Genomic DNA, 288,358 nt, shown 5'->3' with positions numbered 1-288,358 from the left:
TATATGTTCAAATGGTCATCACGAGAATGGTCAACACAATTTTTTAAAAATCTGTTTCAACTAGTTCATCAATTACTATCCACGTGGACCACGACTGGGAATAGTAGCCTGTGCAGAGTGCAGTGGAAGTGGTTTGAGGCACCTTGCCCGAGGAATGGCGAGTGAAGCGGTACACTAATTGGGGTCACATGGTTTAACATTTAAAAATACACTCTCCCCCCCCCCCATAGAAACAAAAACTTGTGTCAATATTTTTGTCGACCATTTCCATGCCGACCTTTTGACCCTCTTGACCTTTTTTACTGTCTACCTTTTACATGTCAATCTATTGACCCTATTGACCTAATGCATGTCGGCCATATGGGGTCGACCTATTGACTGTGGACTATATGGAGTCAACCTAATTCTGGTCGACCCAATGACCCACACCTATGTTAACATACTTGATTATACTTGACTAGTTAAAAGCCTGTCAAAATGACGGACACCAGTTCCAGATTATAGAGAGGGGGTGGAGGGCAGTCGCTACTCACACAGGAGCTGCTGGGTTTTTGGAACTCCTGCTGCTGAGAGTCGGGGATCTGTCATGCTAAGCAGGTGTGTGTGTGTGTAGGTGTGTGCCACACGGTGCACCACGGTAAGGAGCAGTGTTAGCCTCATATATATATATATATATATATATATATATATATACATATATATAAAAAATACATATATACATACACTCACCTCATATGTATATATATATATATATATATAGATGTACATATAGATATAGATATCTATATACATCTATCTATATATATCTATCTATATATCTATATAACTATATATATATATAGAAAAAATATTTAAGAAAAAATATTTAAGAAAAGGGCACTCAGTCACTCATACACTTAAGCTTTTTGCACTATTATAGGTTTATTGATGATGTATTCATTATTTGGGGTAATACCCGTGATAGCTTTGTGCAGATGGTAGCGGAATTGAATGGGCTGGACAGCCCGATCCGCTTCACACACAACATTCAGACAGACCAAATAGAATTTTTAGATGTATGTGTATTTAAAAAGGAGGGTTCATTGGGAACCACCCTATATCGAAAGAAGACTGACAGGAACACTTTCTTATACTCCACTAGTCACCACCCCAGGGCACTAAAAAATGGACTACCCATTTCACAGTTTCTTCGCGTAATGCGCAATAATTCAGAAGAATGGTTAAGAGAACAACAACTTGTTGAAATGGCGTCCAGATTTGATGAGAGAGGCTATGGTAAGTCTCTGGTGAAGAAGGCTTTGAAAAGGGCTAGATACATTTTTTCCCATGAGGACAGTAAACCCAAAACACGGAAGAATGAGAGAATGGTCATTACCACACAGTATGATGTGAAAGCCCCGTCATTTGCAAGCTCGGTGAGAAAACATTGGCCAATTATTGCCACAGATACTACATTCAAGAATACAATAAAGAGGCCACTAATATCATTTGCACGTGGCCCGAATCTGAAGCAGCTTTTGATGCAACCTATGAAGAATTTTGATAAATCTAAGACCAATTGGCTAAGGCCCAATAGACTTGGTTGTTTTCGTTGCCTAGGATGTACAACTTGCAATAGTATGCTCACTGGCAAAGCGTTTTCTCATCCTCACACTGGCCAGAAGATTGCTATTAAACATCATGTCACGTGTACCTCAGACTATGTGATCTATATCTTGATGTGTCCTTGCGGACTCTATTATGTTGGGAAGACCATCACCACGTTTAGGGAAAGAATGGCAAATCACAGACTCTCGATTCGACAAGCATTTATCAACAAACAAAGTGATAAGCCGGTGGCTCGGCATTTTTTGACCAATGGTCACCAACTGGCAACACTTAAATGTATGATCATAGATCATGTTCCGAAATTGACGAGGGGTGGTGACCGCGGTAGGAAACTTCTTCAAAGTGAATCCAGATGGATATATAAACTTGGCACCAAGGTGCCTAGGGGTCTGAATGAGAATATCAATATGAAGTGTTTTTTATAAAAACAAATTGTTTATATATTGATTAATTGATATCTGGCATATATTCTCATATTTGTTTGCCTGAGTCTGTCTTGATATATGGTGGTTAGTAATATAGCTCTCCAGGATGTGGGTTTAGTGTTTTAAAAAAAAAAAGTTTTTCTAATATGGCTTTAACAATGTTTTTGTATAGGTAACTGTGTGAACTGAAATATAATTGTTTGTCAAGCATGCGGTGGGTAACTGGTGATGAACAGTGATAGTGTGACCCTCTGTGCATGGACACCGTTCCGTTCATCAAACAATTCAGTGCATTTATGATTGGCATAGTAAGCCCATGATGACCCCAAAGCTGCTGTGAACCATGTCTGCGCTGCATGAGATTTTCCTGCATGATCCTATAAGTATGCTTTAGCACAGTTGATAGTCTGCTGGAGAGCATACAAGCATTCTTATTTTCAACATAGTCTAAGACATCCAGTTGATGACATGTAATGCGGGGCAGTGATGCGCAGGTTAAAACCTAATGCTCACGGCGCCCCGTTGTCATGGAGATAACTGAGCTTTAGTTCCTGTCATGTGTGCACCCAGCGCACATCACCGGAAGTGACGTAGCGTGTATTGAGGCGCACGATCAGGAAGTGATAAGTCAAGTGAACCGCAAATGGGTCATGTGATATGGAAGGTGATGGTTGCATAGCGGCGCATGCGCAGAGTGGTGACACGCACGCTGGGAGATGTGGAACGGACAGCCAACGCACCTGTAAGTATTTGATAATAATTAAATGTATTTAAGTTGGATGGTGAGGCTTTTCATGCACAGATGGCTCTACACTAAACACGGTGACAGTGACATGATGTGATGGTCTTGAACGGTCATTTAGTGACCGAGGTCGACGGACAGCTAAGTCATCTTATCTTGTGTTTTGCTTGTGAGATACACTACTATGGAAATATCAAGTAGGCATCGATGATGCCACATTTTCTGGAACTGTTTTTTTGATTTTTATGCCTGAGCCACCGTGATTTATTGTTCATTCACCGCTATGCCCAAATGTGGGTGATAATAAAAAGCTTAAGTGTATGAGTGACTGAGTGCCCTTTTCTTAAATATTTTTTCTATTTATCTGGATCCTAATGGAGCAGACTTAAAGGAGCACCAGAACTGTTGGAATATTGAAGTGTGCAAGTATTCAACTACATTTTCTACTTATGGGTTAACCTTTGTTTGACCCCCTCTACTTAGCACCTTGAACTTTTTTTGATCATTAATTTGGTGTGTCTATTACCAAAATATCCATGACACATTGCAATACTTGACAGACGTTTATCTTTTGTTCATATCAGTGTATTGATTGTTGTATGTACTTTTGGAAAACTTTGGCCTGTCTATGCTGTGTGTGACATCTGCATGAAGCTTTCTTTGATAAATTTATTTTGAAATCTGTGGAGAAAATAGTGTTTATTACTACAGTATCTCGTGATATCATGTCACAGGGTGCTAGGTTGCTTGATGAACACCTGTTAGATTTAGCTGAAAATGCCCAGGTGAGCCTTACTGATGAAGATGCCGGTAAGGTATTATTTGAGCAAGAGGAATTTAACCAGTTACCAGCTGATAATGCGGTCGATCTGTATTATAAATTATTAAGACTGAGCAAACGTGAGGTGGACCTGGTCTTGCATGGTCAGTTCTTGTCGGATTACTATCGCCAGAAAAAAATCCCACGTGGTTTCCGTATCCACAATATTCCCACAATAGGACGCACCAATCCTAGTTTTTGCAGCAAATGGTGCGGTGTTTTGAATAAGTGTTCCCTCGACCTCATTTTATTAGTGGTTGAGGAGGTGGGAACTGAATTGCAGAAAACAAGGACTGACCTTGAGGACTTTAGGTCACGATCACAACCAAAATTGATTGACGATAAATCTGAGAAATGGCTTGATAAACTCACTGCTCAGATTGACCGTTACAAAAAAGACTTAATTACTTTCAAGAAGAATAAGCTTGAGACAGTACAGAATGATTATAGGAACCACACAGTATATAGATGGTTAACTGGTGAAGGGCCTAGAACTCCGAGGTACAGAAATTTTGAAAGTAGACATAGGGTACCTTACTCTGTGGATTCCTCATATTCTTCATCTGAAGCAGAAAATAACGATACATTGCCCCCCAGTGGTCAGAATTTTTTAGGGGCACAATTGGATCCCAAGGGGATTGGTGGCAATTTAGAAAGAAGGGCCGCACGCGGAGGGGCCAGGGGAAGAAGGGGAAGAAGAAAGAAGTGACAATTGAAAATATTTTCAATTTGTCTAGACACACTTTAACGCCAGCTGAAACCTCTGTTTTATCTCTGGGCCTTTCCTTTGTACCTACCTTTAAACGTGAGGAATTTGACACACAGGTGGATATGTATAAGATGGGGCGCAAGTTACGGTTGCGTGAATTCTTTAAAGATACTCGCGACACAGTCGTTGATAGTAACACATTCACAATGAAAGGATCTAGTGACTTTGATCCCCCATCGGCCAATCCAAGTATTAAAACTTTTTTAAGGATGGTTGATGAAGATCTCAAAGTGTCCCCTAGAAATTCTGGTTGGTATCAAAATATTAACTATGAACAAAGAGAGGCGATTAGATCACTACAAAATAATCAAGAGATTGTAATCCGTATGGCAGATAAAGGGGGAGGAGTTGTATTGTTGGATTACCAATACTATGACGAAGATGTTAGATCTCAATTGAGTGATACTGCCACGTACACGAGAAAGTCGTATAATCCAATGTACGAGATCAAGACACAAGTAGACCAGCTACTTGACCGGGGCCTGTCAGGAGGCTTGTTGGATGAACGTTTGAAAATTTTTTTGACTGTTGATCACCCAGTCTGTCCAATACTATACTGTATACCTAAGATCCACAAGTCCCTTGACAAACCCCCAGGTCGTCCAATTGTGTCAGCTGAGAAATCGGTTTTACAACCTTTAGCTAAATACATTGATTTTCTGTTGCAGCCGGTAGTAGTGAGTAGCAGAAGCTATATACGTGATACCGGAGATTTTTTGAAAAAACTCACCTCTATTGATACATTACCAACAGATTATCTATTTGCCACTATGGATGTATCATCTTTATATACAGTAATACCTCATGATCAGGGTATTTTGGCAGTACGATTGGCATTGTCCAATTTTGATTTTGTGGGACCCCCGATTGATTTTGTATGTGAGTTGATTGAGATTATTTTGACTCAGAACCATTTTCGTTACTCTGATGCCTATTATGTGCAGAATGCTGGGACCGCGATGGGATCTAATTTGGCGCCTGTTTACGCCAATATTTTTATGACGCAATATGAAAACGAGAACATTTATCCTAGGTATGGTCCCAGCATTCTGCACTATTATAGGTTTATTGATGATGTATTCATTATTTGGGGTAATACCCGTGATAGCTTTGTGCAGATGGTAGCGGAATTGAATGGGCTGGACAGCCCGATCCGCTTCACACACAACATTCAGACAGACCAAATAGAATTTTTAGATGTATGTGTATTTAAAAAGGAGGGTTCATTGGGAACCACCCTATATCGAAAGAAGACTGACAGGAACACTTTCTTATACTCCACTAGTCACCACCCCAGGGCACTAAAAAATGGACTACCCATTTCACAGTTTCTTCGCGTAATGCGCAATAATTCAGAAGAATGGTTAAGAGAACAACAACTTGTTGAAATGGCGTCCAGATTTGATGAGAGAGGCTATGGTAAGTCTCTGGTGAAGAAGGCTTTGAAAAGGGCTAGATACATTTTTTCCCATGAGGACAGTAAACCCAAAACACGGAAGAATGAGAGAATGGTCATTACCACACAGTATGATGTGAAAGCCCCGTCATTTGCAAGCTCGGTGAGAAAACATTGGCCAATTATTGCCACAGATACTACATTCAAGAATACAATAAAGAGGCCACTAATATCATTTGCACGTGGCCCGAATCTGAAGCAGCTTTTGATGCAACCTATGAAGAATTTTGATAAATCTAAGACCAATTGGCTAAGGCCCAATAGACTTGGTTGTTTTCGTTGCCTAGGATGTACAACTTGCAATAGTATGCTCACTGGCAAAGCGTTTTCTCATCCTCACACTGGCCAGAAGATTGCTATTAAACATCATGTCACGTGTACCTCAGACTATGTGATCTATATCTTGATGTGTCCTTGCGGACTCTATTATGTTGGGAAGACCATCACCACGTTTAGGGAAAGAATGGCAAATCACAGACTCTCGATTCGACAAGCATTTATCAACAAACAAAGTGATAAGCCGGTGGCTCTGCATTTTTTGACCAATGGTCACCAACTGGCAACACTTAAATGTATGATCATAGATCATGTTCCGAAATTGACGAGGGGTGGTGACCGCGGTAGGAAACTTCTTCAAAGTGAATCCAGATGGATATATAAACTTGGCACCAAGGTGCCTAGGGGTCTGAATGAGAATATCAATATGAAGTGTTTTTTATAAAAACAAATTGTTTATATATTGATTAATTGATATCTGGCATATATTCTCATATTTGTTTGCCTGAGTCTGTCTTGATATATGGTGGTTAGTAATATAGCTCTCCAGGATGTGGGTTTAGTGTTTTTAAAAAAAAAAGTTTTTCTAATATGGCTTTAACAATGTTTTTGTATAGGTAACTGTGTGAACTGAAATATAATTGTTTGTCAAGCATGCGGTGGGTAACTGGTGATGAACAGTGATAGTGTGACCCTCTGTGCATGGACACCGTTCCGTTCATCAAACAATTCAGTGCATTTATGATTGGCATAGTAAGCCCATGATGACCCCAAAGCTGCTGTGAACCATGTCTGCGCTGCATGAGATTTTCCTGCATGATCCTATAAGTATGCTTTAGCACAGTTGATAGTCTGCTGGAGAGCATACAAGCATTCTTATTTTCAACATAGTCTAAGACATCAAGTTGATGACATGTAATGCGGGGCAGTGATGCGCAGGTTAAAACCTGATGCTCACGGCGCCCCGTTGTCATGGAGATAACTGAGCTTTAGTTCCTGTCATGTGTGCACCCAGCGCACGTCACCGGAAGTGACGTAGCGTGTATTGAGGCGCACGATCAGGAAGTGATAAGTCAAGTGAACCGCAAATGGGTCATGTGATATGGAAGGTGATGGTTGCATAGCGGCGCATGCGCAGAGTGGTGACACGCACGCTGGGAGATGTGGAACGGACAGCCAACGCACCTGTAAGTATTTGATAATAATTAAATGTATTTAAGTTGGATGGTGAGGCTTTTCATGCACAGATGGCTCTACACTAAACACGGTGACAGTGACATGATGTGATGGTCTTGAACGGTCATTTAGTGACCGAGGTCGACGGACAGCTAAGTCATCTTATCTTGTGTTTTGCTTGTGAGATACACTACTATGGAAATATCAAGTAGGCATCGATGATGCCACATTTTCTGGAACTGTTTTTTTTATTTTTATGCCTGAGCCACCGTGATTTATTGTTCATTCACCGCTATGCCCAAATGTGGGTGATAATAAAAAGCTTAAGTGTATGAGTGACTGAGTGCCCTTTTCTTAAATATTTTTTCTATTTATCTGGATCCTAATGGAGCAGACTTAAAGGAGCACCAGAACTGTTGGAATATTGAAGTGTGCAAGTATTCAACTACATTTTCTATATATCTCTCTATATATATATATATATATATATATATATATACACAGGGGTGGATTGGGATCAAACACCAGCCCAGGAAATTTATGGCAGCAGCCCTAACGGACCACAGAGTCTGTTGAGGGGGAGGGGCCTGCCAAGAGGGCGGAGTCACTCCTTAGAGATCCTGATTCTGAGATAGACACAGTTGGGGACTCCTTTGCTTTACGTTATGTTAATGTTTACCTGCAACTTTGTGCATATGATGCTACAATGCCCTTTCCTACATCTGTACATCTGAATATAGAAGAACTGATATGCCCACTTTCAGTGTCTACTGACACTGCTGTCATGCCTTTAATCTACTTCTGATTTTATTATTTTATTGAACACACACTACATACAGCACAGTAGAGGGAGGGGGAGCACACACTACATACAGCACAGTACAGGGAGGGAGCACACACTACATACAGCACAGTACAGGGAGGGAGCACACACTACATACAGCCAGGGGTTAAAGTGAGCCGTAACGGGTCGGAACTGCGTTCCGTCAGTTCCACTTGGTGACGCAATGCAGTTCCGCCTCCTCCGGCTCACCTAACCTGCTGCGTGCAGCGCTGCAGGGAGATGCCGGGCGCCCGCTGAGATTGCGTTACCAGCGGGCCGCAGGAGCTCAGTACTGAGCTCCGGCTTCCGGCGCTGTCACTGTGTGCTATGGGAGAGACGTCATGACGTCTCTCCCATAGTGCCGAGCAGCGGGCGGCGAGAGAGGACTGCAGCGGTCTGGAAGCGGGAGCGGGGCTCGGTAAGTATTGTGATTGTTTTCTTTCTAGCGGCGCATCTACAGGGGGTAAACTACTGGGGGCAAACTACTGGGGCATTACTACTGGGAGGGCATCTACAGGGGGCAAACTACTGGGGGCTAACTACTGGGGGGCATTTACTGGGGGCATTACTACTGGGGGGCATCTACTGGGGGACATTATTACTGGGGGCCAACCACAAGGGAGCAAGCTTCTGGGGGCAAACTACAAAGGGGCTAACTACTGGGGGCAAACTACAGGAGGGCATTACTACTGGGGGCAAACTACAAAGGGGCTAACTACTGGGGGCAAACTACAGAAGGGCATTACTACAGGAGGGCATTACTACTGGGGGCATAACTATAGGAGGGCATAACTACAGGGGCATTACTACTGGGGGCGTAACTACAGGGGCACTACTACTTGGGGGCATAACTACAGGCGCTAAACTACTGGGGGCTAAACTACAAGCGGGGCATAACTGCAGGGGCTAAACTACAAGGGGGCAAACTACAGGGGGGCATTATTGCTGGCGGCTAAACTACAAGCAGGCAAACTACTGGGGCTAAACTACTGGCAGTATTACCACTGGGAGGCTAAACTAAAGGGGGGGTAAACTACTGGGATCATAACTGCAGGGGCATTACCACTGGGGGCATAACTACTAGGGCTAAACTACAGGGGGCTAAATGACTGGGGGCTGTAGTACAGGCAACATTACTACTGGGGGCAATACTACACAGGGGCATTACTATTAAGGGCATTACTACTGGGGGCCCTTCTAATGAGGGCATTGTAAAGGGGGCACTTCATAAGGGGCATCACTCCTGGGGACATAAGGGGCACTACTATTGCGGGCATTGCATAAGGGGCACCACTACTATGGAGTCTATATAAGGGGCACTACCACTGTGGGCACTAGCAGTACAGTGGACATTGCATAAGGAGCACTAGTACTGTGGGCATTGTATAAGAAGCGCTACTGCGGTGGGCATTATGTGTATTACGGGGTGCTACTAATGTGGGCATTATTACTATTCTGTGACCACGCCCCTTTCTTTTTGAGACCACGCCCATTTTTTTGGCAGCGTACGGAGCGCGCAACACCTTTGTTACATGGGCACTGTGAGGTGGGGGGTGAGTTCCACCACCTCTGTAGGACCACTTTAAGCACTGCATACAGCACAGTACAGGGAGGGGCAGCACACACTACATACAGCACAGTACAGGGACATACCCTCCAACATTTTACACATAAAAATCGGTACAAATTAGAAAAGGGAGCGTGGCCATACAACACAGTGCAGGGAGGGGGAGCACACACTCAGGGCCGCCACCAGAAATTGTGGGGCCCGGGACTGACAAAATAGGCAGGCCCCCCCTTCCCCCAGTGCCCGATACAGAAATGCCCCCACAGTGCTTGCCAGATATGCCCCCAGTGCCCGATACATAAATGCCCCCACAGTGCCTGCCAGATATGCCCCCAGTGCCAGATACAGAAATGCCCCCACAGTGCCTGCCACATATTCCCCCAGTGCCAGATATGCTCCAGTGCCAGATACATATATTCCCCCAGTGCTAGGTACAGAAATGCCCCCACAGTGCCTGCCAGATATGCCCCCAGACCCCAGTGCCAGATAAATAAATGCCCCCCACAGTGCCTGCCAGATATGCCCCCAGTGCCAGGTACATAAATTCCCCCAGTGCCAGATATGCCCCAAGTGCCAGATACAGAAATGCCCCCACAGTGCCTGCCAGATATGCCCCCAATGCCAGATACACATATGCACCCCAGTGCCAGGTACACATGTCCTCACCCCCCCTCCCCCCCTTCTGAGAATAATCCCTTACCTTTTATATTATATTGCCAGCCCCGGGCCCCCTTCTCACAAACACACAGTCACAGACATTCTTACCTTTCAAAATCCGTCCTCTCTGCTCTCTTTCGTTCTCCCACGCTGTCTGCTGCTGGCCTCCTCCTGTCCCTCCTCTTCACCCAACACGGCATGACGTTGTGACGTCGTGACGTCACGCTGCGTCGCATCCAGATGGAAAAAAACTTTATTAAACAGCAAGCTGCTGCTTGCTGTGATCGGCGGCGGGCGGCGGGCTATGAAGGGGAATAGCCACGGCTGGCTGTTTGTGTAGTTCGGGCCCTCCACTCTGTCAGAGTGGCCGGGTCCGGGACAACTGTACACAGGGCACCCCCTTGATGGCAGCCCTGCACACACTACATACAGCACAGTACAGGGAGGGAGCACACACTACATACAGCACAGTACAGGGAGGGAGCACACACTACATACAGCACAGTACAGGAAGGGAGCACACACTACATACAGCACAGTACAGGGAGGGAGCAAACACTACATACAGCACAGTACAGGGAGGGAGCACACACTACATACAGCACAGTACAGGGAGGGAACACACACTACATACAGCACAGTACGAGGAGGGAGCACACACTGCATACAGCACAGTACAGGAAGGGAGCAAACACTACATACAGCACAGTACAGGGAGGGAACACACACTACATACAGCACAGTACGAGGAGGGAGCACACACTGCATACAGCACAGTACAGGAAGGGAGCAAACACTACATACAGCACAGTACAGTACAGGGAGGGGGAGCACACACTGCATACAGCACAGTACAGTACAGTACAGGGAGGGGGAAGCACACATTACATACAGTACAGTACAGGGAGGAGGAGCACACACTACATACAGCACAGTACAGGGAGGGGGGGGGCACACACTGCATACAGTACAGGGAGGGAGCACACACTACATACAGCACAGTACAGGGAGGGGGAGCACACACTACATACAGCACAGTACAGGGAGGGGGAGCACACACTACATACAGCACAGTACAGGGAGGGAGCACACACTACATACAGCACAGTACAGGGAGGGGGAGCACACACTGCATACAGCACAGTACAGGGAGGGAGCACACACTACATACAGCACAGTACAGTATAGGGGAGGGGGAGCACACACTACATACAGCACAGTACAGTACAGGGGAGGGGGAGCACACACTACATACAGCACAGTACAGTACAGTACAGGGAGGGGGAGCACACACTACATACAGCACAGTACAGGAAGGGAGCACGCACTGCATACAGCACAGTACAGGGAGGGAGCAAACACTACATACAGCACAGTACAGTACAGTACAGGGAGGGGGAGCACACACTGCAAACAGCACAGTACAGGGAGGGAGCACACACTACATACAGCACAGTACAGTACAGTACAGTACAGGGAGGGGGAGCACACACTACATACAGTACAGGAAGGGAGCACACACTGCATACAGCACAGTACAGGGAGGGAGCAAACACTACATACAGCACAGTACAGTACAGGGAGGGGGAGCACACACTGCAAACAGCACAGTACAGGGAGGGAGCACACACTACATACAGCACAGTACAGTACAGGGAGGGGGAGCACACACTACATACAGCACAGTACAGGAAGGGAGCACACACTGCATACAGCACAGTACAGGGAGGGAGCAAACACTACATACAGCACAGCACAGTACAGTACAGGGAGGGGGAGCACACACTGCATACAGCACAGTACAGGGAGGGAGCACACACTACATACAGCACAGTACAGTACATGGGAGGGGGAGCACACACTACATACAGTACAGTACAGGGAGGGGGAGCACACACTACATACAGCACAGTACGGTGAGGGAGAGCACACACTACATACATCACAGTACAGGGAGGGAGCACACACTACATACAGCACAGTACAGGGAGGGAGCAAACACTACATACAGCACAGTACAGTACAGTACAGGGAGGGGGAGCACACACTGCATACAGCACAGTACAGGGAGGGAGCACACACTACATACAGCACAGTACAGTACAGGGAGGAGGAGCACACACTACATACAGCACAGTACAGGGAGGGAGCGCACACTACATACAGCACAGTACGGGGAGGGGGAGCACACACTACATACAGCACAGTACACGGAGGGAGCACACACTACATACAGTACAGGAAGGGAGCACACACTGCATACAGCACAGTACAGGGAGGGAGCAAACACTACATACAGCACAGTACAGTACAGGGAGGGGGAGCACACACTGCATACAGCACAGTACAGGGAGGGAGCACACACTACATACAGCACCGTACAGTACAGTACAGGGGAGGGGGAGCACACGCTACGTACAGCACAGTACAGGGAGGGAGCACACACTACATACAGCACAGTACAGGTAGGGAGCACACACTGCATACAGCACAGTACAGGGATGGAGCACACACTACATACAGCACAGTACAGTACAGGGAGGGGGAGCACACGCTACATACAGCACAGTACAGGGAGGGAGCACACACTACATACAGTGGCGTAAGTTCGTCCCAGGTGCCCGGAGGCAAGATAAATATTGGTGCCCCCCTATTTACTATATTAAGATAAATATATGTATGTAGATGTGTGTATATATATATATATATATATACGAAAAAAGATACAGGCACTCACCACTTCCTTGATGATGAAAACTTTATTGGTGTGTCTCACATAGAGACAGTTAACAGCATGTCTGCAAAACGTGTGGACGGGAGCACACACTGCATACAGCACAGTACAGGGAGCTCATGGGCTGCTGGGTGAGAACCTGCTGTAATCTTGTTAGTCTTGAAAAAGGCTCAGATGGAGCCGAAACGTCGACACCTTTTGCTGACATGCTGTTAACTGTCTCTATGTGAGACACACCAATAAAGTTTTCATCATCAAGGAAGTGGTGAGTGCCTGTATCTTTTTTCGGATATATTTTTGGATTTCTTGTGAATCTCTTATGGAGCACCGCCCAGGTTGCAAATTGGAGCAGTGAGTGTGGACTTTCTGGATAGATATATATATATATATATACACACACACACACACACACACACACACACACACACACACACACACACACACACACATACACACGTGCGCGTGTGTGTGGGGTGTGGTATTGAAAGTAGACAGTAACTAGGTCGACAATGTCTAGGTCGACCACTATTGGTCGACAGTAACTAGGTCGACAGGGTGTCTAGGTCGACAGGGTCTTTAGGTCGACATGTTCTAGGTCGACAGGTCAAAAGGTCGACATGAGTTTTTAATGTTATTTTGGTGTCGTTTTCTTCGTAGAGTGACGGGGAACCCCAATTAGTGCACCGCGTTCGCTCGCCATGCTTCGGGCATGGTGCCTTCGCTCCGCTACCGCTTCGCTCAGCACAGATTACCGTTCCAATCGTAGTCCACGTGGATCGTTAAGTATGAAAAGGTTCAAAAAAAGAAAAAAATTGTGAAAAACTCATGTCGACCTTTTGACCTGTCGACCTAGAACATGTCGACCTAAAGACCCTGTCAACCTAGACACCCTGTCGACCAATAGTGGTCGACCTAGACATTGTCGACTTTCAGTCCGGATCGTGTGTGTGTGTGTGTGTGTGTGTAGTGTTCTGAAAAAAATGTATATGCTGTATTTATACATTTAATTGTCTTTTATTTTAAATCACACATTTATTAGCAGTCATACCCAGGATTAGAACCCATGACCTGTTACACTAACAGCAGACACTTTACTGATGGAGCTATTTGCTCCTGTAGAGGAAGCATGAGAATTCTAACAATATGAAGTTATGTGTAATTGTCAGAGAAGTATCTTCATATAGTTAAAATTCACATATTTCCTATACAGGAGCAAACAGCTTCATCAGTAAGGTGTCTGCTTCCAGTGTAACAGGTCGTGGTTTCTAATACTGGGTGTGACACTTGTAAAATGTGTATATTCAGTATAAAAATATGAGGGTATGATTTGTAAGGTGCAGGGACCAGTGAGGAAGTCGGCCACTGAAAAGACTGTGGCAGTTATCAATTAACTTAATTCAATGGTGTCACAGAATGGGAGGAGAGATGCCCCCCTTCAGAGCAGGAGCCCAGCGGCAGATGACTCCGTTGCCTCCCAGAGTTATGCCTCTGACTACATACAGCACAGTACAGGGAGGGGGAGCACACACTGCATACAGCACAGTACAGGGAGAAAGCACACACCTGCATACAGCACAGTACAGGGAGGGAGCGCACAGTATAGTACAGTACAGTACAGGGAGGAGGAGCACACACTACATACAGCACGGTACAGGGAGGGAGCACACACTACATACAGCACAGTACAGGGAGGGGGAGCACACACTACATACAGCACGGTACAGGGAGGGGGAGCACACACTACATACAGTACGGTACAGGGAGGGGGAGCACACACTACATACAGCACAGTACAGGGAGGGGGAGCACACACTACATACAGCACAGTACAGGGAGGGGGAGCACACATTACATACAGCACAGTACAGGGAGGGAGCACACACTACATACAGCACAGTACAGGGAGGGAGCACACACTACATACAGCACAGTACAGGAAGGGGGAGCACACACTACATACAGCACAGTACAGGGAGGGAGCACACACTACATACAGTACAGTACAGGGAGGGGGAGCACACACTACATACAGCACGGTACAGGGAGGGGGAGCACACACTACATACAGCACAGTCAGGGCTGGTTCTAGCTCTTGTGGTGCCCCGGGCGAAAAATAGGGGCATGGCTTCATAAAGTGGCAAAGTCAGTTATGCCCCCAGTAGAGTTGTGCCCCCGTTTGTGCCCCCAGTAGAGTTGTGCCCCCGTTTGTGGCCCCAGTAGAGTTGTGCCGCTTACAAAAAAAAAAAAATGTAATACCATCCCCGCTCCTGATTCCCGACCGCTGCTGCCCTCCATCTCTGGCCGCCGGCGCCACTCCTCTGATGTATGGGAGAGATGTCATGACGTCTCCCCCATAGCACCGTATAGACACTAGAGGTCAATCATGAACCCTAGTGTCTATGTGCCACTCCCACAATGCCGCGCGGTGTGCGATGACTTCATCACGCACCACACTGCACCGCATCTACCGAGGACTGGGGGGCACCAGTAGCGGATTTTGCTATGGCGGCGTCCTCCGGAATGGATACAATTATGTGATGATTATAAATTGATATAATTTTTCAGCAAGTTATTATGATCGGGTTAACCACAGTGGTTCTCTCTTAGTATGTTTATATGTATCTTATTTTGGGCTTGTTATTTTAATGATTCAATGTTTCACGTTGGTGGATACCGCTTCACGCTTGAAAGTATCTTTTTGTGTTTTGTTTTCAGTCACCTAGCAGCAAGCCTGCTGTGCTGTGTTCACTTGTCCGGCGATGACGGCTGAAGTTATCTTCTAGCGCACCCTGCTCGGAGTTTACGGGGATGGCGGAAGCTGAACACGCCAGACAGGTGAGCACTTTTCTTGTTTAATTTCATGTGTAACAGGTGTTGGTCAATGTATATAAGTATGTTTTGTTTTGTGCTCTTTGTGAACACTTTGTCCCTGACGATGGGGTAAAGCCCCGAAACGCCGTTGGAGGATCTACTAAAGATCCTTGCATATTTACCTTCTTAGTCCAGACTGTTTGAGTGCCGCCGGATCTCTGCAGTATATATATATCACGGTACCCAAATTGCGCTAACAGACCAAATTAAATCCTATTCTTTAAATCTACCTAGTGTCAGCGTCCGGGGTCTTACCGGAACGCTGGGGCCGCGGGGCGGGCTTCACGGGCGGCTGGGCAGCGGCGGTGGAGGGTTGCGGCGCTGGATTCAAGGGTACAGGCAGCGGTAATGTGGTTGAGGGGGTCCGCTCGTGGCGGCGGGACGCCGCTGCAGCAGCTTGCTCTCGCTAAGCCGTTGCCTAGGAGACCAGGGGCAGTGAGCAGCATGTTGTCAGAAAAGGTCTGCATTACTGGGCGCCACCATGTTGGAGACCAAGTTTCTGACATAATTCCTGTTCCTAGTTTTCCAGCCAATCCAGGGAGACTTCTTCCTATAAAAGGGGGCTGGTTTAGGACAGGGATGCCAGTGCTTCAAGTTACAACCCTGTTGTAGGTGCTTTAGCCTGTGCTCCCAGGATTCCTGCTGTATTCTGGTACTTCTAACCCTGCTTTGCCAGTTCTCAGTTGCTGCTGCAGTTTTCCCGTTCCTAGCCTGCTGCTGCCCGTGGAGACGCTCTTGGAAAACCCGGTTCAGTAAGACCCTTTGGGCACGGATGACCCCGGGTCTCTTGCCTCGTCCTCCAAGCCACAGTCCGCAGATTCTTGCTACCAGCCAAGTCCTCGAACCACCATTCACAGTCCTCAGCTCGTTATCTCCAGCTTCATCTTTTCAAGCCACAGTCTACAGTTCTCAGTCTCCAGTCACGACCCAAACTACCGTCCACAGTTCTCAGCTCCTCTACCGCAGTTTCATCTCATAAGTCGCAGTCAACGGTTCTTGTCTTCAGCCTCGTTTTACTCTCACCCACAGTTCCACAGTTCTTTGTCTACGACCACGTTCTCAAGTCACCGTTCATCAACCTCAGTTTTCTACCTTTGCTCTGTACATAATAAATACTTTTCATTGACTCTCAAACTCCGCCTACATCCTTCATTCCTCCGTATCCCATGCAAAGGAACTATATCCAACCCCCTCATTTTGTTCTTCCCCAGCCTGCTACCTCCTTGGGCAAGTCTCAACTGCCGGATCCCCAAACTTTGCTAGACGTGACAGTAAGCACTGGCCCAATGGATTCGACGGGTGATCAGGCCTCAGGAGGAGATTCAACCGCAGATATCTGGACTCGCTTAAGTAAGCAGGAGGCCACACAATCTCAAATTGTGCAGTTCATGCAGAGTATGTCCGAACGTCTCGATTCTCTCTGTGTTGCCATGACGGCTCCTCAAGTTCCTACAGTTGCTTCCACATTAGCACCTCCGGTTCCGCTTCCTCCTGTGCCAGGCCCACTTCCACGGTTGCATTTGCCATCTCCCAGTAAATTCGATGGGAATCCAAAGCAATGCCGTGGGTTTCTTAACCAGTGTGAAATCCAGTTCGAACTACAGTCGGCCAGTTTCCCATCAGCACGAACCAAGGTAGCCTATATAATTTCTTTACTTACTGGGCAAGCGTTGGAATGGGCGTCACCATTGTGGGAGAGGTCGGATCCAATCCTGTCTAACTACTCGGAGTTTGTCGCCGCCTTTCGTAGAATCTTCGACGAACTGGGCAGGACTTCTGCTGCCTCATTGGAGATCCTGCGCCTGCGTCAGGGCACGCGTACGGTCAGTCAGTACGTGATCCTGTTTCGTACTCTCTCCTCTGAACTGAACTGGAATGAGGAGGCTCTCATCGCAGCTTTCTGGAGCGGTCTCTCCGAGAAGATCAAAGATGACCTCGAGACTCAGGACGTACCTGATAAGTTGGATAAGTTAATTTCCCTATGCAATAACTTAGACTTAAGATACAGAGAACGCTGTATGGAGAAATCACGGTCAGATCGTCTCAGGCCTCGAGTCGTTCCTCCACCAACACCATCAACTCCAACTACTGAGGAACCCATGCAGATTATGAGCCACGGCTGTGGCTCATTCCTGTTTTGCATGTCGGTTAGGTATTTTATGTTATACTTCTGTTTATGTTCCCCGTGGGTGTCATGGGGTGCTTGGAGCTCACCCTTAAGGAGGGGATACTGTTATGAACCACAGGTAGTGGTTCATTCCTATTTTATGTTTATAAGTTGTCTTGCAGGCCAGGATTTCCCGTTGCTCTGTTTAAGAATACTCTTGGTTGCTGCCGCTGGTGAGTCTGTGTAATTGCAGCTTGTTCCCATGTGTTCAGCCTCACCTGGCTGCTAATTGCATCTTGTCAGTTTGGAGTCATGCAACAGGGCAGCTGCATGACATTATTAATTAGGCCTCTTTGTTATATGCTGGCTCAGTGCAATTCACAGACGCTGGTGATATTTCTAGGTTTCCAGTCTGCTTGAGTTCTGAGCTTGTACCTGCCAGTTCCTGAGCTCCTGTGTAGCAGTGTCTGTCGATTCCTGTGTCAGTCCCTGTGTCAGTCCCTGTGTCGATTCCTGTGTCTGATCCCGTGTCCTGCCGTGAAGCGTTCCTGTCCAGAAGTCCGGTGGCTTTGCCTATGCCTGGTCGAGTTTCTGGCTTCTTGGTGTCCACCGGTCTGTCGTTTGGGATTCTGCCTATCCTCCAGAAAAGAAAAAAAAACAGTCTTGTTTTGTTTAGCAAAATTTTTTAGTCTTGCCTTGTCTAGTCTTGCCTTGTCTAGTTTTAAATCCTCCTATGTCTACTATGCAAGCCCTGCAGGCATCTCTCTCAGCCCTGAACTCTGCTTTCAGTGCTTTGAGACCAGAGCGACTAGAAGTTTTGCAGCAATCCTTAAAGCAACTGCAAAACCTTCTGACTAAAATCTTGCTCATCTTGCCAGAAGTCGTTGAGAGTACATCTATCTCTAAAGAGACTCTTGTTCACAGTATGGTGACAAGAGAATCCTCTGGTTTAATTGAAGAGAAAAGGTTTAAAAGTTTTCTGCGGCCCAGGCTCTCAGAAGAGGAGCGTCTGCGTCGCAGAAACTTAAACTTATGCCTATATTGTGGGGGTTTAGGCCACTATCTGCAGACCTGTGAGTTGCGCAAGCCAAAGTGTGGTGACGAGTCTTGCCCTCTGGCCAAGTTGAGTCAGGATACAAGACCTACTCCTGTCTCTACTGTGGCAGAGGTACTTGTCACACAACCCACACTAAAAAGCTCTCTGTCCTATAATTGGGGTCCTTGGGCAAGGGAGCCCCATTATAGATTCAGGAATCAAAAGAGAATGTTTCTCTCCTCTCTTGAGGTTCCTGTTGAAGCAGAGTTGCAAGCCCCTGGAGTGGTGCCCGATGCCCAGGTTCCTGGAGTGGTGCCCGTTGCCCAAGTTTCTGGAGTGGTGCCCGTTGCCCAGGTTCCTGGAGTGGTGCCCGTTGCCCAAGTTCCTGGAGTGGTGCCCGTTGCCCAGGTTCCTGGAGTGGTGCCCGTTGCCCAGGTTCCTGGAGTGGTGTCCGTTGCCCAGGGTCCTGTAGTGGTGCCCGTTGCCCAGGGTCCTGTAGTGGTGCCCGTTGCCCAGGGTCCTGGAGTGGTGCCCATTGCCCAGGGTCCTGGAGAGGTGCCCGTTGCCCAGGGTCCTGGAGAGGTGCCCGATGCTCAGGATCTTGGTGCGGTACCCAATGCCCAGTGTGCTGGAGCGGTGCCCGATGCCCAGAGTGCTGGAGCGGTGCCCGATGCCCAGAGTGCTGGAGCGGTGCCCGATGCCCAGAGTGCTGGAATGGTACCCGATGCCCAGAGCGCTGGAGCGGTACCCGATGCTCTAGCTTATAGAGGGACATCAAATATTATAGCTCAGGTTTCCATACCAGAAGGGGTCTCAGAAGCTGTTACCCCAGGTAGGGACTTGAAGAGCGCAACCCCAGAAGGGATCTTTGAAGTAATATCCCCAAGTGGGGTCTCGAGAGACGCAGCCTCTAAGAAGGGTCTAGAGGTCGCTTCCCCAGGAAAGAACTTAAGAGGCGTAGCATTAGTGGAGGTGCTGAAGGTTATAGCTTCAGCAAAAGTCCCGGAAGTCATAGTCCCGGGAGAAGTTTCGATAATTATCGACTCAGAGAGGGAGGCCAATGGCTCAGTCCCAGTGAAGGAAGTCGATGGCTCGGTCCCAGTTAGGGAGGCCGATGGTTCGGTCCCAGTGGGGGAGGCCGACGGCTTGGTCCCAGTAAAAGAATCCGAGGTGCTGACCCCAGCGGGGTTCCCGGAGGCCACTGCCCCAGCGGGGTTCCTGAAGGCCACTGCCCCGGGTGGGGTTCAGAAAGTCACTGCCCCGGGTGGGGTTCAGAAAGTCACTGCCAGTCACTGCCCCGGGTGGGGTTCAGAAAGTCACTGCCCCGTGTGGGGTTCAGAAAGTCACTGCCCCGGGTGGGGTTCAGAAAGTCACTGCCCCGTGTGGGGTTCAGAAAGTCACTGCCCGGGTGGGGTTCAAAGAGTCTCAGCCTCGAGTAAGGTTAATAGTGACCAGGTCCTAGCAAAGCACTCCAGTCAGTCAGATGGGAAGGAAACAGATCCTGACTCTGTTGATATCTCAACATCCATAATCTTTGATGGGGACTTAGCCCAATTTCTGGCGCTTTACAAACACTATTACATTATTATGTTGTCTAGACCATTTCTGGGCATCACTTCAGAAAAACTTGTGCTCTATCTGATTTATTCTTTTAGAGGAGAGCCTTTTGAGTGGGCGACCAGCCTAATGAAAGCTGAAGATCCCATTCTTCAGGATCCCCCAGCATTCAGTGATGCAATTATTAAAAGATATGGTTCCAAAGAAATTGGTTCAGGTTCCTCTAAGTCACCCGTCTTGTCCACCTAATACTGTAAACTCGGCACAAGCGTCTCAGCCCGTTGTTTTGACTGCAGGATGTACTTTTCTGACTTCTTCTTCTAATAGAAGTACTTTGCCTGAAAGTTCAGCTCCCAAGGGTAAGAAACCTATCTCTGATTTGAATGCAGCCTTGCTGGGTGGTACCATCAGTTCAGACAATGTTTGGGGAATTACCTTCGTCAGACCTAAAGAGCTTTGTAAAAAGAAGAAGAAGAAGAAAAAGAAATAATTTTTGACTCTAGCCTTGATTAAAAAAAAAAGAAATAAAGAGATTTTTTTACTTGTTTTGTGTCCAGTGGCCACCGTCAAGGGGAGGGCACTGTTACAAGCTGTTGTTACAGCTTGTTTCTGTTTTCTTGTCTGTTAGACCAGTGTGTCAGGTTTTTTTTTGTATCCCTTGTTTTGGATAGTCTGTATTTTGGGGTCCTTTGACCCCTCCTCAAGAGGGGGGGGGGTACTGTTATGAGCCACGGCTGTGGCTCATTCCTGTTTTGCATGTCGGTTAGGTATTTTATGTTATACTTCTGTTTATGTTCCCCATGGGTGTCATGGGGTGCTTGGAGCTCACCCTTAAGGAGGGGATACTGTTATGAACCACAGGTAGTGGTTCATTCCTATTTTATGTTTATAAGTTGTCTTGCAGGCCAGGATTTCCTGTTGCTCTGTTTAAGAATACTCTTGGTTGCTGCCGCTGGTGAGTCTGTGTAATTGCAGCTTGTTCCCATGTGTTCAGCCTCACCTGGCTGCTAATTGCATCTTGTCAGTTTGGAGTCATGCAACAGGACAGCTGCATGACATTATTAATTAGGCCTCTCTGTTATATGCTGGCTCAGTGCAATTCACAGACGCTGGTGATATTTCTAGGTTTCCAGTCTGCTTGAGTTCTGAGCTTGTACCTGCCAGTTCCTGAGCTCCTGTGTAGCAGTGTCTGTCGATTCCTGTGTCAGTCCCTGTGTCAGCCCCTGTGTCGATTCCTGTGTCTGATCCCGTGTCCTGCCGTGAAGCGTTCCTGTCCAGAAGTCCGGTGGCTTTGCCTATGCCTGGTCGAGTTTCTGGCTTCTTGGTGTCCACCGGTCTGTCGTTTGGGATTCTGCCTATCCTCCAGTTCTGAGAGTCTGTGTCGGCAGCATTGGGGGTTCCTGTCCGTTTGCCAGTATTCGTACCGGTTCCGTGAGTAGCGGCTCTGCCGCGTCCGTCGGCCTAGGCCGCTGTATTCCGTTATTATTTCTGTCACTGGTGTTTTGCAGAGGGTTCTGCTTATGCTGTCACCGCCGGTACACAAAAGTATTGTGTCGGCGTGTGGTCAGCATTTCCTTTGTTGTTCTTTTCCTTTGGCGGCAAGCCGCACATACTTTGGTTTTAGGTTTGTTAGTAGCCCCTGGCCTTGTTGTTTAGTCAGAGGGCCCCTTGTTATCACCCTGTCTCGGTTCACTCTTTGTCTCTCATTAAGACCTGAGGGGGCATCGAAGTTGGGCAGACGTAATCCGCCCTTCAAACGCGGCTGCCATGGGCTCAAGCAACCATAGTCTCGCAAGAGTGTACTGACAGCACGGGCGAGACAACGGAGATAGGGCGCCAGGGGCTATTCCCTTTCCATTCCCCTTTCCCAGCATTACGTCCTGGTGCTCTGGACTCGCTTCATAACATCTCCCTTGTTCTGAGCACCAGGAACCTAACACAGATCAATCGTTCCCGTCTTTCAAACGAGGAACGTCAGAGACGGCGACAAGGGAACTTATGCCTGTACTGTGGTGCATCTGATCATTTTGTTAAATCTTGTAGCCAACGTCCGGGAAACGCCCGCTCCTAGCTTGTGCCGGAGAGGTCAAGCTAGGAGAATTCTCAGAATTACTTACCAAGAAAGAGTCAGTCTTGTTAACCCACCTGGAGCTTCCTTCTTCCTCTCTTCTCATCCCTGCACTACTCGACTCCGGAGCCGCCAAAAGTTTTATTACATCAGCTCTTGTCAAACGATCTGGGATACAAACGGTCCGTTTGGATCGTACCATCTCAATTACTGCTGTGGATGGAAGTCATATTCCTGAGGGAATTATCACTCTTCGTACAATTCCTCTTAAGATGAAGGTTGGAGCTCTTCATTCGGAAAACATCTCTTTCCTAGTAATTCCCAAAGCCTCTCACGAACTGATCCTAGGATTTCCATGGTTAAGTAGACACAATCCCCACATAGATTGGCAAACCATGGATGTTCTTTCCTGGGGACGAAACTGCTTCCAGAACTGTTTGCCCTCTGTAAGACCTCTCTGCTCTTCTAGTCCTTCCAGCCTCCCTGCAGAATACCAGGCCTTCCAAGATGTTTTTAGTAAGCATGGGGCGGACACCTTGCCTCCGCATCGCACTTGGGATTGTCCCATTGATCTGGTACCCGGCAAGACTCCTCCCCGAGGTCGAATTTACCCGCTCTCACTCCCTGAGACTCAGGCCATGTCGGAGTATATCCGGGAGAACTTGGAAAAAGGGTTCATTAGGTCATCCACCTCTCGCGGGGTTTTTCTTTGTCAAAAAGAAGGATGGGGGTCTGCGGCCCTGTATTGACTATAGAGGTCTCAATGACATTACAATTAAGAACAGATATTCATTACCTCTAATTCCAGAACTGTTCGACCGTGTTAAAGGAGCTACTGTATTCACTAAGTTGGACTTACGGGGAGCCTACAACCTTATACATATTCGCCCAGGTGACGAATGGAAGACGGCTTTTAATACCCGCGACGGCCACTACGAATATCTGGTAATGCCTTTCGGCCTATGTAACGCCCCAGCCGTCTTTCAAGAATTCGTTAATGAAATCTTCAGAGATCTCCTCTATGACTGTTTGGTGGTTTACTTGGATGACATCCTCATTTTTTCTAGGGATCTGAAGACCCATCGAGAACAAGTCAAAGAAGTTCTAACTCGTTTACGGAGGAATCAACTATTTTGTAAGCTCGAGAAGTGCACCTTCGAAGTACCCACGATTCCATTCCTCGGTTACATCCTTTCAGGGCAGAAATTGCAGATGGATCCCGCTAAAGTCCAAGCGATTCAGGATTGGTCGCTTCCAGCTTCTCTTAAGGGAGTTCAATGTTTCCTGGGGTTCGCTAACTTCTACCGAAGATTCATTCAGAATTATTCCTCTGTCATAGCCCCCATAACAGCATTAACCAGGAAAGGAGCCGATCCAGCCAAATGGTCTCCAGAGGCTTTAGAAGCCTTTTCATTGTTAAAGAAGGCCTTCATGACCGCTCCTGTTCTTCGACAACCTGATCTCAGTCGACCGTTCCTGGTGGAGGTCGATGCCTCCACGGTAGGAGTGGGAGCAGTTTTATATCAGCTCTTCGAGGACAAGAAAGTCCATCCTTGTGCGTTCTTCTCGCAAAGATTCTCCCCCGCTGAGCAGAATTACGCTATTGGGGAACAAGAATTACTAGCAATTAAGTTAGCCTTTGAGGAGTAGAGGTATTTGTTGGAGGGAGCTCAGCATCCAATCTCGGTAACCACGGATCATAAGAACCTCCTGTATCTACAGTCAGCCCGATGTCTGAATCCACGTCAAGCAAGATGGGCACTCTTCTTTACCCGTTTCAACTTTAAACTTAGTTATCGCCCAGGGTCCCTCAACAAAAAGGCAGATCATTATCTCGTTCCTTGAGTTCTGAAGAACCCTCTGACCGTTCAAAAGAACAATACATCTTAGACTCCACCTCTTTTTTAGCAACCAATACCTCTCCACTTCCTCCTCCAGGAAAGATCTTCGTTGCTCCAAATCTTCGCAAGAGACTGCTTACATGGGCTCACTCCCCCTCCTTCATGGGCCATGCGGGTGGTCATAAAACGCTCAAATTCATTCAGCGCTCCTACTGGTGGCCTCATCTCAGGACTGATGTACAGGAATTCGTGGCTGCCTGTCCAAAGTGTGCTCAGCATAAAAGTCCTAAAGGTTCTCCAGCCGGGTTACTTCATCCGCTACCTGTGCTGCAAAGACCATGGACACATATTTCTATGGACTTTATTACTGATTTGCCTGTGTCTGGCGGACGGAACACCGTATGGGTCATAGTTGATCGATTTTCTAAAATGGCACACTTTGTTCCCCTGGCCAGTCTTCCATCAGCATCCCAGCTGGCAAAATTATTCATAGCAGAGATTTTTCGTCTCCATGGATTACCGCAGGAAATCGTATCTGATAGAGGTCCCCAGTTTGTGGCCAAGTTTTGGAGATCCCTATGTTCTGCTCTTGGCGTGAAATTGAATTTCTCCTCAGGATATCATCCTCAAACGGATGGTCAAACAGAAAGAGTGAACCAGGACCTAGAGACATTTCTGCGTTTATTCATGTCCTCCTCTCAGGATGACTGGCTGGACTTCCTCCCATTTGCAGAATTTGCCCATAACAATCTTTATCACTCTGCCACAAAATCTTCTCCATTTTTCATTAATTATGGTTATCATCCGAAAGTTCCTGACTTCCAACTTCTGCCTACACTCGAGGTTCCTGCCGCAGAGTCAACACTTAGACAATTTACTGAAACCTGGAGACAAATTCACAAGGCCTTGCTCAAGACATCCAAGAAGTATAAGACCTACGCAGATCTAAAGCGTAAAGCGGTACCAAGTCTTAAAGTGGGAGATCGGGTTTGGGTTTCCACACGTAACCTAAGATTGAAGGTTCCTACTAAGAAGTTTGCTCCCAGGTTTATTGGGCCCTACCCAATCGAAAGAGTTTTGAATCCTGTGGCTTACAAGGTGAAGTTACCTCCACATTTAAGAATCCCTAACGCTTTTCATATTTCTCTCTTAAAACCAGTGCCGGTGCTAGGGTGCTCGGCGCCCTCCTGCAAACTATAAATTTTGTGCCCTCCTATAAATACAGATGTGATCGCTCTCATCCTACCCGCAAGCGGCCGCATTGTGCTTGCAACTAGCTGCGGCAAGCTGCATCTGGTTGGCTGGAACATACAAGCCATGCAATCAATGTCCGTGATACATTATGCCACACACCACAATGCCCACTACACATTAAGCCCTACAGTTCGGCTTCTAATTACTTTTAAATTACCTGATCGTTGCCAAGGGTTTCATGATCTTGGTTTCATGCACGGTGCCAGGGCTTTTCATGCTCAGGGTGTCATGCTTGTTGCCAGGGGTTTCATGCGCTGGGTGTTATGCTCATTGCCAGGGGTTTCATGCACTGGGTGTCATGGGGAGTAATGCTGCCCAAACCGCTCCCCGCTGTTTAGTGTGCCGTGTGCACTGCTGCCCGATCCCCCTGTTGCTGCTGTCGCCGCGCCAGGGTAGCAAGTTGGCAGGGCTGCAGCCTGCAGGGTGCCGCCGGCTGCGGCCAGCGCTATGCACTCCCGGCACTTCCTAGACGCTAGAGGTCAAGTATGACCTCTAGCATGTCTCCTCCATGGCGGCGGCCATTTTAGAAGGGACATTTAGCAGATTGACATGCGGACGACTAGTCCGCATGCCAATCTGCTCTGAATTAGTGGCAGTGCCCCCGTAGCCCTGCGCCTCCTAGCCTCCACAGTGGCTGCGGGGGCAGTAGTTACGCCACTGAATAGGACACTTTATCTCCCCCCCCCCCATTAATATGCAACTCTCTAGCACACATTAATATGACACTACCCCCCAAAAAAACCAAATATAATACAACCCACCCACCCCCCAAAAAAAACATTAAAATGACATTACCCCCAGCTTATATTAATATAACACTACCCCCCTTTCCAGCACACAATAACATGACATTGACACTACCCCCCCCCCCCAAAACACATTACTATGACATTACCCCCCAAGCACATATTAATATGTCACTCCTCCCCCCAAAAAACACATGAATATGACACTTTAACACTCTCCCCTTCTTCCCTCGCACCCCCCCCCCCTCCCCCCCTCCCCTCCCCTCCCCTCCCGTCCCCTCCCTTCATTTATCTGCTGCAGAATTTACCTGAGACTTAGCTGGGCCTCTGCTCCTATGTGTGCCTGTGGTGCTGCAGGCTGCTACACTGCACCGCTGCTCCTCTTCTGGCTGGCTCCTCCTGTGCATCATGTGACTTCCTGTTTATCGGTGCCCCGTGAATCCAGCACTGATGGGAAGGGAGGGAGGCTGCTGAAAACTGCTGTGTCTCCTCAGTGACAGAGAGGAGACTCAGGAGAAGGGGGTATGGGGGGCGCGCGGGGGTGCTGGTGCGCGCACTGCTGCCTGTCTTCCAGCTAGGTGCAGCGCGGAGGAACAAGCCGTGGAGGAGAAGGAAGGGGGAGGCACCTGACAGGCTCACACACAGCCACTGGAGGAGAATTTATGTTTGTTCTGCCGGCGCTGCCTGTCACTTTGACAGGCAGAGCCTGCGGCAGCGGACAGCAGCACTGCGGGCCAGCAAGGTAGCAGAGCGGGGACAGCGCCTCTCCCACCCAGCGCCTCCCTGCTTTGCAGCTCTTGCTGAGCGGGTAGCGCCGGGCCTGCTTAAAACCGTTGGTACTCAATCGATTCAGAGCTGCTCTACCTAAATCACCCAAGATCCAGTCAACACAAGGAAACGAATTTGAGATTCATAAGATCCTCGACTCCCGCAAACGATATGGTCGCCTCCAGTACCTAGTTGATTGGAAGGGATATGGACCTGAGGAAAGGTCCTGGGTAAAGGCAGAGGATGTCCATGCCCCAAGACTTCTTCGGACATTTCATGCCAAATTTCCAGCTAACCTTATAGGTGTCCGGAGTCCACCCGCAAAAGGGGGGGTACTGTCAGCGTCCAGGGTCTTACCGGAACGCTGGGGCCGCGGGGCGGGCTTCACGGGCGGCCGGGCAGCGGCGGTGGAGGGCTGCGGAGCTGGGTTCAAGGGTACAGGCAGCGGTAATGGCGTTGAGGGGGTCAGCTCGTGGTGGCGGGACGCCGCTGCAGCAGCTTGCTCTCGCTAAGCCGTTGCCTAGGAGACCAGGGGCAGTGAGCAGCATGTTGTCAGAAAAGGTCTGCATTACTGGGCGCCGCCATGTTGGAGACCAAGTTTCTGACATAATTCCTGTTCCTAGTTTTCCAGCCAATCCAGGGAGACTTCTTCCTATAAAAGGGGGCTGGTTTAGGACAGGGATGCCAGTGCTTCAAGTTACAACCCTGTTGTAGGTGCTTTAGCCTGTGCTCCCAGGATTCCTGCTGTATTCTGGTACTTCTAACCCTGCTTTGCCAGTTCTCAGTTGCTGCTGCAGTTTTCCTGTTCCTAGCCTGCTGCTGCCCGTGGAGACGCTCTTGGAAAACCCGGTTCAGTAAGACCCTTTGGGCACGGATGACCCCGGGTCTCTTGCCTCGTCCTCCAAGCCACAGTCCGCAGATTCTTGCTACCAGCCAAGTCCTCGAACCACCATTCACAGTCCTCAGCTCGTTATCTCCAGCTTCATCTTTTCAAGCCACAGTCTACAGTTCTCAGTCTCCAGTCACGACCCAAACTACCGTCCACAGTTCTCAGCTCCTCTACCGCAGTTTCATCTCATAAGTCGCAGTCCACGGTTCTTGTCTTCAGCCTCGTTTTACTCTCACCCACAGTTCCACAGTTCTTTGTCTACGACCACGTTCTCAAGTCACCGTTCATCAACCTCAGTTTTCTACCTTTGCTCTGTACATAATAAATACTTTTCATTGACTCTCAAACTCCGCCTACATCCTTCATTGCTCCGTATCCCATGCAAAGGAACTATATCCAACCCCCTAATTTTGTTCTTCCCCAGCCTGCTACCTCCTTGGGCAAGTCTCAACTGCCGGATCCCCAAACTTTGCTAGACGTGACACCTAGGATGGTTTAGTCCTTGGAGGAGTCATCAGCTGTCCCTAGACAGGTCCTCTCGCCAGTAAAGAACCAACAGACAAATGGAGAACGATGGTGGTAAGGGGAGTGCTCAAAGTCCACAATTTACAGTTCTCATATAGTCCTTTTATGAGCTTCTTTCAGGACGGAGATCAGAAGAAACTTTATTTTCAATAGTGTGACTGGTAGTTCTGGAATAAACCATCATACCAAGAATCACCCAAATGATAACACTCATTATTTCCAATCTTTTTTAGATAATTTATTAAAATTATTTTTGATTAAAAAAACAAACTCTTACATTACATCAATCTCAACTTTTGTGGGTCAGATGGTACACATAGGACTTGCCGTCCACTCCAGCTGGGAAATAGCTCCTTAGACAGCATGTCCACTCACTAATGTCGAGATTAATCACCCAACGCGTTTCGTCTAAAAATACTTCCTCAGGGGTGTTTTTATAAGTCTAAGAGATAAAATCGTCCCAATAACTGTTGAGAATGTATCCCCGTGGAAGATATAACACTAGTATCAAATATGACGATCAAAGGGATCACTTCAATAAAGCCCATGTGTGCTGTGAGCTGGTATATGTGATCCCAACGCTGTCCCAAACAGTGATACACTGGCCTCTTACGCTATCCATTTGAGGGCTGTGAGATGTGTTAGTGGAATGTTACTGAGGGAAAAAGGTGGTGAGATGTTATATTTGTTTAGTGTAGTTTTTCCCCATACAAGTAAAGGTTAATAAGTATAGTTTGAGTTTTCTCTGCAAATATAACATTTGTTTGCTGCTATCTCCTCCCCCTCTATAACTGTCCACCAATCAGTTAGGGATGGCCATCAATTAGTTGCAGGGTTGTCGCATCATACCCTGCAATAGTATGTAGCCATCACATGTAATCTATTTAATTTTTGAACCATCAATGGTTTGCTAGTGCTCATGCGTAGTGGACAGCTTAAGTTTTATCTGATTGAGGACCACTGATTGGGGCTGCAGCAGTTCTCTCCCCAGATTCTGTGTCTGATGGAAGACTAGGTGAGGTTTTCTCAAATAGCTGTCCAACATTAATTCCAGATATGGTAGGAATGCAATCCTGTGGACAGTGCCATGCCATTGACTTGCTTCTTTTGTTTGGCAGGTATTGTTTTTTGGAATGCCACCAAAAGAGCATTCTGCAGCCAATTCAAAGTGTCTTACTCAAGGGACATCTGTCTTTCTGGATAAATTATATCCCTTTTCCACCAAAAACCGGGGTCCAACCCGGGTAACTGAACACGGTTACAAGCAATGTCACAGTGGTTCGAAACCCTGTTCACACCGCAGGCTGGACCCGGTTTAATGGCAGTTGTTCCCTCTGCTGACGCTTGGAGATGACATCATCTCTAAGCTCGAGTGATTCATAGGCTTTTAGAGTGACCCGGGTCCTTCCCAAATTCGAGCCTGGTAGTTACCAAGGTCAGTTTCCCAGGTCACTTGGCCTGGGTTATTTTTAAAGGACCCTTTTACTCTAACCTGCAATCCTGGTAGACTTGGCAACAACCCAGGTTATTGCGGCAGTGAAAAAGGGGTCTGCTGCGAGTTATTGGGGCAGTAATGATTGGAATGTTATTTTGGGCCAATTTATCAGAGCCTATCCCAGCAATGAGTAAGAGTGATGCGGCTCACCTGTAGAGAGAGAGGCAGACCACTAAAGCCCCTTTCACATCTCCAAAGCCAGATCCCACCTGGGAATTGGAAATGGGTCCTTCCCGGGTGGGATCCGGCATTGGAGCCTCAGCACTGGCTTCCTGACCTGGCAATATGCCGGGCCGGTTGCCATAGTGGCAGGGGGCTGAGCCGGCAGTGGGGGTGGAGGCGGTGCTGGAGGATGAGCTCATCTCCGCGCCGCCTCTCTCTATGTAGTAAACGGGTCTCAGGTTACATCGACCCGGGAACCCTTTTACACTGCCACTGACCCGGTATTCAATCCAGGACAAACCCTTCTTACAACCCGGGTTGAATTACCGAGTCATGCGACCCGGGAATTCTCCAAGGCCCCTTTCACATCGCACAGTGACCCGTGTTGACCCGGCAATATGCCGGGTCGATACCAGGTTATTTTTGCGATGTGTATGGGTCCAAGAGGGAGAGAGAGATGGTAGCCCACCAGGAGAGATATACCACTGCTGTGTATTTGTACTGTGGTTTCACACATTTTATTGACCATTAAGTTCCTACCAGAATAAAGAGTATCTGGCCAGATAACAAGTAGTAAGGTCTTGTAGTATAGCAGGATATATGAAAAAGATAGCTAAAGAAACAGACACATATATATTTAAGGTTCCATATTTTTTGTAACATTATTAGAAATATAATGACAACATAAACCTAAGGGGGCCCATAAACTACAACGATATGTCTGAGGCTGAAGTCGGATGCAATTTCCCTTGAACTCTCCCAGGAGCTTCCCGGGAGTGGTTCCATATGATTCCATACGATTTGGTACTTGTGTGGCTATTTTTGCATGCGATATGTCACGCGGCGACATATCGCATGCGATTTATTGCAATGCATTCACATGTACCATAAGATATACCTGATGGGCTGGATTAGGGTGCATGGGGGGCTGGATCAAATAGGCATATGAATAGCAGCAGCCATTTTAGCCATGTGCACACTGCTGCTCTGTAATAGTGAGGCTGGTTTATACCTTCCGAGCATTTCACATTGCTACTGTGCTACCTGCTTTGTTTGGCTTGTTTCAACAAAATGCTATACCCTATTCTGTGATGGATTCCTACAGGTATCAACTTCTGTTAGCCTATGGCTATATGAAGCTGAAACGTGACAGGGATCTGAATCGGAAGAGGGTGAGGTCTGTTTGGAGCTAGGAGTGGCTAATGAAGAGGGGGACTCTCTCTCACATGTCGCTCCTGACCGAGATTAGGGATAATAACCCTGAAGATTATCGCAACTACCTGCAAATTGATGATGATACCTTCCAGGAGTTGCTGGGCCTTGTGACTCCTTACATCGAGAGGCAGGACACCAAGATGCGGAGGGCCATCATTGCTGATGAGAGGCTGACCGCTACGCTGAGGTACCTGGCTACAGGGCGGTCATTGGAGGACCTGAAGTTCGGGACCCTCATCTCCCCCCAGGCTTTGGGTTGGATCATCCCCGACACCTGCAAGGCCATTGTCAAGGTGCTGCAGGACCGGTATTTAAAGGTAAATAAAATACACACCACACCTGTTTAGTTACTTAAACGGTTTATAGAAAAAAAGTAATTTTTTTTTGTTTTTGTTTTAGACAACTGTGCAAAAACTATACAATGAATTGCCAACATGGCACATATAAATATAAAACATGACATAAAAATTGGATCTAAATGTTATAAAATAGATAAAATGATTAAATAACAGTTTATTTTACTTTTAATTCCCAATAAATATGGTGCGGTACTTTCACTCTTAAGATGGAGGGCTATATGGTGTTTTGTTCACAGATTTGATTGGGAGAATACACACATGCTGTAAAGTGCAGAATGAATGGGCCCCGCCCCATTACTATGCAGCTACAGCATGCGTGTATCCTCTGCCAAAAATCTGCCCCCAAAACACCATCTATCCTATACCGCACCATATTTATTGGGAATTATAAAATGCCTACAAAAATGCAAACTGAGGTATGTTCTCCTCTGCCTCCAGCATAGCAGTGTTTATGGCTGAGGAGCAGGTGGGTGGGGGAGTAGGCTGGGGCTAGGTGGGCGGAATAGACTGTGGTTGGGTGGGCGGAATAAGATGGGGTTGGGTGGGCGGAATAGGATAGGGTTGGGTGGGCGTAATAAGATGGGGTTGGGTGGGAGGAGCAGCAACAGGAAGGCGGTCAAACAGTACAACATTGTCATGTAGTTGCGCTTTTCGTGCCTTGTTTATCATCTTGAAACTGAGATGCTCAATCTGCTCCGCTTGCCCAGGTGGCAGGTTGCGCATCGCAGAGGCCATGAATTCACCAAATTTGGTGTAGTGGTCGGGGGGGCTGGGCAAGTCTTGCCTTGATCTCCTCAAAGATGAGGTCTTCGCCCTCCTGCTGTGTTTTGTTTTTTGGGGTTCGCTTCCGGTAAGCTTGGGGTTGGCGCAGCGGAGTAGCTGGTGCTGCAGGTGTAGTATCAAGGGCTTGGGATTCCTCTGTATCCAGGATGAGATTGAGGTCGGGGGTGGCGGGAATCTCCACACTTCCACTCTAGTAGATAAAAATAAAAAAAAATACACTGTTTAAATACGTTTTAATATTTTATTTCTATTTTTTATAGCTCCCTGCAAGTACATCAGAATGGCAAGCTGTGGCAGAGGAGTTTGCCACTACCTGGCAATTCCCTAACTGTGGAGGAGCTGGTAAAGGAGCTGGTAAACACATCCGCATCAACCCTCCTGCAAACAGTGAATCCCTTTATTATAATTATAAAGGATATTTTGGCATCGTGCTGATGGCAGTGGTGAATGGCAACTATGAATTCATCTTCATTGACGTTGGCAAAAACGGACGTGCATCAGACGGTGGCTCACTGAAGAATACCACCTTCTACGAGAGGCTCACCACAAAGACCCTGAACTTGCCATCTAGGGAGCAAACCAAGCACGGCCTCAATTTTGTTTTCGTGGCTGATTTGCACTCGACGAGAACATTATGAAGCCATACCCCCAAAGGCACCTAACAAGTGAGAAGCGGATCTACAATTATAGTCTATCCAGGGCACGCCGAATTGTAGAGAACACTTTTGGCATCCTGTCTAGCTGCTTCCGGATATTCCTAACGGCTATCAACTTGCAGGTGGAGAAGATAGATTGGGTGGTGACTGCGTGCTGTGTCCTGCATAACTATTTGCGCAGAAAAACCGCCCAGCATAGGACACTGCCCAGAGCAGCGCCAGGAGACCCAGACCCAGAACACCCAGAGGAGACTTCACCGTTTCCCTCTGTGGAACCAGCTCCACTCCATTCTAGAGCGAGTGTATGGGCAAAACAGGTCAGGGACAAGTACCTGGCCTATTTTAATGGGGTGGGTGTACCACATTTAAGTGGACTGTATTGGACTGATTGAACTTGCAAAAACTTTAGTGAACCTTTTAAAAACTTATTCCAAAAACTATACTTACAGACAGGGGCTGGCTGGCAACTTTCAGCCTGGGGGGCAGACTCAAGCAAGAGGCCTGGCTTTTTACAGGGATTCTGGAGTAAGGTGGCCCTGAAACACTTAAATTGCAATGGCCCATGGGGCAGACGGCACCCAGCCCCTCTGCCCAGCCAGCCCCTGCTCACAGATGCTGACAGAGATAGGTCACCCTCTTCAGGCTCTGGTGTGGCAGCCTGAGCGAGGGAGGTGAAACCTGTCCGGATAGGCTCCTGGTCCAGGACAAACTCCTGTAAAGGGTAATACTAGAGCGAGGTCTTGTAAACCTCGGAGGAACTAGCTCCAGACCTTTTTGACTGTTCCATTTTTTTGTGTTCTTTGAGGAATACAGTACGCAGGTTCTGGATCTTTTTCTTAACCAAGGGGTATATTCAATTAGGGTCGGATCCATTCCGACATGCATTTGTCGGAATGGATCCGACAACCCCTATTCAATCTCATCTCAATTCGACTTTTAAAAAGTCGAATTGAGATGAGGGATCCAGAGGAGGAGATGGGAGGGGAGCCACGGGGAGACCAGCAGGGACAGCCGCGGGCAGACGGAGGAGATCAGCGCTAACAGCAGCACCGCAGGAGGATGTCACACAGCCGCACCGACCTCACGGCAGTGTCCACCCGGCTGCAGCAAGCGTGACCTCACTTGCTGGAGCCGGGTGGACGCTGCCATGAATGACGCGGCTGTGACACATCCTGCTGCAACGCTGTGCTGTAGTGCTTCTCTCCCCTGTATGCCCGCGGCTGTCCCCCATCTCCCCACGCCCCCTCTCTCCTCCTCTGGGTCCCACATCTCAGTCCTACATTTTTTTATGTCGGACTGAGATGGTCGAAAAGGGGCCCCGTTTTCGACACAAGCATGTGGATTGGCAGCTATTCCGCCAATCCACGTGCTTTTCGACAAGTCGAATTCCTTGACTTGTCGAATATATTGAATAGGTTGGAACCCCTTCCGACCTAAAAAAAGTCGAAAACTGGCGTCTTTTCGACAGATGGCAGCTTTCGACGTCAATTGAATATACCCCCAAGTCCTTGTTAGCACTGGACACAAAGGGCCTGCAGTAATCCACTAGCTCCTCCAAGGCTGCATTCCGCCGCACTTTATCTGAATACCCCTTTGCTTTAACCTTCCATAGACATTCATGGCCACGGTACATATCTAGTAGGCCGGTGATGAAGTCCAGAGACATATCTATAAGGAAAAAAAAGTTGTGCAAAAACTGTTATATATTTTCTGTTTCAAAATGGTTTTACTTAAGGTATATGGTTAAATGGTTATATAGTTATGGTTATATGGTTAAATTTGGATAATATATGGTTTAAAAAAATAAAGTTGTTTTTTTTAAATAGTTTCCTCATTACCCAAACATCAATGGTGCAGCATTGGGGTACAGTGGCGGTGAAAACACATGGCCATTAGGGGGTTAAAATGACTTTGGGGACATAGAAACACAAGGTACAGCATTGGGGTACAGTGGCGGTGAAAACACATGGCAGTTGGGGGTTTTAAAATTACTTTGGACCCACAGAAATAAATAAAATGTGAACTATAATTAGAATACATTGGTGGACAGTGTGATATACATTGGTGGACAGTGTCATTACATTGGTGGACAGTGTGATATACATTGGTGGACAGTGTGATATACATTGGTGGACAGTGTGATATGCATTGGTGGACAGTGTGATATACATTGGTGGACATTGTGATATACATTGGTGGACAGTGTCATTACATTGGTGGACAGTGTGATATACATTGGTAGACAGTGTGATTACATTGGTGGACAGTGTGATATACATTGGTGGACAGTGTGATATACATTGGTGGACAGTGTCATTACATTGGTGGACAGTGTTATATTCATTGGTGGACAGTGTGATATACATTGGTGGACAGTGTCATTACATTGGTGGACAGTGTGATTACATTGGTGGACAGTGTGATATACATTGGTGGACAGTGTGATACAGGTTGAGTATCCCATATCCAAATATTCCGAAATATGGAATATTCCGAAATACGGACTTTTTTGAGTGAGAGTGAGATAGTGAAACCTTTGTTTTTTGATGGCTCAATGTACATAAACTTTGTTTAATACACAAAGTTATTAAAAATATTGTATTAAATGACCCTCAGGATGTGTGTATAAGGTGTATATGAAACATAAATGAATTGTGTGAATGCAGACACACTTTGTTTAATGCACAAAGTTATAAAAAAATATTGGCTAAAATTACCTTCAGGCTGTGTGTATAAGGTGTATATGAAAGATAAATGCATTCTGTGCTTAGATTTAGGTCTCATCACCATGATATCTCATTATGGTTTGCAATTATTCCAAAATACGGAAAAATCCGATATCCAAAATACCTCTGGTCCCAAGCATTTTGGATAAGGGATACTCAACCTGTATACATTGGTGGACAGTGTGATATACATTGGTGGACAGTGTTATTACATTGGTGGACAGTGTGATATACATTGGTGGACAGTGTGATATACATTGGTGGACAGTGTGATTACATTGGTGGACAGTGTGATATACATTGGTGGACAGTGTGATATACATTGGTGGACAGTGTGATTACATTGGTGGACAGTGTGATATACATTGGTGGACAGTGTGATATACATTGGTGGACAGTGTGATATACATTGGTGGACAGTGTGATTACATTGGTGGACAGTGTGATATACATTGGTGGACAGTGTGATTACATTGGTGGACAGTGTGATATACATTGGTGGACAGTGTGATTACATTGGTGGACAGTGTGATATACATTGGTGGACAGTGTGATTACATTGGTGGACAGTGTGATATACATTGGTGGACAGTGTGATATACATTGGTGGACAGTGTCATTACATTGGTGGACAGTGTGATATACATTGGTGGACAGTGTGGAAATACATAATAGGGGCAATGCGAAATAATTTACATAGATACTACACAATCAAATCGGATATATCTGAAGAGCTCTCCTCCTGCTGCGTCGCTGCTGCTGATGGGAGTGTCCTGAGAATGCCAGTCAAACTTCCTACGATATATTGCATGCAATATATCGCAGGCACAAAAAACACACCTTTTTCCATATGATTCCATGTATTTACGATATATCATGAGTGCAGCACTTGCGACCTAGGGGATCCGACCCGACACTCACGGGAACGCACATCGGATCGGAAGGAAAACACATACGATTTGACACTTTTCATCCGATATATCGGACCGAAAGGTCGAAATCGCATGTAATCGGGCATTATCGTTCCAGGGTGGGGAGCCCTTTACATTAATATTGCACATTTCCCTTTCATTTAGAAGTGTCAAAGAACCTGTTACAAATGTACAGGATGCCTTATCAAATAGTTCTGTAAATTCCATTGCAGGAACTTAGCAAATGATTTGGAAGATAGCAGTAGAATTATGTGGGGCTTAACTGATGTTTTGCATCACAGCTGACACTCAGTGTGCAATGTGCATAGATTTCCAACAGGGGGCCTAATTCAGACCTGATCACTGTGCACCAAATTACACTGTCCTGCGATCAGATAGTCACCGCCCAGGGGGAGTGAAAATTCGCCCCGTGCAAGTGTGCGAGTGCATGTGTACGCTGTGCGAAAATTCACCTAAGTCAGCGGACAGCTGCAAAACCTTTTGCATTACACTCACCATCGAATGTTTTTCCCATTCTGTGATGTCACACACCCGCCCTGAAAAACGCTTGGGAACGCCTGCGTTTTTCCAGGCACTCCCTGAAAACGGCCAGTTACCACCCACAAAATGTCCTCTTCCTGTCAATCAACTTGCGAATGCCCATGTGGTCTAAATTTTCGCACCATCGTGTCGCTGTTTGGCAACGCACGTGCGCATTGCAATGCATACGCATGCGCAGTAGTTCGATAATCACCAGCTGTGCGAAAACGCACAGCAGCGATCAGGTCTGAATCGGGCCCACAGTACATAGGTTGTGGGGACAAGTTGGTAGTATTATAAAAGAGCAGTATGTATTCAAGCCATGCAGTATTTTAGGAAAACTTGTGGAGCTGTCTCTCAAAAGGGGTCTGTCTCTAGGTGTGCACCTTGAAATTCACTAGACCTGAAGTTGTGCTGTGGCTTTCTTAACAAATGGGTGAGTTTTTGTTAGTGTGTTATATAAAACTTGTTGTGTTGTGTTTTGTTTTTGGGGGGTGGCGCATGAGGGACATATTGAAAGTAATGTTGGGGAGTTGGATCCATCAAGTAGTTCTTTATTCCATTCATGTAACATTACAAATGGACTTCGACCTTGCTGAACTCACATCATGGGATAATTTGTTGTGCTAACTAAATTCTTTTGTCAGTATAGCTTTGGAATGTAGAGCTCTTCCACCCTGAGTGCCAGTATGTGCCTATGATGATGATAATGAAACCTCTTGCAGTATTACTGGGATCTATATTTAGTAATCTCCTTACAAATGCAATCTGCGTCTGTCAGTAAAATATACCATTTAGACCTCAGAAATTGTGTTGTTTTTTAAAAAAATTGAAGTAAGTTTATAAAGTCTTTTTAATAAAATATAACAATATTTTATTTTTAAAAAATGAACCTGTGGGGATTTTAGTACGATTATCGACCCGTTACTAGATAGATCTAACCCCCCTCTCATGATTCTGTGACTTCTCTTCTCAGAGCCTCTCGTACCCTCATTGCTTCCCTAAAGCACCATGGGGGTCATTCCGAGTTGTTCGTTCGCTCGGTAAAAATCTTCGCATCGCAGCGATTTTCCGCTTAATGCGCATGCGCAATGTCCGCACTGCGACTGCGCCAAGTAAATTTGCTATGCACTTAGGAATTTTACTCACGGCATTTTCATCGTTCTGGCGATCGTAATGTGATTGACAGGAAATGGGTGTTACTGGGCGGAAACAGGCCGTTTTATGGGCGTGTGGGAAAAAACGCTACCGTTTCCGGAAAAAACGCAGGAGTGGCCGGAGAAACGGGGGAGTGTCTGGGCGAACGCTGGGTGTGTTTGTGACGTCAAACCAGGAACGACAAGCACTGAAATGATCGCAGATGCAGAGTAAGTCTGGAGCTACTCAGAAACTGCTATGAGGTGTGTAATCGCAATATTGCGAATACTTCGTTCGCAATTTTAAGATGCTAAGATTCACTCCCAGTAGGCGGTGGCTTAGCATGAGAAAATCTGCTAAAATCCGCTTGCGAGCGAACAACTCGGAATGACCCCCCATGTTCTCTGTGATTCCAGGTGCCTCAAATACTCTCATGCTCAGGACTCCTGTATACCCATTTCTCAGCCCCACATCAACACTACTCCAGGATAGAGATGATACATGTTTCTTCGGACATCGCTTCCCTGGTTGTCGATGCTGGCATCCTCCGTTTACGTGGAAAGATCACACAGGCATTTAAACTTTCTTGGATCTGTATTGCTCTCCTCACAGAAAGTTCAAATGGTGTTTAGATTATTCCCTTTTGCAGCACCCTTTCGCCCTGGCCGATATTCAATTTCCGATAACCCACTACTTTGATGAGAATGTCTCTTCTGATGTCTCCCCTGGTATTCTCTGGGAAGCCCATAAAGCTACCATTCAGGGGTCTCTCATTGCAAAATCCTTGGCAGTTTGGAAAAAAACAGCGCTGGAGATTCAGGCGGCTATTTACTAAGCCTTAGATGGAGATAAAGTGCACGGAGATAAAGTACCAGCCAACCAGCTCCTAACTGTCAGGAGCTAATTGGCTGGTACTTTATTTCCATCGACTTTATCTCCATTCAAGGCTTATAGGCCCTACACACTCGGCGATGTGCAGCCGAGCTGCCCGACCGCCGATACGGGCGACGGGCGACCCGGCGGCGGGGGGCAGTGAAGTTTCTTCACTCCCCCCGTCACCCGGCTCCGTAGACTTGCTGGCAAATATGGACGATCTCGTACATATTGGCCTGCATGCACAGCCGACATAGCACCAGCGATGAACGAGCGCGGGGCCGCGCATCGTTCATCGCTGGTGCCTTCACACTGCACGATATGAACGTTATCTCGTTCATTAATGAACGAGATCGTTCATATCGTGCAGTGATATCGGCATGTGTGTAGGGCCCATTAGTAAATAGACCCCTCAATCTCTTGAATCTCAAATATCCACTTTACTGACTGAGTCAGCACAAGACACCTCCGAGCACATCTGTGCTTTCCCAGATCGAGACCCTGCAAGGTCACTTAAACACCCTTTTGTCTCATTGTGCCATGCTTATTTTGCAGAAACGTCAGTGTTTCTATGATCCGGCCGACAAAATTGATTCTCTTTTGGCTAATAAACTGTATCACAGGCAAGCGTTTGGCATAATAGACAACTCCGCAACTTAGCTCATGTACTTATGACCCAGCTGTGATGGCAGAGGAATTTTGTACCTTTTATAGCTCTCTTTATAATTTAGCAGATCCCTCCCATCCGTCTTTTGATGGAGTAGACGGAGTCCGTGCGTATTTGTCCACTACTTCCTTACCTATTCTACTGGATGATAATTCAGAAGAACAAAATAGGCGTATTCCGTTTGGAGACATTAGCCTCTGTACACTCAATATGCACCTCTGCCACCCCAGGCCCCAATGGGTTTACAGCTCAATATTATAAACTGTTCACAAAGGAATTGGACCCGCACCTTACTTCCCTCTTTAACAATATTTTGAAAGGTGCTTCTTTCCCAACCGAGACGACCCGGGCTGGTGGAAATCCCAAAGTCTGATAGGGACCCAACTAGATGCTCCAACTATATGCCGATCTTGCTGCTGCTAAGATATATGCCAAAATTCTAGCTATCTGCCTGGCCCCTTCGCTACCCTTCCTGGTTCACCCTGATCAGGTTTGGTTTATGGCAGGACGTCAGGCATCTGATAACACTAGACGGACTATTGACTTGATATATGCCATTCATAAACCAAATCTTCCCTCTCTGGTGTTGTCCCTTGATGCAGAGAAGGCCTTCAACCGCATCTCCTGGCCTTTTCTTTTTGCTGTTCTTGAAAGAATGGGTTTCTCTGGTAATTTCCTCAAAGGCATCCAAGCCCTTTATCGCTCCCCTACTACACAGGTCTCCATTAATGGCATTACGTCTGCTAGCTTTGGGATTGCTACTGGTACCAGACAGGGTTGTCCTCTCTCACCCTTAATATTAGAGCTTGTTATGGAGCCTCTGGCGGCAAAGATCTGTTGTAATACAGCTCTTTGTGAGCTGCGAACGGGTCCTTCAGAACACAAAATTGCATTCCATGCTGTTCTAATCTCCCTCACTGAACCAGCCCAATCTCTCCTGTCTGAGACACGTCTTTATTCTCAACACTCTGGCTATAAAATTAATGTTGATAAAATGGAAGTACTGGACTTTTATGTTCCAGACCTTAGAATCTTTACTCGCATGCACTTGGCACAAAAAGAAAATTAAGTACCTCAGTGTTTTCTTAACTCATCATCATCATCATCATCAATTGTTCCAGACAAACTTTCCTCGCCTTCTGGATGGCATTAAATCTGATTTGCGTGAATGGTCTAATTACTATATTTCTTGGACAGGTCGGATACACCCATTCAAAATGAATCTCCTGTATTTGTTCAAAACCCTCCCGATATATGTTCCTCTTCATGCTTTTAAATTCCTCAAATGCCTAACTTCCCATTTCTTATGGAACCACAAACGCCCTCGGATTAGACTTAAATTACTACAATGTCCCTCTGGTGTCCCTGACTTCAGAAAATATTTTTACGCCACACAACTTTCCCATTGTGTCCAGTGGTGTAAGCCTGGTGGAGCAAGGAAGGTCTGAGTAACTATAGAGGATAGAAGAGCTAGGACTAGCTACATTGTCTTCCTTGCTATGGCTCCCCAGCATCCGTCGCCCTCAGACAGTTATTTCTCACCCCGTAGTATCCCGTTCGTTAGCAGTCTGGACGCGCCAACCTGGCCCCACGCCCGTCTCCCGATTCCGTTGTTTCATAACCCAGTTTTCCCTCCAGGTTTATGTAAATCTTCATTTACCACTTGGCTATTGGGAAAGATATATTATCTGAATGGGTTTAGCGTGATTTCCTGGCGGCCGGGATGCCAGCCATCAGTAAACTGGCAGCGGGGCGAGAGTATATGCTGGCAGCAGGGTGAGATAAAGAGTTCCCTTGCAGGCTCAGTGGCTCCCCCTGCAATTACAGCTCACAGATGTATGTGATGCAACCTGGCCAGGTAACACACCCTTGGCTGCGATTGCATCACATACATTATTGCCAGGCAGGTGGTTAAATAGCGATTTCTTAGGGATGTCTTGGAGTTTGTATGATTTGTATGATGGAAATTCAATTAGTCCTGATAATTTAATGGCGGTGAAAAACGGGTGTCCTCAATCTTTTTCACCCAGGGCTATTTAATTACAGCCCCTTTTTCTTGCCCATTAAATTATCTGTTTTTGGACATTAACACATAGAATCCGGGATAAGTTCTTGGACTGCCATGGCTATTATACGCAGATTTTTTTTCAAGCCTACTCGGGCTCGAAAAAAAAATCCCTGTTAAATTCCCCCGTTTAGGGCAAGTAAGAGATGCCTCTCCAACTGCTTCTGGTAAAGTAAACATTAGAGAAGCTGGTGTAACTTGAAAAATCTGAACCAGTGATTTTCTATTAGGCCAACAAAATCATGTTCCCAGAGTACCATACATCTGGGTAACTCACCATAAAGGTTCTCCAAAATTTCTCAAAGATTTAAAATCCCTACCCAGGGGCAGATTTAGAGAGCAGAAGGACTGTGTGCAGGCCTCCTCCTCTCTGGCAGTGGCGTAGACTCAGGCTTTGTGCCAGAGTCTACTGCGTATGCACAGGTCTCAGGGAAAATGGCGCCCATGCTTTGTTCCTGGGGACATATCTACTGCACAACTCAGCAGTAAAAATGGCTGCCATGCCATTTTACTGGTGATTTATGTCTGTAGCAGCGGCCGCCGAGGGACTATGGAGGGGTAAGCTGTCGAAGTAAAAAAAAATAAAAAAATATTACATAAAGATTACATACAAACTACACACATTATGAGTCGCTATACTTGCAAATACGCGCAGCGAGCACAGCAATATATGGTAACACACGCATTTACACGGACATGCCACAGAGATGGATTCGACACTTATTTCATGCAGTACATAATTGTGGTGGTATCAAGCGCCAGACATCATGATTTAGAATTGTATATGATGGAGTGGTGTCATGTATGTGTATTATTTGAACGAAACAAGATAGACCGGTCATGTTTACTATTGAAGCAACCAGATTGATGTGTTGATTAATTTGATATTTGTTATTAAGTTATAGGACAGTGCAACAAATAGTTATGATTACATGTATGAAAGCTAAAAATCACTCTTATTAGGACAGTGGACAGGAAGCCCCGACCAGCCCCTTTGGACGTCCCCTAGGCTGAACCTGTTCAGCATATACAAAGAGACTAGTGACTCATCATGAAGAGTGAGTCCCCTCCCCCAGAAACTAGATAACACACTGTGCTGACCACACAGGAGGGCAGTTCCTGTTTTTGGTCTCAGTGGACGTTGGAGTCCCAGCATTACTTTACAGAGAGAGAGAGTGATATGGAAAGACAAATTTATATAACTTAAGAATAATGGTATTGTATGCTGGCATGTAACTGTAACTGTATGTAACTGTATGTTTTAACTGCTTACTGTGTGAGTGTAACCATGTAACTATAGGTATACTGTACTTTGTAATATATTGAATCCATATCCTTTTAATAACAAATATATACATCAATGAGCTTTGGAACTCAGATAATGTGTGGGTGTATTGTTTTCTCTTGTGGGATGCAGTGTTTTGCTATGTATAGTGCACATTCATGGCACATGGTAATAAGATGTGCAGGCGTTTACAATATATATTAGAGCGGGCATTTTAAATATTTGTGAGGAAACAATTTGTCATTCACAAAGCATAATTATATGGGTCCAGAGTGTGCGGTGTGCTGACCCATTGTAGATATGCCAATGTCCCTACCCAGTTCAGAGGTTGTCATGTTCTCCTAAAGTAGTTGCTAATGTGGAGGGGGTGTGGATCATTAGATCGACAGTGTCTAGGTAGACAATGTTTAGGTCGACCACTATAGGTCGAAATGGTTGGAAGGTCGACAGGGTTTCTAGGTCGACAGGTCAAAAGGTCGACATGAGGATTTTTTTTTGTTTTCTTCGTAGAGTGACCGGGAACCCCCAATTAGTGGACTACGATTGGAAGCATGGCTCACTTCCAATCGTAGTCCACGTGGATCGTTAAGTATGAAAAAGTTCAAAAAAGAAAAAAACTAATGTCGACCTAGCACATGTCGACCTTTCAACCCTGTCGACCTAGTGACTGTCGACCTATAGTGGTCGACCTAAACATTGTCGACCTTCAGACCGGATCCCATTTGGAGGTAAGGACAAAACTCAGAGGGTAGAATCTCAGAGCAAATTAGATGCTCAATCCAGAGAACGTGCTCCCATTTGAGAACTGTAGTTTGAATATTAGAGACTGATCTGTAACCAGTGTAGTGCGCTGCAGATTTCTGTCTTGTCTGGTATTTATAGACGGGATGAACAACATGTGGAACTGTTCATGCAGAGGTTATCATGTTAGACACTTACTTTACCCATGTATACCTTACTTCATGTATTGCTTATCTCACACATTGTAACTGTCATATTGCTGGTTCCCAGGGGAGTCCGTGGCAGGTGCCGCAGTAAAAGGCTGTCCTTGCTGGCTGGCAGTCCATCTATTTGCTACGGGGTTTGCCAGCAGCTCTCCCATCTTCCCTGGCTGCTGGCATCTACTCTCTCCCTGCCACTGTGCAGGCAGCACTGGTAGCTTTCCCATCAGCAGCAGACGCTCCCATAGGGATGCGCACGCCACCAAGTGTTTGATTTATAGGGACAAGTGTGCCAAAAGTGTGATGTCAAATTTTAACCACTCCCCATTTAAGAAAGTCCCTGGAGAAGCGTGGCTTAGCTGTGAATGTAGGTGGATGTGCTGGGCCTGAGCTCCTGCCCAAGTTCTATCTTTTGCTACCCAACGGCCCTACCAGCTGTTAGTTGGGACCTACCATTCGGCTGCTTAGGCTCCACTGCACTGGGTAGGTAGGTTTGCGGAGCCGGCGGGTGCCTCCTGTACCCATGCGGGTTGCAGCCTATCTGCCTGGTTGGAGCCGGGGACTCGAGTCTGGTGCTGTCCCGGACCGGAAGTGACGTAGCGCGCCCCGAGATCGCGGGCTGAAGCGGACCTCTCCCTGCCTTCCCTAAAGTTCCCTTACCTTCCTCCTGCCCGGCCGCCCTGTGCTGCAGACCACCCGCTGGCCGCGTCACCCGGCGAAAAGCTCCGTGGTGCAGGAGAGTGCGGTGCTGATCACGCGGTGGTGCTCTCAGGACTGGCTGCGGCTGCCACTGCCTCCTTCACCCATCCTCCGCTCTCCGCTGTCCTCCTGTGAGGGGGAACCTGTGGCTGCCGGGACACTCACCGCTTCCACCAACGCATCTTCCCCCGCTGGCTGGGGCACAGGTACCTGCACTGCTGGAGCTCGGAGCTGGAGTCTGGTGGCGCCATCTTGGGAACTGGAAGGGTGTCCAGCCTTGGAGACGCTGTTCTGTGGGGGGGGGGGGGGACGACGACACACTGCCCTGCTCTCACTTCTATCACTGGTGGTAGGGGCTGCTGGGAACCTTCTCCCCTTTGCTTTTAGGGACATTGACTACCCATGCTAGGCACTGTCAGGGGGAGAAGTGTACTTTGAAGTGGTCTGCTGCTGCCCTTATCCCACTACTCTCACCCTGCATCACAGTGGACATTGTGATCTCCATTTTACTGGATAGCAGCACAAGACAAGCTTGAATACACATTCTTTGCCTGACCAAGGGAACCAAAGCTCCCCCTTGTGGGAACTTGCTGAATCTCACCTTCCCTGCTGTCAAACTTGCTTGTATTATAAGAAATCCCTTGCCTAAGTTGGAGTAGTCACTGCCATGTGAACTGGTCCCCACTCTCCCGGGAGTAGATGCTCCCTTAAATCAATATGTAAGGCTATCTCGAGGAGTAATGGCTGACACATACTACCTACAAAGCGACCACGGATTTGTCTCACTAACCCTACATTCTTCTGCTGGACCCGGCCCGACTACGCGGCCATTCCGACAAGCTCGCATTCAGCGACCATGCAATTTGGTATCTATAGCCATGACTGCACCTGACACTCTCCTCTACACGGTTGCTACATAGTGTTCTTTAAATACTTGTCCCCAACTGTGAGAGACGGGAGCGGCGGAGTAGTCTTCGTGTGATTTGTGGCATTCAGTCACCCTGTACTCCTGCTTCCGTTCTTGTCGTATAGGTACTGACGCTTCCATTCTCTCTTTGCTACTCTTCATTGGATTGCCCTCTCCGGATTCAAAAGCTGCCTCTTCATGAGTCGCAGGAAACTTAAGGGAGTGAAAACCTCTATCTATCTGTCTGAAGTTCCTCCCCCGCTCGGACCTAAGGTGATATCTCAATCTCCAGAAAGATACGGACATGTCGGCCCCATCGACACCCACCTCTCCCGCTCACTCTGAGGGGTCTGAGACACAGGGCAAAACCAGGGTGACCCCACCTGCTCTGGGCTCCATTGGACAGCAGGATATTCAGAAAGTCCTTAAACTCTTACAGTCCTTGCCCACCAAGGCAGACTTCACATCCTTGGAAAGTAAACTTTGAGACGTAGTACACTCCGAAGTGTCCAGACTTCGGTCCGAATTGACTCAGCTGGGCTCTCGTATTGAAACGCTGGAGACCAATGGAGAAGAATCCAACACTTTACATCATGCATTGGTAGATACCATTAAACTCCGAACAGAAGAGATTCAGAACCTACATGACCATCTTGACAATATAGACAATAGGGGACGCAGAAACAATCTGCGGGTGAGGGGCATCCCTGAAGATATACCCCAACAAAGCATCCCAGATGTTCTAAACAAGATCTTTGGTGCAGTCTTGGAAACCGATCCAAACGACCTCATTGTCTTTGACAGGGCACACAGGGCGCTGTGTCCTAGAGGCCTGCAGTCTGAACGGCTGCAAGATATTATTTGCCGCCTCCACTACTATAGCCAAAAAGACGAGATAATTAGAAAACTCCGGAACTCCGGAGACTTGGACTTCAACGGCTCACCTATTCAGGTTTTCCAGGATCTTTCTCATCATACCCTACAATCTAGATGTCAATTGAAGCCCTTAATGGATGCCCTTCGTAAGAACAACATCAAATATAGATGGGGATTTCCTTTCAGCATTACAGCTACCAATGAGGGTCGGTCAGCTACGATTCGGACCCCTGAGGATGTCACTCTCTTCTGCTCCACTCTAGCTATTGACCCGGTACAGACCCGAGTGGCAATCCGTGCGCTCGAGGATCCACCCCCCTCATCCCCCACGGATTGACCATCCTTTTCAAACAGGCTCTCCCTCAGCATCGCAAAAAGGGAACTGCTCCTTCCCGTCCTCTTCATCTTCCTCACTGGCTGCAAAGATCTGACTACCCCACTTTCTGATTTGTAACTTTTACTTACTACATGGGATCTATCGGCCCTCAGACAACTATATTGCCATACCGAGACTCTGTAAGAAGAGCTGTTGTTCCTTCAGTGGATTTCCCCCTTGAGATACTATGCAGTCGGAAGGTGCAATGCTTCTCAAGCCCTGTCTCTTTATTTGATAGTTGCCTTTTGTTTGAGGGGCCTGGGCATTGTATTTCTCAACTATGGAGATGACTCCGCATCTCTAACATGGGCCCTCATTCCGAGTTGTTCGCTCGTTCTTTTTCATCGCATCGCAGTGAAAATCCGCTTAGTACGCATGCGCAAAGTTCGCACTGCGACTGCGCCAAGTAACTTTACTATGAAGAAAGTATTTTTACTCACGGCTTTTTCTTCGCTCCGGCGAACGTAATGTGATTGACAGGAAATGGGTGTTACTGGGCGGAAACACGGCGTTTTAGGGGCGTGTGGCTGAAAACGCTACCGTTTCCGGAAAAAACGCAGGAGTGGCTGGAGAAACGGTGGGAGTGCCTGGGCGAACGCTGGGTGTGTTTGTGACGTCAACCAGGAACGACAAGCACTGAACTGATCGCACAGGCAGAGTAAGTCTGGAGCTACTCTGAAACTGCGAAGTAGTTTGTAATAGCAATATTGCGAATACATCGGTCGCAATTTTAAGAAGCTAAGATTCACTCCCAGTAGGCGGCGGCTTAGCGTGAGCAACTCTGCTAAATTCGCCTTGCGACCGACCAACTCGGAATGAGGGCCATGGTCTATACTGCCTTAAGATAGTTTGGGTTACGTATTATTACTATTACATTGATATGTTGTATTTGCAATCTTCTGGTCGCTAAATGTCTTCTTGATTATGTTTGGTTTTTTTTTTGTATGCCAATTATGTGGTTTGTGTCGGAGGGTGGATCCATTCCTCCCTTGTTGCCCCGTTGGCACCGCAATGTTTGGTCCCGGACCGATCAGTGAGAATACTGTTTCCACCGCTCGAAAAACCGGGAGCGGTGTCTTGTTTCTACTATGGTTTCTTGTTCAATTGTTCTATAGTGTTATGTCTTTATGTTCGGACGTTCTTCTTCTCTTTTCCCTTTTTTCCTTCTGGTTCTCTCCTCCCTTCCTGACTTACCTGGACTCGCTTGTGCCCGAACCCTATTTTATGCTGCTGGAATCTCTATGAGGCTAGCTTCGTTATTTCTTTTTGAAACAAGTAAATGGCACTGTTAAAGGTGGTTTCTATTAACGCTCGGGGACTCAACATCCCTGAGAGACGGTCTAGGGCCTTGCGAGAACTAAAAGCCGAGAAAGCGGATGTTGCCTTTGTGCAAGAAACCCACTTTAAAGAGGGGGCGGCCCCTTCTATCAGGAATAGAGACTTCCCTACAGGTTATTTTTCCAATAACACTGAAGGTAAAACCTTAGGTGTAGCAATATTGTTTGCCAAACATGTTTCCTTCACTGATGTTGTTTGCCATCAACTTGTTCCCGGCAGGGCTCTGCTTATAAATTGCAATGTGGCCAATAGGGCTCTCACCTTTCTTGACATCTATGCCCCGAATAAGGTACAACCGGCCTTTTTAGAAAGGGTCCTTACCCTAGCCCAGCCCCATATTAACGGGATTTTGCTCTTTGGTGGGGACTTAAATTGGTCCCTGGAGCTGCGTTTAGACTCTTCTAACCCCTCACCTAGGTAATCGGATAAACTCCATCGCAGGGTCCAGAGAATTCTCCATAACTTCCAACTCATTGATGTCTGGAGGGTACAACACCCCTCTACTCGTGATTTCACTTTCTATTCACACCCTCACAACACTTACACTAGGATTGACTACTTATTTATCGCTCATAGATGTTTGCACTTGGCTGAGGTCTCTGCTGTGGGTAACATATCCTGGGTTGATCATGCTCTCTTTGGGGGTTCGTTTGTCCCCTGCTCGCCCGAATTCTTACACGTGGAGATTTAAAGAGCTGATCCTTCAGGATCCTTATTGCCAGCAGCAAATTAGGGAGGCTATAACTGACTATAAAGATGTTAACGACATTGCCGAGATCACTAAAGTGATAGTCTGGGAGGCACACAAATGCGTAATAAGGGGAAAACTCATACAATTGGGTGCTCACAGAAAAAAACAACACATGGTGGCACGGGTGGCCTTGATACAATAAATTCAGGCCTTAGAACTTCTCCATAAATCCGCCTTGTCAGATGATACCCTTCAACCTTTATTTTTGGCTCGGAAAGAACTGGACTCACTTATGTCTCATAGCCTGAAATTGGAGGCGAGAAAATGCTGTAGTCGTTATTTTCTATGGGGGAATAAACCTGGGAAGCTGCTGGCGCGGGAACTCCAGGCTCAACGGGCAGCATCTTTTATATCTAAAGTTAAATCGCATACTGGAACAACACAGAATACCACGACAGAGATAGCGGCAGCCTTCTGACATTATTATACTCAGTTATGTAATCTAAGAGGTTCTACTGAAACCGGACCTGACCTCTCCCGAAAGGCCTCTATAGCAGAGTTCTTGCGTGAAATTAATTTCCCCACACTTACACCAGAGGAAGTCGAATCACTCGAGACCCCCTACACTCTTTCGGAGCTTGAAGAAGCTATTAAAATTACCCCTAATGGCAGGAGTACGGGTCCTGATGGTTTCTCTTTAGCATATTATAAGACATTTGGAGAGGTTTTGTTGCCACTGATGCTTAGAGCCTTTAATCAGGTCTCGGACAAGTCCCTCTTCTCTCCCAAGTCTATGCTTGCACACATTACGGTGATCCCTAAGGAGGGTAAGGATCCGGCCCAATGTTCCAGTTATAGGCCCATTTCCCTGTTAAATGTAGACTTGAAATTAATGGCGAATCGCCTAAAACTCTTTCTCCCAAAACTGGTACACTCAGACCAAGTGGGTTTTGTCCCGGGCCGTGAGGCCAGAGATAACACCACAAAGGTTCTGGACTTAATTTATTACACCTCGACTTGCAAATCTCCTTCCATTCTCCTCTCAACAGACGCAGAAAAAGCGTTCGATAGAGTTGACTGGGATTTTCTGTTGGGGGTATTGGAACACTTGGGCTTGGGCCAAGTGGGCTTCCAGAGAATTCGGGCCCGGTACTCTGGGCCCGCGGCTCGTGTCTGTATAAATAGGGAGCTGTCAGACCCGTTCCAGATATGGAATGGCACTCGTCAGGGTTGTCCTTTGTCACCGCTTATTTTTGTACTATGCATGGAGACCCTAGCGAGGGCCATTCGTCAGAACATTAACATCACAGGGCTGCAGGTGGGAAAGACAGAATATAAGCTCACCTTGTTTGCTGACGATCTCCTCGCAGTGATATCTAACCCTCTGACCTCTATACCCAATCTCCTTAAAGAATTGACACGTTTTGGAACTCTCTACAATTTCAAAATGAACCTAAATAAGTCCACAGCATTGAATTTAACATTGGATCAGACGAGTCTTCAAGTTCTCCAATCCATATTGCCCTTCGCATGGCACCCACACAATTAAAATATTTAGGGGTGATCCTCCATAGGGATCTTTCCCAGATTTACCAATCGAATTTTCCTCCACTCTTTTCCAAACTCCAATCTGACCTCTCCAAATGGGGTGGGGAAAAAATTTCATGGATAGGTAGAAGTCATCAAAATGAATATCTTATCCAGAATCCTTTACCTGATGCAAACTTTACCCGTCGCTATTCTCCGGTCATGGTTAACCTTATTACAACGAAAGATTAGAGACTACATTTGGGTGGGACGAAAACCCAGATTTAAGCATGAGATCCTCTTTAGACGAAAACACCAGGGAGGTCTCTAACTTCCCCACTTTTTCTCATACTATCAAGCAGTATTCCTTACGAGAGTAATGGAGTGGAGTCGTGAACTCCACAGGAAACAATGGGTACACATTGAACTGGCCTCTCTCCCGTCCCTTAGCTCGGACTCCCCTTGGCTCTCCAAAGTCCCCCGGGTGTTGCACCCACTAGCTGGCCCCATTTTTACGTGTTGGCACCTCTTACGCTCCATTCCTCATATTTCAGCGCCTCCTTCTCCACTCTCACCGCTGTTTGGAAATCCTGAGTTTCCCCCGGGATGCCACTCTTTGTCATTTTGTCAATGGCGAGAAAGAGGCATCCTGAGAGCAGATCAGCTGCTGGACACATCTGGCATAATATCCTTTCCCGAATTGCAAGCTAAATGGAATCTAGAAAATAAAGAAATATGGAGATATCTCCAAATTAAACACTACCTAATGACTTTTTGCTCTCCTGGGAAAGGTAAATGTGCTATGACTTTGTTTGAGCAGCTGTGTCTCTCCCATACATACCCCAGGCACACACTCTCTACGTTTTATAAATGGATAATAGACCACAGATTTTCCTCCCAACCTAAATATGTCAAGATTGGGAATTAAATCTCGCGGGTTTAGTAACCGCTGATGATTGGGAAGATATCTATAATAATACTTTCTCATTAACTACCAATGTATTGGTTTTGGAGACTCACTACAAAGTACTTACAAGGTGGTATAGATGCCCAAATCTTGCGAAAATTTACCCCGGAGTACCCAACACATGTTGGAGATGCGGGATAGCGGTGGGCACCCCCCTACACATATGGTGGGAATGCTCTCTTCTTCAACCATATTGGCACAAAGTGGTGGAGGCAGCTAGCATTATTCTTGGCGAGGATTTACCCTTTTGTCCTAGTTTTTGGCTATTAAATCTTACGCGTACACCCAGATATCAACTCTAGAAATCACTACTTCGCCATATCTTGAGTGCCTCTAAGGCAGTCATCCCAGTACACTGGAAATCTACAGTGATTCCTAATATGAAAGAGTGGACCGCCCGCCTAGATTATATGGCAATGGAGACCTCATATCGTCACTAGAAGTGAGAAACACATCCTTTACTGCTACTTGGAGCCTATGGCTGGAATATAAAGAGACAACCCATTATAAATCTTCTCTTTAAGAGATACCTAATTTTCTATCAATTTCAAGTAGTCCCCTGAAGATACGTCAGGGCTCCCTGAGTTGGGAGGAAAGAATCCCCCCCGCCCTCTAAATCTTTTTTCTTGCAATATATTTTCTTTTCCTCCTCTATCCAGGGAGTAAGTTTACTCCTTATCTCTCTGCCTTCTCTTTTTTGTTCCCTACCTTTCCCTTTTTTTTCTTTTTGATTTGAGAAGTTGTAATTCTTGTTGTTTTTTGAGATACGATACGTTAGTGGAAATGCTGCATTCCCTTTACGGGTCTCTTTAATGTGCATGGCTTTGAGAACTTTTTGACGCTGTATCTCTGATATAACTATTCAATGTTTGTATTTTTGAAAATTTTCAATAAAAAAATTAATTTGCAAAAAAAAAGGAAGTCCCTGGACACTATCCAGTGCCAGAGTATTAAAGTGCCATACCTGTAGTCCAGCATGTGTTCTATGTCAACTCCCAGTGTAATTTTCCTGTATGTTGTTCTGGTCTATCTGATGATTCTCCTCGCTTACTCCCTGTACTGCTCCTAGTGACTTCCTGGTTACAACTTTTACTATTCCTCTGACCTGATTCTGCTCATCCTCTGGTGCCGCATTGCTCATCATGTTCTGACCTGTTCCTCCAGGGTACACTTGCCCAATACATAGGGACCCATGTAGAGGGTCGCATACTGTGTACCAGGCGCAATAAAGACCAAACCCCCTTGTATACGGTGAAACCACAGACATGTTATACTCAATAGGTGAGTATGCCTTGTAAATGACTGCCGCTTTTAAAAAAAAGCCAGAGATCAGCCGGCATCCCGTACCTCCGGCAATCTCGGATGCTATTATATCTCGTCTATTGTCTGTTCTCGGTATTAGCAAATCCTACAAGTATGAGTAACATCCATACCAACCCTGCGAGAGATGTCTACGTAGTGTGCCCAAGATGGCTGCCTCACCTGATAGTCTTGTGGGTAGGATGAACAATGCATGGATCTGATGATTTTGTAAGCAGTGGCAGAACTACCAGCGGTGCATCCAGTGTGCTGCATCGGGCCCCTGAGGACTAATAGGCCCGCGGCTTCAATGGTCAGATTACCAACAAAACTACTTTTTTTCTTACATCTGTCAGTAATGCTTGGCTGGCTTTAGGGATCCGGGGGCAGGGGTAGGGCCAGGGGGCAAGTGCAATCAGTAATCTCCCCTGAGAGTCAATCCCATGAGACTTAGCATAGGGTCAGAGGAGCATGTATTGAGCTCTGATTGATGGGGCCCGTCACATGTTCCTTTGACCCACTCTGTCACTTACTATGTGGTCTGTTTCTCCTGGGACCTGGGGTGGATTATTGCTACCAAATAGCGACTGAGCGCTGGTCCGCTCTCTACCTGAATCCCCCCTGCAGTTACAGCTCGCACAGAGGGTGCCATAAAGTGGTGACCTGTTGCAGCTGCTGAATCCCGCTATCCCTAGCAGGGATGTGTTGTGGCTAGGTTGGATCGGATGAGAGCACCAGTGCTGGTCTGTGTGAGGTGTCTGCAGGACTCCTCCAGCGCAAGCAGCTCCCAATCACACTTTCCTGTCCCTCTCCTGTCTCCCCCCTCCATCTTGCTCCCTTAATCTATCATCATCCCCCCTCCTAAAAATCCCTCCTTTATCCATCCCCCACCTGCATTACCACAGCGCAATGTCATTGAGTGCGGATCCTCAACCCAGGAAGAGAGGAGTTTTCAGCAGGACCAGACAGAGTCAGCAGCATCCAAGCAGCACTCAGGTCAGACTCTGAACTTGTACTGTATTTAAATAACGTATGTGTAAAAATATATGCATGTACAGTGTCTACATGAGAGGCTCCAGTCACCCTTGCCACAAACATCCTCCCATTGTCAATCATCCGTTACCTCCTCCTGCCACCCGCAGCCTGTCCGTCACCCAGTGCTTCCTCCCACCTCCTGCTGCTTCTCCATGTCACCCTCTGCCTTCCCAGTCACGAATTGTCATTCCCTATCACCCCTGTCTCTTCAGTCACCCACACCTTCCCCGTCACCCGCTGCCTCCTCCTGCAATCCTCTGCCTCCCCAATTACCCACTGCTTCTCACTGTCACCATATGTCAACTACTGTCTCCCGCTGTAACCCTCTGCCTCCCTAATCGCCCACTGCCTTTCTATTATCCTCTGCATTCTCAGTAACCCTCTACCTCGCCAGTCACCCTCTGCCTCCCCAATCACCCAATACCTATCCGTCAGTAAATCTGACTCCAGTTATCACCCACTGACTCCCTGTCACCCACTACTTCTCCCTCCCACCCTATGACTCCCGAGTCAGCGTCTGCCTCTTCCTGTCACCCTTTGCCTCCCATTGTTTCTCCCTGCCACCCTCTAACCTGAAGTCACCGTCTGCCTCTTCCTGTCAGTTACTGCTTCTCCCTGTCACCCTCTGCCAATCCCCATAACCCACTGCCTCTTCCGGTGGGGCAGAGGAGGGGGGCCCAAAGCATACTTTTGCACCTGGGCCAACCATTTGCAAATACCTGCATTTTGCTTTACTATTTTGTAGCTTCCTAATTTTGTGTCATCTCTTCCAGGTATTGCCTATTCTGCATAATGTAATATCTGTAGTACACACAAGTTATGTGCCTCACCTGGTACTTTTGTGGGTAGGATAAATGATCTTTGGAATTTCTTAACTAAATTGGCTGCTTCAACCCATTATTATGTTCTGTTCTGTTTTTTACTGCAAATCTAAACCTCTGTATCATGTTTATGATTGCTGTAAAGTGCCTTAAGTACATCTGGAGACAAGTGATATATAAATAAAATTATTATCATCGTCATCTCTGGAGGAAAATTAGGGTTAGAAGCAACTGGTATTGGAGTTATAGAGCTAAGAGAGGTTCTTTGTTACTGCAAGAAAATGAGATTGCTTTCTGAAAGCCACAGAATACCTAGGTAGATGTGGTAAGATTCAGATGATTCATTTCCAAGTTGGATAATTGTCAAAAACTATGAAACTTGAACATAAAGTTGGGTATGCAGACCACTTGCTTTTTAATGATTACCAATAGAGCGTAAGCAAAAAAATAAACCAGTTTGTATTCATCCAATCTGTGGAATGAACAATAGCTCTAACCATAACCTGTATAGGTTAAAACTTTAAGGATTATGGTGAGCTTTTGTGAAATATATAATCTCTGTGGGGAAGACAAGATTAATTAAGATGTGGACAAAGGTGTGTTACATTTCACAAAGTACCAATGTTCAGTACTTTGCGCATGCGCCAGACCTGTACTGTACATGTGCAGTACAGGTTTGCGATGTCCGATGCAGATTGGTAGCAGACTGTCAGTGATTGCCGGTCTGATGCCATTTGGGGGTGGCGACGGCCTCCATTCTTAAAACGTTGCTGCTGCTGGGGTGAGGGAAGAGGCTAGGATATCCGTATGACTGAGATTTCCTGGCCTCTCTGTTGTAGATGTGGTGGCTGGCTTGCGTAGCCCATGGGTCATACAGCCAGCCAATGGTGTCGCAATTGTGTTGATCACTAATGCAAGCAGGAGGTGTGTTGCCTTCTAATGCATTACCATATTAGAGCTACAGCTGCAGCGATAGCTAATCCGCCCACCCCTGAATCAGGACCCCTGATAGTGACTGTCCAGGCTGCTAATATAGTACATAGCATAAAAGAAACATTTTTATACAAACAGTTCTGAAAACAGAAATAATTTTTTTTTTTTTAAAATAGGATTTTAATACCTACCGGTAAATCCTTTTCTCTTAGTCCGTAGAGGATGCTGGGGTCACTTCAAGAACCATGGGGTATAGACGGGATCCGCAGGAGACATGGGCACTTTAAGACTTTCAAATGGTGTGACCTGGCTCCTCCCTCTATGCCCCTCCTCCAGACTCCAGTTTAAGGAACTGTGCCCAGGGAGACGGACATTTCGAGGAAAGGATTAATTGTTAAACCACGGTGAGCATCTTACCAGCTCACACCTCAAGCATGCCACAGAACGTGGCAATCAAAAGAACACAAGCCAACGGCATGAAGAATTTGCAGCAATATGCTGACAAAAAACAAAACACAACCAGTGCGTAACCACAACCAATAACTGTAGATACAGTACGCACTGGGACGGGCGCCCAGCATCCTCTACGGACTAAGAGAAAAGGATTTAGCGGTAGGTATTAAAATCCTATTTTCTCATACGTCCTAGAGGATGCTGGGGTCAGTTCAAGAACCATGGGGTTATACCAAAGCTCTAGAATGGGCGGGAGAGTGCGGACGACTCTGCAGTACCGAATGACCAAACGTGAGGTCAACCACGGCCAAGGTATTAAAGCTGTAAAACTTAGCCCAATTTTTTTCTAAATAGCTGCTCGGCAAAGTTGCAATGCCGAGACTCCCCGGTCAACCGCCCGGACGAGCCCACCTTTCTAGTAGAATGGGCCTTCACCTATTTCGGTAACGGCAATCCTGCCGTGAGATGAGCATGCTGAATCGTAACACAGATCCAGCACGCAACGGTCTGCTTGGAAGCAGGACACCCAATCTTGCTGGGAGCAAACAGGACAAACAGAGGCTGTGTTCCTAAACAGAGCCGTCCTGGCGACATAAATTTTCAAAACTCTGACCACATGCAGAGACTTCGATTCAGCGAAGGCGTCCTTAGCCACAGGCACCACCATAGGTTGGTATATGTGGAAAGAAGAAACCACCTTCGGTAGAAATTGTTGACAAGTTTCCAACTCTGAAAAAATAATTCACTTTGCGCTTATTTTGATAATTAAAGGCTTAAATGAAATGAGTACAACCACATGTCGCAACATATATTTGTTTTTAATATATATTTAGCACTAATTAGTGCCTATTCCCACAACTCTTCGATAAAGCTCCAGTACGAGCGAAACGCGTCAGAGGTATCGGTGACGAGGAACCAACCGTTGAGGATAGATCTGAATACGGGCATCAGCTTATCACCAGATAGCGGCAGTAAACCAACTGGCAATCATGAGAAGGCACGGCGGCAATTTGACTGGGGAGGACGGAGACATCCGGTGCCTCCTAGCCGACTCCTTCGTACTACACGATTAACTCACAGTGGGAGAAGCCGCTTCATCATTTGTACACTTGACTGTGGTGAGCCCGGTAACATCCTCATAAATGGTTGATATTGAGCTTTTACACGTATTGGCGTGGTAATAGAACTGACTCATTTATGATAAAACACGTGTATGAACGGTATTTAACCTTTTGGAGACAATTTGTATCAGGACATTCATTAAGCATCTGTGCTGGATTTTTAAAAAGGAAAGGCTCTGCTATATACGCTTTTTATCTACAAGAAAATATGTGGGTTTTTCCTTGGCAGTGCACTGTCTTTTTTTAGTAATTGATCCACCTCTATTAGTGGTTGTTTTATAAAGAAGTGATTTATTTATTGCAAGTATTTAGGAGAAAACATTTATGTATTAGATTAGGTTGTTGATGTTTATATTTATTTATTTTTATTAGTGTATTAAATTTGTGGGAATAGGCAATAATTACTGCTAAATATATATTAAAAACATATATATGTTGCGACATGTGGTTGTACTCATCTTATTTAAGCCTTTAATTATCAAAATAAGCGCAAAGTGAATTCTTTTTTCATTGTTTGTCTCCTGTAGTAACGGGAGGGGTGTTTTTATGCGTACACAGGCATAATTTCACTGTTTGCAGCTGAATAGTAATTAAGATTTGGTGGAACATTACAGGTTCGTATATAAATAATAACATAACTAGCGCCTAGAGACATATTTCTGGAAAAAGTTTCCAACTCTGCTCTATTTTCATGGAAGATCAAATAAGGTCTCTTGCGAGATCAGACTGCTAACTCAGACACTCGCCTTGTGTATGCCAAGGCCAACCTGACGACCACTTTACAAGTGAGGAGTTTCACTCTGCCTCACGTAAAGGTTCGAACCAATGTGATTGAAGGAACTGCAACACCCCATTAAGATCCCCTGGTGCCACTGGGGCACAAAAGGAGGTTGGATGTGCAACACTCCCTTCACGACAGTCTGAACTTCTGAAAGAGAGTCCAATTGATTCTGAAAGAAAAACGATAAGGCCGATTTTAATTGCTGAAAACTCTACCGTAGGAGTCTTCTTGGATTCACACCAAGAAACTTATTTTCTCCAAAACGGTAGTAATGTTTAGACGTTACCCCTTTTCTAATCCGAATAAGTGTGGAAACTACTTCCGTGGGAATACCCTTACAGACTAAGATCTGGCGTTCAACCACCATGTTGTTAAACATAGCCGCGGTAAGTCCTAATACACACATGGCCCCTGCCGCAACAGGTCCTCGCGCAAAGGAAAAGGCCAGGGATCTCCTATGAGTCATTCCTGAGATCTGGATACCAAGCTCTCCTTGGCCAGTCTGGGACCATGAGGCTCGCCCGAATTTCCTTTTTATGAACCCAGAACCTTTGGAACGAGAGAAAACGTAGGGAATACATATACCAACTGAAAACACCCACGGTGTCACCAGTGCCTTCGCTGTTCCTGTTTGAGGGTCCCTTGACCTGGAACTCTGAAGCTTGTTGTTGAGGCAAGATGCCATCATTCCTACTTGAGGAAATCCCAACAACATGTCTTCGAAGACTAATTGGAAGAGGTCTCCCCTCTCCTTGATGGAGATCGTCTGCTGAGGAAGTCTGCTTCCCAGTCGTCCTCCTGGAACGAACATTACTGACAAAACGCTTGTATGTTTTTCCACCTCGCGGAAAAACCTTGTGGCTTCTGCCATTGCTGTTCTGTTTTTCATTGTAGAAAATCGTTGTAAACGTCCCTTAACTCTAGACCGTTAATGTGGTGATCAGTTTCCTAACTTGACCATCTTCCTTGGAAGTTTTCCTCTTGAGTGACTACCCCCCAGCCTCGGAGGCTTGCATCCGTGGTCACTAGGATCCAGTCCTGGATCCCGACCCTGCGCCCCTCTAGGAGGTGAGAACTGCGCAGCCACCCCAGGAGTGAGATTCTAGTCTTGGAAGACAGGATTATCCTCCGGTGTAAGTGTAGATGGGAACTGGACCCCTTGTCCAACAGGTCCCTCTGGAACACCCTGGCATGGAACCTGCCAAATTGAGTGGGCTCGTAGGCCTCTACCATCTTTTCCAGCAACCGAATGTATTGATGAAATGACACTCTTGCTGGTCTCGGAATTTGTTTGACCAGACTCTGGATCTCCAGAGCCTTTTCCACTGGAAGAAAAAACTCCTTGTAGTTCTGTGTCTAGTATTATTCCCAAAACAGACAACTGCATCGTTGGGACCAACAGTGATTCTGGCAAGTTCAGGAGCTAACCCTGTTGAAGAACTGTCAGGGAGAGTGCAATGTTTTGTACCAACTGGTTCCTTGAACTCGCCGTTATCAGGGGACTGTCCCAGTACGGGATAACTGTGACTCCTTACTAGCGACGGAGATCCATCATTACCACCATCACCCTGGTGAAATCCTTGGAGCCGTGGACAGACCCACGGCAACGTCTGAAATTGGTAATGACACCCCTGAATTGCAAACCTCAGGCAAGCCTAATGCGGAGGTTCTTTATGTCTAATGAGACCATGGAAACATTTTTCCAGATTGGAGATCACTGCCCTGAGAGATTCCATCTTGGATTTGAATTTCTTTAAGTAGAAAATGAGGGATTTCAGATTTAGGATTGGTCTGACCGAGCCGTCTGGTTTCGGGACCACAAAGAGGCTTGAATAAAAACCTTCTCCCTGTTGTGACAGGGGAAAACCAGGTCAATGAACTGATCCTGATACAACCTTAGTATTGTGTCGCATACTACCTCCCCGTCCGGAGGAGAATCTGTAATTTGAAAAATTGGTGAGGGGAAACGTCTGGAAACCCCAGTATGTACCCTTGGGACACTATTCGTAAAACCCATGGGTCCAGGTCCGTTCCAGGACTGACTGAAGAGTTTTTAGACGAGGCCTCACCGGTGTGGACTCCCGCAAGAGAGTCCCAGCGTCATGCGGTGGATGTGGCAGAACAGAGGATGATGTCTGCTCCTGTGATCTTGAAGAGGTTGCGGATCTCCTTCCTTTTCTCCCTCCTCTACCTGCAAAGAAAAGGGAATCTGTATCTATTGGGCCGAAATGACTGCATCCGACAATGATGCGTCATCATCCGTTGTGAGGGAACATAGGGCAAGAAGGTAGACTTACCAGCGGCAGCTGTCGAGATCAAATTAACTAGGCCGTCACCAAACCAGGCTTCACCTTCATAGGGCAGAGACTCCATTTCTTCTCGGAGTCAGCATTAGCATTACATTGGTGAATCCACAACGCCCTGCTAACCGAGACCGCCATGGGATTGGCCTGTGAACCCAATAGTCCTATATCCCTTGCAGTCGCACAAATGTATGCTGCAGTGTTCTTGATATGACCCAACGTAAGGAGGGTATCTATATTGGATGACAAGGCATCCGACCATTTTTGAATACTACTACTCCCCCATGCGCATGTAATGGCAGGTCTATCCAACGTACGCGTGGACACATAACCAGAAAACAACGTATCTTCCTGCATACGAGCCGCTGGATTTGTGACAGGGCCCCGTGCAGAACAGGGAGCGACTCCCACTTTATTCCGTCCGCGGCGGGAAAAGAATAAACAATCGGAATCCACTTGAGGATTTGAAACCATCTGGTCAGGGCTGACCTACACTTTCTCACACAGAGCGCTCAGCACATGAGAAGGAGGAATGTTACCTCAACTTTCATTATAAATTTATATATATATATATATATATATATATAGCAGCTGTGGTCCGGCACTCCGTGTGAGCCGTGATGTTTGCTGTCGCCGGTGCCCTCACTAAGATAACTTAATAATCATTCCATGGTGCGGCACTCATGCTGATCTCAGAAATAAATGGACAATAGTCCTTCTTGCTTGACAAGCCGCCCAAGAAGAGCCCACCTTCCTTGTGGAATGGGCTTTCACTGATTTTGGATGCGGCAATCCAGCCGCAGAATGAGCCTGCTGAATCGTGTTACAGATCCAGCGAGCAATAGTTTGCTTTGAAGCAGGAGCACCCAGCTTGTTGGATGCCTACAAGATAAACAGTGAGTCAGTCTTCCTGACTCCAGCCGTTCTGGTTACCTAAATCTTCAAAGCCCGGACTACGTCAAACAGCTTGGAATCCTCCAAGTCACAAGTAGCCGCAGGCACCACAATAGGTTGGTTCAAATGAAAAGATGACACCACCTTTGGCAGAAATTGCGGACGAGTCCGCAATTCTGCCCTGTCCATATGGAAAACCAGATAGGGGCTTTTACATGACAAAGCCGCCAATTCTGACACACGCCTAGCCGAAGCTAAGGCCAACAGCATGACCACTTTCCACGTGAGATACTTTAGCTCCACAGTCTTAAGTGGCTCAAACCAGTGGGATTTCAGGAAACCCAACACCACGTTAAGATCCCAAGGTGCCACCGGTGGCACAAAAGGGGGCTGAATATGCAGCACTCCCTTAACAAACGTCTGAACCGCAGGCAGTAAAGCCAGTTCTTTTTGAAAGAAAATGGATAGGGCCGAAATCTGGACCTTTATGGACCCTAATTTTAGGCCCATAGTCACTCCTGACTGTAGGAAGTGCAGGAATCGACCCAGCTGGAATTCCTCTGTAGGGGCCTTCCTGGCCTCACACCAAGCAACATATTTTCGCCATATACGGTGATAATGCATTGCTGTCACGTCCTTCCTAGCCTTTATCAGCGTAGGAATAACTTCATCCGGAATGCCTTTTTCCGCTAGGATCCGGCGTTCAACCGCCATGCCGTCAAACGCAGCCGCGGTAAGTCTTGAAACAGACAGGGCCCTTGTTGCAACAGGTCCTGTCTGAGAGGCAGAAGCCATGGGTCCTCTGTGAGCATTTCTTGCAGTTCCGGGTACCAAGTCCTTCTTGGCCAATCCGGAACAATGAGTATTGTTCTCACTCCTCTTTTTCTTACAATTCTCAGCACCTTTGGTATGAGAGGAAGAGGAGGAAACACATAGACCGACTGGAACACCCACGGTGTTACCGGTGTTACTAGTGCGTCCACAGCTATCGCCTGAGGGTCCCTTGACCTGGCGCAATACCTTTTTAGCTTTTTGTTGAGGCGGGACGCCATCATGTCCACCTGTGGCAGTTCCCATCGATTTGCAATCTGCGTGAAGACTTCCTGATGAAGTCCCCACTCTCCTGGGTGGAGGACGTGCCTGCTGAGGAAGTCTGCTTCCCAGTTGTCCACTCCCGGAATGAACACTGCTGACAGTGCGCTTACGTGATTCTCCGCCCAGCGAAGAATTCTGGTGGCTTCTACCATCGCCACCCTGCTCCTTGTGCCGCCTTGGCGGTTTACATGAGCCACTGCGGTCTGACTGGATCAGAACCGGTTGGTCGCGAAGCAGGGTCTCCGCTTGACTTAGGGCGTTGTATATGGCCCTTAGTTCCAGGATATTGATGTGAAGGCAAGTCTCCTGCCTTGACCCCAGCCCTTGGAAATTTCTTCCCTGTGTGACTGCCCCCCCACCCTCGGAGGCTTGCATCCGTGGTCACCAGGACCCAGTCCTGAATGCCGAATCTGCGACCTTCGAGAAGGTGAGCACTCTGCAGTCACCACAGGAGGGACACCATGGCTCTGGGGGATAGGGTGGTTAACCGATGCATCCGAAGATGTGATCCGGACCACTTGTCCAGTAAGTCCCATTGGAAGGTCCTCCTATGGAACCTGCCGAAGGGAATGGCCTCGAATGATGCCACCCTCCTTCCCAGGACCCGAGTGCAGTGATGCACTGACACCTGTTTTGGTTTTAATAGATTCCTGACCAGTGTCACAAGCTTCTGAGCTCTCTCTATCGGGAGATAAACCCTTTTCTGGTCTGTGTCTAGGATCATGCCTAGGAGAGGCAGATGAGCTGTAAGAACCAACTGCGACTTTGGAATATATAGAATCCAGCCGTGTTGCCGTTTCACTTCCAGAGAAAGTGATACGCTGTTCAGCAACTGCTCTCTTGATCTCACTTTTATGAGGAGATCGTCCAAGTACGTGATAATAGTGACACCTTGCTTCCGCAGGAGCACCATCATTTCCGCCATTACCTTGGTGAATATTCTCAAGGCCGTGGAGAGACCAAACGGCAACGTCTGAAATTGGTAATGACCATCCCGTACTGCAGTTCTGAGGTACGCCTGATGAGGTGGATAAATGGGGACATGAAGGTATGCATCCTTTATGTCCTGAGTCACCATAAAATCTCCCCCATTCAGGCTTGCAATAACCGCTCTTAGCGATTCCATCTTGAACTTGAACCCTTTCAGGTATATGTTCAGGGATTTTAAATTCAATATGGGTCCGACCGAACCGTCTGGTTTCGGGACTACAACATGGTCGAATAATAACCCCCTCCTTGTTGAAGGAGGGGAACCTTGACCACCACCTGTTGAAGATACAATTTATGAATTGCAGTTAACACTGTTTCCCTCTCGTGGGGGGAAGCCGGCAGGGCCGTCGGTGAGGGGGCATCTTCTCAAAGTCCAGCTTGTATCCCTGAGACACAATATCTATTGCCCAGGGATCTAACAGGGAGTGAACCCACTTGTGGCTGAACTGACGAAGGCGTGCCCCCACCGGGCCTAGCTCCGCCTTGCGGTGGATTTTTGTAGAGGCCGGGGAGGACTTCTGTTCCTGGGAACTAGCTGTGTTGTGCAGCTTCTTTCCTGTGCCCCCGCCTCTGGCAAGAAAGGACGCACCTCAGACTTTCTTGTTTCTTTATTCGAAAGGCTGCATTTGATAATGTCGTGCTTTCCTAGGCTGTGCAGGAATATAAGGCAAAATATCAGAATTACCAGCTATAGCTGTGTAGACCAGGTCCGAGAACCCTTCTCCACACAATCCTCAGCCTTCCACATGCCTCTTAAGTCGGCATCATCTGTCCATTGCATATTCTACAGGACACGTCAAGCAGAAATCGACATAGCTTTGACTCTAGGACCCAGTATACTCATGTCTCTTTGGGCATGTTTTATATATATATATCTATCTATCTATCACTTAAGACAGCATCTTTAATACATATATATATATATATATATATATATATCTCTATATATACATACATATCTATATGCATACTAGGGTCTCAATCTATGCTGATAAGGTACCTGTCCACGCTGCCACAGCGCTATAAACCCATGCCAACACAATCGCCGGTCTGAGCAGTATACTAGAATGTGCACGCTATCTGCAGGATCCCTGAGAATAGCTAGTGCTACCTTCTGTGCAAACAGGACACCCTAGGGGAAGATTCCCAACACATCCTGGCCCTAGTTGGGAAAGGATACTGCCTGAGAATTTTTTGTGGGAAGCTGCAGTCTCTCTCTGGAGATTCCCGCTCTTTTTCCTCATGAGAGGAGGGAAATTTACCTCAGCTTTCTTCCCCTTAACATGTGTACCCTTGTGTCAGGGACAAATGAGTCATCAGAGATATGCAAATCATCTTTTATTACAATAATCATATATTGAATGCCTTTCACCCATCTTGGCTGTAACTTTGCATTATCGTAGTCGACACTGGAGTCAAACTCCTTGTCGATATCTGTGTTTATTATTTTGGATAGTGAGCATTGTGAGACTCTGAAGGTCTCTGCGCCATAGGGACAGACATGGGTAGATTTCCTGTCTGTTCTCTAATCTTTTGTGCAATAAATTCACCTCAGCACTTACACATATCCAAACAGGTGTCGGCGTTGTCGACGGAGACACCCTCTCACACACATATTTGCTCTATCTCCTCCTTAGGGGAGCCTTTTACCTCAGACATGTCGACACACACGTACCGACACACCACACACACAGGGGATGCTCTATTTGAAGACAGTTCCCCCACAAGGCCCTTTGGAGAGACAGAGAGAGAGTATGCCAGCACACACCCCAGCGCTATATGACCCAGGAATCACACAGTAACTTAGTGTTAACCCAGTAGCTGCTGTATATATTGTTTTTACATCAAATTTATGTGCCCACCCTCTCTTTTTCACCCTCTCTATCGTGCAGGGGAGAGCCTGGGGAGCTTCCTCTCAGCGGAGCTGTGGAGAGAAAATGGCGCTGGTGAGTGCTGAGGAAGAAGGCCCCGCCCCCTCAGCGGCGGGCTTCTCCCGCGATTTTGTGTAAAATTAATGGCGGGGGCTCATGCATATAACAGTGTCCAACTGTATATATGCTGCTTTTGCCAGGAGGTACTTAATTGCTGCCCAGGGCGCCCCCCCCTGCGCCCTGCACCCTACAGTGACCGGAGTGTGTGGGTTAGTGTGGGAGCAATGGCGCACAGCTGCAGTGCTGTGCGCTACCTCATGTGAAGACAGGAGTCTTCTGCCGCCGATTTCGATGTCTTCTTGCTTCTGCCGGCTTCTGTCTTCTGGCTCTGCGAGGGGGGCGGCGGCGCGGCTCCGGGAACGGACGACCAAGGTTAAGATCCTGTGTTCGAACCCTCTGGAGCTAATGGTGTCCAGTAGCCTAAGAAGCGCAACCTAGCCGCAGTTAGTAGGTTTGCTTCTCTCCCCTCAGTCCCACGTAGCAGAGAGTCTGTTGCCAGCAGAAGCTCTCTGAAAATAAAAAACCTAACTAAAATACTTTCTTATTAGCAAGCTCAGGAGAGCCCACTAAAAGCACCCAGCTCTGGCCGGGCAGATTCTAACTGAGGTCTGGAGGAGGGGCATAGAGGGAGGAGCCAGTGCACACCAGTAGTACTAAATCTTTCTTAGAGTGCCCAGTCTCCTGCGGAGCCCGTCTATTCCCCATGGTCCTTACGGAGTCCCCAGCATCCACTAGGACGTTAGAGAAATATATATATATATATATATATATATCTCTATAAAAATATATCCATATATAGACCCTTTTGTCAGTAACAGCAGGGTCCTCAGTGATGTTAATACGTCCTTAATGTGCACTAATCATGTACTGAATGTTTTTTTTTCTTTTGTGACCCCCAGGGGTCTGAGGGAAATATAGCTATGACCCTGACATCTTCCATAGACACAGATTTTTGCAACCTTACTATATATATATATATATATATATATATATATATATATAGATAGATAGATAGATAGATAGAGAGAGAGAGAGAGAGAGAGAGAGAGAGAGAGAGAGAGAGAGAGCCTTTCGCCTTTCTGATATGCATCAAGTTATCATGTAAATTTTTACCCAGTCAGATATTAGTGGTGCCGACAGGGCCACCCACACACGACTGTGTCCCTACTATAGTTTCCTCTTGGGAAAAAACATTCAGCCACCAACATGTTGACACACATGTACCAAGCCCCATCAGGAGTCGGCGGTGCCGACAGGGTCACTCTCACAGCCGTTTGTGGGAAGAGCACTCAGCCTCAGACATGCAGACACACGTGTACCAAACACCCACCGACACACCGGGCATATAGGGGACAGACCCACAGTAAAGTCTGTCAGGGAGACACAGATGGAGTTTGCCAGCTCACAACCCAGCGCTCAATCCCGGTTCTGAAACCCTTATATAATGCCTCAGACCTGTAGCGCTTTTATAATTAACTTATATTGCACCGAATCAACTGTGCCCCCCCCCCCCGTTTTTCACTCTATTATATGTGTACAGTAGTGTGAGGAAGGACCAGTGTCTCTACAGCTCTGTGGAGAGAAATTGGCGCTGATGAGAGCTGTGAGGGCTAAGCCACACCCCTTAATGGCACGCTTTAGCCCCGCTATTTTTCATTATATTTATACTGGTGGGGGTCAGGATTTAGTGCCCAGGCAATCTTACCACTCTTTTCCAGTCACATATGAGGATTTATATGCTGCCCAGGGAGCCCCCCACCCTGTGCCCTGCACCCTACAGTGCCGCTGTGTTAGTGGGAGCATGGCGCGCAGCGTGATCGCTGTGCGGTACCTCAGTAGCCGTCACTGATGTCTTCTTTTCTTCTTCTACTCACCTGTCTTCTGACTTCTGGCTCTGCAAGGGGGGTGTCGGCGGGCTCTGGGAATGAACCCCTAGGCGTACCTAGTGTTCCAAACCCTCAGGAGCTAATGGTGTCCTGTAGACAAAGAAGCAGAGCCTTTAAACTCACTAGAAGTAGGTCTGACTTCTCTCCCCTAAGTTCCACGAAGCAGGGAGACTGTAGCCAGCAGCCCCCCTGAAAATAAAAAACCTAACAAAGTCTTTTCAGAGAAACTCAGTAGAGCTCCTCAGAGTGCATCCAGTCTGCCTGGGCACAGATCTAAACTGGAGCCTGGAGGAGGGGCATAGAGGGAGGAGCCAGGTCACACCATTTGAAAGTCTTAAAGTGCCCATGTCTCCTGCGGATCCCATCTATACCCCATGGTTCTTGAAGTGACCCCAGCATCCTCTAGGACGTATGAGAAATTACTAGTGCTTGGTGATTATATTATACAAAAAGAAGTGATTACCAATTGCTTTCACCTACAGTCACTGTGTGAGTGCATTCAAACTATTTAATGAGGGGATGAATGCTAGAGACAGTGTGTAAGAATGGCACAGTTTAGTACTCCAAGCATAGAAACATAAAATCCTCATCTGGATAACCTAACACTTAATTTTAAAATACACAGTAGCAATTTGGAGCAAGGGTATTGAAATCAGACTTGCATTAAAATTTTTGCATTTATACTGTATATGAGACAGACAAAATGTGAGTGGATGCAGCAGCAGTCACTGTGGATAATGATCCCATGTTGTTTTGCAAAAAAACCGCAAAACTACAACTCCTTTCTCTAGCATGCGGGGGGCCGCCCAGCACAGGACAAGGCCGCCCCATATGGGTTTAGGGTTAGGCAATGGGGAGGGGGGTTAGGGATAGGCACTAGTGGGGGTGGTTAGCCATAGCTGCCAAGGGTTAGGGTAAGGTAAAATACTTACCCTGTCCGCTGTCAGCATCTTCAGTGTTGGAATGCCGCTGTTAGTCCTGTGCCAGAATGCATTACCAGGATGCACTTGCTTTGATGCTAAACATCCATCTGAAACCAGGCGGATTTCTGCATACGCTGGACTAATCCACGTCACCACCCAGTTAATCCCAATTATCTGCAAGTGGAGTCAGTTATATGCTACTCTGCATAGTCCGCAGATCTGCAGAGATGTGTATGCTTGCCTCAGACACATGCACCCTGTAAAAAAATCATAGATGCAGTCTCTTTGCGTGTGACATCAAATCCATAGTATATATAGACATAAATTAACCACAATGCAAGTTGTAAACAATGTTTATTGGCTGAGTGCTTTCTCTATACTGATTTCCAGTGTTTCTCCCCAGGGTCTGTTTGCCCATTTAAGTGCCAAATGACTGCACCTTGCCATAACAATCTTAAAATAAACAGATATAAAAACATTTAAACAGTTTCTTTCAATACAAAAATCTTTATCCATATTCCAGCTCCTTAGTGAAACCCGTCCAGACGGGCCTTAACCTGAACATGCCATACAACTGAAAAGGTACATAAGTGCCATATGGCTGTATAAGTGAGCAGGTGTACTAAGACACATCAGTACATATATTTACCTATATAGAAATATAGGTCTGTCTGTATAACCAAGCATGCACACATTGGGGCTCATTTGATCCATTAGTCCTGTGTGTGCAAAGGTGCTGAGACCCCCAGCAATCAGACACTTTTATTTCCATAAATGCACTACACAATCTGTCAGAGCCTCTGATTGCTATGTGTTATAGAACACTTGTGTGCTTGGAACTATTTTATTAAATATGCCCCATTAACGTGCGCTAATGTTTATGTAGTCATAATTAGGACTATGTGGACACCATTTGATAACCTGGGATACTCACCATGATGGCCATTTCCACTGTTAATATGCCAGGTAGCATTTAAAATAGGTACTAGCAGATATAATGATATAAGAATGCTTTAGTGTGATATTCACAACATGAACACTGCTGCAAGAAGGAGAGTTTGATCATTAGGCTAGGCTATGCCAATTATTTACCTTACCCCTAACCTTTCCTTTGTCAGCTGTAAGTGATGGAGGGTGCAATTTGCAGGCTGTGCGAGACACTGTGCGAGTCTGCCTGTAGTTTTAAAGAAACAATCATTTACATCAGTTGTTCACAACCTCGGTCCTCAAGTACCCCCAACATTTCATGTTTTCCAGGTCACCTAGCAGTTGAAGGTGTATTCATCACTCACTGACACATTTTAAAAGACCCACAGGTGGAGCAAATTATTTCACTTGCAATCCTGTGAGGAGACCTGGAAAACATGAACTGTTGCGGGTACTTGAGGACCGCGGTTGAGAACCACTGATTTACATGGCAAACCAACCTGGCAATTATATTTTACCTGGAGTGTTCATAGAAACATAGGGTTACTGAAGGGCTTCTGTAACTAGTTGTGGCCCAATTTTAACAACTACCTCTACAGACGTTCCACATTGGCAAAATTCTCCCTTTAAAGTGTCTGATGATCTGTATCTCATATTTTCAAACACACACATTTATATAACACACTATTTTAGGTGTTTTTTTTTTGTTTTTTTGCTGCACAGGAGAGCAAAAACTGTATTAATCATTTAAATAAACCCACTTTACACCCACCTCCCAAAATACAACACATACCATATACAGCAAGAAATTTGAGCTCCAAAGAATACTTATATATACAAATTTGTAGCCTGCAAACCTTCATATGCAGGAATGCAACCATATATATATATATATATATATTTATATACGGCTATTAACCTTCTGATTCCCCCTGATAAGAAAATAGCACAAAGTGGATTGTACATTTCATCTTATTACAAAAATATTTCAAAGTTCACAGCCCATCTTGTGCCACCCACTCTTCAGTCCAGGCAAAAAACCTCTGCAGTCTCTCTGCTGTGCAGCAGGGGGCACTATATTGGGGTTTTAGTACAAGAGATGTCTCCTGCCATTTTACATAAGAGGCAGATACCTGGATTCGTTATTGAGAGGACCATGCATCCTTTAAAGCACAGCTTGTGTAATGTCTTCCGTTACATTGTAATGTACATACTATTCTTCAAGGATTTCAATATCTCTGATGCGAGTTCCTCGTCCAGTCACAGGGCACACTTTATACTGCACAATCTTTACGTCTGAGTAGCATGTTTTGCTCACTGGTCACTGTGCACTGGGTTCCAGCTTGTAAGAGAGCTCAAAAAGCAGGTTCTGGTTGTCAATGACTTGGAACTGACGCACATAAGCTTTATTTTGCAGATGAGTCGGGGAGACATCTGATTCCAGCCCTACATCGATCAGAAGAAAGGGCAGAAACACAAGTCATGGAATAGCAGAAAAGTAAAAAAAATAGGACTATTATGTTTCCAGTCCATTCCTACTAATCCTTTTTCTTTCCCTATGCGAACACGTCCCTAAATAAGGAACTATGCTGCTGTTTTGCTGTTCTGATAGTTTATTGTATTTGCTTTACACTAGTCTGCTACTTAGGGATCTATTTACTAAGCCTTGGATGGAGATAAAGTACCAGCCAATCAGCTCCTAACTGCCATGTCATAGGCTGGGTTTGAAAAATGAAAGTTAGGAGCTGATTGGCTGGTACTTTATCTCTGTCCGCTCTATCTTCATCCAAGGCTTAGTACATAGACCCCTAAGTTTCTGATGCAAGATTGTGCATTCAGGAGTTGTACTTCTACACTCCCATCTTCTGTACCCTGACTAAAAAATCTAAATATGTAAATTAAGTCAAAACATTAAATTAAATACCTGGACTCTCATACACAGAACCACACAATCTGAAACCACTGATTGGTACTTATGTTTATAGTTATCTTGATGAGGCTATCTGATTATCTTTCATTTCTGTGGTATTTCTCTTTTTGGGAGGTTGCGCTAATGTCTTGGCTATGAGGTTAGCGCGGTGGGGGGGAATGTCGGCATACAGAACATTTGTTAGGAATACTGTTACATTTATCTTATCCTTATCAATACTGCACTCTGATTTATTACACAAGCGGAGGAGTGCCCTGTTGTTGCGGGGAAGGGAAGAGGCTTTCTATGTTTGCACAGAGATTTCCTGGCCTCTGCAACAGGCGGCTTGCATGTCACCATGGGTACTGCAAGCCATCCGATGGTGGGTGAGAGATCCAATGAAGCGGCCCATGACGCAGGTTGCATCACTACTGCAGGAGGTCTCTACTTGTAATAGACACCTCCTGCTGCATTACCATACAGCACTATCACTGCTGCTTCCAAAGAAGTGACAGTCACTCCATCCACATCTGAATTATCCCCATTGTGTTCCATTCTCATGGTAGTAAAATAGATCTTAGTATGTGACTAGTATTTGTTTTCCTGTTCTATTAACATAATTTTGACTGTATATTGCCCTCTGTTTTCCAGATTAGTTTTTCCCTCTTTTGTACTACTGTTACATTAATAAAGGTGGGGTTTTTTATAATAAAATTGCAAAATATATACACACATTAAATGGTGGTGTTGTTGTTGTTATTATTATTATTATTATATATTTCTCTTACGTCCTAGAGGATACTGGGGTCCACATTAGTACCATGGGATATAGACGGGTCCACTAGGAGCCTTGGGCACTGGCACTTTAAGATGTTCCCGTTTCTCCGCTGACAGGAAACTGAGCTCCTGAGGGAGTAATTCGCAAGCCCCACCACGGCGAGCGTACCCTCCCACAGCACGCCGCCACCCCTAACAGAGCCAGAAGATTAAAGAGTGGTCAGTACAGCGCCGGCGGTTAGCGGGTCGCCGGCGGGAATGGTGGCACAGGGGTGAGAGCGCAGCACTGATGCAGTCTGCGCTCCGGGGGCTCAGTAAACGATACACTGCGATGTGTCCATGCTGTGAGGCAGGCGCGCTGAGCCACCAATGACACCTGGATCTGGCCACAGACCTAACAGAGGGTTTTAACCCTCTGTTAGTCACAAAAAGTCCTCAGCCAGTAAAAAAAATGCGGTAAGCCGCGCGCCATTACGGGGGCGGGGCTTCACTATGAGCGTATCCAGCCGCTCACCAGCGCCATTTTCCATCTGCAGCTTGTACTGACAGGATACACAGGGAAGCGCAGCTTCTCCACAAGGACTTCACGTCTCCTCAGCGGTACCAGGGGGTCTTAGTAAGGGGGAGGAGCGGTGTTAGAATACTAAGCCCTATTAAGGTGCTTAGTCTGCGATCCAGCTGAGTTTTACTTAAGCTAATAGGGCGCTGTGTGGCTAGCTCCGACTTCTGTGTCTCCCTGAGGGCTCTGTGTGGGTTAAAACTGTGTTGTCACTTTCTGTTGGTGTGTGTGTGTGTCCCTTCCAGTTACTATGTCCAGGGACTGCGTTTCCTGCACAGCAGAGAGTCTGTCCTCCCCAGGAGACTCACTACCCTGTACTCAGGATAGTGCACATTCTCAGGCCAGTGGGGCTGAACACCCATGGTTAGATTCCATTAAAGGGATGATATCTAATATTTCTACTAAATTATCCCATAATGAGAAAAAGACGCAATTCTTAAGGCAGTCCATGGATGACCTGATCAATAGAGATTCAGTTCCCATGCCAGCGTCTCAGGTCCCCGCCATTTGCACACAAAAGCGTACTTTGGCCCAGCTCATGCAGGCTGATACTGATGACGATACATCAGACCCAGAGGAGGGTGAGGTGGATGCAACTGGGCGGATGCTGTCCTGGTACAAGGAATACAGGCTCTGATAGAAGCTATCAGAAATGTACTACATATCCCTGACAGGGTGGCGGAGGTAGAGGAGGAAGCTTATTTTAATGTAAAAAAGAAATCCTCCACAACTTTTCCTGCATCCAAGGAATTAAATGCCCTGTTTGAGGAAACTTTGGCTAATCCTGATAAAAAGTTTCAGATCCCTAAAAGATTGATTACATCATTTCCCTTTCCACTGGATGATAGGAAGAAATGGGAAAACCCGCCGATAATGGACGCATCTGTGTCTAGGTTGTCACGCAAGATAGTCTTGCCTGTCCCTGGGGCAACTTCCTTAAAGGATACGGCTGACCGCAAGATTGAGACCACTCTCAAATCTTTATATACTGCTGCGGGGGTGGCCCAGAGACCCACTATTGCTTGTGCATGGATCACTAAGGCCATTGCTAAGTGGTCAGGTAACTTAATGACGAATTAGATTCCTTACCCAGGGGGGAAATAATTTTACTCCTACAGCATATTCAGGATTCTGCTAACTTCATGGTGGAAGCCATAAAGGAAATTGGTTTGCTCAACGCATGCTCCACTGCCATGGCAGTGTTAGCACGCAGGGGCTTGTGGCTACGTCAGTGGACTGCGGATGCGGATTCAAGGAAAGGCGTGGTAAGCCTACCATTCACAGGTGAGGCACTTTTTGGAGATGAACTGGATAAGTGGATATCCAAGGCTACGGCGGGTAAGTCTACGTACCTTCCTTCCGCATCACCCCCAGCTAGGAAAATCTACTCTGCTCCAACTCTGCAGTCCTTTGGACAGCGAAATTTAGAAACAAACCCAAGGGTTCTTCTACAGCCTTCAAAGGCAATAAAGGTAAACCCAGAAAACCAGCAGCTGCAGCTTCTCAGGAACAGACCTCCGGATCTGCTTCCTCAAAGCCTTCAGCATGACGGTGGACCGCACTGCCTGGAAGACAGACAGGTGGGGGCCCGGCTACGTTATTTCAGTCACCTTTGGGCAACATCTTGCCAGGATCCCTGGGTAACAGACCTTGTCACCCAGGGTTACAGACTGGAGTTTCAGGAACTCCCACCTCACAGATTCTTCAAATCAGGTGTCTCTCCAGAAGCAAGTATGACTTTACAGCCAGTCATTCAAAAACTGGTACAGACTCAGGTCGTTGTCCCAGTTCCACCTCAACTACAAACAGGGGTTATTACTCCAACCTGTTTGTGGTTCCGAAACCGGACGATTCGGTAAGGCCCATTTTAAACCTCAAATCACTGAACCCGTACTTGCGGGTGTTCAAGTTGGAGATGGAGTCTCTGAGAGCGGTGATCTCAGGTCTGGAGGAAGGGGAGTTTCTGGTGTCTCTGGACATCAAGGATGCGTACCTTCAGATTTCGATTTGGCCGCCTCATCAGGCTTATCTGAGGTTTGCACTACAGGACTGTCACTACCAGTTCCAGGCACTGCCATTTGGCCTCTCCACGGCACCAAGGGTATTTACCAAGGTGATGGCAGAGATGATGTTTCTCCTCCGCAAGCAGGGTGTGAACATAATTCCGTACCTGGATGATCTGCTGATAAAAGCACCATCCAGGGAGAGGTTGTTAGACAGCATTGTCCTCTCAACACGGCTACTCCAGGAACAAGGGTGGATTCTGAACCTACCAAAATCCCACCTGGAACCAACTTGGAGGTTTACGTTCCTAGGGATGATCCTGGATATGGAGGTACAGAAGGTATTCCTTTCGTTGGAAAATGCATTGGTAATCCAGTCGATGGTGCAGGATGTTCTCAAGCCAACCCGGATCTCGGTGCATCTGTGCATTCGCCTTCTTGGGAAGATGGGCGCCTCTTACGAGGCTCTGCAGTACGGAAGGTTCCATGCGACGCCCTTCCAGCTGGATCTGTTGGACAAATGGTCCGGATCGCATCTTCATATGCACCAGAGGATACGTTACCCCTTTTCCTGATCCAGGCCAGAAAAGGGGTAACGTCTAAACATTACCACCGTATTTGGAATAAATATGTCTCGTGGTGTGAATTTCAACTGGGACGTTTTCTCCTTTTTCTGCAGTCAGGAGTGGATGTGGGCCTACGTTTGGGCTCCTTGAAAGTCCAGATTTCGGCCTTGTCCATTTTCTTCCTGAAACAATTGGCTTCCCTCCCTGAGGTTCAGACATTCTTGAAGGGTGTTCCCTTTGTGCCTCCCACGGCACCTTGGGATCTTAACGTGGTGTTGCTGTTTCTGCAATCGGACTGGTTTGAACCTTTACAGGAGGTTGTTAAGTTTCTTACGTGGAAGACTGTTACACTGTTGGCCTTAGCTTCCGCAAGGTGTGTGTCTGAACTGGGGGCTTTGTCTCACAAAAGCCCCTATTTCATTTTTCATGTGGATAGAGCTAAACTCAGAACTCGTCAGCAATTTCTTCCTAAGGTGGTGTCTGCGTTCATATCAACCAACCTATTGTGGTTCCGGTGCTTACTGACACCTCTGCTACCTCAAAGTCCCTGGATGTTGTGAGGGCTTTGAAGATCTACGTGAAGAGGACAGCTAGTCACAGAAAATCTGACTCGCTGTTTGGGTGTCCTGCTTCAAAGCAGTCTATTGCTCGCTGGATCAGGCTTACTATCCAGCAGGTTTATTCTACGGCAGGATTGCCGGTTCCTAAAGTACAGGCCCACTCTACTAGGTCGGTGGGTTCTTCCTGGGCGGCAGCCCGGGGTGTCTCGGCTTTACAGCTCTGCCGAGCAGCTACTTGGTCAGGTTTGAACATGTTTGCTACATTCTACAAGTTTGATACTTTGGTCTCTGAAGACCTCCAATTTGGTCAATCAGTTCTGCAGGAACCTCAGCACTCTCCCGCACGGTTTGGGAGCTTTGGTACATCCCCATGGTACTAATACCCCAGTATCCGCTAGGACGTAAGAGAAAATAGGATTTTAATTACCTATCGGTAAATCCTTTTCTCGTAGTCCGTAGAGGATACTGGGTGCCCACCCGGTGCTTTGTGTTTCCTGCACTGTTACTTCGTTAAGTAATGTTGTTGGTTCAGCAGTTGCTGTTTCTGTTCAGTTTTAGTTAGCATCGCTTTCCTCTTGTTTGGGTGTGTTGGTTCGAATCTCACAACTGTTCTACTACATCCTTCCTCAGGTTATGTCCGTCTCCTCGGGCCTAGTTTCTAGACTGAGTCTGGTAGGAGTGGCATAGAGGGAGGAGCCAGTGCACACTATTGATTTCTTAAATTTCCCAAGGCTCCTAGTGGACCAGTCTATACCCCATGGTACTAATGTGGACCACAGTATCCTCTACGGACTACGAGAAAAGGATTTACCGGTAGGTAATTAAAATCCTATTTTTTATATATAGTTATACTATATATTATTGATACCACTGATAGGTACCTATTGGCCCTCATTCCGAGTTGTTCGCTTGTTGCCGAGTTTCGCTATATTGCGATTAGTCGCTTACTGCGCATGCGCAAGGTTCGCAGAGTGCATGCGCTTAGTTATTTTACTCAAAAGTTAGGTATTTTACTCACGGCATAACGAGGATTTTTCATCGTTCTGGTGATCGGAGTGTGATTTACAGGAAGTGGGTGTTTCTGGGCGGAAACTGGCCGTTTTATGGGTGTGTGCGGAAAAACGCTGCAGTTTCTGGGAAAAACGCGGGAGTGGCTGGAGAAACGGGGGAGTGTCTGGGCGAACGCTGGGTGTGTTTGTGACGTCAAACCAGGAGCGAAACTGACTGAACTGATCGCAGTGGCAGAGTAAGTCCCGAGCTACTCAGAAACTGCAAAGAAATTTCTATTCGCAATTATGCGAATCTTTCGTTCGCAATTCTGCAAAGCTAAGATTCACTCCCAGTAGGCGGCGGCTTAGCGTGTGCAATGCTGCTAAAAGCAGCTAGCGAGCGAACAACTCGGAATGAGGGCCATAGTCCGTTATCTAGATGCTGTTCTCTGATAATATAAATATATTTAAAGACAAATTTAAATTTGAGTACAGAATGAAAGAAAAGCAAATAAAACCCTCTTAGCCATTATATTGCTCTATACTGTGTAGAGATCATGATTAAATCAGAAAATTAATTTAAGTGCAAAACCAGTATCTACCACATGATGGAGCCACAACTAAAGTTGCACAGAACATCATTTACGAAGTGTATGAATATACAGCCTTGTTTCTGTACCTGTACGACTAAAGCTGGGTACACACAGTGAATTCTAAAGGTGCTGCCTGCTCTCCACTCTATGTACTACAAGTGCACTTATGTTTATGGAGTGAATAAGAAATCTGAAGAGTTGTACTGTGTAACAGTGTAAATGTCACATCAACTGTACCATTCATTTCATTTATTTCAACCTTCTCCTGAAATACTGCTCAGAGTACCCTTGTTTATGAATGACATTAATTACTATAGAGAGGGAATAATCAGAAGTATCTTTATTACCTGTGGCACTTTTGTGTGTTTGAAGGTTTTTTACTTTACATTAGACAAAATTAACCTAGAAGGGATACAGACAATATCCCAGCCGAGGGGATGCCGGCTGTCACTATACCGACAGCGGTATCCCAACTGCCGGAATCTCGTCGGCGAAGCAGCAAGTCCCCTCACGGGTTCGCCGTGCATCGGGTCCGGTGGCTCAATTCGCTCGCCACAGGTTCTATTCCCACTCGCTTGGTGGCATGGACCCACCAACTGAGTGGGAATATCCGGAGGTGGTAGGGATTCCGGCTGTTGGAATATCACCGACTTTCGGTATTCCGGCGTCGGTCTCCTGAACCCTGGGATCTCGACAGCTGGTAAATTGACTGCATCCCACCTAGAAATATTTTCTCTTTCCTTAACTGAAACTGTAAGGCGCCAAATGCATCACATACAGACCAGATCTCCTCTGGCGCAGAGCTGATGGAAAATTCTGTGTTTTTGTGAAAAGGAAATGACTGTGAGCCTTCATGCCCAGCAAGGAACATCATACGTGTGCCTTTTTCACCAGTACATCTCATTTTAACCATGGACTCTTGTTATTTCACTTTTGTGCAGCAGAGACAGCCATCGTTCAAACCAACGTCTTGCCAGTGCAAAGTTTTACTATACCAATCAATGACCTCACAATTGCAAAACAGTAAACAATGAACTAATTTGCAGGTCTTCATTTTTTAATTTCTGAGCCCATGGTTCAGTTCTGGACTAATAGAATATTGATTTTCATTACTATGTTGCTAGATACAAATTTAGTATATTATTTCTACTCAAATATAAACTGTTAAAAAATGTAAGTATTTGTGCTACTGATATTAAAATCTAATTAATAAGTGCTGTTTAGCTGATACAGGTTGAGTATCCCATATCCAAATATTCCGAAATACGGAATATTCCGAAATACGGACTTTTTTGAGTGAGAGTGAGATAGTGAAACCTTTGTTTTCTGATGGCTCAATGTACACAAACATTGTTTAATACACAAAGTTATTAAAAAATATTGTATTAAATGTCCTTCAGGATGTGTGTATAAGGTGTATATGAAACATAAATGAATTGTGTGAATGTAGACACACTTTGTTTAATGCACAAAGTTATAAAAAATATTGGCTAAAATGACCTTCAGGCTGTGTGTATATGGTATATATGAAACATAAATGCATTCTGTGCTTAGATTTAGGTCCCATCACCATGATATCTCATTATGGTATGCAATTATTCCAAAATACGGAAAAATCCGATATCCAAAATACCTCTGGTCCCAAGCATTTTGGATAAGGGAGACTCAACCTGTAGCACATAATAGTTTTTCAAAAGAAGGGCCACGCAAACGAGAGCTCAGGGGCCATTGACTTAGAAATAAACAGCTACCAATTATTGAATTCAAAAAATATGATCAAAAAATTTAAAAAATATGTTGTAATCATAAACTCACTAATAATAAGGGCACTAGGAGTCAGTCTGACATGTAAGTGAAGGGGTAGTGTATGTGCCCATCTATTACATCATTATTCCCACTTCTGCTCACCAAGACTGATCATGTAGTTGTAAAAAACTTCTTTTGGACAAATGATCTAATGTGAAAAGTCATAAGAGCAGCGTGGAAGGGGAATTTGTTTTATTACTCAGGTAGAACACACACAGTGGTCACTATTCCATGATAGCAGAAGTTTATGTGCACACAACTAAACACAAAAAGGAATGCACGGTACCTGCACACTGAACATAACAGTAACTGTGTACTTACTCATTTGGCTGCTCCGGTATTTCCGCACAGTCCTCACTTTGTCTGCTATTGCGTGCTGTGAAGAGGAAGAGGTTGGTGACAATGTTTATCGAACAATTTCCCTCCCCCCAGCACCACTACAATAACATCCATATTGCCTCCTCACTATTCCATACATCAACTTTTTTATTTAACTGCAATATCATCAATGTGCAACCAAGAAATAAGAGCTTACAAATCTTTTCTCTCTGTCCTTCTGCTTCTAGTAGCTGGTGATATATTACTAAACTTATTTAAGAGACCCAGACCTTTTTTGAGCTGCACCAGTTTTATGGAATATCATCCCTTGTACAACAAGACTGTGACCCTAACCAGCAAGCTGTGGTAAGGACAGAGGATTCGGCAGGTCCGTTAAAATCAAAGCTGCCTAGCATCCCATCTTGCCAGCAACTCGTAAACAGGTTAAGTTACAAATGTATTACTCCTTTACGTTCCAATGACACAGTTTATAAATGTTGCCAGGTGGGATCCATAGTTATACATTTACAGTATTCCTATATTAAGTACTATTTCTCTAGAGAAATAGGTTCGGGAACTATCGATCTGGAGGTGGAGCTATTAAAAAAGTTATAGATAGATAGATAGATAGATAGATAGATAGATAGATAGATGATACACAGTTTTTAGAAAAGGGAGCACTGAAAATAAGATTTTACTTACCGATAAATCTATTTCTCGTAGTCCGTAGTGGATGCTGGGACTCCGTAAGGACCATGGGGAACAGCGGCTCCGCAGGAGACAGGGCACAAAATAAAAGCTTAAGGATCAGGTGGTGTGCACTGGCTCCTCCCCCCATGACCCTCCTCCAAGCCTCAGCTAGGACACTGTGCCCGGACGAGCGTACATAATAAGGAAGGATATTGAATCCCGGGTAAGACTCATACCAGCCACACCAATCACACCGTACAACTTGTGATCTGAACCCAGTTAACAGTATGATAAACGTAAGGGAGCCTCTGAAAAGATGGCTCACAACAATAATAACCCGAATTTTTGTAACAATAACTATATACAAGTATTGCAGACAATCCGCACTAGGGATGGGCGCCCAGCATCCACTACGGACTACGAGAAATAGATTTATCGGTAAGTAAAATCTTATTTTCTCTGACGTCCTAGTGGATGCTGGGACTCCGTAAGGACCATGGGGATTATACCAAAGCTCCCAAACGGGCGGGAGAGTGCGGATGACTCTGCAGCACCGAATGAGAGAACTCCAGGTCCTCCTCAGCCAGGGTATCAAATTTGTAGAATTTAGCAAACGTGTTTGCCCCTGACCAAGTAGCTGCTCGGCAAAGTTGTAAAGCCGAGACCCCTCGGGCAGCCGCCCAAGATGAGCCCACTTTCCTTGTGGAATGGGCTTTTACTGATTTTGGCTGTGGCAATCCTGCCACAGAATGTGCAAGCTGAATTGTACTACAAATCCAACGAGCAATCGTCTGCTTAGAAGCAGGAGCACCCAGCTTGTTGGGTGCATACAGGATAAACAGCGAGTCAGATTTTCTGACTCCAGCCGTCCTGGAAACATATATTTTCAAGGCCCTGACAACGTCAAGCAACTTAGAGTCCTCTAAGTCCCTGGTAGCCGCAGGTACCACAATAGGTTGGTTCATGTGAAATGCAGAAACCACCTTAGGTAGAAATTGAGGACGAGTCCTCAATTCCGCCCTGTCAGAATGAAAAATTAAGTAAGGGCTTTTATATGACAAGGCCGCCAATTCTGACACACGCCTGGCTGAAGCCAAGGCTAACAGCATCGACACCTTCCATGTGAGATATTTTAAGTCCACAGTGGAAAGTGGTTCAAACCAATGTGACTTTAGAAAACTCAACACCACGTTGAGATCCCAAGGTGCCACTGGAGGCACAAAAGGAGGCTGTATGTGCAGCACCCCTTTTACAAATGTCTGAACTTCAGGTACTGAAGCCAGTTCTTTCTGGAAGAAAATCGACAGGGCCGAAATTTGAACCTTAATGGACCCTAATTTTAGGCCCATAGACAGTCCTGTTTGCAGGAAATGAAGGAAACGACCCAGTTGAAATTCCTCTGTAGGGGCCCTCTTGGCCTCACACCACGCAACATATTTACGCCAAATGCGGTGATAATGTTTTGCGGTTACGTCCTTCCTGGCTTTGACCAGAGTAGGAATGACTTCTTCTGGAATGCCTTTTTCCCTCAGGATCCGGCGTTCAACCGCCATGCCGTCAAACGCAGCCGCGGTAAGTCTTGGAACAGACAAGGCCCCTGCAGTAGCAGGTCCTTTCTTAGAGGTAGAGGCCACGGTTCGTCCGTGAGCATCTCTTGAAGTTCCGGGTACCAAGTCCTTCTTGGCCAATCCGGGACCACGAGTATAGTTCTTACTCCTCTCCTTCTTATGATTCTCAGTACTTTTGGTATGAGAGGCAGAGGAGGGAACACATACACTGACTGGTACACCCACGGCGTTACCAGAGCGTCCACTGCTATTGCCTGAGGGTCCCTTGACCTGGCGCAATATCTGTTCAGTTTTTTGTTTAGACGTGACGCCATCATGTCCACCTTTGGTTTTTCCCAACGGTTTACAATCAGGTGGAAGACTTCTGGGTGAAGTCCCCACTCTCCCGGGTGAAGGTCGTGTCTGCTGAGGAAGTCTGCTTCCCAGTTGTCCACTCCCGGAATGAATACTGCTGACAGTGCTATCACATGATTTTCCGCCCAGCGAAGAATCCTTGCAGCTTCTGCCATTGCCCTCCTGCTTCTCGTGCCGCCCTGTCTGTTTACGTGGGCGACTGACGTGATGTTGTCCGATTGGATCAACACCGCCTGACCCTGAAGCAGAGGTTTTGCTTGACTTAGGGCATTGTAAATGGCCCTTAGTTCCAGAATGTTTATATGAAGAGATGTTTCCATGCTTGACCACAGGCCCTGGAAATTCCTTCCCTGTGTGACTGCTCCCCAGCCTCTCAGGCTGGCATCCGTGGTTACCAGGATCCAATCCTGAATGCCAAATCTGCGGCCCTCTAGTAGACGAGCACTCTGTAGCCACCACAGGAGAGACACCCTTGTCCTTGGCGACAGGGTTATCCGCTGATGCATCTGCAGATGCGATCCGGACCATTTGTCCAGTAGATCCCACTGAAATGTTCTTGCATGGAATCTTCCGAATGGAATCGCTTCGTAAGAAGCCACCATTTTTCCCAGGACACTCGTGCACTGATGCACTGAGACCTGGCCTGGTTTTAGGAGGTTCCTGACTAGCTCGGATAACTCCCTGGCCTTCTCCTCCGGGAGAAACACCTTCTTCTGGACTGTGTCCAGAATCATTCCTAGGAACAGTAGACGTGTCGTTGGAATCAGCTGCGATTTTGGAATATTTAGAATCCACCCGTGCTGACGTAACACTACCTGAGATAGTGCTACTCCGACTTCTAACTGTTCCCTGGATCTTGCCCTTATCAGGAGATCGTCCAAGTAAGGGATAATTAAAATGCCTTTTCTTCGTAGAAGAATCATCATTTCGGCCATTACCTTGGTAAAGACCCGAGGTGCCGTGGACAATCCAAACGGCAGCGTCTGAAACTGATAATGACAGTTTTGTACTACAAACCTGAGGTACCCTTGGTGAGAAGGGTATATTGGGACGTGGAGATAAGCATCTTTGATGTCCAGAGACACCATATAGTCCCCTTCTTCCAGGTTCGCTATCACTGCTCTGAGTGACTCCATCTTGAATTTGAACCTTTTTATGTAAGTGTTCAAGGATTTCAGATTTAAAATTGGTCTCACCGAGCCGTCCGGCTTCGGTACCACAAACAGCGTGGAATAATACCCCTTTTCTTGTTGCAGGAGGGGTACCTTGATTATCACCTGCTGGGAATACAGCTTGTGAATGGCTTCCAAAACTGCCTCCCTGTCGGAGGGAGACTTTGGTAAAGCAGACTTCAGGAACCGACGAGGGGGAAACGCCTCGAATTCCAGTTTGTACCCCTGCGATACTACCTGTAGAATCCAGGGATCCACTTGCGAGTTAGCCCACTGCGCGTTGAAATTCTTGAGACGGGCCCCCACCATATCTGAGTCTGCTTGTAAAGCCCCAGCGTCATGCTGAAGACTTGGCAGAAGCAGGGGAGGGCTTCTGTTCCTGGGAAGCGGCTGCATGGTGCAGTCTTTTTCCTCTTCCTCTGCCCCGGGGCAGAAAAGAGCGGCCTTTTGCTCGCTTGTACTTATGGGAACGAAAGGACTGAGTTTGAAAAGACGGTGTCTTTTTCTGCTGATGTGGAGTGACCTGGGGTAAAAAGGTGGATTTTCCAGCCGTTGCCGTGGCCACCAGGTCCGATAGACCAGCCCCAAATAACTCCTCCCCTTTATACGGCAATACTTCCATGTGCCGTTTGGAATCCGCATCCCCTGACCACTGTCGCGTCCATAACGCTCTTCTGGCAGAGATGGACATAGCACTTACTCTTGATGCCAGGGTGCAAATATCCCTCTGTGCATCACGCATATATAGTAATGCATCCTTTAAATGTTCTATAGTTAACAAAATATTGTCCCTATCCAGGGTATCAATATTCTCAGTCAGGGAATCCGACCATGCGACTCCAGCACTGCACATCCAGGCTGAGGCGATTGCTGGTCGCAGTATAACACCAGTATGTGTGTATATACTTTTTAGGATATTTTCCAGCCTTCTATCAGCTGGTTCTTTGAGGGTGGCCGTATCAGGAGACGGTAACGCTACTTGTTTAGATAAACGTGTGAGCTCCTTATCTACCCTAGGGGGTGTTTCCCAACGCGCCCTAACCTCTGGCGGGAAAGGATATAATGCTAATAATTTTTTAGAAATTAGCTGTTTTTTATCGGGGGAAACCCACGCTTTTTCACACACCTCATTTATTTCCTCTGACTCAGGAAAAACTATTGGTAGTTTTTTCTCACCCCACATAATACCCTTCTTTGTGGTACTTGTAGTGTCAGAAAGGTTCAAGGCCTCTTTCATTGCCGTGATCATGTAACGTGTGGCCCTACTGGACATTACGTTTGTCTCGTCACCGTCGACACTAGACTCAGTATCTGTGTCCGGGTCTGTGTCGACCCACTGAGGTAACGGGCGTTTTAGCGCCCCTGACGGTGTCTGAGACGCCTGGACAGGCACTAATTGATTTGCCGGCTGTCTCATGTCGTCAACAGTTTTTTGCAAATTGCTGACATTATCACTTAATTGTTTAAATACAATCATCCAGTCAGGTGTCGACTCCCTAGGGGGTGACATCACCAACACAGGCAACTGCTCCGCCTCCACATCATTTTCCTCCTCATACATGTCGACACACGCGTACCGACACACAGCACACACACCGGGAATGCTCTGATAGAGGACAGGACCCCACTTAGCCCTTTGGAGAGACAGAGGGAGAGTCTGCCAGCACACACCCAGCGCTATATATATATACAGGGATAACCTTATATAAGTGTTATTCCCTAATAGCTGCTGTTATTATCGTTATTTGCTGCCAAAAATGCCCCCCCTTCTCTTTTTTACCCTGATTCTGAAGCAGGACTGCAGGGGAGAGTCATGGAGCCGTCCTTCCAGCGGAGCTGTGAGGGAAAATGGCGCTTGTGTGCTGAGGAGATAGGCTCCGCCCCTTCACGACGTCCTTATCTCCCGCTTTTTTGTGTAAAAATGGCAGGGGATTAAAATACATCCATATAGCCCAGGAGCTATATGTGATGTATTCTTTTTGCCACCTAAGGTATATTGTTATATTGCGTCTCAGGGCGCTCCCCCCCAGCGCCCTGCACCCTCAGTGACCGGAGTGTGAAGTGTGCTGAGAGCAATGGCGCACAGCTGCGGTGCTGTGCGCTACCTTAGACTGAAGACAGGATGTCTTCTGCCGCCGATTTCACCGGACCTCTTCGTCTCTTCTGGCTCTGTAAGGGGGACGGCGGCGCGGCTCCGGTAACCCATCCAGGCTGAACCTGTGATCGTCCCTCTGGAGCTAGTGTCCAGTAGCCTAAGAAACCCGATCCACTCTGCACTCAGGTGAGTCCGTTTCTTCTCCCCTTAGTCCCACGATGCAGTGAGCCTGTTGCCAGCAGGACTCACTGAAAATAAAAAAACCTAACTAAACTTTTATTCTAAGCAGCTCAGGAGAGCCACCTAGATTGCACCCTTCTCGGCCGGGCACAAAAATCTAACTGGAGGAGGGTCATGGGGGGAGGAGCCAGTGCACACCACCTGATCCTTAAGCTTTTATTTTGTGCCCTGTCTCCTGCGGAGCCGCTGTTCCCCATGGTCCTTACGGAGTCCCAGCATCCACTAGGACGTCAGAGAAAATGGACTTTAAAATTAAACTGATCTTATGGAAAATACATTTTGGCCTAGGAGAGCTTCAGGAATCCAGTTCCTGATTATGTCATATTTAATGAGAGAAAAATAGCACTGACAATATTTATAGTGTGTGCTTATAGTAGCATACCTTTCTAAATGCTGTAACTGTGCTTTAGTGGGATCCGGTCAGGATCCCGGAGGTCGGGATCCCAGCAGTTGAAATACTGATGCCGGAATCCCGATCCCACTCGGAATGCCGACACCAGCATCCTGAAAAGGGTCAGAAGTCAAGCGCCGGATCCCGAATGAGTATGTTCCGGGATGCAGGACACGTAAGGTTTAGGCTGCGGGAGAAGGGTTAGGCTGCGGGGGGGGGTGGAAGGTTAACGCTGCGGGGAGGGTGATGTTAGGTTTAGGCTGCTGCAAGGAAGGGTTAGGGGGCCACTGGGGGAATGTAAGTATACTTTCCTTCCCCCTGATGGGATGCCGCGGATGGTATTCCGACTACCAGCATCTCGACCGCCGGCATTTCAAATCCACTGAGTTTTAGTTATGGTATTGTTGTATATTATATATTGTCTTAGATACAGAGGGGATGTGTTAACTTAACAGACTTTATTGAATACCAGGAGGTCGCTGTGTGCATGTGTTACAGTATGGAAAGTTTCAATAGTACCATTCTTTCTTAAATGTGTTAAATTCTACTGTTACATGTTGTTTGAATACCAAATTTAGTGGTCAATTCAGGTACGAGGAGGGTGAATTACTTTTGCAACTGCAGCTGAAATCGACCCCTCACAGCCTGATTTTGCCCCTATAGGGCTGCAAACAAAAACTAATGTAAGTGCCGCATATTGCCGCGAATAACTTGCATGTAATTGAACTGACCCCTCAGATTCATTTCTGGTGAAGCTGTGATAGGCAGTGTGTTAGGAAAAGAGGTCTGTCTCTTAGCAAAGCCAGGGAAGAAATGAACATGCTCATAAAGACCTTGTCCATAGGCCCAGTCAGACCTAGTCCTGCTTTGTTGGCTCAGTGCAGTCTATCCCAGTGAACTAGACTGGCCACCCTGCTCATAAATCCACTAGGATTTTTGCAGTATTTCATCTGTTTATTTGACTTTCTGGCCGAGGTACATTCTGGTTTTAGCTCTATGTATTGAGCATATGTTGCTGCTGTATTGAACATGGGGTACTTTATGTAGGAAGATGTAGCCCTTCTGTGGGGAGAACCATGCTATGTGTCCTCCTGCAGAGCTGCAAACAGACCTGTAAAATAAGAATTTACTTACCGATAATTCTATTTCTCGGAGTCCGTAGTGGATGCTGGGGTTCCTGAAAGGACCATGGGAATAGCGGCTCCGCAGGAGACAGGGCACAAAAAAGTAAAGCTTTACTAGGTCAGGTGGTGTGCACTGGCTCCTCCCCCTATGACCCTCCTCCAGACTCCAGTTAGGTACTGTGCCCGGACGAGCATACACAATAAGGGAGGCATTTTGAATCCCGGGTAAGACTCATACCAGCCACACCAATCACACCGTACAACTTGTGATCTAAACCCAGTTAACAGTATGATAACAGAAAGGGCCTCTTAAAGATGGCTCCTTAACAATAACCCGAATTAGTTAACAATAACTATGTACAAGTATTGCAGATAATCCGCACTTGGGATGGGCGCCCAGCATCCACTACGGACTCCGAGAAATAGAATTATCGGTAAGTAAATTCTTATTTTCTCTATCGTCCTAAGTGGATGCTGGGGTTCCTGAAAGGACCATGGGGATTATACCAAAGCTCCCAAACGGGCGGGAGAGTGCGGATGACTCTGCAGCACCGAATGAGAGAACTCCAGGTCCTCCTTTGCCAGGGTATCAAATTTGTAAAATTTTACAAACGTGTTCTCCCCCGACCACGTAGCTGCTCGGCAGAGTTGTAATGCCGAGACCCCTCGGGCAGCCGCCCAAGATGAGCCCACCTTCCTTGTGGAGTGGGCTTTTACAGTTTTAGGCTGTGGCAGGCCTGCCACAGAATGTGCAAGTTGAATTGTGTTACAAATCCAACGAGCAATCGACTGCTTAGAAGCAGGTGCGCCCAACTTGTTGGGTGCATACAATATAAACAGCGAGTCAGATTTTCTGACTCCAGCCGTCCTTGAAATGTATATTTTTAAGGCTCTGACAACGTCCAACAACTTGGAGTCCTCCAAGTCGCTAGTGGCCGCAGGCACCACAATAGGTTGGTTCAGATGAAATGCTGATACCACTTTAGGGAGAAAATGCGGACGAGTCCGCAGTTCTGCCCTATCCGAATGGAAGATTAGATAAGGACTTTTATAAGATAAAGCCGCCAATTCAGATACTCTCCTGGCAGAGGCCAGGGCTAGTAACATAGTCACTTTCAATGTGAGATATTTCAAATCCACCTTTTTCAATGGTTCAAACCAATGGGATTTGAGGAAATCTAAAACTACATTTAGATCCCACGGTGCCACCGGAGGCACCACAGGAGGCTGTATATGCAGTACTCCCTTGACAAAAGTCTGGACCTCAGGGACAGAGGCCAATTCTTTTTGGAAGAATATTGACAGGGCCGAAATTTGAACCTTAATGGATCCCAATTTGAGACCCATAGATAATCCTGATTGCAGGAAATGTAGGAAACGACCCAGTTGGAATTCCTCCGTCGGAACACTCCGATCCTCGCACCACGCTACATATTTTCGCCAAATGCGGTGATAATGTTTCACGGTGACTTCCTTCCGTGCCTTAATCAAGGTAGGAATGACTTCTTCTGGAATGCCTTTCCCTTTTAGGATCTGGCGTTCAACCGCCATGCCGTCAAACGCAGCCGCGGTAAGTCTTGAAAAAGACAGGGACCCTGCTGTAGCAGGTCCCTTCTCAGAGGTAGAGGCCACGGTTCGTCCGTGAGCATCTCTTGAAGTTCCGGATACCAAGTCCTTCTCGGCCAATCCGGAACCACTAGTATTGTTCTTACTCTTCTTTGCCGTATGATCTTCAATACCTTTGGTATGAGCGGCAGAGGAGGAAACACATACACTGACTGGTACACCCAAAGAGTTACCAGTGCGTCCACAGCTATTGCCTGTGGATCTCTTGACCTGGCGCAATATTTGTCCAGTTTCTTGTTGAGGCGAGACGCCATCATGTCTACAATTGGTCTTTCCCAACGGTCTATTAACATGTTGAAGACTTCTGGATGTAGACCCCACTCTCCCGGATGAAGATCGTGTCTGCTGAGGAAGTCTGCTTCCCAGTTGTCCACGCCCGGGATGAACACTGCTGACAGTGCTATCACGTGATTCTCCGCCCAGCGAAGAATCTTGGCAGCTTCTGCCATTGCACTCCTGCTTCTTGTGCCGCCCTGCCTGTTTACATGGGCGACCGCCGTGATGTTGTCCGACTGAATCAACACCGGCTTTCCTTTCAGGAGAAGTTCCGCCTGGCTTAGAGCATTGTAGATTGCTCTTAGTTCCAGAATGTTTATGTGAAGAGACTTTTCCAGACTCGTCCATACTCCCTGGAAGTTTCTTCCTTGTGTGACTGCTCCCCAGCCTCTCAGGCTGGCGTCCGTGGTCACCAGGATCCAATCCTGAATGCCGAATCTGCGGCCTTCTAATAGGTGAGCCTTCTGCAACCACCACAGAAGTGACACCCTTGTCTTTGGTGACAGGGTTATTCGCAGGTGCATCTGCAGATGCGACCCTGACCATTTGTCCAACAGATCCCTTTGGAATATTCTTGCATGGAATCTGCCGAATGGAATTGCTTCGTAAGAAGCCACCATTTTTCCCAGGACTCTTGTGCATTGATGTACTGACACCTTTCCTGGTTTTAGGAGGTTCCTGACCAGATCGGATAACTCCTTGGCTTTTTCCTCTGGAAGGAAAACCTTTTTCTGAACCGTGTCCAGAATCATTCCTAGGAACAGCAGACGAGTTGTCGGGATTAAATGGGATTTTGGAATATTCAGAATCCACCCGTGTTGTCTTAGCACCTCTTGAGATAGTGCTAAAGCTGTCTCCAGCTGTTCTCTGGACCTTGCCCTTATTAGGAGATCGTCCAAGTATGGGATAACTAATACGCCTTTTCTTCGAAGAAGAATCATCATCTCGGCCATTACCTTGGTAAAGACCCGAGGCGCCGTGGACAATCCGAACGGCAGCGTCTGAAACTGATAGTGACAGTTTTGAACAATGAACCTGAGGTACCCCTGGTGTGCGGGGTAAATCGGAACGTGTAGATACGCATCCTTGATGTCCAAGGATACCATAAAGTCCCCTTCTTCCAGGTTCGCTATCACTGCTCTGAGTGACTCCATCTTGAACTTGAACTTTTTTATGTAGAGGTTCAAGGACTTCAGATTTAGAATAGGCCTTACCGAGCCATCCGGCTTCGGTACCACAAATAGAGTGGAATAATACCCCTTTCCTTGTTGTAATAGGGGTACTTTGACTATCACCTGCTGAGCGTACAGCTTGTGAATGGCTTCCAACACCCTCTCCCTTTCGGAAGAGACGGTTGGTAAAGCAGACTTCAGGAAACGATGAGGAGGATCCGTCTCTAATTCCAACCTGTACCCCTGAGATATTATCTGCAGGATCCAGGGGTCTACCTGCGAGTGAGCCCACTGCGCGCTGTAATTTTTGAGACGGCCGCCCACTGTCCCCGAGTCCGCTTGAGAGGCCCCAGCGTCATGCTGAGGTTTTTGCAGGAGCCGGGGAGGGCTTCTGTTCCTGGGAAGGAGCTGCCTGTTGGTGTCTCTTCCCTCTTCCTCTGCCTCGTGGCAGGTACGACAAACCCTTTGCTCTCTTATTTTTGTAGGAGCGAAAAGGCTGCGGTTGAAAGGTCGGTGCCTTTCTCTGTTGGGGAGTGACTTGAGGTAAAAAAGTGGATTTCCCGGCAGTAGCCGTGGCCACCAAGTCTGATAGACCAACTCCAAATAACTCCTCCCCTTTATACGGCAAAACCTCCATGTGACGTTTTGAATCCGCATCGCCTGTCCACTGTCGTGTCCATAAGGCTCTTCTGGCTGAAATGGACATAGCACTCACCCGAGATGCCAGTGTGCAAATATCCCTCTGTGCATCACGCATATAGATAAATGCATCCTTTATTTGTTCTAACGACAGTAAAACATTGTCCCTATCTAGGGTATCAATATTTTCAATCAGGGATTCTGACCAAACTACTCCAGCACTGCACATCCAGGCAGTTGCTATAGCTGGTCGTAGTATAACACCTGCATGTGTGTATATATTCTTTTGAATAACTTCCATCTTTCTATCTGATGGATCCTTAAGTGCGGCCGTCTCAGGAGAGGGTAACGCCACTTGTTTAGATAAGCGTGTGAGCGCCTTGTCCACCTTAGGGGGTGTTTCCCAGCGCGCCCTAACCTCTGGCGGGAAAGGGTATAATGCCAATAACTTTTTTGAAATTATCAACTTTTTATCAGGAGCAACCCACGCTTCATCACACACGTCATTTAATTCTTCTGATTCAGGAAAAACTGTTTGTAGTTTTTTCACACCATACATAATACCCTGTTTTACGGTATCTGTAGTATCAGCTAAATGTAACGTCTCCTTCATTGCCAAAATCATATAACGTGTGGCCCTACTGGAAAATACGTTTGAATTTCTACCGTCGTCACTGGAATCAGTGCCTGTGTCTGGGTCTGTGTCGACCGACTGAGGCAAAGGGCGTTTTACAGCCCCTGACGGTGTTTGAGGCGCCTGGACAGGCATTAATTGATTGTCCGGCCGCCTCATGTCCTCAACTGACTGTTTAAGGGAAGATAAACCATCACGTAATTCCACAAATAAAGGCATCCATTCTGGTGTCGACCCCCTGGGGGGTGACATCTGCATATTTGGCAATTGCTCCGCCTCCACACCAATATCGTCCTCATACATGTCGACACCCCGTACCGACACACACCGCAAACTCACAGGGAATGCTCTAATGAAGACAGGACCCACTAGCCCTTTTGGGGAGACAGAGGGAGAGTCTGCCAGCACACACCACAAAGCGCTATATATACAAGGGATATCCTTATATTAAGTGCTCCCTTATAGCTGCTTTAATATATAATATATATATATATATAGCCATTAATGTGCCCCCCCTCTCTGTTTTACCCTGTTTCTGTAGTGCAGTGCAGGGGAGAGACCTGGGAGCCGTCCTGACCAGCGGAGCTGTGACAGAAAATGGCGCCGTGTGCTGAGGAGATAGGCCCCGCCCCTTTTTCGGCGGGTTCTTCTCCCGCTATTTTTCCAGTCAGGCAGGGGTTAAATATCTCCATATAGCCCCTATGGGCTATATGTGAGGTATTTTTAGCCTTGTATAAGGTTTATATTTGCCTCTCAGAGCGCCCCCCCCCAGCGCTCTGCACCCTCAGTGACTGCCCAGTGAAGTGTGCTGAGAGGAAAATGGCGCACAGCTGCAGTGCTGTGCGCTACCTTATGAAGACTGAGGAGTCTTCAGCCGCCGGTTTCCGGACCTCTTCACGCTTCAGCATCTGCAAGGGGGTCGGCGGCGCGGCTCCGGGACCGGACTCCACGGCTGGGCCTGTGTTCGATCCCTCTGGAGCTAATGGTGTCCAGTAGCCAAGCAGCAAATCCACTCTGCATGCAGGTGAGTTTACTACTTTCCCCCTAAGTCCCACGTTGCAGTGATCCTGTTGCCAGCAGGACTCACTGTAAAGAAAAAAACCTAAACTAAACTTTCTCTAAGCAGCTCTTTAGGAGAGCCACCTAGATTGCACCCTTCTCGTTCGGGCACAAAATCTAACTGGAGTCTGGAGGAGGGTCATAGGGGGAGGAGCCAGTGCACACCACCTGACCTAGTAAAGCTTTACTTTTTTGTGCCCTGTCTCCTGCGGAGCCGCTATTCCCATGGTCCTTTCAGGAACCCCAGCATCCACTTAGGACGATAGAGAAATAAGCATTCTCCAGCCTTTAATCTTATTTACATAATCTCATACTGCTAAATGAAATGTTCTTATGCATGTTGGTACATAATGCTTCAAATCCAAACTTGGCAATAACGTCACCAATCTGCCAAACTGTTCCCATTAACTAGTGCAAACTTCTGCACCGCTAGAGAAACAGGTTTAGTCCAGCTGGGGTTTTGCAATTTGTCTGCGGTTCATAAGGAAAGGATTTTTTTTTTAGTACTATATTATGCAATTCTGTTTTTAACCAAAACAGCCTGAAGAAACACCGCTGAGGGCGTATACAGTTAAAATCAAATGAGCCACTAATGTGGTTGCATAGAAACCAGATGTGCTTCTTCATTATAGGAACATCCACTTTAAGTTTCATCAGCAAAGCTAATAAGAGACCTAAGGGAGATCACAGAAAAATCCCAAGGATTCCTCTAAACAGGCTTGGATTTCCTCTAGGATCCAACATCATGATCCTATAATGGAGAAGAGGCAGGTGCATCAAGTAAGTCCAGGGTAGTAGGAGGACTGGCTAAAGAGTCGGGATAGAGTGTGGATAGTCCCACAATGCTGCTTAGGGCCCATGGCCAGCAATCAGAATTTAGGATTTATGAACTTCAATTAAAAATACTAGAAGAACCCACAGCTAAATGACCAATCCTATTATTACACCGGTTCTGTTACATTTTAATATATGTAGATTTATTCATTCATTAACACTGAGAAACATTTTCACATGCAAACAAAAAAATGAAAAAAAGGAGATTTATGGTAAGAATATACCTTTGTTAAATCTCTTTCTGCGAGATACACTGGATTCCACAGGGAATAACATTGGGATGTAGAGTTGGATCTTGATCCGAGGCACCAACAGGCTAAAAGCTTTGACTGTTCCCAGAATGCATAGCACCGTGTCCTCTATATCCCTGCCTCCAGGCACTGGAGCTCAGTTTTGTTAACCAGTCCAATGCAGTAGCAGGCAAAAGAGACGACAACAGTTAGTAGCCACAGACCATCACGACAGGAGAAGGTACCAGCGGCTAATGCCATACAAATCCAAAGAAGCTAAGTGCGTCAGGATGGGCGCCCTGTGGAATCCAGTGTACCTCGCAGAAAGAGATTTAACAAAGGTAAGTTCTTACCATAAATCTTCTTTTCTGCAGCGGGGTACACTGGTATTCCACAGGGAATAACATTGGGGATGTCCTAAAGCAGTTCCTTATGGGAGGGGACTCACTGTAGTGGGCACAAGAACCTGGCGTCCAAAGGAAGCATCCTGGGAGGCGGAAGTATCAAAGGCATAGAACCTGATGAACGTGTTCACTGAGGACCACATCGCTGCCTTGCACAATTGTTCTAGGGACGCGCCATGGTGAGCCGCCCAAGAAGGTCCAACAGACTGAGTAGAATGGGCCTTGATAGTTACAGGAGCTGGAAGTCCAGCCTGCACATAAGCTTGTGCAATCACCATTCTAATCCATCTAGCCAAGGTCTGCTTATTAGCAGGCTAGCCACGTTTGTGAAAACCAAAAAGAACAAAGAATCAGATCTCCTAATGGAAGCAGTTCGTTTCACATAACTACGGAGAGCCCGTACCACATCCAAAGACCGTTCTTTGGAAGATAAACCTGGAGAGGTAAAGGCCGGAACCACAATCTCTTGATTAAGGCGGAAAGACGATACCACCTTAGGCAGATAAGCAGGTCGAATCTAAGAACCGCCTGGTTACGGTGAAAAATCAGAAAGGGTGACCGACAGGACAAGGCACCCAAGTCTGAAACCCTTCTAGCAGAAGCAATAGCCAGTAAAAACAAGACCTTAAGAGTAAGCCACTTAAGGTCAACAGACTCAAGAGGTTCAAACGGAGACTCTTGTAGGGCATCCAGAACAACCAACAAATCCCAAGGAGCCACCAGAGGAACATAGGGAGGTTGAATCTGTAAAACACCCTGAGTGAAGGTATGAACATCAGGCAGAGTTTCAATCTTTCTCTGAAACCACATCGACAAGGCTGAGATATGAACCTTGAGGGAGGCCAGACGGAGGCCAAGTACAGGCCCTGTTGCAGAAAAGCCAAAAGTTTGGCAGTACTGAACTTGTACGCATCATAATTCTTTGCCGCACACCAGGTGAAGTAAGAATTCCAGACCCTATAATAAATCTGAGCCGAAGCCGGTTTACGGGCTTTCAACATAGTTTGTGAAGATTCCTGGAGCCGTGGTCAGGCCAAAAGGTAAGCGCTCGGTTTACGGGCTTTCAACATAGTTTGTGAAGATTCTCGGAGCCGTGGTCAGACCAAAAGGTAAGGCCTGGAACTGAAAATGTAGGTTGCCAATAGCAAACCGCAGGTATTTCTGATGCGACATGGTAATAGCTATATGCAGGTGAGCATCCTGTATGTCCAGGGACACCATATAGTCAATGGGCTCCAAGGCGAGAACAATAGAGCGAAGAGTTTCCATACGAAATTTGGATACCTTCACAAATTTGTTCAAAGACTTGAGGTTGAGAATGGGCCGGGAGGACCCATCCGGTTTCGGAACTAGGAACAACGTTGAATAGTACCCCCTGCCTCTCTGAGCCAGAGGTACTATCACCCCTGTGTCCAGGAGGGATTGTACCACCAATTGGAGTTTTTGCTTTTACTGAATCCGAAGGGATGTTTGTTGAGCAAAACTGGCGAGGGGGATGTTTCTTGAAAGAGATGGCATATCCGTGAGTGACTACTTCCTTTACCCAGGCATCTGAAGTGGTCTGTAACCAAACCTGGGCAAACTGCAAAAGTCGGCCTCCCACCCTGGGGTCCCCAGGGGAAGGCCCGCCTCGTCATGCAGCAGGCTTGTCTGTTTTGGAAGCAGGCTGACGGGTAGCCCAGGAACGTTTAGGTTTGGGCTTAGTGGATTTGGAAGTGCGAGCCTGTTTCGGGTACGCCTGACCCTTTGCTTTACTTGGAGGTAGAAAGGAATGAAAGGAGGTACTTTTAGCCTTCGGAGCCGAAGGATTAGTACTAGGCACACATGCAGTCTTAGCGGATGCTAAGTCAGCAACAATCTTGTTGAGATCTTCCCCAAAAAGGATGTTTCCCTTAAAGGGGATCACCTCCAAGGTCTTTTAGAGTCCAGATCTACAGACCAGGACTGCAACCAGAGAATCCAGCAAGCCAGAATGGACATAGTAGACGCTTTGGCCACCAGGACACCGGCATCAGACGCCGCCTCCTGAATATAATGAGAGGCAGTAATAATATATGAAAGACACTGTCTAGCACTATCAGGAAAATCAGAAGGTAGTTCCGCTTCAACTAGGCTTCAATAGCTTTTGCAGCCCAAGAAGCCGCAAGTGTGTGCCTATGCACAGCACCTGCAAGAGTGTAATTAGACTTCAAGCAACCCTCCACGCACTTATCAGTCGGCTCCTTCAGAGAGGTGACGGTAGTGACAGGCAGAGCAGATGACACCACCAGACGCGCGACCTGTGAGTCCACCGGCGGTGGTGTTTCCCAATGTTTACCTAACTCTGCAGCGAGGGGATAACGGGCTAGCATCTTCTTAGACAGGGAGAATTTCTTTCCTGGATGCTCTCAGGATTCCTGACAAATGTCCACTAAATGGTCAGAATGGGGCAAAACTAATTTAGTAACCTTCTGACGCTTGAACTTATCAGGTTTCTTAGAAGTATCTGGAGGTTCAGCGTCATCATCTATTTGAAGAATCAGCCTGATAGCCTCTAAGAGGTCAGGAACATCCACCTGTATAACAGATTCCCCGTCAGAAGCATCCGCATCAGTGTCTGAGGGGTCAGTATATATGCCATCTTCATCGGATGAAGTATCCGAAACATGCGTGGATTGTGAGGAAGTAATGGCCCGCTTAGATGACCCCTTGGTCCTAGGAGGGCGAGGGTTAGGTTTTTGTTTAACCAAAGACTGATTTAAATGCTGTAACTGAATGGACAGATTATCTGCCCATGGCGGATAAACTGCAGGGACAATATGTGGCTGCAATGGCACAGAAGGCCCCACAGGGGGCGCAAGTCTTGTTACTTGTGTAGTGAGTAAATTAGAAAAAACAGCCCAAGGTGGGTCTTGGTGCGCCATCGGTGCTGCAGATTGACTGAGGGGTATAGAACTCCCGGTACCTGGACCCTCAGCTGCAATGTTTTCCTCAGACAAAACCGTGGCGTCGGCACTGCATGACGCAGGATCAGCCATGGATCTCCCGCCCTGTTTAGCAGACATTATGTGAAAGCGTAGCCTTAGGGCATAATAGTACAATATAGACAAAGTACCTGACAAAAAACCCCTGTATAGTGTGACTGTAAATGCAGAGCACAAACAGAGGATCTAAGAGTTATATAGTGACTGAAACACACAGAGAAAAATACCAAAGTAGTATATCCTGTGAAACACTATATAAAGAACCCTGATGCACTTAGCCCCCCTCAGGGTACAGAATGTAGGGATAGCAATATGTGTGAGATACACGGAATAGAAATCACACGGTAGCTATAGGCACATACAGTCAAATGTACAATGCAGAAATGATTACAAACAACAATAAAACTGCACTGGACTAGCAATACTAAGTAACTGGACTACTAAGTAAAGCTATGTATGAATCCAGATATAAAATGCACAGTAAATACTGGATGTATATCACAGGATACTTGTACTAGATATCCCTGTAGTTATGCACTTGTTCTTAACTAACACTGTCTAAACGACATGTAGAATACTTAAGTGTCCTGTAAATGCACAGCGCTGACGAGACATGCGGCTTTACAAAGGAGACATTGGGGGTCATTCCGAGTTGTTCGCTCGCAAGCTGCTTTTAGCAGCATTGCACACGCTAAGCCGCCACCTACTGGGAGTGAATCTTAGCTTCTTAAAATTGCGAACGAAAGATTCGCAATATTGCGAAAAGACATCTCTGTGCAGTTTCTGAGTAACTCGAGACTTACTCGGCATCTGCGATCAGTTCAGTGCTTGTCGTTCCTGGTTTGACGTCACAAGCACACCCAGCGTTCGCCCAGACACTCCTCCGTTTCTCCAGCCACTCCCGCGTTTTTCCCAGAAACGGTAGCGTTTTTTCACACACACCCATAAAACGGCCAGTTTCCGCCCAGAAACACCCACTTCCTGTCAATCACATTACGATCACCAGAACGAAGAAAAAACCGTGAGTAAAATTCCTAACTGCATAGCAAATTTACTTGGCGCAGTCGCAGTGCGGACATTGCGCATGCGCACTAAGCGGAAAATCGCTGCGATGCGAAGAAATTTACCGAGCGAACAACTCGGAATGACTCCCATTGCCCAGCAGTCCCAGAATCAGCGCAGCTGTGTTGTAATGGCACCCAAACGCTGACAGGGAGTGAGGGAGAAGAGAGATGCAGCTCCAGGGTGGGAACATTTGCAGTAAATGGTGCCTGGGGCTGGGGGAGGGGCTACACGTCAGAGCCTTATCCCCTCTGCTGGACTTCACCACCGGGTACTGCAGGGCCTATTTGCAAACGGATTTTAAGAAATCCGACTTGTGCCCCTTGCCCTGGTGGTCTAGTGGGTTCCCTGTATGGCCACAGTGTCCATGCCAGCGTCGCGGTTCGTCTACGGAGACCACGCCGGGCCGCGATTTCGGCGGGTTCCGCCTGGGGGACCCTCTTACCTCTTACCGAAGATGCGGCCACGCGATCCAGGAGAGCAGCGGCAGTGAATGTGCCTAAGCCCTCCGCTGCAAGTACCCGGCAACCAGGGCGCGGGAGTAAACAGCGCTGCTGGGGAAGGTGAGGAAGTTTTCTTTTCTTCAAAAAAGCTCTTTTCAGGGCTGCCTAGTGCAGTCCCCCCCCCATTAGCTCCAGGCACCAACTTACAAACTGAGCTCCAGTGCCTGGAGGCGGGGATATAGAGGAGACGGCGCTATGCATTCTGGGAACAGTCAAAGCTTTTAGCCTGTTGGTGCCTCGGATCAAGATCCAACTCTACACCCCAATGTTATTCCCTGTGGAATACCAGTGTACTCCGCTGCAGAAATAAAAAAATACATCCAATTCTTGAAAAATAATCACTGAAAGCCAGAATACATAATTACATCAGTGACATGAACACAGGTATACACAAATTTAACATTAAGGTGATCCTAAATCCTAAAACATGGCACAGGAAACGAGTGCACTTCACCCTCTATCTCCTTTAAATAGTTCATTCTCACAAAACACCAATGCATGTGCAAAACCCGAATTTGCCTAACTCCTCCCAACTTGGCCCTACAAACAGTGGTCGAAGTGGAAATTTTGAAGTGGGGGTATGGAAAAGGGAAGGGTGCAATAATGCACGCTCCGGAACAGGGGGCATGACCACAATAGTAGGACCCCTTATACTACCTAGTACTGGTGCTCCTTACATATAATGCCACACGGAATGAGCCAAAATTCACATTATACCACACAGAATGAGCCAAAATTCCCACAGAATGAGCCAAAATTCACATTATGCCAATGGCCTCCTACACATAATACGCCAGGTACAGCCAAATATACACATCAGACCAGGTACAGCCACTTACACAAATTACACCACGGTAGAGCCGCGGCCACAGTAGAGCCCCATACACACATTACGCCACGGTAGAGCCCCTTACATTACGCCACGGTAGAGCCCCTTACACACATTATGTGTGTGGATGTGCTACTGCTCCTCGATCTGTGCACTCCCTCCCTCCCCCAGATAAAGGCAGCACTCACCACAGGGATATGGGGGGTGGAGGAAAAGACAACAGGCCTTGGGCTCCAGCTGCGGTGGGAGCGGGAAGCGGGCGCACCCCACGTGGGCGCTTGGCGGGCTCCATCGGCTTCGCGAGCGCATCCCACGTGGGCCCACGTGGGTGGTGCCCAACGGGCTCCAGCTGCGGGAAGTGGGTGCACCCCATGTGCGGACTCCAGTGGCACCGGCAAGAACACTATTGCCGGAAGGCTGGCCACTCCCCCCTTCTCCTGCTGCTCAGCGCTGCTGCCTCTACAGTGTGCAGATGCGAGTCTGCACACTGTTATTCATATTTTTAAAAAAAGGGTTAGTGGCGAAGTGCCGGTATGCCATACCGCTGCATACCGGCCCACTTTGACCACTGCCTACAAACCCATGGTATTCCATGTAAAGCCGAATTCAGTTGCAGTCATCTGTGGTTCTCAAATTTTTCATTGCATACATGACTCTTTGTTGTAGATGTATGAAGGGTCCATGTGGGGAGGAAAGAGGTATCAGTGCACATGTATTACTGTGCCGGTGTGTGCTGCATGCATATTGGCGTGCTAAAAGATAGCACGCCAATATAAAGGGCTCAGTTGTATTGACCGTTCCGACACCTGCAACTATCGATTTCTATAGCTGCAGATGTCATTGCCCATAGATCACAGCAGGGACAGCGCTGTGCATGGCTGTGGTGGCTGCCGGCTCCGGCCTACACAGGAGAAGTCACAATAATAGCGAGATCACACACAAGCCCAGAGGAGGCGGCCAGGGGAGAGACACAGCATATCAGCACTACGCTGATGCGTTGTGCGCTTTAGCGAGGAACGCCAGAGGGGGGAGTTTTCACTCCCCCGCTCTGGCAGATAAGAGGTTAATACATCTTGTCGGTGTAGCTTCCTGCTTCGCCTCAGTAAAGCAGGAAGCATTATAGCCACATAAGTGCGGGTATAATACATCTACCCGTTTGCGTTGGAATATGTACACTTTCTCTGCTTTATTCCTACTTTCCTCCATTTTATTTACCTCAGCTAGACATGACACTGACCACAGAAGGCCTAACACCATGCCATGAGCCATGATGATTGTTGTCACAATATTGCCCAGGTAATTAAACAGGATTGAAATTCAATACATTAGGCTTGGGCTCACCATTTTCTCCACATTCACAAGTCCATCGATGAATGTTTTGCTGCCTTCGTGTAAAAATGTGAGATCTGAGGGAAGAGAAAGGGGAGTGATGAAGAGAACAGAAGTAGGAGAAAATACAAGGATGAATCCTAATGAATATCTAAATATTATTTTCTCAGGAACTGCAAGCTCAAGGTAAGGGTATAACTAATCTGCGCCACTTATACACCCTTACCTTTCAAGATGAGGGGGATAAATGGGATTACTGGGGGTCGCATTCGAGTCACCATTTCACGATATGACTTGTGATTCCTACATGGATCCTATGGATAGAGGTTAAGAACATTTTTGTAATCCAACAAAACAGATTCATGCTATGTGTGGCTAACGTTAAACACTACAGGTCTCAGTTGCTTGGCCTGGTATTGTATATGCCAAATAGAACACCAAATAAGTGAGAATTATTTCCAGATTTTCTGTCTTAGTAGTATGTGCAGTAACGAGTTCATAAGGAGTGCAGCAACACTGCAGAACTATCTATCCAATAGTCATGGTTAGAGATGGATCATGGGTGTACCTACTGAGTTTTTCACTTTTGATAAAATATGGCTAAAATAGGCACAATTAATTACAGTTAATAGGGCCAAATGTGATCAGAAACTCACCGTTAAATTTTCAAATTTTCTAAACAGATTCTTAAACTTTCCAGGTAATTTCTATGAAAGAAAGCAGAGGACAATATTAACAGGAGACATTTGTGATCAATTTCTAGCATGGCAAACTATTATGGTCATTATATCCATTATATATTCCTATTGATCACTGTGAGGTTCGTCAGTACTCAATGGGCAAAGGTCATAAAGACCAAAAGAGAAAAACGATGCTCACGGTTCATCCTGGTTTGGAAAACATACTTGTTATACATAGTCATCCAGAGATCTATAATTTAAGATCTGCTAGTGGCTAATGTATTGGGATCTCAGAATACAGCAAGGTGCTGATGAAGCCTCAGCCAACTGCTGTACAATTTTCCCAGTGACTGGAGACCTATGTAATAAATAGAAGACTGCTACCTAAAGCCCATTAGATGATGACAAGTTAGGGGTCAAAAATAAAAGCCATGGATGATCACATCTGTTGGATGGGCATGATTCAGTCCTGATTTAGTCCTTTTCTGTGATACTTAACAATTATGTCTCTGTCTGTGTGTTACTGACTTGTATCTGGTAATATAGTAATTTGGTTAAGTGACTGATTGAAAATTTCTACATGGTATTTCTTACCTCCCAGGTAACACGAAGACGGCTCACAGCACTATTGTCTAATCCCATCACTATTGCAAAGAAGGATAAGAGGTCCTGGTTCTGTTTACAACTGTGGAGCGTTGCGATGATGAAGAAGTAGTGTTTAGGAAAGGTGAAGAGAGTGATGATGGATGATGATTAGAATGTATGGAGAAATATGGTAAGGTGGTGTTCATGAAGAGTGGAAGGCATTATTAAGACATGGCGAACAGTAAGGATAGGCAGAAGGCAGGGTAGTGTATAGGTGTAGGGTGGGGTTGGGTGACAGGTGTGTTCATACAGGGTAGGATACAAACAATATGGGAAAGCATGGGGATAATTGGGAGAATGACACATGAAGAGAACAAAAAGGAGATCAGCAAAATGACAATGTGAGTGGGGAGAAAGATAAAATAAGATACATAATTGCAGGTAAATATGGTTTATTTGTGAAAATGTTTTAGAAGGGAAGAGGCAGTGAGGGAAACAAACACAGAATATAAAAAGGATAAGGATTAATATAAATATAAAATAACACACTGTTTCAGTACAAACACTGATCCACACTACAACAAATCACGGGCAATGTCTCCTAACTCCATCACATTCATATAAAAGGAATAAAAATTCATTTATCTTCAAATATCCAAATTATGTAATAAATATTTTATAATAAAACAACTGTGGCACCATTTAAGTATTATCAATAAAGCAGAGATATCACTCATTTTTATACCTAATCCCTATTTTTCAATAACATAATCTGCTAAAAAAAATTATTTTACTGCTGCATTGTCTTGTAGACAATGAAGAATAACGCTAGTTATGGCAAAATGTTCATCTTTATCCTCGCTTTTAACGAAGAATTCACAGTCAACGCCGAAACACATGCACAGTAAGGGCTGTATTCAATAAGTGTCGGAAAGACGGCAGCTTCCGACAGATTTAGGTCGGAAGGGGTTCTGACCTATTCATTTGGGCCCCGATTTTTCTGACAAGTCGGGAGCCTGTCGGAATACTTCCGGGTTGGCGGCTTCAGCCGCCGAGCCGCGTGTATTGGGCCTAATTCAGACCTGATCGCTGGGAATCGATTTTTGCTGTCCTGCGATAAGACAGTCGCCGCCTACAGGGGGTGTGTATTTTAGCTGTGTAATTCTGCGAACGCATGTGTAGCGGAGCTGCACAAACTGATTTTGTGCAGTCTCTGCACTGCTCAGGACTTACTCAGCCGCTGCGATCACTTCAGCCTGTCCGGGACCGGAATTGACGTCAGACACCCTCCCTGAAAATGCTCCCTGCGTTTTTCCAGACCCTCCCAGAAAAAGACACCCTCCCTGCGTTTTTACAGACCCTCCCAGAAAAAGTTTCCACCCATAAACGCCCTTTACTTGTCAATCTCCTTGCGTTCGCCCGTGCGATCGCTTTTTTCGCACCATCCCGACGCTATGCACCGATGCCCGGTGCAGGCGTCCGATGTGCCTGCGCACTGCGGTGCATACGCTGGTTCGGACCTGATTGCAGGCTGTGAGAAAACGCAGCTTAGCGATCAGGTCTGAATTACCCCCATTGTCGGAAGCGCGGACAAACCCGACAGGTTTTAGCCCCGTTTCCGACAATGGGCCTAATTAAGACCTGATCGCTAGGCTGCGTTTTCGTACAGCTGGCGATCAGGTCTAAACGGCGCATGTGTATGCACCGCAATGTGCAGGCACGTCGCACGGGTACAAAGCGGATCGCCGCTCAGCGATAGGTTTGTGCGACGGATCCATTCGCATGGGCGTTCGCAAGGAGATTGATAGATAGAAGGTGTTTGTGGGTGGCAACTGACCGTTTTCTGGGAGTGTTTGGAGAAATGCAAGCATATCCATTTGCAGGGAGGGTTCCTAACGTCAATTCCGGTCCTGGACAGGCTGATGTGATCGCAGCGGCTGAGTAAGTCCTGGGCTACTCAGAGACTGCACATCTGTTTGTACAGCTCTATTACACAACCGTTCGCAAACTTGTAAAGCGAAAATACACTCCCCTATGGGCGGCGACTAAGCGAACGCAGGACTGCAAAAAAACTCCTAGCGAGTGCACAGGTCTGAATTAGACCCAATGTCAATCCGACTTTAAAAAAAGGCGGATTGGAAGTGTCGGGAACGGCCAAACCTGTCGGGTTTGGGCACGATAATGAATACTGACCTGTCGGATCCTTTCTGTCTGAAAGGATCCGACAGGTATTGAATATACCCCTATGTGAAGTGTAGGTTCACTAGCGGTTAATGTATTGGGAACTCAGGTCCATTCACTTATGTTTGTTTTTTTGTCCCCAGTGTGACAGCACGTTTAACAGAGTATAGACATGCATATTAAATGCTTTGAATAAATGCCTGTGTGTGTGAGGCCTTAAGGTTGAAAATCAAGATTTACAACTGTCAGTTACTCTACCAGTAAGGCTTAACTAATTGGCAGAGTTGCAAAATTGTTGCATCAAAGTTAATATAATTCCTATTGATCCTGATGTTCCAACTGGGCAGTACAGATGGTGTAATGGTTAGCATTACTGCCTCACAGCACTGAGGTCATGGGTTCAAGTCCCTCCTTGGCCCTAACTGTGTGGAGTTTGTACAGTATATTCTCCCCATGCTCATGTGGGTTTCCTCAGGTTACTCCAGTTTCCACAATATTGGTAGGTTAACTGGCTACCATAATAAAAAATGAATCTGTGTGTGCATGGACATGTGTTTAGGGAAGAACAAATGGGCCAAGTGGTTCTTAACTGCCATCAATTCCTATGTAATTTTTTTATTCTACGTATATCAACTGAATTATGCGAAGAAATAATGAAGAGTTCAGGGGGAAAATGTGTTGTTATTAACCCCCTATAGCCACACAATTATTCGAACCATGGAGTTTCAATACTCAGGATACCTGTTGATGTGTAGTTCTTGGTTGTAGACTAGAGGTTCCCAAACTTAGTCATTATAGTCCAGGTGTTAAGGATATCCGTGCTTGAGCACAGGTGACTTAATTAGTGTCTTAGTCAATTTTATGTTATCGTCTGTATTCAAACATGGATATCCTTAAAACCTGGAGTGTAATGGCAGAGTTTGGGAACTTCTGTTGTAGACAACTGTGTTTACTTTGAACCATTTACTATGTTTTTTTCTCTGTCAAACCCCAAATAAATGTTTGTCACAAACTTAGTTTTGCTTCCTTTTACCTATTTAACCCAGTCACTATTTGCTCTCTTCCTATTTGACCTCCTTATCTGATCTAATTTTCATTCTCATGTTCTACTCCTAGTAAATAAGTGACTTTTACTTGGTGTAAAAGTGTTATGAAGTAAGAATATGTTACTATGTTACTATACTGTCTGCCTGGCTACATACGCACAGTAGACTGTTAAACTCTGACTGTTGGCTCGAGCTAGTTGTTGATTGGTCCACTGTGTGGAACTTCCTTTTTTCCCCACATGATATGAGGTTTGAGCTTGGGTTACTAAGGCAACACATACATAATACCCAAATCAAAATTTCATTAAAATAATACATTTTAATTGTTAACCCACTGTGGCTTTTAATGTCAATCTCTTCAAGGTGCTAGTGTACTCTTAAAAGTCTACAAGCTGATCTACCTAGAGAAGCAACTGTTACTAGCAAGGCTGGATGGAAATAGCTCCAAAAATGACAGAAGGACATTGAACTTCAATATTTCTCACAATGGTCACCAGAAGAATAACCTCTAATTAGTTTGGACTCTGTACTATAACATGCCAGTGGGTTGATGTACACATACTTATTCTGCTCTCAGCAAAACACATAATGATACATACATTTGTCCCATCTACTTTGCTCTCTACACACTCACATGGCTGCAGTCTTAATGAACTTCTTGAGGAGCTGAGTGCGTCGCGCTGGTGCCTCACACAGCAAAGTTTGCGTACAGACCCAGTGCTGCACCTCACTACAGCGCTGCAGGAGCAACTCCAGATTGGCTGTCTCCCTTCGTCCTCGCTCTACGTGAAACACGTAATCCACAAACTCCAGCTGTGGGAACATGGGAGCATATGTTTTGGTCAACTAAAGTCATTATTATGCTTCCCGGAATACAGATATATACATCCAAAGGCATACATAAAACCCAATGCATTACAGTATGGATATACATTGAATGGCATTAAAAATGCTCAAACACTTCACAAATTTATACACATTGCTTTCAGGGACTCATTAATAGAACAGATATCTAACATTTGTAAGTCAATAAGCAGTATTTAACTGATGTAGTTCAGATTTCCTGTCTCTAATGCTATGTACTCACCCAAACAATCTCACTGACGATCTGACCAACTTTATAATTTGATGAAACTATTTTAAGAACATTCAATTTCTAAAGCTCAACATAAAATGTAAATTTTTCAATACATTTGGGCAGAAATGTCAGATGGATGAGATGAGATTCATACAGTATACAAAATGTCCATACCAGCTCTTCGCTTTTGACAAATGTCATGCAGCAGATCCAATAATCAAACCGGACTGCTTTTGGAATGATAATCTGCCATGCATACACACACTGAGATTATAGGATTGAGCAGTTGAAATCCATCTGATCTGGCTGATTACTGCATAGTCTGTGTACGCCAGTCTGTTGAGTGAGACAGTGCAGTGAGACAGTGAATGGCTGTCAGAATCTTGATTGGTGGATTGCTGGAGCTATCCACCAATCAGAGTGCTGACAGCCGTTCACTGTATGGAAGCATGTGGAGAGATAGAAACATAGAATTTGACAGCAGATAAGAACCGCTTGGCCCATCTAGTCTGCCCATTTTTTTTTATCCTTTAGGTAATCGCAACCCTTTTTGAACCTTAATTCTTTGTAAGGATATTCATATGCCTATCCCAAGCATGTTTAAATTGCTCTACAGTCTTAGCCTCTACCACCTCTGATGGGAGGCTATTCCACTTATCCACTACCCTTTCTGTGAAATAATTTTTCCTTAAATTTCCCCTGAACCTGCCTCCCTCCAGTTTCAGTGTATGTCCTCGAGTTCTAATACTTCTCTTCCTTTGAAAAATGTTTCCCTCCTGAACTTTGTTAAAACCTTTGGTATATTTGAAAGTTTCTATCATGTCTCCCCTTTCCTTTCTTTCCTCCATACTATACATGTTAAGATCTTTTAGCCTTTCCGGGTAAGTTTTGTGATGTAGGCCATGCACCATTTTAGTTGCCCTTCTTTGTACACTCTCTAATGTATTTATATCCTTCTGGAGATGGGGTATATGCAATTCCGGGCGAATTGCGGCACTTTTTCGCCCGTTTTTAAATTCGACACAATTCGACCGTCGAATTCCGGCAGGTGGGTGCCGGAATTCGACATATTCAATAAAAAACTAATTCGACAGTCCCGCTGTCGAAAAACGGCCGATTTGACGGATTTTGATTCGATTTTTAAAAATGTTTAAAAAAACGGTAAAAAACCCGGAAAAAATTTGAAGCAGAACCGCAGGAGGGACATGTATAATTTTTTTTATTGGTTGGTGAATGGGTGTGTAGGGGCCCCAGTGCATTGCTTTGTACAATGCTGTTAAGTCAGTCCTGCACAGCAGTAAATAAGCAGAATGTCTCTGTTTGCAGCCACCTTACAGCTATCATCCACTGCCTCCCAAGTCACCCACTGCCTCTCCCCATCACCCAATATCTCTGTTACCCCCCTGTCTCTCCCCGTCACCCACTATCTCCGTCATACTCTGCCTCTCCCCATCACCCACTATCCCCCTCTTCCTTTCCCCGTCCCCCTGTCTCTATCACCCACTATCTACCTGTCATCCTCTGCCTTCCCTAGTTACCCACTGCCTCTATCCATCACCCACTGCCTCTCTTTGTTACCCCCTGCCTCTATCCATCACCTACTGCCTCTCTCCGTCACCCACTGCCTCTCTCCGTCACCCACTGCCTCTCCCCATCACCCTCTGCCTCTCCCCATCACCCTCTGCCTCTCCCCAATCAATTTACTAAGAACTAGTGATTGTAGCATGAGGGTGCATATTCATAAAAATGATTTCTGTCCACAACACGTCTGCACCTACTTTGAGCGGGCAACATGCCACTGCAAAAATGAAATATATGAACTATCAGTAAAACAAAACATATTTATTACAGTCAGTAAATGAGAATTTTTCAATTCATTATTTTAATTTTACTGTTTTTTTTTTTTTTTTAACTCTACAGAGTTAGTACAGCATCCTATTTAGACCGAACTACAGGGCTGCAGTTATTTCAAATTAGTCACTCTGCTGGTAATATTTCATTTTACTATTGTGTTGGTTCCTATGTGTTATGTTGGTTAAGCATATTTTTAACCCAACTACTAGGAGAGAAAATATCACTATCCACTTAGCTGCTGTATGGTTCTATGCTTAGTAAGATTTACTAACAACCTGAAGGGCTCATTCACAAGGCGTATCATCAACCTGGCATAATTGCGTTGATAAAAAAAACTGTATTTGCCAGCATATGCAAAGCTGCACCTATCGCAAGTTGTGTGCTGGCTGGCACCAGTATAATATGGGGTCTCTCAGTTTAAGTCAGGCATAAACACATACACACACATCAATGTTTTTAACCTTCTTTCTTGCAAAAAATAAGCATTTGCTGCTGGGCTTACAGTAAATAAACTATAAAATCTTTCTAATATAACCATTACAATTTCTCCATCCCATGTGCGGAAAACAGAATTGCTAAAACAGACACTTTAAAAAATCTATTTACGAGAGAAGAAAGAACCTACAGTATAAGCCATTAGCAGTGCATTCGCAATAAGCCAATCACAAGCTGTTCACTAGTTATCATCATAATGTATTTGCATCTGATCACCCGCAGACTATACTGCTTTTACAGGTGTACATGCCTCTCTGTGCCGGTCTCCATCTGTTTGTGATTGTATGCATATACACAAAGCCACTGTTTGTACGCCGCTTCCCTCTTCCAATGGACCCTTTACTAAGGGTCTATTTAGTGTTTTTCTACGATATCCTGTTGATTTTGCAAATCAGAGATTAACTGGAATCATAATCAACAGCAAATCGCATGTAAAACACAACTTTAGAAAAGCATTCGATGGCATTAGACCATTGAAGTAAACATTTAATAATTTCATGGACAGAACTACAAATCCTGGATTTACTAAGAATCGTGTTGTTAAAACCAACAGAACTCGCAGAGAAATCACATCATAATAGTAGAAATAAATAGACCTGCCTGTGAGCATTGGGTTTGCCCAAAGTACTGCACTGCATAGACCAGGCTTTGTTGTGTAAAACAGTAAAGGAAGGGTTTATTTTACAAGGAAAAAAATAAAAATGTGTGTGGCCTCTCACTCTAAAACCAAAACCAGCCACGGACCTCTCAGCCTGGTCTGGTACTAGAAAATCAGGGGAAAAACACGGCATGGTGTCCTCTTAATTTTCCAATAGTCTGCACTGGGCTGAACCAGCTGGGGGACCTAGAGCTATTTAACACTAGTCGGTTTTCAATGGCCAGCAAAAAGCTGGACAGCTTTCTGCCATGCAGTAATTTTAGTTATTTATGAAAAAACATTGCTCCTTTCAGACGGCGCGAACCATGTTGCAGCTGGAAATATCCACTGAATAGGACGGGCTCGGTATGGGATGCCGGCGCACGGAATGTCGAATGTCAGTATACTGAAATCTGCATTCCGTGCCCCAGAATGCCGGCAGGGGTAGAGTGCAACGACGTTCCTTGCGGGCTCGCTGTTATTGCCATAGGTTTTATTCTCCCTCTATGGGTGTCGTGGAAACCCACAGAGAGGGAATCACCTACTTTGCCGGTATTCCAGCAGCAGTATAGTGCCCCTGTTAGGATCCCGGCGTCATTAGTGATACAGCTGGGATCCTGACGGGCGGTATTTTAACCGAAAACCAATAGGACGGCTGCTGGTCCGTGGCCTTGCCGTCCCTGAAGGCAGTACAGTATGTGTGTGAATGGGCTTTTCACACGTTTGTTTTTTTTGCTGGTGCTGCTGCGTATGCGCACAGCATTAAACATGGCTCAAAGTTGTGGTGTGTGAAAGGGCAGTGACGGACGGTAAAAAACTGTCCTTTTGCTAGCTTTTTGCCGGCTTGGGAAAACCGGCTTGTGTGAAATAGCCCTTACGCTATAGCAGAGAACACACACAGCATGTTATACTGTAAAACAAACCCTAAACCGGTCAGCTCAGGACTGGAATTCCTCAGGAAGTGGAGACACTCAAAAAAATGGATCCCCATTCCATAGAGACTCCCTATACTCACCACCCCATGGATCGGATCTTCCGAGCCCAAACAGACAGTACTGATTGACTGAGAGCGTGAGAACTGGAGCTCTCACCCAATCAAGCGCTTCCTCCATTTAGCCCAGGCTCCTCCAGCGCCTCCAAAATTACTGGAAGTAACTTGCAGGGACGTTAGTTATCACTACCACTGTCCCCGTGAGTTACACTTAGTACATAGCAGGGATATTTTCATTAAGCCTTTCATGAATAGAGGCCACTACAGTGGACAGCTGTTTTTAAGTCATCATCTCCAATAGAAAGTCTCTTTTTACATCACTAGTGCATGCGGTTCTCATCGTTGGACATCTACCAAACATAGAAGGTATGCCACCTAGCAGCAGCTTTTAATTACTACAAAAAGTTGAAATGTTCCAGTCCACAGAGGAAAACTTCTGGGCTGTAGCACTGGTATTCCTTATTATACCGCTGCACTTCCCCCAATGAAAGCTCTGCACTCCTGCAGTAAGTTTTATTCTGGAAACACAAGTATAAGCGAAGGTGCTCATAGTGAAGAATGTTTGTTTATTTAAAAGTTAAAACAATATCTCTAGGCAAAAGAGTTGGACAAAACGCATACCATATAGCTCACAGTGTGGGCTGATTACCACATGGCTTGTTCACAATCCACTCGCACAAACGGCAACCGCTGCCCACCGTCCGAGACCTCAACATCGCGCCGCCGGCTTTGATCCAAAGCCGTAACCCGTCAGGACACCGCACCGGAGGAACAGTCAGATCAGTGGCTTGGTGGAACTTACTGCGCCTGGCAGGCCACGCAGACCCCTAGAGTGGGACATATTTCTTTATACAGCTGTCAACATACTCCGATATTCTAGATGTTAAATACCCAATTCCACTAATAATGGGTATTCCAGGGGTTTGTTAGGGGAACCTAACAAAATCTGAATACATGGCTTTGAAGAAATTGTCTTCTAATACTGACATAGTGATAAAAAATGCTGATAAGGGGGGTGGGATAGTTCTTATGGATAGGGAATATTATGTTGAAGAAGCTCATAGGTTATTAAATGATTCTAAGTCTTATGTGAAACTTAAAGGAGATCCTACTAATATTTTTTTTGTGGATCTGGAGGTCATTCTTAAGGAAGGTTTATTTTCTAAGTGTATTTCTTTGAATGAGTATAATTACTTTCTGAATAAACATCCTTGGATAGCCACATTTTATCATATTCCAAAAATCCATAAGAACTTATCCCGCCCCCCTGGAAGACCCATTATTAGTGGAATTGGGTCTTTAACATCTATAATATCGGAGTATGTTGACAGCTGAATAAAGAAATATGTCCCGCTCTTGGGGTCTTCTTATATTAAGGATTCTACATATGTGCTACAATTGAAAAATGATTTACAATGGCAAGAAACTTTTAAATGGTGTTTAAAAGATGTACAGTTTTTATATACGTCTATTCCCCATGATAAAGGAATTATGGCAGTTGAGAATAAATTAAGAAAAGATCCTGGTGTTAATGATGTCAAGCTTAGATTTGTCTCCCGTTTTTTTGGAGTTTGTTCTTAGATATAATTATTTTACATTCCTTGACCAATGGTTCCAGCAGGTATGTGGCTCAGCAATGGGCAGTATCTGTGCTCCAAGCGTAGCCAATATACATATGGCACAAAGAGAGGAGGAAGTAATTCAAGGGATGATGAAGGAAAACATCGTCATGTACAAAAGGTACATAGATGATGTACTGATAGTTTGGAAGAGGAGTGAATCAGATTGGAATGAGTTTATGAGAGAAATTAATATAAATACATACAATCTGAAGTTCACTGGTACTTTCACTAAAAATCATTTAGAGTTCTTGGATCTAGAAATGTCCACTGAAAATTTTGACAAGACTGGGGTGGTTGAAACCTTTACACATTTGAAAAAAAGTTGATAGCAACAGCTATCTGGAATTTAATAGTTGTCATCTTCCTCAAAGGAAGGAAAATATTCCTCTGTCCCAATATTTAAGGCTAAGGAGAAACTGTACAAATTTATCTAAATTTGATGAACAGGCTGAAATTTACACTGGGAGATTTAATGAAAGAGGCTATCCGGAAAAACTGGTTCACATTGTGAGGGAGAAAGCAAGGGAAAAGGTGAGATACTTTGCTTCAGCATAAGAAAAAAGGGACTGATAATAAGAAAATATTCTGCCCTTTGGTCACCCAGGGGTAAATGTATGAAGCAGTGATAAAAGTGGAGCAGTGAGCCACTAGAGAAGTTGACCATGGCAACCAATCAGCTGCTCTGTATAATTTTATAGTATGCAAATTATAAATGTTACTTCAATTCTGATTGGTTGCCATGGGCAACTTCTACACTGGCTCACTTCTCCACTCTTATCACTACTTCATACATTTACCCCCCAGTTCAGTGCAGGCTTTCAAGATTTACAAAAGATAGCTAGAAAAAAAATGCATTTTCTCCAATTAGACCCCCCCCCCCCCCCCCCAAAAAAAAAAGTGATATTATATACAAAAGGGCTAAACCAGTAAAATCTATATTATCAAAAAGTAAATTGGCACAAATCCAAAAATAGAAAACATTTTTGGGAGATTTTTTGTTTTTTTTTATTGTGGTAACTGTAAAGTCTGTACTTTGGCTGAAAAAGGTAAGAAGACTTTCCTTGGAAATGGAAAGCAGGATGTTCCCAACAATATTAAGTTGTTTATTAATTGTAATACATCATACTTGCCTACCTGACCCTCTCCATGAGGGAGAAAATTATCTGTTCCTGGACTTTCCTGGTAAAGTATGATTGCCATCACCTGTAGTGAGCTAGGTAATTGATAAGAAAGGTGTTTCATCACAGGTGATGGCAATCATACATTACCAGGAAAGTCCAGGAACAGAGCATTTTCTCCCTCATGGACAGGGTCAGGTAGGCAAGTATGTAATACATCTGTCTGTATATATATATATGTCAGCAGGTAATTTATAAAAGTGTTAAAAGCTATAACACACATATGACAATAAACCAGAAAGGCTTGGGGCCCACCTGTTGCAGATCAAGGATTTAGAGCTACTGAGTGCAAAAATAGCACCTGGAAAATAGGATTTTGGTACTTACCAGGTAAATCCTTTTCTTTGAATCCATAGGGGGCACTGGAGTTACTCTTGGGATATGGATGGCTTCCATAGGAACAAGGCACTGAATAGTTAAATTTAGAACTCTACTCCCCTCCATATCCCAGAGTATCTCAGTGTTTTTTACTGAGCCGAACAGGAGCTATAGAGAGGTTGATAATAGAGAATTACATATAACATAACGGACAACAATAAAGTTGACACATAACGTGACTGACAACTAAACAGTTGGCACTATAACCGCTAGAACTTGAAACTTTGAACCAGTCGGTGAGAATGTGTTACCATAAGATCCTCTGAACTTACCACAAACCAGGTAAAACTGCTCTGGGTGGGCGTCCAGTGCCCCCTATGGATTCAAAGAAAAGGATTTACCTGGTAAGTACCAACATCCTATTTTCTTTTTCATCCACTAGTGGTCACTGGAGTTACTCTTGGGACGTACCAAAGTTTCCCCCGTGGGCGGGAGAGCTGTTTGGCACCTGTAACACTAGGCGGCCAAAGCTAGATGCTGATGCCGCAAACGTATCAAACTTATAAAAGCGCACAAACGTGTGCACTGATGACCATGTAGCCGCCCGGCAAAGCTGCGTCGTAGAAGCTCCACGACCAGCTGCCCACGAAGTTCCCACAGAACGTGTGGAATGAGCTGTTACTGATGTAGGCGGCTGTAACCTAGCATGAAGGTAAGCCTGACGAATGGTCAGTTTAATCCATCTGGATAAAGTCTGCTTAGAAGCTGGCCAACCCATCCTGGCAGCATCATAGAGAACGAACAACGTATCCGTCTTCCGAACTGTAGACATTCGGGATACATAAACACGTAACGCGCGTACCACATCCAAGGTTCCAGAATTTCCTGTCAACACAGGAACTACTATTGGTTGATTGATGTGAAATGATGACACTACCTTTGGTAAGAAAGAGGAATTCGTCCGAAGTTCCGCTCTGTCATCATAAAACACCAAATACGGTGGCTTGCACGACAAGGCACCCAAATCTGAAACACGCCTTGCTGAAGCTAAGGCTAGTAGAAAAATTGTTTTCCAAGTGAGAAACTTAATATCCACTTGTTGTAAGGGTTCAAAATAAGAAGACTGTAAGAAATCTAAAACCAGATTCAAGTCCCATGGCGCTGTAGGTGGAATGAATGGAGGCTGTACTCTGAGGACTCCTTGCAAAAAAGTGTGTACCGACGGCAATAGAGCCAATCGTCTTTGAAAGTAAATTGACAACGCAGATATCTGCACCTTTAGTGTAGATAAACGCAGTCCTCCATCTAACCCTGTCTGAAGAAATAACAAAAAACGGGATAACTTGAAAGATGAAGTCGGAAACTTCCGATCTTCACACCAAGCAATATAGACACGCCAAATTCTGTAATAATGAGCTGCCGTAACCGGCTTCCTAGCTCGTAACATGGTTGGTATCACCGATTCTGGAATGCCCTCTCTTCTTAAGAGGGTGGTCTCGGGGCGTGGCCTGGAGGCTGAATGAGCAGGCTGCTTTTCCTGTGAGCTCCCAGGGATCTGGGAGTTTCATTATTATAAAATAGCCTCTACACGACTATTATTCTTACCTAAACGCCTAGATCAACATCCCAAGGCAGCAGAGCAGACAGTGAGTGAGAGCTGCGGAATCGGGGAGCCGGTCTCCTGGCTCCCGCGGATTGCGGCCTACTCGCTGCACGGAAGCCGGGGCCTAAATTTCCATACTTTCCCCCAGCCGGGTGGACGGACGGCCGGGGACGTCGGAGGGGCCTACTCTGACCCTGTCCCTTGTTGGGACTTTACTGCAGACTACCGGGTGGTCCTCGCTGGCTGGCGGGGGAGATCCGGGACAGGATCGGAGCCGAGACGCGGGCTCCGGAGCACGAGCGGCGGCCATCTTGGGAGACGGGAGGAGAGGCAGCGGTGACCCGGAGGAGACGTCCGGAAGCCCTCGGGGGTAAGCGACCTGCTGCATTGATCTTATAAGAGCGGCTGTACCTCTCCCCCCTCGTGTACTTTAGCCGGAAACCCGTGGCACGTTGCTGCGGAGGACTGCCGGCCCGGCCAAGGCTTCCCCCCTCCTGCCAGTCAGAAATTGAGCAGTCAGCTCGGCGGGCGCCCCCCCATATATCTGAGGTCTGGGGCCAGCTGAGCCGCATCCAGGGGTGCAGCCCCCCGAGCAGAAAGCACAGACTCCCCCTACTATAACAGCTACTCTACTGGCCTATCCGTAGCACCCCGGCCCCTCTGCGAGTCCGCCCGCGGCTGTGGGTGGCTCGCTGGACGGAGAGGGAGGTCGACAAGGATCTCTGCGACCTGCAGTGGCCCCATATTAGAAGCAGGAGCCGTGGAGAAGAAGCCCAGAATAATATAGCAGTAGGGGCGAATACGACAGGCCCCCCAGCATTGCCGACACATCCTTCATACGTCCGGTCTCCTCTATTGCAGCTAGGCAGCACGCCTGGACCTACACTTAGAATTATCAAGAATTCGCTTTCTCCAAGTTATTATATCCCTCCAGGGAGCCCTGGACCTGATCTTGATTTTCTACGACCTGCGGCCCGAACCTGAGTATATCTGGGTTGCTTGGGGTGCGGGACTGGAGTTCCCCCCAATGCTTCATATACACGCACAGAGGATGGCTAGTCCTATAGCCCTGCCGATCCTGCTCATGCCAATGTAAACAGAGAAATATCTCCTACCCCTGCCAATATCTACGTGACATCTTGGTGATCCCGGAGACAGTGGAGCCTCCTATTTTTTTTTATTTTTTTCTCCATCTTTAAGTGTTGGGAACTGTAAAGTCTGTACTTTGGCTGAAAAAGGTAAGAAGACTTTCCTTGGAAATGGAAAGCAGGATGTTCCCAACAATATTAAGTTGTTTATTAATTGTAATACATCATACTTGCCTACCTGACCCTCTCCATGAGGGAGAAAATTATCTGTTCCTGGACTTTCCTGGTAAAGTATGATTGCCATCACCTGTAGTGAGCTAGGTAATTGATAAGAAAGGTGTTTCATCACAGGTGATGGCAATCATACATTACCAGGAAAGTCCAGGAACAGAGCATTTTCTCCCTCATGGACAGGGTCAGGTAGGCAAGTATGTAATACATCTGTCTGTATATATATATATGTCAGCAGGTAATTTATAAAAGTGTTAAAAGCTATAACACACATATGACAATAAACCAGAAAGGCTTGGGGCCCACCTGTTGCAGATCAAGGATTTAGAGCTACTGAGTGCAAAAATAGCACCTGGAAAATAGGATTTTGGTACTTACCAGGTAAATCCTTTTCTTTGAATCCATAGGGGGCACTGGAGTTACTCTTGGGATATGGATGGCTTCCATAGGAACAAGGCACTGAATAGTTAAATTTAGAACTCTACTCCCCTCCATATCCCAGAGTATCTCAGTGTTTTTTACTGAGCCGAACAGGAGCTATAGAGAGGTTGATAATAGAGAATTACATATAACATAACGGACAACAATAAAGTTGACACATAACGTGACTGACAACTAAACAGTTGGCACTATAACCGCTAGAACTTGAAACTTTGAACCAGTCGGTGAGAATGTGTTACCATAAGATCCTCTGAACTTACCACAAACCAGATAAAACTGCTCTGGGTGGGCGTCCAGTGCCCCCTATGGATTCAAAGAAAAGGATTTACCTGGTAAGTACCAACATCCTATTTTCTTTTTCATCCACTAGTGGTCACTGGAGTTACTCTTGGGACGTACCAAAGTTTCCCCCGTGGGCGGGAGAGCTGTTTGGCACCTGTAACACTAGGCGGCCAAAGCTAGATGCTGATGCCGCAAACGTATCAAACTTATAAAAGCGCACAAACGTGTGCACTGATGACCATGTAGCCGCCCGGCAAAGCTGCGTCGTAGAAGCTCCACGACCAGCTGCCCACGAAGTTCCCACAGAACGTGTGGAATGAGCTGTTACTGATGTAGGCGGCTGTAACCTAGCATGAAGGTAAGCCTGACGAATGGTCAGTTTAATCCATCTGGATAAAGTCTGCTTAGAAGCTGGCCAACCCATCCTGGCAGCATCATAGAGAACGAACAACGTATCCGTCTTCCGAACTGTAGACATTCGGGATACATAAACACGTAACGCGCGTACCACATCCAAGGTTCCAGAATTTCCTGTCAACACAGGAACTACTATTGGTTGATTGATGTGAAATGATGACACTACCTTTGGTAAGAAAGTGGAATTCGTCCGAAGTTCCGCTCTGTCATCATAAAACACCAAATACGGTGGCTTGCACGACAAGGCACCCAAATCTGAAACACGCCTTGCTGAAGCTAAGGCTAGTAGAAAAATTGTTTTCCAAGTGAGAAACTTAATATCCACTTGTTGTAAGGGTTCAAAATAAGAAGACTGTAAGAAATCTAAAACCAGATTCAAGTCCCATGGCGCTGTAGGTGGAATGAATGGAGGCTGTACTCTGAGGACTCCTTGCAAAAAAGTGTGTACCGACGGCAATAGAGCCAATCGTCTTTGAAAGTAAATTGACAACGCAGATATCTGCACCTTTAGTGTAGATAAACGCAGTCCTCCATCTAACCCTGTCTGAAGAAATAACAAAAAACGGGATAACTTGAAAGATGAAGTCGGAAACTTCCGATCTTCACACCAAGCAATATAGACACGCCAAATTCTGTAATAATGAGCTGCCGTAACCGGCTTCCTAGCTCGTAACATGGTTGGTATCACCGATTCTGGAATGCCCTCTCTTCTTAAGAGGGTGGTCTCGGGGCGTGGCCTGGAGGCTGAATGAGCAGGCTGCTTTTCCTGTGAGCTCCCAGGGATCTGGGAGTTTCATTATTATAAAATAGCCTCTACACGACTATTATTCTTACCTAAACGCCTAGATCAACATCCCAAGGCAGCAGAGCAGACAGTGAGTGAGAGCTGCGGAATCGGGGAGCCGGTCTCCTGGCTCCCGCGGATTGCGGCCTACTCGCTGCACGGAAGCCGGGGCCTAAATTTCCATACTTTCCCCCAGCCGGGTGGACGGACGGCCGGGGACGTCGGAGGGGCCTACTCTGACCCTGTCCCTTGTTGGGACTTTACTGCAGACTACCGGGTGGTCCTCGCTGGCTGGCGGGGGAGATCCGGGACAGGATCGGAGCCGAGACGCGGGCTCCGGAGCACGAGCGGCGGCCATCTTGGGAGACGGGAGGAGAGGCAGCGGTGACCCGGAGGAGACGTCCGGAAGCCCTCGGGGGTAAGCGACCTGCTGCATTGATCTTATAAGAGCGGCTGTACCTCTCCCCCCTCGTGTACTTTAGCCGGAAACCCGTGGCACGTTGCTGCGGAGGACTGCCGGCCCGGCCAAGGCTTCCCCCCTCCTGCCAGTCAGAAATTGAGCAGTCAGCTCGGCGGGCGCCCCCCCATATATCTGAGGTCTGGGGCCAGCTGAGCCGCATCCAGGGGTGCAGCCCCCCGAGCAGAAAGCACAGACTCCCCCTACTATAACAGCTACTCTACCGGCCTATCCGTAGCACCCCGGCCCCTCTGCGAGTCCGCCCGCGGCTGTGGGTGGCTCGCTGGACGGAGAGGGAGGTCGACAAGGATCTCTGCGACCTGCAGTGGCCCCATATTAGAAGCAGGAGCCGTGGAGAAGAAGCCCAGAATAATATAGCAGTAGGGGCGAATACGACAGGCCCCCCAGCATTGCCGACACATCCTTCATACGTCCGGGCTCCTCTATTGCAGCTAGGCAGCACGCCTGGACCTACACTTAGAATTATCAAGAATTCGCTTTCTCCAAGTTATTATATCCCTCCAGGGAGCCCTGGACCTGATCTTGATTTTCGTCGACCTGCGGCCCGAACCTGAGTATATCTGGGTTGCTTGGGGTGCGGGACTGGAGTTCCCCCCAATGCTTCATATGCACGCACAAGAGGATGGCTAGTCCTATAGCCCTGCCGACCCTGCTCATGCCAATGTAAACAGAGAAATATCTCCTACCCCTGCCAATATCTACGTGACATCTTGGTGATCCCGGAGACAGTGGAGCCTCCTATTTTTTTATTTTTTTCTCCATCTTTAAGTGTTGGGAACCGTCGAGTATTTTTCTCTGGCCTGAGTATGCCTTCTAGACGCAGTAAGCCGTCAAAGCCCGCCCAGCAGCTGTCATTTTTCAAACCATCTCCGAGGATGTCGGGCTCTAAAACAACTGGGCCCTCTACAAAAGATACAGTCCCGCAAACTCCCCCCTCCCAGGAGGTGCCCCCTTCCACCTCTATAACTGCTACAAGCCTGGACAAAGTCGGAGATGGAGATGCTCTCACCGTGGGCACTATGAAGCTCCTTTTGTCTCGCTTTAAGGAGGAGGTGGCAGCGGAGTTCCGTACCACGTTAACGGCATGTCAACAATCCATAGATGACCTAGGTGGCCGTACTGACCATTTGGAAAATAAAATGGAGGAAGTCGTGGGGTCTCATAACAGCCTACTAGACTCTCATGACGCCCTAGAGGCGGAGGTGAAGCTTTTGCGGGACAAAGTTACTGATCTGGAAGAATCGGTGTCACACAGCAGTTTGCACGATTATGCCGTGGCCCTATTTAAAGTTCTATTACCTAAGTCCCCATCGGCAGACTTCATTATTGACCGGATACACCGGCTGCCAAAGGCTAGAGCAGCCCCAGGAAACGCTCCTAGAGATGTCCTAATGAAGATGCACTACTTTCACATCAAAGAGGCCCTACTGAAAGCATCAAGACCAACGTCAGACACATCTTCAGCCCTTAAAGGACTTCAACTCTTCGTAGACTTGTCTGCAGCCACCCTTTACAAACGGCGTTCCTTTCACCCTATCACGGCGGCCCTTAGGAAGGCGGATATCCCCTATCGTTGGGGTTTCCCTACCAAGCTGCTGATTTCCCGAGATGGCTTCACTGTCTCTATTTCTACCGCAGATGAAGGGGCAAAGTTGCTTAAATCATGGAACGTTGCGGACCCCTCAGCGGACTCCTCCCCCAGTCGACTTCAGCAGGACTAGTCCTCGGTGAAGTGAGGAGGCCTGCTCGGGACCGGATAGCTTCCAATGATGATCTGTCTCTACGGTTACGACTCCGGTGACTCTCCAGTTATGGTTGTTAGCTCTGCCAATACCACTTCTGCCCATGATTGGGGAGGCGTGGAGAGTAAGGGAGGGGCGTTGAATGTAGCAGGCGATTAACCCATGTTACAGAAGTATTCTCATGTATGCATACTTTGTTCTACAGGTTGACTAGTTTGTTCTCTTTTTTTTTCTTCCTCTTATTATGGGAGGAGTGCCTGACGTTCCCCCAGACATGGCAGGCCCCTATCAAAATTAACCTGATAAGATAGCTTAAGAGCTTGATATGTAGGATGAGTCGCTGGGGAGACCCTAATGATCTTACCAATTTCAGTGTTTGTTTTTATGCTTTAGTTCCAGGTTGAACCGTTTCTGTTATGCATCATATGCCCATCATGTTCTGTTTATATGCATGTGTATTCATATGCCTTTATATTATCAAGATGTTCACATGTGTTTTTTATAGTTTACAGTATAAAGTATGGCAACGGGTGGGAGTTATGCCACTAACCCCTCCTTTAGCCTACACAGCCGCCATATTATGGCGACTGGTAATGATCTCAAGAGAGATCAATTCAGTTTTGTTTTTTTTTATTTTTTTTATGTCTACCTCCCTGTTCCCGGATATGTTTCCCCCCCCCTCTCAGGTATATCAGTTTGAGCACAGAAATTGGTCAACGGAATCATCAGCTCTATTTGCAACGGATTATGGTTAACATAGTCTCTATTAATGCCAAAGGGCTCAATTCTCCCCATAAACGAAGAGTAGCCTTGAATTATTTCTATAAGCTTAAGGCACATGTGGTAGCAGTACAGGAAACACACTTTCAGAGCCAAAATCCCCCCCTCTTCACTAATTCACGCTACCCCCATTGTTGTATGGCAAATGGACCCGCCAAGAAAGCTGGCGTGGCTCCTCTTATAGCACAACACTGTTCGTTTGTTCTGTCCGATAAATATGAAGACCCAGACGGGAGATACTTAATCTTAGTGGGCAAACTAGATAATGTAGAGACCACACTGGTATCTTGCTATGCACCCAATACCAAACAAATCCCATTTCTTAGAACCTTCTGTAGAACTCTTAAAGAACATACTAAAGGAGCCCTTTTGATCCTAGGAGATTTCAATATGGTGCTGGATCCCGTTATTGACCGCTCCCGCCCAACCCGAACCCTTCGTAGCAGTCCGCCTCAGGACCCCTCAGGCAAATTTGGTCAACTACTAGCTGAGTACGCGTTGTATGATGTCTGGAGGGCTAAACACCCGGCAGAACGGGATTACACCTTCTATTCCCACGTACATAGTTCGTACTCCCGCATAGACTTAGCATTAGCTGATAAATGGACATTAGCGGCTATTAGTAAGATGGATATACTACCTATGTCCTGGTCAGATCACTCACCGCTTATTGTTGTTTGGGATGTCAGTAAGAGAGTGGTCCCTCATGGTCCCTGGAGAATGGGCCAATACCTTCTGGCCAACCCTGAGGCTCACCAGGTCATCCAGCAATCCCTGGATTTATATTTGACCACTAATTGCCCCAGGGACACATATGTTTTCACTCATTGGTGTTCTCTGAAAGCCGTGATTAGAGGCTCTGCAATTCAAATAGCGGCTAGACTCAAACGCGACTATAGAAAAAGACATGTCTCGGCCGAAAGAGAGGCTGCCCGGTTGGAAGCCGCACATAAAATTAACCCCGATAATAAATCCCTTTTTAAGCAACTTCTTAGTGCCCGTGACAAAGTGAATACATTTGCCTTAACAGAAGTTCACCGCAACCTGCAGCTGCTAAATCAAAAATATTATAGGCTTGGTAATAGAGCGGGACGGCTACTGGCGCGTAAATTGAGAGGGCGTAGGGCCAAGGAACGCATACATGCTATTCATACATCTTCTGGAGTTAAAGTAACTGATCCGGTCGAGATAGCGAATACGTTTGCTGAGTATTATTCGCAGCTGTACAACCTCAGAGATGACCCAGGTACCCCTCAGCCCACTATGGCAGATATCACCAGATTTTTGGACGGGTTGTCGCTCCCTACTATAGACTCTCGGACCCGTGAATCCCTTAGCGCCCCCTGGTTGCCCGAGGAAGCCGAAGCAGCCATAGATTCATGTCCAGTAAATTAAACCCCCGGCCCGGATGGGTACCCCTCCAGCTTCTACAAAGCATTCAAATCAACCCTTGCCCCACTCTTAACGTCAGTCTACAATGAAGCCTCTGACTCCACATGTTTCCCGAAAGAGATGTTAGAGGCCCGAATAGTTACTATCCCCAAGCCAGGAAAATCCCCAACAGTGGTTCAGAACTACCGCCCTATAGCATTGCTGAACACTGACCTTAAATTGTACGCTAAGATGGTTGCGAATAGGATTTCCCCTCTCCTGCCTAGTTTGATTAACCCTGACCAGGTGGGTTTTGTTGTGGGCCGACAGGCGTCAGATAACACACGTAGGGTTATTAATTTGATTGACCGCTGTCAGGCCCGGAACGAACCTTTCTTGCTTCTTTCCCTGGACGCAGAAAAAGCATTCGATAGGCTCCATTGGGACTATTTAAGGGTTACCCTGGGCCGTTTTGGATTTGCGGGTAGGATTCTTGACTCCATTTTCGCTTTGTACTCCTCGCCCTCGGCTTCGGTTTTCGCCAATGGATGCAACTCCTCTGTATTTAATATTACTAATGGGACTCGGCAGGGATGCCCACTATCACCCCTTATCTTTGTACTAGCTGTGGAACCTTTGGCGGAGCGAATTAGGGTGTCGGAATCAATTGTTGGTCCAGAGGTGGGAGGGTTGCCCCATAAAATCTGCCTTTTTGCTGACGATATCTTAGTGTGTCTTAGTGAGCCTGAGTCGTCCTTACCTCATTTACATTCTCTTTTGGACTCGTACGCAGCAGTCTCTTATTATAAATTGAACGCTACTAAGACTGAGGCCCTCCCTTTGAACTTTTCGGACAGCGCTCTAAGTCGTCTGAAGAATGATTATAAGTACGCGTGGCAACTTAGGTCGCTTAAATATTTGGGTGTACATATATCTAGAGGGCGGGACTTAATGGGGTGTAACTACGACCCACTTTTTCGTGCATTTGAATTATTTATTAAAGATTGGATGATGCAGGAGGTCTCCTGGGTCGGACGGGTGGCAGCTGCGAAGATGGTTCTTTTACCAAAATTGATGTATCTCTTCCGTACCATCCCAAGGACATTCCCCAAAGATGTTTGTAATAGATTCAATCGTCTATTAACTAAATATATATGGGGGGGCTCAAAGCCGAGAATAGCGAAATCTACATTAACCGCTCCAAAGTGTGCCGGTGGAGTCGCATATCCAGATTTAGAGAGATACCATATTGCTTGTTTACTCTCCCAGGCTAGAGATTGGCTCACTCAGGGCAATTTTAAACCATGGGTATCCCTTGAACAGGACGCAATATCCCCCTTTACACTATCAGACTTGTTATGGTTGCCCATCAAATCACTCCCAGCTAGAGTTGCTGAGTGCCCCGCAATCCGGGCAACGCTGTTGGCATGGAAGGACGTGACGAGGTCTCTCCCTCCTGGTGCTCTGCCCTCCCCCCAGCTGTCTCTCCATGCAATAGCCCTATCGATCCCAGATTTGCAATTACACCACTGGCGGGACTTGGGTCTCACCATTCTAAAAGATGTTCTTCAAGAGGGCGCTTTAGTCCCCTTCTCCCTACTCCAAGAACAATTTCAGGTACCCAAACAAGATTTTCATAAATATCTACAATTGCGACATTGGCTTCAAAGCTGCTCTCCCAGTCGAGTCCCACATACTGACTTCCCTAAAATACTGATGTCACTTCTAGTGCCTAGCGGCAATAGGGGAGGTATATCTAGATGGTACCAGCATCTTGTGATCGAATCCCACCATGGGGTATTCCCCGCACAGACTAAATGGGAAAAAGATCTCCCTGCAGTCTTCATTGAAGATGTCTGGAAAGATATCTTTAAATCCTGTTTTAGAATCTCCAAATGCGTAAACCATTGTGAAATGTATTACAAACTGGTTCACAGGGTATATTTAACGCCGGACCGTTTGCACAAGATCTGGCCTGATATCTCCGCTAGTTGCTGGAGGGATTGTGGGATGGTGGGAGATATTCTACATATTTTTTGGTTATGTCCGAAAATCCGAGCGCTATGGAGGGAGGTGTTCTTGTTCATATCCCACATACTAGGAGTTGTCCTTCTGCCAGACCCCCTTTTGGCACTCTTCCACTATTACGAGAAGGAGATGTCTAGCGCTGATAGATATCTCTTAGGCCATATCCTCATAGCCTCTAAAGCCGCCATTGCCTTCAAATGGAAGTCAACGGTCATCCCCAATATTTCAATGATAGAAAATAGAGTCCACCAACACTATGGCCCTCATTCCGAGTTGTTCGCTCGGTATTTTTCATCGCATCGCAGTGAAAATCCGCTTAGTACGCATGCGCAATGTTCGCACTGCGACTGCGCCAAGTAACTTTACTATGAAGAAAGTATTTTTACTCACGGCTTTTTCTTCGCTCCGGCGATCGTAATGTGATTGACAGGAAATGGGTGTTACTGGGCGGAAACACGGCGTTTCAGGGGCGTGTGGCTGAAAACGCTACCGTTTCTGGAAAAAACGCAGGAGTGGCCGGAGAAACGGTGGGAGTGCCTGGGCGAACGCTGGGTGTGTTTGTGACGTCAACCAGGAACGACAAGCACTGAAATGATCGCACAGGCAGAGTAAGTCTGGAGCTACTCTGAAACTGCTAAGTAGTTAGTAATCGCAATATTGCGAATACATCGGTCGCAATTTTAAGAAGCTAAGATTCACTCCCAGTAGGCGGCGGCTTAGCGTGTGTAACTCTGCTAAATTCGCCTTGCGACCGATCAACTCGGAATGAGGGCCTATGTTTTTGAAACAGCAGAGGGCAATTACTCCCCAGGAAATAATTCCATTAGTAAGAAATGGTTTAAATGGTCCCTCTACAGGGAGAGCTTGGGCCAGACGTGTGCATTTAGCGTCCCAACTGACATTCCAGACCTTTCAGTGCTTCACTCTCCGGTTTACACCGGGCCTTAATTTACTAAATGAAGCAGACTTGTTGTCTTTTACTATATTACGATTTCATTGTTATACTGCGATATCCCTGATATGTACTCCCCCTCCCCCCTGTCTTTATTAATTCTGTTATGTATGTGTCCCCCCCCCCCACTTTATTTTACCTACCAATTTAAATGTACATGTAATCTGTATGAAAATTCAATAAAAAATTTTATGTTCAAAAAAAAAAAAGAGGGTGGTCTCAACAGCCACCCCGTCAAACGCAGCCGCGCTAAATCGGGGTAAAGAAACGGACCCTGTTGTAACAGGTCCGGACGTAGTGGGAGCGGCCAAGGATCGTCTGCGAGTAGCCCGCGGAGGTCCGAGAACCAAGCCCTCCGAGGCCAATGAGGCGCCACTAGTATTACTATGACGGACTCTCTTTTGATCCGTTTTAGCAACAGAGGGAGCAGCGGAAATGCTGGAAACAGATACACGAGGCTGTACGGCCACGCGATGGTGAGAGCATCCACCGCCACTGCCTTTGGATCTCGCGTTCTGGACACATACTGGGGGGGTTTGGTGATTGTGGCGAGATGCCATCAGATCCACTTGAGGGTAACCCCACCTTTGGACCAACATGTGAAACACTTCTGGATTTAATGCCCATTCTCCTGGATGAAAATCCCGACGGCTGAGATAATCCGCCTCCCAGTTGGCCACTCCCGGAATGAACACTGCCGACAATATCACTTGGTGTCGCTCGGCCCAATTGAGGATTCGAGCTACTTCCCGCATTGCCATGCGGCTTCTCGTTCCTCCTTGTTTGTTGATGTATGCGACTGCCGTCGCATTGTCTGACTGCACCTGAACAGTCTGAGACCGAAGCATGTGCACTGCTTGTCGTAGCGCATTGTAAATTGCCCGGAGTTCCAGTACATTTATAGACAGCAATCTTTCGTGATCCGTCCAGAGACTCTGGAGCTGACAATTTTGAACTACAGCTCCCCAACCTCTGAGGCTCGCGTCCGTCGTTAGAATTATCCAATTCCAGGCGCCGAACCGTTTCCCTGCGGTTAGATTGTGTACTTTGAGCCACCAGAGTAGAGACACTATGGCCCGTGGTGACAACCTCACCCTGTGGTGAATCTGCAGATGCGAGCCCGACCACTGTGCGAGCACATCCAGTTGAAAAGGACGTGAGTGGAATCTCCCGAACTGAAGTGCTTCGAAAGCCGCCACCACTGTGCCTAAGAGGCGAATGCACAAATGTACCGAGACTGTGCGTGGCCTGAGTACTAATTGAACCAGATGACGAATGACCTGCACTTTCTGTTCTGGTAGGTAAATTCTTTGATTTACCGTATCGAAAATCATACCTAGGAATAGAAGTCGTTGAGACGGAATCAGATGTGATTTCTTGAAATTGACAATCCAACCGTGCTGAATCAGTACATTGTACGTTAGCAACGCATGTTGGAGGAGCATCTGGTGAGACGGAGCTTTGATGAGCAGATCGTCCAAGTACGGAACTATTATAACTCCCAGGGATCTGAGATGAGCTATCATCACAGACATCACCTTGGTGAATACCCGAGGTGCTGACGAGAGGCCAAACGGTAGAGCCTGAAACTGGTAATGGTTTTGCCGTATTGCAAACCGTAAAAACCTCTGATGAGGTGGCCAAATCGGAATGTGTAAGTACGCATCCTTGAGATCCAGTGCAATCATGAATTCCTGTGGCTCTAAACCTGCAATTACTGACCGCAGGGATTCCATCTTGAATCTGTAGTAAGTGACGTACCGATTGAGACCCTTTAAGTTCAATATTGGCCTGACCGAGCCATCCGGCTTTGGTACCACAAACAGACTGAAATAATAACCCTGACCTTGTTGGTGTACAGGGACCGGAATCAAAACTGCTGCATCCAGCAGGGACTGAATGGCAATTTGCAGAACCGCCCTCCTGTCGTCCGACAGAGGCAGTCCTGTCTTGAAAAACCGCAGTGGCGGGAGACACTCGAACTCTATTTTGTAACCTTTTAACACTAAATTGCGGATCCACCCATCTGTGGACGTCTGGAGCCATGCCAACTGGAACGTCTGAAGGCGTGCTCCCACAATTGGAGATCCGAGATGGGCTGGAAGCCCGTCATGCCACTGGCTTGTCAGTGACCTTAGGGTCCTGACGACTGGTGTTGGTTTGTTGGAAACCACGTCCACGACCTCGTCTACCAGGCGTGGCTGTTCCTCTGCCACGCCCGCGAAAGGACTGAGGTCTAAAGGATTTGAAGGCCGGTCCAGAGTATCTCCGTCTAGGTACTGTTGGAGGCACTGGTAAGAAAACAGATTTTCCTCCCGTGGCCTCCGAAATCTATTTGTCCAATTCAGGACCAAACAACTTCTCGCCACCGTAAGGTAACGCCTCTATACCTTTTTTGACCTCCGCCTCCGCCTGCCAAGACCACAGCCAGAGTGCTCGTCGTGCTGTAACTAGCGAGGATGAAAGGCGAGAAGTGAGCTGACAGACGTCCGTAGAGGCTGTACATAGATAATCAGCAGCTTCCCAGATTTGATCAGCGAGAAGTATAAGGTGATCGTCACGTAAGGCAGACTCGAGTTCTGTTATCCATACCATTAGCGCCTTAGTTACCCAAATGCCAACCAACCCAGGTCTAAGCAATACTCCTGCTGCTGTATACATGGACTTTAGCATAGCTTCTATTTTACGGTCCGATGGGTCTTTGAGCGTAGTAGCAGTTGGTACTGGTATGGTTAATTTCTTTGTAAGTTTAGACACAGACGAATCCACCACTGGCGGATTCTCCCATGTAGCTGTCACAGACTCTGGAAATGGGTAACTAGACTTAAATCTGTGAGGTATAGAAAACCGTTTATCCGGATTCTTTCGTGTTTCTAATAACATCTTATTAAGAGATTCTGAAACAGGAAAACACATTGGAGTTCTCTGTCGTTTAGTAAAGACGACCTCATCATTTGTCATCGGCTCATCAGTTTCTGTAAACATCAGAGACTGACGCACCGATCTGATGAGATTATCAATGCCCGGGCTGTCAAAATCGTCAGTATCTGACTGCTGGTCTACTTCGCCCTCCTCAGCGTCATCTTGCGGAAAGAGGTCTGGCATAGACTCGTCAGAATGCAACATAGCAGAAACTGGTAAATCATAACACAAATGAAATTTATCCTTTCTCCCCAAAGTGGACTTGGACTTTTGGCAAGGCTGAGGCCCCTCCGGTAGTTCTAGCGGTCTCACCTTAGACTCAGATCTTGCCGCTTCCCGCTCTTGACGAGCGGCGGCCAATTCTGATTGCAATCCAGCCATAACCTGTGTTAGCATTGCCCATGGAGGGTCCGGGGATAAAACTGGCTTTTTAACCGGAGCCGAACTTGTATTCGTAGCTGAATCCACAAAACATACTGTACATGTGGTAGATCCATCCGGCAACACATTCTTACAGACATGGCAGTGAGACTGCTTTTTTTGTTTTTGCTGGTGCCTTACTCATTATGCAGACAGACAACACAAAATACAAAGACAGACAACTTGCACGACTCAGTAAAACTGTACTAAGGTGTCTCTATATATATATCTGGCCAAGTGCAGTGCACGAAAGTCTATATGAAATCTGATCCCAAATTCCCACTAACACCCCTGCGCCTTCTATGAAGTAGAGATGTAGTACAGGAACGTCTGGAATCACAATAGGAAAAACAGCATGGTTAAAATGCCCCCCCCCATGCTTACAGTATAAACAGAGTACAGATTATAACCTTCCAATCAGACATAATCAGAGCATTTCCCGTTTAAAAAAGGCTTAATAGCCTCTTTATCTAAAAACCCATGCAGCGTTCTGCTGCTGCTATGGGTCACTCTCTCCTAATGTGTGTGCTTCCCCCCCCCCCCCCCCCCCCCGTACTCCGTGTACTCTATTACACGGAGCCGGGGATTACCTGCGGGGAGCTGCTGGAGGGAGCCGGAGAGCGGTAGCACAGTGAATGCGGCCGGCGCGGCTCTATTAACGGGAGGCAGCACAGCGGTGTCAGGTAGTGGCGGCGGGCCATCACGCGGCGATGTCCTGGAAGCGGCGGAGCGCTCGCAATCATACAGTGTCCCCACACAGCGGGGCGGCAGCGTGAGCTGACTGCCCCGTCCCCACATACCTGAACGCCTTGTAGTGAGGGCTTCTTCTGCAAGCTCCGTCCAGCTTCTCCTGCAGGATCCTGCACGTGGCTGTGAGGGAGCTCTTTTTAGAGAGGCCCGACACGCCAGTAGCTGCTTGTTAAGCAGCTTCCACTATCCCGGACCCTCGCCTATTGGAAGGGGGGAAGGGATGTGGAAAATGTTCAAAATAAAAATCAAAGAAGTGTGTATAATCCACACAAGCCTTGTTGCTACAATGAGCACAGAAAAAATACTGAGGTACTCTGGGATATGGAGGGGAGTAGAGTTCTAAATGTAACTATTTAGTGCCTTGTTCCTATGGAAGCCATCCATATCCCAAGAGTAACTCCAGTGACCCCTAGTGGATGAAAAAGAAAAACAATTAAGGCACATCTAATTTAGAAATTGTGAGGAGGGCACAGCCTAGCCAACTCTGAAATGCAGTGTGAAATAAATCTATTTTAGCCCTCCCACAATTGACTATAGCACAGAAAAAAGGCAACGTTACAAAGCCTTATTAAATAGCCCCGTCAGCCTGCGAACACAGGCAGGTATGAGAATGTCATTCTGTCTTTAGTGCAGCATAGTGAGAAGCTTATATGTTGCAATATTTTAGTAAGTCATACATTACATTTGTCACTGTCTAGCTTTATTGGGGCTCACCAGTCCAAGATTTGCACTGCTTTCTTGATCTATTTTATTATATATGCATTTGAAAATTGTCGATTTGTAATCATTATTTTTTAATTAAAAACAATCAACCTAATTGTTCATAGTACCCTTCATTGCTGCAATTCCTACGCAATTACATTATGCTGCTACAAGGCTGGGTAGGTGACATGTTTCATGAGCTAGCTTGTGTATTTAGGGCCCAATTCAGCCTGAAGCCCTTTTACAGTGTGCGCATGCGCAGAAGCCGCACTGTGCGGTTAGCAGGGCGCTGGCCATTATGGCGGCATGAGGGTACGGAGACTCACGGCTTCTCAAAAGGGCGGAATGCATCTCCGGTCACAGTACACAACTGCGTCTCTGTACACTGTACACAGTACCCAGACTGGCAAACACAGCCTTAAAATGGTTCTACTCCATTTTAAGCACCAATATTACCTCAGCCAGTATAAGAAAAGCGGGAAGACCGTGCCCCATTGAAGGGGCAGGGCTTCACTATGAGAGGATCCAGCAGATCACCAGCACCATTTTCCCTCTGCAGTGGACACAGACGTTGACTGACAGGGAGCTCCTCCGGTGTGACTCCAAATTACCTCAGCGGTGCTGGGCGTCCCCTGCATGCTAGAGTAAAGGGTTGTAGTTGTTCAAATTTACGTATAACTACAACCCATGCTGAATTAGGCCCTTACACAGCTGTGGATGAAACTATATCGTAGCACCTGTGATGAGTAAGTGCCATATAATCAGGAACTTCATTTAGGTCACACTCATGGCCATACTAAATTTAGGGGTCTATGTACTATGCCTTAGAGAGAGATAAAGTGGATGGAGATAAAGTACCAGCTAATCAGCAGCTAACTGCCATGTTACAGGCTGTGTTTGAAAATGACAGGAGCTGATTGGTTGGTACTTTATTTATTTATTCAGTTTCTTATATAGCGCAGCATATTCCGTTGCGCTTTACAATTAGAACAACAGTAATAGAACACAACTGGGTAAAAACAGACAGACACAGAGGTAGGAAGGCCCTGCTCGCAAGCTTACAATCGATATGGGAAATAGGCATAGATACACAAGGATAGATGCTATCTATTGCATAATGGTCCACCAGATTGCTAGGTTCTTAATGGGTTGTATGATATGATCACCCCGCAATGTTGGAAGACAAAATATGTGATGTTATGTATACTGTACAGAGAGGATGTAATTAGATAGGGAAGCATTGAAGGTTATATGGGTGGGTCTGGAATTAGATAGGCTTGTCTGAAGAGGTGAGTTTTCAGGGAACGTTTAAAGGTTTGGAGACTAGAGGCGAGTCTTATTGTGCGTGGGAGGGCATTCCACAGAGTGGGTGAAGCCTGCATAAAGTCCTGTAATTTAGAGTGTGAACAAGTAATGCGTGTGGATGAGAGACGTAGATCTTGTGCAGAGCGGAGAGGTCGGGTAGGGAGATATTTTGAGATGAGTGAAGAGATGTATGTTGGTGCAGTTTGGTTAATAGCCTTGTATGTCAGTAAAAGTATTTTATATTTAATACGGTAGAATACCGGTAACCAATGGAGGGACTGACACAGCGGATCTGCAGACGATGAACGTCTTGCGAGGAAGATTAGCCTTGCAGCTGCATTCAAAATGGATTGTAGTGGTGAGAGAAGACCAGTAAGGAGACTATTACAATAATCAATGCGGGAGATAATGGCCCTCATTCCGAGTTGTTCGCTCGCAAGCTGTTTTAGCAGCATTGCACACGCTAAGCCGCCGCCTACTGGGAGTGAATCTTAGCTTAGCAAAATTGCGAATGAAAGATTCTCAAAATTGCGAATAGAAATTTCTATACAGTTTCTGAGTAGCTCGACACTTACTCCACCACTGCGATCAGTTCAGTGCTTGTCGTTCCTGGTTTGACGTCACAAACACACCCAGCGTTCACCCAGACACTCCCCCGTTTCTCCAGCCACTCCCGCGTTTTTCCCAGAAACGGCAGCGTTTTTTCACACACTCCCATAAAACGGCAAGTTTCCGCCCAGAAACACCCACTTCCTGTCAATCACACAACGATCACCAGAACGAAGAAAAAAACCTCGTAATGCCGTGAGTAAAATACCAAACTTCTTAGCAAATTTACTTGGCGCAGTCGCAGTGCGAACATTGCGCATGCGCAGTTTGCGGAAAATCGCTGCGATGCGATGAAAAAGAATGAGCGAACAACTCGGAATGAGGGCCAATGAGAGCATGGATTAGAGTTTTTGCTGTGTCTTGTGTAAGATATGGTCGTATTTTGGATATGTTTCTTAGATGTATGTAACATGATCTTGAGACAGATTGAATGTGGGGAACAAAGGACTTTATCTCCGTCCACTTCATCTCTCTTCAAGGGGTAAATTTACTAAGGTGGGAGATTTTTAGAACTGGTGATGTTGCCCATGGCAACCAATCAGATTCTACTTGCCCTTTATCTAGCTGCTTCTAGCAGATAATAGATATAATCTGATTGGTTGCTATGGGCAACATCACCAGTTCTAAAAATCTCCCACCTTAGTAAATTTACCCCCAAGGCTTAGTACATTGGCCCTCATTACGAGTTGATCACACGGCAGCAGTTTTCTGCAGCCGTGCGATCAGATAGTCGCTGCCTATGGGGGAGTGTATTTTAGCATGGCAAGTGTGCGATCGCTTGTGCAGGGGAGCTGTGCAAAAAGTTTTAGTGCAGTTTCTAAATAGCTCTGAACTTACTCAGCCTCTGCGATCACTTCAGCCTGTCAGGTCACGGAATGGACATCAGACACCCGCCCCGCAAACGCCTGGACACGCCTACGTTTTCCACGGCACTCCTAGAAAACGGTCATTTGCCACCCAGAAACGCCTTCTTGCTGTCAATCACCTTGCAATAGCTGCTGCGATCGCGTTCTTCATAAGGTCCCACGCTGCCCGGCATTTCCCGTCGCACGGGCAGCGACGCGCCTGCACATTGCGGCGCATGAGCAGTTCAGACCCGATCGCACCGCTGCGAACAACTGCAGCATGCGATCGGGTCGGAATGACCCCCATAGACCCTTTAATTTCTCAATCTGACAAAGTGCTCCAGCAGGAAAGTATTTTTTCTGGCCAATTCTGCAAACGTCACAGTTTAATATAATAAATCAGTGTTGTTTGTGGGTCTGCGCATGTGCAGAACGGGTCTAGTGATGTAGCCTACAGCCCCCTCTTACCCATAGCATGATTAACATGCTGCGGCGTTTGGGGGGCAGAGCAGGGATGACAATCAGCACCGGTCTTCAAAATGGGGGGCGTGTCGCATGTCCTCATTTTATAGTCATGCCAGGCCCCAGGTCCGTGTCGTCAGACGCAGACTTCCTGGACCTGGTTGTCTGGATCCCAAGGCCAATCTGAGTCCCAGAATGACCATGAAATGTCATGTAAATACAATTATACATGAAGTAGCACATTAATGTTTACTTAATAGCATGTTAAAATTAGCACCCATAGTAATCAATCACAGGTTAGCTTTCATCAGCCTAGATCAAGCCAGGCCAATAAAAGAAAAGGCCTGATATTTTTTTTTTAAGATAGGTACACACTATACAATTATCTGTCAGATAATCTGCCAGATCTAGGTTGTTGGAATGAAAACCTGGTAATGGATGAGAGCAAATGACAATCGACCATTTGCTCCCAAACACTGAAAAACTAACAAAACCTGCCGTTCAGAAAAATAGGAATTTACTTACCGATAATTCTATTTCTCGTAGTCCGTAGTGGATGCTGGGGACTCCGTCAGGACCATGGGGAATAGCGGCTCCGCAGGAGACAGGGCACAAAAGTAAAAGCTTTAGGATCAGGTGGTGTGCACTGGCTCCTCCCCCCATGACCCTCCTCCAAGCCTCAGTTAGGATACTGTGCCCGGACGAGCGTACACAATAAGGAAGGATTTTGAATCCCGGGTAAGACTCATACCAGCCACACCAATCACACTGTACAACCTGTGATCTGAACCCAGTTAACAGCATGATAACAGCGGAGCCTCTGAAAAGATGGCTCACAACAATAATAACCCGATTTTTGTAACAATAACTATGTACAAGTATTGCAGACAATCCGCACTTGGGATGGGCGCCCAGCATCCACTACGGACTACGAGAAATAGAATTATCGGTAAGTAAATTCCTATTTTCTCTGACGTCCTAAGTGGATGCTGGGGACTCCGTCAGGACCATGGGGATTATACCAAAGCTCCCAAACGGGCGGGAGAGTGCGGATGACTCTGCAGCACCGAGTGAGAGAACTCCAGGTCCTCCTCAGCCAGGGTGTGCCCCTGACCAAGTAGCAGCTCGGCAAAGTTGTAAAGCCGAGACCCCTCGGGCAGCCGCCCAAGATGAGCCCACCTTCCTTGTGGAATGGGCATTTACATATTTTGGCTGTGGCAGGCCTGCCACAGAATGTGCAAGCTGAATTGTACTACACATCCAACTAGCAATCGTCTGCTTAGAAGAAAGAGCACCCAGTTTGTTGGGTGCATACAGGATAACAGCAAGTCAGTTTTCCTGACTCCAGCCGTCCTGGAAACCTATATTTTCAGGGCCCTGACAACATCTAGCAACTTGGAGTCCTCCAAGTCCCTAGTAGCCGCAGGTACCACAATAAGCTGGTTCAGGTGAAACGCTGACACCACCTTAGGGAGAAACTGGGGACGAGTCCGCAGCTCTGCCCTGTCCGAATGGACAATCAGATATGGGCTTTTGTGAGACAAAGCCGCCAATTTTGACACTCGCCTGGCCGAGGCCAGGGCCAACATCATGGTCACTTTCCATGTGAGATATTTCAAATCCACAGATTTGAGTGGTTTAAACCAATGTGATTTGAGGAATCCCAGAACTACGTTGAGATCCCACAGTGCCACTGGAGGCACAAAAGGGGGTTGTATATGCAGTACTCCCTTGACAAACTTCTGGACTTCAGGAACTGAAGCCAATTCTTTCTGGAAGAAAATCGACAGGGCCGAAATTTGAACCTTAATGGACCCCAATTTGAGGCCCATAGACACTCCTGTTTGCAGGAAATGCAGGAATCGACCGAGTTGAAATTTCTTTGTGGGGCCTTCCTGGCCTCACACCACGCAACATATTTTCGCCACATGTGGTGATAATGTTGTGCGGTCACCTCCTTCCTGGCTTTGACCAGGGTAGGAATGACCTCTTCCGGAATGCCTTTTTCCCTTAGGATCCGGCGTTCAACCGCCATGCCGTCAAATGCAGCCGCGGTAAGTCTTGGAACAGACATGGTACTTGCTGAAGCAAGTCCCTTCTTAGCGGCAGAGGCCATGAGTCCTCTGTGAGCATCTCTTGAAGTTCCGGGTACCAAGTCCTTCTTGGCCAATCCGGAGCCACGAGTATAGTTCTTACTCCTCTACGTCTTATAATTCTCAGTACCTTAGGTATGAGAAGCAGAGGAGGGAACACATACACCGACTGGTACACCCACGGTGTTACCAGAACGTCCACAGCTATTGCCTGAGGGTCTCTTGACCTGGCGCAATACCTGTCCAGTTTTTTGTTCAGGCGGGACGCCATCATGTCCACCTTTGGTCTTTCCCAACGGTTAACAATCATGTGGAAGACTTCCCGATGAAGTCCCCACTCTCCCGGGTGGAGGTCGTGCTGAGGAAGTCTGCTTCCCAGTTGTCCACTCCCGGAATGAACACTGCTGACAGTTATCACATGATTTCCCGCCCAGCGAAGAATCCTTGCAGTTTCTGCCATTGTCCTCCTGCTTCTTGTGCCGCCCTGTCTGTTTACGTGGGCGACTGCCGTGATGTTGTCCCACTGGATCAATACCGGCTGACCTTGAAGCAGAGGTCTTGCTAAGCTTAGAGCATTGTAAATTGCTCTTAGCTCCAGTATATTTATGTGGAGAGAAGTCTCCAGACTTGATCACACTCCCTGGAAATTTTTTCCTTGTGTGACTGCTCCCCAGCCTTTCAGGCTGGCATCCGTGGTCACCAGGACCCAGTCCTGAATGCCGAATCTGTGGCCCTTTAGTAGATGAGCACTCTGCAGCCACCACAGAAGAGACACCCTTGTCCTTGGAGACAGGGTTATTTCCAGCAGATCCCACTGAAAAGTTCTTGCGTGAAATCTGCCGAATGGAATCGCTTCGTAAGAAGCCACCATTTTTCCCAGGACCCTTGTGCAATGATGCACTGACACTTTTCCTGGTTTTAGGAGGTTCCTGACTAGCTCGGATAACTCCCTGGCTTTCTCCTCCGGGAGAAACACCTTATTCTGGACTGTGTCCAGAATCATCCCTAGGAACAGCAGACGTGTCGTCGGAGACAGCTGCGATTTTGGAATATTTAGAATCCACCCGTGCTGTCGTAGAACTACTTGAGATAGTGCTACTCCGACCTCCAACTGTTCTCTGGACCTTGCCCTTATCAGGAGATCGTCCAAGTAAGGGATAATTAAGACGCCTTTTCTTTGAAGAAGAATCATCATTTCGGCCATTACCTTGGTAAAGACCCGGGGTGCCGTGGACAATCCAAATGGCAGCGTCTGAAACTGATAGTGACAGTTTTGTACCACGAACCTGAGGTACCCTTGGTGAGAAGGGCAAATTGGGACATGGAGGTAAGCATCCTTGATGTCCAGGGACACCATATAGTCCCCTTCTTCCTGGTTCGCTATCACTGCTCTGAGTGACTCCATCTTGATTTGAACCTTTGTATGTAAGTGTTCAAATATTTCAGATTTAGAATAGGTCTCACCGAGCCGTCTGGCTTCAGTACCACAATATAGTGTGGAATAATACCCCTTTCCTTGTTGTAGGAGGGGTACTTTGATTATCACCTGCTGGGAATACAGCTTGTGAATTGTTTCCAATACTGCCTCCCTGTCGGAGGGAGACGTTGGTAAAGCAAACTTCAGGAACCTGCGAGGGGGAGACGTCTCGAATTTCCAATCTGTACCCCTGGGATACTACTTGTAGGATCCAGGGGTCCACTTGCGAGTGAGCCCACTGCGTGCTGAAACTCTTGAGACGACCCCCCACCGCACCTGTTTGTACGGCCCCAGCGTCATGCTGAGGACTTGGCAGAAGCGGTGGAAGGCTTCTGTTCCTGGGAATGGGCTGCCTGCTGCAGTCTTCTTCCCTTACCTCTATCCCTGGGCAGATATGACTGGCCTTTTGCCCGCCTGCCCTTATGGGGACGAAAGGACTGAGGCTGAAAAGACGATGTCTTTTTCTGCTGAGATGTGACTTGGGGTAAAAAAGGTGGATTTTCCAGCTGTTGCCGTGGCCACCAGGTCCGATGGACCGACCCCAAATAACTCCTCCCCTTTATACGGCAATACTTCCATGTGCCGTTTGGAATCTGCATCACCTGACCACTGTCGTGTCCATAAACATCTTCTGGCAGATATGGACATCGCACTTACTCTTGATGCCAGAGTGCAAATATCCCTCTGTGCATCTCGCATATATAGAAATGCATCCTTTAAATGCTCTATAGTCAATAAAATACTGTCCCTGTCAAGGGTATCAATATTTCCAGTCAGGGAATCCGACCAAGCCACCCCAGCGCTGCCCATCCAGGCTGAGGCGATTGCTGGTCGCAGTATAACACCAGTATGTGTGTATATACTTTTTAGGATATTTTCCAGCCTCCTATCAGTTGGCTCCTTGAGGGCAGCCGTATCTGGAGACGGTAACGACACTTGTTTTGATAAGCGTGTGAGCGCCTTATCCACCCTAAGGGGTGTTTCCCAACGCGCCATAACTTCTGGCGGGAAAGGGTATACCGCCAATAATTTTCTATCGGGGGAAACCCACGTATCATCACACACTTCATTTAATTTATCTGATTCAGGAAAAACCACATGTAGTTTTTTCACACTCCACATAATACCCTTTTTTTGTGGTACTTGTAGTATCAGAAATATGTAACATCTCCTTCATTGCCCTTAACAAGTAACGTGTGGCCCTAAAGGAAAATACGTTTGTTTCTTCACCGTCGACACTGGAGTCAGTGTCCGTGTCTGTGTCGACCGACTGAGGTAAAAGGACGTTTTAACGCCCCTGACGGTGTTTGAGACGCCTGGACAGGTACTAATTGGTTTGCCGGCCGTCTCATGTCGTCAACCGACCTTGCAGCATGTTGACATTATCACGTAATTCCTTAAATAAGCCATCCATTCCGGTGTCGACTCCCTAGAGAGTGACATCACCATTACAGGCAATTGCTCCGCCTCCTCACCAACATCGTCCTCATACATGTCGACACACACGTACCGACACACAGCACACACACAGGGAATGCTCTGATAGAGGACAGGACCCCACTAGCCCTTTGGGGAGACAGAGGGAGAGTTTGCCAGCACACACCAAAAACGCTATAATTATACAGGGACAACCTTTATATAAGTGTTTTTCCCTTATAGCATTTTAATATATATAGTCATATCGCCAAATAAGTGCCCCCCCTCTCTGTTTTAACCCTGTTTCTGTAGTGCAGTGCAGGGGAGAGCCTGGGAGCCTTCCCACCAGCATTTCTGTGAGGGAAAATGGCGCTGTGTGCTGAGGAGAATAGGCCCCGCCCCCTTTTCGGCGGGCTTCTTCTCCCGTTTTTCTGAGACCTGGCAGGGGTTAAATACATCCATATAGCCCCCAGGGGCTATATGTGATGTATTTTTAGCCAGAATAAGGTACTATCATTGCTGCCCAGGGCGCCCCCCCCCAGCGCCCTGCACCCTCAGTGACCGCTGCTATGAAGTGTGCTGACAACAATGGCGCACAGCTGCAGTGCTGTGCGCTACCTTATGAAGACTGAAAAGACTTCTGCCGCCGGTTTCTGGACCTCTTCACTTTTCGGCATCTGCAAGGGGGTCGGCGGCGCGGCTCCGGGACGAACCCCAGGGTGAGACCTGTGTTCCGACTCCCTCTGGAGCTAATGGTGTCCAGTAGCCAAAGAAGCCAATCCATCCTGCACGCAGGTGAGTTCACTTCTCTCCCCTAAGTCCCTCGATGCAGTGAGCCTGTTGCCAGCAGGACTCACTGAAAATAAAAAAACCTAACAAAACTTTTACTCTAAGCAGCTCTTTAGGAGAGCCACCTAGATTGCACCCTTCTCGGCCGGGCACAAAAATCTAACTGAGGCTTGGAGGAGGGTCATGGGGGGAGGAGCCAGTGCACACCACCTGATCCTAAAGCTTTTACTTTTGTGCCCTGTCTCCTGTGGAGCCGCTATTCCCCATGGTCCTGACGGAGTCCCCAGCATCCACTTAGGACGTCAGAGAAAATTGGTTAAACACAATTTAACCAACTTGAATGAATGACAGTTTTTGTCCATTTTGCAATTTTTGGGAGCAAATGGTCGATTGTCATTTGCTCTCATCCATTACCAAATTTTCATTCCAATCAGCTAAATTTGGCAGATTCCCTTTGACATCGCAGGGCATCGCACCGGCAGTTCAGGTGCAATGAAATCGCACCTGAACTGCCAATTTGATTACCATGCGATAGATCGCATGGTAATCACGTGATGGGCACGTCACCACCAAGTGGGAGCGGCCTCTGGTCGCTCTCGACGGGTGCCTATCGCACATCGCAGTGCGATATATCGCATGTGTTTTTAAAAACACATGCGATCGCACTGCGATGCGATAAATATTAAGTGCAGCACATACTATCATGATACGCGATATTTGAGCAGTGTGCCCGCGCATCGCTTCGCATGGTACCTTAAATGTGCATACAATCCTTCGATTTCTCTCACAGATGCGGTCGAAATCGAAGGATTGTATGCCATATCTCACAAGTGTATGGGCTACATAAGTGTTCAACAAACTAAGACAACTGTTACACTGTCAGCTGTGAAATATAACTATATGCACTATTATTGCAACTGTATGATGACCTTATTTTTTAAAATACTAATCTTTATATGACGTCTACTCAGCACCTTATTTTATTCCTATTTGTAACTGAACAACATGCACAGAAACAAGACAAACATGGCATGCTTGTTTCTACATAGGTATGCTAATGGCTGTTGCTGAGAGAGAGAAGGAGGAGAGCGATAAAGGTGAAAGAGATAGAGATTAGAGAAACAGGGTGAATTAGGGAGATTAAGGGCATTCTGCACAGGATTTATCAGGTAAAAATGTGACTCCTGAGGCAATGGGGAGACTTTCCTGTCACAAGACAATATCTACCAACCCAGTCACAGGTAAGACATTATCTCTGCCACTCCCTATTTCATAAGTGTGCTGCTACCGGACACTCTGCCTACCCAGGGGCCTGTTCTCTGTATAACCCCACTAGATCTGAAGTCCACCTGCTTCTGTCTCAAATGGTTACCTCGTTATGAACTGTTATGTGGTGTAGCCCTTCCAGCACTATGATCAGCGTCTCACACAATAGATGATCCAAGTGTTTACCTCATTTTAAACTCACATTTTATTGTACTTTTCAAGCATTTAACAGTTTGTGCCATTATTACTGCTAAACTCTGGAGTAACAGAAGTTTTCTACAGCAAGAGAATGTAGGTTGTGTATATAAGGAATATGCAAGTACAAGCAATGTACTGGGTAACAAGCTCACAAATCCATTTTTGTATATGGCCTCCCTAGCCAGGAATAATTTTAAACATTTTGCCCTACTTTTCAGTCTCTTTCAGATAAATAAAATAGAAGTTTCATTTTGAATGTGGTTTAATAAGTTGTGTTATTATCACAAGTTGTTTATATAGCACATATACATACCTCCCAACATGACCCTCTCCAGGAGGGACCGAATGCTCTGCTCCTGGACTTCCCTCTTAATTTATGATTACCATCACCTGTACTGAAACACCTTTCTTAGCCATTAACCTGTTCAACACAGGTGCCGGCAATCATAAATTAAGAGAAAAGTCCAGGAACAGAGCATTGTGTCCCTCCTGGAGAGGGTCATGTTGGGAGGTATGCATATATATTATGCAGCACTTTACAGAGAATATTTGGCCATTCACATCAGTCCCTGCCCCAGTGGAACTGCAGCCATAGGAGAAAAGAAATACATCACTGGACCCCAGAGGGCACTACACACTTGCTGAAGCATTCAGTTTTGATGATGATCGATCTGAATGATGATCGATCATCGTCCAAATTGACTTGCATTGCAAAGTGACGGAGAACCAACGATGAACAGAGGGGCCGCACATCGTTCATCGTTGGTGCATACACACTGAGCGATATGAACGATTTCTCGTTCATTACTGAACGAGATCGTTCATATCGCCCGCACACATCGGAAAGTGGGTAGGGCGCTTTAGTCTTTAGGGCACTTGCTAGATCCAGAGAGAATGACAAGCCTAAGAGTTTATAGCATTTTATTTTATAGTAAAACTCAATTAATTTCACCACAATTAACCCTTTTATTAATAAAAACATCAACACAATGTTCTACAATATCTTTTACACTTACTGACATGGGAACTGAGGACTGAGCTACCATTTGGAAGGACTTTTTAAATTACTAGAGGTAGAATGACACCAGCAGCAGACAGCTCTAGATGTAGCCATGTTCATATTTGCTGCAATGCGACATGCTGCATGGTGGACTGGACTGTGACTATTCGTAGATAGCATTTAGTGGAGCAATCGCTGGTTGCGAACAGCCTGTGATGCAGCATGCCACATTGCGGCAACATGAACGTGGCTACATCTGTACTTGTGGCCTGATTGACTCACCTCATGTACGCAACTGAAGAGTTCCCAGTGAAAAGCACTGAGGTGATTGGCCAGATCCTCTGCCTCGATTCGATGAATATGAGAATCTTCAGGGGGCAACTGGACCTCTTCTGGCAAGGGGACCTAAGTGGAAATGGCATCTCTATATATTACTGTATAAATAATGTATCAAAATAAAAAAAGTTTGAAGAACATGACAGGCTCAAATTTTTATCAAAGCATAGCATTTTTGTCTATCCTGTACATAAGTACCTTTTATTGTCATCATTACGTCTAATGCAGTGGTTCCCAAACTCTGTCCTCAAGGAGCAAGGAGTAGTAACGGTCCGTGTTTTAAGTATATCCATGGCTCAGCACAGATGGTTAAATCATATTGACTGAGGTATTAAGCCTGTTGCCAAGCAAGCATATACTTAAAACTTGCTCCTTAAAGACGTAGTTTGGGAACCACTGATCTAATGTGAGTTATTTATAGGGAACTGTAGACCAGGCATGCTTAACCTCATTCCTCAAGGCACACTAACAGTGCAGGTTGTAGTGATATCCATGGCTTCAGCACAGATGGTTAAATCAAAATTACCCAGGTTCTATAAGTCACTCGTGCTCAAGCATGGATATCACTAAAACCTGGACTGTTAGTGTGCCTTGAGGACAGAGTTGGGAATTCCTGTTGTAGACCATTACAACACTCCTCTATATTTTGTCATACATCTTTTTTATTTCTAAATATATTTACAATTAGAAAAAGCGGGCATAGCATAATCCCTGCATTTAATCCATTGTCTACTATATAACACAATTATTTCCTGCCAAAAATGCTAAAATACTCTCTTGTGCATGTGCAGAATGAAAAACGTGTTCTCACCAAAGAGCGCAGCTCATCCCGATTGCACGCAAACAGGTGACTGTTAATGCCCAGCGTGGTGAAGATACAGCCATCATCCGGCTTCAGGAGAACCTTGTCTGAGAGCAGAGAGAGCAGGAGAGTGAGCATGGAAGGAAAAAGAAACCGCAGTCTACAAAATCCTGTTCCAAAGGAGGTGATAGAATTCTGTTACAATTGGCTATTACAGCTAAACCGCAGAGCCATGTTAACATGAGGGCAAATGGGTGTTTATTAATGAGCATTTTAAGAACTGTGGAAAATTCTCTCTCCAGAAAAAGATACCCATAAATGTTACAGGGTCAAAGGTGTTAGAAAATGCTTACCTGACGCATACATTTGTTACAGAGGACATGCTGAAGGACATGAGTTAAACAAAATAGTATAAAAAATGCTGCCCTTTAAATTCCTATGAAAGCTTCCAGTAAGAACCGTGCTCAGTATACTTATTAGTCACTGACTAGCACTGCCTCGCCACTACCCTCCCCTGCTACACTTCAGCTGTAATAGCGGAAAATGCTCTATGACACAGGTTCTCAAACTCAGGGGTAAATGTATTAATGGTCGTTATGGGGGAAGGAGTGGTATCAGGACAATACTGCTTCCCCCCATGTATGACAGCGGCGGTGTGTGCCCAGTGACAATGTCTTTATATGCACTGCTATCTTTTAGATAGCGCGCCGATATGAAGGGCAATGTATGAACGGTCAGTGGCACTGACCGTTCCAACAACCTGCAGCTATCCATTTCGACAGCTGCAGGTGTTGATGCCCTATCTCCACGGCAGGGACAGAGTCCCTGGTTGTGGTGGGTGCTGGCTCCGGGCTGCACGCGAGATCTCGCGTGATTAGTGAGATCCCATACATGTGCCATGGAGCCGGTCAGGCAGGGAGACACAGCACATCAGCACTAGGCTCAGGTGGGGATCGCTCCAGCAGACAAGATGATCATACATCTTGTTGGAATGGCTTCCTTACCAAGGAATAGCAGTAAGTGTTATAGCGGCATGATCCGTGCCGCTATAATACATTCCCCCATAGTCCTCAGTGCATGTTTTCCAGGTCTCCTCACATAATCGCAAGTGAAATAATTACCTCAACCTGTGGATCTTTAAAATGTGTCAGTGAGTATTGAATACACCTGTGTACCTGCTAGGTGACCTGGAAAACGTGAGCTGTTTGGGGTCCTGAGGACCGAGTTTGGGAACCACTGCTCTATAACAAGGTAGGTCATTTGTAAAAATAGAAACCCATTAAGAGGAGAATTTGAATTTGTGTTAGAAAACACCTATTTTGTTTTACAGAATTCTTGGAGTTAAGACTAAAACACAGCATTTGGTAAGATGTTGGGTTAAGGTTAGCAATAACTGTAGTATTTCTGGATTATGATGGCAGACAACCTGATACATGGAGAAGAGGGTTTATACAGTCAACTAATATAGCCATAGATGACAGCTGAAGTTGCATCATCTTCCTCCCTTTCTAAACACATAATAATGTTAACATTCTCACCCCCCACAACAAACGCACACTCGGTGAGCCCCTTCAACTATACATTGACACTCACAAGCATTGACAAGGTGCTGCTCAGATACAGACACATTATCCACACTCCCCCTGCCTACACAGCACACACATCCAGGCACAGATGTATGCTCATGCCAGCCCCTCCCGCCTATCACTCCACACACATTCAATCACGTGCACAGAGAGTGACGGATCCTCACCAGCAGTGACAGACTCCTGCTCCAGAGATGCTACCCACCCCCAATATTATGCTGGAGCTCTTGTTCTGAGCTTCGGTACACATTATTTTGCATTACATATTTGCTTGATTTGATTTTCCATTGTTTCATTAAATTTAGAGTTGACATACCAAGTAAAAGACAGCGCCTGATTGGATGAGTAACGCTATCATTCAAATCCAATGAAGCCTTTCAATTTGTGTGTCGGACACCCAGGTTTACTATTTCTTTGCTTTATTTATATAGTGGCAACATACTTGAGCATTGTGTAATGCTGTACCATAAAAGGTTTTTTTTTACATTTAACTCAGCTACAATTTAAGTTGCCTACCACAGGCACAGAAATAAGCCAAAGAAAGGACAACTTAGTCGGAAGGTAGCTAAATGAAATTCTCCATCAAAGAAACATAGCCAGACCCCTTATTACATATGGGAACAATATCAGCCTGCCTATCTTACCACACGTAGGCCCAAATGTTCTAGGCTGCAAAATGTTGGTGATTCAGTTTAAAGCAGAATTTTTTAGAAGCAAAACCAGGCTAATTTACAGTCTGGGATACAGCAATCTTCTTACTTCTGCATGACATATACTGCTAAACAAGCCTTCTAAGCTCAGTCAACACCACAACCAGCCATCTCATACAGTAATCGTAGTACTACAGCATAGAACATAAATCAGTCTCCTCACCATACATTAGCAGTATCAGCTTCCAATCACATACAGTAATTGTGCCACCCCAGCACAGCACAAGGGGAGGTGAGTTAAGCAATGAAAAGAGGGGAGAAGTGAGCCAGTGGAGAAGTTGCCCATGGCAACCAATCAGCTGCTCTGTGTAATCTTATAGTATACAAATTATAAACGTTACTTCAGTGCTGATTGGTTGTCATGGGCAACTTCTCCACTGGCTCGCTTCTTTACTGTTTTCACTGCTTTGTACATCTCCCAAAACAATCTCCTCACTATACATTAGCAGTATCAGTTTCCTATCACATACAGTAATTGTGCCACCCCAGCACAGTACAAGACTCAGGGGTCTATTCATGTAACAGTGAAAAGAGTGGAAAAAAGGACCAGTGGAGAAGCTGCCTATAGAAACCAATCAGCTTTAAAGGAAGCGTTTATCAAGTATACACCTTCCGCTGCTGACCTGAACGGATGAGCCCGGTGCTCTCTCATGGGGTCTAGACTGCCATCCACCCCCAGGAGAATGGCTGCCGTGTCGACTGCCGCTCGCTGCAGCCGGATGTGCTGATTGGGGCCACCACTCTCCGCTGTGACCCGGCGGGCCGCACACTGACTGTCGTGCCCTGCACCCTACAGCCGGTAGCAATGCTCTTTTGGCTGCAGCTTGTCTGGCATGCTGCTTCATCTTTCAGCCCTAGCATTGTACGGCTTCTCCCTGCGGCCTTTGGGTCCTCCTCTCCTGGTGGCTGCCCTGAGCAACGGCTCCACGTGATGCCCCACCGGTGGCGCTATCTTGGTGTGCTCCGGCACCTCTTGGGACTCCTGGGACCAGGATGTGAGCCCCTGCCACTTTGTCTGCTTTCCAGCCTGCAACTGCAGCCGGCAGCCTGGCTGTGCTCCGGGTTTCACCACTCTCAACTGCAGCCCAGCCTGTTGCTGTCGACTAGAGCCTGGACTTCAGAGCCTTGAGTGCCCTGTCCGGGTCCCGTCTTGGCCTGATGCTGCCTGCTCGGGAGATGGGGGGAGTGATGGGACCTGCCTGCTGTCGCCATCTTGCACCCCTACATGCATCAGATGCTGGTCCCCCTGTGTCGGGAGGAAGGAAATCAGCATGGCATCCCCCCTGCTGCCCCCACCTCCCCAAGGCCACTCCATCTGCTCAATTACCGGTGGCCCCCTACAGCACTCAACCAATGGCCACAGCAGCTACATCTGGTGCCACCATCACGCTCTGCCTGGACCCGACTACGCTGCACCCCGCTACCCGGACCACCACCATCACTCTTGGACCATGCCCGGTACTGGTAAATTCTGGACTCTCTACACAGAACATACCTACTGACTGCCCCCACCACGGCGTCCGTAGCCCTGAACTCTCCATCAGTCAGCATGTGGTTCCACTATAAATCTTGTCTGTACTGCATCTCCGTTTGCCGTATTTACTGTTCCACGCTTTGTACCATGGCCTTCGGCACCACTGAAGTGCACCCTCTGTGGGACGGGTGGATTCATATGGATCTATTCATACAGGGTATATCATACAGCCACACCAGTCTGTTTTCCATATATGCTTTGGGTCTTTGTATGGCTTATCTCCCACGGTGTAACCTTCGTAGTGGGCCCAACATGGCTGCCTCATCTAGTACGCTTGTGGATGGGATGAAAAATACATGGACCTGACAGTTATGGTGGGACCCTACTCCTAGTGTTAGGTCACTGCAACTACCCATTTTGTGTCATCTCTTCTAGGGGTGACCTATTCCACCCCCGGTAATCCTACATAGTGCGCCCTCCGTGGCTGCCTCATCTGGTACCTTTCATAAGTGGAATATATAACCCGTGGAAGTTATTACCCAAAATGTTTTCACAAGTGCATTCTATAAAATGTAAGGGAGATGCTGATTGGTTGCTATGGGCAACTTCTCCACTGGTCTGTTTATCCACTCTTCTCACAGCTTCATGAATAGACCCCTCAGTCTCCTCACCATACATTAGCAGTAACAGCTTCCCATCACATACAGTGATTGTGCCACTCCAGACTAGCACATGATACATTAGCACAGTGGTTCCTCAAGGACCCCACACAGTTCACGTTTTCCAGGTTATCTGTGGATTTTTAAAATGTGACAGTTGGTGATACACAGTGCACCTGCTGGGCGGTAAGGAAACAGTGACCTGTTTGTGCTCCTTGAGGACAGAGGGGCAGATGTATTAAGCCTGGAGGTTTGAATTACAAGTTTGAAAAAATAAGAATTTACTTACCGATAATTCTATTTCTCGGAGTCCGTAGTGGATGCTGGGGTTCCTGAAAGGACCAGGGGGATAGCGGCTCCGCAGGAGACAGGGCACAAAAAGTAAAGCTTTAGGATCAGGTGGTGTGCACTGGCTCCTCCCCCTATGACCCTCCTCCAAGCCTCAGTTAGGATACTGTGCCCGGACGAGCGTACACAATAAGGAAGGATTTTGAATCCCGGGTAAGACTCATACCAGCCACACCAATCACACTGTACAACCTGTGATCTGAACCCAGTTAACAGTATGATAACAGCGGAGCCTCTGAAAGATGGCTCACAACAATAATAACCCGATTTTTTGTAACTATGTACAAGTAATGCAGATAATCCGCACTTGGGATGGGCGCCCAGCATCCACTACGGACTCCGAGAAATAGAATTATCGGTAAGTAAATTCTTATTTTCTCTATCGTCCTAGTGGATGCTGGGGTTCCTGAAAGGACCATGGGGATTATACCAAAGCTCCCAAACGGGCGGGAGAGTGCGGATGACTCTGCAGCACCGAATGAGAGAACTCCAGGTCCTCCTCAGCCAGGGTATCAAATTTGTAGAATTTTGCAAACGTGTTTGCCCCTGACCAAGTAGCAGCTCGGCAAAGTTGTAATGCCGAGACCCCTCGGGCAGCCGCCCAAGATGAGCCCACCTTCCTTGTGGAATGGGCATTTACATATTTTGGCTGTGGCAGGCCTGCCACAGAATGTGCAAGCTGAATTGTATTACACATCCAACTAGCAATAGTCTGCTTAGAAGCAAGAGCACCCAGTTTGTTGGGTGCATACAGGATAACAGCAAGTCAGTTTTCCTGACTCCAGCCGTCCTGGAACCTATACTTTCAGGGCCCTGACAACATCCAGCAACTTGGAGTCCTCCAAGTCCCTAGTAGGCGCAAGGCACCACAATAAGCTGGTTCAGGTGAAACACTGACACCAACTTAGGGAGAGAACTGGGGACGAGTCCGCAGCTCTGCCCTGTCCGAATGGACAAACAGATATGGGCTTTTTTGAGAAAAAAACCACCAATTTGACACTCGCCTGGCCCAGGCCAGGGCCAAGAGCATGGTCACTTTTCATGTGAGATGCTTCAAATCCACAGATTTGACTGGTTTTAAACCAATGTGATTTGAGGAATCCCAGAACTACGTTGAGATCCCACAGTGCCACTGGAGGCACAAAAGGGGGTTGTATATGCAATACTCCCTTGACAAACTTCTGGACTTCAGGAACTGAAGCCAATTCTTTCTGGAAGAAAATCGACAGGGCCGAAATTTGAACCTTAATGGGCCCCAATTTGAGGCCCATAGACACTCCTGTTTGCAGGAAATGCAGGAATCGACCGAGTTGAAATTTCTTCGTGGGGCCTTCCTGGCCTCACACCACGCAACATATTTTCGCCACATGTGGTGATAATGTTGTGCGGTCACCTCCTTCCTGGCTTTGACCAGGGTAGGAATGACCTCTTCCGGAATGCCTTTTTCCCTTAGGATCCGGCGTTCCACCGCCATGCCGTCAAACGCAGCTGCGGTAAGTATTGGAACAGACATGGTACTTGCTGAAGCAAGTCCCTTCTTAGCGGCAGAGGCCATAAGTCCTCTGTGAGCATCTCTTGAAGTTCCGGGTACCAAGTCCTTCTTTGCCAATCCGGAGCCATGAGTATAGTTCTTACTCCTCTACGTCTTATAATTCTCAGTACCTTAGGTATGAGAAGCAGAGTAGGGAACACATACACCGACTGGTACACCCACGGTGTTACCAGAACGTCCACAGCTATTGCCTGAGGGTCTCTTGACCTGGCGCAATACCTGTCCCGTTTTTTGTTCAGACGGGACGCCATCATGTCCACCTTGGTATTTCCCAACGGTTCACAATCATGTGGAAAAACTTCCCGATGAATTTTCCACTCTCCCGGGTGGAGGTCGTGCCTGCTGAGGAAGTCTGCTTCCCAGTTTCCACTCCCGGAATGAAACACTGCTGACAGTGCTATCACATGATTTTCCGCCCAGCGAAAAGTCCTTGCAGTTTTTGCCATTGCCCTCCTGCTTCTTGTGCCGCCCTGTCTGTTTACGTGGGCGACTGCCGTGATGTTTTTCCCACTGGATCAATACCGGCTGACCTTGAAGCAGAGGTCTTGCTAAGCTTAGAGCATTATAAATTTACCCTTAGCTCCAGTATATTTATGTGGAGAAAAGTCTCCAGACTTGATCACACTCCCTGGAAATTTTTTCCTTGTGTGACTGCTCCCCAGCCTCTCGGGCTGGCCTCCGTGGTCACCAGCATCCAATCCTGAATGCCGAATCTGCGGCCCTCTAGAAGATGAGCACTCTGTAACCACCACAGGAGAGACACCCTTGTCCTTGGATATAGGGTTATCCGCTGATGCATCTGAAGATGCAATCCGGACCATTTGTCCAGCAGATCCCACTGAAAAGTTCTTGCGTGAAATCTGCCGAATGGAATTTCTTCGTAGGAAGCCACCATTTTTACCAGGACCCTTGTGCAATGATGCACTGACACTTTTCCTGGTTTTAGGAGGTTCTTGACTAGCTCGGATAACTCCCTGGCTTTCTCTTCCGGGAGAAACACCTTTTTCTGGACTGTGTCCAGAATCATCCCTAGGCACAGCAGACGTGTCGTCAGGATCAGCTGCGATTTTGGAATATTTAGAATCCACCCGTGCTGTTGTAGCAGTATCCGAGATAGTGCTACTCCGACCTCCAACTGTTCCCTGGACTTTGCCCTTATCAGGAGATCGTCCAAGTAAGGGGTAATTTAAGACGCCTTTTCTTCGAAGAAGAATCATCATTTCGGCCATTACCTTGGTAAAGACCCGGGGTGCCGTGGACAATCCAAACGGCAGCGTCTGAAACTGATAGTGACAGTTCTATACCACGAACCTGAGGTACCCTTAGTGAGAAGGGCAAATTTGGGACATGGAGGTAAGCATCCCTGATGTCCCGGGACACTATATAGTCCCCTTCTTCCTGGTTCGTTATCACTGCTCTGAGTGACTCCCTCTTGCTTTGAACCTTTGTAAGTGTTCAAATTTTTTTAGATTTAGAATAGGTCTCACCTAGCCTTCTGGCTTCAGTACCACAATATAGTGTGGAATAATACCCCTTTCCTTGTTGTAGGAGGGGTAATTTGATTATCACCTGCTGGGAATACAGCTTGTGAATTTTTTTCTATACTGCCTCCTTGTCGGAGGGAGACCTTGGTAAAGCAGACTTCAGGAGCCTGCGAGGGGGAAACGTTTCGACATTCCAATCTGTACCCCTGGGATACTACTTGTAGGATCCAAGGGTCCTGTACGGTCCCAGCGTCATGCTGAGAGCTTGGCAGAAGCGGTGGAAGGCTTCTGTTCCTGGGAATGGGCTGCCTGCTGCAGTCTTCTTCCCTTTCCTCTATCCCTGGGCAAATATGACTCTTATAGGGACGAAAGGACTGAGGCTGAAAAGACGGTGTCTTTTTCTGCAGAGATGTGACTTAGGGTAAAAACGGTGGATTTTCCAGCAGTTGCCGTGGCCACCAGGTCCGATGGACCGACCCCAAATAACTCCTCTTCCTTTATACGGCAATACACCTTTGTGCCGTTTGGAATCTGCATCACCTGACCACTGTCGTGTCCATAAACATCTTCTGGCAGATATGGACATCGCACTTACTCTTGATGCCAGAGTGCAAATATCCCTCTGTGCATCTCGCATATATAGAAATGCATCCTTTAAATGCTCTATAGTCAATAAAATACTGTCCCTGTCAAGGGTATCAATATTTTTAGTCAGGGAATCCGACCAAGCCACCCCAGCTCTGCACATCCAGGCTGAGGCGATCGCTGGTCGCAGTATAACACCAGTATGTGTGTATATACTTTTATATGATATTTTCCAGCCTCCTGTCAGCTGGTTCCTTGAGGACGGCCCTATCTATAGACGGTACCGCCACTTGTTTTGATAAGCGTGTGAGCGCCTTATCCACCCTAAGGGGTGTTTCCCAACGCGCCCTAACTTCTGGCGGGGAAGGGTATACCGCCAATAATTTTCTATCGGGGGGAACCCACGCATCATCACACACTTCATTTAATTTATCTGATTCAGGAAAAACTACAGGTAGTTTTTTCACATCCCACATAATACCCTCTTTTGTGGTACTTGTAGTATCAGAAATATGTAACCCCTCCTTCATTGCCCTTAACGTGTGGCCCTAATAAGGAATACGTTTGTTTATTCACCGTCGACACTGGATTCAGTGTCCGTGTCTGTGTCTGTGTCGACCGACTAAGGTAAACGGGCGTTTTAAAACCCCTGACGGTGTTTTTGAGACGTCTGGACCGGTACTAATTGTTTGTGGGCCGTCTCATGTCGTCAACCGACCTTGCAGCGTGTTGACATTATCACGTAATTCCCTAAATAAGCCATCCATTCCGGTGTCGACTCCCTAGAGAGTGACATCACCATTACAGGCAATTGCTCCGCCTCCTCACCAACATCGTCCTCATACATGTCGACACACACGTACCGACACACAGCACACACACAGGGAATGCTCTGATAGAGGACAGGACCCACTAGCCCTTTGGAGAGACAGAGGGAGAGTTTGCCAGCACACACCAAAAAACGCTATAATTATATAGGGACAACCTTATATAAGTGTTTTCCCTTATAGCATCTTTTTATATATTTCTAACGCCAAATTAGTGCCCCCCTCTCTGTTTTAACCCTGTTTCTGTAGTGCAGTGCAGGGGAGAGCCTGGGAGCCTTCCCTCCAGCCTTTCTGTGAGGGAAAATGGCGCTGTGTGCTGAGGAGATAGGCCCCGCCCCTTTTTCGGCGGGCTCGTCTCCCGCTCTTCAACGGATTCTGGCAGGGGTTAAATATCTCCATATAGCCCCCGGAGGCTATATGTGAGGTATTTTTTGCCAAAAAATAGGTTTACATTGCCTCCCAGGGCGCCCCCCTCCCAGCGCCCTGCACCCTCAGTGACTGCCGTGTGAAGTGTGCTGAGAGCAATGGCGCACAGCTGCAGTGCTGTGCGCTACCTTAAGAAGACTGAGGAGTCTTCTGCCGCCGATTCTGGACCTTCTTCTCTTTTCAGCATCTGCAAGGGGGCCGGCGGCGAGGCTCCGGTGACCATCCAGGCTGTACCTGTGATCGTCCCTCTGGAGCTAATGTCCAGTAGCCAAAGAAGCCAATCCATCCTGCACGCAGGTGAGTTCACTTCTTCTCCCCTAAGTCCCTCGTTGCAGTGATCCTGTTGCCAGCAGGACTCACTGTAAAATAAAAAACCTAAGCTAAACTTTTCTAAGCAGCTCTTTAGGAGAGCCACCTAGATTGCACCCTTCTCGGCCGGGCACAAAAATCTAACTGAGGCTTGGAGGAGGGTCATAGGGGGAGGAGCCAGTGCACACCACCTGATCCTAAAGCTTTACTTTTTGTGCCCTGTCTCCTGCGGAGCCGCTATCCCCCTGGTCCTTTCAGGAACCCCAGCATCCACTAGGACGATAGAGAAATTACAGTTAGGAGCTGATTGGCTGGTGCGTGCTCACCTTCCACTTATCATTTATCACTTTTCCAGGTTTAATACATCTGCCCCAGTGACTGTTTGGGAACCACTAACAGTATCAGCTTTCCATCACATAGAGTAATTGTGCCACCCTAGCATAGCACAAGACTCGGTCTCCTCACCACAGCCTTCCCATCACATAAACAACACATCTACCTATCAGGTGGCATCAAAATCAATCTATATAGTAACAGATGCAAGCATTCTATAATACATACAATAACATGAATAACGCATCCCTGATGCCAGTGTCCCTCCCACAAACAGTAACAGTGCCAGCCTCCTCATTCAGCAATTGTACCATCCCTGCATAACAAACAGCATCAGCCTCCATATGAAATACTGTATAATGAAGTAACATGCATAGTACAAATGAGACATTCTCTTTTTCCTCATCAAACTAACAAAAGGGAAGTAATGCCAACTCCACTCACCACCAGCGCTGGTAACAGCCACCAAGATTAGAGGCTCCTCTCTCTGTCCCTGCTCCTCTGAATATTGAAGTTTCTCTGAGACAGAGCTGAGGATATCAGAAACTGATGCAGAAAGGCGACTCCGAATGGTAACATAGGAATGGTCGGGCATGTAGACCCTGCAGAAAACTGACAGCAAGATAAAATGGATGACAGTGTCAGAATTTAATGAAGTACAATAACAAATATAGGGTGACAAAGAGCAGAGTCAATTTTTGTGCCACGGGGTGGCACAGTTAAACAGAAGCAGAGAATATAGAATTTTTGGCTCTTCCTAACCTGGGAAATTGTAACAGCCAGAATGAAGTAATGGGCCCATATCCCAAATGCATAAGGTGGCATTTGTAAATACATTGCACAGAATAATTCTGCTTACCAATAGACAGGCACAGTGACATAGGTGGCAGCAATGGCCCAGAGGTGCCATTACAGCTATACATATTCATATCATGCAGAGTGACTGGTAGAATAAATTAGGCAACATTGTGTAAAGAATGGGAAACTTACTTTCATCTGAACCCCTGAATGCTACCCGTGGCTGCAGGCAGGAGTCAATCCGTCGGAAATGGCGGAAGAGTGGCTTGACCTGTTTAGAGCAAGGAGCTGCACTGCCATCTGTAAGTCTGAATGAAGAAGATGACATGTTGTGATGTGACCTAAAAGAGACTGTCATGATTCTGTATGCTGTTTGATATTAACAGTATCACTTTTTTATTGTTTAATATTACAGTTAAATTAAAAAAAAGGAAAAGAAGGAAAATTATTTGCATTTCATCTCAAAACAATTGTGTAAGTTTCTACTGGGCTGCATTATTCTGACATTGTGAAATGGGATTAATGACACTGGGGAAACGATATAGGGTTCATGTAGATTAGGATGGAAATTGCAACCTGAAAAAAAGGCTAGGGGCCTGATCCAGCATGGATCGCAAAATCTTTCTCTAATGGGCAAGACCATGTGCACTGCAGCTGGGGCAGATATAACATGTGCAGAGAGAGGTAGATATGTGTGGAGGGTGTAGTACGGTATGCCGGCCCTCGGGCTCCCGGCGACCAGCATACCGGCGCCCGACCGCCGGCATACCGACAGCGTGGCGTGCGCAAAGGAGCCCCTTGCGGGCTCGCTACGTGCGCCACACTATTTTATTCTCCCTCCATGGGGGTCGTGAACCCCCACGATGGAGAATAGTTGTCGGTATGCCGGGTGTCGGGATTCCGGCGCCGGTATACTGTGCGCCGGGATCCCGACATTCGGCATACAGAAGACCACCCATGTGTGGGGTGTGTTCAAACTGAAATTTAAATTGCATTGTATAAATGAAGCAGCCAATATTTACCCTGCACAAAAACAATATAACCCACCCAAATCTAACTCTCTCTGCACATGATATATCTGCCCCCTGCACTACACATGGGGCCTTGTTCAGACCTAATCACTAGCAAGCGATTTTGCACTGCTGCGATCAGATAGTCACAGGGGGAGTGTATTTTAGCTGTGCAAGTGTGCGAACACATGTGTAGCAGAGCTGTACAAACAGATTTTGTGCAGTCTCTGCGCAGCCCAGGACTTACAATGCACTTACTCATCCGCTGAGATCACATCAGCCTGTCTGGGACTGGAACTGACGTCAGGAACCCTCCCTGCAAACGCATGGACACGCCTGCGTTTTTCCAGACACTCCCAGAAAACGGTCAGTTGACACCCACAAACGCCTTCTTCCTGTCAATTTCCTTTTGATCGCCCATGTGAACAGATCCGTTGCACAAACCCTTTGCTGAGCGACGATCCGCTTTGTACCCGTGCGACGCACCTGCGAATTGCGGTGCATGCGCAGCTTGGACCTGATCGCCCGCTGTGCGAAAACGCACAGCAGCGATCAGGTCTGAATTAGCCCCTTGGTTTTGCGATCCATACTGAATCGGGCCCTATATACTGTATGTCTCTTTCTCTTTTTGATGCGCTCACTCATCTTTCTCTCCCACTACTCTCTCTCTCTCTCTCTCTCTTCCCCCTCTCACTCTCATGCATTTCTTTTTTTTGTGTTGTAGATTTATATCCTGTCTGCCAGAATGCTGGCATCACGCTCCCGCCATGCTGCAGGAACGGTGACTCGCTGCGCTTACCATAGGATATATTCTCCATCTATGGGTGTCGAGGATACCCGCAGAGGAAGAATAGCCTGTGTCGCCGGTATTCTGGTGGCGGCATTTCACCCCCTGTTGGGATTCTGGCATCAGTATTGTGACAGCCGGGATCCCAACTGGCGGTATTGTAACCTCTTCCCAAATATAGTATGTGGCAAGGCAAGAGTAGCATATGCACCTGCTTTATGGGCCCTACTCACTGGCCGAGGTGCCCGACGGCCGATACGGCCGACGAGCGACCCGGCGGCGGGGGGGGGCAGTGACGGGGGGAGTGAAGCTTCTTCACTCCCCCCGTCACCCGGCTCCATAGACGTGCAGGCAAATATGGACGAGATCGTCCATATTGGCCTGCATGCACAGCCGACAGGAGACCAGCGATGAACGAGCGCGGGGACGCGCATCGTTCATCGCTTAAGTCTCCACACTGAAAGATATGAACGAGATCTCGTTCATTTATGAACGAGATCGTTCATATCTTTCAAAATATCGGCCAGTGTGTAGGGCCCATTACTCCAAATTGTATAGCCTCTCAGTGATAGCAGAAATGTGAAATAACATAACACACAATTAACAAACAATACAGTACATGCCCCCTATCTTGATTCCAAACTCCCAAATATTGGAGGGCATGCAGTACAATAAATGGAGATTTACACTCTGCACTAAGTTTGTCAAATGTACAAAAACTTAGATCACCACTGTAACTAACATAATACAAGACAAGAATGCAGGAACACACTTTACACACATTCATCTCAATAACAAACATTTGTTTATGACTTTAGTGTCTGAGATGTGCTCCTGCATTCTTGTCCTGTAATTGTATAGTGGTAAAAACAACTATTAACTGTAAAAATTACTACATCTAGGTACATTTTAAGGTGTAAAAGGCAATCTACATCAAGAGAATGGGCCATTTGAATTACATTATTAAATGAAGCTACCATTAAAAACAATGAAAATATGTAAAAGAAGGGAATGCAAAATGGAGGTTTAACTGTATTTATTTTACCTAAGTTCAGCTGTCTCTACCAAGCGATGTAACCTAATGACATTTCCCTCGAGCTGTGGAAGGTTTGGAGCGTCCCGCATAACCAAGACATAGAAATCCTGCAAGGTAACAAGGTAATTTGAGGAAGCCTGTGAAACATTAGTATCTCTTTCTTAAACTCTTCAGAGATCCCAGAGCATGAACTGTATCTGTCTGCTACCCACAGTGGAGACAGCCATTGCGTGGGTTAAATTAATAATCATGCGAATCACAGAATTAATGTAGGTTATACCTGAAAAAAAGCCTGCATCCGCTGTGACAACAGGTGACAAGCAATTATGCCACATAATATTGCAGCTTATGACTTTTTAACTAGAAGTATTTTATAGCAGTGTGCGATTCTGTATCCTTCTGTACCAAAAGTATAGTAATGTGAGAACCTTTGTCCTTGTGTACAGTACAGCAATGTGTGACCCTGTGTCATTATATTATGTAGTATATGGCTGTGTAACTTCAAGTACAGCAGTAATTGGCCCTTTGTAAATTGGCCCTCTGCCCTTGTGAGGAATGCTGTCTCCTCCAACAATCTTCTGGTCATCTCTAACCTTGATTAACTGGAAGCTTCTCTCCTCTTCTTGCAGAGAATCCTTGTACGTGTCCAGTAGATGTAGAAGAGCGCAGAGCACAGCCTGCTTCTTCTGCAGAGCATCGCTTCCTTCCCATGTTGGAGAAGTATGTCGGCTGCAGCCGCAAAAAGTGCTTATGTTAAGGAAAATTATGCCACACATGAGAGAAAAGCTAAGGGGGTCATATCCAGATAACAATGCACAATGAATCAGGACAGTATTTACAAGTTTGTGCAGTGAATTTTCATTTATTTCACACAATAATCAATAATTCCATATATTTTTAGGACCAACATTCTGCACACTTGAACCGTTTCTTTCTGTACGGCAAATACAGTTTTTCATATATTATTATTTCTGTTGTCATATGGGGCCTTTCAATTTGAAATGCTTGATAATCTTGGCACACTGAGGGGTGGGCCGTGATCACATGATCTGCACCCTTGCATATTGGATCTCCCCACAGGCACCTACAGTACATGGAAAGGTTTGGATGGGTCATGTTTATCACATTCAATAAACATGACACAATGGGCATTGTAGTGCTCCAAGGTCTTGGACGACACTCTGCAGCAGTAAAATACTATGCATATTTCTGACAGTTTTTAGGCCACAAGCACATGGTCATAACAGATATATCATCCGGGATGTAATGAAGAACCAGTTCGGCGGCCGTGCCAAATGCTGGCTGAATTCAGACTTCATTACATTCCGCCCATGGTGTTCATCATTACTGGGATAGTAGTGCATAGAACAACTGAAAGGATATTACTGTTGTAACTGGACCAGGAGTTCTTCCGTAGGTAGAAATAAAGTGTGGGTGAGTATAAAATCATCCAGCGCTAGCTCTGATGGGAGGGGAGAATAAAGAGAAAAGATAAAGTCTATTACAACAATGTGCACACCCTGTGCAGCTTCCAATATCACACCTTATCCTCGGTTATAACTATGGGGGTCATTCCGAGTTGTTCGCTCGGTAAATTTTTTCGCATCGCAGCGATTTTCCGCTTAGTGCGCATGCGCAATGTCCGCAGTGCGACTGCGCAAAGTAAATTTGCTATGCAGTTAGGTTTTTTACTCACGGTTTTTTCTTCATTCTGGTGATCGTAATGTGATTGACAGGAAGTGGGTGTTTCTGGGCGGAAACTGGCCGTTTTATGGGTGTGTGCGAAAAAACGCTACCGTTTCTGGGAAAAACGCGGGAGTGGCTGGAGAAACGGAGGAGTGTCTGGGCGAACGCTGGGTGTGTTTATGACGTCAAACCAGGAACGACAAGCACTGAACTGATCGCAGATGCCGAGTAAGTCTCGAGCTACTCAGAAACTGCACAGAGATGTCTTTTCGCTATATTGCGAATCTTTCGTTCGCAATTTTAAGAAGCTAAGATTCACTCCCAGTAGGCGGCGGCTTAGCGTGTGTAAAGCTGCTAAAAGCAGCTTGCGAGCGAACAACTCGGAATGACCCCCTATATACATACGTATGTATGTATGTATGTATGTATGTATGTATGTATGCATGTATCTATCTGTAGTGTGTGCTCTGGCATGTTTTACTGTAATGGGCACAACCAATTACCCATACCTGTAATACACTATGGGGTCGATTCTATTCGGCAACTTAAGAATAGCGCCGGGAATTAGCTCCCGACGCTATTCAATTCAGCTGCTAGTGACCCGCAATTGTCGGGAATTCTTCTCTCATCCCCGGGGGATGAGAGAAGAAACCCGACAAAAGTGCTGCCTCGCGGCCGGCGCGAGGCTGATTCTGTCGGGAATCAGCATCGCCGCGGGTAGTTAAGTCGGAGATTGCCCGTTCTCCCGACAAAACTACATGTTAAGTCGGCGAGAACGGGACATCGCCGACTTAACTGGAGCTGAATTGAATAGCGTCGGGAGCGAATTCCCGGCGCTATTCTTAAGTTGCCGAATAGAATCGACCCCTATGTGTTACATTATATGTATATACTGTACTATAAACAGGAAATGAACACCTGCAGGTAGAAGTTCAAAGAGCCATCTAAATAATACAACTATAATAACTAATAATACTGTTCTAATAATCTGCTGCCAGGAGACCTCTGTATATCATATAGAAACCCAGCAATGTCTGATCCAGTCCCCGATAATTTGCAGTCAGGGATCATTGTACAATATATAGAAACCCCACACTGTCTGATTCTCCTAAAAATGTGGTATCACAGGATTCAGTATAGGATCCCGGCGGTCAAGAGACCAACGTCGGAATCCCGACAGCTGGGCTCACTGCAATTTGGGCCCGCTCACCACACTATTCTATTCCCCTCATGTGGTGGCGTAGGGAATACCAGGCTTCTGTCGGGATTCCGGGCGTCGGCATTTACATGTCTGACGGGATTCTGGCATTAGGATCCCAAAAGGCGGTATATTGACTGCATCCAGCTACCATTGGATCTCTGTAGATTATATAGACACCCAGTGCTGTCTGATCCTATTCTGATAATCTGCACTCAGGAGATCACTGCGCATTATGGCCCTCATTCCGAGTCGTTCGCTCGGTATATTTCATCGCATCGCAGTAAAATTCCGCTTAGTACGCATGCGCAATATTCGCACTGCGACTGCGCCAAGTAATTTAACAATGAAGATAGTATTTTTACTCACGGCTTTTTCTTCGCTCCGGCGATCGTAATGTGATTGACAGGAAATGGGTGTTACTGGGCGGAAACACGGCGTTTCAGGGGCGTGTGGTTAAAAACGCTACCGTTTCCGGAAAAAACGCAGGAGTGGCCGGAGAAACGGAGGAGTGTCTGGGCGAACGCTGGGTGTGTTTATGACGTCAAACCAGGAACGACAAGCACTGAACTGATCGCAGATGCCGAGTAAGTCTGAAGCTACTCTGAAACTGCTAAGTAGTTTGTAATCGCAATATTGCGAATACATCGGTCGCAATTTTAAGAAGCTAAGATTCACTCCCAGTAGGCGGCGGCTTAGCGTGTGTAACTCTGCTAAAATCGCCTTGCGAGCGATCAACTCGGAATGAGGGCCTATATAAAAAGCCATCATTGTCTGATCCTATCTCCTGCTAATCTGCAACCAGGTAAGTGCTGCACATTATATAGAAACCAAGCACTGTCTGATCCTATTCTGATAATCCGCACTCAAAAGATTACTGTAGATTATATAGAAACCAAGCACTGCCTGTTCCTGTCCTAATAATCTGCTATCAGGGGATCTCTGTATATTATATAGAAACCAAGCACTGTCTGTTCCTGTCCTAATAATCTGCTATCAGGGGATCTCTATATATTATATAGAAACCAAGTACTGTCTGTTCCTGTCCTAATAATCTGCTATCAGGGGATCTCTGTATATTATATAGAAACCAAGCACTGTCTGTTCCTGTCCTAATAATCTGCTATCAGGGGATCTCTGTATATTATATAATAACCAAGCACTGTCTGTTCCTGTCCTAATAATCTGCTATCAGGGGATCTCTGTAGATTATACAGACACCCAGCACTGTCTGTTCCTGTTCTAATAATCTGCTATCATTGGATCTCTGTATATTATATAAATACCCAGCACTGTCTGATCCTATTCTGATAATCTGCACTCAGGAGATCACTGTACATTATATAAAAAGCCATCATTGTCTGATCCTATCTCCTGCTAATCTGCAACCAAGTGATAGCTTCACATTATATAGAAACCAAGCACTGTCTGATCCTTTTCTGATAATCCGCACTCAGGAGATTACTGTACATTATAGAAGATTACTGTACATTATATAGAAACCAAGCTTTGTCTGATCCTGTCCCGATAATCTGCAATCACATATACTGAATTCATAATTTTCTGTTAAAATATAAGAAAATATATGTAATTTAGACCATCTTCAAAATGTTGCAGATCTAATGGCAAGAAAAAGTTAAATCTCTATCGTTCCCATGTGCTGCTGGGAGAGAAAACAGTGACAGTCCTTTCTGCCCACGCACCTTATTAGTAAGGGAATAGGACAGACCTACAATACTATGCCTCACATTTCTGCACCAGTAAAGGCCATAATAATAGCTCAGTATTTCAAGTATCAACATGAATTTGGGATAAACCATATAATTATCCATGTACAATGAAAAACAGTTCTATTCTGGTAAACAAACCTGTCTAAAAAATGCCTGCTCTATAACTCATTCGTACGGGTATTAATGGGGAATGGGCCACGTGAGAACCCTGTTTCAGCTCTTCACTATAGCATGCAGCAATTTCCCTTCATATATAGTTTTCAAGAGAGTAATCAGTTTGGCTGATTAAGTGGTGGGGCAAAATGATGGGGGAGGGGATGTTCATGCAATCTTCAAGTATAATTACAACCTGGTGTACATTCTGTTCTTGAAAACACAGTACGCGTATAGATACATGTATTTAAAACTCTGCATCAATGGTATGTAAGTCCTAAGGGTACAAGAATGTGTTTTACAGGTCAGGTATCCGTTATCTGGATACCCATTAACCAAAATATTCTGAAAACCAAAATATTTCAGCCTTGTAGTGACATCATGACGTGGCCAGCGTCATGATGTCACTGGATTCTGCGGCCCCAATCACAGACAGGTGGGGGAGTGGCGTTGCAGCCATTCCCTCACTGTCAGTACTCCCAGGACCCGTCGCTGACCTCCCAAACCCCCCTGCCAATGTGCCTGACTCTCCCACTGATGTGCAGGATCCCCCTGCCGACCTTCAAGATTTACCAGATCTTGAGATGTAGAGTCAAAAGCACTGATAATATGTAACAGCTACTGAACCTTACAGGATTAAGGACCCTGGACCCAGTTAATCTGACCCAAACACCAGACCAACTTTCTTCCAACTGTCCAACTTGTCTGTACAACAGTGCTTCACACACCTAACCAACTTTTTCATCAGACCAGCTAACCAGGCAACTCTCCAACTTGTCAGGTCACAGAAGTAGACGGACACTGTATGCCTACGTCTGCTGTCGGAGCTTTCAGTGGTCTGTGCCCGGAGCAGTATGCAGAGGTTCCTGTGCCCAAATTGGTATGCGCCCTGGCATTGGAGTGGATGGAGGTCCTGATAACTGCCAAGAGGGCCTGCTCAGTGCTGGAATAGCAGAGAACGTCTGCTGTCCGGAGTAAAAAAAATAGGCAGACCCTGGCGACCAATGTCCACCCACTTATTGCCCCTACACTAGAACGATTTTCGGGCAACAAGTTGGAAGAAATCAAACATGTTTTTTTGACATTTGCAAGTAAATGAAAGGTTATCGTTTGCTCCCACACACTGTCCGATTATCGATCTAACCAGCCAACTGAAAAGAAAAGAAGACATATAGTGTGCTGATAAGCTGCCTGAGGATTGTTCAGTGATAAAAGGTGTCACCACACACCCAGAAATAGACAAATAAAGAAAAATATCACGAGCTGTCTTCAGGCGCTGACAAATTCCACATGAAGTTACTTCTGGAGAACAAGTTTGTCATACGTTTGTTACCTCCAACATGAAACATAAGAAAAATACAATAGTGTAATACTTTTTACACTCCACAAACTCCCATAAAAATTGTAGGTAGAATCCGTACCATAAGATGTTGTCTACCATTAGGTAGACAATATTCGCATGAACAGGAGAGGATTTGATTCTTAATGTAATTCAAACTCTTCCTCCATACACCTCCCCGTTGTTCGATGTCATAAAAGGGATATAGACATATATAGTGTAATATTGCTTTTTAATAATAAAAACCAGAATGAATGACTGGACTCTCACCATAAAGAAGAATAAACAAGGCAGAATGACATAAAACCAGGCGTCCCCAGCACCTCGCGATTCCTCCTATGGGTCCGTTCCAGGCACCTCTGTCCCCCGCAAAGTTTGAGCCAACGTGTTTCAATACTTTCAAATCTTGAGATGTAGAGTCAAAAGCACTGATAATATGTAACAGCTACTGAACCTTACAGGATTAAGGACCCTGGACCCAGTTAATCTGACCCAAACACCAGACCAACTTTCTTCCAACTATCCAACTTGTCTGTACAACAGTGCTCCACACACCTAACCAACTTTTTCATCAGACCAGCTAACCAGGCAATTCTCCAACTTGTCAGGTCACAGAAGTAGACGGACACTGTCTGCCTACGTCTGCTGTCTGAGCTTTCAGTGGTCTGTGCCCGGAGCAGTATGCAGAGGTTCCTGTGCCCAAATTGGTATGCGCCCTGGCGTCGGAGTGGATGGAGGTCCTTATGACTTCCAAGAGGGCCTGCTCAGTGCTGGAATAGCAGAGAACGTCTGCTGTCCAGAGTCAAAAAAATAGGCAGACCCTGGCGACCAATGTCCACCCACTTATTGCCCCTACACTAGAACGATTTTCGGGCAACAAGTTGGAAGAAATCAAACATGTTTTTTTGACATTTGCAAGTAAATGAAAGGTTATCGTTTGCTCCCACACACTGTCCGATTATCGATCTAACCAGCCAACTAGTTGGCTAGATAGGACAACATCTTTCTGGTGTACAAGATTAAAATAAGAATTTACTTACCGATAATTCTATTTCTCGTAGTCCGTAGTGGATGCTGGGGACTCCGTCAGGACCATGGGGTTTAGCGGCTCCGCAGGAGACAGGGCACAATAATAAAAGCTTTAGGATCAGGTGGTGTGCACTGGCTCCTCCCCCTATGACCCTCCTCCAAGCCTCAGTTAGGATACTGTGCCCGGACGAGCGTGCATAATAAGGAAGGATATTGAATCCCAGGTAAGACTCATACCAGCCACACCAATCACACCGTACAACCTGTGATCTGAACCCAGTTAACAGTATGATAACAACGAAGGAGCCTCTGAAAAGATGGCTCACAACAAGAATAACCCGATTTTTGTAACAATAACTATGTACAAGTATTGCAGACAATCCGCACTTGGGATGGGCGCCCAGCATCCACTACGGACTACGAGAAATAGAATTATCGGTAAGTAAATTCTTATTTTCTCTAACGTCCTAAGTGGATGCTGGGGACTCCGTCAGGACCATGGGGATTATACCAAAGCTCCCAAACGGGCGGGAGAGTGCGGATGACTCTGCAGCACCGAATGAGAGAACTCCAGGTCCTCCTCAGTCAGGGTGTGCCCCTGACCAAGTAGCAGCTCGGCAAAGTTGTAAAGCCGAGACCCCTCGGGCAGCCGCCCAAGATGAGCCCACTTCCTTGTGGAATGGGCTTTTACTGATTTTGGCTGTGGCAAGCCTGCCACAGAATGTGCAAGCTGAATTGTACTACAAATCCAGCGAGCAATCGTCTGCTTAGAAGCAGGAACACCCATCTTGTTGGGTGCATACAGGCTAAACAGCGAGTCAGATTTTCTGACTCCAGTCGTCCTGGAAACATATATTTTCAGGGCCCTGACAACGTCAAGTAACGTGGAGTCCTCCAAGTCCCTAGTAGCCGCAGGTACCACAATAGGTTGGTTCATGTGAAAAACAGAAAACACCTTAAGGAGAAATTGAGGACGAGTCCTCAATTCTGCCCTGTCAGAATGAAAAATTAAGTAAGGGCTTTTATATGATAAAGCCGCCCATTCTGACACACGCCTGGCTGAAGCCAGGGCTAATAGAATCTTCACCTTCCATGTGAAATATTTTAATTCCACAGTGGTGAGTGGATCAAACCAATGTGACTTTAGGAAACTCAAAACAACATTGAGATCCCAAGGTGCCACTGGAGGCACAAAAGGAGGCTGTATATGCAGTACCCCTTTTACAAACGTCTGAACTTCAGGCACTGAAGCCAGTTCTTTCTGGAAGAAATTCGACAGGGTCGAAATTTGAACCTTAATGGACCCTAATTTTAGGCCCATAGACAGTCCTGTTTTCAGGAAATGTAGGAAACGACCCAGTTGGAATTCCTCTGTAGGGACCTTCTTGGCCTCACACCACGCAACATATTTTCGCCAAATGCGGTGAAAATGTTTTGCGGTTACATCCTTCCTGGCTTCGACCAGGGTAGGGATGACTTCATCTGGAATGCCCTTTCAGGATCCGGCGTTCAACTGCCATGCCGTCAAACGCAGCCGCGGTAAGTCTTGGAACAGACAAGGCCCCTGCTGGAGCAGGTCCTTTCTTAAAGGTAGAGGCCACGGTTCTTCCGTGAGCATCTCTTGAAGTTCCGGGTACCAAGTCCTTCTTGACCCATCCGGAACCACGAGTATCGTTCTTACTCATCTCCTTCTTATGATTCTCAGTACTTTTGGTATGAGATGCATAGGAGGGAACACATACCCTGACTGGTACACCCACAGTGTTACCAGAGCGTCCACCGCTATTGCCTGAGGGTCCCTTGACCTGGCGCAATATTTGTCTAGTTTTTTGTTCAGGCGGGACGCCATCATGTCCACCTTTGGTTTTTCCCAACGGTTTACAATCATGTGGAAGACTTCCCGCTGAAGTCCCCACTCTCCCGGGTGGAGGTTATGCCTGCTGAGGAAGTCTGCTTCCCAGTTTTCCACTCCCGGAATTAACACTGCTGAGAGTGTTATCACATGATTTTTCGCCCAGCGAAGAATCCTTGCAGTTTCTGCCATTTCCCTCCTGCTTCATGTGCCGCCCTGTCTGTTTACGTGGGCGACTGCCGTGATGTTGTCCCACTGGATCAATACCGGCTGACCTTGAAGCAGAGGTCTTGCTAAGCTTAGAGCCTTGTAAATTGCCCTTAGCTCCAGTATATTTATGTGGAGAGAAGTCTCCAGACTTGATCACACTCCCTGGAAAAAATTTTTTCCTTGTGTGACTGCTCCCCAGCCACTCAGGCTGGCATCCGTGGTCACCAGGACCCAGTCCTGAATGTCGAATCTGCGGCCCTTTCATAGATGAGCACTCTGCAGCCACCGCAGAAGAAAACACCCTTGTCCTTGGAGACAGGGTTATCCGCTGATGCATCTGAAGATGCGATCCGGACCATTTTCCCAGCAGATTCCACTGAAAGGTTCTTGCGTGAAATCTACCGAATGGGATCGCTTTGTAAGAAACCACCATTTTTCACAGGACCCTTGTGCAATGATGCACTGATACTTTTCCTGGTTTTAGGAGGTTCCTGACTAGCTCGGATAACTCCCTGGCCTTCCTCTCCGGGAGAAAACATCCTTTTCTGGACTGTGTCCAGAATCATTCCTAGGAACATTAGACGTGTCGTCGGAAAAAGCTGCGATTTTGGAATATTTAGAATCCACTCGTGCTGTCGTAGAACTACTTGAGATAGTGCTACTCCGACCGCCAACTGTTCTCTGGACCTTGCCCTTATCAGGAAAGCGTCCATATTTCTTTTAGGAAGAATCATCATTTCGGCCATTACCATGGTAAAGACCCGGGGTGCCGTGGACAATCCAAACGGCAGCTTCTGAACTGATAGTGACAGTTCTGTACCACGAACCTGAGATACCCTTAGTGAGAAGGGCAAAATTTGGACATGTAGGTAAGCGTCCCTGATATCCAGTGACACCATATCGTCCTGGTTCGCTATCACTGCTCTGAGTGACTCCATCTTGATTTGAACCCTTGTATGTAATTGTTCAAATCTTTTAGATCTCACCGAGCCGTTTGGCTTCAGTACCACAATATAGTGTGGAATAATACCCCTTCCCTTGTTGTAGGAGGGGTACTTTGATTATCACCTGCTGGGAATACAGCCTGTGAATTTTTTCCCAATACTGCCTCCCTGTCGGAGGGAGACGTTGGTAAAGCAGACTTCAGGAACTTGTGAGGGGAAGACGTCTCGAATTTCCAATGTACACCTGGGATACTACGTGTAGGATCCAGGAGTCCACTTGCGAGTGAGCCCACTGCGTGCTGAAACTCTTGAGATGACCCCCCACCGCACCTGAGTCCGCTTGTATGGCCCCAGCGTCATGCTGCGGACTTGGCAGAAGCTGTGGAGGACTTCTGTTCCTGGGAATGGGCTGCCTGCTGCAGTCTTCTTCCCTTTCCTCTAACCCTGGGCAGATATGACTGGCCTTTTGCCCACCTGCCTTTATGGGTACGAAAGGACTGAGACTGAAAAGACTGTATCCTTTTCTGCTGAGATGTGACTTGGGGTAACAAAAGTGGATTTTCCAGCTGTTGCCATGGCCACCAGGTCCGATGGACCGCCCCTTTATACGGCAATACTTCCATGTGCCGTCTGGAATCTGCATCACCTGACCACTGTCGTGTCTATAAACATCGTCTGGCAGATATGGACATCACATCTACTCTTGATGCCAGAATGCAAATATCCCTCTGCGCATCTCGCATATATAGAAATGCATCCTTAAAATGCTCTATAGTCAATAAAATATTGTTCCTGTCAAGGGTATCAATATTTTCAGTCAGGAAATCCGACCAAGCCCCCCCAGCGCTGCACATCCAGGCTGAGGCGATTGCTGGTCGTAGTATAACACCAGTATGTGTGTATATACTTTTTAGGATATTTTTCAGCTTCCTATCAGCTGGCTCTTTGAGGGCGGCCGTATCTGGAGACGGTAACGCCACTTGTTTTTATAAGCGTGTGAGCGCCTTATCCACCCTAAGGTGTGTTTCCCAACTCGCCCTCACTTCTGGCGGGAAAAGGTATACCTCCAATAATTTTCTATCGGAGGAAACCCACGTATCATCACACACTTTAATTTATCTGATTCAGGAAAAACTACAAGTAGATTATTCCCACCCTACATAATACCCTTATTTGTGGTACTTGTAGTATCAGAAATATGTAACACCTCCTTCATTGCCCTTAACATGTAACGTGTGGCCCTAAAGGAAAATATGTTTGTTTCTTCACCGTCGACACTGAAGTCAGTGTCCGTGTCTGTGTCTGTGTCGACCAACTGAGGTAAATGGGCGTTTTTACAAGCCCCTGACGGTGTCTGAGACGCCTGGACAGGTACTAATTTGTTTGCCGGCCGTCTCATGTCGTCAACCGACCTTGCATCGTGTTGACATTATCACGTAATTCCTAAATAAGCCATCCATTCCGGTGTTGACTCCCTAGAGAGTGACATCACCAATACAGGCAATTTGCTCCGCCTCCTAACCAACATCGTCCTCCTACATGTCGACACACACGTACCGACACACAGCACACACACAGGGAATGCTCTGATAGAGGACAGGACCCCACTAGCCCTTTGGGGAGACAGAGGGAGAGTTTGCCAGCACACACCAAAAACGCTATAATTATACAGGGACAACCCCTTATACAAGTGTTTTCCCTTATAGCATTTTCACATATGTAATCATATCGCCAAATAAGTGCCCCCCCTCTCTGTTTTAACCCTGTTTCTGTAGTGCAGTGCAGGGGAGAGCCTGGGAGCCTTCCTCACAGCAGAGCTGAGCAGGAAAATGGCGCCGTGTGCTGAGGAGAATAGGCCCCGCCCCCTAAAACGGCGGGCTCTTCTCCCGGAGTTTGTGAGTTCTGGCAGGGGTTAAATACATCCATATAGCCTCAAGGGCTATATGTGTTGTATTTTAGCCATAAAAAAGGTATAATACATTGCTGCCCAGGGAGCCCCCCCCCAGCGCCCTGCACCCTCAGTGACCGCTGGTATGAAGTGTGCTGACAACAATGGCGCACAGCTGCAGTGCTGTGCGCTACCTTATGAAGACTGAAAGTCTTCTGCCGCCTGTTTCTGGACCTCTGGACCTCTTCAACTTCGGCATCTGCAAGGGGGGTCGGCGGCACGGCTCCGGGACGAACCCCAGGGTGAGACCTGTGTTCCGACTCCCTCTGGAGCTAATGGTGTCCAGTAGCCTAAGAAGCAAATCCATCCTGCACGCAGGTGAGTTTACTTCTCTCCCCTAAGTCCCTCGTAGCAGTGAGCCTGTTGCCAGCAGGACTCACTGAAAATAAAAAACCTAACTTAAACTTTTATTCTAAGCAGCTCAGGAGAGCCACCTAGATTGCACCCTTCTCGGCCGGGCACAAAAATCTAACTGAGGCTTGGAGGAGGGTCATGGGGGGAGGAGCCAGTGCACACCACCTGATCCTAAAGCTTTTATTATTGTGCCCTGTCTCCTGCGGAGCCGCTAAACCCCATGGTCCTGACGGAGTCCCCAGCATCCACTTAGGACGTTAGAGAAAGGGGGGTACTCACGGAGAGATCCATACTTAAAATCTAAGCAATCTGACTAGATTACTTAGATTTTAAACACAGATCACTCGTGTGTACCCCCCACAGCGATAGCGATGCGCGGGGCTATCGCCGGTGCTAGATTGGCCTGCATGCAGGCCCAATATAACACGTCGCTCATTTCACCCGCTGGGTGAAATGAGCGGCCCTCGTCCTCCCCCGCATCACTCAGCACACATCGCGATGTGCTGAGCGGCGGGAGAGAAGCACACATCTCTCCCGTGTATATGGCCCTTATCACTTGTGCTTCTCAGAGATAAAAGCAGGTACTGAATAAATGAGAAAAATAAACAGGCACCTGTGCCTTATTAATACAAAATGTTAATATTGTGCTGCACAGTTGTGTATGGGGGTTCAGTATTACGACTGACCAGGATGCCGGCCGTCAGTATACCGACAGTGGCATCCCGGTCGAAAGCCCCTTGCAGGCTTGCTGCGCTAGCCACACTGTGGACACAGTGGCTTGCTGCGCTTGCTACAGGTTATTTTCTCCCTCTATGGGTGTCGTGGACGCCCACAGAGGGAGAATAGCCCGAGTTGCTGGTATTCCGGCATCGGCATTGTACTGCTTGTCAGGATTCCAGCGCCAACATTCTGAACGCCGGGATCCTGAGCGGCAGCATCTTAACTGCTTCCCATGTATGGCAATCAGAAGGTCTTTCTGAGTGGCTGTGACTTAAGCAATCGAAAGAAATCATGCTGTAGGATTTATCATGATACTCAACTTTAACAGAAGCGCTAAACATTTCCAAAACATAATTTATTTAATCACGGTTCAAGTTTTTGCAGGACTTCCACTTATCTAAATTATCACACAATATTTTTATGCCACTGAAAACAAAACACACAAAACAATTACTGAAAAAAAATATAGTATGAATGGTGCAGTGAATAAAGGCTGGGTATACACTACACAGACATATCCATCAACTGCACATCATGCCTACATAGCGGCCGGTTTGGTAAGCATACACACTTACTAACTGCCTGCTTGATATACCTGTGCAGACGTCACAACTGGGTGATGTCAGTACCTCCAGCCAGTGTACGGGTGATTGGTAGGTCGCTCGTACACATAGCCACACATGCTGATGTATCTGCAAGATAGACCGGCATCGGCTGTGCCGCAGGGCCTATGTGATATATCTGTGAACAACGTTGTTAACAGACATATCTGGTGTACACACCCATCGATAAATACGTGATATATCGTTCTTCCGAACGAACGTACGCTATATCATTCTAGTGTGTATCCAGCCTAACACTTATGGTATGGCTTGAAAATATAGGGAATGCACAGTACATAAAAAATAAAAAAAAAAGAGAGAATTTTAATTACCTGCCAGTAAATCCTTTTCTTGTAGTCCATAAGGGATACTGGGGACACTTATTACGATGGGGTATAGATGGGGTCCAAAGGAGCCAGTGCACTTTAAATTTCTTCAACCGTGTGTGCTGGCTCCTCCCCTCTGTGCCCTCCCCCACAGCTCAGTCTAGAAAAACTGTGCCCGAAGGAGATGGACATACTTGAGAGGAGGAAACATGACAATACACGAGTGGTGAGATTAACGAACCAGCACACAGCAAAACAACAAAACTAGCAACTGCTAGTGAAAACAGAAACAGCAACAGCTGACAATAACTTCACACAAGAACAATAACTTGCAGGAAAAGTTGAAGCACAGAGGCAGGCGCCCAGTATCCCTTGTGGACTACGAGAAAAGGATTTACCGGTAGGTAATTAAAATCCTCTTTTCGCTAACATCCATAAGGGATACTGGGGACACTTATTACGATGGGGACTTCCCAAAGCTCCCAGACTGGGTGGGAACATGCGAAGACGCCTGCAACACCATATGTCCAAACTGGACATCCTCCGTAGCCAGGGTATCAAACCTGTAGAACTTAACAAAGGTGTTTGTCTCTGACCAGGTAGCGGCCCGACACAGTTGCAAGGCCGAGACACCCCGGGCAGCCGCCCAGGAAGCACCCACAGACCTGATAGAGTGGGCTTTGACAGACCTAGGAACAGGTAAGGCCGTCGAAGCATAGGCCTGCTGAACAGTAATCCTATGAACTGCTTGGAAGCAGGAAGAACTTTCTTGAAAGCATCATAGAGGACAGATAAGGAATCCGATTTCCGGACAGCAGAAGTCCTCTTGACGTAAATCCTCATGGCTCGCACCACATCCAAAGACTCAGGGAGGAAGTGGCTGAAGGAACCACAATAGGCTGATTCAGGTGGAACGCAGAAACCACCTTTGGCAGAAACTGCTGACGAGTCCTGAGCTCAGCTCTGTCCGCATGAAAGACCAGTTAGGGACTCCTACAGGACAAAGCACCCAGATCCGAAACACGCCTAGCAGAAGCCAAGGCCAAGAGCATAACCGTCTTCTACATAAGGTATTTGTCCTCAACCAACACCAGAGGCTCAAACCAAGAGGACTGTAGAAATTTCAGAACCATGTTGAGATCCCAAGGAGCCATAGGCGGCACAAACGAAGGCTGTATGCGAAGGACACCCTGCAGAAATGTCTGTACTTCAGGCAAAGCAGCCAATTTCTTCTGGAAGAAGATGGACAGGGTCGTGATCTGGACCTTTATGGAGCCCAACCTGATGCCCACATCCACACCAGCCTGTAGGAACTGCAAAAAGCGCCCCAGGTTGAAGACCTCAGCCAGGTACCTTCGGCTTTCACACCAGGAGACATATCGTTTCCAGAGATGGTGGTAATGCTTCGACGTGACAGCCTTCCTGGCTTGAACCATGGTGGTAATGACCTTATCCAGAATACCCTTCTTAGCTAGAATGTTCCGCTCAACCACCATGCCATCAAACGAAACCGCCGCAAGTCCGGGTAGACGAACGGCCCTTGCTGATGAAGATCCACCCACAGTGGAAGGGCCCAGGGGTCTTCTATGATCGTGGCCTGAAAGATCCGCGTACCAAACCCTTCAAGGCCAGTCGGTATCAATTGACAACTATGGTTCTTACCACTCCCAGATATATAATGTCACTATGTTAAGAGCAGTAGCCCTGGATACTTTCTCCAGTTAGAAATTTGTCCAATCCGTTTTTAAATGTATTTACAGGGTCCATCATTATTACCTGTCCCGGCAGGGAGTTCCAAATCTTTATTGCCCTTACTGTGAAGAACCCTTTCCTACGTTGTGTACGGAATTTTCTCTCCTCTAGCCTCAGCGAGAGCCCACGTGTCCTATTCAGAGTTCTTTTAATAAACAAATCCCCTGCTAACTCCTTATAATGACCCTTTACATATTAGAAGATATTAATAATGTCTCCTCTTAGACGCCTCTTTTTTACTGTATACATATTTAACCTAGTAAGCCTTTCCTCGTACTCCAGTGTCTCTAACCCTTTAATCAATTTAGTAGCTCGCCTTTGAACTCTTTCTAGCTCCCCTATATCTTTTTTATAATATGGTGCCCAAAATTGAACACAATACAGTATTCCAGGTGGGGACGCACCAAAGATTTGTACAGCGGCAGGATTACATCCTCGTCCCTCGTCTCAATGCCCCGTTTTATACGCGCAAGCACTTTAGTTGCCTTCTTTGCTGCATTTGGACATTGTGTACTGTTAAGCCTATTAGCTATGAGCACCCCCAAATCTTTTTACACCACAGTTACCCCTATATTTTCCTCAGAGTGTAGGATGCAAATGTGTTTTTTATCCCAAAATGCATAACTTTGCATTTCTCTATATTGAACTTCATTCTCCATTTAGACGGTTTCAAGTTTAAATAAGTCATTTTGTAGAGAATCAACATCACTTTCTGAATTAATTACCTTACACAGTTTAGTATCATCTGCAAAGATTGACACTGTGCTTTCCAGGTCTATTCCTAGATCATTGATAAATATATTGAACAGTAGCGGGCCAAGTATGGACCCTTGCGGTATTCCGCTGACTACTCGTGCCCAGCTAGATAACATCCCATTGACCACTACTCGTTGTACTCTGTTATCCAGCCAAATTACTTATCCATGTACAAATAATATATCCTAGGCCAAGTTCCCTTAATTTGATGATCAGTCTCCCGTGAGACACTGTATCGAAGGTTTTTGCAAAATCTAAAAAGACCACATCCACTGCTTTTCCCTGGTCAAGAGTCTCGTTCACTTCCTCGTAGAAGCTAATTAAGTTAGTTTGACATGATCTGCCCCTTACAAACCTATGCTGACTTTTGCTAATAATTTTAGTAGTATGCAGATAATACTCTATGCTATCCCTCAAAATTCCTTCCAATATTTTACCCAATATAGAGGTTAAACTAACTGGTCTATAGTTACCTGGATTATCTTTAGTTACCTTTTTAAATAAGGGCACTACCTCAGCTATGCGCCAATCCTTTGGTACCATGCCTGATCTAATAGAACTATAGAAAATCAAGTATAGGGGTTTTGCTAGCTGTGACCTAAGCGCCATAATAACCCTAGGATGAATGTCATCTGGGCCTGGTGATTTATTAATCTTTATTTTGCTTAGTCTCTCCAGGACTATTCCTCACTTAAAAGAGTATCAAGACAAGAGTCATTATCTTCACTATCGTTATGCACTACTCTCACCGTCGGATCCTCCCTGGTGAATACTGAAGGGGGAAAAAACTGTTCAGTATTTCCGCTTTTATTTTGTCATCATTTATTAAAGCTCCCAGCTCATTTTTTAATGGGCCTACACTCTCTTTCTTTAACCTTTTACTGTATATGTACTTATAAAAAATGTTAGGGTTGGTTTTACTCTCTATAGTAATTTGCTTTTCGTTTATAATTTTAGCTGCTCTTATTACTTTTTTGCATCTTTTGTTGCATTCCTTATAATACAGGAATGACTCCTCCCCACCATTGGATTTAAATGTTTTGAAAGTACGCCTCTTTTTAGCCATTGCTACTTTGACCTCCTTATTAAGCCACATTGGTTTGTGTTTAGTACTCCTGCGTTTACTGCTCATGGGAATGAATTTGTAAATATTACTATCAAGCAACCATTTTAAAGCATCCCACATTTCCGTTGTGTCTTTACCTTGAAACAAAACTTCCCAGTCAATGTTCTTTAGTGCCCATCTTAGCATATTGAAGTTAGCTTTTTTAAAGTTAAATGTTTTGTTTGATCCCTTATAGGTATGTTTCTTGAAACTGATGTCGAATGTGATCATATAGTGGTCACTGTTCCCCAAGGTCTCCCCAACATTAATGTTTGATATAATGTCCACATTATTGGTAATAACTAGGTCCAGAATAGTTTTACCTCTAGTTGGATCCTCTACTAATTGAGTTAAGTATTGATCCTTTAATATATTTAAGAATCTGCTGCTCCTAGTTTTTACACATGAATCGTTACTCCAATTTATATCAGAATAGTTAAAATCCCCTAACACTAGGATGTCCCCCATTCCCACAGCTTTTTCAATTTGGTGTAAGAGTTGTTCCTCCTCATGTATGCTAATATCCGGTTGCTTATAGCACGTGCCAATGACTAATTTCTTTGCATCAGTGCCCCCACTAGTGATCTCCACCAATAGCGACTCCACGTTATCTCCAGTCCCCTCGTAAATTACATCTATTAAGTTGGTTTAAGAGATGGTTTAACAAAGAGACATACCCCTCCTCTCCTTTTGGTAGCCCTATCCATCCTGAAAAGAGAATATCCCTCCAAATACGCAGCCCAGTCGTGAGAGTCGTCCCACCATGTTTCCGTAATACCTATAATATCATACTGATACTTTGATGCAAGCGATTCCTATTCCCCCATTTTACCTGATAGGCTTCTTGCGTTCGCAAGCATACATTTTAGCTTAGTATTTCCCCTGCCCGTTTGTTTTAATGGTATCTTATCTATATATACGAGTGTCTTTCTAGAATTACCCTTACCGACTGTTATTCTCCACCCTCCCATCATAATTAATACAGTCTTACTCATTACTATCTCTATTTGACCTAACATCATTATCTATAAAACTTATTGTTGAGCCATAATCATCATTAAGTAATAAATTGGGAATATTGTGGGCAATACCTGTGTCAGTAAATCCTGTGCCAATACCCATGCAAATACCTTTGCCCTTGCCGGCTGATCTTATGCTCCCCCCTATTCCTCCCCCAAATTGATCACTACCCCCATCTTTACTGTTCACAGTGTTTGACCGGTAGCTTCTAGCTAAACCCTCCGCCCAGGCTCCTAGTTTAAAAGCTCCTCTAACCTTCTAACCATCCTGCCCCCCAGCCCCCTCCTCATTCAGGTGCAATCCATCGCGACAAAAAAGATGACGCATGACTGAGAAGTCCGCCCGGTGTTCTAAGAACACAAACCCCTCCTTTCTACACCAGTCTCTAAGCCACACATATCGCTCTGAGTTCGAGTATGTTTATCGGAAGGCAGGCCACTAGGCTTGACCACCTGCCCTGAAATTGTGCCCCTTGGGTAACAGCACCCCAGCCCCGAAGGCTGGCATCCGTGGTCACGAGAATCCAATCCTGGATCCTGAAGCCCTGCCAATAGGTTGGAGGGCTGCAACCAGCACAGAAGAGAAATCCTGGCCTGTGGTGACTGACGAATGACCTGGTGCATCTGCAGATGCGAACCCGACCACTTCTTCAGGAGATCCAGTTGGAAAGTCCTTGCATAAAATTTGCCAAATTGAATGGCCTTGAAGGAGGTCAACATCTTTCCCAACAGACGGGTGCAAAGATGTACCAAGACCCTGTGTGGCTGTAGAACCGCCCGAACCAACTCCTGAAGCACCTTCGCCTTGTCTGCAGGAAGAAACAAACACTTTTTGAGCCACCGTGTCCAGGATCATCCCGAGGAACTGGAGGTGTTGGGTTGGCTCCAGGTGGGATTTCTGAAAGTTCAGAATCCAACCATGGCGCGACAACAGGGATGTCATGCAGCAGATGCTGTCCAGCAGTAATTCTTTTTATCTTGCTTTTAAAAGCAGATTGTCCAGGTAGGGGACAATGTTCACCCCCCGTAATCCTGAGTTGTAACATAATTTCCGCCATTACCTTGGTAAAAACCCTTGGGGCTGTGGATAGGCCGAAGGGAAGCACCTGAAACTGATAGTGTTCCTCCATCAGAGCAAACCTGAGGTAGGCCTGATGGGGCAGCTATATTGGGACATGGAAGTAGGCGTCCTTTATGTCCAGAGAGACCAAGAACTCCCCCTCCTCCAAAACCTGCGACCACTACTCTGAGACTCAATTTTGAACCGGAAAACCCGCAGATATGGGTTTAAAGCCACTGAACCGTCCGGTTTTGGTACCACAAAAAGGCTGGAATAGTATCCTCGCCCCGTTGCTGAAGTGGCACAGGAACAATGACCTGGGTCTGGACTAACTTTTGAATGGCCTCCCGTAGGGTGAGGCACATGGATTCTGAAGCCGGTAAATCCGATTTGAAAAACCTGTGAGGCGGAGAACTGTCAAACTCCAGTTTGTAGCCCTGGGAGATCATGTCTTTCACCCAGACATCCTGGCAGGAGCTGCTCCAAATGGAGTTGGAGAATCTTAGACGAGCTCCCACCCTGAGATCCCCCTGGAGCAGAGGGACACAGTTATGCTGAGGGTTTTGAGGAGCCAGAGCTGACGCCCTGGTCCTGAGATCCTGTGGTAGCAGGCTTACGTGACTTACCTGTGGAACCTCATGCCGCATTTGAGGCACCTCTGGCTTTACCCTTAAAGCGCGCTGTCCAATAGGACTGCAGAGAAGGTCCAGTTGAAGAGCGTCTAGCTGGCGGAGCAGCAGAGGGGAGGTACGTGAACTTTCCAGCTGTCGCCTTCGAAATCCAATTGTCTAACTCACCTCCAAACAGCCAATCACCTATGAAGGGTAAGGCTTCCACTCTTTTTAGACCCAGCATCTGCCACCCACTGGCGTAACCACAATGCACTGCGTGCCAAGATCGACATGGTAGAGGTACGGGCATTAATAACACAGATTCCTTTGATGGTATCACAAAGGAAGCGGGCAGAATCCTGAATATGCTGAACCAGCAACACCAAGTCGGCCAGGGACTTGTCCCCTGCGAGGCCCTCCTGAATGTTACCAGCCAAGTGTGTATGGCGTGTGTCACCCAACAACCCGTAATAACAGGCCTTTGGGATGCCCCCGCTGCAACATACATAGATTTTAAAGTTGCTTCTATTTTCCTATCTGCAGGTTCCTTTAAGGCTGTGGCCTCTGGAACCGGCAGAACTAACTTTTTAGACAGGCGTGACACTGAGGCATCCACCGCCGGGGTAGTTTCCCACACTTTATGCCCTTCCTGGGCAAATGGAAAAGCGGCCATCCATTTTTTTGACACTTGGAATTTCTTATAAGGAGTATCCCATGGTTCCCTTAAAGGTCATCCAGTTCATTTGAGTCAGGAAATGTGACCTGTACCTTTTTCTGCGCAGAGAAAAAGAATTGCTGCTCATCAGATTCATCACCAGGAATATTTAAAGGGCCCCATACACTACAATGATATGTCTGAGGCTGAAGTCAAATGCAATTTCCCTTGAACTCCCTGGGGACCTACCCAGGAGTGATTCCATACGATTTGGTACTTTTGTGCTATTTTTGCATAAGATATATCGCATGCGATTGATAAAGCCGCTATAAATCGCATGTGATATATCGTATGGCATTCAATTGTACCATGAGATATATCTGATGGGCTGAATTAGAGGGCTAGGGGGGCTGGGAGTGTCCTGAGAATGCCTGTCAAACTTCCCTGTGATACATCGCATGCGATATATCACATGCACAAAAAACACACTTTTTCCATCCGATTCATCATTAGTGCAGCACCAACGACCTAGGGGCTCCGATCCGATGCTCACGGGGCCGCGCATCGAATCGGATTGGATGTAAAACACAAACGATTTGACACTTTTCATAAGATATATCGGCCTGAAAGGTTGAAATCGCATGAAATCGTGCAAAATCGTTGTAGTGTATAGGGCCCTTTAGACATCTCTTATTGCTGTTATAATAAGAATTTACTCACCGGTAATTCTATTTCTCGCAGTCCGTAGTGGATGCTGGGAACTCCGTAAGGACCATGGGGAATAGCGGGCTCCGAAGGAGGCTGGGCACTCTAGAAAGATTTATGACTACCTGGTGTGCACTGGCTCCTCCCACTATGACCCTCCTCCAAGCCTCAGTTAGGACACCGTGCCCGGACGAGCAGACATAATAAGGAAGGATCTAGAATCCCGGGTAAGACTCTTACCAGCCACACCAATCACACCGTACAACTCGTGATACTATATCCAGTTTGACAGCATGAAAACAACTGAGCCTCTCAACAGATGGCTCAACAATAACCCTTTAGTTAACAATAACTATATACAAGTATTGCAGACAATCCGCACTTGGGACGGGCGCCCAGCATCCACTACGGACTACGAGAAATAGAATTACCGGTGAGTAAATTCTTATTTTCTCTAACGTCCTAGTGGATGCTGGGAACTCCGTAAGGACCATGGGGATTATACCAAAGCTCCCAAACGGGCGGGAGAGTGCGGATGACTCTGTAGCACCGAATGAGAGAACTCCAGGTCCTCCTCAGCCAGGGTATCAAATTTGTAGAATTTTGCAAACGTATTTGCCCCTGACCAAGTAGCTGCTCGGCAAAGTTGTAAAGCCGAGACCCCTCGGGCAGCCGCCCAAGATGAGCCCACCTTCCTTGTGGAATGGGCCTTTACAGATTTTGGCTGTGGTATGCCTGCCACAGAATGTGCAAGCTGAATTGTACTACAAATCCAGCGAGCAATAGACTGCTTAGAAGCAGGAGCACCCAGTTTGTTGGGTGCATACAGGATAAACAGCGAGTCAGATTTCCTGACTCCAGCCGTCCTGGAAACATATATTTTCAGGGCCCTGACAACGTCTAGCAACTTGAAGTCCTCCAATTCACTAGTAGCCGCCGGCACCACAATAGGCTGGTTCGGGTGAAACGCTGACACCACCTTAGGGAGAAATTGGGGACGAGTCCTCAATTCTGCCCTATCCATATGGAAAATCAGATAAGGGCTTTTACATGATAAAGCCGCCAATTCTGACACTCGCCTGGCTGAAGCCAAGGCTAATAACATGACCACTTTCCACGTGAGATATTTCAGATCCACGGTTTTAAGTGGCTCAAACCAATGTGATTTTAAGAAACTCAACATCACGTTGAGATCCCAAGGTGCCACTGGAGGCACAAACGGGGGCTGAATATGCAGCACTCCTTTTACAAAAGTCTGAACTTCAGGCACTGAAGCTAGTTCTTTTTGAAAGAAAATCGCCAGAGCCGAGATCTGTACTTTAATGGAGCCTAGTTTCAGGCCCATATCCACTCCTGCTTGCAGGAAATGCAGAAATCGACCTAGTTGAAATTCCTCTGTTGGGGCCTTATTGGCCTCGCACCATGCAACATATTTCCGCCATATGCGGTGATAATGCGTTGCCGTAACATCTTTCCTGGCCTTAATAAGCGTAGGAATGACTTCTTCCGGAATACCCTTTTCCTTTAGGATCCGGTGTTCAACCGCCATGCCGTCAAACGCAGCCGCGGTAAGTCTTGGAACAGACAGGGCCCCTGCTGTATCAGGTCCTGACTGAGCGGCAGAGGCCACGGGTCCTCTGAGAGCATCTCTTGAAGTTCCGGGTACCACGCTCGTCTTGGCCAATCCGGAACCACGAGAATCGTGTTTACTCCTCGCTTTCTTATTATTCTCAATACCTTTGGAATGAGAGGCAGAGGAGGGAACACATAAACCGACTGGTACACCCACGGTGTCACTAGAGCGTCCACAGCTATCGCCTGAGGGTCCCTTGACCTGGCGCAATATCTTTTTAACTTTTTGTTGAGACGGGACGCCATCATGTCCACCTGTGGTTTTTCCCAACGGTTTACCAGCATCTGGAAGACTTCTGGGTGAAGTCCCCACTCTCCCGGGTGGAGGTCGTGTCTGCTGAGGAAGTCTGCTTCCCAGTTGTCCACTCCCGGAATGAACACTGCTGACAGTGCTAGTACATGATTCTCCGCCCATCGGAGAATTCTTGTGGCTTCTGCCATCGCCATCCTGCTTCTTGTGCCGCCCTGTCGATTTACATGGGCGACTGCCGTGATGTTGTCTGACTGGATCAGCACCGGCTGGTGTAGGAGCAGGGATTTTGCTTGACTTAGGGCATTGTAGATGGCCCTTAGTTCCAGAATATTTATGTGAAGGGAAGTCTCCTGACTCGACTATAGTCCTTGGAAGTTTCTTCCCTGTGTGACTGCCCCCCAGCCTCGAAGGCTGGCATCCGTGGTCACCAGGACCCAGTCCTGTATGCCGAACCTGCGGCCCTCTAGAAGATGGGCACTCTGCAGCCACCACAGTAGAGACACCCTGGTTCTTGGAGACAGGGTTATTAAGCGATGCATCTGAAGATGCGATCCGGACCACTGGTCCAACAGGTCCCACTGAAAGATTCTGGCATGGAACCTGCCGAAGGGAATTGCTTCGTAAGAAGCCACCATCTTTCCCAGGACCCGCGTGCAGTGATGCACTGATACCTGTTTTGGTTTCAGGAGGTCTCTGACTAGAGATGACAACTCCCTGGCTTTCTCCTCCGGGAGAAACACTTTTCTCTGGACTGTATCCAGAATCATACCCAGGAACAGTAGCCGTGTCGTCGGAACCAGCTGTGACTTTGGGATATTCAGAATCCAGCCGTGCTGGTGCAGCACTTCCTGAGATAGTGCTACTCCCACCAACAACTGTTCCTTGGACCTCGCTTTTATTAGGAGATCGTCCAAGTACGGGATAATTAAAACTCCCTTTCTTCGAAGGAGTATCATCATTTCCGCCATAACCTTGGTAAATACCCTCGGTGCCGTGGACAGTCCAAACGGCAGCGTCTGAAATTGGTAATGGCAATCCTGTACCACAAATCTGAGGTACTCCTGGTGAGGATGGTAAATGGGGACATGCAAGTAAGCATCCTTGATGTCCAGGGATACCATGTAATCCCCCTCGTCCAGGCTTGCAATAACCGCCCTGAGCGATTCCATCTTGAACTTGAATTTCTTTATGTATGTGTTCAAGGATTTCAAATTTAGAATGGGTCTCACCGAACCGTCCGGTTTCGGTACCACAAATAGTGTGGAATAATAACCCCGGCCTTGTTGAAGTAGGGGTACCTTGATTATCACCTGCTGGGAATACAGCTTGTGAATTGCCGCTAGCACCGCCTCCCTGTCTGAGGGAGCAGTTGGCAAGGCAGATTTTAGGAACCGGTGGGGTGGGGACGCCTCGAATTCCAGCTTGTACCCCTGAGATACTATTTGCAGGATCCAGGGATCCACCAGTGAGCGAACCCACTGATCGCTGAAATTTTTGAGGCGACCCCCCACCGTACCTGGCTCCGCCTGTGGAGCCCCACCGTCATGCGGCGGACTTGGAAGAAGAAGCGGGGGAGGACTTTTGCTCCTGGGAACCTGCAGTTTGTTGCAGCCTTTTTCCCCTACCTCTGCCTCTGGACAGAAAAGACCCGCCTTTTCCACGCCTGTTTTTCTGGGTCCGAAAGGACTGAACCTGATAAAACGGCGCCTTCTTAGGCTGTGAGGGGACATGGGGTAAAAATGCTGATTTCCCAGACGTTGCTGTGGAAACTAGGTCCGAGAGACCATCCCCAAATAATTCCTCACCCTTATATGGTAACACTTCCATGTGCTTTTTTGAATCCGCATCTCCTGTCCACTGGCGAGTCCATAAGCCTCTCCTAGCAGAAATGGACAATGCACTTACTTTAGATGCCAGTCGGCAGATTTCCCTCTGTGCATCTCTCATATATAAGACTGAGTCTTTTATATGGTCTATGGTTAACAGGATCGTGTCTCTTTCTAATGTGTCAATATTTTCTGACAGTTTATCTGACCACGCAGCGGCAGCACTGCACATCCAAGCTGACGCAATAGCTGGCCTAAGTATAATGCCTGTGTGTGTATATACAGACTTCAGGATCGCCTCCTGCTTTCTATCAGCAGGTTCCTTGAGGGCGGCCGTATCCGGAGACGGTAGTGCCACCTTTTTAGACAAACGTGTGAGCGCTTTATCCGCCCTAGGGGGTGTTTCCCAACGTGACCTATCCTCTGGCGGGAAAGGGAACGCCATTAGTACCTTCTTAGGAATTACCAATTTTTTATCAGGGAAAGCCCACGCTTCTTCACACACTTCATTTAATTCATCTGATGGGGGAAAAACTACGGGTAGTTTTTTCTCTCCAAACATAATACCCTTTTTAGTGGTACCTGTAGTTATATCAGAAATGTTTAACACCTCTTTCATTGCCTCAATCATGCAGTGAATGGCCTTAGTGGGCATCAGGTTTGACTCATCGTCGTCGACACTGGTGTCAGTATCAGTGTCGACATCTGGGTCTGCTTGAGGTAGCGGGCGTTTTAGAGCCCCTGACGACCCATGCGACGCCTGGGCAGGCACGAGCTGAGAAGTCGGCTGTCCCACATTTGGCATGTCGTCGATTTTTTTTATATAAGGAGTCTATACGTGCACTCATTACTTTCCATAAGCCCATCCACTCAGGTGTCTGTCCCGCAGGGGGTGACATCCCTTCTAAAGGCATCTGCTCCGCCTCCACATCATTATCCTCATCAAACATGTCGACACAGCCGTACCGACACACCGCACACACACAAGGAATGCTCCGAATGAGGACAGGACCCACAAAAGCCCTTTGGGGGGACAGAGTGAGAGTATGCCAGCACACACCAGAGCGCTATATAATGCAGGGACTAACTGAGTTATGTCCCCTATAGCTGCTTTTTATATTATATATATTGCGCCCAAATTTAGTGCCCCCCCTCTCTGTTTTTACCCTGTTCTGTAGTGTAGACTGCAGGGGAGAGCCAGGGAGCTTCCTTCCAGCGGATCTGTGAAGGAGAAATGGCGCCAGTGTGTCTGAGGGAGATAGCTCCGCCCCTTTTCCGCGGCCTATTCTCCCGCTTTTTTCTGGATTCTGGCAGGGGTATTTTCCACATATATAGCCTCTGGGGCTATATATTGTGGTATTTTTGCCAGCCAAGGTGTTTTTATTGCAGCTCAGGGCGCCCCCCCCCCAGCGCCCTGCACCCTCAGTGACCGGAGTGTGAAGTGTGCATGAGGAGCAATGGCGCACAGCTGCAGTGCTGTGCGCTACCTTGGTGAAGACTGATGTCTTCTGCCGCCGTTTTTCCGGACCTCTTCTTGCTTCTGGCTCTGTAAGGGGGACGGCGGCGCGGCTCCGGGACCGAACACCAAGGCCAATTCCATGCGGTCGATCCCTCTGGAGCTAATGGTGTCCAGTAGCCTAAGAAGCCCAAGCTAGCTGCAAGCAGGTAGGTTCGCTTCTTCTCCCCTTAGTCCCTCGCTGCAGTGAGCCTGTTGCCAGCAGGTCTCACTGAAAATAAAAAACCTAAAACTATACTTTCTTTCTAAGGGCTCAGGAGAGCCCCTAGTGTGCATCCAACCTCGGCCGGGCACGAAATCTAACTGAGGCTTGGAGGAGGGTCATAGTGGGAGGAGCCAGTGCACACCAGGTAGTCATAAATCTTTCTAGAGTGCCCAGCCTCCTTCGGAGCCCGCTATTCCCCATGGTCCTTACGGAGTTCCCAGCATCCACTAGGACGTTAGAGAAAAGGGATTACACCCCCTGTGCATTAGAGGAATCATCTAACTCAGTATTTAATTCCAGCACCTCCCTCTCTTCCACCTCTGGCACCTCCTCCTCGGATTCTGAGAGGATATCAGGTAACCCCCTTTTTTGGGGTAAAGGATTAGAGAGAGGAGAAACGCGTCTGTTGTCTGCCCTTTTGTCAGAGCAGCCATAGACTGTTGTATCTGCTGCCTTTCCTGCCTAGCAGTAGTTAATTCATATGACATGTCAGGCATCATAGTTTTAATTGAACTGAGCCAAGGAGGCTCCTGCAATTCACCCCCAGAAGCTTGACTAGTATGTGAGGGCAGACTGCATTGTTCACACATGAGAGAATCCGCATGAGAGGGGGGAAACCTGGTGTGACAAACAGAACACACAACTTTTTTCACCATGCTGACAGAGGATATTTACAGTCACACAGATACACAGAGACACAGGGTACAAGCAAGCCTGCCCAGCCTAGTATGTGTGGAGAGACTCAGAGAGGAGGAACCAGCACACAGCCTGATACTAACAATTGAACTGCTAGGAGAGAGGCAATTTAGTGTACAGTGCGTCGGGGGCCGGCTGGCAACTTTCAGCCTGGGGGGCAGACTCAAGCAAGTGGCCCAGCTTTTCACAGGGAATGCAAGACAAAAATGGCCCTGGAACACTTAAATTGCACTGGCCGCGGGGGGGGGGGGGGTCACAAGGCACATGCCTCCCTGCCCAGCCAGCCCTTGCAGTGCATGAGGAGCCTAATACAAGGGGTCCCACAGCTGGCTCTCCCCCTTAACTACACCCCTGTACCATTGTCTGGCCGTGGAGTATCTCTTGGAGGAGTTGGCAGTCCTGCAGCAGCACTGTGAGTACAGGAAATGGTGCCAGGAAGCCGCTGGTCCTGCTCTGAGGAAGCTCCGACCCCTGCAATTGAGCTGGAGCTATACATATATTTATACTGGCAAATGTCCCCAACAGTGTAAAATTAAGGTACTGACAACCAATTTGACTATTGCTGGCCAGTCTACAAGGGGATGGGGGGGGGGGTGGGGCTATGGGATCACCCAGAGGGGAGTCCGTATGCCCGCCCCGCGATCGCGCCACACAAAGAAACCGAGGCCCCCGCAAGCGGGGTCCCCAGTTTTCACTCACCACTCTGTCGACCTTCAGGCTCTGTACTGGGGATGTGCGGCGTGCTGCAGGTGTGTGCGCGAGAGCGCAAGGCCTGCGGTACACTGGCCCTCAGGACCATTGTCCTGTCAGCGGGATCTGACTCAGCACCTCCAGGAGGCCGGTGTCAAGAGAGGAGGAGCCAGCACACCCTGTTGAAGAATTTAAAGTGCACCGGCTCCTTTGGACCCCATCTATACTCCATCGTAATAAGTGTCCCCAGTATCCATAGTGTGCAAACAAACACGATTCCACGACACATTAGTTACTCTATGTCCATCATATATAGTCCAACATAAATCACAGCCATCGCTGCATCCCCATGTTTATCATATACAGGGCCTAATTCAGACCTTATCGCTGTTGTGCGAAATTGCGAAGCGGCCAATTATCGAATGACTGCACATGCATACGGATCGTAGGGAGCTAGGACAAACTGCAAAAAAATCCTGCATCTTTTTTGATCGCTAGGCGTTCGCTGATTGATTGACAGGAAGCGAACGTTTGGGGTTGGTAACTGCCCGTTTTCTGGGAGTGTCAGGCAAAATGCAGGCGTTCCCAAACGTTTTCAAGGAGGGTATGCGACGTCATCTCTGGCCCAATCAGCCTGTTTTTTTCGCCCTTTTGGGAGTAGGTCCTGTGCTACGCACAGACTGGAAAATTAATTTGATGGTGAGTTGCGAACAGATTTGCAGCTGATCGGCGTATGCAAAGCTTTCTGCACAGCATATGCAGACTTGCACGGGGCGGGTATTAACTGTCTGGGCAGCGACTATCTGATCTCAAACCTCTGCTAATTCGCAGAGGTGCGATCAGGTCTGAATTAGGCTCACAGTCCCATTGCCCATCAAATGTAGCTAATAACTGCAGCCCACTCATCATATAAACATGAAACAGTGTGAAGAAATGTTCCTCCTTATAAGAGCTTACATGCTACAGATAAAGGGAATTATTCTGACTTTGAAAGCAAAGCACAAAAAGCCAGTAACTTTACATCTGGACAATATATGTTGCAATACAAGGGGTGTAAATACGTTTATTGTTTTTGCATGAAGGGTAAATACTCTCTGCTTTTACATGCAGCCCACATAAGTTTTACATTGCAATTTGGATTTGAGCTAGGACACACCCCTCTCAAAATCTTTCTGCATATTTTAAATCTGTCCCTTCTGCGGTACAACATGGGCCCTCATTCCGAGTTGATCGGTCGCAAGGCGAATTTAGCAGAGTTACACACGCTAAGCCGCCGCCTACTGGGAGTGAATCTTAGCTTCTTAAAATTGCGACCGATGTATGCGCAATATTGCGATTACTAACTACTTAGCAGTTTCAGAGTAGCTTCAGACTTACTCTGCCTGTGCGATCAGTTCAGTGCTTGTCGTTCCTGGTTGACGTCACAAACACACCCAGCGTTCGCCCAGGCACTCCCACCGTTTCTCCGGCCACTCCTGCGTTTTTTCCGGAAACGGTAGCGTTTTCAGCCACACGCCCCTGAAACGCCGTGTTTCCGCCCAGTAACACCCATTTCCTGTCAATCACATTACGATCGCCGGAGCGAAGAAAAAGCCGTGAGTAAAAATACTTTCTTCATAGTAAAGTTACTTGGCGCAGTCGCAGTGCGAACTTTGCGCATGCGTACTAAGCGGATTTTCACTGCGATGCGATGAAAAATACCGAGCGAACAACTCGGAATGAGGGCCATGGTTTTGCCAAGGTTTAAACTACATTTTTTTTACTTTGTTTCCATTTTGTGACTCTGCCCTAGAAGGAAAAGAGGAGATAATAGGAGCTACTGGGACAATGGTATAGAGTGGACGAGGGTGGTAGATTGTGTAGAGGGAATAGTTTCATCATAACTGCTGGCTGCACAGGAGAAGTGTTAGAGATTAAAGTGAACGATAGTGATCAGAGGGGAGAAGAGGCATCAGTCACAGAGAGATCGGAGAGTCCAAGCTGGGCTGTATCTCATGACTAGATCAGAGATGTATGTATGAGAGACACAAGAGAGTGCTTTGGAGGTGAAAATGAACAGCTAGATCTGAATTCCGCGTGAAAAGGGGAGACAGTATAGGGATTTACAGAATAGTGCAGTGAATGAGGAGTGGCGGGAGAAAAACATCACTCTCCCCACTGCATTCAGGATGGATTGTAGAAATGTCTAGTGTCAGGGGTTTAGTCTGCTGGACGTCCCTTCTCAAGCCTAACATTGCTTGTATTCAGAAGTGTATGTAGACTTTGATGCCCATTTTATTTCTAATTTTTAAATGTTGCCATTTGGGGATGCACAAACACTACTACTATAGTATATGTTTTTTGCTGCCAACGCCAGGATCCCAAACATAGGTCTGCCAGGACTGCAGCGAGGCTAGCCTCGAGGGCTGGGGGGGGGGGGATTAGGCTGCGGTGGGAGGGCTAGGGTTAGGCTGCGAAGTGGGAGGGTTAAGGTTAGGCACCGCCGGGGATGGTTAGGGTTAGGCTGCTGGGGAGGGAGGATTAGGGATTAGGCCTAGTATACTTACCTGGTAGGTATCAGGATCCTGAGCGTCAGGATGCTCTGTCGGTATTCTGACTGCAGGCATCTCAAGTTCCGGGATCGCGATACCATCCCAAATCCACACACCACAAGACACCTCCAGGTGATTTGAGGAATGAGGGAAGTACATGGAGAACCCCTGGAAAGTGGGAATGTAAGTGTGGTTAAAAAAGATGCCGACACAAGACGAAGGAATCTCTCTCTTGGACAGTACTGACGTGGAAGTATGGTTACAACTGGTCACAGGCTGGTTGAGGATAGACTGCCAGTGGATCATCAAGTATCCACAGACTTCACTAATGTGTACACTCACTAAAATTGGGAAGATATTGAGTCCAGTCACTACTAGGTGGGTAGAAAGTAAACCGTGTGGCTTAGAAGCCACTATCTTGTGTTGATGGGACATTTTTGCTATCAATGTGTATTGTATATGTTTATATACATACTGGGCACATTTTTCACACATAATTTGCCTAGGTGATTTATTAAACTCAGGGAAGGCAAGGGGCAACACAAAAGGCTTACTTATGGGCACACAAGATGGCTTCCGTGGCAAAAAGAGCTTAACATTATCATGGTACTCACACAAGAGGAACTGTTAGGTATATGTATTATAGCTGCACGGATTGTGCTGCTATAACACTTCCTGCTTCGCCTCTCTACCGAGGCGAGGCAGGAAGGGACATCGACTAGATGTAACTATTAACATCTTGCTGCCAAAGTGCGCTCCCCCCTCTGGAGATGTCCCCCTGAGCACACTGTGCATCAGCTTAGTGCTGACCTGCTGTGTCTCCCTGCCCAGCTTCTCTGCGCATGCGGGGGATCTCGCTACTCACGCGAGATCCCCTTAGCAGTCCGGAGCCGGCACCCGCCACTGCCAGGGACAGCTCTGTCCCTGCTGTGGTCTATGGGCATCGACAACTGCAGGTGTTGGAATGGTCAGCGATGCTGACCGGTCATACATTCCCCTCACATATTGGCCCGCTATCTTATATATAGCAGCGCCGATATGGACAGGGGTGCATAGCGCCACTGTCGTTGTGCCCACACCGCAGCCTTCTTACATGGGGGAGAAGCAGTAAGCGCACATAACATGTGCTGATACCGCTTCCCCCTCATATCGCACCTTCATACATTTACCCATATGTGTGAGGGGAATGCCATATAAAAGGGCACACACAGGCACGGGCAAAAGATTTAGAATACCCTTGTTTTCACAGTTTTTATTCAAATTTATGGAATTCAAGACCACTGAATAACTTAAACTGTTACAAAAGGAAAGCAATAAACTGAAAGAGGTTAAAAAAAAGTTTAGGTCAGCAAAAAATAAGATTTTACTTACCGATAAATCTATTTCTCATAGTCCGTAGTGGATGCTGGGGACTCCGTCAGGACCATGGGGAATAGCGGCTCCGCAGGAGACAGGGCACAAAAGCAAGCTTTTAGGATCACATGGTGTGTACTGGCTCCTCCCCCTATGACCCTCCTCCAAGCCTCAGTTAGGTACTGTGCCCGGACGAGCGTACACAATAAGGAAGGATCTTGAATCCCGTGTAAGACTCATACCAGCCACACCAATCACACCGTACAACTTGTGATTTTAACCCAGTTAACAGTATGATAACAATGAAGTAGCCTCTAAAAAAGATGGCTCACAACAATAATAACCCGATTTTTTTGTAACAATAACTATGTACAAGTAATGCAGACAATCCGCACTTGGGATGGGCGCCCAGCATCCACTACGGACTATGAGAAATAGATTTATCGGTAAGTAAAATCTTATTTTCTCTAACGTCCTAGTGGATGCTGGGGACTCCGTCAGGACCATGGGGATTATACCAAAGCTCCCAAACGGGCGGGAGAGTGCGGATGACTCTGCAGCACCGAATGAGAGAACTCCAGGTCCTCCTCAGCCAGGGTATCAAATTTGTAGAATTTAGCAAACGTGTTTGCCCCTGACCAAGTAGCTGCTCGGCAAAGTTGTAAAGCCGAGACCCCTCGGGCAGCCGCCCAAGATGAGCCCACCTTCCTTGTGGAATGGGCATTTACAGATTTTGGCTGTGGCAGGCCTGCCACAGAAAGTGCAAGCTGAATTGTACTACAAATCCAACGAGCAATAGTCTGCTTAGAAGCAGGAGCACCCAGCTTTTTGGGTGCCTACAATATAAACAGCAAGTCAGACTTTCTGACTCCAGCCGTCCTGGAATTATATATATATATATATTTTCAGGGCCCTGACAACGTCTAGCAACTTGGAGTCCTCCAAGTCCCTAGTAGCCGCAGGCACCACAATAGGTTGTTTCAGGTGAAACGCTGACACCACCTTAGGAAGAAACTGGGGACGAGTCCGCAGTTCCGCCCTGTCCGAATGGAAAATCAAATATGGGCTTTTGTAAGACAAAGCCGCCAATTTTGACAATCGCCTGGCCGAGGCCAGGGCCAACAGCATGGTCACTTTCCATGTGAGATATTTCAAATCCACAGATTTGAGTGGTTCAAACCAATATGATTTGAGGAATCCCAACACTACGTTGAGATCCCACGGTGCCACTGGAGGCACACAAGGGCTGTATATGCAATACTCCCTTGACAAACGTCTGGACTTCAGGAACTGAAGCCAATTCTTTCTGGAAGAAAATCTATAGGGCCGAAACTTGAACCTTAATGGACCCCAATTTGAGGCTCATAGACACTCCTGTTTGCAGGAAGTGCAGAAATCGACCTAGTTGAAATTTTTTCGTGGGGCCTTCCTGGCCTCACCCACGCAACATATTTTTACCACATGTGGTGATAACGTTGTGCGGTCACCTCCTTCCTGGCTTTGACCAGGGTAGGTATGACCTCTTCCGGAATGCCTTTTCCCTTAGGATCCGGCGTTCAAACCGCCATGCCGTCAAACGCAGTCGCGGTAAGTCTTGGAACAGACAAGGTCCCTGCTGGAGCAGGTCCTTTCTTAAAGGCCGATGCCACGGTTCCTCTTGGAACAGACATGGTACTTGCTGAAAGCAAATCCCTTCTTAGCTCCCGAGGCCATTAGTCCTCTGTGAGCATCTCTTGAAGTTCCGGTTACCAAGTCCCTCTTGGCCAATCCGGAGCCACGAGTATAGTTCTTACTCCTCTATGTCTTATAATTCTCAATACCTTGGTTATGAGAAGCAGAGAAGGGAACACATACACCGACTGTTACACCCACGGTGTTACCAGGACGTCCACAGCTATCGCCTGAAGGTCTCGTGACCTGGCGCAATACCTGTCCCATTTTTTTGTTCGGGCGGGACGCCATCATGTCCACCTTTGGTCTTTCCCAACGGTTCACAATCATGCGGAAAACTTCCCGATGAAGTTCCCACTCTCCCGGGTGGAGGTCGTGCCTGCTGAGGAAGTCTGCTTCCCAGTCGTCCACTCCCGGAATGAACACTGCTGACAGTGCTATCACATGATTTTCCGCCTAGCGAAAAAACCTTGCAGTTTTGCCACTGCCCTCCTGCTTCTTGTGCCGCCCTTTCTGTTTACGTGGGCGACTGCCGTGATGTTATCCCACTGGATCAATACCGGCTGACCTTGAAGCAGAGGTCTTGCTAAGCTTAGAGCATTATAAATTTGCTCTTAGCTCCAGTATATTTATGTGGAGAGAATTCTCCAGACTTGATCACACTCCTTGTGTGACTGCTCCCCAGCCTCTCAGGCTGGCCTCCGTGGTCACGAGCATCCAATCCTGAATGCCGAATCTGCGGCCCTCTAGAAGATGAGCACTCTGTAATCACCACAGGAGAGACACCCTTGTCCTTGGATATAGGGTTATCCGCTGATGCATCTGAAGATGCGATCCGGACCATTTGTCCAGCAGATCCCACTGAAGAGTTCTTGCGTGAAATCTGCCGAATGGAAGCGCTTCGTAATAAGCCACCATTTTTACCAGGACTCTTGTGAAATGATGCACTGACACTTTTCCTGGTTTTAGGAGGATCCCGATTAGCTCGGATAACTCCCTGGCTTTCTCCTCTGGGAGAAAAACCTTTTTCTGGACTGTGTCCAGAATCATCCCTAGGACCAGCAGACGTGTCGTCGGAACAACTGCGGTTTTGGAATATTTAGAATCCACCCGTGCTGTCGTAGAACTACTTGAGATAGTGCTACTCCGACCTCCAACTGTTCTCTGGACCTTGTTCTTATCAGGAGGTCGTCCATTTTCTTTGAAGACGAATCCTCCTTTCGGTCATTACCTTGGTAAGGACCCGGGGTGCCTTGGACAATCCAACGGCATCGTCTTGAAACTGATAGTGACAGTTCTGTACCACGAACCTGAGGTACCCTTGGTGAGAAAAGGCAAATTTTGGGACATGGAGGTAAGCATCCCTGATGTCCCGGGACACCATATAGTCCCCTTGTTCTTTGCTATCACTGCTCTGAGTGACTCCATCTGGATTTGAACCCTTGTAAGTGTTCAAATTTTTCAGATTTAGAATAGGTCTCACCTAGCCTTCAGTACCACCATATAGTGTGGAGTAATACCCCTTTCCTTGTTGTCGGAGGGGTAAATTTATTATCACCTGCTGGGAATACAGCTTGTGAATTGTTTTCAATACTGCCTCCCTGTCGGAGGGAGACATTGGTACAGCAGACTACAGGAACCTGCGAGGGGGGAAACCTCTCGACATTCCAATCTGTACCCCTTGGATACTACTTGTAGGATCCAGGGGTCCTGTACGGTCCCAGCGTCATGCTGAGAACTTGGTAGAAGCGGTGGAGGGCTTCTGTTCCTGGGAATGGGCTGCCTGCTGCAGTCTTCTTCCCTTTCCTCTATCCCTGGGCAGATATGACTCTTATAGGGACGAAAGGACTGAGGCTGAAAAGACGGTGTCTTTTTCTGCAGAGATGTGACTTAGGGTAAAAAACGGTGGATTTTTCAGCAGTTGCCCTGGCCACCAGGTCCCATGGACCGACCCCAAATAACTCCTCCCCTTTATACGGCAATACATCTTTGTGCCGTTTGGAATCTGCATCACCTGACCACTGTCGTGTCCATAAACATCTTCTTGCAGATATGGACATCGCATTTACTCTTGATGCCAGAGTGCAAATATCCCTCTGCGCATCTTGCATATATAGAAATGCATCCTTTAAATGCTCTATAGTCAATAAAATACTGTCCCTGTCAAAGGTATCAATATTTTTAGTCAGGGAATCCGACCAAGCCACCTCAGCTCTGCACATCCAGGCTGAGGCGATCGCTGGTCGCAGTATAACACCAGCATGTGTGTGTATACTTTTTAGGATATTTTTCAGCCTCCTATCAGCTGGCTCCTTAAGTACGGCCCTATCCGTAGATGGTACCGCCACTTGTTCTGATAAGCGTGTGAGCGCCTTATCCACCCTGAGGGGTGTTTCCCACCGCGCCTTAACTTCTGGCGGGAAAGGGTATACCGCCAATAATTTTCTATCGGGGGAAACCCACGCATCATCACACACTTCATTTAATTTATCTGATTCAGGAAAAACTACAGGTAGTTTTTTCACCTCACACATAATACCCTTTTTTGTGGTACTTGGAGTATCAGAAATATGTAACACCTCCTTCATTGCCCTTAACGTGTGGCCCTAAAAAGAAAATACGTTTGTTTCTTCACCGTCGACACTGAAATCAGTGTCCGTGTCTGGGTCTGTGTCGACCGACTGAGGTAAATGGGCATTTTACAGCCCCTGACGGTGTTTGAGACGCCTGGACAGATACTAATTTGTTCGCCGGCCCTCTCATGTCGTCAACCGGCTTGCAGCGTGTTGACATTGTCACGTAATTTCCATAAATAAGCCATCCATTCCGGTGTCGACTCCCTAGAGAGTGACATCACCATTACAGGCAATTTGCTCCGCCTCCTCACCAATATTTTCCTCATACATGTCGACACACACGTACCGACATACAGCACACACATAGGGAATGCTCTGATAGAGGACAGGACCCACTAGCCCTTTGGGGAGACAGAGGGAGAGTTTGCCAGCACACACCAAAACGCTATAATTATCCAGGGACAACCTTTATATAAGTGTTCCTCCCTTATAGCATTTTAATATATATACATATCGCCAAATCAGTGCCCCCCCTCTCTGTTTTAACCCTGTTTCTGTAGTGCAGTGCAGGGGAGAGCATGGGAGCCTTCCCACCAGCCTTTCTGTGAGGGAAAATGGCGCTGTGTGCTGAGGAGAATAGGCCCCGCCCCCTTTTCGGTGGGCTTCTTCTCCGGAGTTTTAGATATCTGGCAGGGGTTAAATACATCCATATAGCCTCAAGGGCTATATGTGATGTATTTTTCGCCATACAGGTATTATACATTGCTGCCCAGGGCGCCCCCCCCCAGCGCCCTGCACCCTCCGTGACCGCTGTGTGAAGTGTGCTGACAACAATGGCGCACAGCTGCAGTGCTGTGCGCTACCTGATGAAGACTGAGAGTCTTCTGCCGCCTGGTTCCGGACCTCTTCATCTTCAGCGTCTGCAAGGGGGGTCGGCGGCGCGGCTCCGGGACGAACCCCAGGGCGAGCCCTGTGTTCCGACTCCCTCTGGAGCTATGTCCAGTAGCCTAAGAATCCAATCCATCCTGCACGCAGGTGAGTTGAAAATCTCTCCCCTAAGTCCCTCGATGCAGTGAGCCTGTTGCCAGCAGGACTCACTGAAAATAAAGAACCTAAAAACTTTTTCTAAGTAACTCTTTAAGAGAGCCACCTAGATTGCACCCTTCTCGGCCGGGCACAAAAACCTAACTGAGGCTTGGAGGAGGGTCATAGGGGGAGGAGCCAGTACACACCATGTGATCCTAAAAGCTTGCTTTTGTGCCCTGTCTCCTGCGGAGCCGCTATTCCCCATGGTCCTGACGGAGTCCCCAGCATCCACTAGGACGTTAGAGAAACTGCTAATGTTCATTTCTGAGTTTTATAAAAAGGCCTATTTCAGGGGGATGCAGTTACAATGCCAGCTGTCGGGATGCCGGCGCTCAGGATACAGACGCGGAAATCCCGACATTCAACAATGCCGACAGCCAGAATCCCGGCACACCAAGGCTATTCCCACCTGTGGGTGTCCATGACACCCATAGAGTGGAAATAGATCCTGTAGCGAGCGCAGCAATCCACCAAGACCGCAGAGCGGCGAGTCCGCAAGGGGACTCTTAGCGCTCGCCCCGCTGCTGGCAATCTGGCAGGCGGGATGCCGCTGTCGGGATATTGACAGCTGGCATCCCATCCACCAGGATTATGTATGTAATACATTTCAGGGGACAAGTAATGGGTTATGAACTTACAGCAGTTCTGCAGCAATGAAAAAGAGTCTTGCCTGGGCCATGAAGCACTACCAGTGCGGAAGAATGAAGGTTAGAAGAAGGTTCTATGGACCAATTAATATTTAAAGTCTTTGGTTCATCTCACAGGGTTTGCCCTGTGATGGGCGGCCCCAGCATGCGATCCAAAGGATTGCAAATTCTGCTACTTAGCAGAATTTGCAATCCTTACTGAATCAGGGCCTTAGGCTGCTGTCTCACCCGTAGGCTGCAGTGTCCCATGCATGCATGTGGCATCCATTTAGTGCAGGCAGAGATTGGAGGTGGCCCAGCAGCTGCTGGAGTCCTGGGCTTGCCTCTAATGCGATGAGAAATGAGGGCGTATGAGTTGTGACCTGGCGGACATGAGGCCATGCACCCTTTCCACATGCACATGCCTTTGGTTCCATCCAAGTGTAATAGAAGATTGATAGGAATGTTTATGTATCAGACTCAGCATCTCTTAACAAGCCAATAATACGTATGTGTGCAACTCAGCATCCTTGATTAGCCAGTTATACAAGTGCCAGACTCATCTTCCCTTATTTATCAAGTCTCCACGTTCCTGATTGCACTGTAAGCAGCACAGTTGGTGTATTGGTTGGCAATAATTCCTCACAGCCTTGGGTTCAACTCCTACCAAGGCCCTAACTGTGCAGTGTTTATATGTTCCTCCCGTATTTACGTTGGTTTCTTACAGGGACACTGGCTTCCTCCTATAAACCTAAAACATACTAGGCGAAATTCAACTGTGGCGCTCGCCTGCAGCCACTAGATGGCGCCCAAGGGAGCAATTCAATTGTTGCTCCATTCAGGCATGAGGGCTGCCGGCGCCTGCATTTCAGCTCGCAACCCCCGGGGTGCCCAAACGGCACTTATCACGATTGTGCCCATCACTTTAGTCGGGTTTTAGTTGCTTTACGCGGCTAAACCCAATTTAAATGGGAATGATCAGCGTGAACAACAAAAACAATTGAACTGTGCCCGATCTCTTGTCAGTTTAGATGGGCGATCAGGCGTGCAAAACAACTGAAGATCGCCTACTGGTGGGTTTCTGACAAAAAAAAAATAAAAAAAAATGAACCATAGAGTTTGCGTATGTACATATGGTAGAGAATATAGATTTTAACCTGACTAAGCCCGTTATACATAAATGTCACACTCAGCAGTGTCCCAAATAAGCAAGTCACACATATACCAGACAAATATTTGTCCCTTACTCACCTAGAAGATAAGTAAATCCTTAGTCCACCCACGCATTATTCCCCGCCATAAATATTGCAACCTCCTCATTACTAGTCATCAACTCAGCAATCCATCACAAATACTGTGGCTATATATACCACACTCCAGACCTAGGACCTCATTCAGCTTAAGTTGCAGTTTTGCGATTTTAGCAAAACTGTAACTGGCTGCGATCACATACTGGGGGGTTACCCAGCACGCAAATACCCTGCAGCAATGTGATCCCAATTCAACTGCTTCAAATCGCTGATTTGGGATGCCTCCCTGATTCCGCAGCCAAGCTGCAAAGGAGGATGCAGGGCGCCCGCCACGCCCCTGTTTTTGATGCCATGCTTATCCAACGGGTGCGTCACCGCCCCTGCAACGCTGCCCCGCGTACGCCTCGGCGCATCCACATAACTGAGATGCGATCACATCTCCCTGGCCCGTGCATGTGTGCACTACAGCGGACCCGGGGAGAATGCGATCGCATCTCTGATGCGTCCACTAGTGAATAAGGAGGTGGGAGTAAAGCAAAAAGATCAAGGAACTCTGCACCCTGGCAACACCATATTGCAGACTTAAAATGTGCAGAGAGATTAAGGGGTCAATCCAATTGCAGGCGAAGGTTACAAGTTGCCGATGCAATGGCGTAGAAACTACGGCAACATATTTTGCATCTCTTGAGGCCCGTTCTCACCCCAAATTCGCCAATTTTGTGTGCAGCCCTGTGGGATTGCAAAGAAAATTGTGGGAGTCTGAGCTAAAGTAGAGTCACGGGGCTGAGAACATCACCTGCAATTTAATTGAAAGGGGCATGTACAAACTGAAATCTAAATTGCAGTGTAAAAATAAAGTTGTCCAACATTTCATATATGGGCCACCTGCAAAAGCAGCCAGTATTTACAGTTGTGTCCTCATACATATTGCTTTAATAAGTCACGTAGCGGGAGATGCCTGGCGTGAGTGAGCTGACAGGTTCTGTGCAACTTCATAAGTTTGAGTGGTCTTTTTCGCATCGTTATGCGAATAGGACGCACAAGCAGACTCTGCTGATTAAAATGATATGCCTATATTCACTATGTGTGACTGCAGGTGTAACTGCATACAAAATGGCATGTTAGTGTTTTCTAAGAAAACACTGTAACGTAGCATTTCATATGCAAATACAGCAGAGCTCGCACACAGAATATAGGCACGCTGCATATCATTTTAATCAGCATAAACTGCTTGTGCGTCCTATTCGAATAGTTTTGTAAATAATACCCCTTTCACACCGCGCAAATAACCCGGTATCGACCCGGCATATTGCCAGGTCGACACGGGTCAGCGTGCGGTGTGAAAGCGCCATAGCTGAAATTCCGGGTCACCTGACCCGGCAATTCAACCTAGGAATAAAGCAGTGTTATTCCCGGGTTGAATACCGGGTCAATGGCAGCGTAAACGGGATCCCGGATCTATGCAACCCGGGACCCATTCACTACAACAGGGAGAGGCGGCGCGGAGATGATCTCATCTCCCAGCGCCGGCTCCGCCGCCCGCTGCTATGGCAACCCTCTCGGCATATTGCCAGGTGGGGGAAGCCAGCAGTAGCATTCAATGCCGGATCCCACACGGGAAGGGCCCGTTTCCAATTCCCGAGTGCATTGGCGGTGTGAAAGGGGTATTAGACACATTGTAATGGAACGTCAAATTTAAAGGTGCTCGGTGCTACCAAATCATGCCACGGCATGGTGTAACTAGAAGGGCAGTTCAGCGTGCAGAGAGGCTAGATATAAGTGGACACATCTGTACCCTGCATGCAAAAACAATAAATGTATTTGCACCCAACTGTGGCCCTCATTCCGAGTTGACCGCTCGCTGACGTTTTTCATAGCGCAGAGATCAGGTGAAAATTCTGCATTTATGTGCATGCGCATGGTACGCAGCGCGCATGCGCTAAGTACTTTCACACAAAACTATGTAGTTTTACTCAAGCTCAAGCAACGCTTTTCAGTCGCTCGAGTGTTCGTTGTTTGATTGACAGGAAGTGGGTGTTTCTGGGCGGCAACTCAGCGTTTTCAGGGAGTGTGCTAAAAAACGCAGACGTGCCAGGTAAAAACGTGGGAGTGGCTGGAGAAACGGGGGAGTGGCTGGCCGAACGCAGGGCGTGTTTGTGACGTCAAAGCAGGAACTAAACTGACTGAAGTGATCACAAGGAAGGAGTAGGTCTGGAGCTACTCTGAAACTGCATGAAATTTTTTAGTAGCAGAACTGCTAACCTTTCGTTCACACTTCTGCTAAGCTAAGATACACTCCCAGAGGGCGGCGGCTTAGCGTTTGCAATGCTGCTAAAAGCAGCTAGCGAGCGACCAACTCGGAATGAGGGCCACTGTTTGCAAGTTCAAAGTTACTTGCTGTTTTTATTTCATTCCTAACTCAGAATTAGACCCTATGTATCTGTAGCCCTAGTCTGTTAAAAAATGCATACCCTCTGTGTATGTCTAACCTTGTCACAACATACACCTCAGCTCATACACTGTGCTCTGACCTTCAACTGTATTGTGCTTTTATAACCTCCTCCCCCTACCATTTCCAAGACGTCTCCGCCCTACCAGACTCTCCCCAAGTTACAATCCTTCAAATGCTGTCTCAAAAGTCAACTCTTCATTCTTACATACCTTATTCTCTTCACTTTCCAAACAGTTCTAATAGCAAGTATCATCTCTCTAGAATGTAAGTTCTCTCATGTCTTTACACATACAACCTGTGGCGCCTAATTAATAAAATCATGATTCAACTTAGGTGATTTAGCCATCCATACACGTATCATATTTAGCAAGTCTGGGTATGGATCATAGGGTCAACCTAGATAAGATCGACACACAACAGGTCAACATGGGAAAATGGTCACCGTGGTAAAATGATCGACATGGAGAAGGTTGACACAGGAAAGGGTCGACATGAGTTTGTTGGGGTAGGGGGTTGTGTCTTTTACTCCGTAAAATCACCAGAAACCCCAATTAGTGCACCGCGTCCCAACCTTTTCCTGTGTTGACTATTGCCATGTTGACCTAATGCATGTCGACCAACAGTGGTCGACCTATTGACTGCCGACCTTAGCAGTGTCGATCTAGCATCCGGATACCCCCTGTCTTTTAAGTCATATATAAACTAATAATAATCAATTGCACACATATCTGCAATATACGGTACCTATAACATCACTAGTTTTTGCTATGCATCTCTATGGGGTGCGAGAAAAACTAGCGATGTAACTGGTCGTGATCTGGGGCTGAAAGAAATATTTATAAAGTGAATGAACAGAAGAGAAATCTAAATCAAATCAATATTTGGTGTGACTACCCTTTGACTTCAAAACAGCATCAATTCTTCTAAGTACACTTGAACCCAGTTTTTGAAGGAACTTGGCAGGGAGGTTGTTCCATACATCTTGGAGAACTAACCACAGATCTTCTATAAATGTAGGCTTGCTCAAATCCTTCTGTCTCTTCATGTAATCCCAGACAGACTCGATGATGTTGAGATCAGGGCTCTGTGGGGGCCACAGCATCACTTCCAGGACTCCTTGTTCTTTTTTATGCTGAAGATAGTTCTTAATGACATTGGCTGTATGTTTGGGGTCGTTGGCCTGCTGCAGAATAAATTAGGAGCCAATCAGATGCCTCTCTGATGATATTGCATGATGGATAAGTACCTGCCTGTATTTCTCAACATTTAGGACACTATTGATCCTGACCAAATCCCCAACTCCATTTGCTGAAATGCAGCCCCAAACTTGCAAGGAACCTCCACCATGCTTCACTGTTGCCTGCGGACACTCACTATTGTACCTCTATCCAGCCCTTCGGCTAACAAACTGCCTTCTGTTACACCCAAATATTAAAGATTTTGACTTATCAGTCCACAGCACCTGCTGCCATATTTCTGCACCCTAGTTCCTATGTTTTCACACTTAGTGAGTCGCTTGGCCTTGTTTCTAAGACGAAGATATGGCGTTTTGGCCACAATTCTTTTATGAAAACCACTTCTGGACAAACTTCTCCAAACAGTTTTATGGGTGTACTTGGTCACACTGGTTTCTGCCAGTTCTGAACTGATGGCACTGCTGTACATCTTCCGATTTCAATGGGAAGTAAACATGATGTGTCTTTTATCTGATGCACTAAATTTCTTTGGCCAACCACTGCGTCTACGGTCCTCAACGTTGCCAGTTTCTAAGGTCTTCTTTAAAAGAGCTTGAACAGCATATCTTGAAACCCCAGTCTGCTTGAAATCATTGCCTGGGAGACATTGCTGATGCAGTTTAACTACCTTGTGTCTTCTTGCTTTGCTCAGTCTTGCTATGGTGTATGAGCTGTGACATGAAACGGTCTTCCACAACCTCACCTTTGTAGCAGAGTTTTGTTGTTCCTCATCCAGTTGTAAGCATCCTACACAGCTGTTTCTGTAAATGACTGTCTTTCAACCGACATATGAAAATAATGATTATTATCACTTATTTGGTATGATTGGATAATCACACACCTGACTATAATCCTATAAAATCCATGACCTTGCACAAGTGTACCTAGAAGACTTGATGCTGTTTGAAGGCAAAGGGTGGTCACGACAAATATTGCTTTGATTTAGCTTACTCCTCCGTTCATAAAATAATTTACCACTTCTACTTCTGACAGCATTCTTATTTTGCGGTATATATATATATATATATATATATATATATACACACATACACACAGTATATGTGTGCATGTATGTATGTATGTATATATATATATATATATATTATATATATATATACACATACACACACACACACATGCATACTTACAGACTACTACTAAAATATGTTGGTCTATCCCTACACTTACCACGGCCGCACTTTTCTGTGGTCCCAGATCCCTTCTCTATTTCCATATTTCGAGTAGTAAGAGGCCCACACTGCAAATGTCCATTGCAGGGCATGCCACAGCTGATTAATAGATATTTACCAGCCTCAGTATTCCTAGTTTATCCAATCAAAAACAGTATATATCAAACTCCGCATCGAACCAGTCATCGAGCCAGTCGTGCCATAAATGTATAAGACTCAACATAGTATGGATGTCATGTTTGACAGTTCTAATGTAACTATGGCTACAAGCAGTTGGTTCCATATGACACTGTAGTTTGTCATTGATCTATGAAAAACACTTTAGGCCTAGTAAAATTTAATTCATTGATGATAACATCAGAATAAGCATCACAATCCTTAGCGAATATAGTCCCTATTCTAGGCCTGCCCAACCTGTGGCTCTCCAGTTGTTGCAAACTACAGTATTACTGCAGCATGCTTTACCAGCTGATTGGTGGGAGGGTATGCTGGGACTTGTAGTTTCACAACAGCTGGAAAGCCACAGGTTGGCCAGGCCTGCCCCTATTCCTATCACAAGCAAGCAAGACATATTTAATGCATACCAAGCCTACCCTACAGACTGGCGCATCGGTCACTATTCCAGAATCTTTTTGTGACATGCTTAATATACTTAATGCAACCAGTTGTAATTCCATCACTATGACACCCTTTGGATCCTTACTATTTCCCTTACTATTCCTTACTATTTCCCATTCAGCAGATTATCTAATATTAATGTTTTCACCAAACTCTGGCTGTTGACTAAGTAAACTATACACGGTATATACATGCTATGCAGGCCTTTAATGACATAAGCGATCATGGGAACAAAACTTCACTATTCTAATATCTGCCTATCTTGAGCACATGGGTTATTTATCATATTGGTAATAAAAATATGTATGGTTATGTACAGGTGTCTACAATTACATTAATGACTATTAAAACAAAAATAATAAATCAGATCAATTTATTATGCATTTTGTCTATATATATTTGCAAGTATGACACATTTTCCCCAATTTTCCATAGTTTGTATGATTGCCACATGTAAAATAGAAAACATTTTTAGAACCATCCAAATTGTAACAAAATAAATGGAACAAAATATCTGCAAAATACAATTATAATACCCTTACATGCACAGCCTAACAATGTTTTACATGGTGCAAGATACAGGTTAGCTTGCGGCTACATTCAGAAAAGTCCTTGTAAGCACTGACCATATTAGTCACATCACAAGTACAGACTATGACCATCACTCCACCTCTAGATCACCTGCTCACTAGATTTAAGTCAAGAAAGTTTAAGGCTCTAGTACTGAAAAAAATTTCACAGGCATAATATATTGCTGATGGCAACCTTAACAATACCAGCCTTTGATTCCTTGGCATCAGCAGTGGCAACTTCAGCCATAAAATAATACTACTTCACCAGCCTTAACCCTTTACTTACCAGCTGCATCGCTCAGTCTAGGGGCAGTCAATAACTGGTCCAGTACCCTTCCCAGGAGGGCCTCCGATGTATCAGGGGCAAGCAGAGGGCCAGGAGGGGAAAGCGTCCATCCACCAGACCCGGGTGGTGGTGTGAGAGGTTCTGAAGGGGACAGTTCATCAGATGAAAAGGAGAGAGGGGAACGCAGTCCATCAGGCAGCTCCAAGCAGTCATGAGAAGGTTGGGGATCTCCAGAAGGGTCTTCCTCACATCTTTCCCCACCAGAGGAGTCTCCTGGGGTATCTCTCAGAAAAGAGGGCAAAATTTTGGAAACGCTTTGCCTCCGATGTAGGTGTCGGGGGCCGGAGAGATGGGAGCTCTGTTTCTTTAAAAATTTCTCCAAGGGCTTCATGGTTTGAGAGAGCAAGAGAATGGTATGAAAAGGGGGCTGAGCCCCCCCAAAGAATAAGGCACTAGTTAATAGAACCTTTACAGGGAACCATAAAACAGAATATTAAGAAATTTTAAACAGTAAAATGATTGAAAACCTGAGTCCCCATAAAAAAATAAAAACACAATTAGTCACACTAAACTAATCAGATGATCAAACAGAAAGAAATAAGGGGATACTACTGGAAGATATTTCTCTGACAGGGATGGTGAGGATGGAGGTACCCGCTCCTCTCCAAAAACAGAGCAAGGTCAGGACCCTTCAGATGTCAAGGGAATGGGCCCATTGGAAAGAGTATAATATGTATAATGGGCCAGTACTCATACAGTGGTTATTACAAATAGAAAAAGATTTGCTATGGTAAGTGTAGCAGTGCTACTCCCTGGAGGAGGCTCAGCAGCCTGGCTGTAACCAGGAGATGGTGAGTGTCCTCTCACACGCTGCCCGTATCTGCAGTCAAGTCGGAGGGAGCAGGTGCCAGACGCTCTCCTCACTGGAAGATAGGCAGCACCTGTCTGTCCCCGCTGCAGTCTCTCCAGTATGTGCAGCTGTCTCCGTTGGCAGGGTCCATGCGCACACGGCGCTCTTATTATGTAGCTGCTGCTGTCTCACTGTGCCGCCTGCTCCGGCGATGTCTGCCTCTTCCTGCCGTCTGTCTCAGCGGAACCTGCCAGCGGTCAGCTCCTCTCCCACAGCCTTCTCTCTCTCTACCCTGCCGCTTCCCCTATTCCTTTGCCCCCCTCCTCCTTTGTTCCCCCAGTGCTTTTCTTTGCCTCTTCTCTTAGCTTCCCAGAGGAGGGAGGGGAGGCAGAGGGAGGAGGTGTTAGGGGGGGATGCTTAATTAAAAGCTGTGAAAGTGACAGCAGCACAGAAGCTGCTCTGTGTAATCCGGCCCTTCTATGTGCAATAACTGGTTGTATGTGAGTGTATGTGTGTAGCAGTGCGGTGTGTGCTGTAGCCAGCAGGCTCCCGAGTGAGGAGGGTCTCCCTGTGTGCAGGGTAGGAGGGTCCCGGCACAGCAGCAATAGCAGTGATGTGTGGGGGAGGCAGTAGCAGGGACAGTGGCTGCTGCGTGCGATGTGCGCCTGTCCCTCCCCTCTGCCCTCAGCTCTCCCTCCCCTTACCTGCTGCCGCTCTTCCCGGGCACACCGACCTCACACCTGGCAGCCTGCTGTCACCCCGTACCTCACACCAACCGCCTCCTTCTCATTCCCCCTGCCGCCCATTACCCCGTGCGTCTACGCTTATGGCTTTTTAGTGTACCTCGAATTACAATAGCGACCCTCTCCCCGATATGTGCAGCCCATTACCTCCTTTCCTCCATTTTAGCGTGGGAGATATTTTACCTACCCCCTATAATCCCTTTTCCAATCCCCCCAATCCGTCTCTATTCTATCACTGGCCAATATCTCGCCACCTCACCTCTATCATACATAGGTGTAACCGCTCGCCTTCCCGTCCCCTGCCACTGCACGCGCCCTGGCTGGCATGTGTCGTACGGCGGCCGCTGCCCCCTCCCCCTATCCCAAGTCCAGGTATAGGAGTGTGAGTGTGAGTCACCTCTGCTGGCCGGCGCATCCCTGCCACTGCACACCCGTAATGTGCACCCCACACACAGGCAGGGATCACAGGGGATGAAGGGTTGTGGGTCTGCAGGGCAGTGACATGGTTTTCATAGTTATGTAGGGATCATAGGGATTGTGTGTATGAGGCATTATAGCAAGGACAACTGTAGACATTTCAGTGTATATAGGGGGTCATTCCGAGTTGATCGCTAGCTGCCGTTGTTCAAAGCGCAGCGATCAGGCTAAAAATCGGCATTTCTGTGCATGCGTATGGGCCGCAATGCGCACGCGCGTCGTATGGGTACAAAGCCCGTTGTGGTTGTGCACAGGTTGTAGCAAAGTATTCAGTCGCACTGACGGCCGCAAGAAGATTGACACGAAGGGGGCGTTTCTGGGTGTCAACTGACCGTTTCCAGGGAGTGTTTGCAAAAAACGCAGGCGTGGCTGGGCGTTCGCTGGGCGGGTGTATGACGTCAAATCCGGACACGAATAGGCTGAACTGATCGCAAGCGCTGAGTAGGTTCAGAGCTACTATGAAACTGCACAAACTTTTTTTTGCTGAGCTCGGCTGCACAAGTGTTCGCACTTCTGCTAAGCTAAAATACACTCCCAGTGGGCGGCGACATAGCGTTTGCACGGCTGCTAAAACTAGCTAGCGAGCGATCAACTCTGAATGAATTTTAGCAGCCGTGCAAACGCTGCGAAACACATGTGGCGCCTTATAAATAAAATGTAATAATAATAATGACCCCCATAGAGACTATTGGAGTTATTACATAGTATAGAAGCATTTCCAACAGGTATAAAGAAGGCGCAATAGTAAGGGACTAATATGAGTTATATTGAGTGGGTATCTGGAGTAATAGGAGATATAGGGAAAGGTTACATGCCATATAACCTTTCTACTCCATTTACTCCATATAACCTCTCCCTTCAACAACTGCTGTTATTCCAACTTGGGTAAGGATGTAATGGTGTCTTAGATTGCTGGAGGTGCGGGTTGCCGGACGATCTCGGGTGTTTTTTTAAAGGGGCAATCATATACAAGGCATGGTTTTACCTTGTGACTGCCCCTTTAAAAAATCAGCCAGCATCCCGCACCTCTGCACCCGCAACTCAGACACCATTACATCCCACCACTGGAGTCCAAGTAGTCTCTCCCTTTACTCCATATATTGGGCTGAGGGCTCTATTTAAAAAAGAACCATAACCCCTTTTGTCGATTGCTGGAGCTGGGTGAAAGTGTAATGTGCATGCACAAAATGGAACCCCAAGGCCGGCGATATATTTAATTTGGTATCACCTTATCTCACAGTGATACGCATAGGCTGCCGGTCTTTAACATGGTTTACCTGTCTGGCAAGATCTCATGCGTCTCCGTTCCCTGCAGCGTCCTTTCCTGTGTTGCCACAGCCTAATGCTGCTGGTGATGGGTTACTGACAGATGGATGACTGTCTGGGGAGGAGCAAGGCCGATGGGATGGCAATTTCACTATCCACGTCAACATCTACTCCCGGCAGTACCCCGGTGGTGAGCCACCGAGTCCGAATCGTGGCGAGCGAAGCAAGCCTGCGAGGGTACATTTTGGGTCCCATGTTCTGACCTTGCGTCTCCCCCCTCTTGTGGTGGGTCACGTGGTGGTGACGTCAGAGGTCCTTTAGACAACTTAAATTTAGCCATAACAATGAGCATAGGACTTTAGCCCAACAGGAAGTCAGCTAAGCCTGGAACGCTTTGGTGAAGTCTTTGCTTTAATCTCATTGCCAGGTATGGGGACTTTATTGCTTACGCCAGTTGTAGATAGCATGGGGGTTTCTTAATAAACAGTGGTAAGGTTAGTATGCCCCTATTTGCTAAATGTTGAACTGATGGCATAACCCATTTTATCTAGAGTTGTATGAGGAGATGTAAGGATATGTAATACGAAGTAACATGCATTATAGAGCGGGATTATCTGGAGCAGTAGGAGTTACAATAAGAGGTTTATAGACTAATAAGAGTAGAGATATTGAAAGGTTATGTTGCATAAAACTTATGTGGAGTAATAAAGATAGGTTATGCAGTGTAATAGCAATTATAGATCGTTATATTCAGTAATATGACAAGTTATGGGGAGCAGTTATATGGAGTAAAGGAGAAGTTATAGGGAAAGGTTATATGTACTAGTAAGATGAGTTATAGGGAAAGGTTATATGTACTAGTAAGATGAGTTGTAGGGAAAGGTTATATGTACTAGTAAGATGAGTTAAAGGGAAAGGTTATATGTACTAGTAAGATGAGTTATAGGGAAAGGTTATATGTACTAGTAAGATGAGTTAAAGGGAAAGGTTATATGTACTAGTAAGATGAGGTATAGGGAAAGGTTATATGTACTAGTAAGATGAGGTATAGGGAAAGGTTATATGTACTAGTAAGATGAGGTATAGGGAAAGGTTATATGTACTAGTAAGATGAGGTATAGGGAAAGGTTATATGTACTAGTAAGATGAGGTATAGGGAAAGGTTATATGTACTAGTAAGATGAGGTATAGGGAAAGGTTATATGTACTAGTAAGATGAGGTATAGGGAAAGGTTATATGTACTAGTAAGATGAGTTATAGGGAAAGGTTATATGTACTAGTAAGATGAGTTATAGGGAAATGTTATATGTACTAGTAAGATGAGTTAAAGGGAAGGGTTATATGTACTAGTAAGATGAGTTATAGGGAAAGGTTATATGTACTAGTAAGATGAGTTAAAGGGAAAGGTTATATGTACTAGTAAGATGAGTTATAGGGAAAGGTTATATGTACTAGTAAGATGAGGTATAGGGAAAGGTTATATGTACTAGTAAGATGAGTTATAGGGAAAGGTTATATGTACTAGTAAGATGAGTTATAGGGAAAGGTTATATGTACTAGTAAGATGAGGTATAGGGAAAGGTTATATGTACTAGTAAGATGAGGTATAGGGAAAGGTTATATGTACTAGTAAGATGAGGTATAGGGAAAGGTTATATGTACTAGTAAGATGAGTTAAAGGGAAAGGTTATATGTACTAGTAAGATGAGTTATAGGGAAAGGTTATATGTACTAGTAAGATGAGGTATAGGGAAAGGTTATATGTACTAGTAAGATGAGTTAAAGGGAAAGGTTATATGTACTGGTAAGATGAGGTATAGGGAAAGGTTATATGTACTAGTAAGATGAGGTATAGGGAAAGGTTATATGTACTAGTAAGATGAGGTATAGGGAAAGGTTATATGTACTAGTAAGATGAGGTATAGGGAAAGGTTATATGAAGTAATAGGAATTTAGGCGTTTAGAGAAAGATCTTATGTCATTAGATGGATGGATTGCATGGAGTAATATGAGCAAAAATGTCTTTATTAAATAATAAAATAAAGAAGTAGAGTGTGTGCAGTAATTATATAATACGTAAGGTATGTTATAGTCATTATACACATGGTATAAAGTATTAGGACTTACAGAAATAATTAGGCAATTATTTAATAAGTCGTATTTAAAGTTAAAGAACAGAACCACGCTATAGATGGGTCTTCCAGGCCCAGTGACAGGCGTACTGGGGCGCTCATGTCCTGGTCCCCCAAAACTCTACTCATACTTGCCTGCTGTTCTGGAGATGTCAGAATAAATGCGGCAAAACGTAGTGAAATAACCTGGATGGTGCAACACGGTTTCCCTGAATCTGGCTATCAGGCAAGCACCACCCATGACTCTGCAGGTTTCTCTCTTGAACTACTGGAGAGCTTTTAAGAAAATTCAGTTCACTGGCTTCACACACAACAACTGGCAGATGACAACAGTGTGGATATCTGAAGGTGGGAAGTTGCTTATCAAGCTGTGTACATTGATCATTTGAACTGTGGCACAGTGTGGCATACAATATGGCTTTCCCCTGCCATTAAATGTTGGTAATGGGGGACTCTGCCAACCAATAGGAAGCTATAAGTTATCTGCAGGGGACCCATATGCAGTCTCTGGCCAACCCCCTCTTGTCTAGCAAGCAGCACGTCAGTAGACTCTAGTGTTTTGCCAAAGACACCTGCGCCTGTGTGCAGGTCTCTGATAAAATAGTGCCGTGTCCATCGTCTCAGTGGTTTTTCTACTGCACATGCACAAAACGTGATAATGGCCACGGCAACATTTTCACGATGATATATGCAGCACTGCCACTGGCGACATGCCATTTCAGAAAGGTAAATATTGAAGACCGGGGTGTAGGGCAGGCATTTTCAAACCTTGGTTTTCAAGACACACTAATGGGCCCTACACACTGGGCGAGAATACTGAAAGATATGAACGATCTCGTTCATTAATGGAACGAGATACCGTTCACATCTTTCAGTGTGGAGTCACCAGCGATGAACGATACGCGGACCCGCGCTCGTTCATCGCTGGTGCCCCGTCGCTTGTGCATGCAGGCCAATATGGACGATCTCGTCCACATTTGCACTGCTATGGAGCCGGGTGACAGGGGGAGTGAAGAAACTTCAATCCCCCCATCACTGCCCCCCCACCGCCGAGTCGCCCTTTGGCCGTATCCGCCATTGGGCAGCTCGGCGACGGATCAACAAATATGTAGGGCCCTTAACAGTGCAGGCTGTAGTATAGCCAGGCTTCAGCAAAGATGGTTAAATCAAAATAACTGAGGTACTAATTGAGTCACGTGCTCAAGCACGGATATCACTAAAACCTGGACCGTTAGTGTGACGTGAGGACCGAGGTTGGGAATGCCTGGTCTAGACCACCATTTTGCCTTTTGAAAAAGCTCGTTTGCACTGAAAACTGCAATCACAATTTGTAATTTTCAGAAAAACCAATATATATTCCATTTCCTAACACCAAATAACGTGCTGCTAAATAACAGATGCCCTACTCCATTTGTACAACAGTTTTATGAGGAAAGGTTTTCCTGGTTTCTGCAACCTGTACAAAAGGGCCCAGAAGCAACTAATTAGTCATATAGGATATGCACCTCCATAAATCTTTATTATGTGTAACCAAGTTGTATAAGTTTTACATACATGTTTGTTTTTTTCTTGTTTATTACTTTTAGTTTATATTGATCTTAAATATTTCTTACATTTTCAAACTCTGAAGAAAAATGTTGACAATATGGAACTGGTACAACTTGCCAATTTTTCTCTCTTGCTATCCTGAAGACATAATGATCCTAGTTAAATTAATGGAGGATTATATAAATGTAAATTATAATAAGAATTTACTTACCGATAATTCTATTTCTCGGAGTCCGTAGTGGATGCTGGGGTTCCTGAAAGGACCATGGGGAATAGCGGCTCCGCAGGAGACAGGGCACAAAAGTAAAGCTTTTACAGGTCAGGTGGTGTGTACTGGCTCCTCCCCCTATGACCCTCCTCCAGACTCCAGTTAGGTACTGTGCCCGGACGAGCGTACACAATAAGGGAGGATTTTGAATCCCGGGTAAGACTCATACCAGCCACACCAATCACACCGTACAACTTGTGATCTAAACCCAGTTAACAGTATGATAACAGAGGAGCCTCTGAAAGATGGCTTCCTAAACAATAACCCGAATTAGTTAACAATAACTATGTACAAGTATTGCAGATAATCCGCACTTGGGATGGGCGCCCAGCATCCACTACGGACTCCGAGAAATAGAATTATCGGTAAGTAAATTCTTATTTTCTCTATCGTCCTAAGTGGATGCTGGGGTTCCTGAAAGGACCATGGGGATTATACCAAAGCTCCCAAACGGGCGGGAGAGTGCGGATGACTCTGCAGCACCGAATGAGAGAACTCCAGGTCCTCCTTTGCCAGGGTATCAAATTTGTAAAAATTTACAAACGTGTTCTCCCCTGACCACGTAGCTGCTCGGCAGAGTTGTAATGCCGAGACCCCTCGGGCAGCCGCCCAAGATGAGCCCACCTTCCTTGCGGAATGGGCCTTAACAGATTTAGGCTGTGGCAGGCCTGCCACAGAATGTACAAGTTGAATTTTGTTACAAATCCAACGAGCAATCGACTGCTTAGAAGCAGGTGCACCCAACTTGTTGGGTGCATACAGTATAAACAGCGAGTCAGATTTTCTGACTCCAGCCGTCCTTTAAATGTATATTTTTAAGGCTCTGACAACGTCCAACAACTTGGAGTCCTTCAAGTCGTCTGTAGCCGCAGGCACTACAATAGGCTGGTTCAGGTGAAACGCTGATACCACCTTAGGGAGAAAATGCGGACGCGTCCGCAGCTCTGCCCTATGTCGAATGGAAAATTAAATAAGGGCTTTTATAAAACAAAGCCGCCAGTTCAGATACTCTCCCGGCCGAAGCCAGGGCCAGTAACATAGTCACTTTCCATGTGAGATATTTCAAATCCACCTTCTTTAGTGGTTCAAACCAATTTGATTTGAGGAAATCTAAAACTACATTTAGATCCCACGGTGCCACCTTAGGCACCACAGGAGGCTGTATATGCAGTACTCCTTTGATAAAAATCTGGACCTCAGGGACTGAGGCCAATTCTTTTTGGAAGAATATTGATAGGGCCGAAATTTGAACCTTAATAGATCCCAATTTGAGACCCATAGACAATCCTGATTGCAGGAAATGTAGGAAAACGACCCAGTTGAAATTCCTCCATCGGAGCACTCCGCTGCTCGCACCACGCAACATATTTTCGCCAAATACGGCGATAATGCTTCGCGGTGACTTCCTTCCTTGCCTTTATCAAGGTAGGAATGACTTCTTCTGGAATGCCTTTTCCTTTTAGGATCTGGCATTCAAACGCCATGCCGTCAAACGCAGCCGCGGTAAGTCTTGAAAAAGACAAGTACCCTGCTGAAGCAGGTCCCTTCTCAGAAGTAGAGGCCACGGATCGTCCGTGACCATCTCTTGAAGTTCCGGGTACCAAGTCCTTCTTGGCCAATCCGGAGCCACTAGTCTTACTCCACTTTGCCGTATAATCCTCAATACCTTTGGTATGAGAGGCAGAGGAGGAAACACATATACCGACTGGTACACCCAAGGTGTTACCAGCGCGTCCACAGCTATTGCCTGCGGATCTCTTGACCTGGCGCAATACCTGTCCAGTGTTTTGTTGAGGCGAGACGCCATCATGTCCACCATTGGTTTTACCCAACGGTTTAATAGCATGTGGAAAACTTCTGGATGAAGTCTCCACTCTCCCGGGTGAAGGTCGTGTCTGCTGAGGAAGTCTGCTTCCCAGTTGTCCACGCCCGGGATGAATACTGCTGACAGTGCTATCACGTGATTCTCCGCCCAGCGAAGGATCCTGGCAGCTTCTGCCATTGCCCTCCTGCTTCTTGTGCCGCCCTGTCTGTTTACATGGGCGACTGCCGTGATGTTGTCCGACTGGATCAACACCGGTCTTCCTTGAAGCAGAGGTTCCGCCTGGCTTAGAGCATTGTAGATTGCTCTTAGTTCCAGAATGCTTATGTGAAGAGACTTTTTCAGGCTCGACCACACTCCCTGGAAATTTCTTCCCTGTGTGACTGCTCCCCAGCCTCTCAGGCTGGCATCCGTGGTCACCAGGATCCAATCCTGCATGCCGAATCTGCGGCCCTCCAATAGATGAGCCTCCTGCAACCACCACAGAAGGGATACCCTTGTCCTCGGCGACAGGGTTATCCGCAGGTGCATCTGAAGATGCGACCCTGACCATTTGTCCAACAGATCCCTTTGCATGGAATCTGCCGAAAGGGATTGCTTCGTAAGAAGCTACCATTTTTTCCCAGGACTCTTGTGCATTGATGTACAGACACCTTTCCTGGTTTTAGGAGGTTCCTGACCAGGTCAGATAACTCCTTGGCTTTTTCTTCGGGAAGAAAAACCTTTTCTGAACTGTGTCCAGAATCATCCCCAGGAACAGCAGACGAGTTGTCGGCATTAATTGGGATTTTGGAATATTCAGAATCCATCCGTGCTGCTTTAGCACCTCTTGAGATAGTGCTAAACCCATCTCTAGCTGTTCTCTGGACCTTGCCCTTATTAGGAGATCGTCCAAGTATGGGATAATTAATACGCCTTTTCTTCGAAGAAGAAATATTATCTCGGCCATTACCTTTGTAAAGACCCGAGGTGCCGTGGACAAACCAAACGGCAGCGTCTGAAACTGATAGTGACAGTTTTGTACAACGAACCTGAGGTACCCCTGGTGTGAGGGGTAATTGGAACGTGGAGATACGCATCCTTGATGTCCAAGGATACCATAAAGTCCCCTTCTTCCAGGTTCGCTATCACTGCTCTGAGTGACTCCATCTTGAACTTGAACTTCTTTATGTACAGGTTCAAGGACTTCAGATTTAGAATAGGCCTTACCGAGCCATCCGGCTTCGGTACCACAAAAAGAGTGGAATAATACCCCTTCCCTTGTTGTAGAAGAGGTACCTTGACTATCACCTGCTGAGAATACAGCTTGTGAATGGCTTCCAAAACCGTCTCCCTTTCTGAGGGGGACGTTGGTAAAGCAGACTTCAGGAAACGGCGAGGTGGCTCTGTCTCTAATTTCAACCTGTACCCCTGAGATATTATCTGCAGGATCCAGGGATTTACCTGCGAGTGAGCCCACTGCGCGCTGTAATTCTTGAGACGACCGCCTACCGCCCCCGAGTCCGCTTGCGAAGCCCCAGCGTCATGCTGAGGCTTTTGTAGAAGCCGGGGAGGGCTTCTGTTCCTGGGAAGGAGCTGCCTGTTGCTGTCTCTTCCCTCGTCCTCTGCCTCGTGGCAGATATGAATAGCCCTTTGCTCTCTTATTTTTAAAGGAACGAAAAGGCTGCGGTTGAAAGGTCGGTGCCTTTTTCTGTTGGGGAGTGACTTGAGGTAGAAAGGTGGATTTCCCGGCCGTAGCCGTGGCCACCAAATCCGATAGACCGACCCCAAATAACTCCTCTACGCATCGCCTGTCCACTGTCGTGTCCATAAAGCTCTTCTGGCCGAAATGGACATAGCACTTACCCGTGATGCCAGTGTGCAGATATCTCTCTGTGCATCACGCATATAAAGAAATGCATCCTTTATTTGTTCTAACGACAGTAAAATATTGTCCCTGTCCAGGGTATCAATATTTTCGATCAGGGACTCTGACCAAACTACCCCAGCACTGCACATCCAGGCAGTCGCAATAGCTGGTCGTAGTATAACACCTGCATGTGTGTATATACCTTTTTGGATATTTTCCATCCTCCTATCTGATGGATCTTTAAGTGCGACCGTCTCAGGAGAGGGTAACGCCACTTGTTTTGATAAGCGTGTTAGCGCTTTGTCCACCCTAGGAGGTGTTTCCCAGCGCTCCCTAACCTCTGGCGGGAAAGGGTATAAAGCCAATAACTTCTTTGAAATTAGCAGTTTTTTATCGGGGCACCCCACGCTTCATCACACACGTCATTTAATTCTTCTGATTCGGTAAAAACTACTGGTAGTTTTTTCACACCCCACATAATACCCTGTTTAGTGGTACCTGTAGTATCAGCTAAATGTAACATCTCCTTTATTGCCAAATTCATATAACGTGTGGCCCTACTGGAAAATACGGTTGATTCGTCACCTTCACTACCGGAATCAGTGCCTGTGTCTGGGTCTGTGTCGACCGACTGAGGCAAGGGGCGTTTTACAGCCCCTGACGGTGTTTGAGGCGCCTGGACAGGCACTAAGTGAGTGTCCGGCCGCCTCATGTCGGCAAACGACTGCTTAAGCGAGTTGACGCTATCCCGTAATTCCACAAATAAAGGCATCCATTCTGGTGTCGACCCCCTAGAAGGTGACATCCTCATATTTGGCAATTGCTCCGCCTCCACACCAATAACGTCCTCATACATGTCGACACACACGTACCGACACACAGCAGACACACAGGGAATGCTCTATACGAAGACAGGACCCACTAGCCCTTTGGGGAGACAGAGGGAGAGTCTGCCAGCACACACCAAAAAGCGCTATATATGACAGGGATAGCCTTATGATTAAGTGCTCCCTTATAGCTGCTTTTATATTAATATATTGCCATTTATTTTGCCCCCCCTCTCTGTTATACCCTGTTTCTGTAGTGCAGTGCAGGGGAGAGACCTGGGAGCCTTCCTGACCAGCGGAGCTGTGACAGAAAATGGCGCCGTGTGCTGAGGAGATAGGCCCCGCCCCTTTTCCGGCGGGCTCGTCTCCCGCTATTTAGTACATTTAGGCAGGGGTAAATATCTCCATATAGCCTCTGGGGCTATATGTGAGGTATTTTTAGCCTTTTTAAAGGTTTTCATTTGCCTCCCAGGGCGCCCCCCCCCCAGCGCCCTGCACCCTCAGTGACTGCCGTGTGAAGTGTGCTGAGAGGAAAATGGCGCACAGCTGCAGTGCTGTGCGCTACCTTAAGAAGACTGCAGGAGTCTTCAGCCGCCGATTCTGGACCTCTTCTTGCTTCAGCATCTGTGAGGGGGCCGGCGGCGTGGCTCCGGTGACCATCCAGGCTGTACCTGTGATCGTCCCTCTGGAGCTTCATGTCCAGTAGCCAAGAAGCCAATCCATCCTGCACGCAGGTGAGTTCACTTCTTCTCCCCTCTGTCCCTCGTTGCAGTGATCCTGTTGCCAGCAGGAATCACTGTAAAATAAAAAACCTAAGCTAAACTCTCTAAGCAGCTCTTTATGAGAGCCACCTAGAATTGCACCCTTCTCGGCCGGGCACAAAAATCTAACTGGAGTCTGGAGGAGGGTCATAGGGGGAGGAGCCAGTACACACCACCTGACCTGTAAAAGCTTTACTTTTGTGCCCTGTCTCCTGCGGAGCCGCTATTCCCCATGGTCCTTTCAGGAACCCCAGCATCCACTTAGGACGATAGAGAAAAGAATATTAGAAGCCACATTCAGTTCTGTGTCTGTATAGATGGAAGAGGCCTTTGACTGAATGTTTCTATACAGGTTGCTGAAATTAAAATAGACTACTACTAAAAAAAGACAATTTACTATTTTTTTCTTATAAAAAATGTAGAATTCCTTATTCATGTTGACATGAGAACTCACCTTTTATACAGATATTATTAACTTTGTTTTTAAAGAGCATTTGTGTATTATATCATTGACTTCCTAAACGACCACTGGGTGGCGGGTATCTTTGCGTGTGTTCTAGAGACGATATTTCAATTTACTTCTGAGAAAGCGATATAACATCAGTTAAAAAATATATCATATTTTATCCATTTAGGAGGTTATTAGTTACTATTAAAAAAAATGCTATGTATCACTGACCTGAAAGTATACATCAGGCATGTCCAAACTGCGGCCCTCCAGCTGTTGAGAAACTACACATCCCAGCATGCCCTGACACAGCTTTAGCATTCTCTGACAGCAAAACTGTGTCAGGGCATGCTGGGATATGTAGTTTCACAGCAGCTGGAGGGCCGCAGTTTGGACATGCCTGGTATATATGGACTAACTGGAGTGTTTTTACTTCACTAAATATGCCATGTTAGAAGGGAGGTGCTTATATATTTACAAGGCATGAGGAATTATATATAGAGAGAGAGAGCAGTCTATTTCAGGGAAGTTCAATATGCTATTAGAATAATGCAGATGTTTACTATAGTTAGGGGAGGTTTGGTGCTCTTGTGATCGCTGACTATATTTTGTACAGAGATACATACTGTTTAGTTTGTATAGACACTGTGCAAGCTGAAACAGGCAGTTTGGTTTGCTAACTGGGAGGTAACACTGACATTTTAACTATCACTCAGCTAGAGGCGCCTTAATATCATCTATACAACCACAGTCATAATGAGCACAGTGGTCCAGTGTTTCTTGGGTTAATTCAGCCTACACCTACGCACCTCGATCCTCTACATACACAAACCATGCGTACCTCTCCCTCCCTTTCCCAGCAGCATAATAACTATTCATAAACAGGCCAACGCCCGCGCAAGGAGAGGTTCAAACTCCAGGTAAACATACTATGTTGTAACAGCACATCAGGAAACAGGACTCAACCTGCTCCAGCTGCTAACCTTACACCCGGCCCTTAATAATATGAAGGATTCCATACAACACCTCAGCTCATGCTCTACTCTTCTCACACAGACAGCAGCACCCATGAAATAGAGACCTCTGTCTCTGTCTTCTGGAAAGTTCCATAGAGGAGAATGCATCACTAAGCACAATTACTCCTATGTCTAGGTACCCCCAGGGTCCAACACAGAGAGGTTCAGGGGTTTTAGGTACATCTTGTTATTAAGACAACAATACTGAATCCGGTATTTCCTTACTGTTCATTTGGCACTGGAGTCCTTTTGTCAGTATCACTTATTAAGGTAGACGTGCTACATTTTGTCTATACAATTTTATTGTTTTTTTGTTTGCTGTGTACAGAAATCTCTCTGTGGGGCACATTGATCACAATCCACATTTTGAATGCATATGTGATTTTTTTTTAGCATACATTTGAAGCATAAAATGTAGTATTTCAAGCAAATGTACTAATTGTCTCTGTCCAGGAGATGGTCGGTCTCCAATAAGAGCCTGCCCGGGCGTAGAGCTCAGCTGGAAGCAGTGTGATAGCGTAATGCTGTCACAATGCTTCCTGGTTTGGAGCCTCGGCGCAGACTGTGCATGCGTGGCCAGCGCATGCATCACTGGGGCCTGACAGAAAAGGAGACAGAGGATCCCTCTCCAGTAGAATTTGCGAAAAAGTAGCACGTAGGCTACTATAAGATATATACCATCTGGAGATGGAGTTACCTATTGGTTCCAAGCTCCGGAATGCTTGGTAAATCTGCCAACATAGTAGCCCCCATAGAAACCCATGGGGATTGCATTTGCAGATAACAATGGGGGAAGAGGGTTGGGCTGCGGTAGATATCGGAGATATCTGCTGTGCTCCCGCAATAGTACATCTGGGGGAGCCTTAATATTTGTGAGTGCCCCCTGAAAATGACTGTTTTGGGGGAATATGCCACCAATTTTAATAAATAGAACTTGTGTGCAGTATATATATGTGTATTTCAAATCAGTCACAATTATACGATCATGTAGAAATCAGATCAGTTGGAACATTTTGTTCTTAATGCCGTTGAAATGTGTACCTGCTGTAATTGTACATTTCTTCACTGCACTGCGCTATGGTAAACAGTAAGCTTTCCATGTGTGATGCAACACTGTGATTTTGAATCCAATTCATATCTAATCAGATCAAATAAAATGTCAACACTATACTTTCACCAAGTTTCTTTTCCTGTCCATTCCCCATGTCAACCCTTACTTTAGGTGTACCTTCCCTGATAGAACAGAATAGTCTTTACTGATTAAATAAAAGGCATTCCCAGTCACATAATGCATCTGATTACTAAACATGGTGCTGGCTGACATGGAAATGGCCAGGAAAAGAGAATGATGGTAAGTAATGTAACCAGTGTTGCAAGTATGGCGGTACGGCGCAACGGTAAGAAAATCACAGCCGGTACTCCATAGCACCGGGCCACCACCTTGCATACACCGGGTGTTGGAGAGAGGAGAGCGCAGCATGTGCCTCTCCTTTCCTGCCCCTCTCCTGCCTGCCCGAGTCCCCTGAGTCCGGCGGCAGTGGCAGCGTGCACTGAGTAGGGATGGCCATCGACCATCGATGATTCAAAATCATTGATGGTCTATGACCGTTGGTAACTACTTTTACCATCGATGGGGGAGAACCAGATGGTATCCCACCATCGATGATAAAGCGCTATCAAAATTTAAAAAAAAAAATTTCTCCAGGGTGTCAGGGACACGGAGCATAGCTCCGCCTCCCGACACCCACAAAGCCATGCCCCAGCATCCTTATTGGTCCGCAGCTAGCTTAATACTAAAGTAATGGTGATCATCGATGGGAAAAGCCATCGATGGTTCCATTACAGATGGTTTTCCACCATTGAGGTTATCCACCTATGGTACCATCGATGGACAACCACCGATGGCCATCCCTAGCACTGAGCCAGTTCGTGAGCCAAACAGAACTCGCAGACCAGCAGCCAATCAGGAGCCGCCGCTGCGGGACCACGAGCCCTAATTGGCTCGCGGACCGGCGCCAGTTCTAATATACAGGAGACCGGACTGAGGGCAGGAGGAGCGTGTGCTGCGCTCTCCTCTCCCCAGCAGCAGGCCAGCAGCAGAAGACAGTGTCAGCCCCTGGCAGCAGCAACAACAACAACAACAACGGTGAGTTGCACTGCTGGGGCATATCTGGCACTCTGGGTGCATGTGTATCTGGCACTGTGGGGGCATATCTGGCAATGAAGGGGCATATCTGGCACTCTGGGGGCATATGTGTATCTGGCACTGTGGGGGCATATCTGGCACTGTGGGGGCATGTGTATCTGGCACTGTGGGGGCATGTGTATCTGGCACTGTGGGGGCATATCTGGCACTGTGGGGGTATGTGTATCTGGCACTGAAGGGGTATATCTGACACTGTGGGGGCATATCTGGCACTCTGGGGGCATATGTGTATCTGGCACTGTGGGGGCATGTGTATCTGGCACTCTGGGGGCATAACTGGCACTGTGGGGACATATCTGGCACTGTGGGGGCATATCTGTATCTGGCACTGTGGGGGTATATGTGTATCTGGCGCAGTGGGGGCATATGTGTATCTGACACTCTGAGGCATTGTGTATCTGACACTCTGGGGCAATGTGTATCTGGCACTGTGGGGGCAAATATGGCACTACTGGGGGCATTTGTGTACCTGGCACCGTGGGGCATTTGTATATCTAGCACCATGGGGCATTTGTGTATATAGCACTGTAGGAGCATATCTGGCACTGTGGTGGCATATGTGTATCTGGCACTATTAGTGTCATAAGTGTATCTGCCCACCCATATGTGTATCGCGCCCCCATTTTCATTGGCCACGCCCCATGTGGCTTTTGGCCACACCCATTCTTTGACGAGCATGTTAAAAATGCTAAAAATATTGAACATATTGAGGCCATCTCCCACTAGGTTTCAATTGGCCCGGATGATCACGTAACAAGGAAATGTTTATAATTAGTGGAATCCCTTGTGATTGTTTACGTGTTGTCCGGTCTTTGGTCATGTGACCGGAACGTGTCGCTTCTCGCGGTCCGTCTCCTGGCAACAGGACGCCGGGCTTATCGGAGGTCTGGCCGGGTTCTGGTCACGTGACCATGCTGTAAACCAATGAGAGCAAAGATGCGTTCCACATACAGGAAACGGGTCCCGTGATCATGTGATCGGGAACCGGCTTCTTGTACTATCAACTTTAAAACAAAGCCTTTACAAACATTAAATTATGTCTTAGTAGAGGAAACTGGATATAATTACATTATTAACATGATTTATTTGATTTTAGTTTGTCACACCTGTAATGTATGGGCTATTAGCACTGCTATAAAAAGGGCATCCAGTCACTGTAGTATATCACCTTGAAAAAGCTGTGTGAAACAGCAAAACGCGTCGGTGGGATAGCTGGACTCTGTTTCTTCATCCTCATACAAAACGCCTGGAAGTCTGATATAGGAACCCCTTTCATCTGCGAATTGGACACCTGCACCAATGGACCTGAGCAACCAATTGGACCAAGTAGCATCTTGAACCAAGCCACGTAAGGTCATTTCCAACAGCAGTTGGTCTTTTCCATTCGCTTACAATTGTTCCTGGACTGTGGCAGCATTTTTGGGGATGAATCGTTTCATTTGAGTACCGGCAAAAAAACTTGCATCATACTAGCTTAAGGAATTTCTCAGTTTCTGCAGTGCTAAGATATGCCCGATTTCAATCACACATTTTGTATTTTACTTATCTGTTGCAACAGTACTTTTTAAATCAATTTATTAAACTTGTTATAAATTTAATATCCAGTTTCCAAGCGCTAATTTTTATTTTGTGTTCCCATAAAAATAGAGTTCCAAACAAATTCTCAGTAATCAATAATGTGCTTAAGTTTAGACTACAGTCTAGGCCATTCCTCCCAAACCTGGCCTCTTATGTTGCGTTAAGTATGGGTACACACCAGAACGATCGTGAGACAATTTCCCTTCAACTTCCCGGGAGCTCCTGGACAGGCCTAGGCTCACGATTTGGCAAAAACGGTGCATTTGTGTCAAACGATTCCAACCCGACTCAGATACATGTTGCTACACAGAACACCAGGCGACCGTCTTGCCGATTGGCCTGAAATTTAAATAATTAGCTGAGGGGGTATAAATAGCAGCAGCCATTTTAGGTCTTTGCACTTCTGCTTTGTGACTAGTGAGGCTTGGTTTATACCTGCTGAACGCTGTACTGTTTTACCTGGCATTACAAAGTGTGTTTTTCCTGTGAGTGATGGATCCATCACAGCATCAACTTTTCCTGTCCTATGCTGTGCTGTGGCTGAGATGTGAGAGGTCCCAGCGTAGGAGGGTGAGGTCGTGCTGGACAAACCAGTGGTTGCCGAGGGGGGAGATTCGTTCTCATATGCCACTGCTCATGGTAATTAGGGAGAACAATCCTAATGACTACCGCAACTTCCTACGAATGGATGTCGCCACCTTCCATGAATTGCTGCGTCTGGTGACCCCCTACATCGAGAGGCAAGATACAAAGTACCGCATGGCTATCCCTGCTGAGGACAGGCTGGTGGCGACCCTGAGATTTCTGGCTACAGGAAGGTCTCTGGCTGACCTGAAGTTTGGATCCCTCATCTCCCCGCAAGCTTTGGGCCTCATTATCCCGGACACCTGCAAAGCTATCGTGAAGGTGCTACAATACCAGTATTGCAAGGTAAGGAAAAAAACACCACATACTTGTTGTAAATACAAAAACTGTTTTATTAAAACTAATGAATCTGGGGGGAGGGGGGGGGTTGATTGTTTAACACACTAGGAATTTTTTTATTTTCTTTTTTAAAGACAGAAACTGTACAAACATATATAAAACTTGGTAAAAATTTTGTATCATCCAGTTTTACCATTCACAATAGGTATGGACCGGTGTTTCTGGCGCAGATGTGCAAAGGTTCATGAACATGTGGTGCAAAGGCAATTGGCCCGGCCCCTTTGATCTGCACAATGCAGCATGTGTGCATGGGCCTTTGTCACTCTGCACCAGAAGCACTGTATACCATACAGCACCATACCTAAACAAATGGTAAAACTGGATGATTACTGCGGGAACACTGCACAGGTGTCTATTTAACATGAGGTAGTTCAGCGTAATAGCAACTGTGCAAAACTGTACAAACATATATAAGACTTTGTAAAATTTTTGAATCATCCAGTTTTACCATTCACAATAGGTATGGACAGGTATGATAGACTATGGACAGGTATGATAGACGGTGTTTCTGCGACATGCAAAAGTTCATGCACATGTGGTGCAAAGGCAATGACCCGGGCCCCATTGATCTGTACAATGCAGCACGTGTGCATGGACCTTGGATTATCTGCGCCAGAAACAGCGTACGTATCACACCCCTCCATACCTACGTGGATGATAAAACTGGGGAACACTGTATTAAATGTCTTCATACAGAGGAGGCTGCTGATGATCTGGCAGTAAGGACGTATACAGGTGCCTGTAGCTGAGTGCGGGAGCAGGTTGGGAGGAGGATGCTGGGGGAGCAGGTTGCGAGGAGGATGCTGGACAGGGTTCTGGCGGATATGAGGAAGTGACTGTTAAGCGGGTTGGTGGAGCAAGGTATGAGGAAGGGGGTGGTAAGGAGGGCATTGGAGCAAGGGGTGAGGAGGTCCCCAGACAGGAGGATGGTGGAGTTGGCTCTGCTGCCGTCGCAGGTACAGCCTCGATGTGCGCAAGGTGACGTAATCCGCCCTTGGAATAACAGTTCGCTTGCCATTCGCTCGAACTCCAGCTGTTGTTCTGCATCCATCTGGCGGAGCCCATCGGCCAGATAGGTGCCAAATTTATCCTGGCGGTTGGGTGGTCTCAGTGCCAGCTCAGCACGTGACAGCAAATCGTCTTCTGCTGCTTGTTTTCCCTTGCACCACTGTTTCTTTGATGGGGGTTGTGGCTGGGTTGGGGTTTTGGCAGGTGGGCTAGCCGGGCCAGGAGTGGCCGCTATCAAAGATAGGTCTGGGGTCCCAGGTGTCTGTTGCTCTGGCTCTGCACTGTGGGTCAAAAAACAGAAACATTTATTAATAACCTTTCTTTTTTTTCTTTTTTTTTTCTAATTCCCTACAAGTGTGAAAGAGTGGAAAGCCATCGGTGAGGAATTTGAAGAGCGTTGGAATTTCTCAAATTGTGGAGGAGCCATTGACAGCAAACATGTCCCCATAACCCAGCCTGTCAACAGTGGTTCATACTACTATAACTATAAAGGGTACTTCAGTATCGTGCTGATGGCAGGGGTTAATGCAAACTACGAGTACATCTTTCTGGATGTCGGCAGGAATGGGCGGGCTTCGGATGGTGGCACTTCCAAGAATACACCATTCTACGAGAGATTCACCTCCAACACCCTTCACTTGCCACCTGTCCAGGAAACAAAGTATGTTGGCCTAAATTTTGTGTTCATGGCGGACGAGGCATTCGCCCTGCACAAGCACATAATTAAACCATATCCGCAAAGAGAAGCTGATCTTTAACTACAGGCTATCCAGGGCATGCCGTATTGTGGAGAGTGCCTTTGAAATCCTAAGCAACAGATTCCGCATCTTCCACACTGCCGTCAACCTGAGGGTGGACAAAATTGACTGGGTCGTCAGTGCGTGCTGTGTCCTGCACAATTTGCTCCACCGCAAAACCACACAGCAAAGTCCTACAGGCACAGCTCCGCAAGAAGACCCAGACCTGCTGATAAAGCTAAATATTTATCGTATATAATACCCTTTATGAGGTCTAAGAACACTGTACGCTATCTACGTATGAAGTACCGTAAGGGTACGCTAGTTGCGTAACAATCGCTTTGCCGTGATCGAGACGCTCAAGCGTCACGTTCACTCACGGCCAAGAGATCACAGGCAGGCACGTTATTGGTTGTTAACTAACGTAATGATTCGCTATAGCGTAGCGGACGCTCGGGACCACGAGGAGATCACCAGCGGCGCTGACGCTCACTATATTAAACCTTTGTATCTAAACCATAAACAGTGTATTGTGCACGTCTCGATCACGGCAAAGCGATTGTTACGCAGGCACGTTATTGGTTGTTAACTAACGTAATGATTCGCTATAGCGTAGCGGACGCTCGGGACCACGAGGAGATCACCAGCGGCGCTGACGCTCACTATATTAAACCTTTGTATCTAAACCATAAACAGTGTATTGTGCAGTAAAACCTTAGTGTAATGTTAGAGTGTAAATGCAACACAGTATAACCTTATTACCTTTAAAGCTGTTCGAGCGTAACCGACGCTCTGAGAATACTTAATACTATAAGAAACACACAGATACCGTGCTCAGGGTCCAACGCCTAAAATATATATTATGAATGCTATACTTGCAAAAGAGTTAAACACAATACAAGTCATACACTACAATATAACATAGACTACCTAACCAGATAACTACACAGGAAATACAATACAATACAATTTAAGGGAAAATGAGAGAGAAAGAGAAGGAGAGAGAGAGAGAGAGAAATTGAGAGAGATTGGCTCGGAATAACAAGAAGATCAATATGATTGCGGAGAAACACTTACGCACAAGGGGAAACGATCGCATGCGCCTCGATATCCAGCTCCCGATTATCAGCAATGAGAACCGTTGAAGAGAGTGAACTGGATATGGTCGGCCTGCCTATTTATGCCCCACACACAATACAATTCAATGGTCCCTACAATCTCATTGTTCATTGGACACAGGAATTCGGCTTCGCATTATAACAAAAGGTCATAGGTTGATTCATACAGGTGGGCTGTGACTGCTTCCAACTGTTCAGGTGGGTGGGATACTGAGTTTCCCGCCGCATGACTAAATAAGAACAAATAATAGTAAATGGACATAAACTTCTTATGTCCATAACTATTCGCATGAGCGATTAATCCGCTCCAAACCAACACCGGAATATTGCTATTTAAATACTCTTCCGATGGGTACCAAGCACCACTGTATGACCCCTGTTAGACCCTTCGTACAATACAAAGAGGGATCTCTCTGTTCAGGAACATGCTATGTTAACTAAACTTTCAGAATCTATCAAAGGGACCATGATCTACAAAATACATTATTACTGAAAATATGTAACGATTGAGTCGCACGCTACGATCACATAAACTCTACCGTAAATACGCATACCGTGCGCCTGCGGGTGCCCGCGACTGTGAGTATGCGCACGCACGGGAGAGCGCACGCATGCGCAGCGCGGACCAGAATGAGGTGCAAATATGGCAGTGTGTATAGAGATATTTTTCTGACTTTGACAGTCCACCCTTTGGCAGTCAATAATAACTGCCACCTTCTAAAACATTTCAAAAGAGAAAAATATATATGTCAGGGGTTAATACATTTACATGGTTGGGTAGGGGAGGAGAGGAGAAGGTAGGAAAAGGGTATGACCTAGTGAGATAGCAGAAGCATGTGTGTATGAATCCGTGCTTGGGGGTCATGTATCATCGTGCCGTACGTGTTTTAAATCAAGCTTCGAGGTATTGCGAAGTATACATTTGAATTCCTTCTTATCCCGTGGTACGGGTCTGTGGATGGGCTGTCAAACTTTACCGAGCTCTTTTCGGCTTTGGTTGTAACAAAATGGGGGAGCACATTGTAGTTGATGATACATGAATGGGGAAGATATGTGATTGCTGATATCTGTGCCTGTATTCCCTATCGACTATGTGTGTCATTACCTGAGGGTTGTAGAAATGAAGAAAAGACATAATTACGGTAAATGCGGTGGTATTCTATGTCAGGTAAATGTACATTCGTCGATTGAGGTCTTGTTTGGTGTCTGTTGAATGCAGTCTTCTTTGTGCTTTTGCTCATAAGGTGCGAGCAAAGCTGTCAATGTCCATAGATTTACAAAAGTGTTGGGCTAGCGTAATTTTAAAATTTCTAGGGAAACTGGGGATCCATGGCATAGTTCATCAAGAATCTGTATATCAGGTTGTCAAAACTTCTTCTTTAATCCCTCTGTTGTCTGTATATCGGCTCATCAAATTCCTCGTCCAAGTGGGTCTTTTTACCTTGGAGGAAACGGAAAAACAGGTGAAAGAAACGGACCGTAGAAATCGCATTTTCATTACATCATTGTTTCTACATTTGGGTCGTAAATCAAGTCCATTGGAATTACAGTTTCCTCACTCCTCAAACTCATTACCCTTGTACGATGTTTGCACTTCATTAAAGCCTGACCGCATCTAAATATCAATCCAATCGATATGACAACACCTAAGATACATAGGAGAAACTTCCCAACATCCATTATGACTCCTTGAGCCCATTCTCCTAAACCAGAAAACCAATTTCGCGGGTTCAACCATGACACCCAACCAGTCAGCTCATTACCTACAGCAGCAAGAGTGAGATTGTGTCTCCTGCGAAATTCCCACTTCAGTTGGAGAATATCGTCCATCTTTTGGTCTATGACCTCGACCGGATCCTCGGTGCTATTCGTAATATATGTGCAACATTTCACGCCGTATTGTGTTGCCAGTGTGACACAATATCCGCCTGTCACTGCTGTGAGGTAATTGAGAACCATTCTATGCTGTACCAGTTCTGTTTTGTAAGCTTGAAGTTCCCTTCCAGTATACCTAAATGTGTCATCATACATGTCAGTGATATTGTCTAACAAATTTGCGAGCGCCGATATGTATTTATAATTCAGCACTCCTCTAGCGGTGCGGGTGAAATCTAACGCGATTAAGAATTGAATCCCGGTGGATTCACTTATCAGATCAGAGGCCGGATGCTCTGTCTTCTCTATCAGGTGCCTCTTAACAACGTGCTCGTAATGGGTGTGAGTATAAGGAGCTTGGGCACCACGGTGTATGTCTTTCATTTTGTCATGTGATACAGTCATTACTTCAGGCAGTACTTTTCCAATATAACACAATCCTTCAGAGTTTGGGGCAAGCCACTTGTACGCTTTTCTCCCGCATATGAAATATGCATCATCGGGGAGAACATATGGGACGGAGTAGGACATAACCATATTACACACCTTCCATGTGAAATCTCCTAACCCTAATTCTTCCATCTGCTTAGTACACGTATCAGGTTGTACGATATGTGCACAGTATCCTGGTGATACCTCTCCAACTCTAGTAATCCTATTTCCTAAGGTATACCTATACCGGAAAGATTTTCCTCTACTGGCTATGTGGCGTACAAGCTCTGTATCTGTAGGCATTCTATCTGCTCTATGCGAAAAGGTCATGGTTTGGTTACTCCATGACACTTCCCAATTTCCCGGCTTTCGGGGATTGGAGATGTTGAAACATAATAGGGACCTATCCACATGGTATTGGTGGAGCTTCAAACTAGGAGGACTGGAGATATTAAACCTTCTGTCCACCGGTCTCCCACCACTTAACTCAAGTACCTCCCCTATCGTTAAAGGAAATGGTACTAGCCCTGATTTGCTATGACCTTGAGGTACTTGAGAGCATACCCAACAATCTGTTTTATTTAACACACTACCCACTAAGGAGTGATAGTCACTCAATGGATGCCGGTCCATATGGATATTAAAACTGGATTGGCATTTCTTTATGCACCCATCCTCAATGACATTGTTACAGAGCCGACAGATACAGTTTTCTTCAGCTAACAATCCTTCACAATTCCTTCTATGGTCGATGCTATCGGATCGTTTTCTGATACTCGCCTTTGCTTGTTGATTATGTTGTTCTTGGAAAACTACGCCTCCATCTCTGTCATCAGAACCCATTCCAGAACCTCTCTCGACCTCCATGGTACTCTCGCCGGAACAGACTGTTCTGGTCAACATCATGGTCAACAGGAAAATCCGGATCACAGTCTCTTGGGGCAAGTCCATCTTGTAGGAGGAAACGGAGAAGAATGAGAAGGGGAAAAAAAAAATAATTTGAGGGAGAGGGGATGGGAAGTTGGAGAAAAACAATAAAAGGGAACAGGGGATCGACAACTGCTTTTGGTCTTGTGATTTTCAATGCTCAGGTGCCGCCTCAATCTTCCTGGAACAGACACTCCAGTGATACAACCTCTACCGTCTGTTCCTTATCACGGGACCTCTCTGGATCAGCAACCTTCTTACAGTGGGACGAATGAACCCAAGTCTCTCTCTCAGCAACCTTCAATGCTGTAGTGCTAGTCAATAAGACCTGGTATGGTCCTTCCCATCTGTCAATAAGGCAACCTTGTTGTTCCCTGTGTCTGGTGATGTTCCTATCGTGATCAATAGCAGCCTCTCTCAAAGTAGCCACAGACAGACCTCGCCAACATGGTTGTGTGGTCTGTACCCTAGTCTTCAATGACTCTTTTAAACCATCCATCAGTACCGATACTGCTACTTCTCGATGGTTTGTGTTTGTTTTAATGTCCTCTATGCCTGTGTATTTAGCCATTTCTGATAATGCTCTGTGAAAATACTCTGCAGCTGTCTCTGACTCCTTCTGTTTAATGGAGAATATCTTGTTCCATCTGACTACCGCTGGGAAATACTCTTTTAACTGTAAGCTTATTCTTTTTACATTATCTTTGTTGTACACATCTGTAAGAGGTACATCCTGATCTAATCCGCAATCAGCTAAAAATTGAGTTGCGTCAACATTGGAGGGTAAACATGCTCTCAGCAATATCTGCCAGTCTTTATTGTTGGGCTCTACAGTGTTACCTAAGTCTCTGATGTATTTTTGACTGGCAACTAAGTCTTTTCTAGGGTCAGGGAATTCAGACACTATGGTCCTTAATTCCATTCGGGAAAATGGGGTGTACATGGCAATGTTCCTCACAGGGGTGACTCCTGATGTGTCAGTTTTCCCATTTGGAACAGCTATTACCCTAACAGGATTAACTCTAACAACATCACTCTGTGTGGGTTCTACAGCCTGTGGTGAAATGGCTTCAGCATAGTGTATGGTGCCGTACTTACCTGTAGATACGACCTCACCTATCCCTCCGCTAGGGGCCCTTGTTACTAATCTCGTGGGTGGAGCTGTGCCTACTGTGGTCTCTGTTATGGTGGCTGCTAGAGAGAGCGCTGAAATTGTTGCCGATTCGTCTTCTTGATCACACTCCTGAGGAAAGTTCAAACAGGGTACAACTTGCACGGGTTAATACTTGCATTGGTTAATTGGTTAACATTATCTTTAACATTTACACAGTTGCTAAGTGTTTGTGTGTTACACCTTAGTGCGTCATTCTCCGCAACCAATTTTTCTCCTGATATATATGGTGGCGGTGGGGCCGTGGCGATCAGTTTCCTGATAGAGCCAGATCCCGCCGCTTGAGCCAATCCTCTCTGTATGTCACCTTCCTGTTGCCACAACTGCAAATAATCGTAATGTTTGATTCGTCTCTTTGTTGATTTAATGAGACATATCCTCCTCCTTAAATTTTGTAACACTTCTGAGCTGAAGCTACCTACTCTTGGGAATTTCTCCCCGTCATGTACTGTCATTCTCTCCCATTCATCACATAAAACCTCTGTGTGTGAACCGTATTTTTCACACATCACGTACCTTGCCGACCCAACTGGTCGGTTCACTGAATCAACCCGAACCGAGGTTGATCGCCCCCTACCTGAACAAGTGGCCCCCATAGTTCGAAGGTGTTGCTTTATCCAGCCAACCCTTACGCAAACCAAATGTCCAAAATAGGCTGACGGTGGCGGTTTACCGAGTACCCCACTCACTCGCCCACGCCGACCAATACGACCTGATCACACCGATATGGTGCTGGTGTACTCGACCTAGGGCCCCTGCGACCTGAACCTCTATTTACTGGAACCTGTGAGGGTGATCCGAAGAACACTTACTCTTTCCAGTAACTATTGGTTGCTGGATAGTTCCTGAGTGAGCAGCGAACTTCCCTTAAAATAAAAAAAATTACACAAATCACGTTAGAATGTACAAATAGCGTTTATGACCTTCGTACACAAATAGTACCGGTCAGGTTTACTAATGCACACAATTACGTGCGGTACAATCGTTTAGTACACAAGCAACTAATCTTATGTACTGAGCGACCAGTGGAATCGAAAATTGCGGCTGCGAATTCCTTCAGCCAGAGCTTATATGGCCTATATGGGTGTTGCACCAACCCTTTCTTGGTGTTGTGCCTGTGGACTGTATAGCGGACTTCCTTGTCTGCTGTACCTGAACCTGCTGGTCTGTTATGACCTCCTGGTCTGTTACAGTATGACCTCCTGGTCTGCTACACTCTAATGCTCAAATTGTATATTTAACCAGGGATGCCTCCCTAGCCACCGTGTACGTCACTTACACGCATGTACCTCACGAGTACTCGACTTTTCTTGTGGTTCAACCTTTAAAATTGTAAAAACAAACACTCATTCACCGCATGTACACTTTTGTTTCTATTTCTATTTCTGCGCAGAATTTTTTTCTTTAGACCAGATGTGTTACCAATTAGGAGAAGGATCTGTTAATTTAAATTTGGAATGTAAAAAAAAAATTTGCGCGATTTATCGCCTGGCGTTATTTACCACGTGGCGCTACTTATCGCGTTGAGAGGAGAGAAAAAAAACTTGAGATTTGAGTTACGTGGGCGTACCCGTACGCTCCGTTGCGTAATATACGCTGCGTGCGTCGGCCCTTGGATTGCGTACGCAAGTCTCAGTCTTTTGTTAGAGACACGTGTACGCAAAGCAAAGATCCACCGTAACACAATTTATACGTTTATCAATGTAGATGATCCTTTATCATCTACCGCGCACCACACTGACTTCGCCTTGTCTCTCAGGCACAGCTGTGTGTTTGTCTATACTTTAACTATGTTACCTTTACTCTTAAACTATGAAATAGTGACAAATCTCTCTAAGCACGTTTATCAACTATAGAACTGGCAAACAGGAGAGTGACATACGAAAATACACAAATGAAAAAAAGAAATGCAGATGTATATGTGTGCGTGCGTGTGTACGCAAGACAGAAAAAATAAACAGTTTTAAAAAGACACTATTGTTTTGTTCTTACCTCCGGTTCCCGGATTCCTTCAGCACCCTTTACTAAGAGAAGCAGACGCTTATCCCGACAGCACCACGAGGAATACAACCTCCCGCCCTTTGCTGATGGATAATGTCTGCTGTATCTACCTAGTGCAGATATGTGAAGGACAGGACGAGCCCGCAATTGATAAAGCTAAATATTTATCGTATATAATACCCTTTATGAGGTCTAAGAACACTGTACGCTATCTACGTATGAAGTACCGTAAGGGTACGCTAGTTGCGTAACAATCGCTTTGCCGTGATCGAGACGCTCAAGCGTCACGTTCACTCAGGGCCAAGAGATCACAGGCAGGCACGTTATTGGTTGTTAACTAACGTAATGATTCGCTATAGCGTAGCGGACGCTCGGGACCACGAGGAGATCACCAGCGGCGCTGACGCTCACTATATTAAACCTTTGTATCTAAACCATAAACAGTGTATTGTGCAGTAAAACCTTAGTGTAATGTTAGAGTGTAAATGCAACACAGTATAACCTTATTACCTTTAAAGCTGTTCGAGCGTCACCGACGCTCTGAGAATACTTAATACTATAAGAAACACACAGATACCGTGCTCAGGGTCCAACGCCTAAAATATATATTATGAATCCTATACTTGCAAAAGAGTTAAACACAATACAAGTCATACACTACAATATAACATAGACTACCTAACCAGATAACTACACAGGAAATACAATACAATACAATTTAAGGGAAAATGAGAGAGAAAGAGAAGGAGAGAGAGAGAGAGAGAGAGAAATTGAGAGAGATTGGCTCGGAATAACAAGAAAATCAATATGATTGCGGAGAAACACTTACGCACAAGGGGAAACGATCGCATGCGCCTCGATATCCAGCTCCCGATTATCAGCAATGAGAACCGTTGAAGAGAGTGAACTGGATATGGTCGGCCTGCCTATTTATGCCCCACACACAATACAATTCAATGGTCCCTACAATCTCATTGTTCATTGGACACAGGAATTCGGCTTCGCATTATAACAAAAGGTCATAGGTTGATTCATACAGGTGGGCTGTGACTGCTTCCAACTGTTCAGGTGGGTGGGATACTGAGTTTCCCGCCGCATGACTAAATAAGAACAAATAATAGTAAATGGACATAAACTTCTTATGTCCATAACTATTCGCATGAGCGATTAATCCGCTCCAAACCAACACCGGAATATTGCTATTTAAATACTCTTCCGATGGGTACCAAACACCACTGTATGACCCCTGTTAGACCCTTCGTACAATAGAAAGAGGGATCTCTCTGTTCAGGAACATGCTATGTTAACTAAACTTTCAGAATCTATCAAAGGGACCATGATCTACAAAATACATTATTACTGAAAATATGTAACGATTGAGTCGCACGTTACGATCACATAAACTCTACCGTAAATACGCATACCGTGCGCCTGCGGGTGCCCGCGACTGTGAGTATGCGCACGCACGGGAGAGCGCACGCATGCGCAGCGCGGACCAGAATGAGGTGCAAATATGGCAGTGTGTATAGAGATATTTTTCTGACTTTGACACTGCCAAAGTAGGACGTGCCAATGTCCTCAATGGAAACACCTGCACTTCAGTACACAGGGATTGCACGGGCCAAACAAGTTAGGGAACAGTACATGGCCTATTTCAACGGAATGGGTGCTGTCGATTGGCAGGAGGAGTCCATTACGTAAAGTAGAGTGGATTATACCTGTTCTCCTGTCACAACAAACTTGACCATTGCACAAGGACATTTAAATACTGTGTCTCTACTTACCATAAGTGGCTGCGAACTTTCATCCACATTTGCCACTTCGTCAACCTCCTTCTCGGCCATCACCATGATGCCAGACCTCTGCATCTCCTGGCTGAGAGTAAAGGTGAGCAGGTTATAGTACCAGAGGGAGGTCTGGTACACCTCTTCGGCTCCAGCACCAGATCTCCGGGAGCTATCCATTTTCTTGTGTTCCTTAAGAAAACCGTACATAGGTTCAGGATTTTCTTGCGGGACCAATCCACGGTGGCCTCAGGATAGTAGGTCCTACTGAAAGCCGCCAACTATTCAAGCGCTTTGATCCTTTTGACCATAATCATATACTCTTTTGATTTTGTGCACCAGAGATATTCCTTCTCCTTATACTTTTCAATAAACGATTCCACAAACGCATGCTCTTTCTCCTGAGCAAGAGACATTTCTAAGGGTAAAAAGGAAAACAACAGTTTGCTTTCTATAAATGTATTTCGAAACGTTTTTGTTTTAAAATATTTTTTGGGGATACTTTATAGAACACTTTATAAGAAATGTCTTTATTTATAAATGTGTTTTTATAGGGGGACAGGGGCACACATATATATATATATATATATGAATTAGTGGGCACATTAAAGCACTGGTGGGCAGTGTGGACATATATAAACCAATCAGTGGGAATACAAAGGCATTGGTGGACAATGTGGCCATATATAAAGCAATCAGTGGGCACATAAACATTGGTGGGCAGTGTGGGCATATATAAACCAATCAGTGGGCATACAAAGGCATTGGTGGCCAGCGTGGGCGATAAAACAATCAGTGGGCACACAAACATTGGTGGGCAGTGTGGGCATATATAAACCAATCAGTGGGCATACGAAGGCATTGGTGGCAATATATAAAGTAATCAGTGGGCACATAAATATTGGTGGGCAGTGTGGTCATATATTAAACAATCAGTGGGCATACACAGGCATTGATGGACAGTATGGGCATAGGAGAGCATGGTGGCCAGGAGTACACATACCACAGGATGAAATCAGATGGGTATCCCAAATCAGAAGAGAGAGTGCGTGTCTGCACCTCAGGTACACCGCACAACGCTGGAGTAGGAAATGACACTCAAATGACGCAGGTCGCACTACCACTCAAATGACGCAGGTTGCACGAGGCAAACACACACGATCAGCACACGATCGGCCCCCATTCGAGGTCGGATAGACGAATCTTGACTGCAGCAGGTCTAGATCTCAAATTCAACATATGAGCAGCTGGTAAGTGCATCAGATTGGTGTCGTCTGCAAAACAGGTACGACTTTGTACTTTCTCCATTAGATCGTGTCGGAATTGCGTTGAAATCGGGGCTTTTAACACTATGTCGTCCTCGTGTGTACCCACCCTTAACATCCATACACCAATAATAGATTTCTGTCGTAAAGTAATGCGATTGGTTGCTGCTAGTACTTAACATATTAGTCAACAAAAGAAGGTACTTGATATGGTGGAGACCAACCGTATCTTTCTACAATTGGTATGACTCACATTGGCTGAGGGTATGGCTGCATAAGAAATCTGTATGAACACTGATCCTCCCAGTAACAAATAATCTCAGAGGGGCCAGATTATTTTCTGGCCAAAAGAGAATTGGTTCTACCTCTTGTAGAAGTTAATAACTCCTTATGACACGCTGCTTTTTATGGCACTGCTGAGGGTCTATTCTCACTTTCATAGGATTCTGCTGCAATTATAGGACAAAGGGGTCTATTTACTAAGCCTTGAACAGAGATAAAGTGGAAGGAGATAAAGTACCATGCATGCCAAATCTAGTGAGACCACTCAATTCACCACTGAGTGAAATGAGCGCCTCCCCCCGTCCACCCCCCTCGCTGAGTGGGGAGAGAGATGTGTGCTGAGTGGTCTGTGCTAGATTGCTCAGCACACATCTCTTCCATGTGTAAGTGGCTTTAGTTCAAACTCCTTTTTAGATGAAAAGGTTCTTGCCTATGTGCACTTCAAACCGATTCCCGTATCGCAAGGTAAAAGCATGAGGTGTGCACATATCCTACCTGATTAACTTTACTATACTACTGCTATGGTGGAAAGCTGGAGGTCCAAAAACTTCAAGAATTCTATTGCTGACACTACATTCCTCTGACTGAAAATTCTATACATAGACTATTTTGAGCTTTCTCTCCAGGTAAAGATACTAACACTTGTTGGTATTGAACGAGGTTCCCAGATATACCAGCTGCCTCTAAGGGGTACATTTACTAAAGGTTCTAAAAATTAACTTGGTGATGTTGCCCATAGCAACCAATCAGATTCTGTCTATAATTTTCTGGGATGCAATAGAGAAATGATAGGCAGAATCTGATTGGTTGCTATGGGCAATATCACCACTTTTCATTTTTAGAACCTTTAGTAAATTTACCCCTAAGGATGCAGGTGTTCTTTCTATTACTCCAGAAGGACTGCTGAACTATAATCTTTCACTAGCTTTCTAGATAATGGAAAAGGCAAAACTACATTTTCTCAGCTGTTTTTCTAACACCACAGATCTTAAGAATATCCCTGTTAAGGGAACATGTAGGCAGGCATGTTGAGATCTGGGCTTATGAAATTTGCATATTTTAACTTCGAGAAATGGCTCCCACTTTGAGAATTATTCTTGTTGGTTGCCAAAAGTACAGTTTCCCTTCCCAGAGCCTCTTAGTAGGAAACCCACCAGTACAGGTTATGTCATTATGTCATGTCCAACGCAAGGAGGAAGCTGGTCATTGGGCACTTCCCAAGATTCTCCAAGTAGTGATGTTCCCATCCAGGCATCCCACAAGTTGCGCACTCTTGCTTTCATTTTTGGTACAGCCCTGAGGCTGACTGACCTCCTTTTCAGGACAAATCATTAAATGACCACTTTCTGGGCCTAGACTGCATTCAGAACAGGACCTCTTTTTTTCCTCTGTATGTTCTACGTATCCTTAATTTGCGGGTAATATGAAACTTGTTTTGATTCAAATCAATCTAATTAATAATGGATATGAGAGAGGTAAATATTTTGAATGTTGAAATAGAGGAAAGGTTAATTAATGATGAGGGGATGTTATTGTATAGTATACACAGAAATTCTTATTATTTGGCAGTTACTAGGATACTTTACTTATTATATGACTAGGTGATTCATCGCGCCCTACGGGCGCTCTTCACACCATCGTAAGGGGCTATGCCCCCTTAACCCTTGCACACCCTTGTGGCGTGCAATATTTTTATTATATGGGAGTATTACCTCCAATCATAATTGTGTGAGTGGTTAAATATTGCACGGACAAAGGGCGTGTAATGGTTAAGGGGTCGCAGCCCCTTGCAATGGGGTGAACAGCGCACGCAGGGCCTGATGAATCACCTAGTAGGTGCTTTGGTTGGAGGAGTGGCGGGTGCGGGGAAGACGCGTATTGGATCCGGGGGTGCCGCGCAGAGCTGGCCCTAACCAATATGATGCCCTAGGCAAGATTTTGGCTGGTGCCCCCTAGCACCGCCGCTAGTTCTGCAGGAGATGCCTGGCATGAGTCAGTTGGCAGCTCTGCTAACGTTGGGCACCTTTTGTTTATGAAAATGCATCATATTATATGCATTACTATGTGGCTAGGATGCACAAGCAGCTTCTACTGATTAAAATGATATGCAGCATGCCTATATTATGTGTGCGACTGCGGCTGTATCTGCATACGAAATGCTACATTACAGTGATTTCCAGGAATACACTGCAACGTAGCATTTTGTATGCAGATACAGCCGCAGTCACACACAGAATATAGGCATGCTGCATATCATTTTAATCAGCAGAAGCTGCTGGTGCCCCTAAGCATACCAAATGCCCTAGGCATTTGCCTAGTTTGCCTATGCCTAAGGCCGGCTCCGCGGGAGAGGTGGTTGCAGTGGTGCCGCAGGTGGGGGAGTGGCTGGTGCGGTGGTGCCGCAGGTGGGGGCCCGGAGCCACTGCGGGTGGGGGAGGAGCAGATGCAGGGATGCCCCGGGTGGGGGAGGGGCGAATGTGGTGGTGCAGTGGGAGGGGCGGGTGCGGGGTTGCTGCGGGTGGGGGAGGGGGTCCGGAGCTACCGTGGGTGCTGGAGGGGGTGCCGCGGATGGGGCCCGGAGGTACTGCAAGTGGGGGAGGGGTGGGTAATGCTTCTCCTGCTTCTCCTCCTGGAAGCTGCTATGTTGCTGTCCTCCCTTTGGCAGCAGCTTTCCCGGAGACTCGCACAGCAGCCAGTCACTATTGTTAACGCCGGTGTCCCAACGCGCTGCATTACAGGGAAGAAGATGCACTCAATAAACTACAGCTCCCAGCAGCCCTAAGGGCCGGAATGCTTTGGCGCTAAGGGCTGCTGGGAGCTGTAGTTTATTTAGTGCGTCTACTTCCCTGTAATGCGGCGCATTGGGACACTGATGCTAACAATAGTGACTGGCTGGCAGAGCTGAGTGACTGGCTGAATCAATGTAAAAGGTGAGAGTGCTGTGCAGTGTCAGTGACACTGCACACAGGCCCGGCGCTAGCCGCTCAGCAAAGGGATGCAGTGCAGGGAGGCACCAGGAAGGAGAGGCGTTCTCCTGCTCTGCATCCCTGTGCTGAGCTGCTGCTGCTATCCCTGCTGCTGCTGCCGGCTGCTGTCACATATGCAGCAGCGCCAGCAGCACACAACATCCTCTCCCCCTCGGTACCAGCAGCACAAAGCCTCATCTCTCCCCCCGCTCCCCTGTGTGACATTCAGTGGCCGGGCGGAAGCAAAAGGGGGTGGAGCTAGATGGGAATAAGGGGCGGCGCTAGATGGGACCATGCTGCAGCAGGAGGATGAGCTGCTACAGCTATGCCTAGCCAGACGTCATTAGGTAAGTGTCTGGAAAGAGAGTGAGTATGTGTGTGTGTGTATATACAGTGTCTGTGTATACTGTATATATGTGTGACTGTGTATGTGTGTAACGTATGTACAGTATGTATGTGTGTAATGTATGTACAGTGTGTATGTGTGTTTGTGTGTGTGTGTATATATATATATATATATATATATGTGTGTGTCTGTTGTGTGTGCATGTGTGACTGCGGCATAATGTGTGTAAGCGTCACTGGTACAGTAGGTGTTACGTGTGTAAGCGGCACTGGTATAGGGGGGCTTTACGTGTGTAAGCGTCACTGGTACAGTAGGCGTTACGTGTGTAAGCGTCACTGGTACAGGAGGTGTTACGTGTGTAAACGTCACTGGTACAGGGGGCGTTACGTGTGTAGGCGGCACTGGTACAGGGGGCGTTACGTGTGTAAGAGTCACTGGTACAGTAGGCGTTACGTGTGTAAGTGGCACTGGTACAGGAGGCGTTACGTGTGTAAGCGTCACTGGTACAGGGGGCGTTACGTGTGTAAGCGGCACTGGTAGGCGGCACTGGTAGGCGTTACGTGTGTAGGCGGCACTGGTACAGGGGGCTTTACGTGTGTAAGCGTCACTAGTACAGTAGGCGTTACGTGTGTAAGCAGCATTGCTACAGTGGGCGTTACGTGTGTAAGCGTCACTGGTACAGGGGGTGTTACGTTTGTAAGCGGCACTAGTACAGGGGGCGTTACGTGTGTAAGTGTCACTGGTACAGTAGGCGTTACGTGTGTAAGTGTCACTGGTACAGTAGGCGTTACATGTGTAAGCGGCACTGGTACAGGGGGCATTACGTGTGTAAGCGGCATTGCTACAGGGGGCGTTACGTGTGTAAGCGGCACTGGTACAGGGGGCATTACGTGTGTAAGCGGCACTGGTACAGGGGGCATTACATGTGTAAGCGGCACTGGTACAGGGGGATTTACATGTGTAAGTGGTACTGGTACAGGGGGCATTACGTGTGTAAGCGGCACTGGTACAGGGAGCATTACATGTGTAAGCGGCACTGGTACAGGGGGCGTTACGTGTGTAAGCGGCATTGCTACAGGGGGCGTTACGTGTGTAAGCGGCACTGGTACAGGGGGCGTTACGTGTGTAAGCGTCACTGCTACAGGGGGTGTTTCTTCTGTAAGCGTCACTGGTACAGGGGGGTGTTACCTGTGTAAGCATCACTGGTACAGGGGGGCATTACGTGTGTAAGCGACACTGGTACAGGGGGCATTACGTGTGTAACATTCACTGGTACAGGGGGCGTTACCTGTGTAAGCGTCACTGGTACAGGGGGCGTTACGTGTGTAGGCGTCACTGCTACAGGGGGTGTTACTTGTGTATGGTCACTGGTACAGGGCGGTGCTACATGTGTAAGCGTCACTGGTACAGGGGGTGTTACATGTGTAAGTGTCTCTACTACAGGGGGTATTATGTGTGCCGTGCCTTTGTAAAGTATGCGAGGGTGCAAATTTATAGTTTGCGGGGGGGGGCGCCGAACATCTTAGCACCGGCCCAGACTGCATACACACTGCACTGCACAGCACTGTCACCTTTTACATTGATTCAGCGTCCAGACATTGCCCTCCACGATATCACCCAGTCTGTCCGTTACATTAGCCATCTTGGGGCTTCCAGGCCGGCAGCCCAGGTGCTGTGTTGTGGAGTCAGGGCCTCTGGGGATCTGGGCGCGGCTGTGGCGGGGAGGCACTTCTGTGACATTACACGCAGAGAAGGCTCCGGGGCTCAGAGAGTATGCAGCGCAGGGAGGGCTATGAAAGCCTTCTGCTGCGCCGCTTTCACATCTATGCCGGTGGCTGCAGCAGCTTTTGTTCCACCTGCGCTTTGGCTAGGGAGTGGGGACTGTTGATGGCGGAGGGGGCAGGCGGACTGGCAGCAGGACATAAGACGCTGCAGTAAAAGGATTCCCCCCCTATCTATAGCGCAGGGACTTGCTGCAGATGCAGTGGCATACCCTCCCGCTGCACCTTTATGGCAGGCACAGTCCCTTTTTTTTATGGTCTGTACCGATTTTTGACTCTCCAAGCTTCCATTGAAAGTATAGGGAAAAGGGGCATGGCCACGCGACTGTACCAATGGCCACGCCCCATTTTCGAATTTGTATCAATGTTTATGTGTAAAGTGTTGGAGGGTATGTTGTTGCAGATGCAGTGGGCCTATTTTGGGGTGTGGGGCTATAGCTGCAGCTCCATCAGTCCCATTGCTAATCCTGCTCTGTGAAAACACAGCTTGCAAAGGGCAGAGCCTTCCATTGGATGTAACCTGTGTGGCAGGGCGTTTCTCGCCCAATCAGATGTGGACTGGGTGTGATAGACCTGCCACTAACCCAATGAGAGATGCGTTATACACACAGGCACAAAGTCACAGATCTGGGCTATTATATAGGAGATAAAAGGGTGACTGCTTTTCAAATGAGATCTCATATACTCGGCCAAAAGGTTTCAGTAGGGATTAATCACCACCGCAGCTCAGATGTACCCAAGTCATAATAGAACCTATAAATAGGGTTTAGAACCAACACACAACACAATGGATATAAAATCTTCATAACAAATTTATCAATCCCAGGTTGTCATTAAACCCCCTGGTCTGAGCGTATTTAACTTGTGTATCCATTTAGACTCAATTTGCAGTAGCAGTTTTCCCCTATTGCCCCCCCTGGGCGATTCGGGAACATGATCAATGATGCAATGTTTAAAAGTTGCCATGCTATGTTTGAACTCTAGAAAATGACGAGCGACCGGTTGTTCACCTTTACCTGTGGTCAATGCGTTTCTAATTGCTTGCCTGTGTTGAGCCATTCTGGTCTTAAATTGGCATTCTGTCTTTCCTATATAATACCTACCACAGGAGCATATGTTAGCATAAATTACAAAGGCCCTCATTCCGAGTTGTTCGCAGCGGATCATCGCATCGCAAACGGCCAGAAAACGAGTAAACGCGCATGCGCAAAAGCAGAAATACGCATGCGCAAGCATAGCGATATGACACTTGTGCAGAAATACTACAAAGAAAACTGCTCGTAATACAGAAACGAAAACGGGGAGTGACGAAGGCGTGACAGAGGCGCGGCTTCGCAATCTGACGACATGGGCGTGAAAGTGGGCGTCTAGTGTGGGAGTATGCAACCAGCAGTAGGTGTGTTTTTAGCAGAAATGCATTTTCGCTGTTAAACTTAACATAGCAATTCTTCGCAATCTTGACGCAGCATACGAGTAGGTCTGCAGTTAGGGCTGTAACACACACTCCGGTTTTTCCCGGATGGCAAAAAGCCGGACAAAGTTTGTCCGGCTTTTTGCCATCCGGGAGAAACCGGCAGTGTCTGTCACACAGGACGGCTTTGAGCCGTGAGTGATGCTGTGCGCATGCGCAGCATCAGACACGGCTGCAGAAGAAACCGTTGTGTGTGAAAGCTCCCCTTCACACACACGGTTCACTGGCTCCAAGGACGGCCCGGCGGCCGCCCGGCCGCCGGACCTTCCAGTGGTGAGACCCGGCTGCAACCCGGCAGCCGGGCCGGGGCCGTGCAGTGTGAAGGGACCCTACCCCTCACACTGTTAACTACAATGCCGGCACGGGAAAAAGCAGTCCGTCTTTTTCCCGTCCAGCAAAAGCCGGGTAGTGTGTTTCAGCCCTGACTCTGCATTTGCGAAGTAGTGTTACAAGTGTGTATGCAATAATTAGCAGTTAATTAGAGAGCCCATTCATCTGTTGTCCGATTACTTCCTAAACACTGCTCTGCTGAAGTACTGCAAACAGCAATTGTGTGGACACATTACATGTTTATTGTAAGCACCTATAAATCTGTCACGCTGCCAAATAAGGTTTTTATTTTGGGCCAAGTTTTTAGCTAAACATTGATGTTAAGTGCATGTTTTAATGTCTTAAATACTTCCAAACTTAAAAACTACATCAGCAACATCTAAACTACATAAAATGTTCCCTTTGTATATCACAAATATCATGACCAACATAATGCAGCATACACTTATTTTTTTGCTTAAATAAAACGTTTAACTTTTGTTAGAATATCTGACAATGTTTAATATTATGTCATGTTGCCCATAGTAACCAAAAAACCTAGTTGTGAATACTATTTTAATATGGCCATTAAAGTGTTGTGCAAGGCATACCTGTTGCATTTTAAAAGATGCAATGCTTGTATGATTATTCGGGTTGTTCCCTTGTTCCCCAAGTGTCTATATGCCTTGCTAAACTTTACTGGGCTAAGATTAACATAATGCATTAACTTTAATAAAGTACACAAACAAATTTATAATTTTTTTTTAATTACTGCAAAAATATATTCAGTGGTCCAAACAACATGGCTACAGGTGAGTATCACAGGCAAAGATGGACCAAGCAGCAAGCAGATGCCACTGACACAAATCACATAGCAGAACTCAGTACTAGGGGAACTCCATCTTCTGACAAAATAATAATTTTAATGTAAATAAATAATATGGTGTAAACACCCAGCCAGACATATATTTTTGGGGAACTGAGTTAGATTCAGGAGCCAGCACACAAACACAACAATACACAGCACGCTAGGAAGAGGAAGATGGCTCTGGTGTACAGGAAAAAAAGCTCACAGGCTACAATATATCAAAACAGAAATGTATATTTTCACTAAGAGGGAGTTAGCCATTCTGGCCACACAAGGCAACACAAAAAATACATAGAGCCAACATGAAAAACATGGGTGCTGCCCATCTGGAGAGACATCACTTTCTCTTTTTTTCCCCCGCCTGATGTTCTTTTTGGCTTGGTCTGCGGAGCGACCTTCGTGGGCCCTGCCCAGTGGGATATTCTTCCTGGGCAGGGGGAGGGGAGGGAGCCGATGTGGCTGGCTCTCTGCCACTGTGGGCAAGGGAGACAGCGATGGCCTGGAGCCCTTGCAAGATGGAATTTGCAAGGTCTTTGAAGGAGGAGGCAAGTTGATCTTGTCCCTGCCTGATCTCTGCCAGACCTTGGCAGAGTTGAGCTACACCTTGCGCCACACTGGTTCTGTGCTCAGTGAGCCGGACAGCTATCTGGCTTACCTCCCGGAGCATCCTGTCCTGAAAAGCATTTAGGCTCTCACCATACCTAGCTATTTCAGTCAGGATTTCCGGGATAGCAGAGGGTTGGGTGGGGGGGGGCAGTTGGAATCTGGATAGGTGGGATTTGTGGTCCCACACTGGCAGACACACTAGGTCCCTCCACCTCAGCCTCAGCCACATAACCCTCCTGTGACTCTACCTGCTCACCCCCCTGTGCTGTGTTATGTGCAAAGCAAATAGAAGAATGTGTGGGAAAAGAGTAGAAAAAAACAATATGAGACTTTGGTAACAAAAACAATTAAACAATACAAATATGTGTGTAAACTTACCTGGCAAGTCATGTGCCGTCAGTATTTCAGGCAGGTCCGTGCCCATATAAGACACCCCTACCCCCTCCTCATAACTGACACAGTCCATCGCCATCTCCTCCAGATCTGTGTACTCCACAGTGGCAGCTGCTCCTACCCCTGTAGCCCTCGAGGCATTCCACTCCGCAGACCTCTTGCTCTTCAGGCGGGATTTGAAGTCGGCCCAACTACATATGTTTGGAAAAATAGGGGCAAGGTATAGTAAATAAATAAATACCTGCTTTAATATATAGGACACATGTTATGCATTTGGTTGCTATAGGCAACATCACATCTAACTAGCTTTTTAAGAATACTTGGCACAGATAGTGGACTACCAATATACACTTACCGTCTTCTAACTTCCTGTGATGTTCGGACTATAGGGCCGACTTCATTCACAGAATGAGTGATGTCCCTCCAGATTCTATCTTTGGTTGCAGCACCCATGTTTTTTGGTCCTCTATGTATTTTTGACATGGCCTGTGTGACCAAAACACGCAACTCCCTCTTAGTGAATGCGGGCTGCCTTTTTTTTCTCCTTGAAGTAGCCTGTGAGCTTTGTTCCTGTTCCTCCTCACCATCTTCCTCTTCACTAGCTGCTTGAGTATTTTGTGTTTGTGCGGCTAATGCTGAATCTCCCTCAGTTACCCCAGTATGTCTGTCTGGCAGGGTATCCTCTCTTAACTGCTGGGTATCAGAAGTTGGAATGTCTCTAGTACTGAGTCCTGCTACTTCTGAATCCGCCTCCGCGTATTCCAGCATCTGCCGACGCAATGCTAGGCGTCTTTGTGTCAATGCGGACATCTGCTGCTGCACGCGGTCCATCTCTGCTGCCAACTCCTCACGAGTAGCCATGCTGCTAGTGGCATGTCTGTACGCACAGGTGTGTAGCTATTTATAGCTGCGTGCGTAGCGTAAATTAACACAGGTGTAAATTATGCTAATTATGTGACTGATTGTACTGCTTATTTAACAGCCTGGATTGCAGCCTGTGTGAGTGGGTGTATGATGTATGAAGCTGCTTTGTGGTCTCTCATAGAAGGTGGTCGTGTTTGGGAACAATTTGCAGAGTGAGTTTTTTTGCATTGTCTTGCAGACAGATGGCCGCTTGTTCGCTTTTTAATTTTTATAATTTGTTGCGTAGTGCGTATTTTTGGCTAAGTTTCTTTTGTTAGTATTACATTACTCAATTTCAAAACCAAGTATGTATGGTTGTGCAATGGAAGTTTTTACTTTTTAAAACTGGGTTTATGTATTTTGGAGGATATCTGTTTGATATATAAATGGTTTATTATGGCATATGGTATTTTTTTGTTACCTGTACTTTACAGTGTGTATGTTATATTGTTCACACTGATTAATTTATTTATTAGACTCCTTCTCTGTCTCTTGTAGGTGTCTCTTTAAATTTTTATTTGGATTGCCAAGTGTGCTTTTTTGATTTAATTTTCTGTAGCCAATTGGCTAACTCCACATATTGAGCAGGTAAGTAGCCTATCTCAGTGTGTCCTGCTGTTTGTTGTAAGTGTCTATATGATCTCTTAGACTCCTTCTCTGTCTCTTGTAGGTGTCTCTTTAAATTTTTATTTGGATTGCCAAGTGTGCTTTTCTGATTTAATTTTCTGTAGCCAATTGGCTAACTCCTCATATTGAGCAGGTAAGTAGCCTATCTCAGTGTGTCCTGCTGTTTGTTGTAAGTGTCTATATGATCTCTTAGACTCCTTCTCTGTCTCTTGTAGGTGTCTCTTTAAATTTTTATTTGGATTGCCAAGTGTGCTGTATTTTTTATCTTTTTTTGAAGCATTTATTTTTGACAAGGTATGTCTGATTTTTGATGTATTTGAAAATGAAGGCCACTCGTTTTAATGTAGCATATGTGTTGTGTTTTTTTTTGTTATTATATTTGTTTTCAGAAAAAGACTCAGAATGTATTTTTAAAATATAGATTGTTGCATTCATTAAATGGGTAGTGTTGTTTTGCATTTTTGTGTATTACTTTGTGATGTGAACCTATGTTGTGGAGAATTTGCTAATTTGTGATTTTTTCTTTGTTTCGATCCTATTGTTTTAATTTAGAAATGGAGTACGCACAAGCAGTAAGTTAACACCCATACACTTTTTTTTTTACTATGGTTGACAATGTTTATGGTTTTATTAATATTATGGTGTCATGATTCTTACCTTCTTTTTAAGTTGGTGATGTCTATCCATGTTGGGGCGGAAGCAATTCCACCCCAACTCACAGAACCACTCCCACCCCAACCGCTGCAAGCCCTCCAACAACAACCGGCTCCTCATCATTAAAGGCAACGGAGGCGTGCTAGGCCACCAATTTTCCGTACCCGTGTCCTTCTTTTTGGGATGCCTGATGATGTTGTTTTGCGCAGATACAGGCTGCCACCTCATCTAATCCTAGACACTCTCTCCATAATAGAGAGTGATGTAGAACAATCCATTAGGTATCCTACAGCAATACCAGCATTGACACAATTCCTTGCTGTGTTACATTTTGTTGCCACTGGTTCATACCAGCATGTGGTGGGAGATCTGGTTGGCATGTCGCAGGGCCAGTTCAGTAAGGTCAGCCAGGCTTTCATTAAGCGAGTTAAGCAATTTATTGCTATGCCTTTGGATGTTGGTGCCCTAGATGTGGTGAAGCGGCAATTTGAGGAAGGTGGTAGTCGCTTCCCACATGTTATTGGGGTTGTGGATGGCACACATGTAGCTATTGTACCACCAAGACATAATGAAGAAATTTATAGAAACAGGAAACGGTTTCATTCTCTGAATGTAATGGTTGTTTGTGGGCCATCCCTCCAGATCCTGTCCCTGAATGCTAAGTTCCTGGGGAACTCCCATGATGCCCATGTCATTAGACAATCAGGGATATGGCAGAGATTAAGATCGATGGAAGGACAAGACATGTGGTTATTGGGTGAGTATTGTTGGTTTTTTTCGTGCAATAATTTTTTTAAATTTAATATTCTAATTATTTTCTTTTCTTCTCATCAAACAGGAGACCGTGGATATCCTTGCACCCCCTGGCTCATGACTCCTTACAGTAAGCCCAGGCCAGGACCACAGACGGCATTTAACTCCGCGCTTACTACCACTAGACAGCTGGTGGAGCGCACGATTGGTGTCCTTAAAGGCCGCTTTCGTGTGCTCCACCGCACTGGTGGCGACATCATGTATTCGCCGGAGATGGTAAGTAAAATTGTGGTCCTGTGCGCTATCCTACATAACATCGCTGTAAGGAGTCGCGTGGAGCTTCCTCAAACAGAGGAATTGCCTGATGAGGAGCCAAGGGTTGGTTGGCGAGTCGGTGTGGGGAGTGTTTCCCGGAGGGGAAACCAAGTAAGGACACGCATTGTTCGGGATTATTTCAGGTAAAGTTTTTTTAACAATAATTATTAAATTTATAACAAAGTCACTGTATGTTTATGTTCAGTTTGCTCTGATGTCATTTAGGTAGCTATTGAAAGCTCATAGTGTAATTGTTTTGGTGTGTGTAAATATATTATTAGTTGTTTCTGTAAATATTCTAACATGTTAACCTTACAATGTATTTTATTACTTTTTTTTTAATCAAAAATATATTTACGTTGCAAAATTGGTGTAATTACTGCTTTTTTTTCCTGTTTTCAATTCAAAATACACAACATATGATACTAAATATTGTACACTTTGTGACTGTGCAGCTGATTGTTCCTGCCAAATGTGGTGAGTACACAGATTGTATCAAATATTGTTCAAAAAATGTGAGTGTGTGTGTGTGTGTGTGTGTGTGTGTGTGTGTGTGTGTGTGTGTGTGTGTGTGTGTGTGTGTGTGTGTGGAATTGTGAGGGTAGTTTTTTTTTTTTCATGTTCTTCCGCGACTGCGAATTTCTGCTATAGCGAACTAACCCCTCTGCCCTTCACAGCACTGCAGAAAACAATAAAGTTTATTCAATGTACACATCAATAAAGTTTATTTAGATGACAGCATAGATCTTACACCAATCACATGCCAACACACACTATAAATATAAGCCCATATATGGTAAACACCATTGCCAGGATGCGCGCTGCAGCTTTCACAAGACGGGAGCTGCGGATCCTGGTAGCGGTGATGGACCGCCGCGTAGGCCGCCCTGTGCGCTTTGTCCCAAATAGGGTAAAGCGCGAGGCCTACGCGGAGGTCCGCCGCTTATTACGAACCCGCGTCCGCAGTCGAAGGACTGTGATACAGTTGGAGCGAAGGTGGAGCGACCTCCGCCGGCGTACGCCGGACCTGTTGGCGGAGCTCCGCCAACAAATCCGCACCTTACGCAGACGCAGTAAGTAAAATATTACAGTAAATGACAGATTAAAGCATAAAGTTTGCATACTTTCACTACGTCAGAGTGTGAAAATTAGCACAATAACAATAAACTGGTAGAATAAACATGAGTGTGTGTGGGTAGTGTAAGCAGTACTGACTGTGTAGCAAGGTGCTTCAGAAAAAGTGCATGTTGTACAGAGTTCCAACAGGCTGTCAACTGAACTCAATAACTTGCTCAGTGGGATAATTTTTATAAGGTGTGTTTTTTTTAAAGAAATGGTGATGTTGCCTATAGCAACCAAACAGACTCAATCTATTCTATTCTAGAATCTGCTTAATAAATGTTAGCTATAATCTGTTTGGTTGCTATGGGCAACATCACCAGTTTACAAAATAATAAAAGCTAATAATTTTCCCCAGTGTCTTTAACATGGGACATAACAGAGAAAATGAAAAATGCTGTTGTATTTAATTTTCATGCTATAACCCAAAAAAAATATATGTAATTCTAGGGCGAGCACAACGGCAACCTGCTGCTGCTAGGAGTTCCAACCTGTCCCCTTCTGAGCCCCCCTCCCCTTCTCACACCCATTCCCCCTCTCCTTCCCAGTCCCCTTCTCAGCCCCCCTCCCCTTCTGTCGCACAATCCCCCTCTCCTTCCCAGTCCCCTTCTCAGCCCCCCTCCCCTTCTGTCGCACAATCCCCCTCTCCTTCCCAGTCCCCTTCTCAGCCCCCCATCCCTTCTGTCGCACAATCCCCCTCTCCTTCCCAGTCCCCTTCTCAGCCCCCCTCCCCTTCTGTCGCACAATCCCCCTCTCCTTCCCAGTCCCCTTCTCAGCCCCACTCCCCTTCTGTTTACCAATACCCCTCTCTGTCCCCCTCCCCCTCTGTGACCCAACCCACCTCTCCACCACCCTCCCCCTCTCAGTCTGACCCACCCTCTGTTCCAAGCTCCCCCATCCAGCCTCCTTCCCCCATCCAGCCGCCTTCCCCCATCCAGCCGCCTTCCCCACCCAGTGAATGGGCAGAAGAAGCCCCTGCGGAGATTCCGGGGAGTCCGCATGTGGCAGATGAGAGTAAGTTTTTAAACATTTAAAATGAATTGGTTACCTACTTACAATTACAAAACATGCAGTGTTGTACTGTGGGCAATCTTGGCCCAAGGAAAAATGTTTGTGTTCTTCTTCATGGTCTAGATGTTGCTTTTACATTTATGTGAGTATCATGAGATGTTCAGTGTCTATGTGTGCAATGTTTTGTCTGTCCACTCTAGGTCGACACTCATTAGGTCGACAGGGTTGCCAGGATAACAGGGTTTATATGTGCTAGGTTGTCAATGAAACAGTTAGACCTGAGTGGAGTTTAGTATGTTGTTGGTGTTTTACACTTGTGCCTGGGTATTCCTAATATTTGCACTTTCAACTCGCAAGCTTCACTTTGTTAGCCAGCCTAACGACACAATGATTTGTGTTGTGAAAGTTACACTCACAAAATGCTTATTTGCTTTTGCAAAACCTGTTTGACCTTATGTAGTAAGGCAGGCTTTCAGGGAGTGTGGGCATGCTAGGATATGTTGTCCTTCTGAAGATGTTGATATGCAGTGTGATGATGTAGGCCAAACAGCACAAAAGACAAGTCTGCTTCACTCCAGATGTGAATGAAGGCCAGTATGGGGTTACATGTACTAATTTGTGGGTGTGATTCAAGATTGGATGTTGCCCATAGCAACCAAACACTAACAAATTTTCAGTTATTTACCACCTTCTAGAAGAGAAGTTGAATGTGATTGGTTACTATGGGCAACATCCCATCTTAAATATAACTCCCATCTTAGTAAATGTACATCATGGTGTGGTAGACTTTTACACATTGTAATTTAGCAATGACAAACATTGCTGAGTATGCTTGTGTGTTGGTATGCTACTGTTTTGTCATTTATACATCCATGATGTATATCCTTTTATATAAAAGTGTGCTTTGTGGAATTATGATGTAATAGGTAATGTGAGTTATGTTTTAAATTGCATTTTTACTCTGCATTTCAGATGGTGCCGTTGGAGATCCCACAAGCCCGGCAGGCATCGTTGGCCGGATCAAGGCTCATTTGGAGGCCATGTTGGCCGAAGTTAACAATTTAGCAAATTTAATTAAAAAAAACCCAAAACATTGGTTTCCGTTTATAAAAAACATAAAAAAAAAAAGTTGACAAAATAAAAAATCTTTTTGCTCCGTTAAGCGCTTGTGTTGTTTTTATTGCTAAAAAATTAAAGCATATTGCAAAGCATAAATTGGTTACCTAACAAAAAAAACAAAAACAAATTACGAGTATTAGTCTTATTTATTACATACAAATTAGGTTAGTTAGTAGCTTATTTTTTCAAAAAACATGTAAACACATACATTCACACACTAAACATCCACACAAAATTATGCTATTTACATTTATGTCAGGCACAGTTTACACATCTCTTGCACTTCTTTAAAAACAAACATGGTAATGTCCAATTATGCCTACAAAGTGTTATTGAGGTATTCTTTGCAGACTTAATTGGTCATGCACACAATCAATCATTACACTAATTGGATTTTTAATTGAGGGACGCTTGTTGAGTTTGAATTGCAAGGTGTCATCTAAATTATGAAAAAAAAACCATTGCTGTGCGTTTGTTCGCAAAAACCTTAGCACATTTAAGAGGAATGTGTAAATCTACGATGAGATCTGTTTTTAACGATGAGGTTTGTGCGTATGCGATGGTGTCAAAGTCAAAAATATTACATAGAGAGACCATATAAACTGCACACATATAAGCCGCTATACTTGCAAATATGCGCAGCGAGCACAGCAAACACCAGACATCATGGAGATATAGAATTGGCTGATGAATTAATGTCATGGATGTGTATCATTCGAACCGAACCAGATAAACACATCATGTTTGGTATTGAAGCAAGCAGAATGAGGTGTGGGTTAGTTTGAGGCCTGTTGTGTTGTTGTGGGACATTGCAGCGGATAGATATGATTATATGTATAAAAGCTAAGATCATATTGTTAGAACAATGGATGCTCAAGACAACCTTTTACTAAGTTTTCAGGGCTGAACCTGATTAGCATATACAAAGGAGAAAGAAAGACCCCTCCCCCAGGTACTGGTCAAACAGGAAGGTAGTGGTCAGGTGTGGCCTCAGAGAACAGATGTAATGTAGCTACACTCACACACACACACACACACACACACACAGCTACCTGGCACCCAGCAGCATGGCGGCTAAATCCCCAGGACATCTTCCAAACTAAAGGCTAAGTATTGAATTTCACATGGCTAGATAAGGAAACAGACAGATTGCTTTCTGGTTTAAATAGGATATTGTAACTTGGTTGTGTGATTGTTGGGTGTTTGTGGATACTCTGTGAAGTCTGTGATAAATTGGAACAGTATACAATCTGTAGCATAGTATTTGTGGTATTTGTTTGCCTATGGAGATTTAAAATAGATTGTGCTGGTTAGTTATACTATATATCCTGTTAATCATAAATACCACCATGCAGTTACGTTTGTGTTAATTACATTGTGATCTGGTCTTGTGATGAATATGCTCTGGTTATTGAGATACTGAAGTTGTTTGGGATGTGAAATTATGAGATGGTTCTAGGAAGTTGGATTACATTGTGAAAGGTGATTTAGATGGTTTGGAATTGTAAAATCAGAACATACAGTATGCATTGTCTTGAGGCTTGGACATTTTGGAATAACATGGAGTCTTGTGTCTCCTGCTATGTGATTGTGGTGTAGTTGAGAGTGCCATGTGTTTGGACCTGCAAATCTAAAATGGCTGCTGCTGGATGTCTTCCCCTCCCCCTTTCAGCCATGTGGTGTGGTCTTTAGAATCAAGTGAAGGTTTCCCAAAATGGAGTCTAGCTTCTGTCCCATGATATAGGGACAGCCAGTATGAGTAAGCCCAAGTATTTCATCAGCATTGACTAACTGCGCAGCGATTGTTCCTCACATGTGTAAGCTTCTCTGCAATCATGTTGTCTTACTGTGAGCCATTTCTCTCATATCTCTCTCTCTCTCTCTCTCTCTCTCTCTCCCTTCTCTTTTCTCCCATATCTCCCCTTTGACTAGTATTGTATTGTATTGTATTAGATTGGTATTGTATTGTATTTCTAGTGTAGCTATTTTGGTTAGGAAGTATCTGTTATATTGTAGTGTATCATTTGTACTGTTATTCCCTTTTACAAGTATATTAGATATAATACAGTTAATAGGCTTTGGACCCTAAACCAGTATCTGTGTATTGTCTATAGTTTTAAGTGTTCACTTGAGCGTCGGTGACGCTCAAGCAGCTTTGTAGTTAGTCAGGTTACACAAGGTTGCACTTACACCCTGTATTCACATTAAGGTATTCTGTGTATTTCATTGATAAGGTTTAGACATAAAGGTATAGCGTTGTGAGCGTCTGCGCCGCTGGTGATCTCCTCGTGGTCTCGAGCGTCCGCTACGCCATAGCGAATCAGTACTCTAGTCATCACCAATAACGTGCTGTCCTGTGATCACTGGGCCGTGAGCGAACGTGACGCTTGAGCGTCTCGCCTACGGCTAAGCGATCGTTACGCAACTAGCGTACCTTTACGGTACTTCTTAAGTAAACAGCGTACTGTGTTCTTAGACTTCATTAAGGGTTGTTTATACGACAAAGGAATTTAACATTGTCAATTGGGGGCCGTCCAGTCCTTCACATATCTCTGCTAGGTAATATCAGCAGACATTATCCATCAGCAAAGGGCGGGATCATATTCCTTGCAGTGCTGATTGGATAAGCGTCTGTTTCGCTTAGTAAAGGGTGCTGAGGGAATCCGGGACCGGAGGTAAGAACAGTACGCTATTGTCTTTGAAAATCTGGTTTTTATTTCAATTTGGTGCCAACTACACACTCAGGCCTAGAATAACTTTAGGAGTTTTGAATGATGACTTTCTTTGTGACAAGAGGCCGCATGGTCTGTCCACCATTTTGTGTGACCCTCATGGAGGTGGAAGGGGGAGGAGCAGCGGCCATTTTGGGAAGGTCAAATTTTTTTTTTTTTTTCTGAGCGGCTGGTTTTCAGTTGACTCAGGAAACAATCAGCCATCCACTGTCAAAAAGAAATCATCATTTAATGAGTTTTTTTTATGCATTTATTTAATCTATATCATAGTCAATCATAAGTAATAGTGATTGGTACTTATATGTAATATCTATATGCGTGTGCTTACATCAATGTATGTTATTAGATTAAATTTAGAATTGCATTTTCATCTGGGTAAGTTTCACATCTCACCTTCCTGTTTGCCATTTGCATTGATAACGTGCTGAGAAAATTTGCTGCTATAAAAAAAAAAAAAAGGTAAGGGAGTAACTGAAAAAAAAAAAAAACAAGCACACAGCATAGAAGATACTGTGTGGTGTTTGGTAAGCGTTTATATAGTGAAATATCGCTTATAGTAAGGCGATACAGAAGCCACAAGACAATAGCACACATTTGTTCAGTTTCCAAAATTTAGTTTAAATACCTTACTTTACTGTAACGCCTCTGGGGAGAGCTATCAGACTACGGGAAATGATTTTTCTGATCAGAAAACTATAAGAATGATAGTGGGTTGAAAACGGTATGAGTGTATTGAATCCCGCTTTGTGGACTTTGTGATCTATGTGATAAAACGGTATTGAATTCCGCTTTGTGGACTTTGTGATCTGTGTGATCTATGTGGAACGTGATGAGCACGATCTGAGTGAAAACGTGCAACAGAGTGTGATAAAGTTTTCGTTGTATTACGCTCTGGCTGTTTTGGAGCACAGTAGGGAGACTCCAATGATCCTACCATTTATGGGCAACAAGTGTCTATAAGTGGTACGATTGGACCGCACGGTTGTATGTGTGACCAATAACGCAACGTGATATGAGGTCGTATATCCATGCGTAAATCTTGCCCTCATACGTGTTGTAGGGAGCACATGCAAGCGTGATTTGTGTAAAAGAAAAAGGAAGGGAATTTTCTCAGGAAAATCTCTAGAGATAGGGCCTGCAACGGCTACACGTGTCTGCTAGAAGGTGGAACGGGGATACCCGGAGCAGAAGAAGTTCAGTGGAAGAGCTTTAAGGATTTCCAACGAAGTTCTGTGTTTGGTGCATTTTAGGAAGTTTTTCTGTGTTAAAAAGGTCCACAATGGCAGCCAAGTGCACAACACAGAGACGGTCGGAGGTCAGGATTCAGACTCCAGAGGCTTGCAGACCCCGAGGGTCTGCTCGGTTAGTAATGTGGGGGAAATATGGTCCCCACACTGAGACCTTTTGTGATGAATGGACACGAATGACTGCGGGGGATATGGCACCATTTCCCGGGATAGGTAGTTTTGACTTAGAGGTGTTGCATAATTTAAGGCAAAGGATCAGTCTCATAAAATCCTGGAAACAACGAGTTAAACATGATGATTGTTTGCAGTTATGGCAACAGGAAAGTGAAATGCAAAGAAATGTAACTTACATATCTAACTTTCATCTTGAGAGGAGAGACATGGCATTGAAGAGGATTATGGTTGCAGAGAAATGGCACAATGTTGTACGATAAAAAATGCACTTAGTAACTGTATTAAGAATGACAGTGTTAAATGTAATAATGTTTATGAAAATGAAAGTGTAAAAAAATTACAAATGTTAACCTGTGCAAGTCGCACCCCATGTTAAACTTCCCTCAGGATTACCAACAAGAAAGTGAGCCCAGAACGATGTCGGCACCTCTTCCAGAAGCCATCCTACAAGACATCCAGGTGGACGCGACCAAATTGGTAAAGGCAATAATCAAACCCCCTAACGGAGGGTCAGGTGAGGTCGTGTCCACAGGTACGTACAATGTTTTATATCACGCACAAACAAATGTACCCCATATTGTAAGACCAAAACAAGGTGATGTGATTGAGTTTAGTCCTGTCAGGGTGATCACAGTCCCCAATGGGAAGACTGATGATCAGGGAACCATTCCCGTCAAGGACAGTGCAATGCGCCATCCCTGGTCCCGGACAGAATTGAGATCAATCAGATCTGATTACCCAGATCCTAGGAAAGATCTAACTGTATGATCAAAGATTCACAGAAGGTATATCAACTCCCTAGACAACGACATAATCATGGTATCCAAGGAATCAGGTAGGTACAGGGAAAGCGGTTGATGGTGATGAGCATCCAAGCGTTTGAGGAGGCATCAAATCAGCCAAGACCCCAGTTCACTGACACTTGGAGAAAGCCAAGGATCTGTTACCATTGTAGAAGAGAAGGGCATTATGCCAACAACTGTAATAACCCACATAAAGTTAGACCCCCTAGACCAAGAAATGAGCAAAATTACAACACACACCATTATAATCAGGGATCATATAGGAAGAATTTTGGGCCACACCCATAATATATAGTCAGGAAAGGTGATCATTAGGGCTGATGGTAAGCCTGAGGTAACGGTTAATAAATTGGGAGGTCATTCCCTGAAGACACAGGAATGACCAGGTGAAACGTTGTAAATGTATCTGTGAAATGTTTTTTTTTTTCTCTCTCTCTCTATCCCCATCTCTGACGATTATTGGTAAGAATTCAAACATTGCATATCCACTTGGTCCTTGCAGAAGTCTACCAAACCCCAGCATGACCTCCGCCACAATGTATTTCTGGCCAGATACAGACAGTGGAGTAATGCAGGTGCTGGTGGGGAGGGACTGCTCAAGGAGACCAGTAGACACATAGATATGACAGCCTAATAAGTCTGACAATGTTTTTCTAATGCTAACAATGTTTTCTTAATGTTGACAATGTTTAAAAATGTTTTGTTTCTCTTTTCTCATTGGTGGTTAATGTCGAGTTATGTAATATATATATGCATATGAATTGTTCTCTATCTCTTGTTTTTTTTTTTTTTTTTTTTTCTCTCTCTTCTCACTCATGTTTTCATGGTTTAAAGATGGTATGTCACCCCTCAGTTGGACCAATGGTAATGCCAGATTTTTGCTCCTTACAGAAAGATCGCCGGTTAGGAAGGAATATTGCATCACCAGAATGTTCGTTTGGAAGACTGAGAGACAGCACCTTTGAGAGGACAGCAGAACAAGAAGAACAACAAGACGAGAGAACTTATTATCGTAACAAGTTCTCTCCCCCTCAAACTGTTTTCTTATGCCCCCTTTACAAATTTCTTCTTTTCTCCTCCTGTAAGATGGACTTGCCCCAAGAGACTGCGATCCGGATTTTTCTGTTGGCCATGATGTTGACCAGAGCAGTCTGTTCCGGCGAGAGTACCATGGAGGTCGAGAGAGGTTCTGGAATGGGTTCCGATTATGATGATGGAGGTGTAGTTTTCCAAGATCAACCAAACCAACAAGCAAAGGCGAGTATCAGAAAACGATCCGATAGAAGAAATTGTGATGGATTGTTAACTGAAGAAAACTGTATCTGTAGGCTCTGTGACAATTTGATTGAAGATGGATGCATAAAGAAATGCCAATCCAGTTTTAATATCCATATGGACCGGCATCCATTGAGTGACTATCACTCCTTAGTGGGTAACGTGTTAAACCAAACAGATTGTTGGGTATGCTCTCAAGTACCTCAGGGTCATAGCAAATCAGGGCTAGTACCATTTCCTTTAACGTTAGGGGAGGTACTTGAGCTAAGGGGTGGGAGACCGGTGGACCGGAGGTTTAACATCTCCAGCCCTCCTAGTTTGAAGCTCCACCAATACCATGTGGATAGGTCCCTCTTATGTTTTAATATCTCCAATCCCCGTAAGCCGGGAAATTGGGAAGTGACATGGAGCAACCTTACCATGACCTTTTCACACAGAGCAGATAGAATGCCTACAGATACAGAGCTTGTACGCCACATAGCCAGTAGAGGAAAATCTTTCCGGTATCGATATACCTTAGGAAATAGGATTACTAGAGTTGGAGAGGTATCACCAGGATACTGTGCACATATCGTACAAACTGATACGTGCCTTAAACAGATGGAAGAATTAGGGTCAGGAGATTTCACCTGGAAGGTTTGTAACATGGTAATGTCCTTCTCCGTCCCTTATGTTCTCCCCGATGATGCATATTTCATATGCGGGAGAAAGGCGTACAAGTGGCTTGCCCCAAACTCTGAAGGATTGTGTTATATTGGAAAAGTATTGCCTGAAGTGATGACTGTTACACATGACAAAATGAAGGACATACACCGTGGTGCCCAAGCTCCTTATACTCACACTCATTACGAGCACCGAGTTAAAAGACAACTGTCAGAAAGGTTAGAGCATCCGGCCTCTGATCTTATCCATGAATCCACCGGGATTCAGGTTCTGGTAGCGTTAGATTTCACTCGCACCGCTCGGGGAGTGATGAATTATAGGTACATTTCCGCACTCGCCAATTTGTTAGATAATATCACTGAAATGTATGATGACACGTTTAGATACACTGGAAGAGAACTTCAAGCTTACAAAACAGAACTAGTTCATTATAGGATGGTTCTTAATTATCTTACAGCAGTAACAGGCGGATATTGTGTTACATTGGCAACACAGTACGGCATAAAGTGTTGCACGTATATCACAAATAGCACCGAGGATCCGGTAGAGGTCATAGACCAAAAGATGGACGATATTCTCCAATTGAAGTGGGAATTTCGTCGAAAACACAATCTCACCCTTGCTGCTGTAGGTAATGAGCTGACTGGTTGGGTGTCATGGTTGAACCCGCGAAATTGGTTCTCCGGTTTAGGAGACTGGGCTCAAGGAGTCATAATGGATGTTGGAAAGTTTCTACTATGTATCTTGGGTGTCGTTATATCGATTGGATTGATATTTAGATGCGGGCAGGCTTTAATGAGGTGCAAACAAAGTACAAAAGTGATGAGCCTGAGGAGTGAGGAAACTGTAATTAACCTGGATTTGATTTATGACCCAATGATAGAAACCATGATGTGATGAAAATGCGATTATAAGGTCCGTTTCTTTCACCTGTTTTTCTGCTTTTCTCCAAGATTCAAAGACCCCCTTGGACGAGGAAGTTGACGAGACGCTATACAGACAACAGACAAGCACCAAAGATGAAGTTTTGACAACCTATGATATGGACACTTGATGAACTTTGCCATGGATCCCCAGTTTCCCTAGTATTTTTAAACTCACGCTAGCCCAACATTTTTTGTAAATCTGATGGCACTGACAAAGCTTGTTGCTCATGCCTAAGGAGCAAAACAGCGCAAAGAAGACGACTTTCAACTGATACCGAACAAAACTTCGACGACAGATGTACATTTACCTGACATAGAATATCATTGCATTTTCCATAAGTGTTCTTTATCTTCATCTCTACAACCCTCAGGTAATGACACACATAGTCGATAGGGAATACAGGCACAGATATCAGCAACCACATACCTCCCCCATTCATGTATCATCAACTAAAATGTGCTCCCCCATTTTGTTACAACCACAGCCGAAATGAGCTCGGTAAAGTTTGACAGCCCATCCACAGACCCTTAGTACGGGATAAGAAGGAATTCAAATGTATACTTCGCAATACCTCGAAGCTTGATGTACAACACGTACGGCACGATGATACATGACACCCCAAACATGGATTCATACACACATGCTTCTGCTATCTCACTAGGTCATACCCTCTTCACACCTTCTCCTCTCTCCTCCCTTATCCAACCATGGAAATGTATTAACCTCTGACATATATTTTTCTCTTTTTGAAATGTTTTAGGAAGTGGCAGTTATTGGTGACTGCCAAAGGGTGGACTGTCAAAGTCAAAAATATTACATAGAGAGACCATATAAACTGCACACATATAAGCCGCTATACTTGCAAATATGCGCAGCGAGCACAGCAAACACCAGACATCATGGAGATATAGAATTGGCTGATGAATTAATGTCATGGATGTGTATCATTCGAACCGAACCAGATAAACACATCATGTTTGGTATTGAAGCAAGCAGAATGAGGTGTGGGTTAGTTTGAGGCCTGTTGTGTTGTTGTGGGACATTGCAGCGGATAGATATGATTATATGTATAAAAGCTAAGATCATATTGTTAGAACAATGGATGCTCAAGACAACCTTTTACTAAGTTTTCAGGGCTGAACCTGATTAGCATATACAAAGGAGAAAGAAAGACCCCTCCCCCAGGTACTGGTCAAACAGGAAGGTAGTGGTCAGGTGTGGCCTCAGAGAACAGATGTAATGTAGCTACACTCACACACACACACACACACAGCTACCTGGCACCCAGCAGCATGGCGGCTAAATCCCCAGGACATCTTCCAAACTAAAGGCTAAGTATTGAATTTCACATGGCTAGATAAGGAAACAGACAGATTGCTTTCTGGTTTAAATAGGATATTGTAACTTGGTTGTGTGATTGTTGGGTGTTTGTGGATACTCTGTGAAGTCTGTGATAAATTGGAACAGTATACAATCTGTAGCATAGTATTTGTGGTATTTGTTTGCCTATGGAGATTTAAAATAGATTGTGCTGGTTAGTTATACTATATATCCTGTTAATCATAAATACCACCATGCAGTTACGTTTGTGTTAATTACATTGTGATCTGGTCTTGTGATGAATATGCTCTGGTTATTGAGATACTGAAGTTGTTTGGGATGTGAAATTATGAGATGGTTCTAGGAAGTTGGATTACATTGTGAAAGGTGATTTAGATGGTTTGGAATTGTAAAATCAGAACATACAGTATGCATTGTCTTGAGGCTTGGACATTTTGGAATAACATGGAGTCTTGTGTCTCCTGCTATGTGATTGTGGTGTAGTTGAGAGTGCCATGTGTTTGGACCTGCAAATCTAAAATGGCTGCTGCTGGATGTCTTCCCCTCCCCCTTTCAGCCATGTGGTGTGGTCTTTAGAATCAAGTGGAGGTTTCCCAAAATGGAGTCTAGCTTCTGTCCCATGATATAGGGACAGCCAGTATGAGTAAGCCCAAGTATTTCATCAGCATTGACTAACTGCGCAGCGATTGTTCCTCACATGTGTAAGCTTCTCTGCAATCATGTTGTCTTACTGTGAGCCATTTCTCTCATATCTCTCTCTCTCTCTCTCTCTCTCTCTCCCTTCTCTTTTCTCCCATATCTCCCCTTTGACTAGTATTGTATTGTATTGTATTAGATTGGTATTGTATTGTATTTCTAGTGTAGCTATTTTGGTTAGGAAGTATCTGTTATATTGTAGTGTATCATTTGTACTGTTATTCCCTTTTACAAGTATATTAGATATAATACAGTTAATAGGCTTTGGACCCTAAACCAGTATCTGTGTATTGTCTATAGTTTTAAGTGTTCACTTGAGCGTCGGTGACGCTCAAGCAGCTTTGTAGTTAGTCAGGTTACACAAGGTTGCACTTACACCCTGTATTCACATTAAGGTATTCTGTGTATTTCATTGATAAGGTTTAGACATAAAGGTATAGCGTTGTGAGCGTCTGCGCCGCTGGTGATCTCCTCGTGGTCTCGAGCGTCCGCTACGCCATAGCGAATCAGTACTCTAGTCATCACCAATAACGTGCTGTCCTGTGATCACTGGGCCGTGAGCGAACGTGACGCTTGAGCGTCTCGCCTACGGCTAAGCGATCGTTACGCAACTAGCGTACCTTTACGGTACTTCTTAAGTAAACAGCGTACTGTGTTCTTAGACTTCATTAAGGGTTGTTTATACGACAAAGGAATTTAACATTGTCAATGGATTCGCATTAATGCGTTGTAATTTGGCATACGCCTACTTTGTGTAGTACTGCGTACGAAATTGCAAATTTACGTTGGGGGCGGATGTTCGCAAATTTACAACATAATCGCAACTTTGCAGATATGTTGTGCGAACGAAAAAATTAGCGAACAACTCGGAATGACCCCCAAAATTCGTGGTACATGTTAAAGGCCACCGGATAGGATTTTTTTTACCTGAAAAAGGATGTGATATGTAGTCACCTGGCAGTAGTTTTTCCTGGTCTGGACATTGGGGGTAATTCCAAGTTGATCGCAGCAGGACATTTTTTAGCAGTTGGGGAAAACCATGGGGGTAATTCTGAGTTGATCGCAGCAGCAAGTTTGTTAGCAATTGGGCAAAACCATGTGCACTGCAGGGGGGGCAGATATAACATTTGCAGAGAGAGTTAGATTTGGGTGGGTTATTTCGTTTCTGTGCAGGGTAAATACTGGCTGCTTGTTTTTACACTGAAATTTAGATTTCAGTTTGAACACACCCCACCCAAATCTAACTCTCTCTGCACATGTTATATCTGCCTCCCCTGCAGTGCACATGGTTTTGCCCAACTGCTAAAAACTTTCCTGCTGCGATCAACTTGGAATTACCCCCCATGTGCACTGCAGGGGGAGGCAAATATAACATTTGCAGAGAGAGTTAGATTTGGGTGGGGTGTATTCAAACTGAAATCTAAATTGCAGTGTAAAAATAAAGCAGCCAGTATTTACCCTGCACAGAAATGAAATAACCCACCCAAATCTAACTCTCTCTGCACATGTTATATCTGCCCCCCTGCAGTGCACATGGTTTTGCCCAATTGCTAACAAACTTGTTGCTGTGATCAACTCAGAATTACCCCCATTGGCCAGTATACATTTGAATTTGGATATATCAGTCTTAACTAATAGGTTTTTAATATTCCTCCCCCTAGAATAACTAGGTAATAACCGTTTATTCTGTAATACCTGTAATTCGGGGTCTGACATTAAGATAGGCCTAGTTATTCTAGGGGGAGGAGTATTAAAAACATATTAGTTAAGACTGATATGTCCAAATTCAAATTTACCGGCCAATGTCCAGACAAGGAAAAACGGCTGTTTTAAATGTACAGGCTGTACGATGAGGATATAGACGAGATCAAAAAGAGCCAGTGCACTTTAAATTTCTTCAACTGGGTGTGCTGGCTCCTTCCCTCTATGCCCCCTCCTACAGGCAGTTTAGAAAAAAGTGCCCTCAGGAGAGGATGAGCTCCAGAGAGTTTTCTTCAATTTCTTTTTCATGTTTGTTATTTTTGGTATGCTGTTCGTGCAACAGCATACTTGCACTGTGGAAGTTAGGGGGGGGGGGGACTGTCACTGGCCTTATGAGGTGCAGAGCCGCTTCTCCGCTGCAGGACCACCGTCCTGAGGGGTTGTTGTTCAGTGGGGCACTGCGCCTTGGCTGTCACAGCCGCAGCACGCCGCACACCCCTAACGCTGCCTGAAGGTGACATCAGTGGTGAGTACAAACCGGGGGCCCAGATAGGGGGGTCCCCTGGTCCAAAATGCGGCTGACCACAGGTGCGGCGTACGGGACCCTCCCGGGGGCTCCCGCTAAGATCCCCTGTGTAGAACTGGCACAAAAGGGCTTGACTAGCACTTGTGTGATGTTTTAACTTTTAAGCTAAAATGGAGACTCTTGGCAGTATAATCTATGTATGTAACTCCGGCGCCATAGGAGGGGGCGGAGTTACCTCACAGCAGGACCTGAGGCATTTTGGCGCCTTCCTCTGCTTACTGCAGCACAGACAGCACACGCAGCACTTCCTGATCCTCAAACACACTGGAAATGTGGTACAGGGTGTAGCAGAGGGGGAGAGCCGCTTGTGTACACTATACTGATCCTATCTAGGACAATAATTGTAAGTGTTTACTGTATAATAGGGAGCGGACAGTCTTACTGGGGCTGTGCAGCTCATGGTGTGCTGGTGTCCTTTCCAAAGTTACGTCTGGGAAATCCACGTTTCTCCCCTCTGGGACTGCGCCGGCAAGACGCTCCTGTCCAGGGCCGTCTGTCCAGTCCTTTTGGTCATACAGAATACGATCTAAGGCCAGAGGTGCCTCCAATGTGGCTAGAGGCACGAGGAGTAAGTCCAGAAAACCTGTAAGCACCGGTTCTCATGAACAATCCACCGGTTCTGCTTTTACTAAGGCCTCAGCATGATGGTGCCCCCCCCACCTCAAGGGGATCTCGAGGTGGGAGCTCGACTGCGCCACTTCAGCTGTGTCTGGCAGACCTCCTGTCAGGATGCCTGGGGCAGAGATCTCTTTTCCCAGGGCTACAGGCTGGAGTTCGACAGTACTCTCCCTCAACAATTTTTCAAAGCAAGCTTACCAGCTTTGGAGGATATGCAAGTTACGTTGCAACAGGCAATCTGAAAGTTGGTTCAGTCCCGCGTCATTGTTCCAGTACCACTATCGAAATGCGGCACTGGGTTTTACTCAAACCTGTTTGTGGTGCCGAAACCGGACGGTTCGGTCAGACCCATTTTGAATTTCAAATGCTTGAATCCTTACTTGAAGGTGTTCAAGTTCAAGATGGAGTCCCTGCGAGCAGTGATTGCGGGCCTGGAAGAACAGGAATTTATGGTCTCCTTGGATATCAATGATGCCTATCTCCATATTCCGATTTGGCCACCTCATCAGGCGTACCTGCGGTTTGCCCTCCTGGACAATCACTTCCAATTCTAGGCACTACCCTTCGGCCTGTCCACAGCCCTGAAGGTATTCACAAAGGTGATGGCGGAGATGATGTTCTAACTCCGGATCCAGTGGGTCAATGTGGTCCCTTATCTGGACGATCTTCTGTGGTCCCTTATCTGGATGATCCAGAGAGCTTTTGTTGCTCCATATCGACCGCACCATCCATCTTCTTTTGGACCATGGGTGGATCCTCAACTTGGGGATGTTACTGGATACTGTGGCCGAGAAGGTGTTTCTACCAGGGGGACAAGGGCCCTCATTCCGAGTTGTTCGCTCGAAAGCTACTTTTAGCAGCATTGAACATGCTAGGCCGCCGCCCTCTGGGAGTGTATCTTAGCATAGCAGAATTGCTAATGAAAGATTAGCAATTCTGCTATTAATAGCAGAATTGCTAGTGAAAGATTAGCAATTCTGCTATTAAGTATTTCCTTGCAGTTTCTGAGTAGCTCAAGACCTACTCCTGGATTGCGATCACCTCAGTCCGTTTAGTTCCTAGTTTGACGTCACAAACACACCCTGTGTCCGGCCAGCCACTCCTCCATTTCTCCAGCCACTCCTGCGTTTTTACTTGGCATGCCTGTGTTTTTTTAGCACACTCCCTGAAAACGGCCAGTTTTCGCCCAGAAACACCCACTTCCTGTCAATCACACTACGATCAGCAGAGCGATTGAAAAGCTTTGTTTGCCCGTGAGTAAAATAGCATAGTTTTTTGTAAAATTGCTTAGCGCGTGCGCTCTGCTGTGCATACGCATGTGCAGAACTGTCGGATTTTAGCCTATTAGCAATTCTGCTAAAATTAGCAGCGAGCGAACAACTCAGAATGACCACCAAGGCAAAAACACTTCAGGAGATGGTCCGCATGGTGCTCCGGCCTACTCGAGTGTCCATCAATCTCTGCATAAGATTGCTAGGAAAAATGGTTGCCTCATACGAGGCGATCCAGTATGGGAGGTTCCATGGGGGTCATTCCGAGTTGTTCGCTCGCAAGCGGATTTTAGCAGATTTGCTCATGCTAAGCCGCCGCCTACTGGGAGTGAATCTTAGCATCTTAAAATTGCGAACGATGTATTCGCAATATTGCGATTACACACCTCGTAGCAGTTTCTGAGTAGCTCCAGACTTACTCGGCATCTGCGATCATTTCACTGCTTGTCGTTCCTGGTTTGACGTCACAAACACACCCAGCGTTCGCTCAGACACTCCCCCGTTTCTCCGGCCACTCCAGCGTTTTTTCCGGAAACGGTAGCGTTTTTTCCCACACGTCCATAAAACGGCCTGTTTCCGCCCAGTAACACCCATTTCCTGTCAATCACATTACGATCGCCAGAACGAAGAAAAAACCGTGAGTAAAAATCCTAACTGCATAGCAAATTTACTTGGCGCAGTCGCAGTGCGGACATTGCGCATGCGCATTAAGCGGAAAATCGCTGCGATGCGAAAAAATTTACCGAGCGAACAACTCGGAATGACCCCCCATGCCAGAACATTTCAATTGGATCTCCTGAGCAAGTGGTCCGGATCGCATCTCCAGATGCACTGGATGATTCAGTTGTCACCTCAGGCCATGATTTCCCTCCTGTTGTGGCTACAGTCCTCCAATTTCCTGGAAGGCTGGAGTTTCAGGATTCAGGATTGGATCTTCCTCACGATGGATGCAAGTCTACAGGGATAGGGAGCTGTCACCCAAGGGGCGCATTTCCAGGGCAGGTGGTCAGCCCACGGGGCCCTCCTTCAGATCAACATTCTGGAACTTCGGGTGATCTACAATGCCCTGCTTCAAGCCTCTTCTCTGCTCAAGGATCACGCGATCCCGGTACAGTCGGACAACGCCACAGCAGTGGCGTATATCAATCGTCAAGGAGGGACAAAAAGCAGAGCCTGTATACGAGAGCTGTCAAAGATACTCCTCTTGGTGGAAAGAAATGCAAGAGCAATGTCAGCAATCTTCATTCCGGGTGTGGACAACTGGGAGGCGAACTTCCTGAGTCATCACAATCTCCAGCCAGGGAAGTGAGGGCTCCACCATCTGGTGTTCCAGCAGATCATCGACCGGTGGGGCTGCCCACAAATAGACATGATGGCTTCTCATCTCAACAAGAAACTACCCTGGTATTGCTCACGGATCAGGGACCCTCAGACTAGGGCAGTGGATGCACTGGCGTCACCTTGGCCGTTCCGGCTGGTCAACCGGTTTCCTACGTTTCCACTGCTCCCAAGAATGCTAAAGTGAATCAGGAATCAACGTGTCCAGGCAATTCTGATTGCCCCGGATCGGCCTTGGAGGGCGTGGTACACGGATCTTCTGGACATGTCCGTCGAAGACCCTTGAGCGGAACATCCTAGCTCACAAGGGCCTTTTCAAAAAGGTTATTGCTACCATGGTTCATGCCAGGTATCCTGTGACATCAAAACACTATCATCATATCTGGAGGAGATATGTCTCTTGGGATGAGGAGCGCACGTATATGCCTGCTGAGTTTCACTTGGGACGCTTCCTATGTTTCCTGCAGGCTAGTGTGGATAAGGGCTTGCATCTGGGTTCCATTAAGGTCCATATTTCAGCCCTATCCATTTTCTTCCAGAAGAAATTGGCAGTGTTGCCAGAAGTTCAGACCTTCTTGCAAGGGGTATTCCACATACAACCACCTTTTGTGCAGCCTACGGCACCCTGGGATTTGGATGTAGTGTCAGCATTTCTACAGACCTCCTGGTTTGAACCTCTGATGACGGTACCTCAAGTGGAAGACGGTGATGTTAATGGCCCTGGCTTCTCTGCTCGACGGGTTTCAGAATTGGGGGCCTTATCGTGTAAAAGTCCATACTTGTTATTTTACGAGGACAGAGCGGAGCTCCGGACTAGACTGCAGTTCCTGCTGAAGGTTGTCTCCGCGTTTCATCTGAATCAACCTATTGTGGTTCCGTCCAGTTCTGACGCTTCTGCTCCTCCGCAGGCATTTGATGCTGTGCATGCCTTGAAGATCTATGTCAAGCACACAGCTCGGGTCAGAAAAACGGATTCCTTTTCCGTGCTCTATGATGCGCAGAAAAAGGGTTGCCCTACCTCAAAGCAGTCCATTGCTTGTTGGATTAGGATTACTATCCAACAGGCCTATATGTCGGCGGCCTTACCTGTTCCTAAGTCTCTAAAGGCCCACTCTACAAGATCAGTGGGCTCTTCCTGGGCGGCTGCCCGTGGAGTCTCAGCCTTGCAACTATGCTGAGCTGCTACCTGGTTGAGGAAGAAAACTTTTGTGAATTTCTACAAATTTGATACCCTGGCCAAAGAGGACACCCAGTTTGGGCAGGCGATGCTGCAGCAGTCTCCGCACGTTCCCACCCATTCTGGAAGCTTTTAGATGTCCCCATCATACTAGATTCCCCCAATATCCTAGGATTTTAATACCTACCAGTAAATCCTTTTCTCGTAGTCCATAAGGGATATTGGGCGCCTGCCTCAGTGCATGCATTTTTCTGCAGGTTCTTGTTCTATGGTTACCTGTTCAGCTGTTGGTATAGTTGTTGCCAGCTGTTGCTGGTTGTTTGTGTTAGTGGTGTGCTGGTGTGTAAATCTCACCACCTTTTCTGTTGTCATGTTCCTTCTCTCATATATGTCCTTTCTCCTTCGGGCATGTTTTTACCTATACCTGCCTGTGGGAGGGGACAAAGAGGGGAGGAGCCAGCACACCCAGTTGAAGAAATGTAAAGTGCACTGGCTCCTTTGGACCCCGTCTTTACCCCATCGTACTAGATTCCCCCAATATCCCTTATGGACTACGAGAAAAGGATTTACCGGTAGGTATTAAAATCCTATTATTGGGTTTTGTATGTATGACCCACATTATTATATTTTGATTTTTTTTTTCTTAATATCTTTCTCTTTACTGGGCTGAGGGAAGGAATGTACCCATGATTCCGCATTTTTACCCAGGTTACACTTCACCAAAACCACTCCTATCCTTGAGACTTCAGGGAGAAGAGTAGCCATTACAGTCAGCTGTCTTGTGGAATCGTTTTTTTTAGGGCAATCTGCGTTTTCAACTTATATTTAGATTTCTTTACACTGACTACAATAATGGAGCCTTTTTCTGACCAGATTGTGATGTTCATGATCCAGGCAAGTGTGGAGGAGGAACATGATCTTGAAAATCAGGATCATGGTCATCAAATGTCTGCATTGGGTGAGTCAGTGTGTGCATCATTTCCACGTCCACACCAGTATCGCACTAGGCGTGCACTGGAAGATCTCTCCGAGTTCGAGGTGATACAAAATTATCGCTTATCAGCTCGTGAAATATATTCGCTGTATGATCTGTTGGAGCCTGACCTGGAACCTCAGGCACGGACAAATCACGCAGTCAGTGGTTTCCAGAAATTGCTGGCTGCGTTACATTTTTTTGGCATCAGGCACATTCCAGCCTACTTTGTCTCAAACACTGTCATGCTGTTTAACCCAGGTCATTAAGGCGTTCCGCAAATTAACAACCCAGTTCATTAAATTCCTAGATACGGACAGCGATGGCATGAGATCAAAATTGGCTTTTACAATGAATTTAAATTCCCCAATGTTCTGGGCGCGATTGACTGTACGCATGTGCAATTCAGACTGCCCAGAAATTCAGAAGAATGTTTTCGAAACCAAAAACGCTTCCATTCCATGAATGTTCAGGCAGTCTGTGATGCAAAAATTATTTTAAAAAATATTTTTGTGGGATTTCCTGGGTCATCTCACGACTCCTTCATCCTAAGCCAGTCATCACTGTTTCATGAATTTGAGACAGCAAAAATGCCGGATGGCTGGCTGTTAGGTAAGTGTTTTTTTTAAATATATATTAACCACCATTTTTTTTTTCATAGCCGATGCGTGTTACCCTAACAAACCTTGGCTTTTGACCCCATAGCCTAATCCTGTAGGTGAAGCCCAAGAACGGTACCAAGAGACACACATTACATCGTGGGGAGTAATTGAGCATGCCTTTGGTGTACTTAAAAGCCAGTTTAGAAGTTTAGACTCTTCCGGCGGTGCTCTTTTATACTCTCCGGCGAAGGTTTGCGGCATAATTAATGCATGTTGTATCCTACACAACATTTGTGTCGTAAACTGTTTGCCGGTGACTATTCGTCGCAGGGTTTTCCGCAATGGGAATCGTTCTTCTGCTCCACTTGTGGGTAGGGATAAAGGAGATGAAGCGAGAAGCTATCTAATCCGGACATTCTTTTCCTCATCCTGTGATTATTTTTTTTTTTTTTTTTTTGTTAATCAGTGTTAAATTTATATTAAAAAATTATTTTTTTAAATTCCAGACTTCTGTCCTGTTGACAGCCAGCATCCTGTTTATCCCTAAGTTACGTCAAGTTGAAGGCATCCTGTTGACGAGTGTTTGCCAGTTACCATTTGGGTGTGTTTACCCATTTATTGAATCCTGTTCTGTGTAAAGTGGCCTTCTACCATGGCGGCCTACTTGTGATGTGGACCTTCCCCACTGCGATGTTACCAAAGATACCCTCCAGGTGAGATGTTGGTCCCCAACCTCCCTGATGTCAGTGTTACCTGTGTGTTGTTGCTTGCAGCTGCTGTTCTTCTTTTTCAGGAGGGATGTCATCTTTTGAAGTACCTTGTAAATATATACGTTATGGTAAACTTATCGTTGATAACGGTATTTCTCCTAAGTCCACAGGTTCCACAGGATAACAATGGGATATGATGGAGCGACAGCGAATTTGCACCAATCAGTCAAAGCTTTCCGGCCACCCAGCATGCAACGGGCCCGTCCATATATCCCCGCCCCTTGGCTCAGGCAAATCAGTTGTATTCCAAAGCTCAAGGCAGGAGCATCATGTAGAACCCTAATCAGGCGAGAAGAACACACATACTAACCTCTTCCTTCTTGTACGGAAGGGTGTGCGAGTAAAAGGATCCTCAAATCAGGTGCGTCAGGGTGGGTTCCCTGTGGAACCTGTGGACTTAGGAGAAATACCGTTATCAACGGTAAGTTCTTACCATAACGTATATTTCTCCGGCAGGGTCCACAGGATAACAATGGGATTTCCCAAAACAGTTTAGTGGTGGGGACGCTCCTGATGCCCAAGAGAATCCTTCGCCCGAATTCAGCATCGTGAGAGGCAAAGGTATCCAAGGCATAATATCTTAATGAATGTGTAAACGGAAGCCCATATAGCTGGCTTACATACCTGTTCTGTTTAAGCACCACATTGTGCTGTCCATGAAGGACTTTCCTTACGAGTAGAGTGAACAGAGACATTAGCCGGAACAGGGAGATCAGCTTGAGAATATGCTTCGCCATCCGAAGTAATCTTTCCAGTGTCTGCTTACCAGCAGGCCATCCTCTCTTGGGAAATCCATAGAGAAAGAAGAGAGAATATGCTTTTCTGATGACACTGGTACAATCCACGTAGATCCTTAATGCATGGATCACGTCCAGCGATGCATCTCCCGCAGAAAAGGCCCAGAACCTAAAGGCCAGGACAACATTTTCTTTGCTAAGGTGGGACTTAGTCATCACCTTAAGAAGATACCCAGATCTAGTTCTGAGAACTACTTTATCTGGATAAACAATCAGAAATGGGGAACAATATGACAATAGCCCTAAGTCTGATATTCTTCTAGCTGTCAACCATTTATGATCCATAAAATTAAGTGGTTCAAATGGGGCAACTTGAAGGGCTTTCAGGACTAAACAAGTCCCATGACACTTGTAGGAGAAACAACCGAAAGGTTGAATGTGCAGCATTTCCAACCCTGGAAAAAAGTCTGCACATCCTGTAAGTTGGTCATTTATTTTTGTAACTCTCTACAGTCGATGCCAACCCTTGCTCTCTTCAAGGAAGCCATCCATTCCTGCCTGAAGGAATGCCAAGACCCTGGAAACTCTGAAAAAATGTTAAGGTCCCATTCACCTACATCACCTGGAGTTTGCAGATGTTCCCCATTGTCTAAGTCGAAAAATATAGCAGTACACACATCACGTACAAACTACACACAGATGGCCTCCATGCGCGTACTTGTTCTGCCGTGCGTGCACATATTCGCAATTTGCGTATGGTCGCTCCCGCGGCCCTGCGTATTAGCGCGTGGTATGGGTAATTATGGTAGAGTTTGTGATCGCATGGAAAAGCCATAAAAACACATTACATATTTCATCCAAATAGTGCACAATGTACACAATGGGGTATATTTACTAAGGTCCCGATTTTGACCGAGATGCCGTTTTTTCATCAAAGTGTCATCTCGGTAATTTACTAAGCAAAAATCACGGCAGTGATGAGGGCATTCGTAATATTTTGGAAGTCCTAGGAAAAAATCACGAATCAATACACCATCGGTCAAATACGCCTGCAATTTGCTAGAAATCGGGAATTTACTAAAAAGTGCAAAACACAAACACTGCCGACAATAGCCAAACACTGCCGTGCTAAAATACAAATCGTGAAAAAGTGCTAAAAAAAAACAGACCTGCTTTTTTATCCCGTGTTTGTATAGGCATGCACGGATCCATGAGATCCGTGCATGTTTTTCAGTGGGAAGGGGGGGGAAATGTTATAAATTTTCAGAAAAAAAATTGCGTGGGGTCCCCCCTCCTAAGGCAAACCAGCCTCGGGCTCTTTGAGCCGATCCTGGTTGCAGAAATATGGGAAAAAAATGGACAGGGGTTCCCCCATATTTAAGCAACCAGCATCGGGCTCTGCGCCTGGTCCTGTTCCAAAAATACGGGGGACAAAAAGAGTAGGGGTCCCCCATATTTTTGAAACCAGCACCGGGCTCCACTAGCTGGACAGATAATGCCACAGCCGGGGGTCACTTTTATACAGTGCCTTGCGGCCGTGGCATCAAATATCCAACTAGTCACCCCTGGCCGGGGTACCCTGGGGGAGTGGGGACCCCTTCAATCAAGGGGTCCCCCCCCAGCCACCCAAGGGCCAGGGGTGAAGCCCGAGGCTGTCCCCCCCATCCAATAGGCTGCGGATGGGGGGCTGATAGCCTTTGTGAAAAGTGATTGATATTGTTTTTAGTAGCAGTACTACAAGGCCCAGCAAGCCTCCCCCGCAAGCTGGTACTTGGAGAACCACAAGTACCAGCATGCGGCGGAAAAACGGGCCCGCTGGTACCTGTAGTACTACTACTAAAAAAATACCCCAATAAAGACAACACACACACACCTTGAAAGTATAACTTTAATACATCCATCCACACCTCCATATACACATACTTACCTTATGTTCCCACGCAGGTCGGTCCTCTTCTCCAGTAGAATCCATGGTGTACATGTAGAAAAAATTATACTCACATAATCCAGTGTTTTCGGCTCCTCGGTAAATCCTTTTGTAATCCACGTACTTGAAAAAATAAAAAAACGGATACCCGACCAATGGTGGGAACTTTCAGGTCAGCGGTTGACCGAAAGTGACCTCACCGCTGGTTACAATGGAGCGCATAGGCGCTACATTGTAACACTGCCGTGTGCCGCCTGTCAGACAGTACAGGAGCACACAGCCGATCAGGAGGGTGCTACAACGTGGCGCTCCCTGATTGGCTGAAGAAACCCACTTAGACATCAGTCAGAGTGGGTTTCTGGCATTCGGGGGAAAGGGGGCCCATGTGAAAACATGGGTCCCCTTTCAGTTCGTGTTTTTTTATTTTTTCAAGTACCGCCGCATGCTGGTACTTGTGGTTCTCCAAGTACCAGCTTGCGGGGGAGGCTTGCTGGGCCTTGTAGTACTGCTACTAAAAACAATATCAATCACTTTTCACAAAGGCTATCAGCCCCCCATCCGCAGCCTATTGGATGGGGGGGACAGCCTCGGCTTCACCCCTGGCCCTTGGGTGGCTGGGGGGGGACCCCTTGATTGAAGGGGTCCCCACTCCCCCAGGGTACCCCGGCCAGGGGTGACTAGTTGGATATTTGATGCCACGGCCGCAGGGCACTGTATAAAAGTGACCCCCGGCTGTGGCATTATCTGTCCAGCTAGTGGAGCCCGGTGCTGGTTTAAAAAATACGGGGGACCCCTACTCTTTTTGTCCCCCGTATTTTTGGAACCAGGACCAGGCGCAGAGCCCGATGCTGGTTGCTTAAATATGGGGGAACCCCTGTCCATTTTTTTCCCATATTTCTGCAACCAGGATCGGCTCAAAGAGCCCGAGGCTGGTTTGCCTTAGGAGGGGGGACCCCACGCAATTTTTTTTTTACATTTAAACTTTATTTTTTTGTTTAACAAAGAGCACAATGAAGCCCAGCACGGATCTCTCAGATCCGGCCGAGATTCATTGTATTAAAGTCGGCAGTGTTTTACAAGTCACTCACGTAAAACACTGCCTAAAAAAACGAATGACATCGACATCGGAAAACCCGAAAATGCAGAATACGGCAGCTTAGTAAATTAGTCGTAATCAATTCAAAAAGTTGCATATTTACACTTTCGATGTCATTCGTGATTGAACTTTGACCTCAAACGGGAAAACACGAATCTTAGTAAATTTACCCCATAGTCTCCCTGCACCACACCAGCAAGTTACAATAGTTTAAATGGTATCAGAACAAAGGGATTCACCTTTACAGGATAGGAGGGGACAGAACTAGGTTATAAGGTGGTGTTTGGTATCCAGCTGTAGGGTATATTAAGGGCAATATTCTGGTGTTGGTTTGCAGAAGATTGCATGTTCCTGCGAATAGTTATGTGCAGGAGCAGAATATAAACATTAACTGTATTTACTGTACATTTGGTATGCGGCGGGAACCCAGAGGAGACCACCCACAAGTGCACCTGGAACAGACATCGCCCACCTATTCAAACCAACCTATGACCTCTCCAGTACTGTAAATGACCATCCCTGTGTCCAATGGACAAAGAGATTACAGTATCCATTGTGTTAGGTTTTGGACTATTGCATAAAAGAGCCAGCTGCATGCCCGGTCAGACGCAGACTCTGAAGGTCATGACTGAGGACCAGACAGGGAAGCGCAGGCGAAACCAAAATGTATGTACCATTGATTGTAGCCATTATTCTATTGTATTGTATTGTATTGTTATTGTAACCCCCTTTCAGTAATTATATGTTGGTGTGTCGGAACCCAGCATTTTAAATACAATCTGGTGTCGTGTCTCCTTTCCCTGCTAAGGTTATAAGTGTATTACAGTCACATGTGTAGCTGCTAAGTGCTCACGGGGTATCTTTGGGTGTGTACGCACTGAGTGTACTTTGTACAGCCAGCGCAGCATTTGTATGCAACGTGCATACACAGTATGGGGCTCTGTACGCTAATGGTGTAAAAAGTACGAAGGATAAGGATTGATTACAGTGACCGCAAAGGCTCCATTTAAAGTGTATTGAATGTCTTTTTAAAGTGTTGCTTTTAGTCCTGTACGTAAACTGACGTTTACACCATCCAAGTACTCACCAGGCCCAACACTGCATAGCTTCCATGATCTGGTGAGATTGGGCATATCCAGTGTGGTGTGGCTGTAGATTTTGTTTCACTGCACCAATGAATATAGGCTTGCCATATTTGGTGATAAATGTGAGCTAAGGAAGGTTTCCTTGCTCTGAACACTGTTTGAAAGTATCCTTTTGACCTGAGGATAGAGGTTTCAATGGCCACGCTGTCGAAGACAGTCGATCCACAAGTCTGTGATAACCAGGACCCTGCATTAGTAGGTCTGAACGTTGAGGGAGCAGAAGTAGAGCATCCATTGCCATTCTCTGGTGGTCTTCCTGTTTAAACTTTCTCACCGCCCTGGGTAATAGGGTAATTTGAGGAAAACCCATCCGCCAGATGAAGGTCCTATCTCACCAATAAGGCATCCACAACGATGGCCCTGGGATCCTTTGTTCTTGACCCATATGTGAGCACTTTGTTGTCCAACCAAGACGTTATGAGCTATAGGTATAATACTGAGAAGCATAAAAAATGTTAACAACTACCCAAATAATAATCCACATTTGGATCCCGAACTAGATGGCAAATTTTACCTGTGGGGGTACCAAAATAATTCAGCTGGTTTTTACCCGTGGTATTGATTATGTTAAAAGCACTTTGGATCCTCAGCAAGCAAGCTGTCTTGGGGGGTCATTCCGACCTGATCGCTAGCAGGATACTTTTAGCACTGCTGCGATCAGGTAGTCGCCGCCTACAGGGGAGGGGGAGAATCGCTGTGCAGGGCTGCGCTCGCTTGTGCAGAGAGCTGCACAAACAAAAGTATGTGCAGTCTTTGCACAGCTCAGTACTTACTCAGCCGCTGCGATCATCCAGGACGGAGCTGACGTCAGGATCCCTCCCTGGAAACGGCTGGGCATGTCTGCGTTCGGACGGACACTCCCTGAAAACGGTCAGTTGACGCCTCCGGCCGGCCTCTTCCTGTCAATCTTCTTGCGGTCACGGGTGCGGTCACTTTCTTTGTTAGTTCTGTCGCTTCCTGGCGATGGTCGTCGCCAGGGAGCGATGCGCCTGCGCAATGTGACCCATGCGCAGGCGCACTACAGACCTGATTGCCCCACTGCGAAAAATGGCATCATGCGATCAGGTCGGAATGGCCCCCTATATGCAGTCCATTGGGTTTCTCCGATTGATGCTGTAGTGCAACATGGTCCCACAATGACAGTTTTCAAAGTCTAGGGAAGCTTCAATAGTCCATATCTGGATCCGTAGGTAAGTGGAAGTAGATAACGGCAGAAATACTGTAAAGAATGCAGCTATCTACTTCCATATAGACAGCTTGCTTGCTGAGGATCCAAAGTGCTTTTGGACATAGGGGGTCATTCCGACCCGTTCGCAAGTGCGATCGCAAGAAGATTGACAGTGGGGAGGCGTTCCGGGGCGTCTACTCACCGTTTTCCGGGCGTGAAGATCCGAACGCAGGCGTGTCCAGGTGTTTGGAGGGCGGATGTCTGACGTCAATCCCGGGACCTTCGTCACTGGATTCGTCGCACAGGGTAAGTAGATCTGACCCTGGTCTTGTTTTGCAGGAATCTTTTTTAGCATAGCAGGGCTGCACAAGCCATCGCAGCCCTGCTATGCTAAAATACACTCCCCCATAGGCGGCGTCAAGTTGATCGCAAGAGCAGCAAAAAGTTGCTACATGCGATCAACTCAGAATCACCACGATAATACCACGGGTAAAAACCAACTGAATTCTTTTGGTACCCCACAGGGAACATTTGCCATCTAGTCCAGGATCCAGATGTGGATTATTATTTGGGTAGTTGTTACCATTTTTTATGCTTCTCAGTATTATACCTATGTTTTTAAATTGTGACCCATTAGTGTCATTTTATAAACGTATAGTGTTATTAAATATATTTTTAATTATCTATCCACTCTTCATTATTGGAGTTACACCGTAGCGGCAGTCTCTTTTTTTCTTTGTATATACGGGTATGAAATTGTTAATCCCCTGAAACATTCTTTTATGCATGGCCTTTGGGTGCCATTGTGATGTTCTGTCAAGATATGTACAATGGTATACTTGTCTCGTGTTTGACTTGAACATGTTGGACCCTAATGTAAATGTTTGTTTCTATGTACGATATCTTATTGCGTTTCTACTATTGTAATGTATTACTCATTGCTACAATAAAAATACATAAACATAACAAGAAATACAGCTGGAGGCTGCAAAGGTGACGGAGCAGCAGAGCCGGCGCAAGCCGCTCAGCAAAGGAATGCAGTGCAGGAAGGCGCCAAACTGAAGAGGCGCTCAACCTCTCCCTGCTCTGCATCCTTGCTGCTGCCAGCTGCCGCTGCGCCTGTCACACTGGATGACAGGTAGCGGCGCTGGCAGCGTGCAGAGCAGCTCCCTCCCCCTCCTCCTCCCCAGAGTGTGTATTCCTCCCCAGAGAGTGTATGCAGTGTGCGGCCTCAGCCCACAGCCCCACACACTGCGCCACTGACATCCCGATTCCTGATCTGCTTAGAGGGTGGGGGCGTGGCCTAATTGCGGTAGCCGTGGCCACGCCCCTTTCGGGTGTTTCTTTTTAAAGTCCTTGCTGCACAGTGCAGGGTGGGTGCAGTGCCCGATCCCTGAGCCCCCCAGCCAGGATCATTTCGAGGGGGGAGTGTGATCACTGTGATCACACTCCCCCCACTCACCCATACAGGAACACACAGTGAGTGGATCAGTATTAGCAGCAGCAGCAGCCTCTCTGCCCCACTGCAGCACAGCACACTGCAGCATGTGCTGTGCTGCCAAGATGAGAGCTGCTGCCCAGTAAGGTGAGAGTGTAGCGGACCAGGGCCCCCTCCGGGCCCCTCCATCAGTCCCAGGCCCAAGTAATTAGAACCCGCTCCCTCCCCCTCGTCACTGACAGCATACGAAAGAGCCATTGGAGTAACGGAGCCTGCAAGAAACCGGCGAAGAAGAGAGAGGAGGAGCAGCGCCCGAGCCGGGACCTCCTGCAGGTACCGAGGCCGCACTGTGGAGGGAACGAGGGCTGTACCTGGTATAGGGGGTCATTCAGAGATGAACGCAGATCGCTGAATACGCAGCCGGATCTGCGTTCATCTCTGCACATGCTCAGGGGCGCCCAGCACAAAGCAAGGCTGCCCAGCATGTGTAGCGCCACCTGCCGATGCATCCGAAATTACATTGCCGAAGCATCTGATGTAAGATTGACCCCTGGCTGCACTGTCAGCCGCCTTTTTTTTTTCTTTTTTTCAGACACTGCTATGCGGTGTAATGTGACTGACGCACACTACTGTGCTGCATAATGTGACTGACGGACACTACTGTGCGGTGTAATGTGACTGACGGACACTACTGTGCTGTGTAATGTGACTGACGGACACTACTGTGCGGTGTAATGTGACTGATGGACACTACTGTGCTGTGTAATGTGACTGACGGACACTACTGTGCTGTGTAATGTGACTGACGGACACTACTGTGCTGTGTAATGTGACTAACAGACACTACTGTGCGGTGTAATGTGACTGACGGACACTACTGTGCTGTGTAATGTGACTGACGGACAATACTGTGCTGTGTCATGTGACTGACGGACACTACTGTGCAGTGTAATGTGACTAAAGGACATACTATGTGGTGTAATGTGACGAGCGAACAATACTGTGCAGTGTAATGTGACTAGCAATCAATACTATGCAGTGTAATATGACTAGTGAACACTACTATGCGGTGTAATGTGACTAATGGACACTACTATGCAGTGTAATGTGACTAACAGACACTACTGTGCAGTGTAATGTGTGTAATGGACACTACTATGAGGTGTAATGTGACTAGCGAACACTACTGAGCGGTGTTATGTGAGTAACGGACACTACTGTGCAGTATAATGTGCGTAACGGACACTACTGTGCAGTATAATGTGAGTAACGGACACTACTGTGCAGTGTAATGTGACTAACTGACACTACTATGTGGTGTAATGTGACTAGTGAACACTACTGTGCAGTGTAATGTGACTAACCGACACTACTATGCTGTGTAATGTGACTAACGGACACTACTGTGCGGTGTACTGTGACCAACGGACACTACTGTGCGGTGTAATGTGACTAGCGAACACTACTGTGCGGTGTAATGTGACTAATGGAAACTACTATGAGGTGTAATGTGACTAGTGAACACTGCTGTGCTGTGTAATGTGACTAGCGAACACTACTGTGCGGTGTAATGTGACTAATGGACACTGCTATGAGGTGTAATGTGACTAGCGAACACTACTGTGCGGTGTAATGTGACTAGCGAACACTACTGTGCGGTGTAATGTGAATTGGTACTATTCTGTGGCCCCTATATTTTTGGCGCTTCCCCCTGCTGGGGGAAGTGGCATGTGTAAAAGGGTGCTCTACCTGGCGCAAAGTGTAAAAGGGTGCTCTACCTGAAATAATGTGTGACTGGCTCTACCTGGTGCAATATGTAAAAGGGGGCTGTATCTGGCGTAATGTATATAAGGGGCACTACCTGGCGTAATGTATATAAGTGGTACTACTGTGTGGTGTAATTTTGAATGATGGAGACTACTGTGCGTCATAATTATTTTACGCCCCTATATTTTATGTAATTTTTTTATGACCCTATATTTATGGATCTTGAGGGGGGGGGGACCAAAATGTCTAGTTATAGCTCTGAGGATGAGATCGGTCACATTTGTATTTGTAGAAAGGCGCAAAATTGATAGTTTGCAGGAGGGCGCCGAACACCCTAGCACCGGCCCTGCGGAGCAGGTATGTAACGCATGGCAAAGGGGGGCCCACAATAGGTTAGGGGGAAAAGTGGTTTCTGATGATTACAGAGTTTTTTGTAGTCTAATTAATGCATAATATTGAATGTATTTGTAGCATATAAAATAAATAGTTTACAGGGACGTAGGTATCTACGAAGTGTACCTGGAGTTACCAGACACACCTATTACTATTGCTGACTGGAACCCAACGTGAATACTACATTTGGGCAGAAATACTATTTATGTGTGAAACCTTATCACTGGTAAAGTATACTTATTTTGCATGCTGCGGTTGGGCCGGATGACAGGACGGCAGGATTTCAATGTGAACACATACATTTCAATGTATGTGTTCACACAATGCGGCTGTGTCACACAGTGCTCCATTGAAATCCTGTGTGTCACTGGCCGGATCCTGTTCTGCGGGATCCCGCAGAACAGGATCCGTGTGCACACAAAACCTCCCTCCTGGCCAATCGGGATCCACTTGGCTGCTATGTGTGTCCCCAGCATAAGTGTTACTGATGTTTGTTTATTCTTATTGGTGAGCAAATTAACTATTAAGGGTTTTCTTTTGTTACTGGGCAATATGATTGTTTTGACATCTGTCTAAAAGCGGTCACGAGCACTACTATATGGCAGCATAATAAAAGCCCTCATTGTAATATTCCAGTGGTTCCCAAACTCGGTCCTCAGGACCCCACACAGTGCATGTTTTGCAGGTAACCCAGCAAGTGCACAGGTGTATTCATTATTCACTGACACATTTCAAAAAGGTCCACAGGTGGAGCAAATGATTTCACTTGCGATTCTGTGAGGAAACCTGCAAAACATGCACTGTGTGAGGTCCTGAGGACCGAGTTTGAGAACCTGTGTAATATTCCATAGTATATTGTAAAGAGATTCTGAACAAAATATTTGTATTCAATTCATCTGGTTTTTAAAAAGTACATACAGGAACATAAGATTCCCTATTATTTATAGTCTATTTCTAAAAGACAATCCAGACTGTTCTCCACTCTAACATTGTGTGAAAATGATTGTCGCTTACAGCCGTGTATACAGTGCTTTGTTACCTGGGAATATATAGGTGAAACATTCAGGCGTGCCTCTCTGTTTAATCACATAATTTCTGGCACTCTGTAACAGCTAGCGCCATCTACTGTTGCATGTAACATACAGAACAAAACTAATATCCCTGGCAGTTTTAGGGCCTTATTCAGCTTCTGTTGCAGTTTTGGTGAAATAGCAAAACTGCAACTGCTATCTCTCGATGCTGGGACCGCCTAGCACATGACAAGGCCACCCAGCATGCTAATACATGTACAATCGCATCATCGATTTAGGGTAACCCCCCACCTCTGAGGCCTGGCTGCGAAGCGGGTCGGCCCACCGCCATGTTTCCAGTCGCAGCGGCCGCATGTGATGTCATGCAGCTGCCCCAAATCCACCCTGATGGCAAGCCCCCGCAATGCCTAGTCGACACCCGGACCGCCCCGCGAACGCTGCTGCCTGTCAATCATAAAATCTTCAGTATGGGATTGCATCACTGTTGCAATCCATACACTATGGGCCTAATTCAGAATTGATCTGTGCATTTTCGCACAGCAGCCAATCAGATCTGAACTGCGTATGCGCTGGCGCCGCAGTGCACCGGCACATGCCAGACAGCTGATGGCCATCTCAGCCCTGCGTTCGCCTCTGTCTGATTGATAGACAGAGGCGGTCGCTGGGCGGGAGGGAGCGAGCCGGCGGTGTTGGGCCCCCGTTTTAGGGGGGCTGTCCGGGCAACGCAGGCGTGCCTGGACCATGTGGGGGGCGAACCGCAGCGGCTGCATGAAGTCACATGCAGGCACTGCAACCCGGACAGTGACACGTAGTTCCCTGCCAGCGCACAGGAGCTGCGCTGGTGGGGAGCTACTCTTCAAGTACAAAAGCAAAGCTGCCGTGCAATGCTTTTGTACCTGTGCGGGGGGTCTAGGGCCTGACATGCGGGGCAGTCTAGCCCTGTGCTGGGCGTCCCCCCGCATGTCTGAGTAACTGATCATAGCCGTGCAAAATTTTGCACCGCTACGAATGGTCTGAATTAGGCCCTATATTTATTATTATGTGTGGGGACTGACAAAAAGGGAGGTCACTAGATGGATCACTAAAAGAAAAAAGGAGAAAAAAAAGTTTTATCTTTCGTTGGTATTGTTTAATAGCTAGTAATAAAGAATACCAAGTAAGAATCCATGCTGCAGCATAGAGGATTCTGCAATCCCGAATAACTGCTAAACAGGAATGGAAAAAGATACAGCGCATATGTTTCTCAAATCAGCAATAGAAATGAGCACAGTAAGAAAAACATATATATAATACTGTGAAGATGTGCCAAATATAAAATGATGATCAATAGTTATTAAATAATAATCTACAGCAGGCATGTCCAAAGACCGGCCCGCGGGCCAATTGCGGCCCGTACTCACATTTTCCCCAGCCCGCAGCCCACTGGCTGATCAAGCAGGGGGTGATAACGGCGATCGCCTCCCCACAGCTCTAGCACCAGCAGATTCAGGCTACTAGGCTAGCAGAGCAGCAGTAGCATTTTCCATAACTCCTCCTAGTGCATGGAACCTCTGGGCTCCACCTCCCTTCACATGGCAGCATCCGGGGACGGGTGACAGTGCAGGCGCCACAGCCCCTCTTTAGGAATCTTTAGGAATCCTCCGGCTCCCTAATCTGCTTGACCCGACGCATCGGCTGACTCGGCCGGCTCCACCTGCTGCCCGTGCAAGCAGAGATCACAGCACGCGGTGAGCAGCGCTGCCGCTTGCCAAGCAACCTCACTGCCTGGACTCTGGAGGAACAGCATCCAGCCACTTGACTAGCCACAAGCAGCGCCATAAAAAGCAGGGGTTAAAGTGAGCCAGAAGGGGGCGGAACTGCGTTCCGTCAGTTCCACTTGGACACGGAACGCAGTTCCGCCTCCTCTGGCTCACCTAACCCGGCGATGTGTCCCCGTCGCTGCAGGGAGATGATGGGCGCCCGCTGAGATTGTGTTACAAGCGGGCGCCCGTCTCCCTCTCTACAGCGGTAGCAGGAGGCAGGAGCTCAGTATTGAGCTCCGTCTTCCAGCGCTGTCACTGTGCGCTATGGGAGAGACGTCATAACATCTCTCCCATAGTGCAGAGGAGCGGGCGCCCAGAGGACTGCAGCGACCCGACACGGAGTGGGGCTTGGTGAGTATGGTCTGTGTTTTGTGTTTTTTTCCTTTGTAGCGGCTCATCTACTGAGGGGCACTACTACTAAGGGGCATCTACTGTGGGGCACTACTACTGGGGGGCATCTACTTGGGGCAAACTACTGGGGGGCATTACTACTGAGGGGCATCTACTGGGTGGCATTACTACTGGGGGGCATCTACTCGGGGCAAACTTCTGGGGGCATTACTACTGGGGGGTCATCTACTGGGGGCAAACTACTGAGGGGCATCTACTGGGATCAAACTCCTGGGGCGCATATCTACTGGGGGCATTACTACTGGGGGCAAACTACTTGGGGACATTATTACTGGGGGCCAACTACAAGGGGGCAAACTACTGGGGCAAGCTACAAGGGAGCAAACTACAAGGGGCAAGCTACTGGGGGAAAACTACAAAGGGGGAAAGCTTCTGGGGCAAACTATGAGAGGGCAAACTTCTGGGGCAAACTACAAAGGGGCTAACTACTGGGGGCAAACTACAGGAGGGCATTACTACTGGGGGCATAACTAAAGGGGCATTACTACTGGGGGTGTAACCACAGGGGCATTACTACTGGGGGCGTAACTACAAGGGCATTACTACTTGGTGGAAAACTACAGGGGGGTTAAACTACTGGGGGCATAACTACAGGGGATAAAACTACTTGGGGCATTACTACATGAGGAATAAACAAAAGTGGGGTTAAATTACTGGGAGCATAACTACAGGGGCTAAACTACTGGGCGCTAAACTACACGAGGAATAAACTACAGGGGCATAACCACTGGGAACCAAAACTAATGGGAGGGGGGTAAACTACTGGGGTCTGTCGAAGTAAAAAAAAAATACATAAAGAGTACATACAAACTACACACCTATGAGTCGCTATACTTGCAAATATGCGCAGCAAGCACAGCCATATATGGTAACACACGCATTTACACGGACATGCCACAGAGATGGATTCAACACTTATTTCATACAGTACATAATTATAATAATATCAAGCGCCAGACATCATGATGATTTAAAATTATATACAGGTTGAGTATCCCTTATCCAAATATTCCGAAATACGGAATATTCCGAAATACGGAATTTTTTGAGTGAGACTGAGATAGTGAAACCTTTGTTTTATGATGGCTCAATGTACACAAACTTTGTTTAATACACAAAGTTATCAAAAATATTGTGTTAAATGACCTTCAGGATGTGTGTATAAGGTGTATATGAAACAAATGATTTGTGTGAATTTACACACACTTTGTTAAATGCACAAAGTTATTAAAAATATTGGCTAAAATGACCTTCAGGCTGTGTGTATAAGGTGTATATGGAACATAAATGCATTCTGTGCTTAGATTTAAGGTCCCATCACCATGATATCTCATTATGGTATGCAATTATTCCAAAATACGGAAAAATCCGATATCCAAAATAGTTCTGGTCCCAAGCATTTTGGATAAGGGATACTCAACCTGTATATTGAAGTAATGTCATGTATGTGAATTATTTGAATGAAACCAGATAGACCAGTCATGTTTACTATTGAAGCAACCAGATTGATGTGTAGATTCATTTGATGCTTGTTGTGAAGTTGTGGGACATTGCAGCGGATAGTTATGATTACATGTATGAAAGCTAAAAATCACTCTTATTAGGACAGTGGACAGGAAACTCAGGCCAGCCCTTTGGATGTCTTCAAGGCTGAACCTGATTACCATATACAAAGGGACTGGTGACTCATCGTGAACCCCTCCCCCAGAAACTAGATAACACTTATTGATCACACAGGAGCTCAGTGGCTGTAAGGTCTGAGACGATGATGGACTTGCTGGCAGTTCAGTTCCTGTATTTATTTACAGAGAGAGAAAGACATAAGATGCATTGGAGGGAATGGTAATTGTATCGCTGGCCTGTAACTGAAACTGTATGTAATGGCATGTAACTGTATGTAATTGTATGTAACTGTATGTTTTAACTGCTTATTGTGTGAGTGTAACCATGTAACTATAGGTATACTGTACTTTGTAATATATATTGAATCCATATCCTTTTAATAACAAATATATACATCAATGAGCTTTGGAACTCAGATAATGTATGGGTGTATTGTTTTCTCTTATGGGATGCAGTGTTTTGCGATATATAGCGCACATTCATGGGATATGGTAATAAGAGGCGCAGGCGTTTACAATATATATTAGAGCGGGCATTTTATATATTTGTGAGAAATCAATTTGGCATTCTTAGGTCATAACTGCAGGGGCATTACCACTGGGGGCATAACTACTAGAACTAAACTACAGGGGGCTAAATGACTGGGGGCCCTGGCAACATTACTACGGGGGCAATATTACATAGGGGCATTACCATTAAGGGAATTACTACTGGGGGCCCTACCAATGAGGGCATTGTAAAGGGGGCACTTCATAAGGGGCATCACTCCTGGGGATATAAGGGGTACTACTATTGCAGTAAATAAATATATATGCAGGTGCGCAACCAACAGCAGCAGGTAGGAGGAAGGTCAATTCCTCAAAAAACAAGCAGTAAAATAGAGGTGAATACCTGCGCTGGCTGCACAAATAATTGATAATAATTAATAATAATTAAAGGGATGGTTTGTTCTGTGTAAAAAGTAACAATTTATTTATAAATCACATATAGACAGATCTAAAAGAAAAAGGAATTCCTGTTACCACAAGGTGGCGATAAAACTTGGAATGTCTTTCTCAGAATAAGACTTGGTGGATTTCACATTCTCCTGCATAAAGGATTTTCATTCCTGAAGGCTAGGGCAACCTCCCCTTGTGTATTCACTGTGTTAAGTAGATAGTTACCAGATCCCCACGTTTGTTAGACATCAACATAGGAATGAGTCCATTTGTAGCTGTAGGGGTGGATCCGACCTATTTGTTTAGAGGTCCAGTGATGGGAGAGAAGTCCCTGAGGAAGCTGGATTACACCAGTGAAACGCGTTGAGCTTGTTTCATATGATTGGACTTCACTCTCCTAATTGGCCTGCACAGCCTCACTCATTCTCTGGCAAATTTTGGACTTCTCTCCCATCACTGGACCTCTAAACAAATAGGTCGGATCCACCCCTACAGCTACAAATGGACTCATTCCTATGCTGATGTCTAACAAACGTGGGGATCTGGTAACTATCTACTTAACACAGTGAATACACAAGGGGAGGTTGCCCTAGCCTTCAGGAATGAAAATCCTTTATGCAGGAGAATGTGAAATCCACCAAGTCTTATTCTGAGAAAGACATTCCAAGTTTTATCGCCACCTTGTGGTAACAGGAATTCCTTTTTCTTTTAGATCTGTCTATATGTGATTTATAAATAAATTGTTACTTTTTACACAGAACAAAACATCCCTTTAATTATTATTAATTATTATCAATTATTTGTGCAGCCAGCGCAGGTATTCACCTCTATTGTACTACTATTGCAGGCATTGCATAAGGGGCACCACTACTATGGGGACTATATAAGGGACATGGCCACTGTGGGCACTACCAGTACAGTGGACATTGCATAAGGAGCACTAGTACTGTGGGCATTGTATAAGAAGTGCTTCTGCGGTGAGAATTATGTGTATTACGGGGTGCTACTACTGTGGGCATTATTATTAGTGTGCCCACACCTCTTTCTTTTTGAGACCATGCCCTTTTTTTGGCGCGTGCAATACCTTTATTACATGGGCGCCGTGGGGAGGGGGGGTGAGTTCCACCACCTCTCTAGGACCACTTTAAGCACTGATAAAAAGTATGTAAAAAATAGTACATGGCATCGTGATTAAATAAAAGATGAATTGTAAGGGGAATGGGGGGGGGATGTTAACCATAAAATGTATATAAAAGGGAAGGGGTGGGAAGAAATAGGCACCAAGCATATACTGTAGGCATGGGGGTGATTTTAGAGTGTATTAGGTAGCACTGTGGGGGCATTTGTGTATCTGGCAGTACTGCTGGGGGCATATGGGTGCTGGGGGCATATAATGTGTATCTGGCACTGGGGGCATTTGTGTATCTGGCAGCACTGTGGGGGTATATAATGTGTATCTGACAGCACTGGAGGCATTTGTGTATCTGACAGCACTGGGGGCATTTGTGTATCTGGCAGCACTGCTGGGGGCATATAATGTGTATCTGGCAGCACTTCTCTACTTTCCTACTGTGATATAAAAAAAAATAAGAATTTACTTACCGATAATTCTATTTCTCGTAGTCCGTAGTGGATGCTGGGGACTCCGTAAGGACCATGGGGAATAGCGGCTCCGCAGGAGACAGGGCACAGAAGTAAAAGCTTTAGGATCAGGTGGTGTGCACTGGCTCCTCCCCCTATGACCCTCCTCCAAGCCTCAGTTAGGATACTGTGCCCGGACGAGCGTACACAATAAGGAAGGATTTTGAATCCCGGGTAAGACTCATACCAGCCACACCAATCACACTGTACAACCTGTGATCTGAACCCAGTTAACAGTATGATAACAGCGGAGCCTCTGAAAAGATGGCTCACAACAATAATAACCCGATTTTTGTAACAATAACTATGTACAAGTATTGCAGACAATCCGCACTTGGGATGGGCGCCCAGCATCCACTACGGACTACGAGAAATAGAATTATCGGTAAGTAAATTCTTATTTTCTCTGACGTCCTAAGTGGATGCTGGGGACTCCGTAAGGACCATGGGGATTATACCAAAGCTCCCAAACGGGCGGGAGAGTGCGGATGACTCTGCAGCACCGAATGAGAGAACTCCAGGTCCTCCTCAGCCAGGGTATCAAATTTGTAGAATTTTGCAAACGTGTTTGCCCCTGACCAAGTAGCAGCTCGGCAAAGTTGTAAAGCCGAGACCCCTCGGGCAGCCGCCCAAGATGAGCCCACCTTCCTTGTGGAATGGGCATTTACATATTTTGGCTGTGGCAGGCCTGCCACAGAATGTGCAAGCTGAATTGTACTACACAGCCAACTAGCAATCGTCTGCTTAGAAGCAAGAGCACCCAGTTTGTTGGGTGCATACAGGATAACAGCAAGTCAGTTTTCCTGACTCCAGCCGTCCTGGAAACCTATATTTTCAGGGCCCTGACAACATCTAGCAACTTGGAGTCCTCCAAGTCCCTAGTAGCCGCAGGTACCACAATAAGCTGGTTCAGTTGAAACGCTGACACCACCTTAGGGAGAAACTGGGGACGAGTCCGCAGCTCTGCCCTGTCCGAATGGACAATCAGATATGGGCTTTTGTGAGACAAAGCCGCCAATTCTGACACTCGCCTGGCCGAGGCCAGGGCCAACAGCATGGTCACTTTCCATGTGAGATATTTCAAATCCACAGATTTGAGCGGTTTAAACCAATGTGATTTGAGGAATCCCAGAACTACGTTGAGATCCCACAGTGCCACTGGAGGCACAAAAAGGGGTTGTATATGCAGTACTCCCTTGACAAATTTCTGGACTTCAGGAACTGAAGCCAATTCTTTCTGGAAGAAAATCGACAGGGCCGAAATTTGAACCTTAATGGACCCCAATTTGAGGCCCATAGACACTCCTGTTTGTAGGAAATGCAGGAATCGACCGAGTTGAAATTCCTCTGTGGGGGCCTTCCTGGCCTCACACCATGCAACATATTTTCGCCAAATGCGGTGATAATGTTGTGCGGTCACCTCCTTCCTGGCTCTGACCAGGGTAGGGATGACCTCATCCGGAATGCCTTTTTCCCTTAGGATCCGGCGTTCAACCGCCATGCCGTCAAACGCAGCCGCGGTAAGTCTTGGAACAGACATGATCCTTGCTGAAGCAAGTCCCTTCTTAGTATCTCTTGAAGTTCCGGGTACCAAGTCCTTCTTGGCCAATCCGGAGCCACGAGTATAGTTCTTACTCCTCTCCGTCTTATAATTCTCAGTACCTTGGGTATGAGAGGCAGAGGAGGGAACACATACACCGACTGGTACACCCACGGTGTTACCAGAGCGTCCCAGCTATTGCCTGAGGGTCTCTTGACCTGGCGCAATACCTGTCCAGTTTTTTGTTCAGACGGGACGCCATCATGTCCACCTTTGGTCTTTCCCAACGGTTCACAATCATGTGGAAGACTTCCAGATGAAGTCCCCACTCTCCCGGGTGGAGGTCGTGCCTGCTGAGGAAGTCTGCTTCCCAGTTGTCCACTCCCGGAATGAACACCGCTGACAGTGTTATCACATGATTTTTCGCCCCGCGAAGAATCCTTGCTGCCATTTCCCTCCTGCTTCTTGTGCCGCCCTGTCTGTTTACGTGGGCGACTGCCGTGATGTTGTCCGACTGGATCAGCACCGGTTGACTTTGAAGCAGAGGTCTTCCTAGGCTCAGAGCATTGTAAATTGCCCTTAGCTCCAGTATATTTATGTGGAGAGAAGTCTCCAGACTTGACCACACTCCTTGGAAATTTCTTCCCTGTGTGACTGCTCCCCAGCCTCTCAGGCTGGCATCCGTGGTCACCAGGACCCAGTCCTGAATGCCGAATCTGCTGCCCTCTAGTAGATGAGCACTCTGCAGCCACCACAGAAGAGACACCCTTGTCCTTGGAGACAGGATTATCCGCTGATGCATCTGAAGATGCGATCCGGACCAATCGTCCAGCAGATCCCACTGAAAAATTCTTGCGTGAAATCTGCCGAATGGAATCGCTTCGTAAGAAGCCACCATTTTTCCCAGGACTCTTGTGCATTGATGCACTGACACTTGGCCTGGTTTTAGGAGGTTTCTGACTAGCTCGGATAACTCCCTGGCTTTCTCCTCCGGGAGAAACACCTTTTTCTGGACTGTGTCCAGAATCGTCCCTAGGAACAGCAGACGTGTCGTCGGAATCAGCTGCGATTTTGGAATATTTAGAATCCACCCGTGCTGTCGTAGAACTACTTGAGATAGTGCTACTCCGACCTCCAACTGTTCTCTGGACCTTGCCCTTATCAGGAGATCGTCCAAGTAAGGGATAATTAAGACGCCTTTTCTTTGAAGAAGAATCATCATTTCGGCCATTACCTTGGTAAAGACCCGGGGTGCCGTGGAAAATCCAAACGGCAGCGTCTGAAACTGATAGTGACAGTTCTGTACCACGAACCTGAGGTACCCTTGGTGAGAAGGGCAAATTGGGACATGGAGGTAATCATCCTTGATGTCCAGGGACACCATATAGTCCCCTTCTTCCTGGTTCGCTATCACTGC

General features: G+C 46.3%; 1 protein-coding gene across 5 annotated transcripts; it reads right to left on the bottom strand.

Moving 5' to 3' along the window:
* Positions 1–68,713: 68,713 nt before the first annotated feature.
* RAPGEFL1 (Rap guanine nucleotide exchange factor like 1) lies at positions 68,714–204,726 on the bottom strand. 5 transcript variants are annotated; one of them, XM_063959770.1, is made up of 16 exons: positions 204,626–204,713; positions 202,774–203,158; positions 158,139–158,217; positions 157,349–157,499; positions 156,765–156,862; positions 154,115–154,263; positions 153,569–153,736; positions 142,841–142,938; positions 141,976–142,098; positions 105,704–105,882; positions 101,852–101,942; positions 101,234–101,284; positions 100,804–100,891; positions 100,590–100,654; positions 79,387–79,441; positions 68,714–70,749 (listed from the first exon to the last, which is right to left on the bottom strand). In XM_063959770.1, the coding sequence occupies exons 1-16, from the start codon at positions 204,632–204,634 to the stop codon at positions 70,625–70,627; spliced, it is 1,914 nt and encodes a 637-aa protein (XP_063815840.1). In that variant the 5' UTR covers positions 204,635–204,713; the 3' UTR covers positions 68,714–70,624. The 5 variants fall into 5 exon arrangements, with proteins under 5 accessions (XP_063815840.1, XP_063815841.1, XP_063815842.1 ...); XM_063959771.1 differs by having other exon boundaries at positions 157,349–157,502; positions 158,142–158,217; XM_063959772.1 differs by having other exon boundaries at positions 154,115–154,230; positions 204,626–204,712.
* Positions 204,727–288,358: the final 83,632 nt, after the last annotated feature.

The sequence above is a fragment of the Pseudophryne corroboree genome, chromosome 3 (genome assembly GCF_028390025.1).
Source record: "Pseudophryne corroboree isolate aPseCor3 chromosome 3, aPseCor3.hap2, whole genome shotgun sequence".
Classification (NCBI taxonomy): Eukaryota; Metazoa; Chordata; class Amphibia; order Anura; family Myobatrachidae; genus Pseudophryne; species Pseudophryne corroboree.
This window is presented reverse-complemented; position numbering and strand designations above follow the sequence as displayed.

Excerpts from the sequence above, each read along its gene's own strand:
- RAPGEFL1 (XM_063959770.1), bottom strand. Across the intron at positions 158,218-202,773 it reads TAGACTGAGCGATGCAGCTG|AGCTAGCGCTGGATGATTTT; the intron begins GTAAGTAAAGGG and ends CCCTCCCATCAG. Across the intron at positions 105,883-141,975 it reads TCTTCAGTTGCGTACATGAG|CTGGAGTTTGTGGATTACGT; the intron begins GTGAGTCAATCA and ends ATGTTCCCACAG.